The sequence below is a fragment of the Pseudopodoces humilis genome, chromosome 16 (assembly GCF_049639895.1).
Source record: "Pseudopodoces humilis isolate 2021_Gansu_Grassland_sample_001 chromosome 16, ASM4963989v1, whole genome shotgun sequence".
Lineage (NCBI taxonomy): Eukaryota > Metazoa > Chordata > Aves > Passeriformes > Paridae > Pseudopodoces > Pseudopodoces humilis.
The window spans coordinates 5,349,535-5,637,892 of record NC_142215.1 but is presented as its reverse complement, the minus strand read 5'-3'; the positions used below and the strand labels follow the sequence as shown (position 1 = coordinate 5,637,892).

Here is a 288,358-nt window from a genome sequence, read left to right as displayed (position 1 = left end):
GCAAAAGAAAAAATGGGATGAAAACTTGTATCACTCCTGCCTTTTAATTTAGAAAGGTGTTACTCGTACGGCTGTGGGCAAAGTCATCTGGACACAATGGCACAGTTTGCACGATGAGGTCTTGAGTCATGGCAGGCTTTTATTTCATTTTTTAGGCAATCTGAAATAGGGTAGAGGAAATCTCTGTGAAAAAAGACAAATGTCTGGTAATTGAAAAATAGCCCTGCAGTTTCCCAAACATTTTTAAATGATGTGCAGCTTCATCAAGTCCACATAGAGCTGAAAAAGGTTCTGAAAGATGCATTTGCAGGGCTCTCCAGGCATTGCCAGTGCCTTTGCTTTAATTTGGACTTGAATTAACCTCAGTCTTCCAAGCTGATAAATGTAAAAAGTCCTCTGAGAAATCAATTGATTGTTTAGTATCCTTGCAACATCTTAATGTAGATGAGAGGGGAAGATTTGTGCTGACCAAAACAGAGTTGGCTGCAAGGGAAGAGGGCAAGGAATTCTTTTCCATGTTCTTGCTAAAATAATCCCCAGTGCAATGGACTTTTTCTCTCTACCCTTCCCAGCTGATTGGTATGCCCATGGAGCTAAACTTATCCAAACTTTATCCTCCGAAAATAATGTTTTAACATATTACTTGGGAATTGAGGGCCCAAAGGTCCTATGTGGCCTGAGGACATGGCCCTTCCAGAACCCTGTGTTTTACTAATGAGGAATTTTGGAGACTAATGTCTCCTGTCCACTTTGTCTGTTAGCTCAGCAGCCCTTTTCCTCTGCCAGTGCTTCTTCCCTCCTGCCCTCTCTCCTACACTGCATTAACAGAAACAACCTCATCACTCAATCTGCCGGCAGACACACACTCTTCAGCTTTCTGTCTCTTCTTTGGCAGAAGGAGGTGTGCTTTAACTTCCAAAGGTATGGAGCTGCTGTTCAGCCTAGAAGAGCTTTTCCCAATGAGCAAAGACTCTTATAAAGTCAGGCTGCAGATACACTCATTGTGTTTTTCTGGGGCACACTGATTGTTGGCGTGGTTAGAAATACCAGTTTTATTTTATTTTAACAGCTTCTGGGCTCGTACAAGGGCATGACACAAACTGTTCTCAGGTGAAACCAGACACACTGGGTTAGAATAAACTAATAGTTTAGATGTTCATTAACCAGAGTCCATCTTTGGTTAGCAGCTGGGAAAAAGTAAGTAAAGTAGGAGTAAATGAGCTATTGGACCTGAATTTGTACCTTGTGATGGCGCTTCCCTTGGATTGCCTGCTCACTTCCCAAATCCTTGTAAAACCTAATGCAGAAAAGGTTTTGCTTTTTAGCAGGACAAGGTATGACACAGGCTCCTCAAGGAGTCCGTGGCTCACGTTACCTCCCCCCTCAAACTTCTGGCACACGTTTATATTCACGTTTTCATCCCTGATAACACTCCCTTCATCTCTGTGTGAAAGGCAGAGCTTTGAGAAGCTGATTTTTCCATTGTGGATATAACATAACTGTACAAGTTCAGGCTTGGGCAGGAATATACACCCTTGTTTATTCAAACCCTGCCTGTCTTGGAGGTCGGTGTCTTTGGAGGGAAGTGATCTCATCCCAGACTTTAGGCAGCACAAAACCTTTTCCAAACATCACAAATGACCAGCAGCATCCAGCAGAGGGAAGCTTTGCTGGCTGGTTGGACATTACCTGGCCTGGGGGTTCTCCTTGTCTTTGGACAGTCAGGCAGGTGATGGTAAAAAACAGCAGTGTCTCTTTCTGATGGAGGGGCTGCCACACTGACAGGTATTTCTGGGAGCACTTTGACAGAACACAAAGTGCTGGCAGTGACCCACTCCATACTACCCCTACACACTTCCCAGTTGGGGGAATCAGCTTGAGGCTGGGGAGTGGTTGGGAAAGCCACATCCATGTTATATAGCCCCCAAAGAGATCTTGTGGATTCAGTGGGCAGTCAAGGGGAAGGAAGGCAGATGTTCAGTCTTACCTTGCAGCACAAACCATCCTGGGCGTCTCTAAATTAACTGGCAAAGGCTGATCTGCCTCAGCCGATGTCAAAGTGCAGATTGGATTTTCTGAATGTTTCTGCTCTCAGCACAAATCAAAAGCACTGTTCCATGCCAATGCTCTCAGTAAAAGTGACACTTTAAAAGGTCATGGCTGTGGAGTTTGTGTTCGTTTCAATTTATCAGTCTTGTAAAATTGTTGCATTCTTCCCTTCTCCCTGCTAGACAGGCTATGGATTTGTTATTCCTTTTATTCCTTTTCTTTTTTTGTCAATCAGCTCCTAATAAGGCATTGAAAAAATCCAAAGCAGATGACTGAACAACAGCCATTCTTGGTTCTGTTTGAACTCTGGGTTTTCTGTCTTTACCCTCTACCCTGGTTAAGAAGAAAACCTTTGAGCTGTGCATTGGGAACTGGATTTTCTAGTGCTCATAACAGCACGACTTTTTCTGGTACTGACTAAAGATCCAGACTAGAAGTAGAGTGATTTCAGGATGAAGATTGGGGCTTAGTTTTTACTTCTTCTCATGTGTTGAAGTGTGTAGGAAAAATGCCTTAGTTCCTCATTGTTGGCCCTTCCTTTCCAAGGGAAGTTTGTTCCTGCAGGAATCCTCCTGTGGGTGTCAGATGAAAAACCAGGTACTGCTGGAAAAGGAGGACATTTGAGTTCAGAAGGGGCATCATTAATGCACACAAGTTGTTTTGCTGTTGGGAAGGTCAAGGAAAGACATGATTTAAGGAAGGGTTGGTTTATTCTCTGCTTTGGAATTGTTGGTCTCTGCTGGGTGAGAGTTATGTGCTTCACTGTGGCTTTTCCTGGCCGGGGAGCAAAGGGTGGGCTTGTTGCTTGAGATGCAGGTCATGTTTTTTCCTGTCCTTTCCATCTCTGAACTGCCTTTCCTGGGAGCTGTGCTTTCACTTAGGTTCAGGACCATAAGTTGATGCTGCACAAAGCTCTAGGAGAGGGCTGTGTCATCCATAAACTCTTGAACACAAGGGATGGAGGACACAGAAGCATCTGGGAGAAATGTGTCTGTGAAGGGAGGCAATATCTGGCCTGCCCTGACCCCCGTGGCTCTGGGTCCACCAGGAGAAGGGCATTTTAACCTCAGTCCCTGTCTTAGCCCACACAGATCATGTTTGCTGTGCTGTGAACAAAGGGCTTGAACCACACCCTAAAATACGGTGCTGGCTGCTGGCTGGCTCCCTTACTTCTCCTTGTGCTCCAAGGCACAAAAATAGCAAATTGGAGAGTTAATACATCAACAGCAGAGGGAAGGAAGGCAGCAAGATCACCTTTCAAGGAGATCTGAATGTGGCTGATGTTCCTCTCCCTGTTGCCTCCGTGTGCTTGTGCTGCACAGACAAACAGGTTGGCCAGCACGAGCCAGAGCAGCTGACCTCAAACCAAAGGTTAAATCAAACTAAGATGTCTTTGCACTCTGGAACCCTAAATAAAGCCAGGCTTTCAGGTCAAAAGTGAAGTGTAAAGGAAAGCCAGAACAACAGTATTAAGAAGCCAAAATTTCCTTCTTGCTGGTTGTGGCCAATTCAAGGTGGACTGAGCTGGGTTCAACTTGCCGAAGGATTTTATCCCCAGCTGTAAAGCACTGACCAAACACCAGTGGGAGGAAGTTTCTAGTTTCAGTTTTAAAGGTAGGGGTAACACATGGGAACACATCCTTTGACTTCATGAAGGATTATTCAGGGCCAGGGAGGCAGCAGCTGCCATAAGTTCATTATGATGGGAACTGGGAAGGGCCATTGTAACATTTTTGAGACTCAAAAGTGGGTCAGATTCCTTTTCCTTTGAGGAAAAGATTAGAAGCCTTTTGAATTTCTAAATACACTGGGCCAAATGATGAACTGAAACAGATCTTCCCTGTTTTATTTTTTAATAGTAAACTAAAGAAAGCATAAAGACAAAATATTACTGATTCCTTGTAGCAGAAAGTGTCAAACACTGAAGCATTTGGAAAGGTAAAGCAAGTTAATAGACACTTTTATGCACGCGCTTGGTTGTTCCTGAGCAATGCTGGGGATATGTACTGTTGTGTTACTTACCTTTTACCCTTAACCTGGGAAAGGAGAGGTTTGGGTATGCTTCACCTTGTTCCAGAGCACTAATTCAACCTTCCTTACTCTACCCTAGGGAAACATCCATTGGTTGAGTGCTGAAAGAGGTGAAAAGAAAGCTGTGTTTGGTGTTCTGCCAGGCTTTTCTTCATTCTCCAGCTGATTTGTTTGTGCAGGCCTCGGCTGGTGTTTGTGCAGAGGGGGAAGGCAAAGCCTGCAGTCAATGTTTGGACCTTCAGGACTGAAGTGACTCCTGTGCTGGGTTGTTTTGTTGCTTGCTGTTCTGAGGGGGTAGAGCACACGCCAGGGGCAGGGACTCACACTGAGGGAAACCTGCAGCAAAGGGTTGGCTCTCAATAGTGTCAAGCTGAGCTGAGCGTGAGAGGCTTTTGTCTCCTAATGCAGAGACCTCAAAAAACTTCCCTGCACGCTGGCAAAGGGTTCATTTTGGTTTTATTTTTTTTTTTTTCTCCATTTATCTTTTTTTTTGCCCTGCCAGATTTCATTAGTTGTTGAGGAATCACTGAGGCTTGATTGCTTGGGCTGCTCTGAGAGATTAGTGGGAGCTTTCACAAGCTATTCCCAGGGTAATATTTTGGGTGCTACACTGTGATTTGCCTCAATGGTCCAAACTGTGCAGCTTTTAATTAATGAGAAGGCTGCATGAGGAAGACTGGCTGATAGAAAGATTGCTGGTGAGCAGTGATCTCACAGAAGTATCTATTTATTTATATTCCTGGAGATGCAATTCTTAATAGCAAGGCCCAGATTACCCATTTTAGGTGGGGAAGAAAGCTGGGTTTGGATTGAAAACTCCTTGATGGAGCTGAAGTGAGGGAGGCAATTGTTCTGATTCCCAGGTTCTCTCCCACCCCAGAGGCAGCCTGTGCTTATGCAGCTTCTCTGCATTTACTTTGAGCAGTTAAAACTGCAGGAACCTGAAATAATGAACTGGTATTATTAATTTGGCCAAGTCCTTGAGAATGCAGCACTGATCTCAGATTAAAAAAAAAAGGAAAGGAACAAAAAATAAAAAGAAAAAACATGTTAACATATTGGCAAGGGAAAAATCGATCTGCAGGGTGGATATATTTAGCTCATATTCTCTACTTTAGGGCCTTCTCAGAGTCTGAATCTTAATGTCTGCTTTACCAGAGGATAGCATCCTCCAAAGCTGGATTGCAGGGAAGCAACGCTTCTCCTCACTGCCAGACTATTATCACAGATGATGTTAAAAAAGAAACCACTGATTCATCTGCAGTGACTGCCAGGAACTCATGCAAGCCCCACAAATCACACTGCTGGGCAGACTGCACTTCCAAAAGCAGCTATTACAAGTGTCGGCTGTTTTCTTGCTCTCTGAGTTAAGAATCGATTGGGAAATGGCACAGAATATTCAATGCTTTCAGAAGTTGCTTTCTGATTAATTTCACTCTGAACCCAGCTGTTTCCCTAGAGTCTTGATTTTAAACTTACAGTGTATATTTATTTTTATAATCTGCTTTTCACCTGAAAAGAATAATAATCCCCATTTATTTTAAGCTTGGCTGAACACGAACTGGATTCAGAAATTAATTTCTCCCTGCTCTTAGCAGTTAAGCTTTAAGGGATAGATCCTCAGCTGCTATAAATTGTGTAGCTTCACTGGAGGGTATTGCCTGGTGTCTAACCTCTGGAAACAAATCTCAGTTCAGAAACCATATGAAAATTGATTTTACTTGTCATTATCCTCATTTGGGTAAGTGGTGTAACTGCTGAACTTTCAGCTCAGTCCTGTGAGGCTCTGAGTGCAGCCAGGGACAGGGTGAGCACCTGCCAGTGAAGTGTTTTGGAGCCAAGGTGAGGGTGCTTAGCATCCTGCAGGAAAATACTTTGTACCTCACCTTTTGGGCTCTGCTCTGGCAGTGTTTCAGTTCTGCCAGACTCAGACCTTCAAATCTCAGACATCCACCTAGCAAAACTCAGGTGCTGAGCTTTAAAGTTCTGAGATGATTGAAAGATAACCCCTGGATTGGCTTGCATCTCACCTTCTGGCTCTGAAGCCTGGAGGGATGTCCTGATAACAGTTAAAACTATTTTTAATTTATCAGTTCAGGTTTTTACTTAGGCTCTCAACTCCATCAAGCTTTGTGTGAGGCAGCAAGAGCCCTTTTCAGGATTTAGCTCTGTATCTGGTGGATTTGAAAGAGGACAGTCCTCAGACAGCAGTTTGGGACTCAGCTACTTCTGCAGGTCTGTGGAGCAGAGAGTGCACTGAAACCTTTCCAGGGTATTTGCTCCAGACCAGGCAGTAATCTGTGGGGCTGATATAACCTTTGCAATTGCCAACATCTCCCTTGATAAAGGAAGAGCCTGTAAAATTGGATTTGAAAGCCATTTAATAAACTGAGACTAAGAAAAAATAAGTTCAGTGGATTTTATAATATTTAAAGGCTTTTTTTTTCTGGTTAGGCAGGAGCAAATGTGGAATAAAGCTCAGAGCTCTCAAAGCTGCCTCTGCAACCTGTGAAATCATAAAAACTACATTGGAAAGGGCTTTGCTAGGGTTTTTTTGCTCCATCCCTCTGGCTGCAGGCAGGATGTCGAACCTGCTGTTAGAAATTGCCGATGACGATGGTTCCATACCCTCCTCTGGCAATTTATTTTAGTGCTTTAACTGGCCCTGCAGGTCACACACTCACCCCAGCCTTAAATCACAGTGCTGCCAGTGATGGGCCCTGAGGAAGCATTTGGTGCAGGAGGGGAAAGCATCACCCAGTCTGGCATGTTATTGCAAAGTGCTGCAGACATGGATAAATTGGCATCTCTGCCAGCTCTGGAGTTAAGGAGCAGGCCTTGCCTGCCCAGCATATTGCAGGATAATTTATTAACATCTAATGGACTCTCTCATTTCTTTCTGTCTCCTTCTGAAAAGTGAAGGGTATTTCTTTCCCTTCCCCTTCCTCCAACATTTCTCTGAAATGCTAAAGCATCTGGCTGCCTCCGAGCAAGGACAAACTGCAAACACCTGGGTGCTGGGGGGTTTTTCTCCTCCCCTCTCCTTCCTGAGCTGTGCAGCTGCAGGACAGAGTGTTCTGAGGCTGTGAATGGCACCTTCTCCCCGTGGCTGCCCTTCGATCAGAAACAGCCTCTGGCTCTCGTCGCTTGATTTAAAGGGTCCTTACTCCGCTGCTGACCCGATTACCTCATGATGAAATGATGTGGGGCCGTGACACCGAGGCATGATGTCATGGGCCTTGACGTGTCACCAGAAGAAATACAAGCTTCCTGGTGCTGGAACTGTATTACAAGGTGATTTTTGTTCCCTGTATGCTGATTTAAGGGTAGGTAGGGCACTTATCCCATTCATTCCTCCCCACTGAGACCACCAGGACCACTAATTCTGCTGGGAAGCTCAGTGCAACGTGGGTATTGGCATCACCATGTGGGGTGGGAGGTCTGGATGTGCCCTAAAGGAAGGTGCTGGCCATAGGGCTCTGTGCACAAGCCCCTGCTCAGCCAGCAGCTCTGTGCTGCTCCCAGACTCCTAATTAGATTGAAGCCTGAAGTCTCTGGATATCATCCCATACCTTTATTTGAAATGATTTATCATGCCATCTAAATCAGTCCCTGCAGAGAGATGTTACGAGGTTTTGTTTAAAATGCTGTACACACCCTGTCCAGTGCAGTAAATGTTCTTGGCTACATGAAAACCAAAGGCCTGGAAACCAACCTTAGGAATCTTTTCCTGCCTTTTCCTGCACACCAGCTGTGCTTTCAGTGGAGAGCAGTCTGACAGGTCTTTGTCTCCTTGGATGGACATATCTGGGGATGATGATTTTACCTCTCTTACCCTCATCCCTGATGAAATGCTGGCTGTGCTCCCTCCTGCTCAGAACCTGTTTCTGGCTCCATTGGGGATCACACCAATATCCTCAAGAGCTCAGAATTCTGGGTTCAAGGCAAGGGGCATGCACAAGGAGACACAAAGAGCCATCTCTGACACAAAAAAATACCCTGCTATAATTTATGTCTTGTGTGCTTCCCTAGTGAGCAGAGCAGGATTTTTACTCCTGATTTCACTGGAAAAATTTGGATCTGAAATGAAAGGTGACACAATGTGCTGCCCAGGTCTATTACTGTCAGTTGTCTTGAGCTGGCAGATTATTCATGGCAAGTAATTTATATAGCACTTTTACTTATCCTGCCCTTTATCTCATCTGTGGTCAATTTGTTGGAAGTCCTTCTAATTAGAGTTGTCTTTGCCAATCACATGGTTTATTTGTATTAGCTCATTGGCTAAATGTAGCTCTTACAAGGCATTAATGATATATAACTGTTATGAGAATAGGAAGAACTCCTTTCAACTGGAAATAATTTTTGCATTATTTAAGAAAAATGGAAGTCAGATGAAAAAGGAGATTTTTTTTTTACCAAAATTGATTTCTTTTTAATTTCAGAGGCTTTAAAAGATGTGCTATGTAAAACTGCAGCAAAAAAAACCAAAAAACCTAAGTGTAGCTGAAAGCCAGTGTTTTATTCTCTAAATGCTAAAACCAAACATTTTTATTCCCTACCACTACTACCCATTTTTCTGACAAAGTAATTTCACATTAATCAGCCCAAACTTGTGAAATGTTTTGGATGGAAAAAAAAAAAAAGAAAAAAAGTCAAGTCTGTAAAATATTTCCTAGCTCTATTTATGATCATAAATTTGAAAACCATTTTCCTGCAGGATAGCAACATTATCCTTAAATGCCTTTGTTCCTTCCAGGGACCTCATTTGCTGGAGTATTTGTAGAAAAGGAAACACAAAAGAGAGGTGAACAAAGGGGAAGTGGTTGAAAGATTGGAGTGAATTGGAATATTTCAGACAGAAAATGGAGGGCAAGAGGGAAAACACAGATAACAGTGCCACCAAGCTTATGTGTGGATCTGTTCAGCCCTTGCCTGGCCTGGGCAAGGAGCTGCTTTGATGTTTCCTTTCCCTGGTAAAATCAGCTGATGAGTTGTGGGTGGGTAAATGAGAAATACAACAGTATTTTCCTGTTCTGCTGGATATCCTGGTGAATATTGGCTCAGAGCTACAACCTTAGAGCAAATCCTGAAAAGATTAACTTCATGTCTGTTTTGTGAGCAGTAGGTTTGGTTTCTGGGTGCTAACACAGGTCTTTGCCCACCAGCTCTGGGTTTTGTGCAGATTCCAGCTCTTGGGAGTCCACTGCAGGGCTAAGCTTCATAATCACTGTGGAGAGCAGCCTTGTTACAGTCAGCTGGGATCTGCCTGCTCAGATTATCCATGTAATCCATGCAATGTGAGATTAGCATCCAGACCTTGAGAAAAAATTTGAGCATGTGATTTATTTATGCTTATTTCCCTACTGATCAACACCTCTCTACCAAAATACCCTCCGGCAGGTAACTTTGAACCTGATTTTCTTTTCATTTCTGCCACGCTAAATGATTTAACCTCTGAGGGAATTTTGCCCCAGCAAAGCATGTAGGAGACCAGTGCTGCCCTCCCAAATTGCAATTATGCAGATCTGCCTGCTAGGGAGGAAAGCTGAGTGTTTTCCCCACTGCAGCATCCTCCTGCCACCCAGTCCCGCTGCTGCAGATGAAATCATTTGACACACGTGCCTGTGTTTTTCTTTCTGGGAACTGACTGCATTCCCTTCTCCTCTCCCCTCCCCACCTTGCCTTCATTTCTCTTTCTGCTGGATGTCAGAGGATATTGAAGAAGCAGCATTTAATTGTTTATTTTTAATGCTCTTTGGCATAAATATTCTGAGGGGCACAGACAGCGCCCAATCAATCCCGGAGTGGTTGGGCGGCAGGGCCATTCACGCCCTGAATTTAATTTGCCAGATTGATCTATGGAGATGAAGACAGGTTGCAAAAGACAAACAACCCTCTGTGCTCTGCTCTGCCGTTCCCTGGCCCTCAGAGCAAGAAGGAAACCGAACTTACTGTGAAGATGTTGACTATTTCAGGCTTTGCATAAGCAACAGCGTTAGAAAAACTAGACGAGAAATTCAGACTCGCTTGGGTGGAAGCCAGGTCTGGGTTTGGATTTGGGCTCTGACTGGCCACAAATCTCAGCCCTAGACTGAAGCCTCTGGTATGTTTGGCAGTGTTTTGTATTGTTTATTAGGACACAAGGAGTCACATTCATCCATGCTGGTTTTTATTTAAATTGGTTAAAAACTCCAGGGGTTCTCTTCACTTTCCTTTCTCTGACTGTGGGGCAATCCAGTGCTATAACAATCATCTGTGCCAGCAGAGAATGCAACCCTGTAGCTGGAATTGCTTCTTAGTCATGGAAAAGAGAGGGGAGAAAATTTGTGTGAAGCCTAATCCAGTTCCTATTTGTGACAGGGGGGATCTTCAGCCTTGGTCTGAAGGCTCAGGCTGCAAGTACTCAGCCCAAGGGACGGAGGCATTTGAAGCCTTATCTAAATTCTTCAGTCACATTGTGCCTTCAAAAAGGGGTGAAAAAAATCTTTGGTGTGCAGGTTTCCTACTGAGGTTTCTCCCAAGCCTTCCTCCAGAGCTGCTCCAAAACAAAACACTGTGACTTGCAGTGGCCACTGCTGGTGCCAGCTGGAGCTCAGGGACAACTAGGCATGAAAAGGAGTAAATGGGATTTGGGGGTAGCATGGCTGGTGGGTTTTGTTTTACATGTGTGCATGCTGGGAATGTCTGAATCATTCAAGCAACTCTAACAAACTTGGAAGATCTGAGATATAGGATGGTGTTTTCTCACTTTTAAGGTGCTTTCTACTAAACACAGCTCAGAATCAAATACGACAAGATCATCCCAAAAGCAAAGAGATACTTGGAGCTTAGTCTAAACTTCACCTGCTTTTCTCATAAAGTGCTGTTGGATTTATTTCTTTAGACCCAGGCAGGACCACTATGAGCTCTTCCCCTTTTTCCTTTGTGCCAACTTTTATTTTTCTTCTATGTAATAAAAAACCTTATGAGCACCCTTTTAGCTGTGGGTAAAACACTGTAAAGACTGAAGTTTCTTTCCTATGCCTGACTTTGTTCTTCTAAATCTGGTAAGGATGCGGAATAGTCTAATTTTCCTTGTCTTCCAGTATTCAGTGCTACTTTCTAGTTTTTCCTTTGAGTGATGCTCCCCAGCAATTATGGCACTGAACAAACAGCTGGCATTTACCAGTCTGCAGCCAGAGCAGTAATTTTACCCTCCCTGTGTCACCTCTTTCCAAATGTTCTCTTTCCTTCCTTATGGCTGGCACTTTCCATTAGGTGACAGGTGGGGATTTTATTTTTCTGCTTGGCTGTTGCTGCCACTACCCTGTGATGCTCCTGTTCCCAGGTACACACAACAGCTTTTCCAGTAATTTCCCCACGGTTTTTTGTCCTTGACTAGCATCAAGCAGGAAAATATTGAGTATTTTGGGTTTTGTCTGTTGCTTCTCCAGGGGAGGTTATGCTGTGAGCAATTAATGCACGTGGGGTGGAGGGAAACACAATAGGAATAGGAAGTATTTTTTCTTGTATGCAGTGGGAAGTGTTGATAGATCTGCATGTAGAGAGACCTTTGCTATTGCTTGAGCTTCACTTAAGCACATCCTGCTTCCTTTTGCTTCTTCTCCTTTGAAGACTTTATCTTCACTGGCTTCAAGGAATTGTCCAAGTAGAAAAGTTTCAGCATTTTAGAAAAAAATAATATCCCAAAAAATATTCTTCTCACACATTTTTACGTGTATTAGTATCAAATTTGTTGTGTCAGCACACATTTTTTTTTTCAGAAATGTTTGCCACAGGTCTCACTTCAGGAATCTGCAGTCTAGGAAGTCTGCCCAGTGCACAGCTCCTGGTCTGAAAGACGGGAAGTAAAAGCAACTTGCATGTCTCACTCACCACCAAATTTTGTTTGAAAGTGCCTAATACAGAGTTTTCCTGTTACAGCACTATGAAAACAGTAGGGGAAACTGTAAAATGGAGAAAATTAAATAGGAAAATGGAGTTAGAGTTTTCCTGGGCATGTACTGCACCAGCAGCTCTGGGCCTCTGCTCCCAGGGCTCTCTTTTTAAAACCCAGACACGGTGACCTGCACAAAATCTATCCTCAGTCCTGCTCTGGTCAAATGCATGTCCCAGTGGCCAGAAATAACTTTTTAGCAGTTGCACAAACCCAAGTGAGTCACAAGCTGTAAAAACAACATCGTTGTGGAGGTGAACTTGACACACATCACAGCCTCTCCCGGTGCCAATCAGATAGGTTTCACACCTCGTGGATCCTCGTCCTGTATCACTCCTGCCATCGTTTCAGCTACACTGAACGGGCAGAAAAGCATGAACAAACTGTTACACTTGGCCTGACAGACATCTCTACTTTCAATTACTCCTCTGTAAACAGATTGAAGATAACAAGTGCAGCCATCTCGAACGGCTCTGGCCGCAGCCGCGGTTGCTCAGGAGCACCTGCCTGCTCATCCTCCCTGCAGAACCTAATTGCATTTCACTTCACCTCTTCTGATTCCACCCTCCCTTCTGTTAGGGGTGAGATTAGAATTATTTACACTCTAGTTTAATGTCAGCGAAAACCTTCAAGGAGGAATGTGAGACACACTGACAGGTGCCAGTCACCATTTTGCAAGAATACATAAAATCATTCTTTCTTTCCAATATCTTTATTTCAGAATTTTCCATTCAGGGCAGGTAGCACTGTGAGGATTACATTTGATGCTTGACATTCTCTGGCCCATCATTTTTTTTGAGTAACACAGCCCCCCATGGCCACGGCTTGCCTGGGTGTCAGTGGCCCATGAAGCAATGGCTATTTGTCCTTCAGCACCACCTCCGAGTCACCTCTGGCTGTGATTTACAGTCAACTCCTGTTCCTACAGTGGCAACTGGATGTGTGGCAGGTTGTGAGTCTTGCTGCCCACCACCTTATTACTCTTCTGAATTTTGCAAGCAGCAGATCTGTGATGAAGTGCCCTCAGCTGTTGTTACATCATCTTTCATTTCTGTGGCCCGTGCTGTCTGACACAGGGATGCCTTTTTTTAATGTGTCTACACACTGTCTCCAGATATGTTATCGAAATGCCTCAATAAATAAGGCATAAAGAACGTCATATTTTAACAGTCATGCCAGTAGCTGAATTTATCTGAGGTTATAAATTTTTTTTTCCCAACTTAAAACAAGTTTTATTTGGGTGGCTCAGAAAGGAGGTTCATGTTTTTCCTGAAGAATGCTGAGTTAGTCCCTGGGAGAAGACAGCATTTTCTGAAGCACATTTCTCTCTGCCTCATCTCTGTCCCCCTGAACTTTGGGACAACATTCCTGGACCTTTCCATGGAGCTGAATCAAGCCCTTATCACACAGCAGTTGCTGATCCTCCTCCAGCACCAGAAGCCTTATTAGTGCATTCAGACATGATAAAGATTTTGATTTATTCATCAAAAATTTTCCAGCAGCAAATAGAAGTGCATTCCCCTGTTTCACACTAATATGCCTGTACAATCACCCCTGCTGCTTAGATGAGGGGCTGATTTCCATGCCAGGAATCCTGCTTTGTGCCAGATTCCTTTATTCTTCTTGGAACTTTGAAGATATATTATGATGCTAATTAATTCCTTTCTCAAGAAGAGAATAATTGCAAGTATTGGAGGCAGCTTCATCAATGTGGAGAATGAAGGCAAATAGATGCTCTTTTTAGTTTTTCCTTTTTTTTTTTTTTTTTAAATTTCCCTTTTGATGGCAAAACCCACAAATTGAGCTGACTTGTGGGTTCTGTCATTAACCCACTGGGAACTGGAACTGGCTGCTACTGGTGCCACTCACTGGGATCTTCCTACTGAGACAGAAGCAAATGCTCATTAGGGGAAGGCATTAATTCATTTTTGTTCAACAGGAGCTGCTTGGCCATGTGAGGGTGGAGTTGGACCTCTGTGAATCCTGGGGGGAGGCAGTAGGATGGCTGCAACACAAACTTTCTGTTCTTCAAGGATCCTCCCCTGGGAATCCCCTGACCTTTTATACACCTGATTTATATAATCCTCTCAGAGGACAGACTAAAGGGGAGATATTATCAGCCAATTAAAAGGTTCCCTCCTGAGGAAGGTGGAAAATAGCAGACAGATGATCTATTTTTTTATACATCAATTGCCATTTTGTTGCTGGATGTTGCACGGAAGATCTGTGCTGTCACGTGCCAGAATTTGAAATTCTGGGAAGAGAAACCCTGGGTTCCTAAAGCTGTGTGGGTTATTAAATACTTGATGGGTGTGAAATGGACCTTTATGACAAATCAACCATCAGAACTGCTTTGGCTATATCCTTATCTTCCCCTAGCTGCTCCCTACCAATTAAAATCTTTGTCTAGATGAATAAGTAATATTTAAAGCCAAGGGCTGTTATTTTATTGCACTTTTCTAGGAATCTCCCAGCTCACACCCACACTACACAATCTATGGTATTTACTCACAGCTTCATCTGATCTGCCTCTTACTTCCCTACTTCCAGCTGCTCTTTGCATCCAGTAATCCTGCCAGTTATCTTCAAAAGGAAATGTGTCAGTGTGTACTCATGAAGATATGCAGTGCCACAGTATTTACATCAGGGGTTTGCTCACACGCGTCATGTGGGAAATAAAAGATGCTACAAATGGGAAACAGTTGCTGCAGGCTCCAGGGTGTTAAGGAAAATACTCTGTAAAGCATTTTGTGGAGAGGGAATATTTTGCCTTTCACAGATAAAACTGGGTGTTTCTGAGGTTTCTAGGTAATTCTTGTTCAGAGAAATTTTTGAAAAGGGAGATTTCTGCTGAATCATGTGGAGATGGTTGATCCATGACTGTAGACCTCACAGAGGACAGCAAGGCAGTACAGAGAAGGAATGAGGCAGGGGTGGAGCAAATCTGAGAATGGTAACTGGGATCTTGGTCCCAGAGCATAGCTTCAGGGAAGTACAGCCTCAGGCTGTAGGAGAGCCCTGTCCTTCCAGCCAGACACAAGAGGTGGTCTGCTCTTAGGCTTGGGATGCTGTTGGGTGTCTCTTGAGCCTCATTTTCCCCCATGGTCCTGGGAACTGTCTCTGCTACCTGCTTTGTCACTTCATCTGAAACTACTTTTCAGAACAGGATCCAACTATCACAGCTTCCACCCACCCTGGTCCTGGTGTCAACCTCAGAGATATTTTTCTACCATTCATGGCATTCCCCGATCCTACCCCAAGGAGTGGGGGTGGATTTGGACACCTCCACAGAGGCTGAAATGTTCATTTAACTCCACACTGGGGCAAGGGCACTGCCTACACTTGCTGTCAGAAGCTGTGCAAGGTTCTGCATCCCAAACAGTGCAGAGGCTGGGGGGTTTTGTGCAGGGCTCTGGCTGGACAAGGGCTCCAGTGCAGATGCATCCTGTGGAATGAAAGCTCCCATTATGCTGCCCTTTTAGCACACATCTGCCTCACCCCAGTGGTGCTCATTAGTTCATGTCCAGTCAGTCCCTGGCTAATCCATCAATGCCAATCATGATGGATGTGACTGTGAGGAAGGGCATTGGTGCCTGGGAGCTGCTGAGTGTTCAAAATCCAGGTGGGACAAAAATTCAACCCATCACTCACTGGCCTCAGTGGTGCCAATTCAGCAGCAGTGGTGTCAGATAGCTGTGGAAAGCAGCAAAACTTCAGTCCTGAGTTTATTTCCTGTGTCCAGCATGGTCCAATCTACATCAATCAGGTCAATAGATGCTTCTCAAGGTCCTTCTCCAGTCTGTGCTCCTTGCTGGATATTTCATTTTGGTTGCTCAGAAGTCAATAGCCCACAGTGATGCTGGATCCATCCTGGGAGTGCTGCCCCAGGGCAGTCCCATTAAAGGCTGTCTGCAATGATGTGCTACAGGTGCTAAACCTCATTTCAGGGGAGCCAGTCCACCTGCCACACAGAGATCCCACCTTAGACCCTAAAAGAAGCGTGGAGGATCTGCTGCAGCTTTTTTCCCAGATTATCTGCCATGGATGAACCCCTTCACAGGCCACAGTGTGGTGAGGGTGTAGTGTCTAAACATCAAACCCTGTGTTCAGTTTTGGGTACCTCACTACAAGAAAGTCATTGAAGTGCTGGAGTGTCCAGAGAGGGACAGTAGGGCTGGGGAAGGGTCAAAGTGAGGAGCTGGGGGGGCTCAGCCTGGAGGAAAGGAGGCTCATGGGGAACCTTCTCACACTCTGTGAGTGACAGGAGGGTGTAGCCAGGTGGGGGTGAGACTCTTCTCCCAGACAACACATGACAGGACAGGAGGAAATGCTCTCAAGTTCTGCCAGTGGAGGTTTCTGTTGGATATTTGGAAATATTTTTTCACTGAAAGAGTGGTAAAGCATTGAAACAGGCTGCCCAGGGAAGTGGTGGAGTCACCATCCCTGGAAACATTTAAAAACGTGTAGATGTGGTATTTAGGGACATGTTTTAGTGGTGGACACAGCACTGCTGATCCTACAGGTCTTTCCCAGCTCTAATGATTCTGATCCTACTGAAGACTTCTGAGTGAGCATGAGTGAGACAGCAGCACTCCCAGACCCTGCACATCACTCACACATCCCGCTCCCAGGGGTGCTCAGACAGGACTGTCTGGTTCCCAGCAGCTCAGCTCTCTCCCACGTGTGCAGTGGGGATCACAGACCCCTCTGCTCCTCCTGTGGCAGGTGACAAACCCACCCTGTTTACTCAAAGAGAGAAAGACTGGCTTGTCAGAGAGGGTGCTGCTAAGCCTTGGTGATATGAGGGTGAGATGTGACATTTGGAGGGACTGCCAATATCTCTGTGTGTGCTGCTCTGGGTGCCAGGCTGCTGCATCCCAGCAGCACGGTGCTGACAGCTGGAACCTCTACAGAGAGCAAGCAATCACCATGAATGACCTGAAGGCAGATAAATAAAACTCATTTCGAGTCTCTGGTATATTCAGCCGAGGAATCTGTACAGGAAAACCAAATGGGAAATCCCAAGTCCTTTTTTATTGGTGTGCTGCAGAGAAGAATGTGCTACTGACCCCTGATGAGTCTGTTTGGCTTCCTGCAAGGGACCAGAGGTGTTTGGTGACTTGGGGTGAGAGAAAATGTGCAGTTGTAGCAAAGGACACCTGATTTAGGACACACATGGAGTAGCAGGTGGCAAACTGAAGATGCAGTATTTTGTTACAAAACTAGCAAAATATATTTTCTGCACTTACAGTGTCAAGATGCCATGTTATCACGAACCTGAAAAGCGCTGTGAACTGGATCGTGTTTCATTTCTTTAATGTGTACAATCATTCATTTCTTTACATCCTTGCTGCTGCTGCCCATCCTGCTGTTTGATGTTAAATTTCAGGTCACACACTTACTGGTAAATGTTCCAGCACTGAGCTCTTCAGGCCTGTGCTCTGCATCTTAGGCAGCAGCTCACCTTTGGAATATCCCTCAAGTTTGTTAGCAAAGCCAGGGGTTTGACCATTAGGAGAGAGATCCAGCAGATGGAAGGGGAGGGAGGGCAGTTTCAGGCTGAGCACTGGTTGCATAGTTTATGTTCCTTAAAGAGTTTTGAGACCAAAGAGAAGAAGACAGGATGTAAAGGAGGTGGAAGGAAAACCTGAAGTGATGGGAGATTTCAAGAAATCCAGACGGTCTTGAGCTGAAATCATAAGAAATAATCACTTAATATCTGGGTAATTTGAAAAATAGATGACAAAGATGGTAGAAAACAGCTGTTCCAAGAAGTCTAACCAGGTTATCTCTCAGAGAGAAGAAAAAAAATATCCTGTCAACTGAAAGGAAGATTTAACTCCTTGTGTTCCTGTGAACCTCTGTTGTACTGTAATGATACTTGCAAATTCTGAGGCTATTTTCTTGTTCCTTGGGACAACATGGATCCTACTTGTTTCTATTCATCTCCCACCACAGCCAGAGCCCATTCCCTTTATTAATTATCACTGGAGCTCAACACAAGAGCAGCTTTCACACCAACAGCCCCATCTATTCTCCATTTCCTTCCATTTCCCTTAACTGTGCCAGTTCAGTTTACTGTGTTTGGCTTCTCTTGACATGAGATTTTCAACTTGCTCCATACAGTGTACTCATCAGCTCTCACCCTATAAAATTTCCTGGATCAGGAGAAATTTGGAGGGTGCTGGGGCATCCTTTTCCAACAGAGCATTCCTTGCTGAACTTGAACATCCTTACTCCCCAGATCCGGAGTTTTATTTCTCTTTTGCTTTGCTTGCATTATTTAAAATCATGAATCCAAATAAATTCATTGTGAGTCATGAGTGAAAATTTCAGATGGGAGAAAACAGCCTCATGTCCTTTTATTGTTTAAAGTGGAGCATTCCCAGTGGGTAAATATCCTGTAGTACCACTGAGGAAGAGCAAATATATGAAAAACCACTTAGTACCACTAAGGATACTAATGTAGTTAGAACATCAATCTTGCTGCAGCTGTTGTCAGAACTGTCACAGGGCTTAAGGTGGTTCCCTACAGCTCCTCAGGAGAGAACAGCACGAGTGCTTCATACGCTCTTAACAGGAGAAACTGGATCCGGGGCATTTTTCATTTGGATGTATAGACAGACATGTGCTTCCTCCCCAGGATTCCTGTAGCCTGTTCTCATCTGCACAGTATCTGTGAGAGCTTGGACAAGCCCAGGGCTGGAGGCTGGAGAGAGCAGGTGGTGGGAGCTGCTGGGGACGCTAAGCTGTAGGATTTTGTCAGGATGTTTGCAGAAAATGGGAAAAAGTCCCATGAGAAGTGACCACAAATTTCTTACAGGATGCTCAAATGTTGCTGGGAGCAGCAACAGATGTGTTCTGTTGAGCTGCTACCTTCAGTCCTTTGTGTTGTTTTTCCTTTTCTTTTTCCCCTAGGATCCTTCTTTTGGGTTGATCCACAGCAATCAATACCTTCCCCACATTTACCTTTTGCAGCCCTCTCTGCCTGGTGTTTTAGCACCAGTTTAACTTTCATTTCAGCTCCAATTAATAATAATTTAGAGGGGGAAGGGGAGGGAGGAAAGGCTTATTTCTTCATTGCATGGTATCCAGAAAAAATTTAAAAGTTCTACATTTAGTGATGCCAATATTGAAAGCTCTCAGGATTTTTAGGAAAATCCCCAAATCCTGGCACTTAGGAGAGGGCAACCCAGCTGGGTGCAGGACCTAGAAGATGGTTGAAATCACCATCTGTGAACATTGAGGAGAGAGAAGGACCTTGTTCTTTCCTTACAAGTCACCCCTTGGCATGTGAGATGGTGGACATGGAGGTGGACATGGTAGGATCACCTGCAGCCCTGCTCTGGAAGGAACAGGGGGGCCTGAAGCCTATTTTTGAAGGTTTCTGTTGTCTGCAGCTGTGGAGCTGCAAAACTCCTTTGTGAGATATCCTGGCATCAGTGAGACCCAGCTAGTTTTGAGTTAAACTCTTTGTTCATAGGGAAAAGTGTTCCCCGTGGGCTGAGGGAGGCTGCAAAGGGCTCCTGTGGACCTGGCAGAACAGGGTGATGTAGATAAAGTTTTGTAAAGGATCTCTTGTGGTAAATGCCTTAGGCTCTGTGGCAGGTCTGTGATACCCAGCTGTGATCATCCAGTGTGCTGCACCCTAAAAGCTTCACTCAACTGCACAGTTGTTGATTTATTGTGACACTTTTCTCCATCCCCTGGAACCCCAAATCCTGCCATGGGGGTCATCCCTGGCTATGTTCACATTACTTGCTGTCTCCTCACAGAAATGGCTTTTCACCAAAGCTGCATGTGCCTTTTAGCTGGGAACACAAAGCCAGCATTTCAGGAATTTGGGAAAATTACCCGGTGTGTTTTCCCTCTGAACAGAAGCCCGTGTCACTGGGGCTGGAGGGCGAGGCTGTGCCACTGCAGACATTCAGGTTAGCGTGTCCTCCTTCTTTCAGCTGGAGGCCACTGCTGTGAGCTGGGACACCACAGATGAGTGCCACCCTAAATTAATCACCTGAAACTTCCAGCTTTGCCCAGGAAATGTCAGTTCCTTTGAGGCAGCTGAAGTCAGGGGTTCAGAGCAATTCTTGTCACCATCTCGATTACAGGCCGAGCTCGGGGCTGGTCGGTGATGTGGGGTGGGCACCACAGGCTCCTGCAAGCCTGAGCTGAAAGCCTGCAGCTGATTGTCACCCTGGGGAGTGACAGTGCGCTGTGCTGGGAGCCTGGGCTGTGGCTGGATTCGCACAGAGCCTTGGCCTGATGCCCGGCACCCTGCCAGCACACCGCTCCTATTTCTATTTGTTGATAGATCTCCCTCCCGTCTGATACCTTGATTAACATCCATTGATTTCTCCTCTTTCTGCTGGTGGAAAGGTTGCTCTGAGCAGCAGCAGCATCCTGGTGTCTCTGGGTGGGGTTCCTGCCTCGCATTTAAAACCCTCAGCGTGAACCGGCGCTAAGCACAACGCGTATTCCAGGGCTTGCTTTTCCCTGCCACTTAGTGGCTTTAAATGGCAAAATATTTTTGCAGAGACAAATTGCTCTGCAGGTACCATGCTGAGCTGCTGGAAGGGCTCCAGATGCCCAGAGGGATGGGAATGACTCCCTGCATCCCCGTCAGCAAGGCGAGATGGCTCTGAGCGTTCATTTTCCACAAATGAAAATTAGAGGAGTGTGAAATATTGACAACAAATTGCAGCAAGGCAGTCATGCTGCTGAAAGGCTCAGAGGTTCACAACACCTCAGCTCTCCTAGGACCAAACCCTGAGTATTTTTTCAGAGCAGCAGAATAAAGACCATTTTCAATATGTACAGGCTGTTTCTGAGTAAGAAACAGCTAAAGCAGGACCATTCCCCAGCAAATATCCTCTGTGCCAAGATGATGAAATTTGAATGAACCTGTGACTCTGCCTCAGGACAAGCCATTAGATTATCAAACTGAAGAGGAATTTTATGTGATAGGTTGCTTGGAAACACGGGTAAAAATCTGCCCCCAGCCTCCTTTGCCCAGTTGCAATCCCTAGTGCTCCCAGTTTGTGAAAACATGGGGGGTGTTTGCAGTACCACAAACCTGGCAGTAGAAAACCTATATTTATTTTACAACTTCTCACATGGAGACAATGTGGTGACCCTCTGGATCCTGGATACTCCCCACTGGAAGAAAAGCAAAAATCCCAGCTTCTTTCTGCAGCTCTTGCTTCCTTCCCCTCCTGTCTCTACCACATACCCTAAAGTAGAGGAGCATCTTCTGCTTCAGATTCTTAACCCTTTTCTCCCTGGAAGAGCCAGGGATTCTGATTAACTACACGTGGGTTCAACATGCATGTTATTTATTAGGATCAGCAGCTCTGTAAAGTTAGGCAAGAAGTTGCTTTTTAAGGCCCTGGGTGGCTCTAAACATTATTAAACATGGCCATTAGAACATGCTTTTCCAACTATTGAACGGCTGTGAACATTAAATATTTTGGTTTAATAAGTGCTTGCTTTTTCAGCTGCTGAGTGGCCTTAATCTTTTTTTTTCCCCTCATTAAAAAATGTTGTTTTTCCAGCTCATGAGCCACTGAAAATACTGTTCTGGTTTTTTTTTTCTCTTCCTTTCTATTTCTTTCTCTCTCTCCTTTTTTTTTTTTTTTTTTAAATTCACTGATCAGTTTATTTTTATTTTAAAAAAAAATGTTGAGAATTGTGGAGCCTTTGGCTAAAATAACTTGTTTTCAGCTACTAGGACAAGTATGGGGCAAGGCTTAAGATAACATAATAATCAAACCTTGCTTGTGTGAACAAGTTCCACTGAGATAAGAACATGCAAACTATCCAAACATCAGCGGATTGTCTTCTGTGTGTGCTCTGAAAGAATGGATGAATCACACTGCTGCATGCCAGCTTTCCCACCTGCCAATCAAGCATGTCCTATTGTGTCATCCCCATAGATTCAGAGGGCAAGGTATGAAGCAATCCTGGGGTCAGAGGTGAGGCCTGTGTGTTTTGGATTCAGAATGAAGATAATGTGTTTGACTTAAATTTCATTTCCCGTATTTGTTCTCCGAGGGAGCCCAGGTTACATAAGAAGAAAGGTAATTAGGAAGAAAGGTCTTTTGCTAAAGCATTAGACTGGAAAAGCAGCTTCTGCTGTGGGCTCATTGTATGGCCATGGGAAAGTAATTTGTGCCATGGGATGGTTGCCTAACCATCCCAAACTTCTTGGGATGCTCACCATGCCCCACCTGGCCTCCAGCTGTCTTTCCAGGAGGGAGGATGTCTCTGTAGGTCCGGTGTTCTCTGTGCTAGGACCACAAACTCTTGAGAATCACATCTAAAGAGACATTGTCTCTCTTTAGGCAAATAGATGGCAATCTTAGTCTTTCTGCATAGTTCTCCCATAATATTAAATCCCAGGAATCTGCTGGGTGCCCAGGCTGCCCCTCATGGTGTCACTACCATTCCTGCTCCCACAGATCCCTGATTTTAAGGGTGTTCCTGCTGGAGGAGGAGTCACTGACAGGATGGAAGGCAGCTGGCAGGAAGGAGCCAACACCTTGCTCAGCTGGGCAGCTCTCCTGAGGGAGGCCAAAAGTGGCAGCTTTCCCCTGTGGCTGGGGCATTTGGCTTTCTGCAGCTCCTAAATCACCCACTTGGAATGCTCTGTGCATCAGCCTGGAAGGGAGTCAAACCGTTTTATGAAAGCTGCAATTAGTGGCTTCCCACAAACTGCATCCAGCACTGACAAGTGGCTGCTATGTAATGCTGTTTATGGGCTTGTTTCAGGTAATGGAATTCCATTGCCTTTCAGGTGCTCTTGCCACAGGAAGCACATATATTTTTTCAGCTCCGTGAATTTTTCCACTGAATTGCACAAATCTTTATATTTGAGCAAGTGCATTGGAAACATTTTGCTCTGCATTTATTCTGCAGTTCAAGTCCTTCATGAAAGGAGGAATAAATAATGTTCTTCTGGGAAAACTGGGGGGAGAAAGCAAAGGGAGCAGAGATAGAGGGCAACAAAATCTGGTCTTCACAGATAGTAAATCAGTGTATATATGCTGCCTCAGTGTGCCTGTGCTGTATTGGCTGATGAGGGGATCCAAAATTCCCCTTGTTCTCCACCCCCAGCTGTGGCAGGTCCTACCAACCTCTACCTGAACCTGAAATATCTGCCTGTGGCTTTCTTGGGAGACTGAGGATGTGATGTGGAAGAGTTTCTTGACTCTTCTGTGCAGTTACATGCTAATTGCTAGGCATGGAGCAAATCAACCTGAGACCTCAAATGGCCTCTTTAACTGCAGCTGATTTAATGATATGGAGTGATAGAATCTTTATGGTTGGAAAACACCTCTGAGATCATCCAGTCCAGCTGTTAACCCACCACCACCAGACCATATCCCCACGTGCCACATCCACACAAGTTTTGAGCACTTCCAACACAAATCTTGTGTTTAATGTGGGAACAGAGGGCAAGGGCAGGTTCCATTGGCTCTGGCTGGCTCACGTAGCATAGCATCTTACCTGGGATGATACATTGCCTGCAGCCATCCACACTCCCTCCCTGTGTGGTCCATGCTAAGCAGAGTCCTGCTGGGCTGCCTGCACTGGCATTTGATAGGAAAAAGTATCCCCCGTGAATGGGAGTGCACAGAAAGCCTGCGAGATGGGATCACTTACACCAAGCCTGTTAGGTCACGGTTAGAGGCATAAAGAGCATTTGTTAGGAAAGCTGAGCACCAAAGTGCACAGCATCCTCTTTTGTTCATGAGCCCTGCTGAAATCATGAGCCTCAAAGGCAAAAGAAGGCCGTGAACCCAAGGAACAGGTGAATCAAAGGAAGAGTAGCTCCAAGGGAGAAAATCTGAAATCAAAGTTGCAGAAAACCAAGGCTCCTAATGGGATAATGCAGGTAATACTATCAGACAGCACTAAAACAATACAGAACTAATTAGCTCAAATATTTGCTGACAAAGTGGGTTTTGAGGAGAGGGGGGCACAGGATTTCATAGAACTTAATTAACTCATAGTGTAAATCAGTTTCATTCATTGCCACAACGGAGCCAATCAAGATAGGCTTACTGTTTGCTCATTTGGAAAATGATTAGGATTCCCATTTAGACTTAATTACAGTGCAAAGGTTGACAATTATCATCTTTGTGGAAGCATTGGATACCACAGTATCTCTGCTGAACATGTGCCTGTAATTATAGACATCATTTTCTTAGCAGAAAATATAACCCACTTATTACCTGGATTTCATGCCTGTAATTACAGATAGTAGAAATGAAAAAAAACCAAAACTCAGAATAAGGCTGGTGCTGAGTTACTTTGGATCTTTTCACAGTAAATTACTTTGTGCAACTGTTTGTCACAAATTAAAATGTTGGTTTGTGCTTTATGGTCCCCATGGAAGGGAATTTGTGGACATCCCAAGGAATCAAACCAGCCACATGGGTCATATTTTGACACTGCCAAGAGCAGCACTGCCTCAGATTGGTTTGGTTCATAAACCCTCCCTCATACTTCCCTGAAGCTTCTCAGGTTACACAGAAATGTACTTATCATTGCAGAAGCAAACTGCTGAGAGAATCTTGGTCAGTCACTTTGGAAAATCACAGCTTGATCAGAACCACAACCAAACAGACTCACCCTGCTGACCAAAATGAACCACATTAATATTAAAGATTGCAAGCAGAGCTTAGCTACAATCATTTTTTATCCTGCCAAACAAAAATGATAAGCAGGTAGAGATTCCTCCCTTTTGCCAGCCCAAATCCCTCCAGGAGGTTGCTTCAACTCATCACATCCAGGGGCTGAGCCATGGCTGAGATAAGAGAAAAGGAAAGTTCAGAACATTTTACAGATATTAATTACAGATAAGGCAGGGGGTAAAATGAGGACATCATAAACACAAGCTCAATTCAGTCTGATTTGTCCCTATCCCATGGACTTGTAAAGATGGAAGGAGGGTGTCCTTTGGAGGGATCAGCAATGGATCAGCACAATGCTGAGCACAAAACAAGCACCATCACATTTAACAATATAATTGAATTCTCTTCTTCCCTTAGTTTTATTTATATTTATTTCCAAACCATGGTTAGTGAGGTGGAAGGAGGCAAGACTCCAACTTTCCTGTATTTGTTTCACACAGGATGTGTCTGACCTTGGATTAACACCTGAACCTCCTGGGGAAAATGGCCCAAGTGACTTTGGGACCAGGGCATCACATTTTCTTGGGCAGGTTTTTGCCAGCTTGCCAGCTGAAATTCTGAGTTTGAAACAAATAGAGATGATTTGCAAGGAAACAGAAGGAAAGAATGTCTTTCCACTTAAATATCCTCTTTATTTTCCATGCTCTGTAAAGGAATATGGCATTCAAAATTTTTTCTTACCTTTGTTGTGCTTCTTTTGAAAAACTCTGTTTCCATCTGGAAATGAGCACTGTCCCACTAGGACACTAGGGAGGGGAAGAAACCCAGCTTTATCAGGTCAGGTAATCCCTGTGCACCATAATCAACAAATAGTGTCAGCAGGACATCAGGGAGTACATTTCTGTAGCTGTGTGGAAAGGCAGCTGGGAGTCTAGAGGCAGAAAAACTTCTTCCTTTTTTTTTTTTTTTTGTTTTTTTTTTTCAGGAATATTATCTTGTGTTTTCGTTCTGATTTTTTTTCCCCATAGGTGTAGATAAAAGGGAAGAAAAAATGTTTCAAGTGTTGGCTGTGTCCTTTTGAATGTTTAATGTTCAGCTGCTTTTAATATTGCTTGAATGCTGAGCATGTTGTAAGGAGAATAAAAACAGTCATAAAAATAATAAAACAGGAAAAATAAGTCCTTACATTGTTTGAGGTGCTTTTAAAGATGAAGGCTTTTGCTTTTATTTTGTTTCTTGTACCACATTCACTGGAGCTTTATGTAGCCATGGAGCCTGCCTGGTATTATTGTGTTGATTTGGAAAAGCTGAGAGGGTGGATTTTTTGATGTCTTGGCTCCCAGCTGCCTGGCAGCACGGAGTTCCTTCAGATGTCAGCAGAGAATTCTGCTCATGCTCAGGCTGCAGAGCCAGCTGAAGCCCTGGAATGGCAGGCACTGCCTGGTGTGACAGCAGGAGGATTCCATGTGTGCTCAGAGCTGGAGCACCTTGCTCACTCCAGGCAAGTCAGAACAGGGCAGCCGTGCCCCTGACACAGTTTTCAGCGCAGGATGAACGAGCTTTCTTTTGAACTGCTGAACTACAAATTCCCCTGCTGGCCCAGCTGCCGTGGTGGGTGGGAGAAGAAAGAGTTGCTCAGGGGACAAGGCACCAACAGGGGTGTGCAGGTGTGGGTGGTGGGAGCAGCTGACTTGCCAAACCCAGCCGAGCTCGCTCCACCCAGCCCAGCTCACTTGGGAAACCTGGCAGAGTTTGATTGCCTGGTACATGGAAAAGCTCATTTGGAATGCCTGGTATCTCCAGCCAACCCACAATTCAGTGGTTAGTTGCAGTGATCTGAGGTTCAGAGAAATACACAGGGTTGAGAAGTATTTTCACCTGTTTAAAAATTAAGGATAATAATTTAAAATAAAGAGCCCAAGGAGAGAGGAATCCTCTTAACAGAAGGAAGGAGGAGGAAATGCATGGAGCAGAGATCTGTTAGCATATACCAAATCAGGCCTATTCACTGATTTCATGCAGAACTAGTTGTGCCACTTCAGTGTTTATTTATCCACTAAAGGAGTCCCAGATATGACAACAGACACAGAAGCTTATTGGCACACAGGTATTTGTTATCTGGTAGTAGAGACATGTGAGATCCAAGGCAGGAGCTGCATAGTTCCTGCCTTTGAGGTAAACAAGAACTAAAATCTTAAAGATGGGGTTTTGGGGTTCAAAGCCAACACTGTAACATGTGGTTACGAATCACTGACCTTGAGAAGATGAGAAAAAAGATTCAGGAACAAAGAAACACATGCTGAAAACAGCCTCCTGCTCACAAAGCTACATTTATATCAAAGTACTTTAGCATCAGAAATCTTGGGTTTCATTTGCTTTCCTCCCTCACCTTTAGTATCATCTTTGTCTTTTTTGGAAATCACTGCCAAAATTGTATGTTTCTATATCAATCAGAAACCTTCTGAGCCTCCCTTTTGTTTTAACATTTCTGAATTAGTTTCATAAATGGAAGAAGTTTTGACTTGTCAATGTGTGTTTTGAATGGCAAGTTGATTTTCATACCCTTATCTGAGTGCACATTGTCTGTGTATGTTAAGTGATTCGTCTGTTTTCGACCCTTGGAGATGCTGACAACTTAGTAGTCATCACCTTGCAGAGGTGTAAACACCACAACAAGTCAAGAAAAGTCCTTTTCTTGTTATAAAGGTTTCTGGAGGTTAAGCCTGGAACAGAATATCAAGTGGAGTTTTAAATTTCATGGATAAATAGCTGAGACAGCTATAGTGTCACACAGATTTATAAAAAACATTGTTACTTTATTATTGCCATCACTCTGAGTATAAAACTGAGAGGAGAAGGACTTTTTTCTTCCTTTGATTTTTACCAGAGGTGTTTTATGCCAGAATTCTTAGCTGTGCTTTTCAAAGGTGAGAGTGATTTAAGTGAGGTGGTTGTGAATAACTCTTGCATGGAGCAGGGATTTGGTGACTAATAGAGAAGGCACACAGGTGTACACAGGTCTGAGATGGATCAGAGTTTGCATTAAGAAAGGATGAGAAGCAGTGCCTAATCTCCTCCACAGGATGACTGTAAAATTATTTTTGAGAGAGATCCAGGTAAAGCTTATGCATAAAAATTAATCCAAGTGCTAAAACCCAAGCAATACATTTTTGATACGGAGGATATCATCTTAGTGAGCTGGAGAGACATAAAATTAAAGATGAAGTGACCCAGATCACCATGACTTTGGTGTTTGAGGCTTTTGAGTGCCTTATTTTGAAAGAAAAACACAAAAATAAGTGCCTTCTGAATATGCTAATAACTTGAGAGTATTCAGAGTAGATAGCATCTCCTTGTATGTGAAAAATATCCTTGGGAACCAGTCTAATGTCTACATTATGCAAAGTGAACCTGGCAGAAGTGATGGGGAGCAGAACAGAACTGCTGAACAGGTTTGTTGTGTCTTCTGCAGGAGGAGAGCTTCAGTGCTGGGCAGCAGGGAGCCTGCAGAGGGCTGTGGGAAGAGGCAGAGCCAGCTTTGCACAGGAACACCTCACCCAAGGATAGGACCCAAAGAAACAGGGTGATCCAGCACCGTGCACTGCACTTGTATGGAGGTGTTTGCTCCTGGCTGTAGTCAATAACTCCTCTTCAAGGCCTTCCAGTCCTCCCTGAAGGGAACCCTGGGGGTGCCCACGCCGAGTCACACCTGGTTTGCGAGCAGACAGCTCCTCACAGGGGAAAAAGGAATGTCCAATTTGTTCAGCGAGGAAGTATGTTTTGAATCTCAGTGAAATCTGACTCCCTGGATCAGAAGAGATAGTGCATGGGGTTTGAGAGAGAAATATATCCCGTTCTTGAAGTGGTTGGGAAAAAGCAGCGATCTGTGTGGGAAAGCTGGAGAAATGGCGGGAGAGAAAAGAAAAATTACATGCATTAGTGGTTTATGCCTTCCAGACATTTACAAACTCTGGGTAATGCAACTCAGAGGGAATTTTAGTCATTCCAAGAAGGCTGCATGATTTAAGAGGGCAGGAGGGTTGCAGTTTGCTCTATGGTTTAACCCACACATAAAACCTCCATCACGCGGGTGAATATCTGGAAGGAATTTGGGGGTGCATTTTTTAGGAGCACAGACATTAATAAGGCATAGCTTTATTGCCTCAGTGACCTATCACCTCAGCATCATCTGGCCCTGTGCTGCCCATGGGATGGAGAGCTTAATGTGTAAAACACACCACAGCTTCAACAGATTTGGGGAAACAAAGACACTCTTGCGGTTGTTGCACTTGTGATTTTTTTTACAGATGACATTGCCCTTTCTACTCTCTGCCTTAAAGACAACCTACCAAATCCATTTTCCCTACTCTCTACCTTCCAGAGAGAGTTAAAACCAAGGCATCATTCAGACAAAGGGCCAGTGCTCATCATCATGCCATGATCTAGTTAAATTAAAACTCTGTTACAAATCCCTTTAATATATTCTTTTACCTGTTTCATTGAGTTGTATCTTCCAGTCCTTTTCCTAAATAGCTGATACCTTAGGAAAGATCCTAGAATGTTTGTCATTATATTCCACTTGCAGAGGCCACTTTATTTTATTTAATACATATTGTTATCTCAAGCTTAGGATGAGTTCTCCCAGCATATTTCTTAATAAAGTGTATTTCACGTAGAATTTCCCCTTTTATATTCCATTCCATTCCCTTCTTATATTTCCTGTATTTTTCACATTCCAAAATGATTTTCTGCCTTGGTTTTTGACATGTAAAGATCAGACATATATCAGTATCAATAAAATCCCTCAATCTCTTTTGTGATGAACAACAGATGAGAATGACAGCAGTGAAAAAAAACCGAAGCATTCTCCTTTCTTGAAGGCCATTAAAAAAAATGGAGGAAAAAATATTTGGAACTGGGATGAGAACTTCAGTCTACTGAGGATTTAATTTTTATCCTTATTTTATTATGAAAGGGAAACAGAGGCAGCAGGACTTGTCCAAATGAGTCAGTCATCCAGCCTAAGCAGATGTGCTGGCATGTTTCTGGCATCTTTCAGAAATACCAAGACTCATTTTGATTGTGAAATACTTGCTGAAGTGCATTATCAGAGAGCCTCAAAGGGGTTCATTTCAGAGCTAGTGGTTTGAGGCTCCTCTGATGCCAAGGAAAAGTAGATAATGCCTCATATTTCAATCAGACCATGAGCAAAGACCCAGAACAATCAAATTCAGCTCCTCTGCCCTTTATGTGATACTTCACATCTTCTAGCACTAGGAGAAAATTTGAGCCAGTGGAAGCTGGAGCAAACCTGAAGAGTTGCAGCAATGAGCAGGACTGAGAGAAACTGGGTTTGGAGTCATGGGGACATTTTAACAGCTCTTTCTGATCTGCTGGGGGAATAGCAGCAAGATAGTTTAATTCCTGTCACTTCAGGTGTAGAGTGATCTTAGTGATGGTGGGAATTTCCAAAGTGATGTACTCTTGACTTGCTTCCTTTCTTCTGCCCTTCTTGGGACAGCTCATCAGAGCAACTGGCTCATGGTCCAGGCTGTAATTTGGTTCATGACTAAAGTCCTCCCTCTCCCATGTGCTCTCACTGTCCTCAGCATTCATTCCAGAAGGGATCCAACTCAGATAACTGGTGGCCATTCCTAACCCTGGATTGCCAAGACAAGGTGTGGAGTTGCAGTGCCAGGTATTGAGGGTAACTAAGCTGATCATGGCTCCACTTCCAGTCCAGGCACTTTGCAGGGCTGGAACAAAATGTGTTCTCTGTGGCACCAAAAGTCAAAGAACACCTTCAAAATATCCCAGCCAAGGCAGCAGAGAAGTCACTGCAGGCTGCTAAATTAGCTTCAGAAGCAGGGTGAGTGTTGGGTTGATGCCCCACAGCCATCTGCTGCAGCCTTGTAACTTCTGAAAGAACTGTCCTTGCTGCAGGTTCAGGTGTGCTGCCTCCCTCCCGTGTCAAATGCATGGCCTTAGGAGAGCTCTGGAGGCTTTCAGACCTTCCTCAGGCAGCAGTGAAAGTCTGAATATATTTTATATCCTAGTCAGATCTCACAGAGGAGAGAATATGTGCTGTGATGAATAAAAAATGAGGCATGCAGAAGGTAGTCTAAAAAAAAAAAAAATTTCTTATGAGTAGGGCTGCCATTGTTATTTGAAAAATGTGAAAATCAGCTTTTCTAATAACTTTTTTTTTTTTTAAAGGAGGGGGTGAAGGAGCCTACATGGCAGGTATTTTCATTGTGACCCTTTTCAGAAAAATGCCTTGCAAACATATTTCTGTAAAGAGCACACAGGGCTTAGGCTGCTTCGACAGTAGCCAAAGCAAGCAGCAAAACATATGAATGCCTCCAGAGTGCTCCCAGGGTTTTGTTCCACTGCCAAAAGCTGAGACGTACACTCACAGCATGAGGCAGCAAACTCCTCTGGCTTTGTGTGCTCGCACATGAGGTGCATTTAACAGAGATTGTTACGCTCCCCTCACTTCTTCCCTTCTGTTTCTCCCTTAAGGTCTTGGTCTAAGAAAATAATATGGAAGTAATTCTGGATCCAGTGATACTGAAGGCAGATGAAACAACTTTGCCAGTTGCAGCACGTATTTGTGAGAACATCTGTGCTCGAGCACACTTTGGAAAGACCAGTTTGAGTGTGTTCCATCAGGATGCTTCTGTCTTGTGCCTGTGGATGGCCGGATATTGGGAGATTTCTTAGATACTGCATGTGTTTCCTGAGGCTGTTCAGAATATAGGATCAAGATGCTGGAAGGACTTTTGGTGTCTGCTCAGGAGGATCTGGATAGATACAGGTGTTTTCCTTTCTGTGTCTTTGTGGTGCTCAGGGAATTTGGGATGAGCTCTGTGTGTTGCTGGTGGGACATCATGCCCAAAGAGACACATCAATCCCATCATCAACCTTTCCTAACTTCCCTTTCAACTTGCCTGCTCCCTGAGATCCTGCTCAGCTAATGGGAGTTAATTGTCCTCAGGGTAAAGAAAAGAGCTGTAATTCCTGTCTGCAGGGGTTTGGTTGCTTAAATATCTTCATTGGCACTGGGAGGCTCACATCAATTCAAAGTAGTTGGCCACTGTTTTGTGAATATAAATCTCTGCAGGCAACAGATTGAGAGTTTGTTGCTGTTCTGTCACCATGGAGGAGGTGAACTGCTGGGGGATGCTGCACTTGCACCTTGAGCCCTTGGTAACCATCAGAGAGGCTCTGATCTGCATGGACACTTTGATGGACATGGTCATGAAGCAAAGGTGAGCACTTCCCTCGCCAAATCCTGCTCCTCAATCCATGCAACAGCAGGAGGTTCAGGCCTGGAGTCTGCAGAGCATGTTTCCAGGATGGGCCTTGAGGAGTGTGCCCAGTGTGTGTGAGGAATGTGTGTCCTCTGGCAAACATAAAATCCTCAAATCTGTAAATGTGGAAATAGATCATGTCAGAGAGAAACTTTGATCACCCATCTGTAATTTTCTCATACACAGATGTCAGCATTCATAAAGCCAATGACTTCAGTTTCAGATTAATGTGAGAGTTTTGCCCCCATTTATTTTGTATCAGTTAAGAAAGGTTGACTGGGTCCTTAAAAGATTGTCAGCCCTGATTAAATCAACCTTTAGGAATCATCTATTAGAACCTGGGCATGTCTCTGTATTTGGAAATCTTCACTTGAACTGTCTTTTGTTCCACTTCTGCTTATACACTAAAACAGGTGGACAGTAATGCTCTGTTGTCTGCTATTCTTGGGTTATGTGGATCATAGGAGATTATAATTAGATGAAGACATGACCTCTGAGGGTTTATTTGGAGAATTGCTTCTCTGGATCTCCTGTCTGTGCAAGAGTGGGAGCAAGTTATGAAAGCTTTGGAGCTGTATCAGTAAGTTTGAAGCCTCTTACCCAGATCTCCACTCTTCCCTCCTTTTTCTGCTTCTGAACAAAGGGTTGCAGATACAGATCACAATCCTGTGCTAGGAAAAGCTGTCTTCTGAACATGTTTGTGCATGTAGAATATTTCCCAGAAGCAAATATGTTTCTGTGATCTCAAGACTTCACTTTGTGCATTGAGATCAGATCTTAAGCAATAGGAATTCATTGCCAGACTTCCCCTCTGCTACGTACAAATTCTGCATATCAAAGGTACCAGGGGTAGAATTCCTCTGTGCAAAATTGATTTCTTAGAATTGTGAGGCCAGGTTTTATCCAGCAGCACGGTGTGATGGTGTGATGGCATCACTGGAGGGCATTTCTCTCGTTTAACAACTAAACAGTCAGAAAAGGGGAGAAACATCCTGAATCTGATGACCAAATTGGGGTGCAGGAGCATGTTTTCAGGCATCAAACAACTCCTTGGCTCAGTCTGATCAGCTTTGAAAGTTACAGTTTAAGGTTGAAAATGTTTAGATGCTAGAAGTTTATGTTTTTAAAAGATCTGTTGTAGTTAGCACTGAGAGCCATCCTGCAATGCCACCACTGAAACAACCCTCCCTGTTTTCATGAACCTGTATTTCCATGTGGTACCCAAAGCAGAGCTCAGTCTCTTGCAGGGCTCCAAGGCTGACAGCTCTGCTGTGTCTGCTCCTCCCATGTGAACATTTTCCCATGCTGGACCCAGCACCTGTCTTTTAAATGTCCCCAAAGAGGAATCTCCTGGATGGGGTGATGCTGTGTGGGTGACCCTGAGCATCATCTGAGGCAGACCTCTGTGCTCTGATGTTAAACCAAGAACCTGCTTGTCCCTGAGCTGTCAAGTTGTCACCAGTAGCTTAAAGAGCCCTTATCTCCCCTTTAAGGTGATGGAAATCACAAGATCTTAGTTTCTTATAGGCTGACTTCTTTAATTTCATTTATACTGAGGCGGCCAGACTAAGGTAAATTATACACAAACATGCCCAGCCATCAGAACCCAAAGACTTTTGAATTATCAATGTATTTCAGATGCAAAATCCTTGCTATTCGATCTTCTTTCCTGCTGTGTGATATAAAACTAGATACCTAATCATAGTCTCTGTTAGATTTGATTTATATTAAAATAGCTCATTTGCTTTGCTGAGTAAGCTGCTCCTTGTGTCTGGTTTTGATCTCAGGATTTCAGTCATGTAACTTTGAAGCAGATAGAGACCAGTAGAAGTAACTTCTTTAAAAGTAGGATTAAATTTCTTTAAAAGTGGAATTAAACTTCTTTAAAAGTGGGATGAATTCAACTGGCATGAGCACAGAGAGCTGAACCATCCTCTCTTTGTGTTTGCACTCATGACTGTTAAGAGGAGAAAAAAGGACTTTCAAAAAGAGATGAAGGAGAGATGTTATATGAGGAAAATTAGCAAAATGGTAATGACATCTGCAGAAGTTTATTATTTGATTTTTGGAGTGTAAAATATTAAGCTGGTCAGTGAGGAATGCCACAGGCAGAATTATGGATTCTTGGGAATCTATATTGATTCAGAGGAAAATGAAATTTAGGATGTATCTGCGTGGAAGGTGGCCTGAACATTTAAAGCAGATCTAAGACTCTGTAGGTAATTTTGCATTCAGAGAAACAGATTAATTGTTCCCCCTTGCACCCAGAAATCTCTTTGGGATCTGTATGTGTAGATATATCAACCCACTGCTACATTATTCACAGAACTGCTTTGAACAACCTGAGACCTTCACCAAAATCAATGATTTACAAAGGTAAAAGCCATGATTCTGCAGGTCTGCTGTGTCTGCATGAGATGGGGGACAATTGAAAAATCTCATTCACCTGATGGGTGTGGAGGGAAAGCCACAGAAGATGAGGATCCCCAGCTGAAAAGAAGCTATTTTCTTGCTGCCAGTGTCCAGGAAACCTCTGTGGTGCAGATGTGAAATTAATACCAAACCTATTTCACTGTGCTGTCCCTTGGAGAAGCTGTGAGTTATCAGCAGCCACACAAAAGAGGTAGTGGGGGGCCAGGGAGGACTCTTGAAAATACCAGGGAGGATGTCTTGAAAATAGGACAGATTTTATCTGTCCTTCCTGGTGTAGTGTTCTGGTTTCTTGTGGCTTCCACTGCCTAAACTCCAAAGTAAAAGCTCAGTGCTGCTGTTTGTTGTCTGTCCTTAGATGTTGCAAGTGTAAGGGCTGATCTTGGAGTGGGACTTTTTATTGTGAGAGTTCTGTTAGCTCACTTTTTCATCTCACTGTAGGGAACAGAAAAAAAACTCCAATGGTTAACATGGGCTGTAAAAATTAAGGGAGTTCTTCATCACCAGAGATGTTCTGCAGTAACCTCTGAACACCAACAGTGGTGACAAAATCTGCTTTTAAAACATAGGTGAATGAGTGAAGTACTAGTGCTATGAGCTGTAATGACCCTAATTGGGGTTAATAATTTTACAAGAGATATTAAGCTTTATTAGTGCTGGAAGCCATTTCACCCTGTGGTTCTTGGGTCTGACCGGTGGTGGTGTCCTCTTATAGAGCAGTAGTGTAACTACATTCTTGTTGCTCTTGATTTGTACTATTAGAGAGGGAAGGAGCCAACATATTTTCAGGGTATACTTTGTAATACCTTATTCATATTTTATACAACCCTACTGACTTCCTCCCTCTTAGACACTTTAAAATTTTCTAACACAAAGTGTTTGGAAGGCTGAGACAATTCAGGAGGGAGGACATGCTGAGGCAGCCAAAGGTGTGTGTGATAAATTAATGTAATTACTCAGATTTGCACTATAGCTCACAGCCTGCACTGTGGGTGCAGAGGATGCACATGAATTCAGTAATAAAGGTAATATATCACCAGCATAAACAGAGATGGACACATAAACACCATCTGAGACCCACACTATTTCTAGATATGTTGCCTTGCCACATCTGGCCCTGTAATAATAGAATGGGATTTTCATGCTATTTTTACTCCAGACTTTCTTTTCATAGGACTTTTGTTTGATTTCCTACTGCCTCCTCTTCCTCCTCTTTGCCTCTGACTGGACTCCACATGTGCTTGGGCATGACAGTAAACATGCAAAATCACATCAGCAAGGCAGTCATAGAAGGAGAGAAAATATAATTATGTAATTTTTTTTTTTTTCTATTTAGCTTCTCATATTGCTCTGACTGCTGTCTGAAGGTCTTGATTTGGCTATTTCAACCTGTTAAAAAAACAACCTTCCAGACTTCTTGCTCTGGTCCTATCTTTGGACACCTCCCTGCAGAACAAACTTCTCAATCAAGTTGTTTTCCTTAGAATCCTCATATATTTCAACAGCTTATTCCAAACTTACCCACCTGACTCTCATCCACTGTTCCTGCACTGAAGTTTGTAAGAGACAATTTGAAATGAAATATGCCATTCTCCAGCTGTGGGAGTGGTTTCCATTGCTCTTCTTTGTCTTTCTACAAATGTTGGCTGTGCAAGGATCTCTTTGTGGGGGCAGGTAATGTAATTATAGAAAAGTGTGTGAACAAGGCCCAAGGTTGTGTCTTAGGTCTTCCACACTGGTAATGAAATCTGAATTTGAGAGGGGTTCTAAGAGCCAGATCTTGGATTTTTGATGAGTTGATCAAGGAAGGTGATCAAGCAAGAATTTATTCTGCTGTGGGATTTCTCAGCTGGGAGATAAACCCCAGAAATCGCCACAGAGGAATCTGTGAGGATTAGCACTTTCCTCCTCTAAGAGATCTTATGTAAACAGATCCCAGTTACTACCCTGCTGCAGGGTTTTATTCTACTTTCCAGTTGTACAAGTCCTGCATAGTTTAGGAGGTGCAAAAAGTTGTTCAAACCCATTTTTTTTCCTTTCCTCCTGTCCTTGCCAGAAGTGTGAACACAGCATTACACTCCCAAGATGTTCTGTAAAGAGAACTCACCCCCACCTTAACAAATACCTAGGGAGAAGTCTTCAGTCTGTATTTATAAAACATTAATATAAGAAAATTAGTGCACTTTACTCCCAGAGTGAAAGTGTTTTTAATAGATTTTTGTATTACTGACTGGCTTGCCCTGTGGTGCAACAATAAGGAGTTACGAGCAACTTTCCAATGAAATACTTCACTTTGAACCTCTGATTCAATATATGTGTGAGTCCATCTGCAGTGGACTACTTTTATATCCCTTGATCTGCATTAATAACAAAAATTAAATCCAAAAATGAAGTTTCTATTGCTCATTTTCAGGTTATTTTTCCTCAAAGCAGCTGTGTGTAATTGTTCTCATGAAATATTATGAGCCTGAATACCAGGCCAAAATTGGAATTTTTCAGAAAATACTCTCAACAAAATGCAGAACCAAATGTTTGATGTGTCCTGGGATTCCCAGTAATTTCAGTACTTTAACCAGCAGCTTCTTCACAAGTTGTTTTGAGGTAAATATTCATGGAAAAAGCGAAGTTGTACATCAAAAATGTCAGTGAATAATAGATGTAACACTCTAGAGCATAATGCACATGCTTACATGTAGTCTCCCTTGCAATAAAATGAGCACTGCTCTGCTTTATCCCTTAGTGTCTGTAATAACCACACACAGGTAGGAATTCAGTGAAAGTCCTGTAGCATCTGGGTAGCCCATTTTTCCATTTCAGATGTTGTTTCCTCTCTCTGTTGTTTTTATGCACTCTGACTGATGAGGACATTGCAAAGACTCAAGACTTGGAAGTAAATCTTTTTCCTTTGGAATTAAAATAAACACCATTCAGCCTCAATAGCTTTAACTTTTGTTCCCTCATCTTTTGTCTTTTGCTTAAAACAATAATAATAATAATTATAATAATGATAATAATAAAAACCATTGAATCTTGTTTAGGCATTTCCTGAATAAGTACTAAACTAAGCACAGAAATTTCTTTCTATTGGCCAGTGGAGTTATTAGAAACACAGAGATGTCCCTGTTCTTGGGGTACCTAGAATGGGGTACTGAGAACACAAAATATACTCAGTTAAATGGATTTTGACTTTTGAGGACCACAGCTCAACAGGATTAATGTATTTATGGTGTCATCCAAGCAGACATGCAAATCATAAGTGAAGCCCAGCAACTGGAAATTCTTCCCAAATTCACACGTTTCACTGTTTCTCCCCATAGATTAATGATTAATATTTGCTTTTCACTGTAGGCAGGTGGATTGGCATAAAGTAGAACGTCCACGTTAGAAAAAGAGGAAGCATCTTGATATTATATTGATCTTTTAAAATGTCTTTTTTTTAAAAAAAAAGATTGTTTCTGAATGATTCTATAAAATAAAAAGTACCTGCAGTATAAGTGACTGGACACAGTGTCCAAAGAAGTCCTGTCCATTGTTCTGACCACAGTCTGTGTGTATGAGTAGGAAAACAAAATATCTCTAAACACTAAAGCTTTAGTTTTAAGTTTTGAACAAAACTTGAGTTCAGCTCTTTTATGCAAATCTATCCCAAAGGGAGGGAACATAACCATTGCATACTGAACCCACTGGAAGTGTATTTGAGTAATTTGCTTTCCTTTATTCTCTGCAAAGATTCCTAAGCTAAAATACGTGAATGGGCTAATTTGTTTAAAATGCCTTTTCTTATTTCTCTTTATGTTGCCTTTGGCAATTTTAAACCTTCAAAGACAGCTAAGGTTTCTTAGCAGTCTGTCCTGCTGAAGTAAGACTTTAATCAAGCTCACTAGTGTCCAAATATGATGTGCAGCTGATTGATAAATTTTTAGCCTCCCAGGGTACCTCAGAAAAAGTGGACATACTGGAAAGATGCAGATATTTTTCATTTAGGTATTTACTGTTCTTTTCCCAACCTTACCTCATTTGTTCTACTGTGATAAATAGGAAGAGGGTAAATGGACATCTTAAATCTAGACAGCGAATTTCATGCTAGTCAAAATAAGATTTTGGTTTTTTTTCTCCACAGTCTTAAGGATTAGGGTCACAAAAAAAAAAAAAAAAAAAAAAAAAAGGCTAAAAATATATCTACTAAAGAAGCCATTTTATCAAAAACTGGAAAAGAATGAATTTTGAAGGTCAGAGTGCTTTATAGTCATTATGAGATTTGTTTAATATAAACAAGGATCTTGAAACTGAATCTTCTGTCTTGAGTACAAAAAAAAGTGGCATCAGCCCCTTTTTTCAATGTGGCTGTTCCAGTTTGCTGATCTTTCCCACCCAGCAAGTTCATTACTCTGGCTTGTCTTTCTCTCTCCTGAAAGTTTTCATGAGGATTGTTGAAAGGTTTCATTTTAGTTCCACTGTGGAAGGAAAATCAAGCGTCGAGATCATGACAGCTGGGGCTTTGGGGTTCTCTTTTCCCTTCAATGGAATGAGGGTGCTGGTTTTAATCTGCTTCCATGCACTGAAACGACTCCTGTGTTCAAACTGCCATTACTGAGAGGGAGACAACTGTAGTTTGGGTATCAGTTCTCTGGGACCTGCAACCTGCCTGGCAAGGAAACATCATCAGGTGGGTTTTACCTCATTTAAATGCCATTATTCCAAGGATTTGCTCCATCTGTGTACCCTGAAGTGGGAGAGCCAACCACAGAGAATGGAAAGATGGATGGCAGGCTTGGATGAATGCCCTAGTTAGATTCTCTGTATTAGATTGTCATGCTTTTCCTGGCCCAGATGCTAACATCTAACACATTTTTAATACTATTGCCTGTTGAGATCCTATTAGAAAATGATTCAGAGTCTGGAAAGTTAGAGGGAAAAAAAAAAGTTAATTCTCTAGAAATAATATGGTCATTATGTGTACACTGAATTCAATATGTTACTTGGGTTTTTTATGGCCTCTCTACCATCCTGCACATCAGCTTTTTAAAATTGCAGTCACATTTATTATGAAGTAAATGCCTAATGCAAGTGATTCTCAAAAGAGTTTGAAATTTAAATTCCTATTGGAAATAAAAGTAATGACCCGCAATAGCTCATTAGTGGCTTTGCAAATGTTCATTATTTCCTTTCTCTTTGTCTTTCTCCTGGTTTTCTCCCGTTACTAAAAGACAGGGGAGTTTAAAGGTTTAGACTACCTTTAGAGCTATCCATCTCTAATGACCCATGAAAATGAACATTCGATTCCTGAATGAGGAAATCATCATTCCCCGGTGTCTTTGAGGGGATAAGTGTGCTCACTTAGCAATCTGTGGGGAAGCTGGGTATTCCAGATGATTTTACGGAATTATTTTATATTTATGCCCAGGGAAATTTTTAAAATTATTCTAAAATATCAAAAGAAATATTAAGAAGGCCAAGAAGTCCCTAAAAGTTTGCATACAGACAATTTGGATTTTGAACCCAGGTTGTTTTTAATGATACCCTGGGTGCTGCTACACTACCAAAGATTTGCCTGGCTGTCCATTGCTTGGAGATGCGCAAGGAGAGATAATTCCATGGTTCTAAGGAGAGGCACACAGCCCATTTCCCCTGGCTTCTCTGTCAGATGAAGCATCTGCCACGCAGATGATCCTTGGATTTCTGGGTAAAATGACACAGGAGAGGCAACGTGGGGTTGCAGTGCCATTCTGCATTGTCTACCCCCATGAGAAGGATTTAAGAGTGCCTGCCTTAATGGTATTATCCTTAATAAGATGGTCACCCTTAAAAATACACCAATTCTCACTGCCCTGAAGTCCCCAGTCCCTCAGAACCACTCCTTGTTTGTCTCCTTTATGCTGGCTCATGTGGCAGCATTTGCTGTTGCTCTGGAAATTCTAAAACGCTCCCTGACCCAAAACCCTTGCAGCAAAAATTCTGTGGGATCAAACCTGTATCCCACATGGCTCAAGTATGCTCTGCTGCAGGGAGTGCTTGGGGGAAAAATGAGGGCAAAAGAACTTATTTATCTCTAGTTTCCCTCTTCCCCAGTGTTTTTTGGTTTTTTTCTCCTCATTAGCAATCAAGACTTGGAGACTGTCAGTATGCTGCTGATTGCTGGTGGGGCAGGCCTTAAGGCAAACCTCTTTAGAATATAAAGTAACAGATTGCTTGCTTGTGGAAGGCTCTGGTAAGTGCTCACCAGAAGTTTCACTGAGTACTTTCTGTGTGTGCAAAGGGATTACTTTGGCAACATATGCCTGAAACAAAACCTGGTAACATGCTTAAAAGCATTACCCATTGTTGGAATTTGGGTTGTTCAGTGCAGTCATTAGATCACACCCAATAATTCTGTAAAAATTGATTTTTCCATCCTAAGGTCAATTCATTTTATTGCATTGCTTCAAGCAGGTTTCTCCAAAGCACAATGCTCCTCTGTGAGCCACCAGCACTGCGGCTGGTTTGCTGATGTTTACATTAGGTCATCTAAGATTTAGGTTTGACTGAGTTTGGACAAAACTAGCTCATTTGACCTATGATGCATTGCCTTTAAAAAAATAACAAGGAATGTTCTTTTTCAACCCTCTTATCTGCTTCTTGCCTGAACTCTGAGATCACTTCTCCCTGACTGGTGAGGATTAGTGGAAGCAGCTTCTTCCCTCTGAGCAGGAGAGCAGCTGCTCTCTGCCTGTTTCTACCTCTCAACAGAGAGAAGCAAAAGGTCAGTCCCCAGTTTCTCATAACTTGCATGTACTACATTGTTTTCTTTTTCAATTTTTTAGCTCTATTCTTATTCAGATCTACTTAACACACCCACTGTGTGCTCCCCCCTCCTCTAGTGTGTACTCTGGTGTGTCACTCTTTAGTTTTGCCCTTCGGGGAGGTGTCAGATATGATGCCAACCACCCTTTCCAAATCCCAATTTAAAACAATATTATCATTCTCACTTTGCTCACTATAAACTGACTACACAGTACCACCTGCTGATGGACCAGCATCACAAACCTGGCTTTTATTACTGTTTTGGTTTAGTTTTTTTTTTTTTTCAAAGGCAGGGTTGTCTGTGACAGCATTGCCTTCTTGGGAAGGGGCCCTGTGTAAGAGGCAGGAATGCTCTCGTGTTTGTGCAGTGCTTTGGACTCTGTCATCTGCTACCACTTAGCAGAGGGATAATGTTGTGTCAGAAGGAGACTTGTGCCTTAGAAGAAAGAGTGAATAGTGTCCATTTTCTTCAGAGCCTAAAAAAGGCAGAAGAAAAAAATGAGAGCATAAGCCAGCAGGCCTAAGGCTATTCTGATTTGCATCAGGATCTGTATAGCCCCTGAATGGCTTACAAAGCCTAGGAATCATCTACATCTACTTCTGTCATCCACCCCAAAATTCAGGAATGAAGTGTCTGAATATCAAGGTCATTATACTTCATTAGTCTTCATTAACGTGAGAGCTGATATTGGTCTCATCTCTTATTTCAAAAGCTTTTATTACTGAGGCACCAAACCTCTTGCCCTCCCCAAAATTCAGGAAAGAAACTGGTGTCATTTCACTTAGGAACTTTTACCCTTTGTCAATACAGAGAAATATTGATTGTGATTTGCAGTTGTTGATTCTGAATCTGTCACTCACCCCAGAATATTCCAGTAACTTCTGGCCTAATAAAAGTTTGCAGAATCTGTGCCTTCTTAGGGAACAACCTCAGTTTAATCACAGCCAGATAGCTGTCAAAGAGAAACTGAGCAAAGCCAAGAAAAAGAGGTGACAGAGCCAGATCTTGGTATTTTGCAAATCCAGATTGTCGTCTCCTTCAATTATCCATCGGGTGATAAAGAACAGTCTATCCTATGGGCAACGTTGCCGAGTTCAAGAACTTCCTTTTCACCCAGTTTGGTTTTCTCTCTCTTTTTTTTTGTCTTCTCTTTTTCTTCTTTTAAGATGTGAAATACTCTGGTGCATGGGTTTTGGTTTAGGAAACTTGCTTTTTTCTTTTCATTTCATCAAGACAGAGTTCCATTTGTTCAGCATCTGCACAGGACAACATCTGGAGCCCCAGGAAATTCAGCTGCTCTGTGTATGACGCTTAAATGAAATTACTTTTTCATGCACTTCAGAAGAGTATCAAGAGCATCTCTCTGACCAAACAGGGCCTTTTGTTCTCCTCCAGCAAGTGTTTCTCATTAAAAATGTCATCTCCCTAACAAATTGCTTCATTGCCTTTGCAGCTGGGGTTATTGTTTTCATGGTTTTGTACTTGTGTGATTCTCTAAGGGAGCAGAAATCTGGGAGAAGCAGGGCTTGGTTTCTTCTCCCTTTGCCCTGTGTGTGCCACACTTGGATTTCCCACTTTTGGGGTGCAGTTTCATGTGTTTACCTCTGTGCCCTCTTGGCACAGCACTCGGGCACGAGTCCCTGGGGACTGTCCCCTTTCTGTTCATGGGGACTGTCCTGGGGCTCTGAGCCACCAGGTCTGGTGCAAGGTGTCCTTGTCCATGCCAGGGAGCTGCAACTCAATGATCTTTAAGGTCTCTTCCAATCCAAACCATTCCATGGTTCTGTCTCCTGGGGCTGTTGTGCTTCCAGAGGGACGGAAGCTGAGAAGAAGGAGAAAGCAAAGTGAGAAATATCCATTTAAAACTGGAATATAAAGGATGGCTTTTAATGAGATAAACATCTTTTATATGAAGCACAAGGTTTGGTAATTTTTCCAGGAATTATTCCCAGGTGGAGTATGTGGGGCTGTTGAGTCTGCAAGAAAACCTAAGTTATCTTTAGGGACTCAGGAATTCTGTAGTGACTTTTCAAGTCTAGACTAGTTTAAACTCTAGTCTAGACTAGTTTCAAGTCTTAGACTAGTTGAGACTAGCTTAGAAATAGAACTAGAAACTAAGGGAAGGAGCTGTAGGAATTCAAAGGGAGACAGCATCAGTCTCTACATACTACACCAAGTCTAATAGTGAGCAACACTGTGCTGAACCTCACCCAGCAGCATAGAACTGAAGGGCCTGTATAATTTCCTTGAAGAACCACTTAGAAAATGCCAAAACTTCAAAACACATTTTGCAGGGAGGACATTATTTAAAGCCCGAGCATAAACCCCTCATTTTTCTCACCTCTGACTTTTCAACCAGGTTTGCCTTCTTCCTGCATTTTGAAAAGCCTTCCTCCTCACCCCCCAGTGAAGAGAGATATATGCCAAAATCTTCAGAATGTTCCAGGCTGAAAGAGACCTATAGAAGCCTGGTCATCTTTGAAGTCTAATTTAAATGGCAAGTTGTAAATAATGTAGAATCTCTGTCTCACTGGCTTAAGTGTTCCCTGCATGTTAACACACTGTCTGCTTAACCTGAGATCTCTTTTTTGTAGGTGACTACAAATTACTCCTTAATAATTTCACTGGCCCTATAAACTTGCTGGGTAATCAATTTACACAGGCTTACTGCCCATTTTCACAGTTCTAGTGCTGGTCCCACTGTGTTTGCAGTTTTTATTAAAGTGTTGATTTCCTGAGTCATGTATTTCCCTCAAAATGCAGGTTTTCAGTTTTTCAAGTGGCAGGAGCTGCAGAGAAATGTTGAAAGGCTCATGCCTAAAGAATCATAAATGAGAATGTAAATACTATTCCATCATTTCTATAATTCTTCACAAATCTTATTGCCATTTAGACATTCTGTTGTTTAAAACTTCAGCTTGCCAATCCAATTTCTCCTTCTTTTAAGAAAAAGATAGAGATATTTGCCAACAATTATTTTTTTCAGTTTTAGTGAGTCATTTCTTAAGGGGATGGTTTTCTAGGTTTGTTTCTCTATTTCATGTGGGACATAAGCAGCTGTTTAGCTCACAAACCACAACAGTTACCTTTGGTTGTCTTGGGCACAACTGATTTAACCATGTTAGCTCTTCTCCTCCCACTTGTAAGCAATGAAAACAGTTCCTGTGTGTTAAATATAGCACCAGGCACAGCCTTCCTGCGAGGCAGCTCCGTTTCAGGCTGTAGCAGAAACATTGGGCACCACACCGTGGAAAATAAGTATGTAGCAGTTGTAAATATAGATGTGTATTTATGTATATAAAACGGTGCTAGAAGCCACAGTCTGTAATTTGTGGGTGACCTTTAACTACATGAGGATAAACGGTTACAAATGAGGACCTCTGGTCTTGGCTTTCGTAACCTATTTTGTTACTTCTTGTTGGTAAATCAAAAAACATGTATATCCATGGGGTTTTTGGAGTGTAGCATTTGGCTTAGATTTAAGCTAGGATAACTGAACAAAGTGGAAAACCAAACAAATAAATATGATTATCCTGCAGTGTTTTGTTTTATGGAGTCAGGTTCTGAAATAAGTGAAGCATGTGGGATACTTTAAGGTCTGCAAGACAGACATGTGCTATTCCCATAATGAAATCTACTCCCCAAATTAGGTCTTTGTGCTATTACGAGGTTTTTCTTGTTTATTTTGTTACAAGGCTGCATTTTTGCTGGAGTCAAGCAGCATGTTAAGCTTGGATTTTCAGAGGTGCTCATGTGATGAGGTTGGAGACACGAATCCCTCCTGGAGGACCAACAGTGGTGAGGGTTTCAGTCTCCAAGACCCAGGCTGTTCCAAGAGGTTTGGTTTTGAAATGCACCAAGAAGGATTATTTAGGATGTGCACAGAAATTCAGGAATGGGATGGAAATAAACACATTTTTTTACAGGCAGATTATTTGCTACAAAGGATCTGTGTGGCTGGGGGGTGATGGTGGCTCTCTGAGAGCAGCAGGTAGGCAAAGCTGGGAGGAGATGCATCACTCAGAAGTCACATGTGGTGTTCCCAGTCCCTACAGCTGGTTTGTTTTTTTCCCCCCTATCCTTAGGTGCACTTAAGAGCTTTCCCCATTGCATTTGGTTATCACAACACAGGGAAATAAGTTTCAGGAAGACTTCCAAGACCTTAAATAGTCAACAACTCTCTTTTTTTTCTCTGCCTCAGTTCCAGTGGGTTAATTTCTTTGTGGCAAGCTCTGATTGCTGCTGTGCTGTGACACATCTGTCTTTTTCTTTGAAGCCCAGATATTCATGTCACAACAGGGAATAAGTTTTGGTCTTCATTAATTTGTTTTCTTATTACCTATTTACTTCAAGATTTTCCTGAACAGGGAGCAAAATGAAAAAACACAAACAACCCAAAACACAAACCAAAAGTAAAAATGCTGATGGACCATCTGTGTGTGGATTTCCTTTCTTTCATCCCTCTTTCATCCTTTCTTCATCTCCATCTAAACTAAACCTAACTTGAAATCTCTGCTTCATCGTTTGGACTGTACCACACACTTTCAATCTCCAGGTCAGCCATTTATTTCCTGTTTCCTTAGAGGAACACACAGGAACCCTGGCTGGGTGGATACACATAAGTTTGGCACCTCTTTTAGTGCCTGCAAAACTGGAAACTCTATTTGGGAAAGTGTTTTCCTGAGGGGTAACATCACAGGGGAAAAGAAATAAAGCACTGCTGGCATCTTAGAAGAAGCATTCCATAGGTAGCCAGACAGGACTGCTGATGGGAACAGGATATTTATTTGATTTCAGCTCTGTAAACAATTAAAAACACAGCCAAAAGCAGTGGTGATTTGTGAGATGCCTAGAAAAGAAATGTGTCTTTTGAATTGGGAAGGATGGAAGGGAAAGAATATTATGAGTATGACCACAGCAAGGGTGTGTGATATACTCCAGACCACACTATGCTGGTGCTGCCCTTATCACCTGTCACTGTTCTGCCTTCTGTGAATCCTCATGTCCTGCATTAAACCCACGGCTTCTTTACACACCTGCGATACAGAAATCAATCTCTGCAAATAGTTCCACTGTCTGTAAGATCCCCAGTCTCACTTCATCTCCCATACAGGTTTAAGGAGCTGTGCATCTCCACAAGCTCCCAAAGTATTTCCCATCTGTATTTTCCTTGCTCTTAAACTGAGCTTCCTGATTGTTTATCCTTCTGGTTATCACAGCAATTTAATAAATAACTGTTGCTCATGAGAGAAAACAGGTCAGCAAAAGCAAGATTGGGATACCTCTGGTTCTTGTCTTTTTTATGGTTAAAAATATCTCTCTCCTCAGATGCAAAGGGATGGCAATGCTGTGAACATCATCCTGCTTGTGATGGAAAACGTTTTTCATTGTGTCCCAAAGGTGCTTTAACTGGATTTGTCTCATTTCCTCTGAAAGTTTGTTCCACAGCTGCATCTCCAGCCAGGAGACTTTTTCACTTTTTGTTCTGGACTTTGTGATCAGCGCTGTCATGAAGAAGAAGTAAGTTTAACTGTCCAGCCAGCACAGAGATGGAGAGCAGGTTTGCAGTGTACCAGACACTGCACCAATTACTCCAAAGATGGGCCCTGAGGACCTCAGTTAAGAGGAGGAGGAGGGTTGGAGCAGGTGGGAGTCATGGGCTGGTTTATTGCTGGTGGAGTCAGGCAAAGGAGCAAGTCACAGGGGAGTCTGATTTTGGTTTCTATTTCTCCTGAGTTACTGTGGATACTGTGCACACCTCCAACACGACATATCTGGGGATTGCAGGTGCCTTTTCTCTCAGTTATTACATTGTGTAGTTTCTATTATTTTTTTTTAAATATACCTTTCCTGTGCAAGATTCATTATTCTGGCTTCTGTGCCTAAATCCTCCTCCTTGAAGAGGTGGGAACTCACATTTCCAGGAATTTGTGGCTGTCTCAGTGAACTTAAGAGCTCAGCAAGATTAGGGATTTCTGCCCTCGCCTCCTTCCTTTCATTCCTTTTTACTGTACCCTACATTTGGGCAGACAAGGTGCTCATGTTCAGCTGCAGTCCCCTGGGACCTATGCTGATCTTCACTGTGGATGTAGTTTCCACTTTTCCCCTTTGTGGCTTCATCACTATTCCCTACTCTCACAAACCAGTTCCTCCTGATTTACGTCTGTCTGGGTGCAGCTCAACGGGTTTTTCAAAGTTGCTTGTTAAAAACTGCCTCCCTTCTGCTCTGTTTCCTTCTGCTGCCAGATGTTTGCCCATGTTTTCATCAAAGGGTGATTGCACCTTCCCTGCCCTCCAAAGCCTGGCTTCAGCAGCCCATCCCCAGCTGACCCTGTCCCTTCTTGCTGCCTGGCCCTACCTCACAGCACTTGGCAGCACACCTTGTTCTGAGAGGTGTTTCAGTTACTGATGGGTGAGTGACTTGATTCAGAGTTTGGTTTGGATAAGCTCCCATAAATTATAATGCTTGACTGTAGGTTATCCAAACTATCTGGGCCTCTTGAGACTCCAAATTGGCCTGCAAGACCCAGGCTGTTTTCTGAGCTTTTGGCACTTCCTGATCCCAGAGAAGGTGCAGATAGCATGGCAACAGGCTCTTGCATGAGAGGTCAGCGTTTTAGCTGTATCCTGAAAAGGCAGTGAGCAAGCAAACAAGCCCATTTGGAGCTAGGTGGTCCCATCAACCAGGTGGAAACACGAGACAGCTGTAAGGAGCTCTCTGATTCCTTCTACTTGAGATGTGCATTGCTGGCATTTGGCAGAGTGGGGGATGGAGTGACTGTATTGGCACAACATTGGATTTGGCACCTCAGTGCAGTAGCCCACGGGTAGGTCTGGGTGGAGAAGGGATGCTGCACCACAAAAAGTGGCCACTGTAGCTGGCTTTGCTCAGACAAAACCCCAGATCTATAGACAGAGCTGTGACTGACAGATTAAAGAGTGTATTTTTGCTTGCACTACGAGCCCTCATAACGGTGTGTGTACAAACAGCTACAGAGTCGTGGCTAATGCAATATCCTGTCTGTAGGGAGAGTAGGAGATTTGGACATGATCAGACTGAGCAATTCCTTGGCAAAGCCTCAGCAGTTCCAGTGTGCAGTAGTTCAGTGGCTTTCAAGGCAAAACTCTTGTCCAGGTCATTAAAAGCCACTGATGAACCTATTCTCCCAGACTTTATCTATACAGTTTTTAAACACATTAGCACTGTCCATTTGTAATCACTAAGGCAGAAAGATTGATGGGGGTGGGAGAGAGAGAGAAAATCTTGTCTTTTACAAATCTCTGTAAAGATCCAGCTGTTAAAAAAAAATAGTGGTCAAACTTTTGGATAGGCTCTGCAGAATAACCCCTTATTCCTATAACTGCAGTGGTGGGTGGATTCCCTACGGAGTTTGGAGGTGGGATAGAACTTACACCTTCGCTGCCAAGTCTGTGAGACAAAGAGAGCAGTTCCCTGACCTGATGATGTCATCTATTTTCACTCACCTTTGAATCCACTCTTTTCTCAGCCCCAAACCGCTGGAAAACACAACTGTTTTGCCAAATATGGGCATAAAATGGAAGGTGGGGGGAAAAGCTACCCCAAACCCTGCATTCCCTTTACATTATAGTACATTCTTCGGAATAGTTTGAAATGTGGTGTTCTTGCTTTACATACTTCAGCCCTCCCTCTGTGCTTTACCCTGGTGTTCAGCCTTTCCTGCCCACGTGGTATTCAGCTTTGTGTGGACGTCATGAAGTTATTGCTAAATCACAGCTGGCTTGCCAAACAACTGCCTCTTCCTCTTGCCAATTTTGTTCAGCCTCTGAAAAGCTACAGGACTTGTGCTGGGCCCCACTCAGACTTAAATGATGTACTCAGTTACAAACACAAAATAAAATGCAGGACAGTAATCAAGTTGTTAAGTTTTGATTAATTCTTTGAAAGGGTTAATGGGATTATTTTTTTTTTCTTTCTTTTTTTTTTCCCCCACTCTCTAAGTAGGAAAAAAAAAAGACAGAGTGAGAGACCCAAGTGGACACAACTAGAACAAAGCCCTGTTTATGATTAGTATGGCTGAAAATATCCATGTTAGGCCAGGTGCAGATGGCTAATTCCCCCAGACTACAAGCCAATTTAAACCATAATTCCTGAGATAGACCACTTTTCCCAACATTAATGGGAACCAGCTGCCTCCTATTAATAATATGGATGATTACAAGAAAAAAAAAGTAGGGGAGGGAATAGTGGAGTTAGAGAAGATATTATTTTCCAGACTGTTGGCTGTGTCCTGCTGAGGACAATATGGAAAGCTATGGAACATGAGTCTTAAAAACCTGTCAAGTTAAATACACACAGTGTGTTTGCTCAGAAGAAGGATGGAGTTATCCGTGTACTTCTGTGTTTCGGTGACAAGGTTATTTAAGGGGTAGCAATTGTATTTATTTAGTTATTTGCTGGTGCTTTGCTTTTGCCTTCCCTCTGCTGGCACTGGATGGTTTTGATTAGCTCCCTAGGAGGGGAGCCCGTTGCCTTTGGTACGCTGAGCCTGGCCGTTCCCACTGAGGCCCGATTTCATGTGAGATTGTAGAGCACATCAGAGTGAGAAAGACAGCAAATGTTCTGAATTGCTCTCCTGAGAGCCTGACTTGCTGGTTCAAGAAATTTGTTTGGGCTTCCATTATCGTTTGTGCCAGTGTGAGGTGAAATGGGAAGACATGGCAATTCATGGAGTGTAATAGCAATGTGTCTCGAGAGTGGCTTTTTCTTTTTTATTTTTTTTTTCCTTCGTTTTTTGTGATCTTTTCCCTTTGGTTGTTTTTGGAAATCTGAGTAGAATTTATTTAAAAAAATTAAATGTCACACCATACTTGTCAGTGAGGCAAAAGCAAAAGTCCTGTGGTATCAGTTGTTTTGGCTATACTCCTTGTTTCCTATTAGACAGGATTCTTAACACATGGATCATGTCTTTGAGACTGATGAATAAAGGAGACTCACTAAAAATGTCCCTCTTGCCCCTGAAGGAGATGAAAAGGAGCCAATGCCCTTTTCCCAGTTATTCTGCTAGGATTGTGTGGGATTCTTGGAGACATTTAGCTCACACAGGCTGCATTTCATCTTAATCCATCTGACAATAGTCTGCAGACATGAGGAGGAAAATCCAGGTCATGGCACTGTAAGTCTTGCTGGAGGGTTGTGGGGTGAATTTTTGTGTACCTGAAGAGGTGAATAGCTGGAGCAAGCTGGGATTGCCCAGCCTGAGGATACAAAAGGATTTGATGCCTTCCCAGACCATGTGGGCCTTGTACATCCCTGCTCCAAAGGGATGAGCTCTTAGGGAGCCTCAGAGCTTTTCCTGCTCCTCTCTCATCTGTAAGAGGAAGTGTGTGAGAAACACAGACTAGGACTTTGATTCTTTAACACCCTGATCACTTGACTTGATGACAGCCAGGAGCCATGGTTCTTGGGAACAACTTCCCTCACTTGGACAAATTTCTGTCAACTTTTTCTGTCCTTTGCTAGGTTACAAGAAGAGCCCTTTTCTAAGTCAGGAGCAGAATACCCTCTAGATCACAAACTCCTAGATGGCAAACTGAGAAAAAAAATAAATCTTGAATCTTCTAGCCAAGGCATGAAACTAAGGACATTCCAGCAACACATCCCAGTGGCAACATTCTGTTTTCATTCACAGGTCTTAGTAGCCCAGCCCTTATGTGGGTCACCAGAATATCTGTCTGGGGTATTCATTGTAAAGAAGAAAAGTTCTACAGCCCCTCTCCAAACATCAGTAGTATTTAAAGCAGACATAACAGAGGTAATGAGAAAGAGATTATTGATTTTATGTATGTAAATAAAGCATAGCTGAGTTTACAATGTCTCTTTAAATAATTGAAAAAATCTGCTTCAGCTGACAGTAGTTCACCAGATAATGAGGCTGGTAGTGGAGGAACATGAATAATTAGAGAGTGGGATGCTTGCTGCGTGGAATTGACCCTTGGGGGTTCAGAGAAAGAAGGATTTGTGGCTGCTCTGAAATGCGAGTGGTCTGCTCCAGCATTCCTCTTGTCAATACAAACCTTGTGTTTTTATTGGAAACACGTGTCAAAACAAAACAGTGTTTGAGACTGCTGCTGAGAGAAGGTGGGCAAGTCCAGAGACAGCAAACCTGTTTTTCTGTTTGCTGACAAAAATTCCATGCCACTGCTGCCCATCATGCTCAGATGGAAGGAGAGATGATGAGCACCCTCATAATACACCCTCATAATACAAAAATGGTGATTTTTCTACTGTTGCCTCCTCAGTGAAGTTATTTACACTCAGAAAATTAGAGAAATCATGACAACCAAGGCATCTTGATATACTTTGATGAAGTCTGGATTGAGGGCTTACGTTGCAATACTTCCCTGGAGAAAAGCTGTAGCAGCAAGTGAGTACTTACCTCTCCTGGACAGGCAGAAGGGCATTCAGTCTTATGTAATATTTAACTCCCTGTGGGCTGCCAAAACATTTTGAGTATCAGCTCCATTACCTGCATTATAGAGAACTCAGAGGAAAGAGGTGAGACATACAGTATCTGGTGTTTGCATAAATAAGTCTTTGGGTTTGCTAGTTTTCTTTTTTTCTTTTTTTTTTTTTTTTTTCAGTAGAAAATTATTCTCTTGGGCTGATGTTAAACATCTGCCTCTTTCTCTGCCCTCCTTAGTACCCCATCTCCTGGGATGGTTTTATTTCATGGGTGAATTAAATTGTTTTGGGAGATAAAGAACCCAATTTGTAATGTGCTTTAGGGGCTTTCAGAATGAAAGGCAGGGATTGAAGTAGAGTATTTGGTTATTAGTGTCTCCATATTTCTTTCCCTTGATCTACCTGTCCCATCGTGTTGTCAGATCTTCATGGTTGAGGTTTGAGGCAATAATGGTGAAAGCTGGAACATGTGAGCCCTATTTAAACCCAGCACCATCATATTTCTGGAGCGAATCTAAGCCTAATTGAAAAGGCAAGTGGGTTTCTCTGGCAAAAGAAAATGTGTCTGTCGTAGACTTTACCAAGTTCAGTTAAACAGAGTAGAATGTGCTCTGGCATCTTTGTTTGGTTTCCATTTGAAATATAAAATTAAAAACATATTTCATCTGTTGTATGTTTTAAGGATGATTTACAAACTTAAAAAAAAAAACAAAAAAACTTTACAGCATTCCAAGGTCTGGGCCTTGAGATGCCAGCAACTAAGTCTCTCCTCATCTCCACAGTATCATCTCCACAAGAGTTTGTGCAGGCTGCCTTAGCCATCACCTTATGGGCAGCATGCAGAGCTGTCACCATTCCTCATCATCTTCTCAGGTATTTCCTATTGCTCTGGAATAATTCAGGAAATAGAAAATGTTTATTTCCAAGTTCCAAAGGATTAGAGCCAAGCTTTGGATTGGAGCCCCATGGAGGTGGGAGGAGAGCAGTCCCATTTCTCCCCTGCTTCCACAAGCAGAAGCAGCTTTGAGGCACTTTGACTGGTCAAAATATCCCAGAGCTTTCAGGCACAGCTCAATCTGTTTCCATCTTCTGAGATCTTTTTCAGTCATCACTGTTATTTTAGACATATTTCTTTCAGTGAGTATCCATTTACAGTTTAGAAGTTGCAGATGACATTTTTTTATAGTTGATACACCTTTTTATTTATTTTGAATGACCACATGATGATTGTCATGTGCCCTTCAGAATAGAGTTTATGGGAAAGTTTCACCCTCAGTAACAGTTATGTGAAAATAATTTCCTTTATTATTTAATTACACAAGCTCAATGGATTCTTTAATGGAATATCACAAATAGATATCCATTCTAAAAAATCTAGATCCACTTATTGTGGTCTTTTCATCAAGTGCTGTGGTTTTACTTGTGTCTGATGCATTTTAGTCTCCTCATTGCTTACTGAACAAAAGCGCTGCTATGAATCAGGAATATTTTAAGAAAGGTTATGACGAAATAAAAAAATCTCACATTGAAGAAAGATAGCAGTCAGTCAGCTCTGGAGGGCTCCTTTTGAAGACCTCATCTGTCATCTGGGAATTGGCACTGACAGCCCCTGGATTACAGAGGAATTATATGCACTCTCTTCTCACAGCGGTGGCACAATGGTTTTGAAACTAGGCAGATCTTCTGTGTTTACTATTTGGCAGGTTCTGTGTTTTTGGCTGGCAGCCACACTGAAATGTGTTTAGTTTTAATTGACAGCCACGGTCAACACTGCAGATCCCAGGTAGGTACTGCTAATCCTGACAAGGCAAGGCAGAAACAGACAGGCTTGTGTTCCAGCTAGCCAGAGACTCCAGCCTTCGGGAAGCAAAGGCATTTTGCCTCTAGACAGTTCTGAACCTCAGGGACTCACCCTTCAGTCTCATCTCCTCAGCACCTCTTTGTAAGCAGCCCTCAGCCACGGGAGCAGTCAGAAGTTGCAGACAAAGTGATTGTGTGATAGGGTTTTTTAGAATGGTTTAGGCTGGAAGGGACCAACCCACCCCTGCCATGGACAGGGATGCCACTTATTAGCCCAGGTTGCTCCAAGCTCCATCCAACCTGCCCTTGAATTCTTTGAGGGATGTGGCAGTCACAGCTTCTCTGGGAACCCTGTGCCAGGGCCTCACCACCCTCACAGGGAAGAATCTCTTACTAATACCCAATCTAACCCTACCCCTTTGCATTTTGAAACCATTCCCCCTTGTCCTGCCACTCCATGCTCTTGTCCACAGTCCCTCTTCAGCTCTCTTGGAAGCCTTTTGGGTACTGAAAGGGGTTCTAAAGTCTACCCAGAGCCTTCTCCAGGCTGAGCAACCCCAGCTCTCTCAGCCTGGCTCCAGAGCAGAGGTGTTCCAGCTCTCGGATCATCTGTGTGGCCTCCTCTGGACTTCCTCTTATGGGCCCATGTCCTTATGTTGGGGGCCCAGAGCTGGAGACAGAACTCCAGATAGGATCTCACAAAGGCAGAGAAGAGGGGGAAATCCTTCTTTTTATCCTGCAGTGGGAAGCCAGGTGCTAGTATCCTTGTACCTATAAGAGATCTTATTAGAGCCCAGAGCCATCCATTTTCCTGGGTTTGATACTTGAAAGCCAGAACAGTTCACACAGACCTCTAGTTTAAAATATAAGAGGCATTCCAAAAGTGCATATGGTTAGATTTATGTAAGCCACAGTTTGTAATGGTTTAGATTTCACCTCCTAGTCCTTGTGAGAGTTTCAGCCTTGCTCTCAAGAGAGTAAAAAAGTATCACAGAACATTTACAAAAATTAAAGAAAAAAAAAACCCATATGCACAGACTTTGGGTGGCTTAGTCATGACATCTAATTAGGGACAGCAATGATTTCTGTGAACCACAGAAATGTTAGTTTCAGTTGGCAAAAAATTCCACAGAGTAATACTTGGGACTATCTCGCAGTCTATCTGTCTCTCTGTCTATCAGCCATGCTCATATGCTTTATTATTAGTGATGCATTCTTTCTCATCTTATTGTCTTCCTTATAAGATAATTTCTCAAGGAATTCTTTAACTTCCCCCTGAAGTGCCTGGCATTTCAAATAGCTGCTCAGCAGGGCTCCACAGCAGAGGGACTTGTATTTATGGACAAAAAGGTCACACCTGGCTACTGGGGCAACAGGGCTCCCATCAGCATTTAGGTCTCATCCTTATTAACCTCTTATGTCTCTGACAGGACAGAGAATCAACAGCATCGAGTTAGACTCCACCAAAATAGGACACTGAAAGCAGAGATCCAGAGCAATGGAAGTTTTTTATGGTGTTTTTTGTAGATGGGATGTCTGTTCCACCCCTGTGTTGTGGAGAAAGTAGCACAGACACTGTCAGTGACAGCTTTAAAACATGAGCTCAGTGAGTCAAGGTATTCCCCAGCTTCCACATACAATTCCTGCTGGTACTTCTTCAGAGAGACATCTCCAGAACAGCAGAACATTTATAAATGTTCATTATTTCAGAGAGCTGTTTTTTTCAGTGTGGGAGAAGTTAAAGAGTATCTCCCAGTTTCTCATTTTTAGTGGCCCTGTGAGATTCAGGTGGAGACCTAGCTGTTCCAAACTTTCCAAAAGGCATTTCCAATAGCAGAGTAGCCCTGGTCTTTAAACTGTGCAGTACTTGTTCATCAGCCTCAGACTTTGATTTGGCACTGCTATGTCGTGCAGATGTAGCAATCACATTTGCGAGCCTGGAACTAATTAAAAATGGAATATTTTAGATCAGTCATGGTGAGTGTGGCCAGATTTACTGGGAGAATACAAGGGAGCTTAAGGAGCAGAGTGATCCAGCCTTTTTAAAATGTTCTTCCTCCAACATTGGTACATTACTTCCTGGCCAGCTGGGCTGGACCTTTACAGCACTGTCTTTATGTGACCTCTAGCTGGTTGAAGGGGAGTTTTAAGAGGACACCAGTGTTTCATGGTTTGCTGCATTCCAGATGTATGCAGAACCGTCTCTAAACTCTGTCTGGCAAGACACTTTTTTTTTTTAATGCTCTTTTTTTTTAAGAGGGCATGGTTGCCAAGCCTGTCAATCAGTTTAACAGGAGACAATGAGTTAAAGGCAGCAGGGAATAGAAAAATCTGAAGAGCTGAACAAAAAAGAGGTGAGGGGATAGATGTGGCTCTAGCCCTGTACAACCATGCATCTGACAGCTGCACAGAGTGGGGTAGGGCTGTCAGAGGTAATACTGTTACCTAAAACTTGGAGGCTGCACTGGTTTGCAAGAGCCTCTCCAATCCTGTGAACTCGGTGTGTGAGCGACTGAAGCGAGAGCTCGCCTGCAGACAGCCCTGCAGGGCCTTTGGGGAGGAAAGATTATCCACAGACCAATTATATGGTGGGTCACCATCATTTCCTCCTTGCTCAGCTCAACATTTTCTAGGCTTTGCTGCTTCTGGCTGCCAGCTCTGCACCTGCTCCCTGCTGAGTCAAGCTGAGAAACAAAGCAAAACTCCTGTGGTCGCTCTCACGGTATAGCCAGGGCTTGTGATAGATCAGTGCTTTGTCCCTTTGCACCTCACCAGCAGCTTGCTCTGGTTGTGACTGGCAACCAGCATGGCACAACAGCAGCCACACACCCACTACAGCACTCAGCACAGCCTGGTGGGGACACAGTGCTCCTGTCACCACGGCCCTGTGTCACCTGGCTGTGCCCTGGGCAGCTCCTGACATGCACACTCCACTGGGCTCTTCTTCCACATCCTTGTGAGATTGCCACCGGGAAAACAAATCAATAGGGTGCCCCAGATGTTACTGCTGCTGGAGGATGGAAAGCTTGCCTGTGGGTTGTCATTCACATGTGGCATTCCTTGTAGGATGTTCAGATGGCAAAGCCTGTTGCTGGTTTGTAAATGTGAGGGTGACTTTTCAGTCCACGTGCACCACAAAGTTTTTGATTTGAAACAGGTAATTTATTATCATACAATAGTATTTTTTTAACAAAAACATATTCTGAAAGACCTTTAAAATTAAACCATACAGAAAGTGTTAAAGTGTTAAATTCAGGTGGAGACACTACCGTGGGGAATTGATCAGGGGGTGTCACAGACAGCTTCTCACTCCAACACATACACTGTCACCAAATGCCCCATGTGCTTCTGCTGAGGGTATCCAGCAAAAGCCTCAGTTTATCAGCCCCTCCACAAAGATAAATAAAAATCAACTTTTCTTAAACATGGCTTGTCTGGCAGACTCTGCACAGGTCTCTGTGCAGCATGGCTTTTATTTCCATTAAAATTATTTAAATGGAGACTCTGCCCAGCAGCATTGTATGTGACACGTTCCCTAGCTGCCATGTATCCAAACAGATTGCTGCAAGGCCTTGAATAAACATTTTGTAAGTCTAGCTCTGAAGCAATTTACATCAAGCAGCATATATTGCCTGGATGCCAACTAGTTCTTGTGTATTCCTCACAGAGCAGACAATGTTTCCTATCAAATCTGTTGGGTGAAAACAGAAAACCTATTAATAATGTGTCAGGAAGCTCACTGAATGCAATATTTATGTGGAAGTCTCATAGAGGGCTTGTTTATAAAGAGTACACGAATTCTGTGGTTTGTGTTTGAAATGTGTAAGGGAACAAGAATAATTTTAACATTTTTCTCACAGGTACACCCACCCACACAATTTCATTCCTCTTGTGATATGAAGGGTTGATGTTTTTCTCAGAATAAGCTGAATGCAGAGCTCACCAAAGCTGGTCCATGCATTGATCTCAAGAGGTTTAGTCCAGGGTCAGTGCGCTGTAGTAAAGAATTAGACTAAGGCATTCAAAATCTCGCAAAAGGAGCAAATTCCCAGGGCTCTTAAATTTTTCTTGTGTGTTACTATGGTGAAATCTCAAGTCCATCCATTGATTTTGGTGCTGAGTTGACGCTGTGTTGAAACAGAGCAGAACCAGGTCTTGGCCAGCGCGGCGCTCATTAGGTTGAGTGCTAAGCACCTCAAAACTGAACCTCATCCAAACCCCAAGCCTGCAGGATGGAAATGGAAATTTTGTGAAGTGAGGCTTCAGTTGGAGTATTGCTCCTTTTTTTTTGCTTTTGCACAAATCACCAGGGTTCTAAAAACAGCCTCCAACACTCATTTCTACTGGCACGGCCACTATTGATTGTGTCCAGAAAGAGGAATGGAAAGACACGACAGAATTGGCAATGATCCTGAGCCATGAAGCCTGGATCTAAACCTCCATCCAAGCCTTGCTAAAGAACAGGAGGGTTTTTGTGGGGCTTTTTTTTTTTGTTGTATCTGGAGGTTTGATTTAATCTCTTGTACTTGCATGGAAAATCCACAGTTCTGGGGCACGGTGTTTCCTCAGTGGATCAGATCCATTGGATCTGGTGCTGTGGGTTGGCTTAGAGGGGAAACTTTTAACCTGGGAAGAGAGTGGCTTAAGCAGCAGCAGCAGCATCTGTGAGGGAGAGGGATCTCCAGCCATGGGAACCAGGAGAGCAAAGAATATTCCCAGTGCTCCTGAACACAGCCCAGATTAAATGTCTCATCTGGCTTTTTTCCAGAACAATTTGTTTTGTTTTTGTTTTTGTTTTTATTTTTGTTTTGTGTTTTTGTTTTTTCTGTCAGCTGGAGCAGGTATAGCTCTTAAAGCCTGATTCAAAAACTGACTCATGAATAACGTGGAAAATTTAATCAGCATGAAGACTTTGGTCACATTGTGATTAATACTTGCCAACTCTCTGCAGTATTTTCTTTTAATGAGTTGCAACCCATTAAACTAATTAAATTCATTGATTTGAACCAGATGTTTGCACCTGGAAGTGCATTTATTATCATCAATTATCAGAGAGGGACTCTCCATCAGGAGCTGTAGTGATAGGACAAGGAGTAATGGGTTCAAACTGAAAATGGGGAAATTTAGATTAGATGTGAGGGAGAAATTATTTGTGTGAGGGTGCTGAGACCCTGGCACAGGTTGCCCAGAGAAGCTGTGACTGCCCCGTCCCTGGAAGTGTTAAAGGCCAGGTTGGATGGGATTTGGAGTAACCTGGGATAGTGGAAAGTGTCCCTGTCCATTGAACAAGATGATCTTTAAGGTCCCTTCCAACACAAACCATTCTGTGACTTAATATTAATTTGTTTTAGTTTTAAGTTTTTCTGTCTCCCCAGTTAATAAACAGAAATAATAGCACATGATTGAGCCAGCTGGTATCATCATCATTATTAAAATCAACTAACAAAATACCATACTGTACAATTTGCAAAAAAGACAACAGATTGGCAATTTCTTGCCCAAACTGTATGGTAAATATATTCCAGTAATGAGTGGCTTACCAGAAAGCAGGAGAGAAGAGACCACAAATAAAATCAATATTATTATAAATATTACTTGCCACCAGTAATTTGAAAAGCGACTTTTTCATCCAAAACTTTTGTTTTAAATTATATGTTGACATATTCTGGAAATAATTATGATGGACTATTTTTAAATTAGTAGTGCACAAAGGACTTTCTTCTTTATGTCCTTTTTTACATCCACAGTTTCTGGTTTCTGCTGTACTAAAATAGACTTGGATAAGGATCCACAGAAGTGTGTGTGTGTAGATACTTATATTTATTTATTTTTCTGGTTTGGACTACAGAGTTGTGTACTTTGGGAGGCAGGTGGCTTCCAACATTTGCAGAGATCTTCATGTTAAATGAGTTCTGTATGAGTTTTGTATTGCAGGAAAGTATTGCTACATGCATTTTCATGACATTCCTTTCAGGAATCTTTTTGGGGTTGTTTCTAAAATGCTATGAAAAAAAAAACAAAACAGTGATTTGTTTTCAGAAGGTAATTGCTCAGCTAAAAATAATGAATATGCTACAGCTAATGTGGAAACTCAGTATGTCAGAGGTGACGTGGAAAACTTTGGAGCAGACTGAACTGAAAGGACAAATGATCCCAAAAAGGAATCAAATGAAGCTATTACAGAAAGTCCTACTTCTACCAGTGTCAGGACAGTTTGGAAACCACAGCTGAAAGACCCCTGGTTCTCTGAAGGGTTCAGGAGAACAGGAGACTTTCTGCTGGTTTTGGTCAATGAGTTTGTTCTTGGCCAGCCTATATGGACATCAACCCTTTCTGGGCAAAGCATCCAAGTGTGAGTGGTGCCCCAAGCCCTGTACCCCATTATGGGATGGCTACAGGCTCGTTCAAGCAAGGAATATTTGTAGTTCCAGTGCCAAACACACACTGATGTGCAGGATGAGCTTCTTGTTACAGGAGGAGTAGTAGTGGAGATCTCGGCTGGGAATGAAGTTTGCTTGTAGCTGTCCCAGGAAGCCTCGATGGAAATGCAAATGAGGAGCTGCAGTTTCAGCAGAACCCTAATGGCTGGCAGCCCCGAGGGATGTCCCCATCAGCATTGTCCCTGCCACAGGGGTCTCTCATGACTGTCTCTTGTTTCCCTGGTTTTACCACCAAATGTCACATTGGCTGAAGGTTAAAAGAGAGTTCTGATAAGTGTCAGCTCTGCTTTTGAGAGCATTCATCTTACCAGATTGCTTTGATCAGTTCTCCAGTTTGACTACCAAAATGAAAATTAAACATCCTACCCACCAGGAAAACTAATTTGAAAATACATTTTAACTCTAGAGCCATCTTTTACCTGAAAACTTAATTGTGTTCCTTTAACAAGATATAATTAAGTATCCTCATGGCAGACCACCAGTTTTAACAAAGCATCTCTAGAGCAGATAGACATCATTACTAATACAATTCTTTGAGGTGCAGGCAGGAAAATAAATTGGTTGTCACTGGGACATCATCAATATAATGAACACCTGACATGTAGACTCTTTGTTTCAGATGACACAGACATAGATGAGCAGGAAAAATTGTTAATAAGAACTGCAGACAGGACATTGCTGACTGTATCTGTCTCATGAAATGTTATTTGCTGCCAACACATTGCAGTAAAGAAAGACTGTTCTACCTGGAAATAGATGAGAAAAATAAAGTGAAGAATTGCTTTCAGGTATGTCCTGAGAAAATCTGCTCAATAACACAGTTTGAATCTCTGACTTTCTTCACTGCATTTTGGTAGCTACTTTCATTTCAGGCAGGAAATTGGTAGTTTGCCTGCTTTTTATTTCCATTTAACCACTACAGCAAAATGGAACCTTTGATTTTTGGAACTATACCATCTCCAACAGAAATCAGTAGCTAACATTGTCATTCAGGCAAACACAAAGCAGAGATGGTTGAAGTTTTACAAAGCCTACGGGGAAATTTTGACGTGCAGAAGTGAATACCCAAATACCCTCGGCTGTCTTGGGGATTTCCGGCAGCGTCTGCAGGATGTGGGGAAAAAATTCCAGGGTTGAAAACAGCTGAAAATGTTCTACAATGGACTCCCAGCTCAGCACTCTTTAGTCTCACTTGTCTAACGTGGATTCAAGCATGTGTTTATTGTTACGGGTAAATGTTTAATCCAACAAGGACCCACTGCTTTTCCAAGACCATAGCTCCTTTTCTGTTTCATAATTTATTTGTAAAGTGAACCTACACTCTTTCAAGTCCTTTCTCCCAATATTCATTAACAGGCTTGGATGGTGTGCACTCTTTGAATCAGTTGTTTCCTATTCAATTCACATGATGAGTGAACTGAACCACACAACACAATTCCTTTTCCCAGTTTTAGATGACTGAAACACAATGAAGGAGAAAATTTTCTTAACTTGGAAGAGTTTTAGCTTATGTCAAAGGGATTAGCAAAGGGGTTTGTCAACATACACAGATCTCCACTTGTTGGGATATGTGTGAGCTAAAACCCCACAAGTCAAAGCAAAGCAAAAGAAGCAACATGACCAGGAAGTGTTTTTGTGCAACCAGAGCAGTTTGAAGCACTGTGCACACCCTGAGCTGATCAGGAGGTATAAATAACCTTCCTCATGGGATGCATTTGGCCAGAGAAACCATGGTGGGCAGAGTCAAAGTGTATAGGGAATGTGAAAGAGTTACAGGGTCAAAGGCTCAGATAAACATCCTAACACTTAGATACTGACATGGATGCTCTCCAAAGTTCTCCAAACCATCTGGGCCCAGCTCATTCACCTCATGGTGTCATGAGAAATGGTTTTCTCACAAGGCTGCTGATGCTTCCTCTTGTTTGACAGGCAGGAAATACAACCCAATGAGCCTTTCTCACCAGAGTTCATAATTTTAGGTAGGAGAGAGAATTAGAAAGCGCAGAGGCAGAATGTAAAACAGTGTGCTGGGGCTGGCATGAGGGGCAAGAAGGGATACTGAGAAGGAAAGTTAATCAAGTTCTCTAATGCCACAGAAACATGCCAGGTTTGAAAGGTATCAGCACATGTGGGGATGGGATGCTGTGCCAGGTAGCAGCAGGATGTGCTTCTGCGAGAGGAACTCAGCCCACTCAGTGGTCCAGCCCAGGTAATAACATTCCCCTGTGACTGAGGAATGCAGCAGCATGAAATGAGAGGCTGCAAATGCAGTTCTAAAATGATTTTTCCATGTGAAAATCCCAAACCAGTAACATTAATCTTGATGCTGTTGTCACTTCTCAGTGTGTCTGGGATCTTGTAAAAGGCTCATCCTCCATTGTTTTCTTTAAAAATTATTATTTATTTTGTTATTTTGCAGGGCTCTAATTAGGCTGATAGTGCTCATCTGGCATCCCCTTATTGCCCCAAGGTAACAGGACAGCAGCCACCACCCCCAGTGACAGACCCAGCTGTGTATGGCTGTTGTAGAGCACAGGGAGTATTCTTTGTATGCAAGTCTGAGGCTGTGTACACATGTGTGAACTCTCCAAAGACAAACAACTCACCTTTAGAAAGCCAAATTCCGAGCAAGAAATGAGCTCAGCAGCTGTGAAAGGTGTCTCTGTGTTCCATTGTTGATAAAAGTACAACCCACAGTGACTCAAACCTCAGGATGTGGTGGGAAACTGAGAAGAAAAGAAAGAGAGCGGGGAAGAAAGGGGAAAAAGCCAGCCTTCTCAGGATGAGGAGTTCAGACATGCCAGATTTCTTTGGCACAGACATTGCTGTCATGAGCCTTGCGGAGGTTTCGTGTTTGAGTCCCTGCTTTCTTTTTGTTGGCTCTGAGCATTTTGAAAGATTTTGAAAACAGTATTGCAAAGTGTTTCAGGTTGCAAAGCTGACCAGTGAGTGCTTTAAACAGCATTCTCTTCGTAGGCTGACAGTGCAGGCAGAACCTATCACCTGAGGGCTGTGACCAATCTGTCATTAACCTGCATCTCCTCACTGTGACATAAATGTCAATGGTCATTTTCCTCCACAACAGCCCTTTATCCAACTCTCCTGGGGAAGCAGAGGGAGCCACTGGAAGGACAGGGACTTGGCAGTGAGAAAAGGAAAGGGAAAATCTGATCTGGAAGCTGAACACTAAAAGTAGGCATTGATTTCCTATCACAGAGATGATGTGTTGGAATTTACTGTGCTGCTTTAGATGGAAGGGCATTTACCCAGTCCCCGTGACTGCCAGGTGTGCTGTGTTCAGATGAAATAATGCTTCAGGACTGGTTCCAAGGCCCTGGATTTCACTCCACCAGCTCCAGCCATCTGGCTCAGGCACAGCTTCTTTCTGAAGTGACTTGAAGCTTGGTGGCCTCAGTGTTTCTCCTGTGATGCTGTCAGATATTTTGCTATAGGAGCACAAGCTCAGGCACGAGGAAGGAACTAAACTTATCCTAAACTATCCCATCACAGACAGTACCTAACTAACAGAACAGGTCTTTTTCCTACTGAACATGTATATTCTTGACTTGCAGTGGAAGAGGAGTGTGGCTACAAGATGTGTGGAGAGCAGAATGCTGCAAGGAATGACGAAAATAAGAATTGGAGTAAATGGAGTGAAGGCTGTATGGGCTGGTCACTAGTGTTCACTGGAAGGAATGTTATAGGATCTCCTGTCAGCTCTAATCAAACCTATTGAGCTGACAGAGGCTGGTCCAGCATGGAGATGCAGAGGAAGGCCTCTCCAAAGGAGGGCTCACCCTGAGCCTCTGCAGCAGTGATGATTGCATTCCTGGTGCTGGGAACCCAGGAATGCTCACACCAGGCACAGGAAAACAGGTATTATTGATAGATTTACATTGCTACCCCTCCTCCATCAGGCCACTACAGAGGCCCAGGAGGCCCACACCTGCAGAGAGATGGAAGCCAAACCGAGCTGCTCTGCATCACCTCCACTGGTGATGGTGACTGGAGCGGGATTTCAGCATTTTGCCTTTGAGAATAGCAGGCTGTGTCATTTTAACTTCCAAAGAAGTGAGCTCTGAGTGTCTGGAATTATTCCAAATACTGGAAAAATTGCAGTGGTACAAAGATACCTCAGCAGACACGGACACCTGATCCATGCTGTGCCTTGTGGTGTTTGGAGACCTTTCTGCGACCTGGAGGGTGTCACACACAGCTCCTTTGGGCACGGGGAGAAGCCACAGCCTTGGCAGAAGCAGAAGAGTAAGTTACCCACTGCCCTTTGCTTCTGCTCTGCTTTTGGCTCAGCTCTGCAACAGCATGTGGGAAAGCTAAAGGAGAAATATTTATTTTAATATTCAGATGTTCTCATTCACACTTACGTATGCGTGTGTGTGGATACCACACATATGTAACATGAATGTGTTTGTTTATCAGTGAGTTTCCTGGTTCTCCAACAGCTCTATCTTCTTATTTCCACAAATAAATAACAATATTAGACCTGAATTCTAAATATATTCTGAAGACCAATAACCCCCTGGAGTTTTCTGGTTGTCTCTAGTAAGAATAAAAGCCAAACAAAGCAATCAAAAGAAAAATGGGTCGGTGGAGCCTCTCTACCCATTTGCTGGTGGTTAGGAGTAGAAGTGGATAAATGCCCATGGCAAATGTTTGGTTTTAGACCTGTCTAGCTTTTCTTGGTATCCTGCAATTATTTTTGCATGCATTTTTGGTACACATTTATATTCTTTGAAATTTTGTATACATATTTTGTATAAACGTGTTTCAACACCCTGGTAGTAAAGTGCTGTTCAGCTGTATTCAGGGCTGTTAAAGGCATTTGTGTGACATTCAGTATCCAAGTAGATGTTTATACTTGGAGACCTAAAAACACTATAAAACAGAGAGTAAAAATCAGATTCCTAGGTGATCACACAAGCACTTGCCTAAATTGTTAGAAGGATGCTAGAGCATGACCCAGCATTATTTTAGTGTAAAGGAATGAGTGTTTTAAAATTCTCTTTTTTCCCCCCGATTCTGATGAAGTTATGGTTCACTTTTAATGGCATAATCCGTGTTCAAGGATATTTTACCTTTTCTCATTTTTTTTTCAGGTGATCTCCATAGGAACAAAGCAGTCCCTTGCTGTACTGCAGCTGCCTCTGGGGTTAAACACTTCTGGTTAACTCCAGCCCAGAAGAAAAGCAGATCTGTTTCTTAGAAAAGGAAAATCAAGAGAGAAGAATTGGATGAAGGGGAAGAATTTGATTTGTGAGGGTTCTCTTCAGAAAGTACCAGGAGTTCTTAAAGAAGGCAGAAGGATTAGAGTTCTTCTTGCTTGTGAATTGCCTGAACTGCATGAGTGAGCTTTAAGGAGAGCAGTAATGAAGAAATAAAACAGCTTACAAGCTACATCAGCCCTGGAAAATAGGAGCACTTCACAAATGGTTTCATCTTCTTTGACTGGTGATACCCAACAGTGATATACAATTACTTCTTGTTGTAGTACTTTTCTGTATCTGAAACACAAAGCTTTCAGTCTAAAGCTGGTTAAAGAGTAAAACAAGAGAATGCAGCAATTTCTAAACTAGCCATTAGCTCAGCAGCAGGGTTGTCTCAGGCTGTTTTGATAGAGGCAAAAAAAAATTAAAAAAAGAGAATAGTTTAAACTTTGCCTTAGGGGTTGGAAACCTATTTTTCAGGCTGTTTAACTGTCATTCTCCGTGCATCTGTTCAAATTAGCTTCAGACAGTGAAATAAATAGGAAATATGGCCCAAGGGTCCTTGGTTTTGTCAGAAGGGACTTAGAGAGAAGTGGAGGAGAAGAAGGAAGTCTGGTTCATGAAGGCCTGCTGGGTCTTTTTGCTGACATGACTGAGGGTAACTTCCTTCAATCATCACAAACACCCCAGTGGGCAAGAAAACCCTGAACATAGTGATGCTGGATGGAAAGTCCAAGACAAGATGTGGTGTGAACTTCCCCAGGCTTGGACTCAGAGTTTCAACAAAGCAAAAAGAATGCCAAGTAAATCTGGGAAATGGGTTCAGGGAGGGGGTGAAAGAAAAGGTTATTTGCTCAGAGTAGAGTGTGGCAAAGCAGCTGGAGAGCTGTGCTGATAGGGCACATCTGGGCACTGTGAGTCAGACATTTAGATCTTAGTATCTCTTCATGTTACAAGACTTTATTGTTGATTCTAGACAGCCAAATGAGGGAGAAGTTTGGGCACCCACCCAGTTTGGACCCAGAAGTTTGGACACCTCAGACACAGTTCAATAGAACACCTTTTCTCAGGCAGCATTTTGAGCAGTTCTGCCCCAATAAAGCCTGCTCATGACAAAATCCTGGGTACTTGATTCCTCTTCTTTCAGAGTACTACCAGAGCATGGAATTGCCTTTGTTTCCAGGCTCCTTTGGTACTGTTCTCCTCTCTACTCATTTTCACAGGAAAACCCTTTGTCACTGCACTGATGTGGAATATTTGTGTGTCAGTAGAATAACACAAGTATGTATGGCCATAACATAGAAGCAGCAGCATCTCCTCACCTCTGTAAGGCTTCCTCCACCCCCTGATTTCCATTGTTTGATTCCTGGAAATTCAGTTTACCTGTTGTTCCTCTGTATCCCCTGTGTGCATGAACCAGGCTGTTTATCAGCAAGCAGAGCTTATCTCTCTTCCTTGATTGGATCTGGAGTTGCCAATATCCATCACACTTATATCAAGAAAACAGTTAACAGATGCTTGTGTTCATTTAAGAATCAGTTTGTGTTGGTTCAGTGTTTGTTTCTCACAACAAAAAACTTGCATACGACACCTCAGGTACCAGGTTCTTCTGGACCACCTAAAACATCCTTGCTAGGTCAAGCATGAAAGGCATCCCTGGAAGCAACTCCATTAAAAAATGTATTTTTATGTCACAAACGTATCTTGCTGTTGCTGATGATTTTTCTCTAACACATTTAAAAGTGCCTAAAATCAGCATGGAAATGTGCAGAAAAAAGAGACTTAATTAATCCTATTTTTTATCTAATTTGCACCTCCAGGATATTTTGTGAGAAATAAAATGCACTTCACAGCTCTCTCTGGCATGCACTATAATTACGATCAACATTTCTATGTATCATAATGATGATGATGATAATGACGGCCACTTTTTCCCACCTCTTTGCTGCAGGAAAGGAGCTGACTGCAACAGGATGTACTGTGAGTTAGATTTATTCCTAGATTTATTCCTCCCCTCTCTCAGAGGCAAAATAGGTCAATATTCTATTATAGTCCAAACATTATTAACTTTCTGTCCTCATATATTTTGATATTCCAGTGGAAAAAACCCACAAAAATCAAAATTGAACTTCAGAAACATGACTCATTTCAAGTGTAATTTTTAAAGTTTTCTCAATCCATTTTTTTCTATTTTTTTTCCTCCATTTTAGGTAGGTTTTCTGTCTATATGCACTTTGCTTTCTCAACAGAAAAAAAAAAAGAAAACAAAAAGTGAGGACTGAAAATGGAAGAAAATGAAACAGATCTTGGTGCTTGTGGTTCTTTGCACTGGGAGAGAAAAAATCCACTATGTTTCTCCTGAAACCAAATAAATATTTATTTATATTTATATTTATATTTATATTTATATTTATATTTATATTTATATTTATATTTATATTTATATTTATATTTATATTTACATTTACATTTACATTTACATTTATATTTATTTATATTTATTTATATTTATATTTATATTTATATTTATATTTATATTTATATTTATATTTATATTTATATTTATATTTATTGCAATGCATGCCCCTTTTTGACAGGTGTGTCTTTCCTGGGGTTGTTGGAAGCCACGTAATCCAACATCTTGGGCTTTTTTTGGGGGAGAAGAGAAGAAAAGAAAATACCAGTGTGAGGATATTTCTGGGCAGAACAAACCTCTCAGGCAGCCACATATATTAAAGCAGAACTACTATAAATGTCCTGTCCATTTATTCAGATGACTCTTACAAAGAGCATTTGTGGGGTTTTGCCACCTTCTCTGACAGAAGAGAAACTGCAGTGAAGGGAAGAAATTCTTCTGTCTGTGCCCTAGGTTGAGGCAATCTGTAGGGAAGAATGAAAACGACACTGAGAAATCAATCTCTCGTTTCAGCCAGGCCTAAATCATTATCTGCAACATTTTGGATGACTCAGTATGTTTCCTGAGCTTATTCTTGCCTCTCTCTGCTTCCTCTGCTGTGCCTGGAGCTTTTCCTCCTGCTGGCTGTAGGATAAATCTGGTGGAGGTGCAGTGGAGGTCCAGTACTGGAGAAATACTGGTGTGAATTTACTGGGTGTTACACATCTCCAGACCACTGCAAAGACCTCAGGCTGAGGATAAGAGGTACACAGCAAAAAACCTACAAGAAACACAGCTAATTTTTGGATTAAATTCCTATATTTTGGAGTTAATGACCAGGACAATGAAAAAGAACAGAAACAAATATAATTCCATCCAAGGAGCAACCTTCCCTCTTCCCCCAGGCCCAATGTGGAAAGATATTGCTGCTCACTGGAAAATAAAGCCCTGAACATGTTATTAAAAAATGGGATGGAATGATGCCTTAACCTTTTGATTTAAACAGGAGAACAGAATTTTTAGGATTGGCATATAAATCATTCCACTGATACGTGATATTCGCTGTTAAAGATCAAATATTAAAAAGCAGTCTCCGTTTCTTTTTACTTATAATCTAATACAGAAACAATTAATTATAAACATAAACTAAATGTTAGAGGGGAGAGAGAAAATTTACAGCTGGACTGGGTAAGAAAAAAGGGAGAAGCATGAGGAAATGAAATGTAAAAAAACACATAAGCACATTTGCTGCAGAGGTAGCAAGAAGAAGAGTATGAACTTGCATTCTTTGAATATGTTCTTATTGACAGCACCCTGGAATTTTTATTCATCATAATTTCCTTCTCCAAGGTATCAATTTTTACTTGAAATCTAGATATTTCAGATAATTTACATCCCAGAGAATCCTAATTCCCTGCTCTTCCTCCAGATGTGTGTGATGAGAGTTAAAATATCTAGATTTTATAAAAATACAATGAAAACTCCATAACAAATCCATAACAAATATCACTGACAATGTACCAAATTATAAAATCACATTTTCACGCTCTTTTAGGGTTGGGTTGTTTTATTTGTTCATCCTGCCAATCATTTCCTCTTTGAGGGAGGAAAGTAAACAGGGATAAATGGCTCGAGGTGGCTAGAAATGGCTAAAGCAAAAATAATGATAGCTCAGACTGTCTCTTTATGGAGATTGTGCCCCAGCTTATGCTTATGGAATTAATTATTATATTGTGGATCCTGTTTGTCAAGCACCATTCACAGGAGCTCTCCTTGCCCCAGAGCTGTGTAGCTGAATCCCAGCTACGGAACTAAATTGGAAAACTCTTCAAAATTACTTGAAAAATAAGAATTCGGTCAAAGGTACAGGTGAAAAGGCTGAATGGGCTGATGAAAGGTATTCCCCAAATGAAGGAAATCCTGTCCAGATGAAGAGGTCACTTCATCTGCAAGCCTTAGGCACTGCAGGGATAATAATCCCCAGGTTCAAGCGTTAACGGGAGAATAAAAGACAAATGGAGCCATTTGTCATTTATTTCCAAATAAATGCAAGTTCATTTTGCACAGAACCTTCACCCTGTCTCAACAGGCAGATCCTAGAGGGTAATTTCAGGGCAGTTTTCCCTGGTGTGTGCTTGCTCAAGGTTTATGTGAGTTTCTGCTTCACTTCAGGGCACTGGGCTGCTCAGAGACTTGCTGGTGCTTTGTATTTTATGGTGATACTTTTGGTGAACATAGTTCTTTAACAATTCCACAGTTTATTTCTAAAGTGATTTATTTAAGCTAAGACAAACACCTACAGTGATGCTGTGGATTGTGTAGGGAGCAAATGTAGGTGTTTTATTTACTTGGCACTGGGGAATGATGTGAATGCAAAAAGGCTGAGGTTGAATTTGGGGAAATGACACCCATGAGTTGATTAAAGCACTTTGCTGATATGATATACACATGGTCCTGATGGGAAATGGCTGGAACTGCCCACCTGTGGGCAGGAGAGATGTGCTGGTGTTTCCCACCCCCATGGTACCAGCCTGGGAAGGGCCAGAGAGCACCAAGTGATCTGCAGTTGAGCATCTGAGGGGCAGAGCTGGCCAGAGGGATGAGCCCAGGAGGGCTGTGGCAAAAGGAGGTTTGGTTTGCCTGAAGAGGCAGTCTGTGCTCCCTGGAGGAACTCTTGCAGGGCTCCTGGGCCAGGACCATCAGCTCTCCTGCCCCATCCCAAGGGCAGCTGCTCCCAGGAAGGAGCTGACAATGGCCGTTTTTTGTTAAGGGTGAGTAATTTTGAGGCTTAAATATAATAATGTTTATTTTCTATAACTCTGATGGAGTCATTTTCTAGTCCTTGAGCTGAAGCCTGGTCTATGATTTTTTTTGGCTGCAAGAGGTTTCCCAGGTTGGCTACTTCGCATGGGGATGGAGCAACAGGTGCTCATTATCATTTCCACTAAGTCCTCATTTATTCCCTTTCCTTGGCAATACTGGGATAGGAGACAAATAGCAACAGCTCTTCGGCTGCCTGGGTTTTTTGTGAGCTTCCATGTGCCAAGGCTGAGCTGTTGGGATGCTTTGTGTAGGTACCTGCACATGAACATCTGAGAGCTGTAGAAGTGGGATGGGCTGGGGCTCCAGGGCTCTAGAACAGCTCGATGCTTTGCTGAGGAGCCAGCCACTTCATCCTCTGATCATTGCTGGAACTTGAGGGTCTGAATTTCCTCTGGAGCAGTGGTGGCAATGAAGAGGGAGCTGAAGTACTGATGGACTCCTCTTTTCACTTTTCCAGTGCTCACCAGTAAAGTGTTTGAGGGCCCTCCAGAGGAGAGGGAGAAAAAAACCCATAAACAAGAGAACCTAAACAATAAACAATCTGGTTTCTGTAGTCCATTGCTGAAAAACAAATCAGTGCCTCTGTTCTGTGCTGATAAGGAGAATCTGGTATACAGATACACTCTGGTTTCCCAAAGAATCTCAAGTGGAGGGAAGTTAATAACTAAAAAAAGAAACACACACAAACCCTTATAAAGCTGTAGTCTTGTGGCCTGTTTTGCTGTTTCCCTGCCTTCTCAAGCCCAACACACCTTCAGACATTCCTGGCTGAGGTAGTTATAAAAAAAACATGTCTAATTTGGATTCATAGAGCCCAGTCCTATCCTAAACAAACAACTCTGCCTGGAATTGCTTGCCAGACAGTTGGCATATCTCACAGATTAGCTAACACTAACAATAACGTGTTTCAAGAAGGAGAAGAGGCTGAGCTTGGCCTCCCTCACCAGCTGGAACGGCAGTGTGGGGATGTGTGCCCATCTGAGCCCCTCCTCTGGAGAGGAAGGAGTGGTGGAGAGCAGGTTTCTCGACCCCAGCACTGAACCCTGTGTGGAGGTGGTTTGCAAGCTGAGCTGGGAGAATAATTCCACTACAAATTGCTCCAAGTGTTAAAGCTCCAGGGAGCAGATTTAATAGCTGCCTTCAACTCCTGCATTGGTTGGTCAGGCTCTGGTTTATGGGCACAGCTGGATGGTGGGGAGAAAGCCAGGGAGGGGAGGTTATCCTGCACTTAAATTTGCGGAAAAAATTAGTTTGCACTTGTCCAGGCTTTCCTTTGTGTCGATTCATCCCTGTAAGCTTAGATGCATGGAGAAGAGGTGCAGGCGGTGAGGGAGGAACTTTAATCCGGCTTGCCTGGATCAGGAATGTGGGAACCAGCACCAGCCAGACCTTACACGCTTTATGAAGAGTGAAACGGGGTTTCAGCAGCTTGGTCTGGAATTTGGGTGGCCACATGTAAACACCAGCTTAGCTTTCTTGGGTGGGGGGAAAGTCAGGACTTCAAGCCTATATTTGTCTCAGATTTCAAATGGTGAAAGGGGGAGGGAGTATAAATGCCAACTCAGCGAAATAAATGGTTCACACAGAAAACTCAATGTCAGGAGTGAAACCTGACTCGCTGAGAGCCTCTTGTGTACTAAGTGCATGTGCTGCAGTGACAGGAGAGGATCCCTGCTGCCCTCATCCTAACACAATCAAACGCCACTTACTCAAGTGCTTGGAGATCAAAATGCCAAGAGCAAAGGAACAAAGGTATCTCTCCAAAGATGTGAGTAAGTGGAAGCTGAAGTTTCAAATATCAGTTTGGGGAGTGTGCAAGGCAAACAGCAGCGGTCCTTGCTGGGAGCCCAGCCCAGCCCATCTGCCTCATACCTGCAGGGCAGTGCTGGCATCTCCCTTTGGGAGGCAGAATCTGAGGGGGTCACCGTTCCAAATGGACATATGGGGTACCTTTAAACAGCATTTGTTTCTGTCAACTGTTGTGGTAATCTCACCTGGCAGGCTTTGGAAACACTTTCTTGAGGTTCTCCAGTGTTTGTTTCCATTTTCTTCACACTCATTCCTATCCCCAGTGGCAGCATAACTTTCTAGGTCCCCAAGCTGGTGAGTGAGGACTAGCAGTGCTCTTCCCAGTATTCTTCCCTCTTGCCTCCAGCCCAGGGCTTGTGTGTCAGTTCTCTTTCACTGAGGAAAAGGCAGGGTAATGCCCACTGAAATGCTTATGGTGCTGGAATGGTCTCTGTCCCTCACTGCTGTCAAGTTCAGTTCCTAACAAAACTAAAACTTCCTCTTTTGGCTTCTGAGCAATGCAGCTTCTCCAGTCCAAATCTTGTAATTGCTCAGCTGTTGTTAACCATTAAAAATGGTCAGAAACTGGAAAAATCACAACAAGGGGAAATATTAGGAACATGCTTGCAAAAACCCCCCTCAAACCATCAAACAAAACACCCCAAAATGTAAACAGCTGCACCAAACAGAAACAGAGAAGTTGTTCAGATGCCAAAAACACTCATCTTATCTCATACCTCTTCAGACCATTTCTAGATGCCCAAGGCTGTGCAGGTTTCCACTTGCTTATTCCTAAACTTGGCCATGTTTTCTGCTTTTCCAGCCCCTGATCCTGTGCCAGAGTTGGGTGATGCTCCCAAATCAGCTCTGTGGAGCTGCCTGCACAGGTTGGGCACGTGGGCACCTGCAAACCCCCCAGGGCAGGGGCTGTGTGGGAGCCACGGGTGACTCGAGGGTGACACAAAGCCGAGCGAGCCTGGTGTGCCGTGAGTGCCACGGCCGTGGCCGTGTCTGCAGCAGCTGAAGAGCTTATGGGTCTCATAGGGGCCTTTGTCATTCCAAAGGGGTGCAGAGGGCTCAAGGAATCACTGTTTTATGGCTTGTGGGGAGGAGTGAAGCATCTCCCAGCAAAGGGCTCCTTCCTGGTGTGGAAGGCAGCTGCCTGCTGACCCCAGGGAGCTGCGGGAGCTCCACCGCAGGGCGCGGAGGCCGTGCCCTCTCACAGAGCCACTCTGCCTGTGAAGAGAGTTTTGTGAAGCTCTGCAGGGAAAACATGTCCATCACAGTCTGAATATTGCTGGAAATAATCCCAGGGAAATCTGGAAGCAGCCAGAAAGCACTTACGAACTAAAATTCCAAATAATGTGAAAGTTTTCCCAGAGTGTTCTGAGTACTAACATCCTTTGTCGCAGCTGGAGTGGAGGTCTAGCCCCAGAAGGGAGGCAGTAAGCTGGGAGCAAGGTGTCTGTCTGGGGACTGATCCTGTCAAAAGAAGTATGGAAGAGGGGATCCTCTCTTTGTGGAGCAAAGGAGGAGGCACATCCATCAGTGTGTGTGTGGAGTCAGAGATCCTCTCAGGAGCTCAAGGCAGCTTCTGGCCCTTGCTCCTCTGCATTTGGCTGTTCTGCATGGGCAGACACCTGTGCATGGACCTTTGAGAGCAAATTCAGCAGCACTTACCTAAGATGCCCTTCTTTAGACTAATTTTGCAGTTTTGGCTGTTTTGCTGTTGAACATCCTCCGAAGGTAAATGGAGCAAATCAAAGTGAACATTCCTGACAAATCAATGGGCAAACACATTAGCAGCTCTGAAATGAAGTGCCTGCACATCACATGAATTCATTTCACAGTGTTTATATATTTATGGAAATCTCTTTGAATTATAACCCCAGCTCTAGCACAGATGATTTCTTCCTGCATTATAAAGCAGGTTATGTGGTGATAACTTCTAGACCCCTAAGAGCTACTGGAGCATGTAATTATCTTGTTCCACTTACTAATGATGAAAGGTCCATGCAAGTCCCAGAGTAGCTGTATGTACTATGCTCAGTAACCTAAAGAGGCTATATAAATTTAATTTAGTTTAAAATTTAGTTGCTGACTTTAAATAATCTTCAAATAGAGAATATAAATGTTTTAGGGCATTTAAAGCTTTTAAAAATTATTAATGGATCTGTAGTACTGGAAATCTAAACTCAATTTTGTGGTGCTAAGATATGGAACTGAGAAAGTAGGCTACAAGCAAAAGAAGCTGACCAAGCTCTACTATGAAATGCATATTACAAAAAAAATTCAGGATAATACAAATTAGGACTCAGGCTTTTAATTGTGAAGGAATATTATCAGTAATGGAAGAAATGTTAAAAATTAGTTTCATCTTGACATCCTTGGAAGGTGGCCAATTTATGAAATTCTGGGCTAGAAAGCTGCAAACCTCCATTCCCCAACCCTCCTAAAATGGCATCACTCATTTGATGATGTCTCCCAGCTCCAATCCTGCTTCTCCAATCTGCCATAATAATGCTAATTAGTTCTATATGTAAATAAACTATTGTTGACAGGACACTTTAAGCAATTCACACATGACTCATGGAGGGGGGGAAAGAGAGGAGGTTTAAAAATGATTTATCCATAAACAGAGATTCCATATGTCCTAATCTGGCATGGATTTCTCTCCTCTTTATAGCAAGGAATGTGTATATGCCTGTCTAGCAGGGCTATAATGTGACAATTTGTCTCAAAGGGAAACCAGGATTTATGGTACTTAGCAGAGACCACAGAGGTAAAAAGAACAGCAGGCTGTATTTAATCATCTGAACTTTCAAATATTTCTTTTGCTTGGGTAAATGTGTCTTTGTTCCTTTTTGGAAATGTGCTCACCTGGAGGATAGGTTCCTGCAAAGGTGTCTGAAAATGCTGCAGGCACATTTAGGGAAGTGCAGAGGGAATGTGGGAGGATGGAGAGGGGACACTCCTGCTGGAAAGGGGTTTGACCCCAAATCCTCTAGGCAAGATATTACCAAATCCTTAAAGGAAATGCATGTATTGGGTGTCCAGTGCACACTTCTGGAAATCAGGGTATATTGCACCAATTCCAGATAAAAGCCACAGGAAATCCCGGCAGAGGGAAAAAAATGGAATTCTGAACAGTTAAATACTATTTATTTTTCCTTCAGGGCCTGATCCTGTGGCCTTCAGTGATACAATTCCAACCCTCAGAGGAGTTGTGCTGATATGAATGTAAGGCAAATGTAATTTGGAAACTTCACTGGGAATTAACCTTAGGCTGAAATACCTTGTATCTGGATTTCATTATTGCCCTCGTGGTCTGGACTACATATTATTCTGGTGGTGCTGGGTTTTTTCCCCCTATTTCTTCCTTTTGACTCTTGCCTCAAATTATTTTTGATTTTAGCACAGGGTCATTCACTTGACTGAAAGTAATTTCTGTGAATTGATGATTCTACTGCTATTTTAAATCAAACCCAGGGTTCTCATAATCACAAGAATTCAGGATATGGAGTTCTGGTTAAAACAAATAGAAGTAATGGAATTTTGGTGCTTAGAAAATGGCACATGGATTACCTGAACACAGATAAGGCAGATTAACAACCCACAAACCAGTGGCAGGTGGTGTTTCTGCCTTCATAATTTGAACAAAACAATGCTGCACATGTGACCCATAAAATGGGATGAGATAAAGTGCTACTGGCACTGAGTTGTGATGACAGAACAAGAGGAAAAAAAGCTGAATTTTGAGTGAGTAGGGGCAAAGCTGGCACCTGCAGAGTAAAAGGCTGGCTGTTTATCTGTGGCAAAGATGGCAGCTTTGCTGCCAATGGAATTGGAGCTTATTTTCTCCCTTCAAAGGAAGAAATCTCTCCAGGGGTGACAGTGGTTTAATTGGGATGGCTTGTTCCGGCCTTTGGGCTGTGAGTCCTGATGAGGCTGCCAATGAAGTGCCAGAGTAGAGGAGATTTGTCTGCTGCAAATCCCTGTCTGCTGAGAATTGGACCAGGCAAGGGTGCATTGGCACAGCTGCTTGTGGGAAAGGCAAGGCCAAAACTACTTTTTCCTCCTCTCTTGAATTTTCAATGACTTTTCCCCCTTCAGGCTGTGCAGGGAGAAGAAACAAAGGCACTGAGATGGCTCATCCAAAGGAGGGGATTTATGAAATATGAAAGTTTCAGAACCCATTCCTATTGCACTGCCTCTGTCCTTTACTTCCCACCAAGGCATTTCCGGTGTAAACATGCTGTGATGATAAAAATGAAATAAAAGCAGATTTTTGTGAGGCAGAGCAGAAATTTGGGTGTGGAGTGGAAGCTGCCTTTGCCCAGCTCTGTTAAAACTTTCCTTTTTCCCCTCTCTAAACACTTGACAGCTCATGGAGGGATCATAGATTACATTTTCACGCTGTTGCCATTAATTAGTGCTTGGAAGGTGAAATGAAGAGTTGGGTTTGCTTGGCTGCTGTGAGGTGAGTAATGTGTATTTACTGAGTGGTGATCTGCTGCCTGCCAGCACATCTTGGCTACCTGTGCTGGCTGGTTTCAGCCACAGAAAAGAGCTTGGGGTTATGTTGTGTTGGATCCATTCAAAAACAAAGGAAAGGGAGATTCTCTCCCATCTCTCTAAACAAATTCTTTAATGAGCAATATCCCCAAAACAGACTGAACAAAATTTTGGTCAGACAGGGTAATCCCAACCCAGAAGCCAAGTCATTCTCAGGGAGCTGGAGAGAATGGATTTTGAGTGTGAAAAGTGAGCTCAGAGATATGTCTGGGACTTCCAGTATAATTTTTCAGGGAAATTTGAACATTTCTGCAAAGTCAGGTGTCCTGTGCCCCCATGCAGGTGCCCCCTGCTCCTCATGCAGAAATATCAAACATTCCCTACATGCTGGAAGAGTTTCTATTAAGGGATGATTGCCTAGACCCCAGAAATTCCACAGAAAATATTTTGCTCAAACTAAGGCTTATATTTTTAATTGTTTTGAGGCAAATAATGTAGCTGTTGGGAGGAACAGGTGCAGGAGGAGTGCAGGACAAGTCCACAGAAAATTCATCAGCTATTCCCAGCCCTAAGCCCAGTTTTTCTGCTATAAATATTGAGACAAAGGCTCGTGGTATGAAAATCTTGCCATATTCCTCCTAAAAATCTTTCATCCCAGAGACCAAAATTTGAAATTTAATTTTGTCCTGTGTGCAGCTCTTCTACGTGTGCATAAACTCTGAACAGAAATGTCAGGATTATAGCCAAGGATGATTGAATAATCAGTTACAGAATTTTTGCAGAAACACTCTGGAAGATTCCTCCTAAAATTTCTGGGGTTAATGTCAAAATGTAGGTCATGGGGAAAATGTAAAATTTGGTTTTCAGACGCAGCTGGCAGTTTAATTCTCAGATTACCTGTTTGTGTGTCAGTAGATTTTTGTGGTTGCTGCTTATCTCCCCATCCTTTGGAGCAGATTGTTCAAGCCCAATATTTGCAGTGATGGCTGTGGATTCTCCTGGCAGAATCAGAAGTGTGTGGGCATAAAGATGCTGATTGATTTATGTGAACTTTTGTTACTTATCAAAAGTCCCTATTGAAAGGGACTTCCTGTTCAGGCTTTTATTGATCTGATATGAAGCTTTTGCTGATATAAAGTTTTATTTTTCCTGTGGTGAAGCTTCATTCAAGTTCAAGATAAGTCTTTTAACAAGCCTACAAACACACAGGAGCTGTACTAGTTATCCTGTAGAGTGTGAATTGTCAGGCCCCAAAGCTGCTGGGGTGTCTTTTGTGGGAGGTAAAAGTAGTTCAGCTTGTTGAAAAGCTGGTGACAGTGAACTCTAACGTGGGAGTGTTTGGGGTAGGCTGTGACAGAGGCAGCTGTGATTATGTTTGAGGTGAACTAGCTGTTTCTTCAAATCCTGTTGCCCCCAAGTGGGCAGTGAGGTTGTGTGGGAATTCAGGACGCTGGTTTTCTTTTGACCTGTAAAGAACTCTTCAGAAAAATGTGGCAGTTCAAGGCCTGATTTGGTGTTTCCTGGTGCTTCCAGCATTTTCCATTAGGATGCAGTGGAGAGGTCAGCAACCACTGCAGTTGGTGTTGAGACACTGCTTGGGTACCTGCCCAGCAATGCATCTTGCTCTGGTGTTCAACCAGTCCCTGTAATCCTTTCCAGTGCCTGGAGGAGGAGGGAAACTGGACCTAGAGCTGCCAGAAGGAGTCGGCAGGCAAAAATCCAAGTGTATCAATGACAGCTTGCATCCAACTAAAATGTAAAAAAATACATCAAAAAATAAGTAGATACTTCTATTGTCCTCTATTGTGTTTTCAGAGCCAACCACTGCTCTTAGCAGTCGTTGTCCTACAGACAGAAGCTGTCCCTGCCCATGGCAGGGGGATGGAATGAGATTTAAGGTCCATTCCAATCCAAACCATTCCATGATTATACAAACCTGAGCTCCTGAGCACACTTGGAGCTGGGCTGCTCTTGCTTACTGGAGGAGTGGGGCCAGCTAAGAAAATCCAGCTCACCATGAAACAGGCACCACGTGGTGGCTTTGCACTGATTGCAGAAGGAAAGATGGGGAGGAAAAGGGATACCAAATTCATCTGCAAAAAGGAATTGCATCAGAACAAGTATGGATAAGTGATGTAATTCGGAATTTATCTGGGCTTATTTAACAGCTTCTGAAGAGCTTGTCCGAACACAAACTTGGATTAGAAGGTTAGCCTGGCAGGATCTAAACTTTCAGGTATTTCTTGAGATCCATGTTTTGTTCCAGGCTCTCCTACTGGCCTGGAAGGAAGAAGAAATTTGGAGAGGATATTTCATCTGTCTTTGATTTCCTGTAAAATCAAAGCAGTGATACCAGCTACCATGAAAACATGTGGAGATAAGCTGAAGGAAAGTTATTAATTATAATAGTAAAATCATTTCCATGATTGTCTGTGGCAAGTTTCCCAAATTAAACTCTTGAGTTAACTCTTTTTGGTAAATAAAAATCCCCTGTTTATGCCTCTTTCCTGCTCATGTCCAGAATACAATAGGGGTCTCAACTTTCTGTTGCTTCCACTTAATTGGATTAGTCAGCTACCTCCAGAGGTATGTGCCTCAGGTCCAGTTCTTGCTGACAGCCAAACCAATGGGCCATTACATGAGGTAGATGGAATCCAGCATCAAAGGAAAGAGCAATTTGGGCTGGAGAGATGCCAGGACCTTTTTGTGTTTAACCAAAACCTGCATGCATAGATATTTTTTTTTTCTCATTGCTGCTGTGCTTCCTTATTGCATGTTGAAAAGGATTAAAGCCTGTGCTCGTGAACAGGGCTGTGCTACCATTATTTCCAGTGCTCAAATAAAAATGGTTTGGGGTTGTTTGTGATGTGGGACATCACTTCTCACTTTCCAAAGCTGGTGGCTCTGGGGAGTGACAGCGAGTGCTGCAAACAACTACCTACACATGGGATTCTTAGCAGTGCTTCCATATGATCATCTCTTCATCTCTTCCTGTCACAGACTCAACAAAGAAAATTAAGACTTGCCATTGTTATAATGTGGCAGGGGGTGGTTGCAAGGAGAAGGGAGCACAGAGTTCCTGCTGAGTTCTTCTAATGAAGCTGTTGCTGCAAAATAGCTTCCAAAACATCTGTGAAGGTCCCTGGAGAGCCTGTCAAAGACGTGGCATTGCAATAGTTTGTGTTGCCCTGGTACAGACCTCAGCAGCATGCTCTGTGCTCTCTGCTGTGGCAGCTCACAGTGTCCCCATGAAGTGTCATTCACTGCAGCAAGGACCACCTGCAACCTGAGAGCAGCTCCTAAACAGACACTGGGAAAGCTGGAACTGTGCTCTTGAAGAGCAGGAAAAAAATCAGATAAATATCCAGTCCAGAATGTGTGAGAAATTAATCCCTAGACCTCTACAGAGCTGAGTGCAGCTGTTTTGTGAACTGACCCCTTTGGTTTGTACATTGAGCCAGATAGCTCAAGGGAATTGTGTTTACTGTGTTATTTCTAGCCTGCTATCAGTAACCTCCCAGGAAAATGATCTTTGTGTTCCTTTTCTGCTGAGGAGTTTGGAAGCAGTGGCAGAAGAATGGTAACTGGGCTTTGTTTCTTCTCAGAGTTACTGTGGGGCCAAGCCAATGTGCAGCTAAGGAAATCTGGAAAGATCTGCTAATCAAATTGTTGGTCATCCTGCTTGGCACAGCCCATCCCCTGCTCTGTGCCTTCATTTTCATGTTGAAACATGGGAGATGATGCTGGTCTTTGAATTATTTAGGAAGAGGAAAGAAAAATTTGAGCATTGCTCATGTGGGACCCTCCCTCCTTATTCCTAAAATATGGAACTGAGAGCTTTGCTGCAGTAGTGGGCTAACATGAAGTGCAGTGAAATCATATGAGTTTGCAAAATAGCTCAGTTGTGCCTTAGAGATGTAGCCTCTCTTAGAGTATCTGCTAAAGCTGTGAGAGACCTCAATTAACTTATTGGGAGCGAAGTTGTTAGGGCTGGGGAACTCTTTACAGCTCACAGTATATTCCCAGCTACTTCTCCACCAAGTCAAATGCCCAGTTTTAGGTTCTTTTGGTGTAAAGGTTGTTTGGTTTATTTGGTTGTTTGTTTCATTTTGTTTTGTTAATCGGTCCCTGGCTGCTTCCACTCCTCCCACTTTTGCTGTGTGGATATTCAGCTTTCTCACAAGCCTTGGGGCAACTTGCCCATACAGGTCAGGCAGGTACAAAGACTCCTCTTGAAGGTGTTTTCCTGGGGGTCTGCATCTGCAAAACCTGGCTCTATAAAGGCAGCATCTGGGTATGGTTGTTCCCAGCATAATGTGTGAAGTCAGGAATTCCAGTGTTAGTCCTGGGTGTGGATTTGCCACTCTTATGTCTTTTTTCATTTTTTCTTTTCTTTATTTATTTCTTTCTTTCTTTTTCTTTCTTTTTTTTTTTTTTTTTTTTTTTTCCTTTCCTAAGAAGATATTCTTGCTTTATTTCCAGAGGTGGGCCTTTCCAAAGTTGTGAACACAAGAGCTTGCCAAATATTAGCTTTCAAGGTTTTAAGTCACACAGTGTTTACTCGAGTTACCTCTTCTTGAAGTCTATATAAAGAGTCATGTTTGCTCAGGCACACTCCTAAAAGCCCCAAGACATGGCTCTGGAAGGAGGTATGCAGCAGCAAATGTAAATATTGCTGTTCTTAAAACTGGAAACCCTCTGAATAATCTATAGAAGGAAACAGTAACATGAGGAAAAGGCCTTAGATTTGGAGGAAACTTTATATGATTTGGAGATGAAGACTACAGAGCAGTACCTGGAATGGATAAAATCCAGAAATTCAGGGATATTGTAAATACAGTTTCTCGTGGCCAAGGTTTAGCCCTACAATCTCAACTGCCCTCTTCTGTTCCCCAGTGTTTCCCTTTGCTGCCACCAAGGCAGCATTTTCCCACACCCCAGCCTCTGAAGCAATGCTGGGAACAGTTTTTAGGGATTTTGTTGGACAAACTATGCTGGCCTCTTGCTGCGGGACAAAGTTAGAAACAAAATATTTGTTGTACGCAGCCAAGTGATTCCCTCTCACCTTCTGTCAGTAGCTGGTGTTGTTTTTCTGAGAAGGTTGTGGAAATGTGAGCTGCGTTTCAGGTGCTCCTTGACACGATAAACAGAAAAGGAATTTTCACAAAGAAGTGCCTAGATACAGCGCAAATAAAGAAAAACAACTGAATTAAAATTCAACCACAATATTTAGCAGTCTCCCCACCTGCCTGTATATGCAGGTATGCTGAGCCCAAATTCACATCGTGTTTCCTGCAGCTGAGACAAGTGACTGGCTTGGCTGAGGAGAATATTTGCCACTTTTTCTATGCATCAACAGGCAGCCCACCTAATTCCCCCTTCCTTTCTCCCCTCTCTGAACATAGCTATGATCAGCTTACCCACAGTGAGGGTAGGAAGTAAATAAATGGAGCTGCAGCAGAAGCAGCCCTGCGCTGGGGTTAGTGCAGAATTATTGCCCTTAGGGGTGTATTTATCCATCGCTGTCAGGCTCGCTGCAGGGCTGGGGCAGCTGCGATCCTGCAGGTTATGGATTTATGGTTTCCCGGTGCCATCTGCTGGCACAGAGCTCGCTGGAGCCCTGCAGCTCCTCTCCCGGGCAGATGCTGCTGCTCTTCGCAGAAAGTAAAAAAAAAACCCGACCCACCCATCCTGGAGGAGTTTTTGGGCTTTGCCAATGCTCCCTGCAGCCAAGCACCTGCAGAACCGCTCTGCTCACGGTTCCTCCAGGAGTTTTGGATAGCTGGGAGCCCCCCGGGCTTCCCACACCTCCCTTTGTCCTGCTGTAATTCTGTCTGCTCCAGGGGGGACTGCAGGTGGAGCTTGTTCTGTAACCTCACAGGATAAACCTTTAAATCCATGTGGTCTTGAAGGAGAGGGTTTGTCTATGGTGCAGAGCAATACCAGTAATACTGCTGAGAGGGGTTGTAAAGACACTGCTGGAAAGCTTTCAGAGCAATGGAAGCTTTAGTTTGTGCAAATGTCTGAAATGGCCTGAAAAAAGGGGGACAAAAAGAAATCCATGTGACAGAGGATGTAGGGAAGATTTTCCTTTTTGTATCTCGTAAAAGGGATGTGTGGCAAGCAAAGATGAGCTGTGATAACTACATTAGTTGGTGATGTTCCTCAGCTTTTGCAGTCAGCACTGCAGATAGCCCAGCAGAGCTGTTTTTATGCTTCAGATTTGCACTTTAAATTTGCGTTTTTCACTGCCTCCATCACAGTGTCTGCTCTGGGATGCTGTGTGCTGCTAGGGGACTGGTCTCTTTATCTTCCTTGCTGCTGGGAAGCACATTTTGGTATTTGTTAGAGTCTTGATGGTGCCCATGTGCACTGCACCAGCCTAAAGACAGGACATGTGTCAAAGCCAAGTCACCAAATTGCTTTTAAATCTTCCCTTTTTCAGAGGTAATACATCATTCAGTGTAAACACCACATTAAAAAAATGCAAACTTGCTTCATGCACCTTGCTTTGACTTCAGTCCAAGTTTGCCCTGGGCTTCCCTTATTTCTGCCCATGGGGGACTTGCACCAGTTAACCACAAATAAAGTGGAGCTTCTGACACTTCAATTCTGGTATGTCAGGAGTGGGTAGTGACAAGACCTAGCTGGGATCTGTATTAGCATGTTTGCAGATACGGATCAGAGGTTTGAAATCCAGATGACATGAGGATGAATGAAGAGGAGAAATTGCTAATCAAATTCTCCAGGGCTGCAATGCAATAAACCAGGGTAACTTGATGGAAAATGTAATCAAGCCTTCTAGTCTGTTTTTCAGCTACATCTAGGCTTCAGTTTTGCAGCCTTTGTGCCTCCCTCTCACGTGGACTTTAAAAGGAAGGAGGATGTCTGTGGGGATCAATGAAGTAATTTTGTTTTACCAAGTGAGTCCTGTAATCCTGCTGGACAGATCTCCCAGAGATTTCTTTCTCTTAATTGGGGAAATATTGTAAAGAAATTCTCCATCTTCAGCCATTACTAGTATAGCTAATGCTGATTACTAGTATAGCTAATGTTTCCTTGTAGTGGAAATGGATTTTTTTTTCCCCTCACTGGTCAATAAGTGGCCACATTTGAGGGTTGTTTTCTCTGTCTTGCACATACATAAATCAACTTTTCTGCATTTCAGCACCTGATTTTGTGCTGGGGGATATTGCTACTTGTGTTCACTGTCATATATTTATCAAAATGATTCAAATTAATACAGAATATTTATCAGTAGAAAGCATTCATAGACATTATGATGGGCTTCATGTATTTTTTTGAGATGACAGGATGTAAAAAGAATTGCCCTCACATTACTGGACTGAGGTGTCTCTTTGTTTAGAGAATTTTACTGGATATATAATTGCAGATATTCTGACATTGCTGTAGGATGCAAGTTCATAGTGAAGTTGCAGGCATTGGTTTTCTACAAAAGGGAAAGTTTTCCTCTGAAAAACGCAGTATAAAAACTCAGCAGTAGCTGGCATACTGCCTCCATTTTGAATTTGAGCCAACATTTAACCTAAAAAAAGTTATGATCAAGCACTTTACATTCTGAAGTATTTCAGACCCATCACTTTTCATGTTTTAACATTGGCCAGGTGGGAGAGGATGCATAGAACTGCTGCTTTAAGTCTTAGAAGGTCTCTGCAAATTATTATCTTAATTTTTCCTTCTTTCTTCCTAAAATTTTCTTGCAGATTGCATGCAAACCATTGTTTTGACAGGAACAGTCTTATTAGTTTTCAGGAGAAATGATAAACTGCCAGCAAGCTGTGAGCACTAATGGGACCAGATTGCTTTAAGACACAACTTTCTCAGTTCCATCTTAGAGGTAATTTGAATGTCTGCAAGGGGATGTGCTTATGTGTCCTGGGACAGTCACAAAGGGACAATCTCAGCTCTTCTAGACCAGTTAACAAAGAAAAAAAAATATATGGATGAATACTTGAGTGATCAGACCTTGCAATGGGCATTGTCTTAAAATGGTGTTTCACTGGCAGGATTAAATCAGGGAGTGCCACAGCCATTTAAAGGATTTCAGGGTGTAATTTAAAGCACATTTCAGGCTGTTCTAAATCATGGGAAGGATGGGGGTGCAACTTATAAAGGCCCTGCATTTGGGGGTTTTGGAACAGCATCTTATCCACACTCTCATTGCACAACTTTTGGGGCGCTTGACAAAGCTGGAGGATGCTCTGGCTGCTTATAAAAAACAGGTTTGATTTGCTATTAGAGTAGAAACAAAAGTTCAGGAGTCAAATGGAAGCAGCTGCCCTTGGAAGCTCTCACATTGTCTGCCCTCTTTGCCTGCAATTTTCTGCATTCCAGTTCAGCTCCTGCAGGCCCCCCAGGACCTGGGAGTTGGATGGGTTGGAGAAGGTGCCCTTTGATTCCTGCACTTATATGTGAGTGAGGTTTGCTTTCACTGAGCTTTCAGCTTCATGGGGGACAAGCCTCAATGCCAGAGTCAAAATAGGACTTGAAAGAAGAATTTTCCACACACCAGCGTTTATATTCACTTGGAAGGAGCATGAGAGTTTTTATATTTCATTTTATGTTGTCTCTGCACTGTTTTGCACTCAACTGATTTGATTTTTGGGCTTGGTTAAAATTTCCATGTGGTTTAACCCAGAGATGGTTATGCTTGGGGGTGGGAGATGGTTTATCAGTGTTTGAATGACAAAAATACTGAACTATTTAGGGGATACAAAATAGAAACTGCTACAGGAAAACCACAAGGGCTCTTATTTAGCAAATGTACAGTGGTGGGAAGACCTTTTTTTTTTTTTTTGTGGCCATTTTCAGTCCTTCAGGGTCCACTTTTACCTGAGGGCTGCTGAAAACTGTTTCTTGGGAATGCCAAGAGCTTCCACCAATATCATACTTTGCTTAATTCTCACCAGGATGCTCATGCTCAGGCTCTAATTTCTCATCAGAAAAAAAAAGAAAAAAAAGGAAAAAAAAAATCTATTTCTTTGATAATATCTAATTTTGCCTGAAAATAAGCGACATAGGCCAGTTGTGTAAGAAACTACAAAGGCTGGAGTCTGTGTAGCCATGGAGTTGTCTGAGTTGCAGCATCTCGCCTTGAGATCTTTGCTCCCCACAGCCACAGTGCGGCAGCAAAATCCAAACAGGCTCCCCTGTCCTAAAGCAGTGCCAGGAATGAGCCCCTGGGGCTCTGTCAGGTGCCACTTGAGCTGAATCCTGCTGCAGGGAAAGGCTGCTGGGATTCACCTCCAGCAGAACTCGGTTCCTTTTGTGCTTTGCTCCTGCAGGAACTGGACTGGGTGAGAGTGGCACAAGCTTTTCTAGACATTTCCAGTGAGTTTTGGTTGAGTTGCATGGTTTTTCAAGGAAATGAATAAACTTATTTTCAGCCTCTCTCTGAGGATGAGTTAAAGGCATAGGAGAAATCAGACTGGCTTTGGAGCATATGTGCTTTACTTCAGTCCTGTCACATTGTCACTGCAGCTTCAGGGTCCTGTTAGGCTCTACAAACACAGCACGAAACCATTCCCTAAGCAATCCTTGAAGCCTGAATAAAAAGCAGCAGGGAAAGGACCCTTCCATTACAGGTAAGCTACAAAAGCGTGTGGAGGCAGAGGAAACTTCCTTTATGTGGCTAAGGATTTCTCTAGAGACAGCTAAAAAGCAGAGTCTTTATAAAGAGCCTAATTCTCCTGGGATAAAGTCTTCAAGTGTTTGAATGCTTCTTGCCTAAAACTACACTGGAAATACCTTGGGAGGTGACTGGAAAGCAAAGTTTTATCACAATCCCTGGTTCCAAGCCCACTTTCTGCCCCATGGCCTGAGCCACAACTAAGAACAGGGCTGAAAGGCAGCAGTCATTTCTTATAAAAGAAAATAGTCCAGTTCAAAATGAGTTTTTGCCTCCTGGTACATAAATCTTCATAGTTTCTCTGCTTGTCTAGGACAGGAGTTTCTTTGCAACCAGGAAAAAAGATGTTGGCTGCGTCTGTAGCATGCCCAGCTCAGCAGAAGGGAAATGCTTGCTCATTATTTGCAGCCATAATTAGTATGGGACACCAGTTAAAGGAGAAGCTGTTTGCTAAGCAATCACCAAGTGAGATATGAGGCTCTGGGAGCAGCGTGGGACAGCACTTGCTCGAAGGAATGTGGTCATACAGGAAAGCAGGGCAAAGCAGCACCAGGTGTGTGAACTCTGCAGCAATTTTTTCTGCCTTCCTCGTAAATGGATTAGAGACAACTTGAATACCTTCCCCAGTTAACACCGTTTCCTATAGATGGAGTAATTTACTAGTTTAAATAGGAAATAATGTACTGCAATTTATTTAAATGACTCATCAAATAGAGCAAGGCTGATTCAGCCCTCTGGTTTATGCCTGTCCTGTAGGAGGGGGTATCTCAAGGTGCAGTCACACACGTGCTGTACCCCCAGAGCACAGGCTGTCACTTTGGGCTGTAACTCCTGCAAGCCTGTTTAATACTTTTGTTCTCTTGTCTTCTCAAGTATGCCAGAAATGAGGCACACACAGCTGTCAGAGTGATGTGGGTGCCAAGGATTTTTATGGAGAGATCCTCTGGAGTGGGATTGCAGGACAACCTGGGCATCAGGTGCAGCCAGCACGGGGGCAGGTCCTGCCTGAGCAGCCCCATCTCCTGTGGCTGGCAGTGTCACCCCTGAGCTGACCTGCCCAGATGGAATGTTGTCTACCCAGACTGCAGCAAAACCTTCAGCTCCACGGTGGGTTAGTGGTTGGACTCAATGATCTTAAGAGGTCTTTTCCACCCTTAAGAATTCCATGATTCTGCAGCTGAGATAGAGATAAATTATCTTGCAGCTTACAACAGCTGGATGCAATAAAGAGCATATTGCAATTTTAAACTATTCTTTTGATCACTAACCATTAATTATAAAAGAAAAATAGTGGCAACCAAAATGTACCTTTATGTTCTGTTTCATAAATCCCTATGGTTTCTCTCCTTGTCTAGAACAACAATTTCTTTAAGGTGGTATTGATCAAAATTAATGCTTATCTGTGTTCAAGGCTGAACACAAGGCTGGAACACTGGCACAGCCTCTGCAGACTCCTTATGATTTTCCACTACACTTTGCTAATTAAATGTTCTGGCACAGAATCTGTAGTGATTTCACTGCAAGTAGCTTTTGGAGGGCTACTCTGATCATGAAGATAACCTGGATAACCTGGAAGGTTTTAGAGAAAGGAATTAAACAGAATCCTTACAACCCCATTCTTAGGCAAGCCTGATGAATCCCTGACCAGCCTCTTGCTGTTCTTGGGAAGGTACAAACACCTCTACAGGAGGTGGCACAAACACTCTGGATCTCACCTGATACATTATCATGCATCTCACTGTTTTTCTTACTCTTCTATGCATACTCTTAACCTCTATGATAAATCTTTTATTTCCCTTCTTCAGCTGGTGGTCAGACTTTCAGCCCCTCAGTGCAATGCCAGCTTTGGAGCAGACAGGGGTTGGGTGAGCTGTCCTTGCACCTCCCTTTCTCCAGGGCCCAGTTCCATCAGCTCAGTCATTCTGTGGTCGGGCTTTTTCCCTGAATGTGCCTGGATCCTGTTCTTTGGTGTCATTCCTGCTTGCACATGTTCTCTGAACTCTTGCTGGCTGTTTGCATAACCAGGAGTGTATTTCCTGGCTGGCATGTGTCCCCAGGATCTGTTTATGAGCAGTAATCCTGGATGGGGGAGAATTGGTGTTCAGAGCTGAGGGTTTGTGCTTCACATGCTCTGCAGGGTCTCTCAGGAGCTTAATTCCTTGTCTCATTCAGTCACCTTGTGATTTAATTTCTGGCCTCTCCCCCACCCCAAATATCACTGTACTCGGAATTTGTACAAAGATTCCCAGGTGTGATCCTGATGATGATCTGAGGGAAAGTGCCTGGTACCACATTTCCTACTTCTCTTCTTCTCAAAAGTTTCTAAAGGTTATTCACCTTCTCATCATGCAGCTGTAAACTGAGACTGTCTCAAAAGCCAAGTTTTTACGATATGGAATCATTTGTAGAGTCTGAACAGTAATAATGCTTCAAATGCACTTTTAGCTCAAGCTTTTGATATTTCTGTATACCCATTTGTTATCCCTCTGAATTTCAGATTCAATGTGGATTTCTTGCAAACTACAATTCTTCCTCCAAGACATCTATCTACTGAGTATCAACTGATCATCTTTAGTGTCTCAAACAAGCCAGAAGACTATTTCTTTGCTTTTCCTCCTGTGTTTGCCATTTCTATTGCTGACACTTAATGTCCATTCAGCACCAGAGCTGCACAGCTGCACTTTGCTCATCCACTGTACATTTTGTCTCTTCTGTCAGCAGACCTGCTCTCTCTGGTGTCTGGACCTTCCATCTCTGATGGTAAAGCCTGCAGTTCAGCCAGAAGGGAGGAGTTTCTGTGCTGCTGAGACAAGGGCAGACAAAGCCCACCTGTTGCCTGAACGCTGCAGAAATGGCCTTCTTTGGCAAAAGAAGGTTCTTCTTTGGTAGAGATAGCCAAAAGCCAGCCCATGGCCTTGGAACCTCATGATGGAAGATGCTCCAGGTGTGTTTCTATTTAGCTCCCTCATGTTAGAGTGGTGCTGCTCTGAGTACTATGGCATGAAGTTTAGTGGTATAGGGAGTGGAAGAAATGTGGTAATGCCAAATAGTATAGGCTAAAAAACCTTTTTAACCTTATTTAATTCAGGTACAAAGCAATTCCTATGCAAGAAAAGCAAATGGAGAATCTGAGTTGTTTTACCATAGCAGCTACTTCTTTTCTTTAGAGTTCAGATGCTGTGACCATTTAAAAATGGAAATACAGTTATCAGTGAAAACGTATTTGACACATCCACTTATAAGTGCAATAGAACCTATGGCCTTCTATAATCAGAAGGAAATAATATTCTGTAACAGGGCTATGATGTGGTTTCTCCCTGTCAGAGAGAGGCAAAAGAAGAGAGGGGAAATACTCATTTCAGGCAGAGAAGAAGAGACTTCCATCAAGTCTTTCTTGCGTTGTCAACACCGGAGAGAAATATTTCATGCTTTTTTATAACTTTACTAAATCATATGGGGAACATCAGGCTCTGAATAAAGAATAGCATGGAGGAAAAGAATGACTCAAAAGTTGATCTGTCTTACTGAAAGCACAGCTAAACTCTGGGCACGCACTATTCCTGAAACTGTTTTCCTTGCTCTTAAGGTTTATCCTTGAAGTCTCTGACTTGCTACAGCTATTGGAGGAAATGAATGTCGGAGACTGTACAGGATGTTTGTAATTCTTCTAGTGGTATAAAAATAACTTTCCCAGTTTTGATTGAGTCCTCATAAATATAATTTTGGGTTTATGTAATGAAATTTGGCAAATTCTTAAAGATATTTTCTATTTAACTACCAGTCTTACAAACAAGATTGTCAGTGTACATCATTGATATATCAGCTGTTAGGAGTGATAGACTTGTAAAGAAGCAGCATTTTCCTTCATTTTTAGTGTTGTAATTTTGAAAATCAGTGTACTAACCTTGGCTTTTAGGTTAGACTTCATTCCTTACTCTTGAATTTTCCTATTTTTTTTTTGAGATTCAGACTCCTAAAAAAAGTTTATCTCCCTCAGAAATGTGACATTTTGACCATTTAAATAAATAGTCCTAAATTTAATTTCTCTGTAAAAACTGTGGAACTAGATTTGATACCCATGTAAGTTTTCATTATTTCTTCTAAAAGGACAAAAGGTGATGGTGAGCAGTTACTCTTTGGAGAGGCCACAAATTGGAGCCAGTCTGTAAGACTGAAGAAGGTTTATGTTGTATCAGAGTTTCTCAGCATTCTTCCTCCTTCTCACAAAGGTTTAAAGGTATGTAAAATACAGCCATGTGAAATATTCATAAAGGCAAATGAAGCAATAGCCCACACTCATGTGGGTTTTTTTCCTGTACTTTGAGAACCAAAAAGGGGAAACATTTTCATCTTGCACCATCTTTAGGCAGACAAATTCAACCCAAATATTAATAAACAATTTTTAGAAATGAAATTCTCCTTGGGCAGAAAGTGATTTGCTTTGTAAGAATCCACATCTGACCCAGTTAATCTGCTCTGTCTTTGGGAACCAGGGCAAGACCAATAATTCTATTGAGAAGGTGTGACCTGAAAAACCATAAGGAACCCTATGGTGTGACCAGTGAGAGCCCCTCCATACAGCTAAGATACTGGAAAACATTTCTGTTCCCAGGTGACCCGTGTCACATCTCAGTGCTGGAAGTGGTTAACCCTTTGGAGGCTTTGACAGAGGGCCCTGATGCCAGGTGGGCTGAGTTGAGTGAGCAGCAACGTGCAGGAGCATCTGAAGGGGGCTGGGGAGGAGGCAGAGTCCTCTTCTGCTGGCCAGATCTATTAAACCAGTGTTTAAAGGGCTGTTGAAGTTCAAATCCTCCTTCACAGCTACAGAGGAGGGTTCAGGCAAACCTGGTTGTCAGCTTGTGTCAGCCAAAATAGCCACTCAAATTTATGGAACCAGTTTAGGTTTTTCCAAGTGAAGCAAAACCAGGCAAAGTGGGAGAGTCTCACTGAAACTCTCAGGGTTTCCAGAGCCAAGAAGAGCAGAACTCAAAGGCCAGGCTATCTGGGAAGAGTTTTGTGAGAACTCTGGGAGAATAAAAGAATCTAGGACAGTTTTTTTGTCTCTGGAGAGTGAATTCTTCAGCAACAGGTGGTGAAGGATGCAGGAAGATCCATGTTGGGTGTTTGAGTACAGGATTAGAGGCAGTGGAAGGGTAACCTTGAAGGCATCTTCTAATTAATGAAATTCAACTGCACCAATATGAAAAAGCACTGTAATGTTTTTCAGCAACTCCCCTTGTGCTGTCCCAGAGCAGTGGAGCTCTCTGTTCCTGCTTGTCCCAGTCACCCCACACCCTGGATGCTCAGAGCTGAGTCCTCTCTCCTCTCCCAGCTGGAAAAGGTAAGTGTTTGGATGCTGAATCCCTGCTCATTCAGGTTTTTATAGTCAGAGTACCTTTGTTTTTCCATCAGGATTATATCAGTCTTGGAATGTGTCTTCCCCTTGTAGTTAATGGAACATTCTGGAGTATTGGCCACAGGCAGAGAAATGGGGTTATGGGAGCCAGGCTGGGCAAGGGAAATAAATCAGGGACTGACCAGAAAATATTACTCATTTTTGGAGGGTTTGGTACTATTATTGGCATGGACCTCTAGAGTCTACTCTAATGTGGCACAAGCGTCTGCTTTCAGGGACCACCTCTTATTTTTACAAAGTTACCACCTTCATGTTTAAACTATCTTCTGCTAAAGGAATCTAAAAGAAGAGAAAATATTCTTGATTTCATCTGATGTTTTTCTGCAGGACTTTGTTTTCTATACCTTGTGATCTCCTAGGAAATAGATGTAGGTTGGTCCTAAGGTACCAAGAACATTTTATGGCATCTGGCATAGCAAGTAGAAGTTGTGAACTTCCCCCTGGATTTATCACCTAGCGTTGCTTTTGACTGCAAACCTTTCCTATACTAAATTTTAAGGTGTTTACTGGTGGTGGGAGAAGAACTTGTACTTTACAATCAAACAAATATTTGTTTCCTTTACCCAGAACGTACTCCCTTTCTTTCCAAGGTTCCTTCTCTAATTCTACAATTTACTTGCATGTTTTCAAAATAAGAGTCTGGAAGGATTCCCAGTTTGCTCCACTTAGGCATCATCACAATTATAATTTCACATTTGGCCTTCAGCAGAACAGAGTGTCTCATCTCTTAGAAAGGAATATTCATAGGAAAACAAATAAAAGCACTCACCAGCTGGTGCCTGGTGAATTATACTGTTCGAAGTTCAAGGATATTGAGTATAGTACATGCCGATTGGCATTTATGTGGATGTTTCACTGGCATCATTTGGCTCTTTCTAGCACTAAATTCAGGCAGACATACACCAGTGTAGTTTTTGCCTTGCTGTGTGAAAAAGATGTTCAAGCTCTCATGAACTTTCCTTGTTCCCTGTAGAGGCTTGATTTGCGAATGGTTGCCCTCTTCCTTGATCCCACAGAATTGCTCTCTTTAGTCCTTGATAAAACCTAGGTGGAGGCAGGCTGTAGCAGCAGCTGGCTGCCAGGAATGCCAGTGTGATTCCAGCCAGGAGAAGTGGTGTGAGCTGCTGGCCTCCTGTCAGCCCTCAACCTCTTGTGTTACTGCTGGACAATCCTCCCTTTCCTCCTCCTCCTCCTCTCCCATCGCCCAGAAAGGGGCTTGGAAAACTGCACAGGGGGGTTCAAAGGAAAGTAAAATGCTCTGGTGTTTTCCCCCTGGTGTAAGAGGAAGCATGTCACAACTTCCTTCACCGGCTGCTAGTTCACAGCTTGCACCATGGAAATGCTGTCTGTGGTGAAGGAAAATTTTAAAAGTTAACATGTGGGAATATTTACCCCAGAATCTTGGGGGATTTGGAGCCCAGTTTCCACTGAACTAGACAAACAATAGAATTGCATCAGTTGTCTCCAGGATTTAGAAAAAATAAGACATTTTGGTGCTAAGGCTGCACTGCAATGGTGGTAAAAATCCTGATTTTTGAAGAAAAAAGTCTCTCCCAACTTGGCTGCTTAGTCTTTCTCAATACTAAATTATTTGCATCAATTGGAGATTTATAAAGAAAATTAACAAGATGCTTAAAGAATACATCATTTTGGAGCATCTCACCATGTGATTTATAGAAATGCCATAAAAATGCATACATGCATTACAAATGTATTTATGCATTACAAAACCCTGTAAAACACCCACACTCAACAGGTTGTTTTTCTCCTCTATTTTCTTTTGCTGCATCTTAGCTCTAGGTATTGAGGATGGTAAATGTACAGACATAATTGGGTTTGGTCATTCTGTACTGAAACCTTCATAAAATACATGCATAATATGCTTTTATTCCCAACTTACTGATGCCTGCCTGTCTTTTATCAGCTCTGCTGAAGCTGGATCTATAAAGCACCTGGTTGTCAGCTCTGGCTGTTACCTGGAAACATCATTCAACTTTTAGTGCTCTTTCACCCACCTGGTCCCTAGGTTTATATTAAAAACCTTAACAGTAACCTTTTGGGTTTATCAGGGAGGCAGGGGAAAAAGCAAGCTCAAAGTACTTTTGTTATACATATATATTTTATATCAGCCTCAAACTGCTGAGACAAGAATCAGGTGGGTTTTTTTCAGGCTGCAGTGCCATAAATCTCCAGACTGGCTCTTGTAGTTTATCGGGGCTGAGTGGCTGAGGTGATCCACCATAAACAACCCAGACATGTAGAAGATGAATTTTAACGAGTGTTCTCAAAGCTAAGTGCTACCTCTTGCTTCTACGCCTCAAATTCACCCATTTTTTATTTTTATGCTATATCAGAGGCTGCTCTGTGCTTTTTTCCCTTCTAATTATCTACACTCAAGCTGGATTCTGTCAAACCCAGAGGAAAGGGAACATAGCTGTGTACACAGAGGTGGGGTTTCCACCTGGCCTGACTTATCCAAGGGTTTAAACTCCCCGTCAAAACACCTGGGCTTTTAAGGAGGAGGGATTAGACACTTGTGCCTAGGGATTGTTTCATTTGGTTTTGCCTGTGCAAAAGGCTTTTGTGTTTCATGTCCTCTCTGTAAAATGTTCAACCTTGTACTAGGAAAGATTCCAAAGTAAATTAGAGCAGCCTCAGGGGCTGTTTTAAATCATAGCAGCTGAGGCTTTACCCCAGCACTTCACGCTCCACCCTGTGTCTCTTCCACCAACACTCTTTACAATAACCTCAGATCTTCACCTTTTCACAGAGACAACTTTTTTGCTTTGCATCACTGGTGGGTTTTCCTAGGTAGGCTGGGAAATCATCATATCTGGTTCACAACAAGCAAAGAGAATGAGAAGCAGAGCCCACTGGCCTTGCTGGGAAACAGACAGTCACCAGTTACTGTAATTCAGTATTCCTGTTTATGTTCTGGAGCACGCAGACTGACGAAGTAGGAAAAACACAGCTAGAATAATTGCTCCTGGGTATTGTGCTTTCATTTACAAACAGAACCACTCCTGAAGCTGCTGAGGACAATTTCTCTGAACTTACAGCATTGTGCAAATTGCCCCTATGCCTTCTGAGTGGTTTTCATTTCCCTCGGTTCTGACAAATATTGGTCCCTGACAGAGGACAGGGAAATTGATGGATCAGTGGAATGATCCAGTACCAACAAATTCATAGTTACAAAAATAGGCAGTTATTCTTATCGTTTCCTTGTTCTGACACAATTTCCTGCCCTCCTCTCAGGCTGTTCTGAAGATTGCCTGGATGACAGACCTGCTTTGAAGGCTGTCAGCCCCTCTGCAGAGCACCTCTCCCGTTAGGAATTGCTGTCCTGGAGAACAATGGCTGGGAGCAGGGAGAGGGGCTGTGCTGTGCTAGCAGCCTTTGATCACACCTGGCACGTGTCCAAACGGGGCCTGCTTGTGGGCACTGCTGGGTTTTAGCATTTCTGATCATATCACACTGAAGTATAGGAACTGTGCTTTGCTTGGTGAGTTTTATTACCCCTCCTACAGATTTAGTCATCTCCAGCCCTCTTGGAGCAGCTCAGAGCAGGAGAGGGATGTGAGGACTGGAGATGCTCCTAAACGAGGTAGTTAGGGCATGTCTGCAGCAGCCGAGGGAGGAAGGTGAAGGAGTTTAATTAACAGGGCTCTGCCAGTGCAGTTTATTTTGACAGAAGAGGATTAATGAGATCTCACAGCTGCAGCCCTGCTGACAGGTCTGTGTGTGATGATGTTTGGCACGGGGGGCAGTGTGCAGATGGAATTGGGAACCTCCTTGGCAAGTGCAGCTGTCCTTGGCATGGGAAGTGTGATAGGCTTTAACAATTCCATCAAGACCCTTAGGGATCTATCTACTGGTGGCTCTAAGGATGTGTGTGACACTTGGCCTGGCTTTGCAAGCTTGTCACCTTTAGCCTGTCATTCTCAAACTGTGCTAGGCTGAGTTATAGTTCTCAGCTCACTTTTGGTAATTTCTGTAACTTTAATATTAAATAGTAATTGAATTTAAAAGATTAAAAAATTGAATTTTTAAAATTTAAATTTATTTATTTATTAATTGAATTTTAATTAATTGAAATTTATTAAATTTAAATTTAATTTAAAAGACTAAAGAGTCCATAGGTCAGTGTTCTGTAAAACAAAGTCTTTCTATTTGCTCATGGGATTACATTTGGAGAGCAACAGTAGGTGAGGCTCTAAGTATATCTATGGCCATACCTACAGGTAAACACTTGTTCTCATCCAGGAACCTTAATATTGAAAAATTCATTCAACATCTAGGATAACTTTGTGAGAAAGCAGGGGTAATGGTACACCAATAATCAGCTTTTTTTTTTAACTCTGTACTTGAAGAAATGGGGAGAGGATATTTAGGGGAAATTTTACAAAAACATTGAAAGACTTTTTGATGGTTTTATTTGTTTTGTTTATTTTTGTTTTTATTTTTCCAGCCCTGTGTTCATAACTTATCTGCATTACTCAGACTCTCCACAGCTTGTGAGGTGCCAGCCTCCCCTCTTCCAAGGACCAAATGTCTCACTGCAGCTCTGGTGAGAGTTTGGGGCTGGGAGCTGCAAACACTGGGGCCCAGTTTTCCATCTTCAAGAAGTACAAGCAGAAAACTCCAACCAAAATAACTCACTCATCATCTCCTCCCCTACCAAACACTTTGATATTACTGGAAGGAGCAAAATTTCATATTTTATCCCTGACTCTCACTGTTTAATCATAAGCCAATCATAAAAAAACCAGAAAAACTTTGCTCACATCAGCCTTTTTTTTCTGACAATATTTCTGAGATTTACGAGGATGCATTGATTAATGCTGGTAAATTCCTTGGAGATTCCTGGATACAATTCCTTATTTAAATCCCTGACTACACTTTTGTTCTAGAAGTTGTCAGCTGGTCTCAGGAGCCCACAGAACCACTGCGCAGCTCCACTCTACTCTTGGGATGAATCAGAAGCTGAATTTTCAAATGTTCTGAAAGCTCATTGTTTGCACAAGAAACAGTCCCCAGCATTGCTCCTCAATGGATTGTCAGGAAAATGACTGCATAGAGTCTGAATTATAAGTTCTGTCACAAAATACAGCCTGTTTAAATGGCATTTAAAAGCTAATAATGAATCCTGAGTGGTTGAAACAATTGTCTCACATCTTTGTTCTTTCTCTCCTTGTACAGCTGATGGAAATGTTGTCAGTGCTGTTCAAATGGTGAAGCTGCACACAAACACGTGCATGGAATTAAACAAGAGAGAAGAGGAAGCTTGAGGCTGAGATGGTTTCATTTATTTGAAGTTTAAGCTCAAGTTTGCCCATGTGGCATTTCTTGAGACAAAAAAATGGTCAGTGACATTTCAGAGCAGAGAATACATCCCTAAAGAATGTATCACATGTTTAACTGGAGAGGTGAATCATAATGACGTTAAGTGAGACAGAAAATATGTGGGTTTTCAAGGTAACCTGTTGGAGCTGAAAGAGAGTAGTCAAGCCATAACTAATTATCATTATTCATTTAATAATCCCAGACTTACTGACATGCTTAAGTCTTCTAAAGCCTTGAGTGCATTTATTTGTGCAATTGCACAAAATGGCTTAAACCTTGCATTTGGCTTAGTTTGTGTTCTGGGAATGGCTTAACACTCAAAGACCTGGGAGCAAGCACACCCTTGGTCCTGCTCCAAGTTCTGCCTGTAAACCAGGTGCTGGGCTGCAAGGAAAATGGGCTGCAACTTAGGGACTTGTAATTCTATATTTTGGGGTCACCAGGTCTCTGGGACCCATTTGTCCAAGAGAAATGAAACATAACGCTGAACTCTTGCAGGAGATTTCACTTTGGGGTTTTGAAAAGCCACGTAGCTGAGGGCTTGTGTCCCAGGCTCACAAATGTCCCAAGCAATCTGTCAAAGCCAAGAGCTGTAAACATGTCAGTAAAGCTGGTGGTGAGCAGGAGGGTGCAAACAGAATTGCTCAAAATCGTGACAAAGGCACCTTCAAAGCTTCTGGTGGTGCTTCCAGTGAACACCTTCCACTTGTAGGCGAGATAAGAGGAGGAATTACTGACCAGCTTTAAACTTGATTGTGCTCCAAAGACTTGTTACCAGACACACTACCAGAGAGGTCAGGAAAAGGAGTTTTAACCTACATAGGGGGCAATTAAGCTTAGATATACAGAAGAAATTCTTTGCTGTGAGGGTGATGAGGCCCTGGCACAGCATGTCCAGCGAAGCTGTGGCTGCCCCATCCCTGGCAGAGCCCAAGGCCAGTGTTGAAGTGGATGGGGCATTGACCAACTTGTTCCAGTGAGAGCTGTCCCTGCCCAGGGCAGGAGCTTTAAGGAATTAGGTGAGCTTTAAGGTTCCTTTCAACCCACACCATTCTATGACTCTTTTCTTCTGTGATTTGTTCTCCTTGTGCCCCTGTGTGCTCATGTCTCTGCCTCACAAGAAATGATGCTGCAAACAGGCTCTGCAGAGGGCTGGGCTAGATACAAATGCCTCACTTGCTGCCTCTTTGAAAGGTTGCAGCTGAACCTGTAATTAGAAAAGGAGCTAAACCTATTATTTTCAGCAGCCTAACATTGATCTGCATTGGCCAGGTTTTGGTAAAGGCTGAGAAGGTCATTTTTCCTTTCAGCAGTCAGAATACAGGGTAAGAGAATGCAGGCAAAGAAGAAAAGATGCATTTTTTTTTTTTTTCTTTGCTGAGAAGACAGGTCTTCTTTCCCTTCTGAGAAAATGAGAAATTCACACAAAAGATGAGTAGGATTTGATAACGCCAACTATGGTTCTCAATTATGTATTTTCTCTTCTCTCACAGGAATTGATAATGACATCTTTAATAAAATCCAGAAGAAAAACATTTGTGTGCATGAAGAAAAGGTGCATAGGGGCTTCTTCTGAGTATGGAAAGCTAATAAGAAATATTGTTTAGACATACACATTCCAATTTCTTATACTGAAATGCTTCTGTTTGCTGTATTTTTAATTATGCCTTTTTTTTTTCTTTTTGACAATGAGTTTTACAGGGGGATTTAATTAGTGCTCATTTTTAAGTCTTACTTAATGACTTACTGTTATAATAATGCATATCTTGGCTCTTGATGACTTCAGATTACATTAGATACATTCACAGAATACCCTGACACTGATGTTTCCAAAGTTTCACATTTCCTCCTCTCTTCCCCTTAACCTGCCAATGATGTAAAGTTCCTATCCCAAGGATCTTCCCAGTAGTGTCCTCCTTTTCTTCTCTTAGCAGTGAAGTAACAAAGAACTTGATATTCAGCATTCTGTGGCCTTATCAACATCCTTAATGCAGCTACATGATGCCTAAGACAAGAAAATGTCTCAAGTTAAATGTTTTGCAGAGCCCATATTTGGGTAATCTTGTAACAGTTAATCAATTTATCTCTTTATTGACACTAAGTTGTGGCAAGCTTTTCTCTTTTGGGTGGATGTTGGCTATGAGAATTTAATTTTTGTATCTCTTTCTCCTATTGTATCCAAGGAGCACTGTTACATTTCATTTTGGCAGAGGCACACACAAGCTGCTTTCCTTTGCTACTCCCGAAATCAACAGCCACCTTTATTAGATTGCTTTTGGGCATATTTACAGTTTTTTCTCTCTTGGCTCAGCCTTTGACAAAACATGCACAGAACTATATTTGATACACTTTTTGTGAAATCACACACCTAAAAGAAAAGTGTTTTAAAGGCTGTGTTGTTTTAGTTCTAAACTTCTCTAATTATCTGAAGCTGATATTTTTCTTGGTTTAGATTAAAGGAAAACACACATTAGTGGCATAAGTTTCCTTCCTTCTCTGTTTTCAGCTGAGATTGTTGATTAGTTTTCTGATCTCAGCCAACTTCCCCTTAGATTTTTGGTTGCATGAGCTGAGTAAAACTGCCCTATTCAGCATGTAGACAAACTTTGGGAAGGTTTATGCAGTTTAGAGTTGCTGTACACCTACAACACTGTCTGCAGTAACCAGTGTTGTTGTTGAGCTTGTGCTGGAACATCAGGATCTGGCCCTTCAAACATGACCTTTAAGTCAGGAGGCAAAATAAAGCATTGGCAGAATTTTTTTTTCCTGTTCCTTTGGAATTGCTCACGTGTTCAAGCAATGATGTCCCTGATGTGTAGCTCCTAGCTCTTGTACCGATGGCTCCTGATCCTCATTTTGTAGATCCATAAGGGACCATTCACAGGTGTGAGTTCTTACTCTCCAGATCTTGTTGAAAGAATTGGATTAATGGCTTTTATGTTCTCCCCACATATTTATTCAGTGATTAGAGAACAATTCTTTGCACTGTGACAAACCCTTCCCACATGTCCAAGACCATTTCTGTTTTGCAATGGCACAATGTGGTTGCATCACCAAGTTTCACTCCATGGTGTGAGACGGGTGTCCCTACGTCAGCGACACTCGTAGCCAAGGTGTAATTTCTGATCAGAATGACACGTATGGAATGTAAATATGCTCCACCACCAAGCTTGTCTTTCCCCATCTCATTGCTCTGCACCTCCTGCAGTGATACCACACTCAAGGGATGTTGAACACCGCAGATGGGAGTGGTGGCTGGGTGAGCACTCCGGGAAGGTGTGCGATCCAGCATGCTCCAGAAACAGCCTGGCACTGAAGGCATTGCTGGGAGGTGTTTGCCTTTCCATGCTGTGGCAAACTCATGAAGAAATGTGTGGGACCATGTTTCTGCTGCAGAGACATCAGGTAAGCACGTCACCTTACCCAATCCTGCCTCAGTTTCCCTGCCTGGAACGCAGGTGCAGCCCTTTGCTCCCTTGTCAGGCACCTGGAGATGCTGCCAAAAGAATGTGTTGGGAGATGCAGCCAAGAACAAGTGTTACGTGGCAGCAGTGCTGCTGTTGATTATATTTCCCTTGGCCTGTCGTCATTCGCGTAGTTTCCTTCCTAGCCCCACCCTCACCCAGGGCTCCCCAGGGCAGTGCTGCCAGTCCCCTGCCCTTTGTCACCACCATCCCCGACGTCCCTGGGGTGTTGGGAATTTGGTGCTTTTGTCTTGGTGTGGAGTGGGCGGGCAGGATGCAGGTCCGGGAGGGGATGGTGATGAGCGATAGGACCCGCGGAGGAATGCTCCAGGGGGATGCCCTCAGGGGATGCCCCGGGGATTGCTCCAGGGGGATGCTCCAGGAGGATGCCCTAGGTGTTGCTCCAGGGGGATGCCCCACGGGGATGCTCTATGTGTTGCTCCAGGGTGTTGCTCCAGGTGTTGCTCCGGAGGGATGCCCCGGGGAAGCGGCGCTGAGCGGATGCGGGCGGGGGCGGGTTGCGGGAAGCCCCGGCGGTTCGGGGGCGGGCTGCGGGCAGAGGAGCGCGCAGGGAGGCGCCGGCGGCGGCACCGCCCCGGCAGGCGGGAGGGGACGGGGCCGGAGCCGGGCAGCGGTGACAGCGGTGACAGCCACGACAGGCACGACAGGCACACGTGCCCGGGCGGCAGCGGAGCGATCCCATGGGCGGCTGCGGGCGCGGCGCGGCCCCGGCCCGGCCCGCAGGTAAAGGGGCTCCGCAGCGCGCCTGGACCGGGCAGCCCGGCGGGTTCGGGGAGGGGGGTTCTGTACTTTGGGGTTTTTTATTCTTGTTGGTTGTTTGTTTGCTTTTTGAGATCTGGTGGCTTTCGCCCATTTTCTGCCAGCTCAGGCGCTCTCGCTGTCCGTGCTGCCCCAGGCACCCGCAGAAATAACTTTGCCGCGGGAGGCTCGGGGTTACTTCGCTTTTTTGGCTGGGTGTCGCTTTAGTGATGCTGCCCCGGGGACTCGCACCTTGTGTGAATAATTCTTTTTGTTGCCGTTGATGTGAGAAAATGATGCTGGGGAAATTCTCTCCTTCCTCAACCAACTCTGGCTGAAGCGGCGCATCCCCATGTGCGCTCGCTGGCTGAAATTGAGTTGGCTGTTGACTTTGACTAAATAAATAAGCCACTTAACAGTAATAATAAAACAATCCCTAAACTTAAAACAAACAACAAAGTGGAACATTCACACAAGTGCATTGACATAGCAGAATTCTTTTAAGGGTAACTTTAAGGGAAATGTAGTGTGTAAGGCATGGTTTGTTTTTGGTTTTGGGTGTTTTGTTTTTTAAAGCATTGTTCATAGGATTGTAATGAGAAATAGTGTGAATTTTCATTGCTATTCGCCTAGCACAACTATGGCAACTGGATCCAGTTGGTGCCCTCAGTTTTATGACAGTCAGTTGCTCAAAGCAAACTGAAAGCTGAATTGCTGCTATGTGGCATTAAGAAAATAGAAGTTCTCACCTGGATATCTTACTATTAATTTACTGTGATTAAACTGTAGAATTTGTCATGTATTTTGCAGTAATTCTCAGAAGGTGATACTGTTGAGTGAGTCGATTTAGCTGTCAGGATGAATGAGTGTATTTGAGTAATAATCTTTCTTGTTTGAGTTCTTGCTGCTGTTCAATGCCATCATAAAACAGCTTATCATAAAGCAAATAAACTTGCATGTGCTATAGCCTGAAGATGGATTCAGTATGTGTAGTTTCACTTTGCTGTACCCAAGGAAAGAAAAAAATCAAAAGTGGTGCAGAGAGCAAATTTTCATTTTTTTTTCTTAAAAATTTTGCACTTTTTAAAAATTAAGAATGGTAAATTCTGTGCTGTTAAGACAAGTTTAACTTTGCTTATATTAAAGGAGCTATGGGATAGTTTGTAGATGTGTGGGTTTAAGGTGTCAATTATAAACAAGGGCATGAGGAGAGGCATCGCTGTCATTGACAGGAAGGTGGGTGTCTAAACAACCCAGGGATTCCTGTAATCATCCCCTCCTGGAATAGTGCATGAGGCTGTAACAGTGCTAGAAGTGTTGCTTATCATGTCATTCAAGGTAATTAGAACCATAATTGGATCATTTTCACTAATTTCACTGCAGGTTTTTTTCCCCCAGTGTCTTTTGCGTTTGGTAATGCAAGCAGATGCTTTTGGACTAACTGCACCTCTTACTTGAACAGATGATTATTAAAAAAATCTACCTGCTTGGGCAAGGGACACTCCTGAGGAGAATAGTGAATATTGAAGTTCACTGGGATTTGGGACTGCCTGTGGTGAAGCTGGAGGCAGGCTGTGTGTGTGGGCTTGGGACAGGGGATAAACCTTACCCCAGAAGGTTGCTCCCACTGACATTTCTGGGCAATACTGAGTGTCTGCTTCTCCTCCTTTAGTCTACTCTGTGCAGATTTGCCCATCTCATCTTCAATTTCTCATAGACAGCAGAAGGTTGGCATGAGGCCCCCACCAGTGGCTGTCAAATTCAGGCAGGATGCATATAACAACTTGTGCTGTCACTTTGTTGTGAGAATTTTGGGGTTTAGCTGCTTTGTTCACCATCACCTATACCATGAACTAATTACAGCATAGGGTTTTGAATTCTAGTCTCCCAGTGCAGAGAGTTGGGGGTCTCAGCACCTGGGGTCCCTCTGCCTGGGCACAGGGAAGAGGGAAGCTTTACCTCAGCAGAGGAGAGCAAAGCATGCCAAGTATGCTCTGCATTTCCTCTTTGTTGTTTCCACCCTTGAGTGGAAAATTGTTCCCGATTTCCTCAGATTTGGAAGGATTTATGTTGGCACTCTTCCCACATTCCCATTTTACTTCCAGTTGTACTTATTAGATAAAAAGCTTGCCACAGAACCTTGTTTATGAGAAAAAGACCATTTTTCTTCAATCTCTTCCTATTTAACTTAAAATCTCCCCTGGGTCCAAGGGATCTGTTTCTTAAGGCTTAACTGGCAGGATTGTGAGGATGTTGGGACCACGAGTGCCTTGAACTCTGATTTTAAATCACATATCAGATAACAGCTGATCCTGAGTGCACCTCTGTTTCCTAAGATCTTGATGCTGTAAAATCAAATCATAGAACCAGATGGAATATTCATATTCTGACTATTTATGTGTCTCAATATCAAGGCTGTCTTTGTGTATTCCACTATAATTCACATAAGATTTTCTGTGATCCATGGGAGAATTAACTCCCCTTTATCTTCTGTGTGAGGGCTCTAAAGAAGACCAAGGGGGATAAGAGAAACTGGGCCAAGTCTCCCATGTTAGATCAAATGATTGATCACCTTTTTATACACCTGGCAATTTCTGCCTTGGAGAAGTCAGCTTGGGTGTAACAACAGGTTTACCAGCATAGCCACTGAGTGGGTTGATTGCTGCGTGGGCAGATGATTTTGGTCCAATTTAGAGATCAGTAGTAAGGAAGCCTTGTTGATGGAGACTTTGTTTCTGTTAGATGTTCTCCATCTTCCCTGGATATTGGGTATCTCGTGAGCTGCAAGGCACTGTGGATGTGCAATCTGTCTGTCTTGCCCTGAGGATGTCACCTCCTGAGTCAAATTTGACTTTTGGCACCCCTGTGGCCTCGTGCCTTGCTGTGCCAGGGTAAACACTTGCAGGACTATAATTGTATTTACAGTAGATCATCAAAAAGCTACTCTGGAGTGATATAAAGGAGGGTCTTGCTCTAATTTTTTTTAAAAAATATTTAGGGATTACAAATTTTTCTTAATCAAAACTTAAGTCCTTTAAAAAGCTACACAGCCAGAGGTAATTTTCAAACCCTTTAAACTATTCTTTCAACGTAGAAATTACTTGGTAAAATATTTGTAAAGAATGTAGAAAATAAGATGCTATTTACCTTTTCTTGAAACATTCCTAGATAGTTTTGAACTTAGGTTGTTTTGCACTACATTATATATTCAGACAAATCAATTATCTCGGGGGGGAAAAAAGCCTGTGCTGTTTGCCAGTTCAGATGTTTGAATGGTGTAACATTAACCAGGTTCCTTGAACGAACCTCTCTTTCAATTAAGCGAGATCATTAGAGAGGAGAATGCAGAAGTGGGAACAATCTGAGTGATGTGGAGTAAACAGAGAACAATTATTTATAATTTCACATAATTCAACATGTTAAAGAGGTAAGAATAAATGAGCAAGATTAAAAGATTTTTTTTTCCTAAGGTCCTCTCAATAAAAAAATTCTTCCATAGCTAAATTATGCTTCTGCTTCACACAAACATAATAGTTCCACATTTATCTGTGAGGCTCATTACTCCAATACCTTCCTGTTGTTAAAGATATAAAAGAGTTTTAAAAGTTGTTTGGCAAATTAAGAGAGCAAACGTATGCTGGGGCTGTTAATCACAAGGATGCAGATACAATTTGCAGCTGAAGCGGCTCCTAAATCACAGATTCCTGGAAACAAGGAGATTATTTTGCAGGCAGAATCACAGTATGATTTCGTGACCTTATAGTGTTCCCCTGAGCATCTGTTTTTGGCCACAGCTAGAGGCAGCTTATTGGGCTAAGTGGATATTTGGAGTGATGTGGTCCCCTTGCCTCCTGTGTGTGATGGAAATTTGGATGGATTTTCCTGGGATCACTGCTGTTTTGTCTGGAATAGTTTCAAGCAGGTGAACATTAGATGCGAGTTAAATTTTCACACTTGGGGGGAAAAAACTGAAGTAAATTGTGTGTTCGATGTTGTGTTTCTTTAAATTTTGATTAACTGACTTTTCGTAAATGTAATCTGTAAAGAACACAGATGGAGCTGACCTTTTGCAAGGCTGCACTACTGCTGCAAAGCTCCATTGTGAAATCATTGGATTATTGTGGGAAAATCTGGAGCATGTAATAATTTGAGTTTTTGATTTCTATTTTCTGAAATGCACACTGCTTTTCTAAGAAGAATTTTTGTAGTTTTCTTCACATAAGCAGCCTGCTGACCTTTAGGCCTTTTTTTAACCTTTGCTTCTGATTCTTTCACTGCCTCCTGTCAAACCCTAGGTCGGGACTGATGGGGACAAATTATGTCTGTGCTTTCCTACTGACTTCCACTGCTGCTTTTCTGAGGAAAACAGACCCCGGAGCTCAGAGTCTTCAAGCCTACCTGTGGAATTGAAGCTGGAACTTCCAGTCTGATCATGTAGGTGTCCAACCCCTCCTGCCACCAGAGAGGACCCTCATGTGGGTAGGTTGGATGCGCGCTGTGAGCACCTTTGGCCTTAAAGGAGAACCTCTTGGGAACAATTTCTGGTGGTCTTTAGTTCAAACTAATTAAGTTGCTTGCTTGCTGCTGGTGTTTTGGTCAGTGCATGGTGAGAGCTGGAACACAGTGACCCAGGGGGTGACTTTTCCTCCTGCCATGGTGAGTGCCTGTTTCTTATGTATTTACACAGATGCTCCTTCACTGGCTTGTTTTCACTTTCCCACAAAAACAACTTGCTAAAATGCAAGCTAAATACTAAGATAGCTTTTGAGGTCTTTGTTTGGTTTTGTTGGCCTTTGGGGATGGGGAAAAATAAAGGGAGATCTTATTCATATCCTTCCTTTCTGGGAAATACTTGTACCCTTGACAATTCTTCCTGTTGCCCACTCCTAGAACTATAGATGTAGTCTGTAGAGTAAATTTTACTGGAAACTTTAGGTTTGGGAGAATTTCATTGTTTTGGGAATTCTTGGAATTGTATAGCTTTGCTGCCTTAAGATCAGAGCCAATTTAGAAATAAAACAGTTCTGCTTTTGCGTAAGGCCATAAATTAAGACACAGAAGCAGCTGTGACTTTTTAGGATTCATGAGTGTACACTTTCATTCTCTCCTCCCAAACAGATAAGCCCTGCTCTAGAAGTTAAGTTTCTAGCCAGGACAGGGTATATAATCCATATTATTCTATAATCTTTTAATGGGGGTGAATGGAAATGAGGGAGCCATGCTAATTTATTTGAGCAGGCAATTGTCTGAGTTGCCATTGATGTGGAGGTGGTGATGATCAGGAGCTGTCAGCGAGGTTGGGGCAGTCTCTCTCTCAGCTCACTTTATCACGGTTGGGAAAGTTCTTTTTTTTAAAGTCTGGCTCATTTGGGTTTAAGTGAGGAGAGATTAAGAGCTCAGTTCTTTGAAATTTTATTGGATGCAGGTTCCCCTTGAAGTAAAACGTTATTGAACCTAATGGTTTTGACAATTTCAAATAAAAATATCCAAATGAATGAACATAACTCATCCCCTTGTCGCTGCTTCCCTGGGTTTGAAGAGGAGTGTTTTTTTGCAGTCTTCCCTCATGGGAAACATCTGCAGATCCAAATGGTAGATCATTAATACTCATTCAATAGCAGGCTTTGTTCCCAGTTTCTTCGACTTGGAAACAATTAACTGGAGAGTTTTGTTTTGTCTTGTTTTCCTTTTTGAATGCAAACATCTAATTCCAGTTATATATTCTAGTGGATTTTGTAGAAATTCTGCTTTTTGGGATTGCTCATAATTATTTTAGAATAAATGTTCCATACCCAAATTCAGATAGTGGGAATGGTGCCTTTGTGGTTGGGGTGAGATTTTAATTTATTTTATTGAATAGAGTGGCTGAAATTTGTTCAGCTCTGTAAAACTGTAAGATACAAATCTCATTACAAGCATTTGTGTTCAGTTCAGGAAGGCTTCTCGTTCCTCCCATTCACCAAATGCTTCATAGTAGCATTTAGCAAAAAATCTGTCTCGTCTTTAATAGTAAGCAAACGAAAGCTGATCAAACATTCACCTACTTGGGTGCAAAAATTGTTTGAACCAGAAAACCTGCAGATCTGTTTAGCTGACTGTGAGCAGTTTGTATTTCAAGACACTTGCCAGATTGGTGACTCCTGTTTGTATCTGCTAGATGGAGGAACTGAAATGTGAGTAGCTCTTAAATCCATTCAAACAAACATTGCTGCATCTTTAAAGGGTTTGTTGACACCTGCTGAAAAGTTCTGGATTTGAGCTTTATGTGATTTAAATCCATAAGCAAGCCAGGAAACTGCATAATTATGACAACTGAATTAAAATACCTTTTAGTCAGTATTCACCAGAACTAAACATCCATGATTAATAAACTCAGTGTTTTGTTGGTTAATTAAAGGCTAAGTAGTCATAATTTGTGCACTTAACATTTACTTGGAGAATATGTGAATGGGGCATGATAATGACAAGTGGTCAACTTGATCTAAACTATCCTGCCTGGAGCTATGTGTGCGTGAAAGAAGGATTAAAAACAAAAAAAAACCCACTGTGGTAGCAGTGTGCAAAGGAGTAGCCAGTGTGGTTGGGCAGCAAGAGCTGTAAATATGCTTAAGGGAATGTATTTAAAGTTTAGCAAACTACCCCACCCTGCCTATGGCAAGTTTGCCCCAGATGAATCAGGGAAAGTAGTTTTTGAAGGACTGCATAATGTATCTGCAGGTTTTTCACAGAGCAGGTTTGTCACATAGAATCATAAAAACACTGAAAGTGAATTTTAAATTGCTTCATCAGGTATCATCCTAGCTCAGCAATGGCAGTATTCTGTTTTTTGGAGCTTTTTTGATTGGACCACTTCCAGGAATCAGAATTAACAAAACCAGGCTTTGCTATAGTTGAGGTTCTCTGAACTTCTGCAAGTAAAATCCTGAGCAGGTCACTTATTACTCACCCCAGCAGATATTCCTATATTTTAACTTTTATCCCTTTTATTCAAGCTTAAAATAGTTACTGGAATAATAGTTTGTGATTTTCTTATGCCGCTGCTGCTACCTGTATTTAGGGACTCCACCTTTAGCAAACCAAAACCAGTGTTAAGACTTTGGAAGCCAAAGTGTAATTGCCACTGCACATGAGTTAAATTTACAAACTCTACCTGATCTTCTCAGTGGGAAGATAATGCTGTAACAGAAACTGGGGACAAGGTACAGATTTCTAGGGCCAGGAGGCTGAAAACTCAGATGGTGAATGGAAAGACAAACCTCAAAGCTGGCTCTTTCCTGTGAAAAATGACTGGCATTTAGAGACGTGTGCTGGCATACGCTCAGTCATAACAGTTGGGGAAAAAAAGGATGTTTAAAGGAGTTAAAGGAGTCTTTGGGTTTGTGCTGCTGTTTGTATGCTGAACACTTTGCTATCATGACTTCAGGGGAGCAATGTGACTGATTTTAGTTGTATGCACTGGCTTCTTCATATTTAAAGTACTAAATTATTGTCCAGGGAGAGACCCTGAAACACTTGACTTCACCAAGAGATTCCTAAGGGCTTTCTCTGTCTCTGGGTTTCCCAGTGTCCTTTCCAGCTTTCTCAGGGTGATGCACAATTTAATGTGCATTAATTAAATATCATCAGTTTAATGATGATATTTAAATGCTGTTATTTTCTGTAGGGAGACCTGTCACTCTTGCAGAAAATCAGGGTGACTACTGGTGCAATTCAGTGCTGTGCTACAACACCCCAAACTCTCTTTTCTTTAGGGTTCTTCAGCCTTCTGCCTTTGGGAATTAAAAAACTGCAAAAATACTTTTGTTCACTTTACCTACACCCAAGCTGTGTGGAGATGTTAAATGTGAGAGGACATTTAATCACACAGGTCAATACAGATTCAAAATAATCTCTTTCCCATGTGCCCAACCCTGCCTGTGAGCTCTGAGCCTGGCTTGTGCCATGTTACTGTTGGAAAGAGGAACACACTGTAGAAAGGAGAAAAAAAAATAAAAAAAAGGCAAACCAGCAGGTTTTTGTCCTGCTCAAGCTGTCATCAGGGCATTTTTAGGAATCAAAAGTGTTCTGTTAGGGTTATTTTGGTAAATTGTTAAATAAAGAATCACACAGAGCTTTTAATAGACCTTTCCTCTATAGTCACTGAATTTTGATAAGAAGTGTGACAGTAATAGTAGTTATTTAGGGAGAAATGCTGGCACATGGACAAGTAATTTGCATATAGTCACAAGCTTCTTTTATTGAAATATATGCTTTAAGTGCTAGTAAAAGGCACATGTTGATTTGGCCTCCAGTGGAAATGAGTCTCCTATTTCCTTCCTAGGTTTGTTTTCCCTGAGAGCTATGGAAAGGGAGGATCTATTTCTGTGCACCTCTTGTTACAAAAATAAACCTTTTGTTATGAGGGAGGTGAGCAGGGGCTGGAGGGGAGAGAGTGAGGAGGAAGGAGGCTGCAGGGCTGGATTCCCAACAGAGCTCCTCCAGCAAGGACCAGCATGTGTGTACCTGCCTCTGTCCTGGTTTTTGGGTTGTCCCCCATGTGAGCCCTGATAAACCTCAGTTACTCTAGAGCTCGTTTTATCTCATTCCTGCTCTGCTTGTACCTCCTTCCCCTTGCTGCTCATCAGCTTTCCCTCTCCCCTGCTCCTCGAGGTGCCCTGCTCCAGGTGCCAGAATTCCCAGGGAACTTCTGGTGGGATTTGGAACGAGACAAATTATAAACCAGACACAGTCAGTGGTGAAGAAGTGTCCCAATTGCTGGTGTGATCTCAGCAGGTGACACAGCACCTTCCAGGAGAGGGATCCAACTCCAGGATCTTTCTTGGAGTCTGCTTTGAGGCGCACATCATCACTGCAGGAAGCAGATCTTTGTGCACAGGTGTCCCTGGACAGGTCTGCTGCTCAGCAGGTGGTTTTTTGCACTGTAAAGATCAAATCTGATTGTCCCATTCTGGTGAAATCCCACCAATTTGACTGAAAATGTTGAAAGGTCCTTTTTGCTTGCACAGGTACAATTGCAAGCCACAATATTTTAAAGGAAGCTCAAAGAGTGGAAGGAACTTGTGAAATATATTTGTAAAAATACACCCAAACACTTCCTCCTTCATTTCCTCTATACATACTCATCATTTTTCTTCCGTTTTAGGATGGCAGAAGCAAAATGAAAGCAATGCTTTCATAAGCTGGAGGCAGGTGCAGGGTATTTTCTCAGTAACTTTCACTATCAAATGCTATTTTAAGATGCTTGTAGCAGCTGGTCGTTCTCTTACTTCTCATAGTTACTGTCTGCTCATAAATGTTGAGAAAAAAGCCCTCCAGATTGTGCAAAAGAGGCTCTAAGGAGTTAAAGTGCCCCTGTTCCTCTCTTGCTGCTAAGTGGAGGAGGATGTGTGCTTGTTTCATGTGTTTGTGAAAAATGAAACTCGTCATATTTGAGCCAATTAAAAATAAAAACCCCAAGCATGGGATCTAAAAGCCCAGAGCTTAAAAAACCATGAATCTGTGAAAAAACCCCAAACCCAACCCAAAACAACAAACACTAAACCTAAAATAGAAAATATTACTTTAGATGCCTGTATTATCTGCATGTGACAAACAGGCTTCTTTTAAGCTTTGTATTTACCCTGGGTGTTGTGATCTTCTGCAGAGACTGTAGATTTCTTTCACCCCACATCAGGAAAATAAAGCTGGTTTGTTTTGGTTATCTGGCTTCCATTGAAGCATGTAAAATTGTTTCTTGTGAAGCACTTGTTCTAATTTGGCTGACAGCAACAGGTCAAGTCTCTATTTTATTTTATATGTTTAAGTTTAGCATCCTGCTAGGCTCTGCAAATGAATGTGTTACAACAGAACAAGAGAACAGCAGGATCTGTATCCACAGACTGGTATCATTTGAAGCCCTACAGGGAGGCTTAAGCTCGATGGGAAGATTTGGAAGCTGCCCAAGCCATGACCCTGCTTTAGCAGCAAATCACCTGTGCAGTGAAGACTTTACCTGCACTCCATCAGTGCACTCCCTGTGATGCTTGTTAGTGCTAAAAATAATTCTAACACTGATTTCCCCAGGGTAATTAGCCTGTGCAGAATCAGATTGAGATCAGACTCTTTTTTTCTGGTGCCTTACCACATTCAAGAACAGGTGTTTCCATATGCTGCAGGGAGAAAAGGCTTTCTCGGATTCTCCACATTGTGCTGTTTGGAATTCAGTGTCCCTTGCTGCCTTCTGGGATCATACCCAGGGAGGAATGGCCTCAGGCCCACCCAGCTCAGCCTTCCCCTTTGGACTTGTTTTCCTTCTTCAGAGGAGGCACAAAGCTTGCTTGAAGGTGTTGATGACCCAAGGAACATCCTGCCCCTTTTCTTTATATAACTGGTACTGGGTTTGGAATGCTCCAGGGCAAACTGGTAATGCTGAGCAAAGGGTTACTTTATTTGGATGATATTTTCTTATCTCTGTGGCTGTTGGTGCTTAGCATAAAGCACTGCCAGATATAAGGTACTGAAATAAGCCATTGCAAAGAAGGAAGTGTTGGTTTCTTTAGAAAAAGTCCTTTCATTCCTAGTAATGGTTCGTATTTGGCTGTGTTTGAGCTACTAATGTTATTAAAACCTGGGGTACTTGGTATGTTCTGTTAGAGAAATAACCACCCAGCACATACAGTGGTTGTTCAGACAGCAAAGAGCTATTTCCCTGATATTTTCCTTTCTCTCCCAGAGAGGAATGGTTTCATTTATGGCTCCTAGAGCCAGAAGACTCAATTTATAGCAAAAAGGCAAAAGAAAAATATGAAAAACAGTCCTCAGTCCCTTACCCCCCTGCTCCCTTATCACCTTCTCGTCAGCCTTGTCTCTCAGTGCACTGAATTCAGAAATTATAAACCTAATGGAGGCTATAAACTCATATTAGAACTTTCCATAGCCAAATATTGTGTTGCATAACAGAAATGTAATTATCTTTTCTTGTAATTTGTACAATGTTTCATGCATTAGGTTTTAAGTTAGTGAATGTGCCTGACAGGCAGAGATTGGATCCTATTCCAGAACAGCCAGAACCAACAGAGGTTTTACTCTGGGGGGGTTCCATTAGTTCCTTCCAATTTGAACCTGTGTTAATATGAATTCAAGTGAGGAGCATCTTCCTAGCAGCTTCTGATGCATGTTTTAGTAATTTCTGCTGCCATGGATTTAAGTGTTTATTAGCATTTAGTTGTAACTGAAAACACACTGACTGAATTCAAGCTCAGAGGTGGCTGGCATGCACACTGAGCCAAAATTTTTACCTTAGATAAACAAATGAGTACAAGGATTAATAGATTTAATTAGTCTAGAGCTGTAATAGTGCTGGTGTGGTGCTGAAGTGTGTTTTTTGTCATCTTGGCTGACTTTGAGGATGATACTTTAAAAATATTAACCAGGAGAATCTTCAGTGTGCACTTCTGAGTGTGCATAGAATAGTTCTATAGTGAAGAAAGACAATTTCTTCCATAATTTCTAGTGTGTAAATCACTTTGGGTTTGTTCAGTTTATTTGCTTGGTTATATTGGGCACTTTTATAATGTTTTCAGAGTGTCTTGCAGTGTTTCTCCCTTGTGGCTTTGCTGGCTTCCTGTCAAGACAGTAAGAGAAGCAGAATTGCAGGATGATTTCTCTAGGCTTTCAATGGCATTTGAAATATCTCTTACAGCCACCTGGTAGAACATCCAAAAAATCATTTAGCTCTAAATATTGTATGAATTTAAGGGAGTGCATATGGAGTGTGTTACTGAAAGAAACCAAAGCACATTAAAAAAAAAATAAAAAATCTCAAGGACCATAATTAGAAGATACTTAAGGGAGGATAAAATGTTAGAAATATTTATTCAATCATAGTGAGCTGTGACCAACTTCTTTGTCACTAATCATTTCTCTCTTGTCCATATTGCCCCCAAAAGAGGAGGAGATGGCAAAATAAAAGGATATAATAAAAATGACAGGTGCAATCAAAAGCAGTCTCTCTGAAGGAAGAGATTAAAGTATATGAATTTTTCTGAGCATCTGAGATTTGGCAGCATATTAAAGAGAAAGCTGAAGGAGATAGACTGAAAACATTATTTTTTTCTTGTTACATAAGAACAAGGAGCCGTTCAATTAAATCAAAAACAACAGAGTTAAATTGATAACAGGAAGTGTGTCTCTTTGAATGTTTTCTGTTTGCAGATTTTTGCTGCAATGTGCCATTGAAAGGGGAAGAATAAAGAGGACAAGCTTAGACCAAGAATTTGGCAAAGTATGTTTTTCCCTGTGGTTGCTTAGGGAGTATTTGGCAATACAGTTGGCCATGAACTTCTGAGGCTGAGGAAGGAAGAGGGAAAACTTGTGGCCTGTACAGGATAAGGAACAACATGTTGCTACCAAGAACACACTTTCTACATGCAAGGGAGGATTTCTCTCTCTTCAAAATAAAGTATTGCTATTGATGGTGTTCTGCATGGAAGAGAAAAGCAGAGGAAATTGATGTAAGGAAGAAAGAGTTGTGTGTGAATATGGGCTGGCCTGGCAGGGGGTACCCCAGTAATCCTGGCACCACTGGGGAGGAGGGTGGTCCCCATTCCCAATCTTCCAGCGATCTCCCTAGGGAACATTTCTGATCATGGTGGTGATCTGTGTGTCTTCTGCTTGAACTAAAGAAGTGAAAAAGGGCCACTGGCAGGTGGCTGATGTCAAAGTGCATTTGCCCTTCAGACTGTATTTACGCTTTTCTCAGATGAGAACACATTGTGTATTTGTTGTTAATTGTGTATCGTAGCCATCATTTGGGTTAATTTATTTGTAAATACAATGCTTATATAAGAGAAGCTGTAGCTGCAGCAGGAATGTGTGTGTAAACGTTCAGGGGCAGAGTATGGTTAAACTTCCAGGCAATCCAGTGACCAGGGATGGGCTTATTTCTTCTGTGGCCTCAGTTCAGGCAACCTGCTGCTTGCTGTGCAACAAATATCACTGATGTATTGCTGCAGTGTAGGATTTGTGAGGTGGCAGCTCAGTGGAGCCATCCCTGCTGTCTTGACAGAACCCTTTTAAATTTTTTTTTAACTTCTTGATTCCACTGTATTTCTGCCGGACTTGAGGAGGACTCTGCCCACTCTGGGTTAAGTGCAGGTGGGTCTCAGAGGCACAGTGTGGTCCCTGCACCATCCTTTCTGAATGAGCATTTCTAATCAGCAACTGAGGCAGTGTAACTGGGAAAAAGAACATTTGACCTGGGGAAAGCAACTGGAAAAACCTACAGGAACAAGTCTGCTCCTTGGTAACAAAATCTCAAAGCAAACAAAATAAAAACAACTGCAGTGGGTCCTAGAAGTGAGAGGGGTGGAGAACAACAGGAAGGGAATAGGGAGCTGTAAGTGCCTTGGGAAGTGGATGTTGAGCTGGGCTCTGCCTTTATTTGCAACATCTTGGCTCCAGCAGGTTTCAGTACAAGTAGGCGAGCCATGCAGAGAGCACTAGCAGAAGATGAGTTGTTTAAATGACTCCCAACAGTGTGTTTCATAATGTTTTGTGCAAACGTGTTTATCCCAATAACTTCTGTTGCTGGCACGTGATGTAACGCTACCAGGGAGGACTGTGGCTGCCTTGTCAAGATTTTATGGAAAGAGGGAAGGGCCTAAATGAAAGCTCTCATCTGGTGTGAGCAAAGCCAGCCATGTCTGGGGTGTGCAGGGCATCCCTCCATCCCCAGTCAAACTGAGCTGGCATTTATGTCTTCTTTCCTCCCTCTGTAAATCTGCTGTGCTTCAGCCTGTGTTCAGTGAGAAACACAAAGGCATGGTGGGTCTTCCTATGTGAAATCTTCCTCTGTGAGGTTCAGAAAACTGTCTTAGTGGTAGCATAAAGACAAAAAATTCAGCTTGTCCATGTGGACTTTAATATTGTGGCTGTGTTAAGCTGATACAAATGCACTAACACACATTCCTGTTTGGGCAAAACCTGTTATTGCCTTGTGATTGCATGCAATGCCATTAAGCTTATTAATTCATTGTATTGAATATAATAATGCTGATATTATTTATTTCCAACATAAATGGGGGAGGGGAGGACTGTGCAGCTTTAGTTACACAATAAATGCAGTTAGAGAATTCTTTTGTAGTTTCCTGAACACTCTGTAAGTGTGGTGAGGTTAGTCATAAAGTTATTTAAATAAGTTATTAAGTAACTGGTTATACAGCCTCATTCAAATTAATGAATGCAAGAGTAGATTTCTTTGAAAGCAGGCAGTAATTTCTCTCTGTGAATTAATCTAACAGTTGTGTTTCTGTTGCCTGTCCTGGTGTTTTTCCTAGTAATCAGGAAAACAGTGGGACGTAATTTTTTATCGACTATGCAATAGTTAGAAGGTAAAGATGCTGTGAGTTTAGGAAGCAGTCCTCATGTAGTTAATGGGTGTATATTTCTGAGGACATGGGTATGTACTGTAACCTCTGGGTGTTTGACTGCAAAGGAGTAAATTTGCAGGTTTCACCAGCTTATTCCTTACTGAGTTTTGATGATGATTTGACCACCTCTTTTCACAGAATAAGGATGATTGCTCAGCTGTTAACCACGAAATAGTCTGTCTGTGAGGGTATTCCTGTGCACAGAGGTGTTCCTGTTCCCTTACCATGTACATACAGTGAATTATTCTATTTTAGCTCTTTTATTCCTGACCCTCCCAGCTGTGTAAATGCTCACAGTGAATCAACTCAAAAGTGAGTCCACCAGTAGGTTTTCAAAAGTGATGCACCCATCCATTTTTGTATTATTTTTCTCTCAATTGCCTACTTTACAATGAAAAATAATTCTGCAGTTTTCACTGACAGTGGGTTAATGTAAGGGAGTATTTTGGGGTCCTCATGCTCAATGTGCCCTCTTCAGCCTCAGCTGCTTAGTTTGTGGAGCTATTTTTCACATGTGCCACCCGGTAAGAATTCATGTAGCCTTGGAAATAGCCAACAAAGCCCTACGTGGCCTGGGAAAGTGGCAGCAGAAATGTCAGTGCCAGCTTTACCAGCATGTTTCGTGTGCTTGCATTATCACGATTTAACTCCCATCAGTAAGATTTGTACAGAAACACTTTCAAATTGGATAAATCTCAAGTTTTCACAAATCTGGGCTTGACAGAAGAAGAAATACAATGTCCCCTCTTAGCAATCATGAAGTAGTGGGCAGATATTGCATTTTTGTGTAGGAATAAATACTTGCTCTGGCTGTTTTCCTCCTAAATAATCAAACCTACCCACCAGATTGTAGTTGGAAGCACTTACTAATGTGACATGCTCTGTTTTAACTGTTCAGAGAAATGACTGAAAGTTTTAAGATGAGACAACATGAATCATAGTCTTGAGCGGCTGTTCACTTTTGTGATTGACTTGCCTCCTTCCTACGTTCCTTTTAGTCACCCTGGGAATCGCTGAAGCTGTTCTGTGCAGGAGGCATTGCTGAGATTCCCCTTGCAGCAATGGACTTGGATAAACAATCCGTGTGGGGATCCCTGAAACAGAAGACCCGGCCATTCCTGCAAAACCTGAGTGTGAGGAAGACGAAGAAGAGTTCTGGCAAAATGCTGGAGAGGAAGGGCCACTCCTTGGACCGCTGTCTCAGTGTGTCAGTGCCTGACATGCTGGAGGTGGAGACTCTCGTGGGAGAAGAAGAAACGACTTACTCAAGTGCTCAGGTGTTGTCGAGCTGCTCCCCCAAGAGCTTTTCTAGGTCTGTGGTGTCCCTGAAAAGCAGAAACGCTTCGGTGACGGCAGTGGGAGAGGACTGGCTGTGGGCGTCACAGCAGGGGACACGGACAGAGGTGACCGTCACCTCCCCAGACACGCAAGCTGTGGGCATTCACCTGATGTCCTCACGAGGAGCTGAGGCCATGGGAGGCCCCGTGTCCCAGGGGAAGAGGAGATCCAGCGAGGACCTCTTTGAGCTGCTGCAGAGCTCCCGCCTGAGCGCCGCGCTGAGCGCCGAGGGGACAGAGGTGGGTGCTCGCGCAGCCTTGGGGCTCCGTGGTCACCTCCTGTGGGCTCCTCATGCTTCTCCTTAATTTTCTGGGTTATAAAGGGATGGAGGATCCAACCAAGGCCAGGTTGGACAGCGCTCTGAGCAGCCTGGGATACTGGGAGGTGTCCCTGCCCATGGCAGGGGGCTGGAATGAGATGAACTTTAAGATCCTTTCCCACCTGAACCATTCTGTGAGGAGGGGGCTCTGTTCAAGGAATGAATGAGCAATACAAATAAGCCTAAACTTTACATGATATAGGCATAATGCAAGACTAATTCAGCTATCCTTCCTATCAGTCTGGGGCTGCAAATAACACTGCTCCAATTTTTTATTCTTTTATTATTTTTCAGTTGTTTGTAATGATACTTCAGATTTTTCAGATTTGTTGGAATTGCCTGCTCAAATCAAAAGTTGTTGCAGTTCTCTGAGCTCTGAAATGAGGTGCTGATACATTTGCTTGTTAGTTAACATAGTTACCAGGATTGTTATATAGCACAATCAATTTGCCACTCACTCACCCACTCAAGACACTGATGAAGGCAATAGGTGAAAGATGGCTGTGAGCAAGGTGAGCTCTGCATGTAGCATCGTTCTCAGGACTGTTTTTTGGGGTTTTGTGGTGATGATTTAAGGAGGTGAAGAACTAAAATGTTTTCTCTGCACTCCCTGTCTTGTCCCCCTTTCCTTTCCCCCTGCCTCTGTGGTCAGTATTTGTACATAATGTCTGGACATAATGTCCATGTTCAAGAGGACCAGAGACCAATACTGACATGAAATGAATTCCTGCCTGGCCTGAGCAAATCGGGAATCCTGAGGAGCTGTATGATAGCTTCATTATATAGACAGCAGGTGAAGATTGTGGCTGAAGGAAACACTTCAGGCAAAATTTGTTTCATTTGTATTTTGTGGAAGTATGTCTGCTCCTGTTGAGTTCTCTCTGGGAAGGTTTCATTTTGAACTTTCTGAGGCCTTTTTCTCATTGCCTGATTACCTGTTGCAGTTGTGGGAACTGCCTCTGTAGTAATCGAAGATGCAAAAATGGGAACCGAGCGTTTTTGTTTCAAGTCCTCCCTTGGGAATGGGGATTTCACAGGTTAATTGTTTTTTAACTGCACTGTTCAAAAGCATGATTAGCGCTGATGTGGGGAAAGTGGTCCTTTCTTTATAAACTGCTTGTTTTGCATCTCAAAAGCCGTGTATTCCTACCAAATGGGTGTTGGCTCCCAGTCTGTTGTGATGCAAAGTGTCAGACTGGTAGTTACTGAGCATCACTTGCTTTTAGTGTTGCTAAATCGTTCACAAATTGGTCTCATCTTGCTGGAGTGTTCATTATTTTGAGGGCTACTTAAAAAAGCGACTGAAATAGTACAGTGCTTTGTTTCTCTGCTCAAACGTTACTCAAAGTTGTAGCACTTCACTCGGTGTATAGTAAACATATGGACTTTCATTATTCTGGAAGTTTTTCCAGGTTGTTTTAATGACAGTAGCAGTTTTTTTCATGCTGTTGTACACCAGAAACCCGAATCTAAAATCTACCTCAGCACAACAAAGTTTGTATTAAGTCCTGCCTTGATTTTGGGTAAACTGAGTGTCCTAGGAGAATGAAGTACCTGTATAGTGATGAAATAGTTTAACCTCAAGTCAAGTTTCATCCAGATGCACAATTGGAGTCTGGCTTATTTTCTGCAGCATTTACATCTTTCCCTAAATGTGTATTTCTATATTTGCTAGTGTGTGTAAATAATTTCGTATTTATTTGTATGGCAGATCATCTCTCTCTCTGATCATGTTTCCTTACTGTAATCTGCCTCCAGTGCAATTTATAAAGATCTTTTCCCTCGAAAATAAAGGGAGAGTGAAGAAAAGGAAAGTAGAAATGAATAAGAAGTATTGAACAAATTTAATTATATTGAATCTGGTGAAAAACAAATTCAATATTGGAAGGTGTCCAATGCAGGGAGGTTGGAACTAAATGATCTTTAAGGTCCCTTCCAGCCTAAACCTCAATATTCTATGATTCTATGACAACTTCAATATTCAGCTTTGCTTGTACTTAACTGAACAGCTACCAGATTTGTGCTGTGTGTGCCTCGGAGCGGAATAGTTTGTTACAGAGGATTTTGGTCCCTGAATGCTGGCTGAGGCTGCTCTGAAGAGCAAAGAGCTCGCATTGTTCTTGTGCGAGCATCATTCCCTGCCCAGGGAGGTAAATCAGACCCCTGGAACAAAACAAACTAAAAAAAGCAGCAGAATGTAGGTTGAGCTTCTTTTCCCCCTGAATTGCTTGTCACATGCCACCTACTCATTTCCTGGTTGTCTTTGGCCATCCGATATCGTGAGATCCTCCCCGAGCCTCGTGGGTGAGATCAGTGTGTGCTGGTGGTTTTCACACTTGTCTGAACTCTCTGCACAGAGCTGTGGGTGCTCAGCACAGCCCATCTTCACCAAGGCTCTGCCCACAGGTAGCATTTTTCCATTTGTTGAGAGATTTCCTCTCTGTTCCCCATTGTACCCAGCTAGGCGAGCCTGAAGAAGAAGCAAGTGGAGTTGCGTTGAATCCCTGTGTGGTTTGTGTTGTAAAGAGTTCCTATAATGCCATTTTTTTTTTGCCACTGGATTTTGTCCATGGCCAGGTGTCATTGCTGAAGTGCTCTCTATCTCTAAAGATATCTCTTTGTCTCCTTGCCAACACTTGGCAGTGAGTCACTGGCAACTCAAAACCTTGTCCTGCTGCTGATGCACTCAGTGGTCTTGCATTTTGAATAATTCTTCTGCAGAAAACAAGGGGAGGAAGAGGTGGCAACACTTGTCAAGAGGAACTTGCAATTTATGTATATTCATACATCTATACTAGCTTGATTTGTTTTCATTCAGATACATTTGGGGCTGTGACCCCCCTGGGTGTGCCCACTTTTGTTTAAAGTTGACAAGTGTCACCATAGTTTAATAAAATCCAGGTTTCACGACCACATTTTCATCAAGACTTTTATCTATATTCAATGATCTCATTGCAGTTAGCTACCTAGAATAACAGTAGTTTATATTATGTGGAGCTAAAATTAAGAAAAAAAAGGTTTTCTAGTTAAAATTATAATTGTTTTCAGTATCTGAGGATATAATGCAAGTAAACAAAAAACAGAATAAAGACAAAATCATAATTTTGAGGGTAGCTTTTTTTTAAACAAATGATAGCAAGTTAGCCAAGACAGTACTTTAAAAATTATTATAATTTCAATGCAGTTATTTGATCCCGTGTTTGTGCCATGCAAAACAAGCTGTAAAGAGAAACCATTACCAGTGCCAATGATGGTGCCTGAAGGAGATTCCTGTGAAGCCAGAGACTCCAAGAAACACTAAATTTAATGCACATGAGTGAGATTTTATGCATGCTAGTCAGAAAATTCAAAGTTAGGGTTCCCCTAGCAGCTGTAACTCAGCTCCGTTGTGTGAGAAAATTCTTCTGTTGCTCTTTATGATGATAATTTTTCTACTTTTAATGTGTTTTTGCAAGGTGGCCAAGTTATGATTACTGTGGGAACCATAAAGTTAGATTTTGTCTGTCGTGCAAGGGAAATCTTACTTGCAATGCTGGATTACTGTACTTCCTGATATGTAATATATGTATTGCGGGAAGAGGAGGAGGAAAAGAATTGCACAAAGGGTATTTATGTTTATTTCAGCATGTCAATACAGCTAAGATTTATGTACTTTGGTGCAGGAGCTGTTTGACTTTTAAATGTTTCTGTAGTGCTGCACACAATGCTGCTCTCATCGAGAGGTTTGGACGTTACCGCACTGCACATGAGAACACTTTCACATGAGGATCGAATTCCACCTTGTGTGCTTTTCTGCAGGCTGAGATTGTCCTTAGCATAAATCTTTGTGTTTTGGATGGGCTGTGACTGCCCTGCATCAGACCAGAAGAGTTTCCCAGGCACGTAGGTGCTCTCCAGCTTAAATGATGGCCATGGGCTGTTGGAGCAGCCACAAGAGCATCAGAGGTGTCCTGGCTGATGAACCACTTCAGAGAACTCGTTGCTGGGCCACTGTAGCTTCAAGTTTTTGGATTAGGAAGAAATGTTTGACTTCCTCTCCTACAGATAAAAAGTCCTTTGGATCTTCCAGTTACTGCAGGAAGGTGGGGGAAGTACATGTTCCTTGTATTTTTTTTTTCTCTTTTGTCGTGGTTTAACCCACCAGGCAGCTAAATATGACACAGCTTCTCTATTACTCCTTGCTCAGTGGGAGCTATCATATGCAGGAGACAATTGGGGGTAGAAGGTAAAATTTGCAAGTTGAGATAAAGACAGGAAAGGACAGAAAAGGAAGAAGTAATTATTTTAATAATATTTTATGTATTATAATATAAGTATATTATAGCATAAAAGTCTAAATATTTAATTATATTAATTATATATTTGATATATATAAAATTAGTATTTTCATAAAAATTAACAACAGTTAAAATATTCAAAACAAGTGATGCCCAGTGCAATTGTTTATCACCTGCTGACTGATGCCCAGCCAGTTCCTCAGCAGAGGGACAGTGCTTGTCCAGCAACAACTAAAAACATCAGAGTGTTATCAACATTGTTCTCACCATAATCCAAAACAGAACACCATACCAGCTACTAGAAGGAAAATTAACTCATCCAAAAGAAGGCCACCTTTCCCTTCTACAATTTCTTTTTAACTTTTCCCCTGAGCATTTTTTTTAAACTCAAACCAAACAAAAAAACTCCACACAAACAAAAAAAAAACCACCAAACACTAAACCGAGTAAAAAAACTATTTAAAAAACCTTTAAGTGGAACTCGCTTTTCAGATGGTGAAGGAGAAGTTGTGGTCAAGTGAGAGCAGCCGCCTGCCAGACACAACAACCTTCAGACATCAGGAGAGTTTGTGATAAGGACCTTCAGCAACCAGTGCTGGGGAGGAGAAGAAGAAATTTATTCCTAGCTGGAAGCAGGCACTTATTTTTCCTGGACTAAACTCAAGAGACTAAGTGCAGTTAATGTAAAACAGGAAAAAGAAATATATATTTAAATTATCTATATGCATAAGGAAGAACATTTCATTCATAACGAGTATGTATGAGTAATTTCTTGACTGATGCTAGGAGCAATTTCTTTCCTGTATTGTTGTCTAATTCGTTGTATCTCTTGTTTTATAGTACCCGTGTGGAGAAATGGATTTTGACTCTTCCCTATCATCTCAAAATTTTGAAGACCAAGTGGTAAGTTCTGTTATTTTGAAGCTTGATCAGCAGCACAATTTATTTTAGCTTTAGATTCTTTGCTTCTTATAAATTTAAAAGCTCATCAGGTGAAAAAGCCATCTAGAGATTTGCCCAGTGTGGGTTTTGCTTTTTTTTTTTTTCCCTGAGAATTTTGTGTGTTTATGGGTGGTTTTGTATTTTTGCTGTTGTTTGGGTTTTTAGTAGTTCAAAGTGGTTGCTAATGTTGTGAACAGACCCATACATTCTGGATCTTTTACAGTTCTTTATAATATCTATGCTGTACTGGTAACTGATGAAAGCATCAGCATAAATACTCAAATAACAGTGTGAGAGCAAACTGGATTAAAGTAAATACAGTGAATAACACAGCTGTAGGCTTTGACAGACAGCAAAATCAGTTTCAGGGCAGTGTGAAAAGGCATTGGCAGTTCTGCCATGTTATTCTCATGTAAAACATGTTTGCCTCGTGGATGAACTTCTCTACCTTTGCCCTCTGATAACCTCTCAAGTGCTGTCCAGAGCTGTTTTCACCAAGTGTTCTGGCTGGAGGATGATGCTGAGGTGTGTAACCCTGGCAGCACCTTTGATGAGCAAAAATCCTCTGAGTTTGCTTCTGCTAAACCTCACAACCAGCACTGCCTGCCACTGGGCTTCTCTCTTTCGGAGCTGCACAAAGAAATGCTGTCTTCTCCTCTCAGTAGCTGTGCGAGATGTGTTCTTCCTCGTGAGGTTATCAGATGGATGCAAAGGATTCCATTATCCTTAGGGGTCTCTTCCAACTTGAGAGATGCTATGAATGCACAAGAAACAGCTCAGAAAAAAAAGTGCTGATAAGCTTTGAAAAGCCTGTGCATGCATTTGTGATTGTTTTATCACCACTCATTTTCAGGTAAAACCCTCTGTTGAACATACTTGATGCTGATACCTACTTACATAGTGAAGTGAAGCCTGGGAAAGAAGTAATTTTTTCTTTTCCCTCTTTTTTTTTTTTTCCTTTCCGTAAAGGATTGCCCTAAGGAAAGAACAGAACTTTGTCTCTGCAGCACGGGGAGCACACCTGCCTCATTTATGATCTGCTTCAAGGGGTGTGTGACTGATTCCTTTGTTCTCCTTTAGGCTCTGGAGGAAGCAAACGACTGCCTGAGCGACCTGCCCAGCCCCTTTGCCTACCTGCTGACCATCCACCTGAAGGAAGGCCGGAACCTGGTTATCAGGGATCGCTGTGGTGAGCCCTGCCTTTCCTCTGCCTTCCTTTGGAATTCACACAGCTCTCCTTTATCACTGACCTCAGTTTGGCAGCAAGCTGGCTGCTTATCTGCAGTGCAACAAGGCTTGTGTCTCTCCTCCAGGTCAGGGCACTCAGGGGTTGGGTTTATCCATCCTGGATACACAGGGGAGGGAGCTTGCTGCTCCTCCTGCCTGCCTGGGCAGCTGCAAAGCTCCTTCTTGGCTGCCCTTAGCACCTCTACCCATTCAGGAACTGCAAGAAATTCTGTTTGAGCTTAAAAAAAAAAAAACCCAAAGAATAATCAGAGGTTTATTAAATGATGGAGCTGTTCTTAGGAGTGTTTTTGGGGTTTTATTAACATCTGCAAAGATGTTAATAAAAGGGGGAAACCACAGGAGCAGGGCTATAAGCCAGCAATCCTCTCTAACCTGGGATTGTGACTGAACAGTGACAGCATGCTAAAAACCCAAACCCCACCCTGAGATGATGTATCAAATAAATTGTTAATTATTCTGGGAATTCTTGGGAAAAAAGTGTGAAAATGCCTGCCCTTAACCTGGCTTTTCTTCAGGCTGTTGAAAGGGAGTAAAAATGCTCATAAGCAGCCAGTCACTTGGTGTGGAGGGAGGAGCTGTCCTCCAGGGGCTCTGTGCAGGCTGTAGGACCCTGGGACAGCAGCTGTGTCAGGACCTTCCATCTGAACCTATCAGGGAGCTCTTCCATACATCCAGTCTTGATTTCATATCTTTTTCCTGCATGTAGGAACAGTTCTGGTAGTTTTGTCTTGCAAAAAGTCTGAGCAGCTTCTTTTGAGGTGAAGTTTATGAAGTTATCATGGGGTTTATCCATTTGGTTTTAAACAAAATAAGTTTGCACAGCCTAAAGGGGTATGAAGGTTTGTACCTGGAGGGACCTGTCTGATTTAGGCTCTCACATCAGGTGCTCCTTTGGATTTCTGTTATCTGGTACTTCACTTTTTCCATGCTGGGTTTTCATGGCTTCACAAAACAGTAACTTTTGGTTGAGTGAATGCTTGTTTTTCCTCCCAGTTTTTGGAAGGAGTGAAGCAATACTTAGATTAAGATCTTTCCTGGTTATAGAGAAGCCTGTATTTCCTAGCAGTGTAGCAGTTCATCAGCTTTTACTAGCAGGCTGCACAAGCCAGGACACATCCAACTGTTCCTATGAAAAAGATGCTAGAAAAGAGCAATTCCAGCAGAGTAGTATTTCTAGAGAAGACAGAGCATACTTTGCTCTAGGCTGTGTTTTGTTGTGTAAGAAAACAAATGCTTGTCTTAGTGAAGCATTGGACAGCATAGTGAAACAACATAAGGGGGAAGAATAATCCCTTTTGATGAGTCTTTGTTGCTTTATGGCAAATGACCTCTCATTTAGTAAACTGAGTATGTGAGGTGATGCTTCCTTCAATAAAACTGCTGCTTTTTATTGCACAGGCAGCAGGAGGGGAGAAAACAGTGACTTAATGATTATTCATCAGTCACCACCATGCTGCAGTGGTGGCTCCTTAAAAAAAGAAAAAGCACACTGTGGATGCCCATTGTTACAGGCCTCTGCTGCCACTCTGGTTATTGACATCTTTGTGTGATGCTGGGGCTTGACCTACAACCGCTGGGCTTTCTCAATGTGCGTTTGGAAGTGGGAGGTTGTCAGCTCTGCTCATCTCTTCAGTGTGTGAAAGCCTCAGAGATAACTTGTGGGCTGGGACTGTGTGACTTCTCTCCCCCCACACCCTGCTGTGCTGGGGTGTGTCAGTGTGCTCTGAATAATTTGAATTTAGCAAAATAGTTGGCATTGGCTGAGTGGAGAGTTTATGCCCCAGCATCTTTAGCCTAAATAAGGGTTGAAATAAGTCTTGTAATTTTCCTAAATTTTGATTTTCATTTATTATGCAATCTGTGATTTATTTGGAAAAAATCTCAAAGCACTAGTTTACATTTTTTGAGGGAGATTCTTTACTTAAAGATAAAGAAAATGGTATTTAAGTGCGGTGTCTTCTACACACCTTCTGCCTTCTTCTCTTGTTTGCACTTTTCCCCTTAATTTTATTTTGCATCAGTTTAAATAGCTCAGGCTTAGGGGCTGCAGTGCGGGTGGGTGATGCCCTCTCCTGGCAGCTGAGTAAAGTTTCTTGCACTCATGTTCATTCTGTTTCTGCCCCTGTTTTGTCCCAATGTAAGTATTTATCTGTGTGTACATATAAAAATAAATCTAAGGTGTGTGACCAAGAAGGAATATATCTGACATTGGAGACAGCTGTTGCTAAAAAAATCCTGGCACTATTCATCAAATTAATAGGTTTATCCCTGAATTTACTCATTATATGCTTAACAGTTATTAATTAGAAAATAATTATGCTTGGCCAAGTAAAGGTGAGCAGGAGTTCTGCTTAGAGCTGCAGGCTGTAAGACCACCACAACTTCACTTTTTTCCAACTTTCCCAGTATTTTTTCTGACTCTTTGCCTTGCTATGTCCGGCTCTTTCTAGGATATGTTCCCTTTGGTGGGATAAAAAGTCCTCCTTCACTTGACCAGATTTTTATTACATGTTTTTACCTCTTCATAGTATTAATCCTGTTAACATCTGCTCTTTCCTGGTTTTTTCTTCACTTTTTACTCCTTGCATTGCTTTTTATCTGTCTCTTGCATCTCTCCAGTCCCTGACTTTCTGCAGCTCCTCTCCTTGTACTGCCCCCTTTAGAGAGACCGGTTCAGATGCATGTGCTTCCTCTACATTGCACAGCAATGCAGAAAAGAAAAATAAATCAGAGTTTCAGTGTTTTCTTCTCTTCTTTTATCTATTTTTTGAAGGGTAAGTGAAAGAAAAAGCCTCTGTTCAGCAGCACCCAGTATATGTGCCGCAGCCAAGGAATCCAGGTGCTGCTAGAGCAGGATCTTGGTTGTGGTGGAAAGAAGAGAAGCTCCAAAAAACCCTTTCTTGGATCAAAATCAGTGTCTAGGCATGCAGGATGAGAGAGGTGTTACCTGTTAGTCATCAGCTTGCTTGGAGTCTGATTTACTTGCTTACAGTCTCACCCAGTCACACAGCAGAAACTGCCTAAGCAGGTGGTAAATTTGGCATGTTACCTGGGTGCACCTTTGGGGCCAGTGTTAGACAGTGCAAGGGTCCTACATTTATAGTTCCTGTAGGGGATGAGCCAAACATTGAAGCTTATGAATCTTTGTGTGTTTATACACAGCACCAGAAGGTCAATTTTGATGTATTTTTTCATGGTATTACTGTTATTAGATGTGTTTCTGTGATGGCAAGGAGTTTGTGTCTGTGTAGTTTTAATACTGCAGGTAGTAAGAAAGCAGAAATGTATTTCTTTTGATTAAAAATCTGTGCAGCACTGCAGCAGCTTGGCAGGACAGAGAGACGATTATTCTCTATCTCATTTGGCTTTATAGAAAATCACTGGTCCTCTAAGTGTTGGCATCTTGTCGCACCCTTAATGGTTTTATGGTCTTGTTGACCCTTGTTTTGTGAAGCTCAACTTCAGGCTTTGAGCTGGGAGAGGCTGGAGCCCGTTTCCACCTGCTGGTTCACCTTCCCAGGGCAGGGTGATGCCTCGTGGTTGTTTGAGTCAACCTAAAGAAGTCTCAAAGGTCCTGCTCCCTTTTGGCACTGGGGTGCTGTGACTGTGCACGTTGCTCCCGGTGGAGTCACCCTTACAGAGCAGTGAGCAAAGTGATGCCACAGCTGTAAGGAAGGGCTGCTTTCCTTCAGGTGGCAAAGCTCTGCTGCTGTAAGAATAAACAGAAACTGGGTTTTGAATGCCTGGGAGAGTGAGAAGCCTCCCCATCTCCATTTCCAAATCCTGTGCTTTTGAAGTTCATTTTTCATCTGTTAAACAGTGTGGTTACAGGAAACACACTTTTTCAGAACACACAATTCTCGAATGTGATGTCAGCTGGTGAGTGGCTGTGGCTGGTGTCTTCTTTCTTTTTCTTTCCCCTTTAACCACATGTTCCAGCCTGAACTTTGTGTGTGTCTCTTTTCTACCTGGTTTTGTGTTCTGTAGATCTTTTTTACAGGGCCTTTGTGGCCTGTCTCTGTTTCTTCCTTTCAGGTTTCATTTGTTTCCTGTTGCTGCACTTTGGTTTTCTTCTCCTTCCTTTCCTCTCATGACAGAGGCAGCTGAACGTGGGAAGAGGGAGCAAGGGGAGCAGCAGTAGTACAGAAGATGCAATGCCTTGATGGGTGCATCTTGCTTTCCTTCTCAGCACATCATTCTCTGCTTTCACATCTCACAGCCCCCACTACCAGAGGATCCTGGGGGCTCCCTGTGAGCTGAGCTAGAGATCAGCCTCCCAGGGACAAAATAAAAGGAGAGAAAGGTTGTAGAATAGCATACATTTTTAACTTTCAGCAGTAGTGAGCCTGCAGGAACCCACTGCTCATAGCTCTGGTTACCTGGTTATCTTCTGGCTATGCAGGAGTCAGACCTTGGTGATCCTGGTGGGTTTTGCCAACTCAGGGTATTTTATCATTCTGTGATTCACTGCCTGGGTCTGTGCAGATACCAGAGTGCCAGAGGAAGGGATGTGTGTGTGTGCTGTGCTGGGTATTTGTCAGCTTAGAGCAAGTAATTGTTTGGAAAGCAAATGCTCAGAGCAATTAGGCTGAATTGCTCTCTGCAAACATGCTGATTAATTCAGACTTTCTCTGTTTTCAGGGTATCTGCAATTAGATCATTAGGCCTTCAGATTTATTAATTATTGCCATGTATTAGGCAACTTTTCTCACTTCTTTTTGAAAGGCGCAATCATGGCTCATTTACAACTGCTGAGAGTTGGAACGGTGCTGAGCACTCGTTTGGATGTTTGGATGCCCTGTGGCTCTGTGAGCAAGGGCTTGTGCTGAGAGTGCCTGTCTGTGCCAAGCCCGGTTTCTGGAAGTGCAAAGTGTGTGCCTGAAACTTTGCCTTGTACCCAGTGATCCCTGTGAGCATCCTGCCTGCACTGGCGTGGGAAAGGAATGCACTGAGATAGGAACCTCAGAAAAACAGGAGGAGTTCAAACAAAAGCAATTTATGTGTCTGGAGGAGTTCAAACAAAAGCAATTTCTATGTCTTCCCATGCTTGTAATGTTAGGTAATGTAGGAATGATAGCATAGAAAGAGAATATTTGGGCCCAGAGAACAGCCTGTGACTCCTCTTGTGTCAGAACTGTAGTTTAGAAAACAGGTTTCTTAAACTGTTCTAGCTCCATCCGTTGTCAGAGCTGAGTCTTGGGGGGCACCTGCCTGTGTTAACAGCTCACACTGCATTTCCTGGGAACTTGCAAGAAGATTTTGTTAGTGTGAAGACTCAGAATACAAGAAACAACACTGAGTTGGGGTTGTTTAGCATGCAGGAGAGAACGCTCCAGGGAGATCTTGGAGCCTCTGCCAGTGCCTACAGCAGTGTTCAGCTGGACTAATTCTTACCAAAGACAATCCTGTGCTTTATGTCACATGTCCCTAGTGTATGTCACATGGCATTTTGGTAGATTTTTCCTCAGTTCCTTTGCTTTTGTTTTTGGTGTTTCTAAAGGGTCTTGAATAGAAAGTGCTTTATCTGCATCTTTCTTTCTATTAACATTAAGTTCAGGCATTTTTTCCCCTCCTTCATCCTCCCATCAACTGGGAGTGGGTTTGTGCGCTTTCTTCACACTTCTCTGGTGTTTTTCAGTTTATTGGGGTTTTTTTGTGATGGTTTTCTTTTTAGGTTTGTGTGTATTTTTTTTTTTCTGGTTGGTTTTATTTTCCCTTGGAACCTTTTGGGACTCTGCTTGTTTCCAAGCAATGTTTCATTTCCATCTGGCCACGTAAAACTAGCTGGGCACAAAACTTTCCAAAATCACCTGAATTTCCTGCCAGCAGAATACTTTTTTTTTTTTTTTCTGATTTCCCCTTGAAGCCTTAATCTTGGCTGTTTTGCTACAAGGATGTAGTGGTTTTCTACTTAAAAAGAAAAATGTGTGTTCCATTTTAGAATGTCTTTTACTCCTTGTCGTAAATAACTCCAGTGATTCTATTTCTAGGAAGATTTTCAGATATTTATTCTTTACATGCATATAAAATAAATCCTTAATTTCCTTCTTCAGATTAAAATTTAGTTTTTTAACCAAAACTTAAGATAGTCTAGGTTATATTTCACACTGCTCTTTGATTTTTTCAAGATTTTAAGGCAATTTGGTGGTCATTTTTATTTATTTATTTATGGAACGAGACTTGTTTCATATGCTACATTTCCAGTAAGTTTGCTCCCATAAAACAGTGTGTGGCTTGAAATTATATTGGGTCTTCTGGGTTTGTTGGGTTATTTTTCCCTCGCTCTGAAGCAGTGGATGTGATCCATCCCTCGGTAGCTGCTAGAGGGCAGCAGTATCCATTTAAAAACAACTTTAACAGTTTCTTGGGCTACTAAACCTTCTCCTGCTGCTCTGTCCCAGCAACTTTCTGCTCACTGAAGCTTTCTGATGTTTTAGGTGATATCTGGTCTGCCTGCACTCATTGCTTTTTAGCGTTAGTGGAAGAAAATAGAAATTAAATTGGTATTATGCAAAGGAATTCCAGGGAGCATCACTGCCGAGATGTTCTTTCTCTCATGGGGAAAGAGGCCTTGCTGATGGAATGATTTTTTTTAAGAGATCAGCCTTCCTTTTTACTCTTATTTGGTTTGCTTTAGGCTTAGAAACAGATTATCTTGGCTTTTTATATATCTTTTGCCCATGTATTTTATACTGTGTGAGAACCTACTTCTTTCACTGCACAATATACAAATTAACCTCAAAGCACCTTGCTTTTCCCACCAGAGAGATGTATTTTGGTGGTAAAATTCTCAACTGGTTTTAACAATCCATTCCCCTCTTGGTACTGCTACAGCTGATGTGAGTGAGACCTTGCTTTCAGAAGAGCCTGCACGCACGTGCTTAAAAGTTGTTGATTCAGTTGCCTTCACTAGGAAATGGATGGTAAAAAGCTTTTTTTTTTTTTTTTTAAATTGGTCTGGCTTCTTCAGAAAATTATCCATTTCTGTCACAGTTAAAAGAAGATTATAAACAAAAAATCCTTTTTTTAGACTGGTTCATCTCTAACATCACCAGGCTCTTTTCAAGAAAAGTTATGTTTTTCTGCCTAGATTGTAGATTGTCTCTTATAAATAGCTTTTAATAGACCCAGACGTCTTTCTGAGCTTGAATCCAGAAGGTTTCAAGCCCTGAATTCAAATGCAGTCAGTAATTTGCAGTCTGTGCTGTTCATCCAATCAGAAGAGGCTTGCCCACCTGGCTTATTTCTCATTCCCTGTCAACTATTCTGCTCACCTGGATGCAATCTGGGGCGTCTTAAAGGAAACCAGAACCAGACACAATGAGCAGGGAGCTTTGCCAGCATCTTGAGAACGGCCTGGAGCAGGCCCGCGGGGAGGCCGTGGTGCCACCTCCATCCCTGACATTTCTCCACAGCCACCCAGCCTCACCCCAGTGACCACCGGGTGGTCCCCAGGTGCTGTGTCCCACTGCCCAGGTGACAGTCCAGCTGCTGGGTGGCACCGAGGCACCGTCCTGTCGTTTGTAGGCCGCGGCAGCCACGCTCCGGTGCCGACCCCTGTCCCTCTCCGGCCTAGTTGAGATGTCACCGCCGTGACAGCCCGACAGGCGAGCGCCGCAGGACCCCCCCTCCCCGCCCCGCCACAATTATTTTCCCTCACAATTAACACCGGTGCTAACTTGACACCTTTCCCTTGTTTGGCTTTTGTAAGCCGCCGTCCCCCTCTTGCCGTTCCTTCGCGGCGTTAATATTTTCTGCGGCGCGGATGCCGCCGCTCACCCGTGAAGCCGCTGGAACATTATGGAGCTGTCAAGATAGCAAGGGATTACCCAGGCTGCCTTGCTGGGGTAAGCGACACCACTGAGGCCCCGCTTTGAGATGTTTATTTTGAGAGTAAGCTGACAAGCATGAAGGCCTGATCCCAGAGTGGCAATCTTATTTAATTAAGGGCCTACTTTTATTATAGCTTCCCCCCCCGCCTTTTTTTTTTATGTACAATGTATACTATTATATAAACAAAACATATATTCCTTTTATATATATGCCTTTCCTATATATTCCTTTTATATATATTATTTTTCTATATATGTGTATGTTTCTATATATAAATATGTGTAAATATAAAGGAAGAGTTTATTAAAAATAAATACATGAGAATGATCGCTAAAGCCTGGCTCACATGAGCAGTGCTGGGCAGCCCTTCCCTCCCCCACCTTTTATTTTACTTCACTGTATAACAACCTGGAAAGCTTTTCAGAGCAATAATGCAATTGGGAGGCTTACTTAGCTATAGTCTTCCTGCTTCCCATCCTCAGAGAAAGGGCTTGGAGTTTTCTGCTTGTTGGTATTGAACTTGCTGGCTGTTTGCTTTTATTCTGTATCTCCTATTTTTCTCTTCCTTTTCAGGTTTTGCCCTTTTTCATGGGTTTTTTGTGCCAAAAGCAGATGAGTTATGGCCATAAACCACCTGCCTCTATCGTCTCTTTGTGCTTTCATTTCATCACTTGCTTTCCTTGTCTTGGCCAGTTGCTATTTCATGCAGAGAATAGGTTGTGAACATTATTATTATTCTTACTTTTAATTATGCAGTTTTGTCCAGCTTACCCCGTTAATAAAAGTCCATGGATTTTTTGCTTTATTTTGGTCTTTTAAAATCTTTTTGAAGTGACACCAAAGAGCTCAGCACTGTTATTTCTTAATTCTGCATCTTCTGAGGACTGCTGCCCCCCACACTGTGGGGCTATGATCTATCTGTGTGTTCCCACTCCTGGAAATTGTGCTGGTTTTAAGCTGGATGCTTTGTATAAGAGTATAATCATAGTTCTGAGAAATTTTTAGGGAAAGGTCTAGTCCTAACCCATCGCGAACAATGAGAATCTGCCCTCCGACTTTCCTGGCTTTGGATCAGGCCCTTACTATTATTCTCTCTGAGAGGAGAAGAAAAAGAAAATTCTGTTTAAGAAGTCTGCAGCTTGCTTTTTTTTTTTTAACAAAAAAAAAAAGTTTTTTTCAATAATTATTATTCAGGAAAAGGATCAGCTGCAGACAGTATTTGAAAGCCTGATATTTTGAAACTGATATTTTCCTTCTGTGAATGAAACACACTTTATGTGCAGAACAGACCAGGTTCTACAACTCTTCCCTTTTGAAATTAAAGCAGAATAAAAACTTTCTATAGTTCTTAGAAATATGTCTGTCTCCCAGGAGCACAATTCTTTACAGTGCTGCATAATTCCAAATAGATGCTTACACATAAATATTTTTTCTTGAGTTTAGGTCTATCTTACATAACACTGGTGAAAACTTTGGATGTTTAAATACAGATTTTTCACATACAGGTGCACCAAATCATTGGCAAGACTGAATAATGCTCTTAGGCTGGGTTATCCTGGACTGCCATATATTTGTTGGGCCAGTGGGAACCAGGAAGGAGAAGTTCAGATTATTTCTGACTCTGAAGTCTGCTGTAGAAATCAGTCTTTTCCTCCAGCAGCCCTTGCTGCAGGCTGAGGGGGGAAGCCAGGACCATCACCTTAGATGCTACCCTTCTAATGAAACTGAACTGTTAGGAGGGAAGTTTAATTCCAACTATAACGTGCAATACAGAAAATACTGGATATGACAGGTGAATGGCACCTAGGCTCAGTTAATTGTAGATGCTGCTACATCTCAGTTTGATTTTTCCCCTTTATTTGCAGCTTGTGAAGATTTTTTTTTCAATAAAAAATTGTATGAATAACTAAATCAACCATCATCTAGTTAAATCCTCCCTGTGCCTTGTTCCCCCTCTTACCTGGTGTCTTGCATGGTGGCTGGTGTTAGTGCAGATGCCACCAGTTTAATAACAATAATTAAAAGTTGATTCCCTCTTCTGTTTTCCTTTGACAGATGCAAGTCTTTCTATTGCTGCTGAGTGGCACGAGCCTCACGCTCTGTCCATGGACATCTGCTCCATAAAAACAAGGGACATAATTGCCATGGCAAATTGTGCCACTTGGATTAAAAATCATGTTACCTGGACAGTGCTTGTTTTTACAGAGTCTGTTCTCTGTGTGGTTTTTATCCTGAGCTGATGAATAACGTCAGTATTTTTTCACTGAAACCCCAAATTGGGTTTTAAGTAAATTGGCAAAGTGACACCAGTGATGAAATCCTGACGGGTATTTTAGCTATTGTTACTGGTTTCCTTGGAGCTCCTATTCCAGTTACGATGCTCTGGAGTTTGGTCCTTTGAATATATTCCTAGTCACAGCATCACATTTTCTCTCTTCCACAGTGTCATTAGTTGGCCTGTAAATAGTGCTTCAATGCTGCTTCTGTTTGCTCTTTTACCAAATTAAAATTTTAACAGAGTTGTTAAACAACAATTAATGTTCTTTAAAAATGAAACAACAGAGATCAGGCAAACAATGAAGGTTTTTTGGTTGCCTGCTTTCAGATAACTTTCTGGTTCTGTCTGTAAATTTCCTGTATGTATGAGAATTTTTATATAGGTAACTAAGTATATGCATGTATTTGTAAAATAGGTAATTACCATTAACTGTCTTTTAATTATTTTATGAAAATACAATTTAAGGTAGTGGAGTTCATTATGGGCATGCTAATCTATTTTTTATTTATTATCACAGGTACAAGTGACCCGTATGTGAAGTTTAAACTGAATGGCAAAACCCTCTACAAAAGTAAGGTAGTCTACAAGAACCTCAACCCAGTTTGGGATGAAACTGTTGTGCTGCCCATACAGACCCTCGATCAAAAACTCTGGATCAAGGTAAGTTTTGGTCTTTTGGTAAGATTTTTGAAAGACTGGCCAATATTTTTTTAAGCAATTATTTTCAGCTTTAGAAACATACTGATTTTTATTCGCTGTAGCAGCACAGCATAAAACTCAATCCGATTTAAGAGCTTCAGCAATTTCAAATTAAAAGGCACATATGTCTTTCCCAGATTTTACTTGCATGTTTTGCTTTCCGTCTGTAAAAAACCCAAGTTTGAAATAAAACTCCTTGACTGGATCTGTTTAAAGCTGTGGAGCTGAATTCTGCTCTCTCTCTCTCTCCCCCCGTGCTTGTGCAAACTCAGGGAAACCAAGGGCGGTTTCAGAAGCACTTTTTAGGAGTGTAATTTGGCTGGGCTGCACAGAATTATTACCTGGGATGCAGCCGTGACAAGTAGCAAAGCCTTTTCTGGTTATGAGTAACGTTACAGTTACCAGAACCTCAAGCTACCAGTTGTGAGCACTAATTGCTAAAACATCTGTAAGCAGAAGTACCTGATTTTTGTGCAGCGTTTCATTATGCTGTCGTGCAGAGTATAAAGGAGCAGGCACAATCCATAGCAGCACACATGTCTCTGTTTACATAATATTAAGAAGATACTTTCAAAATGCTGGTTAAATATTTAGCTAAAAATACAAATTAAAGCGGGGAGATGGAAAGTGATCCCTGAATTACATCTAAGCTTTGATCTTTCAAATACAAAATTGAACTGAAAGGGCTTAAAATATCTGTTCTTTCATCGCCTGGGATAAAACTGGCTTATGATGTGAAAATTGGAAATATTTGTCTTATTTTGCCACCAGGTGTACGATCGTGATTTAACCTCTTCAGACTTCATGGGCTCGGCATCTGTAGCGCTCACTGAACTTGAACTCAATAGGTAACAGTTCATTTAATTAAAGGTTATTAATGCAGCTTAATTGAGAAACAGAGGGAAGTAGTGAAATGATTTTTTTCTGGCTTGGAATTTTTTTTTTCTATTCATGAAAACTTATTTTTGATAGAAGAATGGGGATTTCAAGAGAAATCACTTGAGATGTGTCTTCTGCAGACGTTTTTATCTGGCATTATGTGCCGGGTTCAAATCCAGCCTGGACGGAGCCCAGTTCTGGGACTAAGAATTTCTGAGTGCAGCGTTGTTTAGGGAAAGCTTCAGCAGGACAATTTATGGAGGTGGAAGAAGGAAGAGGAGGAGAAGGTTTGGGACCTGTTCTCAGCCCCACGGGCTGCCTTTCTCTGGGGCTGAGGAGCATTTTGCCTGGCTGCTGCCAGCGCCCTTTTCCAGCCTCCCCCTGCATCCATCCGTGCCTGCAGCAGCTGCATCTGTCCCTGATTTAGTGCCGAGGCAAGCCCTGTGCCTTTTGTCTGCTGCTGCTGTTGCTTGGGCTCAGTGTGGAGCTGGAAGCCAGGAATTCAAGTTTTAGTTGTTTCTTTTATGTTCTCTTGCTGTGCAGTGACTTCTTTTTTTTTTTGGGAAATGAGTTCTCCCTGTGTGGGGGGTGTTGTAGCTCCTGTGGCTGTTGTATCTGAATTTCTAGAAATGTTAATTTGTCCATGAGATAGTGCCACCAGGTAAAATACCAGCATTCCTGTTTCCAGCAAGGGAACAGAGTCATAGAGGGGGATTAAAAGCAGAATAAATATCTCTGGAGTCAAATACAAACCATTAATATTAGAAAATTCACTTGGAGTGACAGTTTCTCTGTCACTCTTCTTTTCTGTGTAGTAGAGGTAGTAGTAACTTAATTCAGTGTGTACCTGCATATGGAGGGTTATGAGTAGTGAGCAGTGCTATAAGAACACTGTGCTGCATTATTAAAAGAGGGGTGTATTTTTCAGAACCAAGAAAGAACTCTCCAGATTTCCCATTTTAACATTTAAACTCAATACTGGGAATTTCAGACAAGAAGCTGAAATTTGCACAGCTCAGCCTGACCTTTAATAATCAACTTGAGTTAACTGGAGTCAATAAATGCACAACTTTTTTCTTTTTCTTTTTTTTTGTTGCTGTGTAGAACTACTGAACAGGTTTTAAAACTGGAAGATCCCAACAGTTTAGAAGACGACATGGGAGTGATTGTATTAAACTTGAGTCTAGCAGTCAAGCAAGGAGACTTCAAGAGAAATGTAAGTGGCTTAGGAAATCAAATTTGTAGCTGGAATTTGTAGGGGGGGAGAAAAGAAGAGCTGGCATAATCTGATTTACTGGGAAATGCCACCTTTATTTTCATCCTCTGAGACTCAATATTGAAATCGAGATAGTGCATAACTTCAAAAAAAAAAAACAACCCATGTATTTAGGTGGGTTAAAGTTATGTAGGCATTTGTAGCTGGATGCTTCTGTCGTGTCAGTGAGATGTGCACTGTGGCAGTACTCTCTGTGCTCTGGCCATGTGTCCAGCACTGCAATGGTCAGGTTGAAGAAAAGCTATTATATTTCCTTTTTGTTTTTTTAACAACAATGAAAAAACTTATCCAGGTGAAATCTAAAAACTGAGTGTGGATGTCAAGACTTAAACTGTCCTGTGGAGGAGCACCAGGCTGAGAGGAGGAGGTTGCTGGAAAAACCCTGATCTTCCCACTGACAGTTTCACTGAGTTAACTGAACTTGGCTACTGATGCAGAAATGTGGTGATTGTTAGAAACCCAGAGAAGCTGGGCAGAGGTTGGGAACACCATAACTGAAGCTAATAGTTTTTTTAAAATTTCAGGTTCTGCACGTGGCTTTTTTGCTTCTATTTTTAAAGTTTTCTCCTAGTGTTTTATACAGAGTGTGCAGCACACAAATACTGGTGAATAATCCTGCTCCTGGCCAGCAAGGGGTGGAGAATACCCAAGATCAGGCAATTACTTGGACTGTCTTAAAAACCAGACCTAGTTTTAAATATGTGTAATACATATTAAGAGAAAATATTTCTACAAGTTTTCTGCAGAGTTGAGTATGAAACTTGCTGTTTACAGCACATTATTGAATTATAGGTGTGGAATTCCAGTCTGAATGGGATTATTTATAGAAACATAAATGTTTCAAGGGGTTGGAAAGCAAAATGAGAAGAAGCTAATGTGGGATATCTGCTGTTCATTATTTATTTTTCAAATACATGCCTTTTTCAGAATTGTGAAGTCTTAATTAATAACAAGGTAACAATAGAGTTATTTTTATCTCACTATGTGATTATTTGAAAGCTGAATGGCAATATTTAAAATAATGGTGTATTTATACATCTATATTATGAGATGGTTTTTATTTGGAGTGTGAACTCCCCTCTAACTTCTACAAGACAGCATTGTTGGCATGTGTAACTGAATTGCAGGAAAGGGTGAAGCAAAAATGTAAAGTTACTTCAGCAAAAAAGTTAGTTTAGTCAGAAGAACCTCAGGAATTCTAGGATTTTTAGTAAGGCCTGGGCTAAAGTGGACCTAGCCAGTGAAACAAAGCTTATTGGTTTAAATAGCAGCTTTTGGTACTCTTGGGTGCTTAGTTAACATTCAGAGTGCAGATGATAGAAGAGCTGGTGCACACTGTAATTTTTTTAAAGACAATGTTTTAAGCCCTCATATTTCAAATGCAGATTGCTCAGCCATTTCCAAAGGAATCAGAACAGTGAAATAGCTCTGTCCACATTAGCACTTAACAGCACGATGATTTTTTTTCCCCCTTTTTAAATTAGCTTACTGTAGAACCAGATGGCACCAAAAGTATAAGCCATGTTTCTTACTAATGGCTCTGGGTCCCTCCACTTTTTATTCTCAATTACTTTTTTTTTTTTTATTGCCTCTTTTTTTGGTGCAATGCAGGTATTTTGAGCATGTTGGTTGTTATGTTCCATGAGGCAGGGAAGGTAGATGGAGATGCAGTTGTAGATTTAGCCCTGTATTTTGTAATAGGCTTTTCTAACTCATTTGACAAGCTGTTGTTTGAATTATTTTACTAAACACTTTCCCCATTTTACTCCTTACCTGTTTCCTTTCCCTGGATTCTCTTTGGTACAATAATGGGGAGTCATGAACAGAGATGGTCAAGTCGAAAGAAACGAACTTCATCCAAGGTAATCCATATTTATTTTTTTTTCCACTTAACGAAAATGAAGGTCCCCTCCCAAAATCTGTGCCCTCCTCTGAAACAGGCTAAACAAAGGAAAACTCACAAGTGTAGAGGCAACCTTTCACAATGTGATGGCTGTGATAACCTTTTCTTTTTTGATTTTTCTATTCATCGTGATGGGAAATTGCTGTTGTTTTCTAATTGTAGGTGCCATAATAGTGTCTAGTGGCAAGTGAACGTAAGACCCCATTCACCAAAAGCTGTAGAAAGGGAGACAAACTTTCTTTCCTTAGTAAAAGGGGTGTAAATTCAACTGAAATGGAAGGAGCTGTGGAGGGTTTGAGCTGTTCCAGAGCACCCAGACAGTGGCTGGTGCAGGAGTTGAATGAGGCTCTCCCGGATCCCTGTCTATCCTTGGGGCTGCCTCTCACCATGGGTGGAATTTTGTGAGGCAGTATTTCTTCTGGTTGCCCCTGTGGGTTTTGAAATTTCTTTTGTTCTTGGGATGGAAGCTGAGCTGGGAGTCTTCATTGCCTCCATTGTAACAGGATTTCCAAGATTTGTGTGTTGCCACATGTCCATGTAACTTGCTTCCCTTGGTCTCCTGTAGGATCCCTGCAGGCTTCCATTACTTTTATATTCCTGTATAATTTTTGCATTAGATTTTAACTTGTTCAGGAAACAGACTGTGGCTTTTTATGTGTTCTGTAAAGCCTTAATTTGCTATTGAGTAAATAACAATGATACAGACAGTGCAAGCCCCAATACCCAGCTTGAGAGCTGTACAGTCTCAGTCTCTGAAAAGCAGAATTTGGCTCTTAAGATAAGCGTGTTCTCATGATATTTTTCCTCTGTAACTACTGGTTTGTGCCTAAATAGATTGAATCATTAACCTCCTCTTGTTTTATTCATTCCAACTGTGGTGTGCTGTGTAGAGGAGCCAACCATCTCAGGTATTGTGCCAGCAAGAATGTTTTTGTCAACAGAAGAAGCGCAAAGTACAGCCTTTGGAGCCCTGATTGCAGGGATATTGCAGTGCTTGGAGCAGAGAGCTGCCAGGAATCCCTGAATGCCACTTGGTAGATAGTGATGGAATAACTGAAGAGCTCATCACTTTAGTTTTTAACTAAAACTCTGGAAATTACTGTGCCCTGGCTCGGTCAGTGTTGCTTCATCCCCATCTTTCTCACACAGCTGTCACTGGATGCTGCTTGGCTTTGGGACCTGGGAAAGGGAGTCAGGTTTTTAAACTCGGGTTCTTTTTATTTAGAATAGCCAAAATTCTTTCTTGGTTCCTGTAACTGGAAATTTTGGGGTGTTTTTTTTTTCTGTTGAGGGTTTTTTTTCTTTTTTGTTTTTATGCAATATCTCATTTCATTTTGTATAATTTCTTTTCATATGTGTTTTTGGACCTTTAGCTGTCATCCTTTCATCTCACAAGACTCTGTCTTGTGCCTTAATACCTTTCAAAATAAAATTAAGAGATGCTGAAGCGTGGTGCTGAGGTAGGAGACATAAAAGAATTGTTTAAAATGAAAAAAGCTTAAACCCTGTGCTCTGTTCTGTTCCAGTCACTAGAGGGTAGGAGAGCTTCAGCTCTTCCTAGGGAAGACACAGTTCATGCTCCAGTGTGATCTCTAAAGAAAACCTCTGTGACCATCCAAAGGCAGTAAAAACTATTTCCCAGCATGCGCCGGAAAAAATCTGACAAAGCAGTATTTCCTGGTTTATTGATTCTGCTACTGCACTAAAACACTAGTACTGTACATCAATAACCATCTTTAGTTAGGAAACTCTGCTCTGTGGAAGCAGTACTAGCAGTTTGTGGCAGAACATAAAGGCTAGGAAGAAAAATTGTGTGCATGGGGAATATAGGTGTCTAGGGAAGGCACAAGAGGTTATGGAAGAATAGCCAGAGAGTATGATGGGGTAGAAAACAATGCTGCTGGACAAGATAAAGATAGAGATAAGGAGAGCAGGGGAAATGGAGAGAGCTCTGTAATGGATACACAAGCTTGTCTGTTTTTTGGCTCCTGAGCTGACTCTGGTTGGGTGCTGCAGGAGGAAAACACAGTACACTTTCCATTTGAGCAGCTGAACTGAGACATCTAAATTTCCTCTCTCCAGGTTTAAGCAAATAAAAGTTTTCTATTTGAAATAGTTTTCCTGGGATTTTTTTTTTCTTTATGTGCTGAACTGCAGCTGACCCCTATTGTAATATTTAGCTTTTCCTCTTCTATAAATACAGGGAAAATGACTTATTTTAAGGATGGACAAAATGAATATAACTTTCACAGCTGTTTTTTAATCTGTATTGCCTACATGAAAGAAATCTGATTATCCTCTAATTTGACCATTTTGTGTTGTCTTAATGCAGATTTGGCACATCAGTGTCCTAAATGAGTCTTTTCACATTAATCACGGGATTCTTGCTGACTTCCCAAATTTACCCCAAATGTTGATGGCATTGATACCTGTTGCAGCTCCATGTCAGACTGGCAGCAGGGCTCGTGTGGGCTGTTGTGGATACTGTACTCTGTTCATGTGTGTTCTCTGAGCTCCCTTGCTTTTTGAAGAAAGAGCTGCATTTCAGACAGCAGCCGAAACTGTGTCAGCACAGGATCTCCAGTCCAGCTCCAGTAGCCTCATGGTCATTACAGGGATTATGCAGGAAGGATTCCAGCAACTCAGTATGGTCTTTTAAATCATTTTGGAGCAAGAGCTGTTGAACTGCATGATTTAGGTATCTCTTGGTTATTACGCAGTATATATTTTTCACTGCTGCTGGAAGGGAATCGTTGCATATTTGGGCGGATTCCCAAGACATGGGCAGCACATTCAGATCCCTCATTTTTCATGGGAGCTGAGAACAGCATTGTCCTCGGTAGGAGCTGTTTTTTCAAGTGTGGCTTTCTTCTTTTCCTCATGGAGGGTGGCATTGCAAAGGAAAGAGGATGCCATTAGGCAGCATTAATGTTTTCACTCATATCTGTCTATTGACAAGCTCTCCCCTCTGTTCTGCTTTCCTTTCTGGGGCACAGAGGGAGTTAGGGAGGGGTAGCTCTCTGCTGGAGCCCAACATGCTGATGCTCAGTACCCTTGTTTGTCCCGGGTGGCTTGAGTCTCACCCTGAGTGCCCTGCATGCTATTTCCAGTTTTGTACAGCTGAATAACCTTTAAGTGTTGAACATCCAGGAGGCAGATAAGCAGGTCTGCTTGGGGTGGATTGACCTGCAGCAGTTCAGTCCTGAAACAAAAGCGATGGAATTGCCACCTTGATAGCCTAAGCTGATTGAATAAATTGGCTGAAAGGCTGACCGGACCCAAGGGCTCCTCAAGCATCTCATCGCAGGAGAGAATCCCTCAATCTCCTTTCTATTTTTTTTTTTTTTTTTTTTGTTTCCCTGTGTGGGCTGTTAGGTTTCATTTTTGTCTGCCTCATTGTGTTTGGCTCTCTCCCCCAGTCCCCCGTGGGCAGCGGAGCTCTCCGGGCGCTCGCGGGGACACGCTCGCCACAGGGTCACGCCTCGTGGTGCCAATCTCGTGTTGGTTCACTTGCCTTTCCCGCTGCCCTCTCCTCTTTCCCAAGGGGAAAGTGCCTCTGCAAAAATGGTTTCTCAGCCTAATGAGGAGAGGTCCGAAGAGTCCTCCTATTTGTGTGTTGTTGTTTTCTCAAATGGCAAATTACGTGGCCCAGTTTTGACGTTGACCTCTTCACAGGGATTGCAGCAGGCTTTCTGTTGTCCTGTCTCATCCTTTTAAATGAAAGATGGGAGAGATGGGCTCACTTCACACTTGGCCACCTCACCGTGTCATTTAAATGTACAATTTTTCTGCATCTCTTTATTGCTTCAAAAACAAGTTTGAACTTGGGGCATGTATGTGTGTGTCAGGAAAAGAGACAGATTTGAAAGCAGCCCTGATGCACCAGAGGGGATTTGCTGGGTGCCTATAGAGGGAGATTATAGACAAATGGAGTTATCAGGGAGACTGGAGCTCCTAAAGGATTTTGTGAAGCTGGGTCAATGAGCCAGTTCTTTCCCCTCCAAAGCTCTGTCATTCTTGTTCAGCTCCTGTATTTGGCTCTGTGAAGGCAGAGTATAGCCCACCTGTTCCTTCTTCTTTTTTAAACGAGGACCAGAAAGTGATAAAAAAATTGAAAGTTGATGTGAAAAACTTTTATATTCATTTTGAAACCAGGAACAAGATTTTGAGAGTGGTGATGTGAGTGCTGATTTTTAATTTTTCTGTTCAGAACTGTGGGATGTTTTTTGGGCAAGTGTCCTTTCTAAGCAGATGGAGAAGAACCATCTTCTGGTCTTTTTGTGGCAGGGTCCTGCTCTATGACCAGGCCATACTTTGGCTTCAGACATTGCTCATTACTTATCTGATGAGTTACAGTCCCAAAATCTGCAGTGAACATGGGTTCTTAGACTCAAAAACATCTAGTTTGTTCTAAGGAATAAGGATCTCTGAGTATTTTTGTGCTTATTGTCTGTTTTTTGGGTTTTTATGGGGTTTTTTTTGTTTGTTTTGTTTTTTTTTCCTGGCTGGCTTGTTTGAGGGATGTCTTTAGTTCCAGTTTTTATCCATTTAACAGCAGTGAACTGCTCATAGAGGTGACCTTTATGGTGTTACTGCTTATTTGCACACAGAGCCCCGGCAAAATTAGAGCTCTGTCTAGAGACAGCCCTCAAATTCTGATCTCAAGGCTACCTTGATTTCAGAAATGATGAGGGGAAGGAATAAGCAAGCTTGTCCAATGCCTTGTACTTGGGATATGTGCCAGCTTCCACCATAAATCATATGTTTCTTAATTTCCAGCCTTGTAGCCTGATCCCAGCTTCAGCCAACTTTTCTGTACCTCAGCAAGGCACCTTTACTTGGGTCTGGGATGTAGCCAGAGTGTGAGCAGAGAGCTTACAGAAAAATAAAGCAGGAGAGGCCTGAAGGACCTGGCATCCAGCGTGGGAGCCCAGCTGGGAAGGGCTCAGGTTCAGCAGGGGAGGAGCTGCAGTACCAAAGTGTGGAGGCGTCAGGAGCTTGGGAGGTAACAGCAAAAGAAAGAGCTAAATTGATAAAACACCTCAAAATTGTCACTGATTAAGCAGTTATGTCCTCATTTTCAAGCCAGAATGGACTAGGGTTTTGGCTTTTCTGGTGTCGTTGTGAAGGCAGGTTAGGGTAGTGGTGGCTGGAGGCAAGGGAGAGTGTTTGGGGTGGTTTTTTCAGTGCTTGTTTTGTCCAAGTAACTTTGACTAATGGCTGTGCTTCTCTGTGCTCTGCTCTGCAATAGTTTTGCCAACTCAGAGGGAGGCTGTGAAGTTTAATCAATTAGCTCTGTGTAAATCAGTTTGAAATGAGTAGGTGTGGGGTATCAGAAAGGAGGTAAGGTGTCTAAAATAAAGAAGGCGATATCATTTTCTTGTCACCTGGGAGGCATTTTCCATAGTGCAGACTTCCCTAGGCAGCACTAAAGTTGCCTCATTGAAGGCCTGGGTCTGTGGGTCTACCACACATCTGATTTTCCCCAGACGTGCTTCCTTCCAGAAACTGTGAGTGGAATCTGAGACACTGCCTGCTTCACCGGGATTTCCATCAGGGTGGTCAGGGGAACAGCCTGCCAAATACCTGGGGAGGCTGGAGAGGTGGCCACGGAGCAAGTACAGAGGGGCTCTTTGGTGCTACGAGGTACAGGAAATATGCCAGACCTGCTGAGCAGACTGTGGGGGCGACCTGGGCATGTCCAGGAAATGCAGAGCATTCCTCGTGTGCTGTGTCTCGCAGGGGTGTAAGGCAAGCAGCCTTCCTGTGCTCGCTTTGGAGAGAGCCCTGTGCAGGGGCAGGGCTGGACGGGGTGTGGTGGGAAGCTGGGGGCACTCTGTGTGGAGCTGCTGCAGGTCAGCACCGTGCCCAAAACCAGTTGCAAACATCTTGGCTCCACTCTGCAGTGGGATGGTCTCAGGTGATGCTGGATCTCCTGCAGGTCCTTGTGGCTGGAGAGCAGCACACCCCTCTTCTGAGAGGAGCTCAGGGTGCTCCTGCAGCTGCACAGCCAGAGAAGGGGGTGCAGAAAGCTCTTTGGTTGGGGCCACCTGTTTTGGGAGGTCAAGGTTGGCGCATAGCAATGTGTTCCAGTAATGCTGAGTGCAGGTGCTGATTTTTCCTGGGGCTGTGTGGGATCCAGGCTGGTTTGGGTACCTCCCAAAAATCCTTTGAACTGTCAAGCCAGCAGCTACAAGGGTGGGGTTATGTGTGCTGTAGAGCTGGGCTAGGAAGGTCCCCAGTGCTGAGTGAATCCCTAAAATACTGGCCTGGATGAAAAAAAGAAAAGAATCCAAGTTTGATTCGAAAACTGAGTGATAACAACTGTCTTTTGTGCTCAGCCTGGAAGCTTTGAAGAGAGCTGGATGCTTTGTTTTTAAAAGAAATTGTAACGTGGATAATAAACTTCATCTGCCTTTTTTTTTTTCCTTTACTTTTTTTTTTTTTGTGAACTGACATCAAATACCTCTTCCTCCTCCGAGGAAGGAGCAGGAGGGGGGAGGGAAAAATCCTTGCTCCTAAAGCAGCGAGTACATCACATCAAACATGACTATGTTAAATACTAATATGTTCAAAGTACAAGCGAGATAGATAAAGGCTTTGATGGGAAGTGGATATTTCCCAGGGACATTACAAGCAATAATCCAGATGTTATGGTGTAATGCAATGAGTGTCCATGGATAGATGGGGAGCTCAAGCCAAGCAGCGCCTGCTGTAGGCCTTAGCCCTCCACTCCCATGCTGTTACGCCATATGGAAGCAATCTCCAGGCCCCCTTAATAGCCAGCTTTGGATTCCATTTTCACAGGGCTCATAGAGCTAAGTGGAGCTGTTTTATGGACAAGTTAGATAGAAGCCTTTCCAAGATAAACATCCAATTCGAAATTAGGACATACCAAGCTGCAAAATTATTTTAGGGCATATTTCATGGAAGCACTGCCATTTTTCTAAGGCGATTGCCAGACTGTAGAATGCCCTTTGATCCCTTGTGGACATTACTCCCTTTTTTATAAAAAGGATTTTGAAATAGTTGCAGTGTTTAGGGAGGAGTATATCTGCTGGGACTTTGAAGTATGTCCATGGGAACAGTCATGCATTAGCTTTTTGGCCCAAAAGACGAACTTTAAAAAAAAAAAAAAGAGAGAGAAAAGAAATTACATTGCAGCTGGATTTATGAATCAAAATCTCATTTTCTTTTTAAAGGTAGGAATTTTTACCCATTGTGCCAGGAAAGCCAAACGGGGTGTTTAAATAGAAGTATATTAATATGCTTGTGGGATTCAGAATTCGGTATTTTAACCAGTAAAAAGCAACTAAAAATTTTGTGAGTTCACCACCTATGATTTAAGAATTTTGTTGCTGGGTAATTGATCCATAAAAAGTAATCTTCAGGCATCAGGTGCTTTTGCAATCGTTTTATTTAGCAACAACATTTCTTACTTGCTTTTAAAGCTAACACGTCCTGTTTTAAAGTGACTTGTGAAATCTTCTCCTCCGTCTTGCTCCCACCTGTACATGACATGATTGAAGCTCCAAAGTGTGGCGAGTTAAAAGTTGCTTCAGGAGAATAAAATATGGCAGGATTTTTACTGCAGGAAGAAGAGTATAGCCTTGAGTTTTAATGTTTCCAGCTCACTCCCCCCAAATAAAGGCCTATTTAATCATCCTCTGTCCAATAAAATATTGCCAGTTAGCAAACTGTTAGCGCAGCCGTGCTGTGCGAGATGAAGCTGCGAAGGTAACAAATGTGGCTACCAGGTAACCATAACTCCAGATAAAGAGCCTGGTGGTGTCAGTGTTTTTTCAGCAGGCATCAGTATTTTTGATTCGTGGGCTCAGTTTCTGGAAGCAGGAACAGCAGAGGCAGCGGGCAAAGAGCTAAGGCGGGCAGTGGGTGGCTGAGTGATGGAGGAGGTGGAAGATGCTGCTCAGCCTTTCACCTGGCTGTGGGCTTTATGGTCCTGGGCTGCCTCCCCAGACAGGACAGACCTGCGTTTTATGGACGTAGCTGGAGACATTTTCAAGTTTAGTTTCTCCCCTCTTCCGTTCCCCATTGCTCTCCTGTGCCTTTCCCTGAGCCAAGGTACCAGATTGCTCTCAGTACTCGAGGTCTGCTCTTGCCAGAGCTCAGCCAGGTTAGCTGAAGGCGACTTCTCTGGTGGTTTTAAGTGAACCCTGCTGATTTTGCTGTGACATTGAGCACCATCCCTTCACAGGGACCGTAGTACAGTCGGGAAGAAAATCCATAACATCCTACTGCCTTCCATTGCCTGCTTGCCATTAGGGAAGCATCTCTCTCACTCCTGGTGTGCTTTCATAGCACAGTTAACGTGAGCATGAAAATGTGTTTGGGTCTTGACACATTTTGTGTTGCTGCCTTGCTTTTCAGTCGAGTTTCATGCGGAACATGCGGCTCTCGGAGTCTCTGCGCAAGAACCAGCTGTGGAACGGGCTGGTCACCATCACCCTCTTGGAGGGGAAGAACATGCCCAGAGGGGGCTTGGCAGAGATTTTTATTCTCCTCAAACTGGGAGATCAAAGATACAAGAGCAAGGTAAGTATTAAGGATTTCCTTAAGTTGTCTGAAGTCAATAAGATGCTTGGTGTTTCTTTTACCAGTGTTGCTACCTCAGATGGAACTATTCTTGATATCTTTTAGATAAGTGAATTCAAAACCAGGAGACCAGACCAGAAGCATTAACATTTTGCTCTGTTTTCATGCCAGTAGAGAAAGAGCAAGTTAGAAATATTGTGTGTTATCAGTGTTTTGTGCATTTAACATACTCATCATGTTGATGGATGTTTGACATTAATATGAAATGAAATAAAGCTACATGCATCACACGTGTGTTTTATTCTCTGCCAATACAGAAGCTGAGCTTGCAGTGGTTAGATCTGCTGGAAAAGTAGACCTGAAATGGTTTCCAGTGCAGGGGAATTAATATTCTTTTAAAGTACATTTCTTGAAAAATATGTTACATACTGCAGAACTTGCCCCCCCAAACAGATAAAATGTTCCACAGTTTTGATATTAATTTTTATTCTTCTAGGCTATGTTTATCTGTACACAGTTCAGTTATATAAGGATCCAAGAAATGAATGGGGTTCCCAAAAAAACCACATTTCATCTGGAAAGTCTAATAAGAAGAAAGGGTATAATTAAAATAATACTCTTTTGAGAGAGCAGGAGCTCTGCATGTCATGAACTGGAAGTGCAGAGGAGGAGAAAACAAACCTCCTCTGTACAAAATGTACAGAGCAAGTTCACAGAACATAACGTTTGGATGTAGGCGCATCTGAAACCTGCACTTTGTCCCTCACATCAGACCTCAAACCAAGGTCATGATATGTTTTTCATTCAGAAAAATAGTTTTGAAAAATAACAAATGGTTTAGTTACTTTAGAATAAGTAGATGTTATTCCTGTTACAGTCCCTTTTTATGTGTCTCTTTAATGGCCCAAAGATGTGAACCTGCAAGGCTGAGCTGTTTGCTTTACACAGGAGGGTGAAAAAATACTTCTTTGGGTTCCTTAGTTCATTCAAACCTGTTTCCAGGTGATAATCTTCAAAAGGGTTACTCCTGATTTCTTCCAGTGTGTGATGATGAATGATGACCACAGTCCACTGGAAATGGAGCTGGTGGGGTCTACCTTGTATTTCTGAATTTTCCCAGCCATTCATTCTGATAATGACTGTATATTTATTGTTATTGAGAGGGAGGAAAGAGAATATTTAGAAAGGTGAGATGATATGTGATGGGCTGGGGAGTTTTGGTTGGAATGACATTAGCACATGATGCTCTAACATCCAGCCTTTTTCTGTAGAATTGATTTTTTTTTTCTTTTTGATTTACTGTGAAAATAAGTACTGTTTAAGAAAAGTAAATATTATAACTGCATGTTTTCTAGACACTGTGTAAGAGTGCAAATCCTCAGTGGAGGGAACAGTTTGACTTTCACTACTTCTCTGACAGGAAGGATATATTGGACATTGAGGTGTGGAGAAAGGATAACAAAAAGCACGAGGAGCTTTTGGGAACGTAAGTTGGATTTGAGTTAGATTTTATTTTTTTGTGGGGGAGAGAATGGGTTAAGCACTAAAAATAAAGTTATTTTGATTTTATTTTTTTAAACTAATCAATTTGTTTTCATTACTGGCATCATAATGCATTTTTCTGTCCTTATTCCAGTCATGTCCAGGTTATATTTACATTATGTTTATTAAAACCTATTAATGGGTAATCGCTTAGCCAAAATCTGAATGCAGAGACACTCAAGCTGCCTCTAAACCCCAAAATCTTGTGGGAGCTCAATGGGATCAAGAGGCAGGATTTTTCTCTATTTTTGTGATGATATTGCTGCACATCTTTATATGGTTTGCTGTTGGCAGCCCAGGGATTTTGTGCTCCTTTGAGAGTGATGCCCTTTTTTTCTGTTTGCACTTTGATGTTGTGTTCTTCTAAGATTCTTTAATTCCATTCTACTCTATCTGAATTTGTAGTGTTTTATTCTTAGTAGTGCCTCTCTCTTCCTTCCTTTAGCTTTCAGCATTATCCTGTGGACCCATCTCCCCACACAACATCTGTGGTGTTGGGCACATTTAGCAGCACCAGGAACGATTCACTTTACTGGACACCCTCTTTGGTCTGTCCATGCTCTTCTGCTGGCAGGATCATTGCCACAACTCTAAATTTCCTGAGGGTGGGACCCTGCCTGCAGTTGTTTGCTGCTCTCACCTGGCTGGGGTTTCACAATGTGCTGACTAAATAACAGTAACTCGGAAGAACATTCTCTTACTTTAGGCATTCAAATAATTTGAGACTATTCACTGAGAAGAACAATGCCCTTTGGCTCTACAAATGTTTGTGGTTTTGCAGAGCAGGAAATTCTTTCTGGCTGAGTGCTCTTGCTCATCACATGGAGAAGTGACTGAAGATGAATCTGTTCCTTCCATTCTCACAGTTACTTCCATTACTTCTGATATTCTGTTTAGAGTTAAGAAATAAAGAGCTGTTTGCAGCTTGCCTCAGGTCAGTCTCTGATGCTGGAGCAATTCTTCCTTAGGTTTTTCTCCTTTATTTTAATTTTTCCCTAGGCTTCCCCCCACTTTTTTCCTACTGCTTTCTGGCAGGTGGTGTTTAGTGTGGCAAAAACTACCAGTGAAATGCTTATTCTGTTCAGCACTGGTGAGGTCTGTGTGCTAGATTTACCTTGAAGTGAAGGTAAACCTTTAAGGGTAAATCCCTGGAAGTGTTCAAGGCCAGGTTGGATGGGACCCTGAGCAGCCTGGTCTACTGGAAGGTGTCCCTGCCTGTGGCAGGGGGAGTGGAACAAGATGATCTTTAAGTTCCCTTCCAACCCAAACAATTCTGTGATTCTATGTTTAAATTTATTTTTGATGTCTATATGGAGAAAATGTTTTTGCTTTTGTTGTCTTAAGCACAGCAAATTGGCTGTAGCATCAAAAAGGGAAAAAATGCACTAGTTTTTGAAGAGCAATTGCAAGAATAGGTAAACACCAAGTGCATAATAACAGGTATTGTTTTTACAGTGTAGAAACTTTTTGACACCCTATAAATAATATTTTATGAAGGGTTCAAATGCAGTCTAATCTGGAAAAGGATTCTGTTGGAAAAACAGCATTATGAGGTGCCATGTTTATTGTCTCCATGATTTCCAAGTTGAGTTTTGAGATTTCTGGATTTCACAACATCATTGTAAGAAATATTCTTTGTGGGTTATATTCGGTCATTACACACAGCAGTGCAGCCAACTGCCATCAAATAATTTGCATGGCTTTAAGGAAAAAGCAAAATTTTCTGGATCTGACTTAATAATTTTGTGGTCAATTTATGAATAGAGTTGGAATTTGTTATGGTCCCTTCCAGCCTGTTCAACCTCCAACTGTGTTGGTTAAACCTTTAAATATATGCATGTTTTTAATGTTTAAATGAAGTTAGAGGTGCTCACAGTGGAGTCAAATCTGATAATCCTGACTGCAGAACTTTTGTGACATAAAGATTCCTATTAATTCCTTTAGACCCAGGATTTCAGATAGTACAGATGCCTTAAGAGTCTGGAATATTGTTCTTCTCCCAGGCATAATTTGTTTTCAAGGTAAAATACTGTTTTTGAAATAGGACCTGAAGTGTCTGTGGAAACATGGAACATGCAGAATAAGGAATGCCTTGGACCTCTGGGGCTGAACACAAACACCTGGAGTGTTTGCTTCTGAATTAGTGAGGAAACATTTCATGTCACCCTTCTATCACAAAACAAACCCTCACTGTCAGTGTATATCACAAGCTAAATTATTACATTCAGCCTACCTGCAGTCTTCTTACAGTTTCAGCTGGGTCCAATTTACTCTTCCTCACTTAAAATCCCGCAGCTCTGACACTGAGGGCTGGCTGCATTTTGGTGCTGGGTGAAATAATCCCTCTACTTAGTCTGCACAGGACTGTTAGTAATGTTTATTGAGTGCTTTTTGTGTCCTGTGGGATAAGAGGCATGCTATAAACAGGAGAAGATGTTAATGTATATGAATAAACAAAGGTGTTAACGTGTGCAGAATTTGTCCAGGCAGAGTTAAATTGTTTATGCCAGGTTGTTAGAGAGTGTCTCTGCATTAGGAGATATATTCTGGAAAAAGAGATGCTGTGGAATGTTGAAGGGTTTTCCTTCACATTTTTACCTCAAGAAAGAGATTCTACAAAAATTGCTAAACTTAAGACCATGAGCTCTGAGACTGGAGTGCATCCAATATCTTTATGATGAATGCCTCCAGGAAACTGTCTTTGCAATAAGAAACAACCTGTTTTTTAAAGGCTGTGCAGTTGGGATGGAGCAGTAAAATCCCCATTATGGCTGCAACCAAAACCTGCACTTAAATCTTATCAGGCTGTAGGATGAATCAGAAAAAAACAAAATTTGTCCATTGTCACAATAAGATCTTATTAATTGTTTCCCTGACACTTGTGGCATTTGAAATTTCAGGTATTAATCATAGATACATCTTTCTGTACTCTCTGATTCTGTTCTCTTTTGTGAAGGGCTTTCAAGAAGTCTGCAGGAGGTAAAATGGCACTGTTGTGTACAGATTTTTTTGTATGTATTTATATATATTTAAAGATTCCTGTCATAATTTGATTAACTGTGAATGGGAAAATAAAATATAACTCCATGGCTAGGAAGAAGCTAACCTCAGCACCTTTTAGTGGAATTTTAACATGTGATTTCCTGATAAATATTTCAATCCCAAATTTACTGTGTAGTGTTTCAAGTAATATTTCTCTGCAAAAAGAAAAAAAAAATGGGGTAAAAGGAAGCTACAGTGAGGGCTTCAAGTCAGAAGAACATTCTTAAATGAAAACTAAATCTGTACAGGATTAGAGGCTAATATAGAGGTTTAGACCTCAATACTGATCAGGAGGAGGAAGGAAAGAATTTAATTAATCGAATTAAATGTGTTAGAAGAAAGAAGAGTGATACAGTTGTGTGCACAATGTATTCTTAACTTACAGAACTGAAGCCCCTACAGATTGTGTGTGTAGCCACTTGTGTGAAAGATTATGTCTGAATTTAATATGTTGCATAGCAAAAGATGACAACAAGCAGAGCTATCCTAAGATAGGATTACTGTCGAGAATTTAACTCAGGAGATCATTTGTATCACCTAAAATACAAATGTTCTGAGAGTTTTGCCCTTTGCATTCAGAGCAGGCGATTTTAAACAAAAGTGGATTACCTCCATTAGTTTGATTCTGTGCCCATCACAATAGTCTCTTACTGCTTTCCTGTAAAATAATTATCTGTAATAAGATCTTGCAGATAGAAAGCTGGGAAAGAAGGAAGAGTTTCTGTTTCAATAGAATGAGGGAAGTCATTAGACTAGTTTTAATAGTGTGGAAGTGTTAGTGTGGAAATTGCTGAATTTATATACTAAATTGAATGTCTAATTGTTTTACCAAGCTGCATTCTCTGAAGTCTGGTCAATTTTGTTGTATAACCTAAATTAAACAGATTGTCTTTTTTTGTTTTTTCTTAAGCCTTTTGCCAGAGCAAATGTGGATTTTCTTTTCTGCTCCTCACAAGAAAATACAGGCATACCTTGAGTGAACGCAGATGTTTTAAGGAAAGTTAGTTTGCACAGAAATCAGACATGATTTGAGGAAGAAATACTTACACTCCACCTCCTGCTGTTTTCCCCTCCACATGTGCATCCCTCAACCCCCACACCCTTATACTCCATCTTTTCTTTAACCTTATGCAAATCAATTTATTTTAAGAAGAGAAACAATTCCAATTTGCTAAACAAGATAGAATTATATTTAACTTTGTCCTTGACACATGGTAGAGTTTGAGGTTATCTATTGGTGGGAGATGCACTGTTGTCTGAACTAGTTGTGTTTTCTGTCTTACTCCGTGGAAAGTTTTAAACATAAAAAGCAACTGGAGCTTTTCCCAGTTGTGGCCTGTGTTGAGTGGGTGGTGTATGCAATGCTGGTGTGGGAGACATGGCCTCTGTTGCCAGCTAAATCACAGACCAGCTGGGTGACCTTGAGATTTCCCCTCTCCTTCCTTCACTTTCTGCATCTGGGAAAAAAAAAACCCAACAAACAAACCCAAAAAACTAAACTCCAGGATAAGGATACATCCCCCCTTTTTGTGCCGATACCCAAAGTATCAGTGAAACTGCTGCAGCCTGAGACATCAGCGGCGTTAATGCAGCCAAGGTGATGTTGACCTCCAGTATGGAAGTGATAAGGGCTTTTTCTCAGAAAGAAATAAGGTCTTTTTCTCTCTCTTTGTTGTTGTTTTGTTTTCCTTCCTGCTGTAACTTTTCCTGTCATATTTTTCTGAAGAGTCTAGGCGTAGCAATGAGCTTTAAATGCAACCTCTCACACTTGGAAATGGTGTTGAGAGGCAGCCTACGCTCCCAGCCGTCTTGGTACTCTGCCTGGTTTATTTTCCTTCTCTTTCAAAGCACTTGAAAGCAGTTAATAAGAGTAAACTTGAAACCTGTTGTACCTCTAGAGCAGCGGAGAGAAAAGAGCCCACTTAAGGCAAAGTCATTCTGGTTGATTGTGGTCAGAGGAAGCTTAAGGAGTTGTGTTTTAATACACGCAGCTACTGGACAACTCAGAAACTCATCAGAGCAGTGGCTTTTACTTCATAACACGGCTTCTTGGGCTCTCAGGCTGAAATGTTTTGAGATTTTTTTTCCTTTCCTTTTTTTTCTCCCCCTTTAGCATTCACAGAAAATAGGCTGTTAAGAAGCGGAAAGCATGCAATTTATAGCAGATGGGCATAAACTGCTCCAGCTCTACTACTGGAATGGGATCAATCAGGAACACTACATGCACCATTTACCCAGAAGAAACCCACCTGGGGGAACCCAGTGGAATTTTAGCTTATTAAGACAACACCTTAACAAGTTTAGTTTAAATAAAAACTTGTCGGCAGGCATTAAGTGAAGCAAAACCCCTCACTCTCCATCATCCACTGCCCGTCCCTTTGAGGAATGTTCCTCCTCTTGCAGTGTGGCAGCAAACCTTCTCCTTTTACTTTTTTTTTATTTTGTTTGTTTTATTTTATTTTGCTTTGTTTTTTACCCTTTTTCATAAGTAACTTTTGTTCAGCCTGTTCTTACAAGCCAAGCCCCACGGAGGTTCAAGAAAGTTCCACTCCATTTACTGGACTTCTAAGTAGAAGGAATTTAGCTGAGCCAAGTGATTAGACATTTTGTTACATTTAACCACTCCCTTTGTGTGTAACTGGCTGCCTGGTGATCTCTCTGCTGTAGCCCATACTCATATTTTATTGTTGTCTTTTTATGAATGTTTCTCTTTTATCCTCTTTATTTTTATTTTTGGGAGAAGCATCAGGTTAATGATACATATTACGTGCAAAGAATGGGTGTGGGGTGACTTTTAAGACAATCTTTCCCTTTGGGAAATATAACAGTACACTGAAAATGTAACTCTAGTAAGGCTTGTAAAAGAGATTGGGGCATACAGTATAATGTAGCATAAAATGGAGTATGTGGCTTTAAAGAAACGAATCTATTTTAGGCTAATGTTTTAAATTTTACATTTGCCCCTTTTCTTTTCCCCCAGGTGAAATAAAATTGTGTTTCAAATCCATCACAAAACACTGGGGGATTTTAGATGGGAAGTGAGGCAGGCCGGGAAGTGAGAGTTAAGTTTTCCTCCTGTACTTGCAGCCCAAACCTTTTACCTCCCCTTACCAGTAGACAGACCAGAAAGCAAATTCTGACACTAAGTGCAGTAGAATCTGCCTAATTGGTTTTCCCATGTTTAATTTTGGGATGATTTTTTTCCCCCCACTCTTTCTATCCTGAAGAAGCAATAAGTTTTGGTCCCTGCTTGCTGCTGAAATCAATATAAACATTGCTTTATTATTTCTTTTTTTACCATCTCCTTTTCCTTATTAACCCTTGGCAATGTCGTTGAAGGTGCCACGTTGACATTACTGCCCTGCCAACAAAGCAGACCAACTGCTTGGAGCTGCCTCTGGAAAGACATCCAGGGTCCCTGCTGATGCTGATTGCTGTTGCCCCATGTACAGGAGTGTCTATCTCTGATCTGTGTGTCTGTCCTTTGGGAGACCCCAATGAACGGCAACAGATTTCTCAGCGTTATGTGAGTTTGCCTTTCTTTTTTTTTTTCGTTTTGTTTTCTTTTTTTTTTTTAAATAGTCCAAATTGCAGGGAAAAAAAGAATTTCTCCAGTCATGTCCCCTACCGAAGAAAACTATTAAATGGAGTAGCTGCATTTTGAATGACAAGATTTACAGGGCAGATAGACCCAAGCAATTTGGCTATTTGTATTTGCTGAGTTTTTTACTAATGCTGTTCTTTGCAAACTTGAATTGTATTAGGAGGTTTTCATGGGGAATGAAACACTGAATATAGTGAAAAGATAATAATATACTTAGCTTTATTCCATTCTTTAGGGAGGTTATTTTCTAGACTTTCAAATGTTGGGAAATAAAGCTTTGTTTGATGTAGATGGCTTCCATGTCCTCAAAAGCTGGTCAGGAAAGAGTAAGTGTATCTCAAGTTGTGCCAGGGGAGGTTTAGATTGGAAATTAGGAAACATATCTTCACCAAAAGGGTTTTTGACTTTGGAAGAGGCTGCCCAGGGAAGTGGTTGAGTCATTGATGCTGGAGGTATTTAAAAGATGGGTAGATGTAGCTTTTAGGAACATGGTTTAGGGGTGGGTGTGGCAGTGCTGGGTTAATTGTTGAACTTGATGATCTCAGAAGTTGCTTCCAACCTAACCAATTTGCTGATGAGTTGCTTACTGGTCCAATAGTCTGTGTTTCTTACTGAATTGCAAGCAAAATACATCTTTGCACTTTTCTCCTTGCAGTGTGTAAAGAATTCCTTTCGTGACATAAAGGACATTGGCTTCTTACAAGTCAAAGTTTTAAAGGCAGTGGACCTGATGGCAGCAGACTTTTCAGGTATTTTGTTTCTGTTTTGCAGCATTTGATGCTGTAATATATTGCAAATGATAGACTTTGTGCAGAACTGTCAGTTGATAAAGGAGAAGTAAATCATCCCATTCATCTCTCCAGCAGTGAAACCTGCCTCAGGGAACTGAGATACCAAATGGCTTTGACTGCCAAAAGTATGTGGGAAGGTCCAGTGGATGGAGATTTTAATTTCCCATTAGACCTGAGCAATCTGACAGATAACTTTACAACAGCACATCATGCTAAGTGTTTTTTCCACCAGGAATATGTAAAAAATAAGAGTTGATACAAAGTGATGGTGCCTGCAAAGCACCTGCAAAGCAAAGGTTCTCCATCTTCTGTCAGGTGTCTTGTGAGTTTGGAACAAGACTGAAAGATTTTGGGGGGTCTGATGTGGTGTGTGGGTTTGGGTGATGCTGCAGGCTGTCACCTGAAAGAGAGAAAGCTTGTCAGAAATGGGGCTGGGTTGAGATGCTTTCTCTTGGAGCTTATTTGAGGCTTCAGTTTGGGATGACCTTTTTGGTGCTCTTACTCCATGAAAAGTATGGATTTTCCACTGAGCTGTTCCTCAGGTTGTGCTTGGTCCCGACAGCAGTGGACACTAACACCTTTTAAAACCACAACTTTATATTGTACCTCTGGGGAAAGTCTAGGAGGTTGATATTTCTCTGTAGCAACTGCCTGGATATTATTATTTTTATTATCATCATCTCCAGGATTCTGGAGACCTTTTAATTCCCCTCCCTATCTCACAGCAGCTCATAATTCATAGGCACAGCATTGTGTGTTGTGTATTTGCTGACACACTCATTTTTTTAAGATAACTTATTGATAAAGGCAGGAAAGATGGTAGAGAGAAAACATTCTTGCCCCATTCCTTTGTGGAGGAATTGTTACATTTGTGGAGGCATTGTTACATAAGAGAATGCTGCTCCTAAAGAAAGGAGCAAAGGAGAAAGCCCATGATTAATCATGGTACTATTTTAGGACTATATTCAATTCATTGCTTAACCCTGAATTGGAAAAAAAATGCTCACAGCAGAGAGCAGTATTTTAAGGAATTGAAGAACTTAATTTGAAAAAAAAACCCCAAAAAACACCAAACCAAAACCTGTCAATAATGAAAGGTAACTTGTAAAGAAATCCATGTCTAAATTGACATAATGTGTAGGTCCATATGGAATTAGGAGTGTAACTTGCACCTTGCTGACTAATTGGATTTAATAAGTGCAGCACAGCAGAGCAGCCCGAGCTTTGCCGTGTGCCAAAAGTTCCATCTAGAAATATGTGAATATGGACAGAATTCATGGAAAGAGCTGAGCCCAGAAGGCTATTTACCCTCTGGAAAACTTTGCTGATGCTAAAGCAGTTGCATCAGTGATGGATTTGGCCCCCTCTCCCTCAGTACTCAAACAGGAGCATGTGGGTGGATAATGAACATTGGAAGAGACACGCAGGTTCTTGATTCTGCAATTCAAAGACTTTTCATACAGAGTATGTGACACACATTCCTTGTGCATAGCACAGAATGAAATTCTGCTTAAGTAAAAGGTTACTCAGTCTGTCATTATATTCAAAATAACCCAGGCTTTGAGCCTGATTCATGAAGCAAATGACAAATTGTTTTTCAATGGCAGTGCTGAAAATATCCTAGTATTATGCTGTAATAGACCCACCAAATTGCAAAAGGATGCAGCCATTTTAGGTAAAAATAGCATAATTTCTGATCATGAAATGAGAGACATAAAGATTAATTATCTGTTCTGAGCCATTCATAAATGATTAGTGCAGCAATTATGGGCTTCCATAATAGAGCCCTCCTAGAGCAGTGCCATATTTCCTGCATTGCCAAGGAGACTGCTCAGATTTATTGTTATTGATAAAAGTAAATTCAAAGTCCCAGCTAAAAATCTAATAAAGGGAAAATCACAGAGGGAATCAGAGGTACAAAGATTTCCAAGGATTAATAGAGGAGCAGTGTGAGCAGGTAGTGTCCCCTCCCTGTCCCTTCCCATAGCAAGCACCAGTCTTACATCCCCCAAGTGGTGCAGACCTGTGGGTGTGATGAGTGTAATGCCACCTTATACCTCATTCCCACAGTAAAGATTGCATTTTGGTGTGATTGGGATTTCTGTCAGTTGCTTGTATGTTGTCATCATAGATTTTAATTGCAAGTTTTCAGCCTGCCGTAATAATAATGATCAGAAAACACGCACTATCTGCTTTGGTTTTGAACAGTGTTCCTCTGAAAATCCATATTTTACTCTTGGACATAAATTTTTGGGCTGGTTTCCAGACAGCTGTATCATATATGTAGAAGCTCTTCAGCCACAGCTAGCCCAGTTTAAACCTTCCATACTTTTATATTCCTAGATAATAGTTCTGTTGACGTGGAAATGACTTTTTCTGCTTTGTTGGATGTTTTCTGTGTACGCATGAGAGTTCTTCTCAAACACTGCATTTGCTCACTGACCAAAAAATAGCATTCAGAATACCAAATTATACAGTGGGATTGTTTTTGGCATATACCAGTTTGCATTTCAAGCAGTTTCTCTGAAAGACTACATGCATTTTCCACACTTATCAGGGAATGGGCATGTAAGCTGAAAAGGAGAAAACAAATAGATTCCAGTAATACACATGGTCTTTAAACTTTACCAATATTGACTAGTCATTACCCACTGTTTACGTACTGAAAAGATTCCTGTTTAGTTTATAAACTTCTGAGAGTAAGACCCTTAAAAGCTCTGCATTAATAATACAGAAAATAAGGATTAAGAAAAGGACAGCTTTTGCTTAAATATCTTGTTTGTCTGGTATCTAAATCCCTGCACTGCTGACATATTTAGTTGCCTACATAGAATTTAGGCTGGAGTGTCTGTGGCTGAGTTGTACATGAGCATTGGGGATGAGATTAAATCAGATACTGAGCCAGACATGCTGATAAGGGGCCACTCTGTTCAAAAAGGAAACTGCTGAGCTGCAAAGAGTTGGGAAAACTACAAATTCATTTAATATGAGTGATCAAAAAATACATTAGGAAGCATGTTCATCTAATAGATTCCATGTTGACATCCTTCTTTGAAGAGGAGTTTTTTTAGTTAGTTTGTTTGGGTTTTTTTTGTTTATCTGTTTTGTTTTGGGAGGTTTGCTTTGTGTGTTTGTTGTAAGTACAGTACCTGGATCATGCATGGATTCTCCAGTTGATGTTGGGTTTTGTTTAAACTGTGGCACTGCGTAGAGCCTTTGTAGCTTCAAGGACTTGCTCACATGGAACTAATTGAAGAAATGCTTCTGATTTCAGTCAGTGTCACGCTTCTTTTCTCATGATGTGGATACTTAATCCTGTCATCAAGTGAAGAAGACCACAGGCTGTAAGCAGAGGATAAAATAGGGAGTGTAACTGCAGCATTGCTCCTTCCCTGGCTCAGAGCAATGGTGCTGCTTTGGTAAGGGCATCTGAGTGATTGTCAACATGAACTGATCTTTCTTGCTGTAAAGACTGAGAGATGAGTCACTGAAAGTCTCAGATTTCAGGTGTTAGAGTGAAGCCCCCAGACTGAGCTGTCAGGTAAATGTTGGAGTTTCCAGAACTGGGGGTGATCAGAGATACTGTTTTTTTTGGCAAGTCATTCTAACAGAACAGGGCACTTTGCAGTTGCTTTAATGGATCTAATTTTATTTAGCCAATCACTTCCTCAGCCCTACTGCAAAGAAGGAGTCTGCATACTAAATACCATAAGTGATCCACTTAATTTTTTTTTTTTTTCTTTCTAGGCAAAAGTGATCCTTTCTGTGTCTTGGAGCTGGGAAACGACATGCTTCAAACACACACTGTTTACAAGAACCTCAATCCAGAGTGGAACAAAGTTTTCACATTGTAAGTGGATTACTTTGGAAACCATGCAGCAACTCCATCAGCTTAGCTAGCAAAGCTATCGACTTTGGGAAAATACAAAGGTCAAGTTTAAGATATGTAATTTTTTTCATAGTCAGAGAGGATGTTGGAGAAATCTCAAATATAACTTAATTAAAGCCTTTTACTTTTTACTAGTTCTTGCATGGAGTTTATTAATAGAAGTCATTAAAAGAAAAATTACTGTGATATTTATAGGAAGAATCATGACTAGACATAATGGAGTCATAGCTTGATCCAAGAGATAATGTAACAGAAAGCTGAGACCAGATACTCACGCCTACATTTTCCGTAACTTAAAATAAAATATGTTTCATTGAATCTTGGTAGAATCCTTGTTTAATTTGAAGTAAGCAGAGAATTAGAGCTCACATTGGTTTTGGTATATCTTCTGAATTTAAACTAGTCAAACATGCTCCAAATTAGATGCTTAAATTTTTATGGAAATCAAGATATTCTTTTATTTTTTCACTTTATTAATAATAAAAGTTAATAATTTAGGTATTGCTTTTAGGCAGCCCAATTTTTTAATCTTGCTTTATGCTGACAAAGATTTTTGTGAATAAGTGAGTGAGATAAATGTCTCCCAAGGCTGCAGCAGTCTGTGCAAAGGCTGGCAGTGAAGCATTTGTGATATTTGCATCTGTCCACTGGAAGAACAGTTTGAAAATTATGAACTTCTTGCTAAAGCAACATTTATAAATACTAGGCTGGATGAGAACACAAGAAAAACTATCTGATTTCTTTAATAGAAATACTTTGCTGGATTTCTGTTTAATTCAAGGGTACAGCTGAATGCTTCTCCCTTAGAGTCCTTTCTCATACTTTGTTCTCAAGAAGCTTCCACTCATCGCTGTTTTCTCTGAGACTATGCCAGCAGATGAGTCTTGTCGGATGTTCTGCCAGCAAAATAAATCCAATAACAATCCAAATTTATTTTATTTCAAAAGAAAGTTTGTGTCTGTACTTCCTGTGGGTCTCAGAAATGTCAGCTATGGACTCTCTCTAACTTTCTAACTAATGTTGCCTGGCTAATCCAAGCACCAAGTCCACACAGCCAGTCAGGCACTCTCATCTCTCCTTAGATTTTTGTCCATGAAAAAAAAAAAATTTAATTAGGCCCCTTTAGAGATATTGATGATTTAGATTTATTTTGGAGCAGTGTGGATTGTTTTGGGTGGATGAGTTCATTTCAGCCAGAGCTCTCAATACCACTGGAAAGCCCCCCCATTGTATCCAGGTTTTCTGCAATACCTGTATGTGTCACCAAGTTTTAATGCAATGAAATCTGGGTTTGAATTCAGTCCTTGGCCTCTCCCAGTCATCAGCATTCTCTGTTGGAGAGCTGAGTTTAACATTGATAGAATCACCACTACAAAAAATACCAAAAACTCCCTGTCTGGTAGTTTCTTCACCTAGTTATGCAACTGAAACATGAGGGGAAAGCTTGGGGAATACCCATCACTTGATTCATTTTGGGGGGAATTTAATTAAATGCTAGTTATATACCCCAGGGTAATGCAAACTTAATTAGTAAAACAGTAGTCTCAGATCTTTGTGGAGACTGTGTGCATTTGTATTGAATATTATTTTTTATGTGTCTGCAATTTTTTGTTCCAGCCCTATTAAAGACATTCACGATGTTCTGGAAGTGACAGTGTTTGATGAAGATGGAGATAAACCCCCTGATTTCCTTGGAAAAGTTGCCATCCCTCTGCTGTCTGTAAGTTACCTTTACCACATGTATCATGGTTGGCTGGGAACAAGATGTGGTTTATTTTTCCCCCATTGCACAAAACCCCACAGATTTAAACAGGTTTTGTGATCTATGCATGCCTTAATTGGCAATGTTTATGGTTCTCCTTAGTGTAACAAGCATTGTCAACCTGTCTTAGTGCAAATTTGGTTGATTGGAAAGCAAATTGCAGAAATGTCCATACTTCATCAGTGCCACGTAGGTTTGAACACATAATTGAGTTGTTCTGTGTGTTTCCACATCATCTTCTGAAGGTAACATTTTAACATTTAGTCTTTGTTCCCTCTTGCTTCTTTTTACTCCAAGAAAGTGCACATCGCAGTAGGACTGACTAGAGATAGCTGTTGTTACTGGCACAGCAGAATGAAATTACCTAAAAGGGGTGTTTTCCACTCCATTCCACTGCTTTTAAAGACTGGTGGCTTTTGTTCTGTAAACAAATATGTGAGGAGTGAGCGCTACCATGGGAGTATAAAATCAGAACTGGAAACAAAGCGGGCTCAGGGGAAAGTGGTTGCTCTGGAGATTAAGGAGAAGCTTTTTCAGAAACAGCCAAAAAAGGCCAAGCTAAAGAGAGTGGAACATGAAAGGATCATTAAAAGACTTTAATAGAGGAATGGGGGAAAAGCAGCTTTGTGTTTGGTAAGACTGATTTAATTTTGAAACAAGACTGGTAGTAATAGTGAGCAAACCAGATCAAGAGGCCATAAACAGCTCCATGTGTATATGCAGTGTCACAGAAGGTTCTGGTAGCTTTTACAGTAACGTGCAGGAAGAACTTTCTAGGCTGTGACTTACTAAATCAATTAGTAGATGAGGCTTGAAACATCATGGGACTCTTGTGTCATATTAGCCAAGTTGTGTAAACACGTTTAGCTGTGAGCAGGGGGGTTTCTGTGAGTTGTGAGGCAGTGATGCTTTGCAGGAGATTCCCTGTGCTGAGGGGAGGCTGTGGCAGATAATTTGTGCAGTTGGGCCCTGTGCAAACGTGTGGGCTGATGATCTGTTGTACAAACATCGTGGTGTGATTCTCAGGGTTGTCCCATGCAGAAGCTGGACTCAAGGATCCTTGTGAGTCCCTTGCAAGTCAGGATATTCTATGATGGCATTTATGCTTTCCATGTATAACCCAATTCCAGCAACACAGGCTGTGGTGAGATGCTGTTGGTAATGCTCGGTGTGATGCTGTGGGTAATAGCACTCTCAAATAGGCAGATGGTGGATCCTGATTGAAACTGCAGAGTGCAAAATTGCAGTATGGATTTGAAACGTCCCTGTGAAAGCAGATTCACCTCTGCAGAAAGGCTGGCACACATCTTCCAGGGTTAAGGCGAGAGTTTATCTTTGAGTTTTTCTGGCTGCTGCAGGAAAGGCAGTGATGGATTTGTGGGGCTCTGTCCCAGCAGAGACTGGGGAAATGGGAGATTTCTAGAAAAAAAGCAAAGGTCCCATTTGATCAAGGCAGACCATATAAGCCTCACAGCACCAGCACAGTTTAGGTAAGGGACCAGTCAAGATTAGAGAGGGGGACTGAAACATTTGGTATTTCCAAATAAATAATGAACTGCCCAGGAAACTCTTGAACTGACTTAGAGGATATGATCCCAAACTAAGGAATACTTTATAGTGGCAAAGAAATAGGTCTATGTGCTCCAGTTGTGATTTTGTCTAAATAAGTGTATTTCTTGTATATGTGAATTAAAAGCAATGTGGCTTCTGAATCTCTCCACAAAAGTGTGTATGGCTTCATCCACCCTGTGCTGTTCACACTGGTGTCTGAAACAGGGGAGCCCCAGCATTTTGGGGATATAAAGAGCCTAAGATACAGGAGTAAATACTGAGCTCTGTGTGGCCACACACTGTTCTGAGCTTTACAATGCTCTTCCCTCCGTGGCTCAGACTACGTGATCTTTTTGAGAATATTTTAGTTTGTTCATCTATTTTTGTAGCTTGAGTTGTCAATATCTCCTATTTTAGAATAATATTAGAGTCAGTTGGGCATGGTGGATTATTTGATGTTTACAGGGAGGAAAAAACCTCTTAACATCTTTTATTCCATTTTTGATCACTTTGTTAATTACTCCCCAAGTCCTCATATCTCTGATGTTACTGGAAGAGAGTGGCTGGAGCAGCTGCTCTCCTGCAGACCCAGTGCTTGCCAAATGGCCTGCATGATCAGCAGCAGGCTGTGTGGGCTCACAGTGAGAAGATGTTAGATTTGGATTTTCTGTTGATTTTATAGGCATTTGTCAAGTATCCCTTAGGAAGCATGTAACAAGGCAGAGGAGGGGAGTGCATGTGTGTGGTAATGTCCAAACTATTCAGTGTAGGTTTTTCTGTGTCCAAGGTTTGGGATAAAAAAAAAATAAAAAAAAATTGTTTATGCTTTCCTTTGCCAACTGATCTTCTTCCTTCCCATCCAAACTTCTCTGCCTCCTATTTCAGTCAAATCTAGTGTAAATATACTCATCTCTGCTTCTGATTAAAAACATTTTGCCCCTATTAACTTGGTCTGCTCAGATAGAGAACTGTAATTTTCTGAGCTCTTTTTCTTCAAATGGGAATTTCAGTGTATGTTGTCATTTTGACTGCAACTTTGAATGTATCCTTTGAACCATTTAGATAAATATACTAAAGGAGAACAAAAGTTAAAGACTCAGGGAAGCCTCACAAATCATGTAGATTTAATTTCTGTATGTAATCAGGCCTAATATTTGCCTGGCATTGAATTGTCTTTTGAAAATAGATGTGCTTTTGCCATTCTTTTTTCCTGTTAAAAATGCACAAGTTTGACTTGTGAGCTGTCAGCATGTGAAGTTTACTTCAGGAATTGTTCATGGATGACTAGATTCTTTTCTTAATGAAAAATTGCCTTGAATAAAGTAAATGTTGGAGGGATATGAAATGTTTAATTAATATGACACTGAAGTTTGGGTTAAATGTGTTCAGTAGTCCCACACTGGCATTTTACAAACATGACTACACCCTCATCATCACATTAGCACAGGAATAACCTTGCAGCACAAAAATGCAGGGATGGTGAAATGATGTATTCTTTCTGTTCATCCTTGATGAACATCAATCCTGTGATCTAGGATTATTACAGGAACCAAGTAAGAAAAATAAAATGCTGGGCATCATGAGAAGACTTTTAAGGTGCCAAATGATGAATAAAGCTGCAAACTTCACTTTCTGGTAGATGTGATAAAGCAGAATTGGATAAATGCACATTTTGCTAGCAATAAACTGAATTTGGCAACAGAGGGAGAAAAGTTTGGAGTTTAACTTTTCCATGTTGATCAACCTAGAGTACTTTTTTTCTTCTGTTCTTTTTATCAAATTACTGTCCTCCTCTAAGGCATGTATGAGACCTCATCTCAAACACTGCTCTGGTCAGCCACGTTCACAATTCACACTAGAAGAGAAATTAGTGCTACCACGGTGTCCAGCAGAATGGATCCTTCTCTTGCCAGAGCTGACCCATGGAGTATGGCTTGGCCAAGCCTTGGGCCAAGAGGGAGATCCTGGGGCATGGGGAGTGAAAGGGAAGCCCATGAGTGCTGAACAGAGCAGGCTTTTGTGCCAGAAACTAGAGAAGAACCGGGGGAACGGAGAAGTAGGGCAAAAACTTTATTACTTCAAGAAAGAAGTTTGATAGGTTTTAGAAGTTTTGTAGGTTCTGGGGGACTTGAACTAATTATCAAAGAAGTCCTTTCTATCTCTGTGTTCCTTTGTGTCCTAGATCTTAGTAAAGGCAACCATGTGTCTCTTTGTGAGGGTCTGTCTTTTTTCTTCTGCTTCAAGAGACTCCTATCTCCTAGAAGGCTGCAAGTTATTAGAGACATGGGAGTATATAGTGTGCTTCAATGAATTTGAAAGCAGAGTAAATCAAATATCCTGATGTAGAAAGGCCTTTGAGTGAAGAGTTGTAGCGCAGAATGGGATGTTTTTTATCTGCTGGATTATCAGCTCAGAGTAGTCCTCAGCTGCACCCTTTTTTTTCCAGCCAACAGGAAGAGGTCTATGAAATATTCTTAAGTGCCAGGCAAGGTCAGTAGCCAACGATACACTGAAAACAAGGAGTGTGCCTTTGGCAAGCTTAATTGTCTAAAGGATGGCCTGGATTCAGAGAGCAGACACCTGATGATTGCACTTACTTAGCACTTGACCATAAGTGCAGAGTCCTTTCCAGGAGAAAGTTTTAGAGTTTGAGAAAAGTGAAATTGGCTGTGTTTACGCAATGGAGGCATCTGTGAAGTGTGCTGTCTGTTCTGCCTCTTGTCCTGATCATGAACCAGGATTTTTGGAATGGGGAAAAATCCCCCGCATCTCTTCCAGGCAAAACAATGTCTTGTTTCTGACATTAGAATCTCCCCCAGCCACCCGCTGCTCACTGAAGAGGTATCAACAGGGATGTTGTCTCAAGTATCACCTAGGATCCTTGTGCTCCCAGGGTTTTCAGCTCCTCCTCAGACTGGCTCAAAGCCCTCATATGAAAGCCCTGCCTGCTTTCTTTCAGTCCATCAGCTCCATATCTCTTTGGTCTTTGGACAGCAGTCCTCTGCCAAAACCCCAAATCTCCATTCCGCTTTGGATCCCACAGAAGGTTATTCAAAGTGAAGTGTTTGGGGTAAAGAGTTTTGGAGTGAAGGAACAGGCATTTTGTACAAAATTGGTTCGGTGAATAAGGGGAGGAACAAAAACCTCTTTATTCACATACAGGTGGATCAAATATGTGGCTTGCTTTCATCTTTTCCTGGGGAAATGTGTCCTTTGATAAGGGGAGGTGTGTGTCTATTACAAGACAGCTTTATGCTATGCAGGGATGACATTGTGCATCAGCAATGAGCTCAAGCAGGAATATCAGAGGTCCCAAATGCTTTAGATGAATTACCCTTGGAGAGTAGCCATTACCCTCTCCACACGTCACGGGTGTTGATGTACAGAGGTTTAACCCAGCGTTCTTCTGTCAGGTCATCAATATATGACATTGAATCTGCATCAAAGCTGGATACAGAGTGAAATTTTCTTAAAATCAATGTAAAAAAAAAGGCTCTAAACCATATTTCTTTAAGACAAGAGCAATGAAAAAACACGCTTTGCTGCGTAAGGGTCCTGTCTTCTCTGTGTTTTGTGTCATATCAATCTTGGCTTTTGCTATTTCATTAAAATTCCCAAGCGGTCAGAAGGTTGTTGCTTAATAGATTTAGCATTGGCTGGCTACATCAATACTGTGTTTAGTCACATTTGTTTTACTGGGGACATCTGTGCGAAGAGTTTAGCAAATATATTCATTCATTTGAGAGGAACCTGGTGCACTTTGGACCTTGACTGGATGGTGGTCTCGTGTGCCTCAACATTTCCTTCAGTTAGAGGCAACTTCAGGGAGTGTTTTGCCTCAATTGCCTCTGTAGGCCAAAATATTTATTGCAAAAAAGAATTTCACCTTTTCTTCCAACTGACAATTTCCTTTCCGTGGTCCTGTATGGAGAAGGGATGTGACACAGAATTTACAGTTCTTTCTGTGAAAATATAGATATGGTTTTTTCTTTCTGTGTTGACTCAGAAGAGGGGGATGCCCCAAACATCAGAAATTCCCATGGGATGAAAAGCCAGACTGTTTTTCTGATGGTGACCTTGCAAAATGCAGCATGTGGGTGTGGTAGGCACTGCTGTCCTCGTGTTAATCCCAGGGTTATGAGCAGTCTTGCTTGGTGGTTGAGCCCCAGTAAGCTATTAAGAAGCTTTCAGAGAATGCAGGCATTAGTATTCAGAGAGGATATAAGCCATCATCAATAAAGGAATAATATTGATTATGTCTCTTTAAGGTGCTTACCTGCAGATATTTTCACATTTAATTTGAATATTCCTTTCCCTTCCTTTTCCTATAAGTAGATGTTAAGCTGTTTTAGACACAGATTTCAGAATTACTCATTGAGTCAAGTCCATGTTATATCATCAGGTTTGTAGCAAAAGGTGTTTGGGTGGCAGAAGAAACCTGATCTTTCTGACACTGAGGTTCATCCTGCTCCCCCAGCCCTGGCTGCTCTTTCCCACAGCTGGAGAGAGAATTTAAGCAGTCTTTGGGAATAGCAGAGACTGGGGGAAAGTACCCAGAGGGCAGAAAGAAATAGATGCAAAATTAAATTATTGTAGCTCTGTCTCTCAAGTTGGGGGAGAAGCTGAACAGAATCTGAGCTCTGCCCCAAGAACAGGATGCAGTGAAAATGAGGAGTATTTAAGGCTCTTTTGCATGTTTTCTTGTGGGCACAGTTGAGGCATGCCACCAGTGTAATCTCCATGCAGTCGTGGGTCTTAGAATTACCCTGTACCTTTTGTTGAACCACTCTGCCCTAGCATGGTGCCAAAACTGTAAGGGAGTCTTTTGTCTGACTTTTTCAGGGTTTTTTTTCCTATTTTATCCAAATGAAAATGCAATGGAGGCAAGCCATTCCATAGCCTGCCGTCCTCCTCTTGTGCTTTTTCCCCTCTGAAGAAAGTCTAAAGCTAAAGTATCTGTATGAATGTTTAGTCCTAGGCTGAGTTATAATTGCACATCTTTTCCCAGAGAGTTTGAACACAGAATCAAATATGCCAAATAAATCTGACTCTAAAACTTCATTTGCACTTCATTACTTCCTGCCCTGTTCAATTTAAGAATAGCAGCAACAATAATAATGACACCATTCAAGAAGTTTCCTAAGCAACCCCCATTGGAAAATACAGAGGTGGAAATTACTTGTTGCTGATTTTAAACTTACTGTTTGAAAACACCTGCACACATGGCCAAAATGCCTGATTCAGCTCCAGCTCTTAAAATGAAGAGTCTTTTCCTCAAAGCTTTTTTTTCGAGTGTGGAATACCACAGTATCAGGCTCAAATACTCAGAAACATTTATTCTCCTTTTTCTCTCAATATACCTCTATGTCACATTTCTTTTCCTTTTGGGTTATGCTCTTGAAAGACGTAAGAAAGAAATATATCCCAAGGAATATAGAGACCTTCCCACTAGCTGTTGCTTTTGGTGTAACTGGTTGAAATGTGATGAGAAATACGTGTACCTGAAATACAAGGAAATTCAGCTCTACAATTAATAACCATGGAGAATCCAGAATTAGGATATTGTGATATATACTGGACATCTGCATCTCTGCAGACACACTGGGAAAAAAGTACATTCTATCCTGTCACAGCAGAATCCATGAATCAAAGCTCAGGCTAAACCTGTTGCTGGGGCATCATCTTGCACCAACAACCTCAAAGCAAATATTTCTGTCTCAGTATCCCTGCCATCAGTAAAACCATTTATCCTTTAATTTGTAAAATTTAACAAAATCACAATTTTCTAAACAAAATTTTGTTTTCATTCAGTAAATTTAATTTTTTTTTTGGCTTTCCTTTTTTTGAAGGGAGGAAAAGCAAACTGGTAAGAGAGCAGAAACCTTTATGATGTGTTGACAATGCTGTATGTGGCAGTTGGCCCAAGGACCTTCTGATGCCAGTCCATTTGGCCCTAGAAAAGGGTCTAATCCCTTTGGCAGCTCTTCTGTTTTGAGGCTGCAGGAGTGCAAAATGTTTTTTTACCTGTCCCTTTCCTGGGAGCTGCAGCATGCTTTGCTGCCAGCTCCAGCACGGTGTGTGCTCTCTTGTGGTGAAAGCAGAGGTGCTTTGTGAGAGTTTAGTGTTATTGTTATTATTTATTGGTAGTAAATGAATTCCACATAGGTCTCTGTAACTGTAAGGCTTTGGATGAGAAAATAGGAAATAGTTCCTGGCCATACACCACTGAGGATGCAAAATTGGTCCTTGTGAGATCCCTCTTCCCTTTCAGCCCTTAGGCAGAAATCCCATCCACTCTTTGACAAGAGTTTGGTATAGAAAGGGTGGAGCAACATTGGAAAGAAAGTGACCTTTCCCTTGTCTTGTGAAATCACTTCGTTCCTATTACACCTTTTTTTTTTCCCTTAGTCATTTCTACCATGGTTTATATGAGTGCCTCTTCTAAATGCCAGAGCAGCAATAGCCATTTTAAATATGGTTGCAATTTCATGCCCCCAAATTTCCTCCCTTATCTTTAATCTTTGATCATTACAGTCCCTCAATATAGCTTTTTGGTAAGCTGCAGTTTTTTATGTTATTGCTGTTTAGAATTAACTGGTCTGCTTCCTAAAAAGCCAAATGTTTAATCAATACATATCCTACTGTGTATAATAAATACATTTCTGCCATCATTTTTGAAGAGAGAATGCTTTTGCTTTGAGCCAAATAGTTTACAAAATGGCAAGGAAGGTATTTTGGTTTTGGGCTGGTTGTTTTTTTGTTTAATAGATGCTTAAATAAGATAGGGCCAACCCGTTGATCAGAGCAGAGAAGTGGTATTGAATTTCAGGGGTGGGCTGGGGAGAGAAGTCTTTTACATGAATTAGTTAATTTTGAACATTTGTTACATTAGCATTTGCTCCACTTCAACCAATTCATTTCTTTGGATTGTATTCGTTTGCTGGGTAATAATTTGATAACGTCGCAATAAACTAAGCATTAAGAAGTGGTTTAGTGTACTGGAGTGTGCAATAGGTAGGTAAAGTTGTTGTTTGTAGCTCTTTTCCTAAACTTTGGAAGAAAAATCCCATTTTAAACTTGTAATAACAGAGGCTGATTACTTCCATCAGCTCACTGGCTTCCAGGGCAGAATTTTCAGACTGGTTATTGCGTGCACTGCTCTACTATAAAGTACAAGGTCTGAAAATTAAAGTTGGACCATAAGAGATTTAATAGGTCTCTAATCCAACGGTTGTTTTGTGTTTTAGGCTCCAAGTATATTATCAGGGTTTGGGGGAAGTTTTTATTTTTTATTCCTTTGTGCTTGAGTTATAGTTAATTATTTATTTGTTTGCAATGTCTTTAAATTATATTGAGGATTACAGCCAGGAAAATATTGATGCTTTTTCTCCCCTCCCCACCCCAAACTATAGATTAGAAATGGTAAACAAAGTTGTTACACACTGAAGAATAAAGACTTGGAGCGTGCTTCAAAAGGAGTGATTTACTTGGAGCTGGATGTCCTATTTAATCCTGTAAGTAGAAGTATTTTCTTTTTGCTTATCACTGGTGTAAGAAAAGTACTAATCTGCAAGGACAAGGGTGGGGGTGATGCTTTTAAAACCATGAACCAAGCCAGAAAAGTCCTGTCCCCATTGCATCTGGTGGAGGGATGTTTGATGTTGTGAGTGAATAAGATTTGGGCAGTCAGAGCCGTGGCCCCTCCAGGTGGATGGAACAGAGAAGGGACATTTCTGGAAGGACAAATAACCCTCCTTAAAATAAAAATAAAGTGCTTAACAAAAGCACATTAGGAAGGAGGTTCTGATTGCTGTAGCCACAGATTCAATTGCAACAGCCAAAAAAGGGCTTCAGGTTCATTTCATTATACATTACTTTTAACACCTACTTCTCCCCTAAAAAGCTGACCCAGGATGTTCTCTTCCCAGGGTGTTGACAGGAAAATTAATGAGGCATGGACACAGTGCTTAGTTTTTAGGTGGCTGAGTCAGTCTCAATCGTTTATGCCCTCCAGCCTTTTACTGAGTTTAACTCCTATTTATTAAGGCCATCGTGGGCTGTGCCTCAGCTCTGCTCCTGCTGAAGTGAGTCCAGCCTCGCCCCATTTAACTTGTCTGCATTTTCCTCAGCTTGGAATCACAGAATGGTTTGGTTTCCAAGGACCCTAAAGCTCATCTCGTTCACCTGCCCTGCCATGGGCAGAGAGACCCCTAGACCAGGCTGGTCTGAGTCCTGTCCACCTGAGTGTTTCCAGGGATGGGGCATCCACCCTCTCTGGCCAGCCTGTGCCACTGCCTCTCCATCCTCATTGTGGAAAATATGTATGAAAAGCAACTCCTGTGTCACACAGAGGAGTGAGAGATGCTGAAATTCCTAATCTTCCTGAGCAGCACTGCTGCTGTGAAACTGAAATAACTCCTTTTAAACTACATGGTGTTATTTTTATTTCTTTATTTATTTATTCTTTCTAGATAAAAGCAAGTATTAGAACATTCAAGCCCCGGGAAAAGCGCTTTACTGAGGAGAACCGCAAATTTTCTAAAAAGGTGAAAATTGTGTCTGGGCTAAGCTTTTGCATCTGTTTTGGGAAGATTTGAATTGCTGTAGCACGGTTGCAAGAACAAAACCTATTTATGCATAAAATGCTGAACACATGTAAATTCAGTGTATTTCTGTATATATTAAAAGGTTTGTTTGTGTTAACACGAAATTGCTTTCTGATCTGGCTTGCATCAGTAGTTCTGCTTTGTGCTTCAGAGTGGGGAAAATGATAGCTGTGGATTTTGCACAGTTCGCAGCACTTAAAGCTCAATGAGAGCCTTATTCCCTTCTTTGTGAAGGAAGAAACCAGGGCTAAATTCCTTATGCAAAAAGTCCATAGGATTTCAGAACAATGGCCATTATGCTCTTTAGAATCGAGGGGCCCTATAATAAGTCTAAAAATCCCTGTTTATTTTTATGGACTAGTCCAAAATATGTAGAAAAGAGGAGCAGGCTACATTCTCTCTGTCCCTTTTCCTGAGACACTGATGTATTTTAAGAATTGAATGAGGATAGAGGTAGTTTAACTGTTTTTTTTTAATTTTAGTTTTTGCATCTCTTTGTGCCTTTTTTCCTGTTTTTTTTTTTTTGTAAGGAGTGAGGAAAATCTGGAAGGTTTGTGTGTAATCAGAAAGCAGACAGGAGCTGGTGAATGTGTCTGAAATAGAGGCTTTATTTGTAATATGTGCCCCTGTGTACATTTGTAGCTTAAATTATCCCTGTTTCTGAAGCAATAGTAGTATATTAGTGTGTTTGATTAAACTCCTCTTCTCCTCCCTTCCTCCCACTCAATATTTATCAGATCTTATCAAGAAATGTTGATCGCGTGAAAAAAATCACCATGGCAATATGGAATACAATACAATTCCTTTGGAGCTGCTTTCTCTGGGAGTCCACGGTAAAGAGCCTGATAGCATTCGTGGTAAGTGGATTTTTTCTTTTGTTGCATGGGGGCTGAGTGATCTGAAATCTGGAGTGTTCCTCCCCAGCAGCACAAAGCCCTTTCTGGTTTGCTGCTGCTGCTGTTTTGTGGCTGCTGGGCAGCTTGGGCCACACTGGGCCTGGTGGGGATGGAAATTCGACCTTGAGGAGCAGCTTTTCCTGGCCTGGAGCAGAGGAGTTCACCTCCTGCACCGAGCACTGGGGATGCCATGTCCTGCCACCAGGCACAAGCTGTAGCTGAGTGGTGCCTTTGGAATGGTTAATGATGTTTAATTTGAAGGTGGCAGCTGCGGGGTAGGAAAGGCAGGAGGTGGTGATGATGTAGGGAGATGCTTTTGGTCTCGGTGATGCAGTGAGATGATGGGTTTTGTCCCTTCCATCTTCCATTGCAATGAGGCATCACTTCACTGCAGTTTATCAGTTCCTGCTCTGCCTGTGCTGGCATTGCCTGTTGCAAGTTTATTCACCTGGCTGTAATAGTACATTGTTTAAAAAAAAAAGAAGGCTGGTCAGTGAGTTCTACTGCACTCAGCAAACAAAAAGCCAAGTTCTCCACCTGCCTCTCCCACTTCTCATCTCTCTCCTTTTTCCTCTTGGTTGTAAACACCCCATTTGCAGTTTTCTCATAACCCACTCAAGCACAAAAAGATTTTGCCTGCTCTTTATTCTGCGGTGTGACATTTTCTTCATGCTTGAAATGTTTGGCATGCCATTAAAGGTTGCAAAAATCGTTTTGTGGTGGTCCAGCATGCAGAAAAAAGTTTTTGAGTTGAGTGTTTATTAGGCAATACAACATCCACATCTCTAAGATTTTCTCCTGCATTTACTGTCTGTGAATTGTAAGATGCTTAAAGCCTTTTTTAAGGAAAACACTTCAGTGTATTTGCCACAGATGGGTAAAGTAGACCAATCCTTGATTGAAAGAAACTTCAGAACAAGGACAGAGGAGCTGTCTTCACCCTGTAGTTCAGAGGGATGGATCACACAGATGCGTGGGTAGGATGAAGAGGGTCTTTTCTCTCTAATTTTTTGTCTTCCTGTTTCTTGAAGTTCATTCAGAAGATATTATATTGTAGGTATTATATATAGTTAATGGCTGGAGAGCAGAGTGGTTGGTACCTCACTGAAGTAAGAGTGGCTGTGCAAAAGAGTTCTGTGATTGTGTCCAAGGGAATCAGATGGCTGTTCATGCAGGGACTGGAAAGAGAGGGTAAAAAATCCCAATGTCCAGGTCCTGCCACCACTGTACAGCAGGAATCTAAGCACATGTTCGAAAGGATTGCTCTTTTTTCACCAAACTGCTTGTGAAGTTACAGCTGTCAAGTTCTGTTTTCCAAACCTAGGAAAAGTTTGGAAGAGGGGGGAGAGGCAGAAAAATAAGAAGGTGGGAAAATGGGTCTACAGAAAAAGGAATTTATTTCCAGTGTAAAGGAGTATGAGCAGGTTAGAAGTTGCAGGTTGATAACATCTTTACTGGAAACCATAATACTCCTGGTTTCCTGAAAGGAAAGGTAATGGGAAAGGAATAAAAATACTCAACTCTAAGAATAATTACCACAGGCTTCTTCTACAACCCAAAATTTAAGTCTATCTGATTTTTCTCACATGGAGAAAATTCAGCTCTGGCACTAAAAATGAAATGCTAATTATACATCTCTCTCTCACTATTTCCAGCGTGAGTGTTCATAGTATTGGAAATACGCACACAGCACGTTAGGTGCAGCATCCCTCCCTGCCCAGTCTGGGTGGAAAATCCACTCCTCACATGCTGGTTAAAAGATGAGGTGAGGAGGATGAACAAAGCTTCTCTACCCATTTTTCAGCTGGGTTCACAAAACCCTCATTGGTAGCCTCAATGCCAGTTAGGCCCTCAAACTAGAGAATGCATTTTTAAAAAATTATTTTTCCTTACAGATGATGTCCCTTGAGCCCCTGGCAATTATCATTTTGATCTGGTATTTCCCTTGGTTTCCCTCTGCAGGTAACCCATGCCCCTTCTTCCAAGGGGAAATGAAGTGAGGGAGGAGGAGGAGGACAAGCAGACAGTGTAATCTTGAGCCTTGTTTTCTCCAGCAATCAGGCAAAACCCACTGCCAGGCAGATAAAATATTTGTGAGGTTGTCAGAGGACAGCAATAGCCAAGGACATGGAATCTTTCACCTTCCTGTTTCAGTCTTCCCTCCCCATTAGAGCGACAGCTCCTGTGTATGACAAGGACATCAGCTGCTTTTGGGGGTGTAAGAGGAAAAGAGGGACAGGTAAAGAGGGAGGAAACAGAGAACAGCACAGGCAGGACACCAGTGAATGAGAAAAATGCTCTCACTGTTTCCTCATTTATAAGATTCATCATCCCAGGCTAAATTTCTTTATTAGGATGTAATGGTGAGAGGAGACAGTCCAAGAACATGTGAGTAGATGAATTCTTTTTCTGCTATAAAAATGTAATCACATTTTTCATCAGCGTTCTGTGCTTTTAATCTGATGATTTTTCATCTGAGTTAATTGTATAGGCACAGAGGACACTGGGCTATGCTGAAGAACATGTAAAATCGGAATTTTTTCAAGTTTAGAGGTTTAGAAAAGCGGACTGAAAGGGAGATGAGATGAAGAGCAGAATTTCAGTTTTGGTGATGTTTGCCCTGTGCATAAAGGGTTTGGTGGAAATGGTGTTACACAACTGGAGAAAACATCCTGGGTCAGAGGAAAGGGTCACACATAGCATTTCTGGGTTCTTCATAGTTTACCTCTCTTCACTGGTCTGGTGTGAAAAATGGTCACACATGGTTGTGTGTGCCTGGGAATATCAGGAATATTCCCCCATGTGAAAAATATTGCCTGTAGAGTTGACAGTGTTTCATATACCAAGAGATACTTTAAGCACTTTGTTTAGTCTTCTCCACCAGTTCAGGGATTGGGAGGATTTGTAGATTTTTTAAGACCAAAAAGACCTTCAGACATTCCTTTCTGTTTAATCTTGTACAGTTATCTCTGTATTCAACCCAAGATGTGTTTTGGTTGAAGCATACATCACAAAAAAGTCTTTATTTTGAAGCTATCTGGACACAGTTCAGTACACCCCTGTATGGTCCTTCTCGTGTGCCTGACACACTTCACATCCTACCTTGGACAATTTTCTACCCATTTGCAGTCTCAGTATTGTAATTTTAGCCTGGTCCTCTTCACTTCTTTCTTATCACACTTTTCTCCATTGGGACATCACTTCCACACAGTATTTTACTGGTGTCCAAAAAGCTGGAGTTGTGTGGTGTAATGTGCCTTGGGGAATGTCTGCTCCCAACTCAGCCTGTAAGTCTGATTATAACCTGTTTGTTTTCCCCACCCATGCATACAAAAACTTGTTTTCTTACCTTCCTGTTGCACACTTAAACCTCCCTTCTGTATGCAAACGCTCTCTGCCTGCTCTGTTCCCCCTTTGCTGGTTGTGGAAGTGAAATCTGTAATAACCAAATCATTCTTACTGTATTATATGTATTTTTAAAATATTTAAAAGTTAATTTTAGTCGCAATGATTTTCATGAGGAATTATGCATCATTGCACATTGTGCTTGTGATTTTATACAACATAATTACACCTTCTATTGACAGTTTTCTCTGCATTAATGGTAATTATGCCATTTAATGAAATTACAGTAATTGCATTAAAAAAAAATCTGGTGGGAATTAAAAGGATATATTGACTTGAATTTTTACTATCATATATATATATTTTTAAAGTTTGTATGATATTTGCAAGAGACGTTGACAGGATCAAGCAAATGATGGGAAACCAGCCACCAGAGCACCTCTGGTGTGACTGGCAGTGCTGCTGCTGAATTCCTTCAGGGTCCCTGCACACTCACCCATGCCAGAATACTTCATTTTCACTGGCAGCATTTCCCATTCTCCAGCAGGTTTAGGCTTCTTGCTGATCCAGGCTGCTGCCAGGGTGGGGACAGGTGGGAGTGATTTTTCCAGCTCAGCCCTTGCTGGCAGCCAGGGCCATCCAGACAAAGGAATGCAGCAGGCACAGATAGTATTTATTTATTTTGCAGTGACATTGCACTGTGTCTACTAATTATTTTATGATGGTTTAGTACTGGGAGGAAGGGGAGGAATGTGTGGTGATGCAACATAAGGTGTTGGGAATGTGGGGCTTCTGGTGAAACTCACTGCAGCTATTTAATGGGAAAATGACAGGTGCAGGGTCATTTTGGAGCACTTTGGGCTGCCCAGAAAGCTGTCTGATGCAAGAGTAAGGAAGCTTTTGGGGCTGTGGGTGCAGCAGCACAACCCAAATGTAAGCTTTTGTGCTCCTTGCTGCAGAGGTGGGATTTTGTCACTGTTCTCCACTGAGATCTCCAAAGCCTAGGGGGAGCTTTGAGGATGCCTGAGTTTTGGCACTGGCCTCTCCGGCTGTGGGAGCTTGGAAGGCTGAAAAGCCCCAGGGCTGGCTGGGTGAGGCTGCAGGGATGTGCACTGCTCTGCCAGTTTGCTTCAGGTCTAACCTGGGGCAGTGGCAGAGAGAGGACAGAGCCTGCAGCCTGGGAACTTGTGGGCATCTCTGCTGAGTGTGTGATTGAACACTGCCACTTCAGCTCCTGATACAGGAGCTGGATCTGAGCCCAGCTAAACTCATCTCAGAGAGAAGATACCAATCATCTTATTACACTTGAACAATTTTTGATCCCTGTTGAGCTGGGCTATATTCACACTGATGAACTATGGGCAAAAGGCCATTTGCTTGTTGACAGTGTCCTCTAAAATTGCTAATTGCCTATCAGTAAGAGGGAAATGTTCTTTATCCCCTCAGAAAAGATATTTGTTAACTCAAAATCTGAGCCTTCTGGAGTTTACTTGGGGTAAATCTCTCATTCTGTATGTGGACAAGTGTCCTCCTGCATGTTATGGTTTGGCTCTCCCAAGCAAAGCACAAAATGTTCCAGCCCTGTTTGTACTGAGCATAATTCAACCCTGGACATGACAACAATATACGGGTAAAACATCCAATCTAACTCCTGCATTGTTTTGCAACACAGTGATTTATTTTATTTTATTTTTCCCTTGATGGGAGGGGAGTTATAGATCAATAAGAGGAAATTCTTGGGATGAAGGGAACATGAGAAATCTATGGAGAAGGGAGACCACTAGCAGCTATGGAATAAGAGACTGAGTCACCAAACTTCTCTTGCACCTCTGGCCATCCAAGCAGAGAGAAAGAGGTTTAATTTAATTGAGTGTTTACCAGTAGGTGGTAATAACTCACTCTTCTGTAGGGTGAGGAAGCAAGATGTGCTCTCACATGAGCTCCCCTGAAACATTTCTTACTTTCACTGTGGATTGTCTGCTAATTTTGAACAAGCAGTTCCCTGATACAAAGCATAAACCACCCTGCCATGACTACATGTGTAACTGATGAGAAGGATATAGTCTTTTTTTTCTCCCCCTTTTTTTTCATCCTCACAGCTGAAGACGAAATATAAATCATTGTTCCCAAACTATTCGGGAACAGCATTAAAGTAATGGTAGATTAAAATGTCTCCACATTAAAAAGCTAAATAAAATGAATAGATGTAATCCTAAAGAGAGAAGAATGAGTATTCTTCAAACACTGAATAGGGAACTTGGAAGAAGAAAAAACTTAAAAAAAAAAAAAAGAAGGGAAAAAGTATTAATGCAAAAGAGATGGTCTTTACATCCGCTTTACTGTAGAGCTTTTGCTAAGGGCTGTTCTCAGCCCATTTGCAGCTTGTGTTTTGCTACAGTTCTAAAGAAGCAGTCGGCAAAGGAAGGAAGGCAGTTTCTATTTAAATAGGGAAGCTGAAAAATAACGCTGCTACAGAAATTCATTCGTGTTAAGGCTAGGGCTGCTGAGGAGCAGCAAGAGGCAGGTTTCAGGAATTTGACCTAGTAAGTAACTCTTCAGAGCCCCCAACATCTCTTCCCCTCTTTCCCTCTGCAAATCCCTGGCAAAGGCACATCTTTAAAATCGTCTGGAACTCCAGTGAAAAGGCTGGAATGGAGAGGTGTGTTTTTATTTCGGGCTGTTATATCCCAGTAAAGGTATTTTCCTAATGACGGAGGACACGTTTACATCCTGCTCCCCCCTGGCTGCTGGTGGCAGTGCCTGTGCAATCCCCAGTTGTGGCTGCAGAGCTGTCAGGAGCACGATACCCGACACAAGTGGCTGCTCAGATGAGAAACAGGCTTCTCCAGACAATTAGAGGAGATGGTTTCACCCTTTTCCCAGCAATTTTTGCATTTCCACTATTATTCTTCCGGGGTTGAGGTGGAATACAATTTAAGCTTGAGATCCCAGACTTTGCTTTGCTGCAGCAGTTAAAATTCCTGGAATAGCAACAGTGTTATTGACGATGCTGAGAGACACACAGCAAAGTAAACACATGTTATTTCCAGCTCTTTCAAAAATGCAAGAACAAACAAGGACAAAGTTAATAGGGAAATAACCACTTTGAGCCTTGACAACACAATAAACAAGATTTAAAAAGCAAAGTTTGAAGCTTTGGAGTCAGGGTGAGATGGAGCTGAGCAGAGACCAGTACAAATATCCCTTTTAACTTAGAAATAGATGGATGGCCTTACATTTCCTGCTCAGGAGTTTTGGGGATTTGCTTCTTACCAGTGAAATGTTCCAAAATAAAAATAAAAGCACAACTATGTTTTGCATCTGAGGAGTCATTTCCTCTGTGTGTGGCTAACAAGGCATTTACCCTATATAGCAATTCCCTTGATTTTGGGGTTGGGGATCTTCCTCTTAAAATATGCTGTGCTGATATTTTTGAGGCTTTCTGTGTCATGTACTCAAAACTTGAATGCATCACATCAAAATGATTCCCTCTGCCCTGGTAACGAGAGAGACCTGAATCACTGCTTCTCAGTCTTTAATTGCATTTTGTTGGGTTTAATTGATGATAAAGCCTTTTAATACCTTGGCTGTGTGTGTTAAACTCTCTGTGGTCCAAGTATTTGGGCAGAAGAGCAGTCCTGATGTAGGATAAGCCTCTGTGCAGCTGGTCAGCAGGAATGTGTATGCAGGCATCCAGGAGAGAATTAAGGCAAAGAGAAGGAAATTCAGCTTTGTTATAGTATGTGGGTTTATCCCTAGAAGGTGTTGGTGCTATGGTAGCTGAATAGTACAGGTATCTGTCACTCTTCTAAACCAGATTGGAAATGTAGTTTTCATCTCTTTGGCTATTTAATGACAGCCCACAAAGTCAAGATCAAATGGATACAGTTTATCTAATAATAATAATAATAATAATAATAATAATAAAGGCAAATTAAAAAGGGCTCTTTCTAACTAAAACCTGAACTAACTGCATCCACAAATCCTTCTGCCTGCCTTTGTGCTCAAGGTGCAACCTGTTGGAGAACTCTGCTCAGTGCTTGCATTTCCAGCTAATTTGATAGCACCATTTATTTATTTATATTTACCTTTTTTTTTTTTTTTTTTTCCTTTTTTTCTGCCACAGAAGCTTTGCCATTTGTTTCGAAGCTGTCATTTTTATTAGTCTCCCTGGCTGATCTTTTTGGGCTCTCGTCAGGTGGTGTGTGTCCTCCATTGTCTGCCTGGTCTTGGCAAGCTGTAGGTCCTTTTATTGCCATATGACGTGGGCGTGCTTGCAGCAGTAGCCTGTAATTATACCCACCACAGGTGACAGTTACAAGAGTGCTTTGGTAATAATTTTAGCTGCCTGATCTGATGTTTATGAAGAGCAAACCCTCTTTGTGGTCTGGCTGGAGTTTGCTATATTGTGTTGTACTTTTGCCGTTTGATTTGTGAAGCCCTTTTTAATATTTTTTTTTTCAAATTTTTTATTTTTCCTTAATGTATAATGTCTTGTGTCTTGAAGTCCTGAAGTTTTGCAAAAGATTGCTGTTGATCATATGCTATTTTGTACTTCTCCTATTTATTTTTGCATGCCTTGTATTTATTTTGCTTTGTTCAACACAGTAAAATAATGCTCTTGCCTGTTGCTGGGTTTATTTGTATATTTAACATGCTGAACTCCTGTATCTAACGCCTCACTGGCAGATATTCTGTGTTCTCCCAACTGTGAGAGTAATCACACATTAGCATTTAATTATTTTTTTTATTTTTCTTTTTATTTTTTTTTTTTTACTTTTTTCTATTATTTAACTGTTTTAGAAAAGGTGAAAATCTCTCTCCAAGAAGGCAGCACTGGTTCCTTTATTCCCAACAAAATTGCAAAATTTAGATTATGTCAAAGGTGAATTTAGCTCATGATTTTTATGGTTATCTTACATTCTGACTTCAGGAATTTGCCACCAAAAAATTGGACAAGGCTGCTGTGCCCACTACCTGAAATCTGGCTTTTCTCTTGTGCTGTATTTCTTTTCTCAGTCTTAAATCCTTTAGAGGAACTTCAGATTAAAACCCTTGGGCATCTTCTGAATTTTTGATTCTTGTCACAAGATTCTGACTTGTAAGTCTTCTGAATTGAATGGCAGGTTGAAAACCAAGAGAAATTTATCTGCAATAATTTGCTGTCTTATCTGATCCCAAATAGATGATTTTCCATGTCAGGATCCAGTCATTTTCATTTTCCCAATTTGCCTGGTGCTTTTTCTGAAAGTTCACTTTATTCATAGACTAGAAATTGCATAAACAAAGATGAAATTAGTATTCTGAGTTGAATGAATGTTGCATCTGCGTGAGACTCATTAAACAGGAGTGTGAGACAGAAGCTACTTACCCACCACTATTGGAAATACCAGAATTTGAGAAGCTTATTTGTAAAATTCCCGAAGTTGGCATGGAGTTAGACTCTGCAAGCTGTATGGGAAAAACATACGGCTCAGCCCAAACAAACAAACAAAAAAGGCAGGAAAGCCATGGCTTGTAGGATGAGAAAGGTATATATAAGGAAGCGAAAATGCCATTGAAATTAAAAATTCTTATACTTAGTGTGCTCCTTTTTCCCCCCAGAGCCACAGGTGTACTGATTTTCTTTCAGTCAGCATCTGCTTGGGTTTGGCTCATTATTCACATTACTTTGACCTGACACCTCTCAGAAAGTGCTTTAAAGCACTCGGTTTTATAGGAAAATTTTAGACATTGACTATTATTTCCTATGCCATAAGTGGAACACCCCTGTCAGTATTTTTTTTTTCTCTTTTAATTTTTAAGAACGTAGGTTTTTTGTTTGTTTGTTTGTTGTTTTTAACACAAATGTAAGCTTAGAGCAACACTACATTCCCCTGAATCATAGAGGAAGTTTTTATTCTTCCAAAATGAGGGAATAAGTAGAGGCTCGTCTGTAGGTGGTTTAAATCACTATAACTCCTCTAGCTTGAGCAAACCTGTGTTATTTAACATCAGTTAAAAAAACTACATCTTAGTTTTGGGTAAAAAATCCTGTGTGAATAGAATTATCAGGTTTTCTGAGAGGAGGAAAAGCCTGTAGATGGCGATGGACCCTCAGGAATGAGCCAGCTCTGGCATTCAGGCTTTTGTCCAATTTTTTTGGCAGGTTTTCTTTCTCTTGCTTGAACTATTTTTTTTAAAAAAATTAATTCACCCTTTCTCTCAGTGCTAATGTAACACTAGTTGCAGAAATCGTGACAACTGGAAGAAATTTCCTATTTGAAGGTAATGCAACATTTTGGGTTTATGATGGAGAGATACACCTTGAGGGATTTCTCAAGGAGTTTTGCTTGTTGGGCTTTTTTTTTTTTTCTTTTTTCTTTTAAATAAGAGAGTTGGATCCTTTACAAGTTCTGAAATAAAAAGGGATTAGTGGAGAAGCTGCAGAGCAAATACACTTTTTTTAAAAGCCTGTTCTCATTGAGCTTTACTTTTCTTTATTAGCAACTAAGATGTTGCTAAGATGTGCTTTAACTTAGAGGTAATTCTTAAGTAAGCAGAAAGTTCTTGGGTTGTTTGAAGATAGCAGTAATAGTAAAAATACCTTAAATCAGGGTATGTCCCTTCCATTATTTTTTTTTTTTTTAATATTCACTTGGAAATAAACCTGGAGCAGTGGGATGACTGCAAAATCCCAGAAATCTGATTAAAAAAAAAAAAAAAAATCTGTGCTATTAATTATGTATAAATTTGACTGCTTCCACAGTAAAGGTTTGCACTGCAACCAATAACATCAATAGAGTTTTGATCTCTTCCCCAACAGCTTCATGAAAATTAAATCTCTTATTCTTAATTGTGGCATCCACGATGTACTCAAGCTTAGCAGGTTTCTTTTGGTGTTTTTCTGTGTGTGGGGTTTTTTTTATTATTTTCTAAAGGTAGTGCTGTGATTTTGAGAAGTGTTAATAAATATGTAAAACATGTAGTGTTTTGTACCAGTCTAATATGCTGATTTATTTTACCTTTAGCATTACCCCTGTAAAGTCAGCATGTTTACTGAGACATGAGTGCCAAAGGTGAGCAAAAGTCTTCACTAAAACAGCTTTTAACTACTTTGCTCGCCGAGGTTCAGAACTTTCTACTTTTGTTTTGGGAGAAGTCACTGTCTTCTGTACTTTCCTTCAGCTTTCATCTTTTAATGGAAGAGAAGAGCAGCACATCTCTGTATCAAAGCCAATTGTCAGCTTTCATTAGATGCATTCTATTGTTTGTTCAGATTAGAAATAACTGCATTACACTTTGACTTTGAAGGCTTGCTTGTTTTTAAATATACTGGGTATATGTGACCTTTTTGTCATTTGTGATGCACTTGGCTTGGCAAATTTGAGATACCCATTTCAACAGCAGCCAAACCTTTTTGTAATGCAGGTACTCCACAAAAAGGCACTTTTTGTTGGTCTAGAAAAGTAAAACAAAACCTGCTGCTAATGAAAACTATTAATAGCCTCATCTAAATATTTTTAGCCATGTGGGTACCTCAAATGCATTGCATGGTGGGGGAGAACCCCCAGGGCTGTGGGAGGCTGCAGCACCCATTTTTTAGCAGTGGGTGGGAATACAGTGAGCTGCTTTTATCCTCCCATTATGTTTTGGCCATTGGAGATGTGGCTTCTGTCAGAACATGATGGCAAGAAAGTCTAATTCCATTAAAAATTTGCACTAAGCAAATTTTCTTAAAATGTTTAGAATATTAAATGGGAAATGCATAATTGATACAGTGGTATTAGCTTTTTTTTTTTTTTCTAACTGAACATGCCCATCAGGAATGAGATGATGACTTGTTCTAGCAGTTAAGAAAACTTCCCCAGATACTTCCATGTACACATTTGGGAAAATTATTTGCAATGATATATTTCAATTTCCTTAATAAACTAGACCTGTCTTCCTAATTCCCTTTCCCTTAAGTCCCTCTGCAGGGGTTAAGAAATGAAGTATTTTGAAATTATTATCAGATAACTGTTTCTATGAATAAAAAACTAATCTAAGCTTTTTTTTTTTTTTTTAAGAAAAAAAAAATAGATTTATATTCCAAAGCTGGGAAATAAACAGTGGCAGTAGAAAGGAAATATGAGATTAATAAAAATGAAGACATTTTGCAGAGCTACTCTGGATGGTTTTAATCTTGTTTTGTTTCTTTTTTTTTTTTTTCCCTTTTTCTGGGAAGTAGTACTTCTGCAGCAGCATGCATTGCAATGAAAGCAATTCCTGCTTTCTTTCTTGAAAGTTGTAAGAATACTGGCAGAGCCCGTGGTCCTTTAGTGCCCAATGAATCCTGTCTCACACTCTGATACCTACAGTAAGACACACAGAGTGGCAATGAGATCAAATGCTCTGGTTAAAAAGCCTTAGGGAAGCATTATGTGTCTGAGGTCTGATCTATTGTCTGCGAGGTCGGAGAGTGTTAATGCACTCTGCAAAGATTAAACTCCCTCTCTAATTGCTCCAACACTTCCTTAAAGGATTTAAACAGTCAGGAAAGGTGATGCTCCTTGTCAATTTTTGTGTTCTGACAGCTGTTGAAGTTTATCTGTCTTTCCATGGAGACCACTAGATCATGCAAACCAAGTGGTGGCAAAAGCACAGACCCCGAATTAGGACTGAGAGCAATGAATGTTACTATTTACAACTATTTCAGCTTTTAAATACTGTAAGTCCTGAGAGCAGGGTTGCTCCTACATTGCCATGCCATTTACTTTTGGTTACAGGAGTTCCTGAAGTCCCATGAAAAGTTTTAACTGCTGAATTTGATGAGAAGTCACACTTTTAATTCAGAAGTGCTCACGTTGTGGTCTCCATCCCTTATTGCTGGGCTGGTGCTTCCCCAGCCCATCTCTGTGGGACCGAGCCCAGCACTCACAGCCACAGCTTCTTTATCCCAGGGCAGTGCCACACCTCAGCTGCTCTGAGGCACTCTGCTACTCACTCCCAGCATTTTCCTCTCTCACCAAGTCTGATGAGCATTTGAGTTCTCTTGGTCCATAAATCCTGGAACAAAAATTTACTCAGAAGGCTGGTAAAGCTCAAGGCAGGAAAGTTTTTCTGCTTCTGAACCAGAATGTCCACACTGACAAGTACCTGATTCCTGTCACTGGATTTTTTTTGAAGCAAAATAAAAATTTGCCCAGTGGATAAGAACCACTTAAAAGAATTGGCTTATTATTTGGCAGTCTAGATATTTGAAATAGCCTAGGTTTGCAAAGGATGCTGCTTTTGCTTGGAAAGTACTTTAAAGGCAAGGAATGGAAAAAAGGGTAAATGTTACTGAGAAAGGAGAAGCACGGCTCCACCCCAGGAGAACTTGGGAGGTTCAATATTTCTGCAACAAGGCTGTGGTATCCTCACGTTCACAGAAGGGCAGCATGACTGAAACAAGAGTGGAATTTGACCCATCTTTTTCAAAATGCCTGTTCCTGTTTCACAGACAGATGTGAGTGGGTCCTGTTTCACTGCAGCTCACACGACGTGACAGGTCCTGCCGACCAGAGAGCCATCCTGTAGTTATTTTTTCTGGTGGATCAGAAGCTTTTCAATTTGATAGTGTCTGTGTTTTTGCTAGTCTTGCAGCATCTAAATGTGTTGGTGTATCGAATCCATTTCACACTTAAACGTATAAATATGACCTATATAAATATACATATATTCAATGCCTCTTTTCTAGACTCTGAGCAGATGAGTAATACAGCTGTTCAAAGGAGAAAAGGATTTTTTCTTTCTTTCTTTTCTTTTTTTTTTTTTTTAAAGCCCTCTTGGCTCTGAATCGGAAATTGAGGAGCAGAATTCATCAAGTGTATTCTGATCGTTCTCAGATGGGTAGTTCCTCCTTCCCTTCCTGCATAGCATGTTCCTTTGCACTGTTGCTATATTACATGAAATGTTTCATCTGTATATAAAAATTAAAAATTCAAACAAAAATCTGGCCCACATGAAGAACAGGCCCTTTGGGCATATGGTTCATTATGCATATTCGTTTAATTACTAAAACACTTGGGATGTCTCTACTGCCCTTGCTTTCAACTTGTAAAGTTGGATCTGTTCTGCAGCACAGAATATGTTGAACAGGCATGTGTCATAAAGGACTTCAGTTTTCTCCTACTTCAAACTCTATATAATGTTCTTGGCTGAATCGTTAGAATTTACTGATTATTAGTTCAATCCACTGCATCAAAACAGCATTTTGGGATCTCTTTTCTCTTAACACCTTCTCTAACCCCAAAAAAGCAAGTTTTACAGTGGTTCAGAGTTGTGTTTAGTGTTGAAGTAATGTGAGACTCAGGATTTAGATTTCAGGCACATTCCCACAAAGCACCTAAAGCTGCATGTTGAAGCTGTATAACTTTTATTAGCTAGGAAGGGATTGCTGTGATAGTGTGACTTTAATTGATTTTCAGGGCAAACAGGTGGTGATGGTTTAGGCATCCCCCAGTCTCCTGCCATTCCTAATTTGGAGTTGCACATATAACAGCTTTATTAAAATAAACAATCTTCTCGCTTTAGTTTTACCTGAACAGCTGCCTGAAATTGTGGGAGTCTTGCAATTTTTATTTATTTTTTTTTTATTTTTTGTTAAAAAAGATTTTTCTGTGTTTTAAAAAGCAACCTGCTACAGGTCTGCTAGTAGAAAATCTCTATTACATAGTCATGCTGTCAATATACAGGGGGTGTTTTTGTGTGTCACTGCTGTTAGCTTACAATGGTAACATATCCAGGGTATAATTACAGTGAGCCTCAGTCAGCTTCATGCATTTGTTCTGTAATGCAGCAATTTTGTCACACTGCAGATTATGAACCTGCTGGAATTGTTTAAGTGTTGTGCAGTCACACTGCTCCTGGTGTCCTGGGTGTGTGTCAGGGCTGGGGCTCAGTTATGAACTGCATTTCTGCTCTTTGCTGTGGGAAATCTATCCCAGGAAGATGAAGAGACTTCCTGGGCTCTGGCACGGGGCTGTGTTGGGGAATCCCAGTTTAAGGACAGAGAATAAATAATCTGGGATTCTTTGTCTGAAAGGATATAATCTCACTGCTTTATATGTACTTTAGAGGTGCTTTTCTGGGTTTGTGGTTGTGATTTACTGGTTTGTTGGTTTGGGATATTTTTTAAATTTTTTTTTTGTTGTTGTTCCTTTGCTCTGTTTCAGTCTAGAAATGTTTTTTTTTAGGACTGGAGGTTTTGGAAAAGAGGGTACCAGGCAGTCTTGTACCAATGGTGTTACGATCATCTATTCCTCTTTTGACTGGGTTTACTGCCACGTTCTACAAACCTGTTTTTTGATTTTTTCTTTTTCCCCTTGTGCCATAGATGAAAATGTCAGGGAAGTAACCTTATGTGTGATTCTCATTGAACACAATCTAATTTAACATGTTTCCTTTATTAGAGAGCTCTTTTCCCCTTATTCAGCTCTAATTTATATTATGAACGTGAAGGAGGAGTCATTAAAGTGGTTTAAACATATCATTTAAGACTCCCATTTGTTACCAATTGGAACCCAGTTGGGAGCCCAAATTTAAGAGCACTTCCACCACCACTCCTTCCACTGCTGAACAATTACGTCACCATCTGTCCCTTGCTGCTAATGTTTCTCAAAATGTTAACAAATACATCTCCAAATAAGTGGACATTTATCACCTTAGCTAATGATAATTTTTTCCATGACACTTTTAAGGTGTTCACCTTATCCAGAATAACTAAAATTTGCCTACACTTTTTGCTTTCTTTAAATAGCACAAATATTTTTTTTTTCTGATGCTTTTTGGAAGAATTATTTACTTTAAGATCAGGTTTTTAACTTGCATAATGCCTGTCTTCCCTGCAAACAGATTATAACTTTGTGTATGGGAATAATTCCAGAGCTATGACCCTGCTGAAAAACAAACCAAAACATTAGAATTAAAAAATTAGCATTTAATTTATCTACAATGTAAAACAACAGATGCTTTTTTTTTTTCTTGCATGTCACCCCCTCTTTGTTTTGGGATCTTCTCCAGTCACCTTGGTCTGTGATAGTAACCCCTTTAGAAATAAATAGCATGCAGATTTATTCCCCTGGCCCATCCCCAGAGGATTACCCCCAAACATAGAAAACTGCTGTAATTTTTCTTTTTTTTTTTCCTCTTTTTTTTTTTTTCTGATTTTAAGCTTTATTGCTTGAGGGTCTTAACTGTATTTTACTTGGCACAGGAAATGTAAAATACGTTAGATAAAAGCATGAGAGAAAAATTAGACCAGTCAGCATGTTGGCAAACAGCTATTTCTTCAGTGTCTGCCGCCTAAAAGGATTTGAAATCTTTTACTCTAAAACTGTTGTACGTACATAAATATAGAACCCAAAACTCGTGTTGTAGCTGATTCTGTTTTAACCTCTTTTAGGGATTAGGGATAAAGTAGGAGCCACAGGAAAATTGGGCAGGGGCACCCACTGGACTCGTGGGCATTTGCTTTGGGGGTTAAATGCACGTATTTTAGAGGGCAGAGGTGGCACCCCTTCGTGTTGGAAATTATCATCCACACTGACCAATGTGCCAGGTAATTGTCAAATAGCTGGAATGCAATATAGAAATCTTAACTCACAAGCAGACTTTACAAGTGATAAGTTCCGTGAAATAAATTTAGACTGAGTGCCTCTTCCCTGACTTCCTCATTACAGAAATAAACCCATGGATCTTGGTTCCACTTTTCTAGGCTGGGTAACCTCATTAACATAAAGAAAATAATCAGAATAAAAGAAGACCGTCACTTTTTAATTAGCTTCGCTTTTGTTTTGCTGTTATCTCTTTCTGATTCCAGGCATTGTTATGAGTAGGGGATAAATCCATTGAACGTGTTAATGACAACAGTAATTCAGGCTCAGAGTGGGGACATTTTGTAAGTGTTTGCAGTCTTGAGTGTAGCATCCCAACCTTCCCTGATGGAGCTTCCGACGGCAGTGTCCCAAGAGGATGGTGGAGAACAGATTGCAATATTGTCAGCTCTTCTGATTCCTCTGCGACTTTTGCAGAACATGCTTCTTCTTAAAGCACTATTTCTTAAGAGTCCTGTGATTGCACATGAATCACAGCTTTCATTTAAAACACAAATGAGTCTCTACTTCCTACCAGCAGCAGAGAAAATGAGATCCCCCTGAAGAGTCTAAATCAGGCAATGACAAAAAAGGCCCTAACACATATTGACTTAAACAGTATGAGTTTTTTCACATGTTTTTGGGACTATTTTTGTTGGTTTTGCATATCTTTTTTTTTTTGTTGGGAGTGGGGAACATTGTTTTTTTTTTTTTCTTTTGCTTTTGAATATTTGGTAAAATTGCAACCATGCTGATCACAGTTCCCATCCACCACAGGTTTTATTCTTTTATTCCTTTTTCTTCTCGAATCCTCACACGATGTAAATTGTCAAGAACAAGTTGGGTACCTCCCAACAAGTTGGGGCCCCCTTTCCCCCCTTGAGCCTCATCCTGGGCCATTCACTCAGCAAGATGCAGCTGGGAAAAGAAGAGTTGGGATGTGGATATGGCAGCAGGACATGGCTTCGTGTCATTTAGCCTGTGCAGAAAACTGGGTTGGGCAAACATGGCCTGTTGTTTGTAATCCAAAGCATTACCTGAGGAAAAAACCCATTAGGTTGTTGCACATGGTAACAACTTGTGCAAACATCTCCTTTATTTCTACTTCTCGTTCTGTGCAGTCACGTTAGGCAGACTGAGGGTTTTTTGGCGCACATTTTGATTCTTTGGTTTGGCTTTTGGGATGCTTAGGTGGATTTCTTTTGTTTTTGGATTCTGGTTATGCTTACACTTGGCTTCAAAGAGCTTTTTGCCTTGTGGTACACCCTTAAAAAATTAGTAAGTTGTACACTGGTGTGTGGAGCAATGCAGAGATAATTTGTAATGTGGCATAAATATTTAAAGCCTTCTATTCCTTCAGGTCATTTTTGATTTTGGTCGTTGCCGTTCAATACAGCGCACGTTCCGCGCCGCCGTTGAGATGCTCTGCGTTCTTCTGCCGGGGACACAAAAAACAAATTGAATCTAAAGTAAATAGGTTTCTTCTGCCAGTGCTGGTTTATTTAAGTATAATTTCTCTTCCTGCCACGTTCTCCATTACTGCATTGCAATGAGGGAGAGACTCTGCTCAGAGCTGACCCTCCTTGAGCTCCAGCTTCCTGGCTGTGAAGTGCAATGAGAGCAGGCTCTGAGGTGAGGGAGCATCAGGTGGATGTGGGAAGGAGAGGATCAGTCACAACGACTCTGGAATGCATCTTTGGAAGAGGATCTTTAGTGGGAAATACATGCTACATGGTTTTCTCAACCTTTTTTTTTTTTTTTTTTTTACTGTGCTTTGAGGTTATAGGGGGGGTATTAAGATAATTTGATTTATTTTTAATGGCTTATTTTTTTTTAATTCTCTCACTATTCCATGGAAAGCCAACCCAAGAGCACAAGCCTCATTGCTGCACTCCCATCAGTCTGGGCCCTCCCCAGGCATCCTGATTTTTGTCAGTGAAGGCTCAGCACTGCTGTGTTCCTGCATCCATATTGCCCATATCTGGAAGAGATGGCTCCATATGCATAGCTATATATGCACATATGCACAAATGTACTGCTCTCTGTGAGTGTGTTCATTCTCTCCTCTACTCTTGTCCTCTCCCTGTCTAAGGGCAGGAATAAGTATCTGTCAGAAATAATTTGTTGTCGACAGGCTTATTGCCTCCAAGGGATTCGAGTGCCCTTTTGGGGAGCCAGTATCTTATATTATTGTCTAATATCCTGTATTTTGTTTGGAGCAGAGGGACTTAAAGCTTAGAAACCCCCCCCAAAATAGAGAATTCATCCCTGAATATTTATTCTCAAAATTTTCTCTTTTTTTTAGAGTTCATTTGAATGCATACATGGTAACTTGAAACTTGTGTAGCCCAGAAATAAATTAAAAATACAGAATTCCTCTCCCCTGTGAATAAGGGAGAGCACATCTTTTTGTCCCAAATTAAATGCACTGATTTGTTTTAGTTTAGTTTAGTTCAAAACAAAACTTGGAGGTTCACAGCAGTATCAGCCTGAGTTTTTCTCCTGCCTTCACGAGTTACACAGAATGTGTTTATAAATCTCAAGGAAACTTTTGATGAAGCTGTTGGAAGTTTAGAGTTCAGTTAAATTGTGGCTTTTGAAACTTGGAGCTTCAAACAATATTTTTCACAGCTCTGCTGATGAGGCATTTCATTAGCATTGGAGCCTACACTGGCCAAGAAAATAACTTTTTACCATAGGTTCCTTGCATGCATTTAATCTCCTTTCACTTTTATTTCTTCCATCTGATGGAATGTAACACTCTCCTCCCATCACTGGTGTTGTTCAAGAGTTATTCTGTCACACAGCACAGCATCCCTCTCTGCACCTCAAAGGCTTGCCAGGTCAAAAAGAACCTGTTAATTTTACACTTAGAAAAATTGTAATTACTGTGTAGAAAAATGACGCAGAAAATCCTATCTTACGCTAGGTTTCTAAGCCTCTTAAAACTGTTCTATCCCATGACTGTGGGTTTGCTGGTGACAAATGTTTTATGGGCATATTTTAGTAGACACCCGTCTAAAATCTGGTCTTAATAGTCAGATGCTAAATTGGAACCAGAGCGGCAGAAAAACCAGATTTGAAACGTGTTTCTAAGGGTTTGTTTTTACTTTCAGTTGAGGCTGCCTTCTCTCATCTTTTGTACTGCTGTCAAAAGGGCCACTCTCATGGTTGTTCAAACTCCATGCTTCTTGACAGGAACAGTTGGACCCCTCTTCAATGATTTTCAGATGAAACAGCTTCCAAACCTCCAGAGCTTTAACTTGTAGTTATTAGGCCCTTTGAAATAGCAACACATTAATCAGCTGAAATCAAGTGGTCCTTTCTCCAAGGCTGTGATATTGCTGTTGTCTTTTAGGTAGAGCTCTAGTCTAAATATTAGTTTCAAGAGCTCTTTTTTTTTTTTTCCTTTCCCTCTACATAGGTCTATCTCATTCCTGTTTCTATTTTGATCATTGTTTTAGAATGCTGTGAATTAAAGTGCTCACTTCTATAATAGGCTTTTATACTCTCAAATTGCATTAAAAGGAGTACTGTAGAAAACTCGCTTCTACTACATTAACTCTTAGTTTAGAAATTGGCTGCTGTGCTTTTAACTTTTCCCATTCACAGTGTGAAGTCCAGCAGAAAAAGTATCAATTATGTAACAGATTATGTCTGACAGAACTTTGTCTAACGAGAAACATTGAAAAAAGAAATGGTTTGTTGAAACTGGATCATTTGAATCAGGGCCATGGTTTGTGGCTTTCTGACTTCTGTGGCACTGGGAAAGTGATCTGAACCTGCTAATGGATTCCCTTGCTAGTTTATCTATTAGGCAAAAGGCAGACTGGGGATGACAAGAAATCAGGAAGATACTCTTCCTTGCATTAGCCGTTATTTACATCAGCAGCTGAAGCATTCTTGAGTTTTGGCAAAAAAAAATTGATAAAGTAATTTAGGGAGCATCATTCAAGACCTTCTCCCAGGCACAAAGTATTACTTTATGAGGAGAGAGTAAAAGCATGCGTGATTAAGGACCTTGTCATTTGGAGAGTGGGATCTGTGTCACAGGACTGCTGGTGCTGTGGTCAGTGTCAGGGAGCTGCCTGAAAGCTGATAAAACAGGACATGGGCCTGCTTGGGATCTGCTTTGAAAACTGATGCTGCAGAACTACTCAAAAGGCTGTTAGAACAACAGAAATATTTCTATTCGCTCTATAAACACACTCTGAACTTTAATTATGTACTGTATGTTCACAGCAATCATTTCCCATACCTCCGAGGCTAAATAATTTCTGAATAGCTAAATCAATTTGTCTTGTGTCTGTGTCGTGTCACAGTAATGAAAGTTCCCTGTACTGTGGCAACAGCAGCAAAGCAGCTCTTGTTAAGGAGATGTGGGAGCTCTATCAAAGCTTCACTGTCTGAGATATAACTCAGCAGCTGATTAACCAGTCAGCATTAGAAAGGAAGAGACAGCATGCCTCAGCTACCCATTGAGCCTACAGTGAGATTTTGTAATTAGGTTTGAAGTTTTGTTTGAGGTCTGCAACTTAATAATACACAAAATGTACTGTAAGATCTAAAATCACCAAGGTCTTGGTTTCTTAACTTGCCTGAGTGACCTGTGATTGCAAGGTTGTGTTGCACTTGCAGCCGAGCAGGGTGATGTTCACATAGGATGGTGACAGATGCACTAAAATTGGGTCAAGTCCTGCACTTGAGTGAATGAAGAGAGGTTCTTCAAGAGCTTCATTGACTCCTTGTAGGACTTTGCCTGGCTGGCTGCTGCTGGGGCCTTTTTGCTGCATCAGGAGAAGGCTGAGTTTGCTTGTAGCCCAGGGAGGTGGTGCAAAGGCAACCCCTTCCCATGGGCTACAGCAAATGTTTTGAATTAATATCTGGAAATAAGAATTTATATTAAAGGAATTTACATAAGAATCAGATGTATATTTATATGTATGTCTTTTTTTTTAATCTGTGTGTACCTGAGAAAGATACCTGTGGATTTATGTGCAATAACAGGTCCTTGTTCTTTGGAGTGACATTTAGGGTAGGACAGAAGCTGTTATCACCTTCACTTTGTCTTAAAAGACAAGCATATAGTCATCCAAGGGAGTTGGAATAGCTTCAGAGGAACTTGTTCAGGTTAGAAATTTTCATTTATGGGAGATGTTTTAACTGGGAATATCAAAATTATTGAAGGCTTTATTAGCTAAAGTTATGCAAGACTCCTGTAAGACAAGTACCAATTCTTGGCCTGGATTCATGTGTTTCTGTTGCCTTGCTTACATACTAAATGTGGCTGTGTGAATCATTATCACTTCTAATTTTTTAGTATGTTGAAAAACAGGATCAAAAAGGGAAAAAAAAAAACCTCAAAACCAAATCGTCTTCCACATTCCTGTGCTGCAAATCAATAGCATGAGGATATATTGCCTGGATGTCAGCCCATTTTATAAATGAATATATCTCAGAGATTGCTTTACTGGCCAACAAATGCCAAGAACAGGATGACAGTCTAATTCCTTGCATAGCAACAGCTAACATGAAATCAGGTACACTCCAGAAAATGCAAGTGCTGTTTGGGCAAGGTTATGCATACAGGCATTGTTTCCTGGTTTATGTTTGGCCCATGGTAGGTATTAACTTGCCATTTGTCTGTCAGACAAGTCTTTTTGTTTAAAAAGTTAAAACAGCTGCTGTTTTGTGAGGGTGTAATTTCTCACACTGCTGAATGCAATGGGAAGTGCTTCTTTGGTACAATGTGGTTACACTTTCAGGTCCATAACACAATATACATTGCCATAAAAATTCCCATTCTACAACTGCCAGCATTGTCTTTATATGTACTATTTGACAGGCCAAGGATGAGAGGAGGTGGAAGTTTAGCTTCCTCATCACCCATAGAGTTTTCCCTTTGTTGTTGGAGATACTTTTACTGGATCTGACTCATTTCCACTTACCTGTATTATTCTAAAAATGTGATTGTTGTTTCTGATCAAACCAACCTCTTCTGGAGGAGGAAAAATCGGAAAAATCAGAAAAATGTGTTTGTGCCATGTCTTTGAAGGAGATTGCTTAAAATAGCTTCAAGTTGCTACCAGCATTAGGCAGTTCTTCTGGAAACACTATGTATGTAGTAGAAAAGGAAATGGGATCACAACATACATTTTATGGCAGTTCTGGATTTAGTTTATTAACTTTGCATTGCCAACCTCTCCAAGTTTGCAGGTGTTGTTGGTACTTGTAAGATAGGATTGCAGTTTGGCTTGTAACATTTTTTTTTTAATCCTATGTGCTTTTTAGATTCCCATCATGTTATTTGTGTGTTTTGCCATTCCAGTTTGGCTTCTGGTTTTGCTGCTAGTGGGTTTTGTCAGATACCAGTCCAAACACACAGACTAATACTGGTTTTTAGGAAAAGAGACTCCAAAGAACCAGTGAAATCAGAATATGCTGTGCTGACAAATGGCAAGAGTATGAGAACGGAGACTAGGCTGACTGGATCCCTTTCCAAAATAATGCATCATGTGCAGCCTAAGGCCTTGCCTCCTGCAAGGTGACAGTCCTTTCTCTGTGCTGCTGGGCCAAGAATATAGGTGGATTGATGGTGAAGATGCATTTGCTGATCATCCCCTGTGGAGTGACAAGGGAGCTCCGTGGCTCCTGTTGCACAAGAGAAAAATGCTCTTCCCTAGCCTGGGAAAGATTTGCTGGCATTAGGGTTTGATCAAGTGGAGCAGGTTTACCTCTCCAAGTGCATCTGTTGTACTCCAGCACTAAGGACAAAAGGCTGGAGGGGTCCCAGGAAGGAGTGGAGAAAGCCTTTGGACTGACCTCATGCTCATGGCCTTCTCCTGCCCCAGGTTCAGGGGAGCAGAACCCAGCGAGCAGCAGCCTAATGAACTCACACAGAACAGAGGGAGCAGATTTCATTGCCAAAATAATTAATAATCTGAATGAGATTAGCAGAGATTCAAGGATGAATGTGCAGAGTGAAAATGACTGGCAGCCTTTGTTACATGTCTTTTTCTTTCAAAACTTGTATGTGTTCTCCCAGGTATTTGTGGTCACCGTCTGGACCGTGGAGCTGTACATGGTGCCCCTGGCTTTGCTGGTGCTCTTTGCATACAATTTCTCCCTCGTCACAACAGGGAAGGTCAATAATGCCCAGGATGCCCAGGCAAGTAGAATGGCAGTAAGATTTCTGTAGCCCCAGTTTGCCCCTGAGCAAAGTGTCTTGCGTCTGAATGGCATTTTGCTGTTGTGTAGCTAAACAGCACTTCTGTTTCAAAGTTGCTGAAAAGAAACCTCAATTATCTCAATTTTCATTATTCAATTAAAGCAATAAACCACTCAGAGTAGGAGAAGAAGATGAGAGTGTGTAGGAGGAAGATTTCACTTACTAAATAACTACAAACGTTTTTAAGTTGAATTAAGAAAGGTTTGCAAAGCAGCAAGTTCCTAAATGCCATTCCCCTCCTGCCATTACATTTTGCAACACACTAATGATTCATGTTTCACAGAAGAGGAAAGTCAATAGAATCCAAAAGAGAATGTCGTTCTTTTAAAGCTTGTCCTGTGATCTGAGGTCTTAAGAAGCTTTTATTCCTCCTTCCCACTCCCAGCTCTTGAAAGACAAATGTTTTTTTTCCCCCCAGAAATTTAGCCTTTGGTTTTTTTTACTTGGGAGAAAGAAAGTTTTAAATAGAGAAATAATCAAGAGTACAGAAGCTTTGAATACAGAAATAACCAAGTGTGAAAAAGTGCTACTGTTGGGATATGAAATGCTGTTTGATGTTGACCACTGTCTTTACTTCCATAGCAATGGTAATTAAAGCTAGAAAGGAGAGTAAGTTCATGAATGTCCATAATATTCTGTTTTAAAAAGTGAAAAAAATACAGTAATGAAATGGAAATCAAAGGATAGCTTCCTTCTAACTTTTGATGATTCCTTCTAACGAAGAGACAATTTTCATTGGTAGCCATGAAGAATATCTTCACCTGAATGAGTCAAGTAGATTTTACATAAAGGCTTAATATCCTAGAATTAAAAAAGTCAATGGCTGGTTTATTAGTTTTATTGTGAAAATTTGCTCCTAGTTTAGTTTTCATCCACTCTCAAGTGGAAATATTCTTAGAAAACAGGAGAAGTTGCATTATCCAGACCAGGGGAGGCTTAATTTGAAAACATGGTAAAAGAAATGCCTTTCCCCAGTTTCAGCCAAGTCCAGAATAATGCAGAAAGACACTGTGTGTCTTCAGTGATGACTTGATTTCATCAAGAAAAGCAGAACTTCCCATGTGGGAGAATCCCAGGCAAACACATGTTTTTGTTTTTAATACAAAAGGCAGTAAATAATAACAATAATAACTTATCCAGAAAAAAATACACAGAGAGTGCCTTCCATCCCCTTCTCTCATCCTGTGGTGAGTTTCTTGCATGTTCAGGTGAGGAGAGTCTCACATAAGACAGAAAAACTGAGCAGAGCATCATTTAGGTGGACACTGCAAAAAGGCTATTTCTAAAAATACAGCTAATTGTGGTAATACGAAAGAAAGGTCCATCAGGAATTTGGCTCTTTTCCTGTCACACATTCTGTAAGCAGTGCCATGCCATGAAATTCAGGGGTGCATTTTGCATAAGCAAAATCACACGTCTGCCAAAGTGCTTTGCAGGATTGGGATCATATGGAACAAGTAGTCAAGGTGCCTTTAATATTACCTGATTCCTTTTTTATGTGTGTCTATGATTCCAACCATCTGTAGGTCAAAAATAGACAATCAGGTGCTAGTCCCAGTCACATCTGTCCTGCAGATGAGAAAAGGTTTTCTACAAAATACCAATGCTTTTTACACAGTCATTTATTTATTTTTTGCTTCTTCAGGCCTTGGCTGGATATTCACTGCCTTTGGTTTTTGTGTGCCAGCACACACATTTTGTGTATACAGAGGAATGCAAGCAAGAGTCTTTGCAAAAGTGAACCTCAAATTCTGATTTCTGTGCTATAAAATGTGAATAACAGAATTAACCTTGTACTCCTGATCCACTTGCCAGGAGGCTAAATTCGTGAATATTAGTAAAATGCTTTATGTTTTACAGATGGGGAGCTTCTATAGAAATTTAAACCATGATCAGTGTTAATTCAGCTGTTCAGGGTATTCCAGAGGGCCAAAGAATAAATCTGGGTATCTGAACTCCCAGTACAACTGCTTTTCAGGGGAAAATTAGAAAACCCCAAAGAGAAACACCCAACCCCCTAAGAAACCCTAAATCCAAAACATCTTTTTATTGTGATTCTTCACATTCTTTGCATGTTTGCTGTATTTAAACTTGTAGTACACATATTCAAATGTAGATATTAAATAACCAAGAAAAAACCTGAAGGTCCCTGTTGAAGGCTCAGTTTATTAAATACCTGAATTGAAAGCCAAGTGCTCCTAATTCCAAGCCTTTGCCAAGTCTTTTGTTTTCTGTCCTACCTGTCAGCACAGAAGCTAAAAGGAGGAAATAATGCTGCATGGAAATCTGCCTGTGATTCTTTGTGAGATTGATTATGTTCATACTAATGTCTAAAGTCTGATGTTTCAGTAATGGCCCTAAAGGGAGGGAGCAGTCATTGTGGCAGTGGGGATGGAACAAGTTGAGTAGAGTCCTCAGCCTTGACGTACCAGTTGGTTCATTTGCAAGACTGAGAACAAAGCTGTTTACAGATAGTAAAAGTTGGCAATGTGTTTGAAAGCCTGTTGCCTTCAGATTACTGGACACAGCCACTAATGCTTTATTTAGACTTAAAATTTTTATAGGGTATTGCATGCGTTGTTCAGAATACCACAAAAAAGAAAGGTCCTTGAATATAAAGCACTGCTTTGGAAAGGAGAAAGTGGTGGGGTTTTTTAATGACTTTCAATAGAAGTGGGAGAAAATTGTATAGTGAAACGTTGTGGGAGTATCATAAGCTTTTTGAACATTGCCTATCACTAAAAAATAAGTGTTGTGTTTTGTAATGTGGACATCTGCTTCTGCAGGAGCTTATGGGTTTGGATGAAGATGAGGATGAAGATGACAAGGTAAGCGTATCTCTTGATTGTGTTGGCTAGAATCAGAGGGAAGGTGGGAGAACACAAACAAATAATCTCTCCATAAATCTTCAGTTATTATCTGTACTGACTGGGAAAACAGTTGTCTGCAGTTTGCTGCTTGTCAAGTTTGAAGGTAGGAAGGGGTTGGTTTGTGAAACACTGCACAGCGGTGGTACCTGGGCGAGACCTGAACCAGAACCAAGTGACTCTGAGCAGCCCCAGGCTGTGCCTGACCCTGTAGTGGGCACATGTTCATGTGTGTGCCCCTGCAGGGGTGTGTGTGGGTCAGGGAGCTGCAAAGATGCACACAAGGATGTACAGTCCCCCCTCACTGCTGGTTGGAGTGCTGGATGACGTTCCCTACTAATGGCTTTCCCCAAACCATTTGGCATTTCCACTTCAGTAGGCCAGAATTGGTGTGATTTGTGGAGGGCTGGTTAGAGTTTTCTCAACATTTCTCTCAGAGCCTGGGAAAAAAAACAGTTTTAGTTCAGCAGCTGAAATGTGGAAAGAACTGGAATTGGCAAGGCCTGGTTTTTATTTTATTGGAACATACTTACTCATTCTTCTCACTGTGAAAAATTCATTGGATTTTTTTCCAAGTTTATCAAACCGCAGTGACAAATGATAAAAGGATTAGAGGGCATGACATATGAAGAAAGATTAAGAGAACTTAATGTATACAGCTTGAAAAAACATAAGTAAGTGAAGGAGGATCTGATAATCTATAAATACTTTAAAGCTAAAAGGTGAGGAATTATTTAACGAGCAACAGCATGCAAAGGAACATTAGCTGTTAGGAAGAAAATGTTCATGAGGGGATGTGAAACTTTCAAATTGCATACTAAGTTAATAAGACTCTTCTTGAATATTCTATGTTTTAAAAATGCTACAGTGAAATTGTTGATCATTAAGAAGTAAATCAATAATGCAGCTAGCAAGTTCACCTTAACTCTTCTCAGTGACAGACCCTAGGATTGAAGCTCAGCAGACTAATTGATGGGAATAGTTATTTCAATTTAACTTGCTCTTCTGCTGTGGTTATATTTTAATGAGCAACCAGAAATCCGTCAAAGTTATAAAGTGAAGTTTAGGCAATCCAGCTGAATTACAGGTTTCTTGCAACACACAATAGTTGTTTAAATGTTCTCATTTATAATTTACTCTTCACATGGTAAAATGTGTCAACTGAATGGACCAATATCTGAAACTCATCAGAAGTTGCCAGATGAAAGTTGCATCTTTTTCAAAAGAATGCTGCATATCTGTAAAAGTAAATAATTTCTATTTAGTGGGTACCTGGTTCTGAACACCTGTATGTATTATTTGTGTGATGCCTAAAGGTGTATCTTATTCACTGGAAGAATCCCATTTACTTTTTTTCTATTTTAATAATCCTGTTTTTCCCTTACAAGTGCTGAGGTGGGAAAAGAGAAGTAAGAATGTATTAAATAGGTATCAAATCCTCTGTTTCCTGCGACATGCAATGGATTCATTGCTGCAATGCTAAAATATTCTAGGTTACATTTACCCTGCATTTAACTCCAGTGACTTTGGCTCTCTCTACAAATACAACTGGGTCATTTCAATATGGATTTAATGACTTTGGGTTTTTGCCTCCCCCCAAACAGCTTCACTGTCATTCCCTTTCTTGGTTTGCTCTTCTGAGTGTGCAGGTTTGGTTAAACTCCTGAGAGTCAGTGTGGAGCTGCTGCTGGTTTGGCCCTACCATTTTGTAATGGGAGCTGCCTCTCTCCATTTCTCCAGGACTCTCTGACACAGAGGGCTGGTAGCCCTGGCTAAAGCCTCTCACAGCAGACACCCTCAGCAGGCTTTCTCATGAGCACTTTACAATTCCAAAATTACAGTAATAATTCATAATTCATTCTAATTGTTAGGGGTCTATGGAATTCTCACACAGAATTGCCAGAAGAGACAATTTCCAGCCCCTGCATTTGTCCCATGTCCAGTGCTGTGCAGAATTGCCTTGATGTCTTTACTGTGCCTTGTGTGTAGCCCTGTGCAGTGATGGGCCATGCTTGCACTCTCATGACTTGCATCTTTAAGTACATTAAGTTATTCTAAGTCTCTTTTCCAAGTCTGAGGGTGGCCAGTGCTCTCTGGGGAGTGTAAGAAAAATGTAATTTTATGACACTATCTCATGGCAATGTCAACATTTAAACAGACAACTCTACTTTAAAAAGAAGTCTGTGTATTTTTTTTTCCTCCCTAATACAAGAGCTCCCAAAGTTGAAATCTGCTAGTTGGGTTGTGGTGTACGAGGTCACTGTTTCTGTTTCCTGTCATCCTGCTGTATCAAAATACTCACACACAGAGCCCTTCTGGGTTCTGCTGCCTGTTAGACATAACAGACCGTGCTTCTGGGAATTGTAACACACCCTCGAAGAGATGAACTGTTTACAAATTATAAATACACAGACACTTAGTTCAAAAACCCAAGAGCAGATTAACTCCCTCCACCTAGACTATCTGTCTTAAATGACAGCGCTTAATTGCCAGCTCCCCCTTCCTTTCCCCCTCTGCCCTCCTCACATACCAGCATGGAGGGCTGTAAAAGATAGCAGTGCTCTGTCCCTTTGGCACGAGCTCTTCAGTGGATAAATGCCTTCTCGGATTTGTGCCATCTTGGACACGGAGTTCAGCCTGTGTCCTGTCAGCTCTGGGGTCTGTCAGGCTGAGGAAGGATTGTTTTAAAATTGCATCACTGGAGCATCTTTGGTCTGCCAGTAAGAAGGTATAGACAAGCTGCATGCAACTCAGTTAAAGTTGTCTGGTTGTTGACCAGTTCTATTTCTTATTTTTTTTTCCGTTTCTGATAATAACTGTAGAGTTTCAAGAGCAGACATGTGAATTATTGTGTCATAGCACTTGACTGGAAAGAGCCTTGGAGTCTTCTCCATTGTCTGAATAAAAGTTTACATCTCCACAACAGATAAAACCTAATTCACTACTATTTTCAGGTCTGGTAACTGATTCAAAAGAAAATCAGAGACAAAACTGTATCAACAGCAATTCCTGTACAGGGTTTTTGTTGTTTTTTTGGGTTTTTTTTGGAGAGTTTCTGTCCTGTGCTGAGCCAGTGTAGTCCTGCTTGGCTAGTGCAATGTAACAGGGAAGAATCAAATGATACCGTGGCTTTAAGCCAAGTTATTTGGCAACTTCCAAGAAATGTTTAGTATCTCATGTATTGGGAAAAAAGCAGAAGTGGGAAAAAATCACCAAAGAATAAAAATTCAATGCCTTTAATGTAGGAAAATCTCTGTCAAATATAGGTACCAAAGATACACAAAGTTTTATGAACACAATTCAAAAAGACTTCAGCCGAACAAATTAAAGTCAAATTCATCCAGTAGCAAACAGCTGACATTTTCCATTTGAGTTAGATTCAGCATGTGGAAACCTTCCGTATGGATCTTATTTGTACGGGTGGATTACGATGAAAATTGCATTAATTTTCTCCGCAGTAAAGGTCAGTAATTGAAACATGAACCAAGAGTCTATTGTGTAAGATGCTATATCCCCATACTTAGGAAAGGTCATTCAAGACAATATCATCTCATTGTTTTCTTCCTTGGAAGTATAAATAATTTCATTAGTTTTTTTCTTCTTCTCTTCAATACAACCATTGCAATATAATATTTCAACATCCCCCATTAAGATTGCTGAAGAGAAATGATGGTAAGGACTTGAAAATGCCCCCTGATACATAGAGTATGTTCAGACTGGCAAGGAGCATCCATGTCCTCCACAAAATTATGGGCAAAAAGACCCAGTGCAGGGCTTGCTTTGGTTTTGCTTTGCTTCTTTCCTAGGAGCCTTCTTTGTGCAAGAAACTGGAAGTTAAATGGTCTCTTGTTAAATCTTGCACAGCAGAATTGTCTAGGGCTGTTCTTATCCATAAGCATCCCATAAATTGGCACAGTCCTTGTATCAGTGCCATGAGCCACCCATTTGTAGGTTTAGAGGTGATGGGGGAGAGGAGCTGAAAGGAAATTCTTGCAGGGGACTTTTAGATATCCTCACAAGGAAACCTTAGCAGCCCTATGGCACTCCAGAATTCTCCCTCTTAGACAGAATTACCTACCTAGATGTAGGTAAAAGTCAACACTGCGACTTCTCTAAATTTCTGGAAAAATATTAAGTAGCACTAGGCAGGTCATGGGACCAAGCACATGAGCCTCAGAGTGTTCTCATCCCTTAAAAATTCAAACTATTTAAAATGTTGTTAAATTTTATTTTGAATTGGCAAGATAGATGAATAGATCTCTTTCTCCTGTACCCCAAATTGCTGAAGATCATTACCTGGATCATAGATGATCCTGTAGTTTAAGTCTAAAATCCGTGTTATTGTTCTTAAGTCTCATGTGTTTCCAGGAGAAAACACTTATTTTGACAAAATTCGTTTTCTTTCCCTTTCTCTTTTTTAAATCAAAGATGACTGATGACTTTGTATCTCCATTCAGGATTGATTCTTGTTGCTTCTTAAGCATGTCTTCCTCACCTGAATTTTGTTTTATTCTATTGTGACTGCTGATATTGCTTGAAATCTTGTGGCAATACCAGTAGACTTTAGATTACTTTACACATCTATGAAAACGTGAGCAAGTACGGAAGATGCTTCTTAAGCCTCCTGCATTTCATGCCTGTGCATAGAGAAAGAAACTGAATTATGATTTAGGGTTTTCCACATAAGATTTTTCTTATGGGCTTGGCTTATGAGACTTCTGCTGGACCCCTGTGCATGGATGAAATTGATCTAATCTTATAGGCAGAGAAGGTGCAGGCATGGCTGAACAGGGCATGAAGTGGTCATTTCTGCCCTTCAGGGAGTGTTCCCCAGCCTGAGCTGTAGCATCATGTGCTGTTGCTTTCCAAATGTCTCCTTTTAAGACCGATGCTGCTCTCCTTCATACCAGTCTGAAGTGATTCTATTGGCTCTGGTGGAATTATTCCAGATTTCACACCTTTTTAACTGAGAGCATAAATTGACCTGTATGTGTTGCATTTCCTCTATTTGGTAATTATTTCAAGTACACTCAGATTCGCTAAATTTCCACAGGCAGGCACATTTGCAGCATGGTGTTAATAAACAAAAAGATCCCGTGATGCACAGTTTCAGGACTGCACGAGGCAGTTGCTCGGAGTTTGGCAGCCGTCCCCTCGGCGTGCCCATCCTCCTGGAAGAGCCGAGGAGCTCTCCTTGCAGCCTTTGCAGCACAGGGCAGGGCAGTGACTCAGCAAGGCGGATTGCTGGGCTCCTCTCAGCAGCCTTTGGCTCCCACCGAAGGCAGGAGCCAGTTCAAGGTTGCTGTGGTGACTGTTTGCAAAGCTCTGTCTGGAATTCATTTTAGCTACCAAGAGACTGTCTGTCACTCCATGGCTGCCACCTCCCACAAGAGCTTCATTCTGCTGCTAGACTGGAGCTGTTAGTGAAGTGTTCCCTGCAGACAATAGAGGCCAGTGGTCTGCTGTTTATACCAAATGAAATCCTTTTGGTTTCAGAACTTCTTCATGGACGAGTATTTTGTTGTTTGGATGTTGTTTGGCATAGGTTTTGCTGGACACCAGTAAGGCTGGAGTTTTGTAGTCCAACAAGTTGAAAATTAAATCCAACTTTGGCTAACTCTGCTTTTCTCTAAATAACTACAGCATGTTTTGTTGGATTTTTTTTTTTTAAAGCAGAATAATGGTGGAGCAAAAAGGAATGCATGCCTGAGCTATTTTCCTTTCTTTTCCCTTTCCAACAATCTTGTTTTGTTGCTAATACATTGAAGAATTAATAACTAGTACGTTAGATAAATCCTGGTAAAACATTGCCCTAATGTGCTTGTAGCAGCAGTAGCATAATGAGACAGCTACTGTAGGAAAGCTAATCCTGAAAGTTAGGCCAGCCCAGGGTTAGACAGACTAATTCTTCCAGTCCCTGAAGATATTCAGGATTTTCATTCCTGACTGAGCTGCCTGTATCCTGTTTTCTTCCTCCTTTTGCATTAATCAATATTTGTGTTTTCTCCTCCCCTTTTCCTCATCTTTGCCCCCAAGTGTTCCTCAGCTTTATATATTAAGTTTCCCTTGGCAGGCCAGAAATCTGCTGATGAATACCACTTGTTTGAAATTGCATGCAAGATATTTCTCTGCAAGTGTTTTCCATGAAATCCAAGTGAGCAAGTATTATGTAGAAGTTACCCATGGCTTCAAGCCTAACTTTTCGTTGTGTGCATATGATATTTGCAGTATACATCAGAAACACACTCAGAGAACAACAGCAAAAATTGTCTTTGCATTTGGAGCGTTGCTTGCTGGTTTGGATGTATCCAGAGGAAAAATATTTGAAGGATAGATTTAAAAAAATAGGAAACAGCTTTCTGTAAAGATGAAAGCTATTAATCATTGAAACAAATGATCAAAAGAAGTTAGGGGATCTCCACCATCCAAGCTTTGAATTCAGTAATGGATGCTTGGCTAGAGAAGAAGCACTAATGGGTGGCATTTGGCCTTTGTTCCAGAGCAGATGATTGAAGAATTTTGCCTTCAGTGTCTTCCCCCATAACTCAGGATTTTCCCTTGCAAGACCAGCTCTGGCTGTTGTAGCTCACCCATTGTGAATTGCTGTGTGAGTGCTGGGGACATCCTGTCCTGGCCTGCCCCATATTCCCACTCTTTTAAAGTCTTTAGCATTGGGAGCCCCTCCATGGTTGTGTGAAGGTTTCTTTTTGAGACCCCAAGTGTCTCAGAGCAGCATAAGTTCCTTCCAAGGGAGGGAGATCCCAGAGCTGTGGTAATTCTTTAAGTGTGTTTATATGTCCTGTTTAACTGTTACATATTTCAGAAACAGAAAAATCTAGGAGCATCTTCCAGTGCAGCAGAGATTCAGTATCATCATTTCTGAGTTGATGTATGTTAGCTGGAGACAAAAGACTTAATTTCTGAAATTGCTGGGTCTTGGTGACATGCTTAATCTTTTGTAAACCTCTTTCGTGGTTTTGTTCAGGCAATTAATGTAGAAATGAAGGTTTCCTAAATCAGGATATGCAAGGAAGATTTGAAGTAACACACTGATTATATAATTAATTCTCAGTTGTAAATTCATTTTGATGGAGTTAATTCTTTCCCAGAGGCTGAAGACTAGTTTTGGTCCACCCACAGTGCTGTAATCAGCTGAGAAATAAATGAGAAAAAGGCCTTGAATTAATGGAACTTATCACGACTGGTTTTAGGGAAATAATGCCAGAAACAGCCAGGACATTTCATTTTCAATTCATATTTGCTCAGAAGCAAAATCTTCTGAGCTGTGATCTTAAACTATCGGTATCCAAATCCAGTTTTCAAGCAGTATAATACATTGAGTCCAGAAGAAATCAGAAAGGAATGATACCTGAGGAGGATGGAGAAGGATTGTGTGGGTGGTGGGGCCTTGCATAGATGAGGAAGTGTGTTTAGTGGAAGATGCATTTTGGGTTCTTTTTTTACATTTTCCACGAACATGGTAGTGTTCAAATCTAGCTTTCTCCGTGATAGTTTTCCATTTTCTAATAAATAGGGTCCAGTGACTGTCACCCTGATGGACCCTTACTGCTTCTGACAGGGTTTGGTGAGGTGCTGGCTTCACAAAGCATAAACAACGCTCCAAAACTTAAATAATTTGGAAAATCCCATTTGTTGTACTTCATTTGTCTGCTTCTCTGTTGCTTAACCAGTGACCCAATAATCCTGTCCATGTGTTTAGACTGCAGGTTTCCAGAACAAAACAGCAATAACAAAGAAATGACGTTGACAAATTCCCGGGATTTTCAAACTATTATGCACACAGTGCATACTGCAGGGACAGTTGCAGCCTGTTTTTCTCTCAAAAAACTGATTTTATTTACAAGGCTTTCTAATCCCAGTTTGTCTTTGCCCTTACATTGGTTGGCAATATTTTGCACCAGAAACTGAAGGCACTGTTGTCTGGGGGTGATTTTAGCATGTAGCCAGGTGAGCATGGGCGTGCAGTTGTCATAACTTTAGGGACTGGCAGTTTCTGGTTTATTTTCTGGCTCTGCCTTGTGGCTGCAGCAGGAGTTGTGTTGTGTTGTGTTGGTTAAACTGTGCTATCACCACATCCCTGAGCTCCATCGAGGACGTGTAAATGAAGTCAGCATGATGCAGACTGAGCTGGCAGATGATCTGCCTTGCAGCTCTGGGCAGCAAGAGTAGGCTTGCCCTGCAATATCACTTTATTTAAGTGATTTTTCTTTACCCCTCTGCCTGAATTTGGACAGAATGAAATTCCCACTGTCTGGTTTTCCATGAGCTGCTCCCCAACTTCTGCTTCCAAATTTGGTGGAAAAAAAGCCAGACATGGTTAAAGGACTGTTGTACCATTCCAGTGAGGAAATAGTTAAATATAATTTCAATGTGTCATTTACATTTGAGCCTAACGAGATTATAACTGGAGCTGTGTGAAAATGACTTTTTGGTGCTATTTTCACATAAACTGACTATTTATTTATTTATTTTGTTCTGGGGTTATTTCACACCCCAAGGGTTTCATTTTTGTTGGTTGTTTTATTAATGTAAAAATACTCATTTTCACACCCAAATGTGTGATTATTTAAAATGCTGCTTCTATTCATTGTGCACTGACTTGCAACCTAAAGGCAAATATTCAAATGTCTGGAGCTTGATAACTCCATGGTGGTTTTGGCTGGCTTTTTTAAACTCAGAAATTACTGGGGAGAGAAATGGGCAGTGAGTAATTCAAAGTGGTATAAGGGCAGCATTCCCATGCCCGCCTCTCAGCATCCAAGGATGGGTCACAGATTATTCCTGCACCCTCTGTAGAGTGGTGCCCTGTCTCAGCCCCATACAGACACTCTCCCAGCACGACAGTGCCAAAATGCTGGAGCAAGAGCCCTCACCTCTGCAGCCCTGTGTGATTTTAGATAGCCTCTGACCCTTTCCTGCATGGAGGAATAATGTGGATGACAACACAGAGGCAGGATTGCAGCAGTGTTGATGCAAAAATCTCTGTCCCTTGCTCATTCCCACCCACCCTTTCCTCTACCTTGACTGGTGTGGGCCACAGAGAGCAGGGATACAAAATGCCATCGTCTCCCCTCTCTGGGAACAGATTGGTTAAAACACAGCTTAAAATGTTTTGTTGGGCTTTTTATTGTTGTTTTATTTTTTTTTCTGAATTGGACTGATTTTTAAGTGTCTAAATGTGATGTAAAATCAGTGTCCAGGGCTCTGCATTTTGTAATAAGTGAATGTTTTGCTGATTTCTTGCTAGAATATCTGCAACCATGCCAATTTGCATGCCTGTATGTGTGTTAGATTGCTGGCAAAGAAATGCTGAATGCTGATAATTGTATACTGGTTTTCAAGCCTGATTTAAGTAATTTTGATTTTTAATTCATTCTGTGCTTCCTTTTTATTTCTGCACATGTGTAGTAATGTCCTGTAATGTTGTTGCCTAAAATAAGCAGTAAGAAATGAAGTTGAGATGGCCGCTGTAAAGGGAAAATGACATTTTTTCCTTTGATCCTTTTTTTTTTCCCCAGTAAAAGAATGAGTCTCTGTATACTGAATGCTCAAAAAATATTGCATTCACCGTCTTGCTGCTAATTTATATACACAAACCAGCGTGGTTGTGGGGAGCCTACAAAGCTCAGAAAAGTGATATTTAGAAGTTCTGGACAAGAATAATTTTGTTCTTGAGGAGCACTGAGCAGCCAGCGCTTCACACCAGGGGTGCTCAGCACCTCTTGTGCTTTAGCATCCAGTTGTGGGAAATCCTGATTGAGATCCTGCAGTCATGTTAGAAGATGAAGAAAACTCTGCCCATGTGTTGAGGAGAAGGAAGAGAATACAAGGATCTAACAAATAATGTTAGTTCTGTGTGATGTTTGTTCTGTCCTTCCTTCATGGAAATACTTGAGGTCATGGATGGATCAGCAGTGCTGGAAATCTTAGTTTCACCAAAGTCTGTGAACACTCTAGCAAATTATTAAAAGTTTTGGTTTTCTGGTTTCTTTTGATTAGGAGTCTGAGAAAAAGGGGCTAATTGAGAGAATCCACATGGTCCAAGAGATCATCATAGCTGTTCAGAGCATCCTGGAAGAAATAGCATCATTTGGAGAGAGAATTAAAAAGTAAGTAATAAATAATAATAAATATAAATAAATAAATAATAAATATAATAAATAATAATAAATTTTTCTTGCTTGACCATGATTTGAACTGAGTCAGAACCAGGACAATCAATGTGGAGTAATTGTCTTGCTCCAAAAATGGCTGCAAGGTGCAGCAAGATAAACTGTCCAGTCCCACCACTGCTTCTTCTCTTTCAGTCTTTTTATTCCAAAAAACCTTTGCAGAGCACAGAGAAGAGGAGAAGCAGTGTTCTTTACTGATGTACCTTTCATATTTTCCTGAATTCCTGGTCTTGCTTGTTTCTGATGGGGTGGGGAGTCATGGATGGCAGATCCTGCTTGAAGATGTGGGGCACAGAAGCCTCAGGCATTTCGGTCTCATCACAGAAAGTGGGTACTGATGGTCAGTGTTGCCTTTCCCACGCCCTCCCCATGCTGACCTGGCTGTGGGGGTTATCAGTCACTTGTGTCCCTGGCCAACACATTGATCTTCTCCTGTCTTTACCATTTTGAGCTGTCTGCTTCCTGCTGGTGCCACCAGGAAGCCCAAAGGGGGTTTTCAGGGTCTCATGGCAAGGGGGGAGGCACAGAGGGTATTCCTGACCTTACAAAGGAGGGAGGTGAAGAGCCTAAAAAAAAATCAAAAAAAATCCCCCACACAAACCTTTTATAACTCAGTCTTTATTGGAGCTTAATTGATCCATATTGTTGTCTGTTTTGAACACAAAGTGATGGTTTGTGACCGAGCCTCACTTTAATGAGGAGCTGGGTTCAAGCTAAAAATACAGCAACCACATGTGCTGTGGTGCCACTCCAGACACCCCAGCTGGGGTGGAAGTGGCCCAAAGATGTATTCCAGTCCATGAACAGGGCACTGTTCTGCCCAGCTGCATGGCAGGAAGGCTCAAAGCACTTAAACACTATTAATTCTTGTACTCATTTTGGCAACAATGGTCTTAAAGAACACGTTGGGTATTAATGTGGATGCCCGATGTAATTTCAGAAGAATTCTGTTGTAGCTCGGCAGTGATGTGCCATTAAAAAATTACTATCAAAGTTTTTTTTGTAAGTGACAGACTGAATTGTGCTACAGTTTCCGTCTGTCACTCCAGTTACACAATCATAGGGAGTTTTCATAGTTTAACTCAATTGAGCTGTTTTGCTTTTTTTTTTTTTTTTTTGCTTTAACTTAAGCTACATTGATTGATAATGATGGGTCCTCTCCCACCTATTTTTACTTAATATTTAATACGTCTATTGAAGCTTAAATGTAATTCTTGAAGCGTCCTATTAATTTTATCTGTCAAGGGAAGTTTGTCTTATTTTATAGCCTGAGAAGTGGTCCAGATTCATTCTCTCTTCTTCCTACTCCCCATCATAGTGGTATGATGAAGTTAGCAGGCAGATTGTGTGAAACAGAGATGCCCAGATCCATAAATCCACCTGTGGGCTAGTGGGCATCCTTGTAGTCCAGGTATCTCAATATTTGGTGCAGGGCATAGGGTTATGTCTTACAAGGGCACAGGGGGACAAAATAATATTTCAAAGATGTGTTAGCAGTGGCTTCTCACCTTCAGTCCATCATTGACTTGCAGATGAGAGGTCTGAGCGAAATAAAATCCTGTTTTTCACTACAATGTGGCCAAAGTCTGAAATGCTGTAGTAACTGAGCCTTTCAAGAATGCTCCTCTAGGAAAAAATCTGATGTGGATTGTTAGAATGCAGAAGCTTGGGCTGCTCCTGGTTTATTACAGCTTATCCAAGCCAGCTTCCCTCCTATAGTCAGTACAGTAAAGCATTGCTGAAAATGTAAAGATATAGAAGAAAATGTATATATACATAGATTTATATAGAATATGATGGCTCTAATGTTGTACACAGAAATTACTCAAACTGCTCTTTCACAGTTTGGTATCATAATTAATCCAATGCAAGTTATTTGTTGGGGTTGACTTTGGCTACCTGCCACACCTGGGCTGGACACACATCTCGTGTTATCTCCACTGTGGCCCAGTGGAGCTGGCTCAGCCCTGTCTCCAGATCAGATAATCTGCTCATGAATAATGGAGAGCAGAGATGTGTAACAAGTGCGACACACAGAAGAAACCAAAACAACTCCCTTACACACCTAACAACTTCACTGAGCTCCCCAGGGCTCCTCTTCTCCTTCCTTATCACAACATCTGCCTCTCAGATATCTCCCTTAATCCATTATAACATCCAGATGGAGGAATCTGCTTATCCACCTTCCAAAGGGTCTGCAATTTATAGCATATCTGACTGCACTGAGCACTGAAAGAGGTCATTAAATTATTATTGGGTAGCAGAGCACAAACAATGTCCAAGAACAGAAATGTTGAGAGGGTTGTGTTTTTTCCTTACAGCACATTCAACTGGACCGTGCCTTTCCTCTCTGTCCTGGCCTGCTTGGTCCTGGCAGCAGCAACAGTTATTTTGTATTTTATACCACTGAGGTACATTGTTTTAATCTGGGGTAAGTACTCCACAGTGTCTCATTTGTATGAGATAAATACAATATATGTCTTCAGAGTGAAATCAAACAAGCTTTAAACGACCTGTTACACAGACAAACAAGTGCTGTTGCTTAGAGGTGAATAAAGATGTTATGAACTTCTTAAAATTACCATTTCTCCCCTCGGGTTATCCGATAATTTGCTTTTCTTAGGGTTCTTTATAAGTTTCCAACAGCACCACAAGAAGAGCATTAGCCTAGATAAGCTACTTTCAATGTTATTCTTCTTCTGCAGGAAAGTAATTAGCTTCCTGGTGCTGGAGCCCTCCAGCTGGGAAATGGTAGGAAGTGGACAAGATGTGTTTTCAGAGCTGGACCATGTAGATTTGGACCCTGGGAACCTTTTGGATCTGAGTATCCTGGCAGCCAGGACAGGCTGTGCCCAGTGGGACACACTGAGCATCTCCTTTTGTCATGGGTCAGAAACTATTTGAAGATACATAATGAATTAAAAGAGGAGCTTTTAGAAAGTAAAACTTTCCTGGTGGTGTTGTGAAGAAATGTGGGATCATCTTTCACAGGAGATGGCATTCCAGGGCATAGGACTAGGGGGAATGGCTTTAAATGGAAAGAGGGCAGGTATAGATTAGAAATGAGGATGAAATTCTTCACTGAGAGGGTGAGGAGGCCCTGGCACAGGGTGCACAGAGAAGCTGTGGCTGCCCCATCCCTGGAAGTATCCAAGGCCAAGTTGGACAGGGCTTGGAACAACCTGGCCTAGTGGAAGGTGTCCTGCCTGTGGCAGGGGGTTGGATTGAGATGGTTTTTAAGGCACCTTCCAACCCATACAATTCTATGATTCCAGCTGCTGAAGACTTTCTGCATCTCCAGATGACCTCCTGCCTTATTTAGGGTGCTAACTTTTATCTCAGCCTTGAGGTAGAAAGGTGTGGAGAGCACAGTGCAGGTAAATCCTCCCTGACCTGCAGATGCTCAGTCCTGATGTGGCTCTGAGTTGTAGGGACCCCCATCACCCCTGGGGCTGAGCCATCTGCTGCTGCCTTGGATATAGAAAAGGGAGGGAATGAGAAGGTGGCATTAAAAAAAAAAGCCATTCTTGGGCAACTGCAACAAAGAACTAAAGGATTAAATCAAACAAAAAGAAAGGGCAAAAGGAAAGGGGAGAAATTGCTGGGAGTAAAAAGTTCAGTAACAAAATATTGTTGTTCTTGTATGGAAGACATGGTGAGTACATGAAAACTATACATCCGTTCAACATCATCTAGAGTGACAGGGCCTTCAAATATGATACATGTTAAACAACTACCCTGTGGCAAGTCCTCAAAAGACCTTATGGTATTTTCTGTTTTTTAAAAATCAGGTACACAGAAAATTGTGTTGTCATTTTGCTACAAGTATATGGCTTAAAAGCTGAATCTCAGATGTGAAGCAGGTACATTTCAGGGAGAGGAGAAGGCTGGAGTATTTGAAATCACTTTCAGGGAAACCACTATGAGATTTTGGACAGGGGCATGATGGAATTGAATGCTGTATTATGATCCTGAGAGGCAACCAACATTTGAATTTTTTGCTATTCTTTAAAATGGGTTAGGTGATTTTCTTCACCTGGAAGACCTTAAGAGAGGCAAGAGAAGACCTTATGAACTTCACAGTAGTATTACACTCCCATGGATCTTCTGTCCAGACTAGGGACCACCTCTGCCAACTGAAGCTTAACTAAGTCCATGGAGATGCTATTGCTGCAGTTAATAAGCCTAATTATTCACACAAAAGTCAAACTGAAGTAAACCTTGTGATAAGGTTTTACAGTGTCCCACAGCATCATGATATGGGCAGTTTGGCAAATGTGGCTCTGCAAAAAGGGGATAAGCCATGAGGGATGGGGAAGGGAAGCTTTCATTTTCTGAAGATGGGAGGAAAAAAAAACCTTTTTTCCAATTATTTTCAGAGCCTTCCAGTTGGTCACATAGGGTAGCAGATTTGGTTTTCAATGTTTGTATTCTCCCTGTAGTATCCCCCAGAAAGAATTCATGCTGCAATAGCTTTTCTCCACATTGTTGGCAACACATGATCCTGAAAGTAGAGAAATACCTTTATCAATAATGTCCTCTACTTCCTCCAGGAAGCACTTGTGAGTGATTCCACGTGACAGGGAACATGTGTATGGCTTCAAGTCTGAGGCACTGTTTTCACACTAATTTTTACTTGTGAATTCCCTTTCCCTTTTTCACCTTGCCTGAACAAATTCAGAGGGAGGGAGGAGAAAAGGGCTGTATTATTTTGTTTGCCTTTATTTTTTTTTTTTATCCTAGGCATAAATAAATTTACTAAGAAGCTTAGAAATCCCTATGCCATCGACAATAATGAGCTACTAGATTTCCTCTCCAGGGTACCATCTGATGTTCAAAAGGTAAGTAATGAATGGCCACAGCCAACAGAGGCAGGGAGTGACACAGAGAGCGGCTGGGTGCTCCCTTTGGGAATACAATGCCAAAGACTTTTGAATAACAGAGATAAGGAATCTGGGGAAAATCCACAAAGGTAGGGGGAGAGAGTGTTAGAAGAGAGGGGAGCCAAAATCCTTTGTCAGAAGGATAAAATGATTGCAGAAAAATTATCCTGAAAAGACCTACTTAAAAATGATCTGGAAAATCACTCAGCGTGGTTACTGAGCTGTGGTTTTCGTCACCTTTCTGCTCCGGTATTTGTACAGAGGGAGGAGAAAAATGGTCTCTTTGATAGAGATAACCATCCAAAAGGATTTGCTGAATTCTCCTTTTTCTCAAGATAGGGGGAATTATTTCTGTGACATTGTGCTTGAGCTCCAGGCCTCCTTTGGACAATGCCCTGCTCATCTTTTCCTTTAAAGAAAACCCTGAAATGTGTATAAAATACTCTACAGTTGATCAGATAAATCTTCTACCATTATGGAATTATAAGTTTTAATCAAGCCAGAATCCTCCCTCAGTTTCAGTCAAGTCTTGTCTCTTCTCCCATTTCTTTGAAATAACAACATTGTCTTCAGCAATCTCACCTATCTTCCTGGAAATTATTTGAACAATAAATCCTTTAGAATGTCAAGATCTGTTTATTTCTCTTGGAGGAGGGAAAATAGTCTTGCTGGGTAATGAAGCCACACAATATAAAGGATTCTTTCTTTTGTTTTAACTAGCTGGAATCTGTGTCCCCAGGCCCTGATCCTGATGCCCAGGATCCGTCTGACATTGTACCTTTCTCTGTGAATTGTGGCACTTTCCCTGTGAGGTGCTGCTCACTGGGAATAAGGGAATTACAATCTCACCTGTAGTGACTTCATGCTGTTAGAGACAGAAACTGAATTGCTCACATGCAGTGTTGAGGCATCTGGTAGAAGCAGGGTTGGAAAAAGCTTCTGGTGACATTTATCTCAGGAGGCCACCAGACTGGCTGGCTGGAAAGAAATCCCACCGTGGACTGGTGGGAGGAAAAAGGCTAAACAGGAACAATCATAGAACCATTAAACTTCAGTGTATTTTTATTTGTTGTCATTGCTCTTGTAGAGGCCACTGGATTTGCAGTGATGGTTTGCATATGCCCTTTAAGTGTTTATGTTTAAAGATAAGCTGCTTTTCTATTTATGCTTTATTTAACATTTACACTTACAACATTTCCTTGAGTGGTTTCTATCATATTGGGATCCTTTGAGCTCTCCAAGGAGAATGATCACTGTTTTCTATGGGAGGAATGATAGGAGTTCCTTGGATGGGACAAACCTTGGAGTTTTCCACTAGTGCTGAAAATGGTGATAGCCACACACAGTCATCCATGGAAGCTCCAAAGCCTCTCCATGTTCTTTGTTTTGTGTGCTATCAGTGCATCGGCATTTCACTGGGCTGCTGCAGTGAGCTGGAAATTACTCCTGTCTGCACAGTACCCATTTACAACCACATGTGTTGGACAAAGACAGAGAAGGAGTGAAAAAGATGGTGTGCTCAGCCCAATTTCCCCCATGGTTTCAGTGGGAATACTTTTGTCTCACACAACAGACAATTTTGAGATTACACCATCCTTGACAGTTTACCACACGTGTTTTAATAATTATATTGTGTATGAATTTGTTTGAAAGGTGGAGGTAGCTTTGTCCAGGTTCTATCTGGGACAATACTTTCCTTTTTTGAAATTATTAAGTGTTTCAGCATCCCAGGTCTGTGTATGGTTGAGACAACTGTCATCTTATTGTCTATTGGGATCCACTTGAATTGAGACTCCTGAGAGAAGTTTATTAAACTAATAGGTTAATGCCAGAAAGATAAGAAAAACAACTCCCAAACCAAAACAAACCCAAAAGATTGCTGAAATCAGGTAGAACCCCATGTATCTCATTAGAAAAATCTGCTTTTAATATTTTTGTTTCAAGAAATGATGCATGACTTCTCAAATCCTTCCTGCAATTAATCCCCCATGTTCCTGTGTTTAGAAAATGATTCATTACTTTTGAACCTTCCTTAGTTTCCCTGGGTTTGTCCTGGGGGAGCCATTAACACACACTGTAGTGAGCTAGAGTTACCTAAGTGCAGACGTCATGCCTGTTTGTTTTCACAGGTGCAGCACGCTGAATTGAAACCATCCAGCAGCTCCAGCCCCATCAGGAAGAAGCGGAGCGCGCTATAGGATGCGGCGGGGTTTGGGAATGCAGCGCCTCCCTCCCTGCACACGCGTGCACACACAGCATCCCTCCCCTCCTTCTTGCTTCAGAACAACTCTAGAGTCACTGCCACAGACTTTCTCTTTCTTGGAAGATGTGGTTTCTGATAAACACCTATCTTGGGTTTGTTTTCTGGGTTGTCTTTTTTGGCATGGCATCCCAAAAAAGAGCAAGGTGAAACATGAATTAGTTTGTGGGATGTGGAGGAGAATGGGAGAGGATGGTGCAACTGCACCTTTTATTTTTCTTTTTTTTTTTTCCCCCTTTGATTGCAGAGACAAGGCTGGATGTGGCAGCACTCCCTGTGTTATGTAGGAAGAGATAATTCTGCTTAGTGTACCAGATCAGCTGAGCTGATGTGAGGAGATGCTCTGAACCAGTTTTTAACATATCCAACAGATTTACATTAAGATATGAAAGCTATTCTTTTCTGAGTTAAATCACTGTGCCTAGAAAGGTTTAAGCTCTGAATTAACGAGTCTTTGATACCCATCTTCTGTTCAAGCAGTGTACATTTTAAAAAGTTTTTTATCATAATTAGCAGAAAGAGCTAGGAGCTCCAACAGTATCTCAATATTTCATCCAGCACTTGTGGGTTTTTCTTTTTCCTTTTTTTTTTTTCCTTTTTTTTTTTAAAGCCCAGACTGTGGTTAACTCTTTGTATACTGGAATCATCAGAGATCCATTGCTGGCAATGGATGCATGAAAACCTTATGCCATGAAAGGATTAAGAGAAAAGGCTAACTCAGTGACCTGAAAAGACTCTGTTGGCTTGCCTTTTATAATTCCATCTCATCAGATATCTTCAGCATAGCTGTTGTTTTCCTGTCTAAATCCAGAGGGGTCAACACTACAGATCCAAGAGGGAAAAAAAACAAAACACTTCATAGCCTTAAAGAAACAAGTGCTTGTGCAGAAAGAGAGCATGTGCCCAAAGAAGTGGTTGTGCAATAGTGTGCAGGCTTTGGTCCACCACTGATGTCTTCTTGCAGTCTTTCCTGGTGGTTCACAAGGAGAGGACCCAAAAGTGAAGTCAAGTGGAAACAACAAGGGAAAGACAGAAGAAAGGACCCCATTTTGTGTTCTGTGGAGAATGTGATTTCTTGCTTGCTTACCAATCTTTTAGCAGTTGTGCATTTGCTTTATGTATTTCAGAAAACCAGCATTAGTCAGGTTGTTTGGCTGGGGAAACTAAAACACAAAATCGTGTGTAAAACCTGCTTAATTTTGGTGATACTGCAGCCCTCGGTCCTTTAGGTGCTGTGGGAGATTTTGGGAGTGACTTGTCACCACAAGCCTTTGGTAGTATGAGGGCTGGAGTTGTTGCTTATGATTCTCAGGCAGGGATTACCACCAGCATTCCCTGGGGTAGTTGACAGTACAAAGAAATACAGAAATCCTGAGAGAAAGGATTCTTTTGGGGAAAAAAAAAAAAGGCTCTGAAAGTCATCTTATAAAAGGTAAAATGGTTAAAACCTCGCTTATGGATTGGTGATCCAGATGGAGTTGTGTGTAGTTCTGTAGCAGTCTTGGGGGCCTGTTCCAAGAATCTGAAGAAGGAAAACTAACAGCAGACTATCTTCCACGGGATTATTAGCCAGATTCAGTAGTTTTTCATAAGTTCTTTTTTCAAAGTCCCACTGTGCCTTTGAATAAAGACAGGCACATTTTCATATACTTGATTGGCTAAAGAATGTATTTTGCTCATGCAAAGCTGTGTGTAGCTGCAAATGGAAGGACTGAGGAAAGATTATCCTGGTTTAAAAAGCCACAAAAATGCCTCTTTGTTTGCACGTGTGCTTGTGTACCCATGCATATACAGAGTTGTGTATAAAGAGTACATATATAATGTATTTATAGGCGAGTGTGTGGGGGAAAATGGGTGAGTATACAGATTTAAAAACCTTGAAAATGTTTTTGAAAAATGCCAAAGATTCTAAAGCTTATCATCTCGCGTCTGTTCTTCTTCATTTTGTATCTTTCCCGGCATGTCTCTCTGGCTGAGCCAGATCTCTGCATGATTTGATTTACTTCAACTTAATGAAGCTGGTTGGAAAGAGCCTTGTAGAAATTACAAAATCTCCAGTAAATCTCCTTCTTGTACATACAATAGATGTCCACGGAACCCTTTTGTTAAACCAGTTTCTCAATCTTCTCTGTAAACAATGCCTCATTGTCTCGCTTCAAACTATCATCTGGTTTATCATACTGTAATCTTGTCATTTTTTAAGGACCAAAGTCAGGCATATTTAAGCAGGCGTGTGGGATCTGATCGTTGATTTGAGTGGAAACATTAAACTGCAGGAAAAACTGTTTATTTATTCAGAAATTTGGATTGATTCTTTACTAGTTTGGGGGGTTTTTCTTTAGGTTTTTCCACGTGGAACTGATTTCTATTCAGGAGATGGGGTGTTATCTTTTTCTTAATTTTTTTTTCATTGGTGTAGATATCTTGGGTTTCAGAATAATTTGTGTTAATTGTTATGCTGGATGACACTGGAGACATACCAAATGAAGGGGTTTGGATGGTCCAGTACCTATATATGTTGTGATGAGCTCTTTGTTTTGATAAATGCTGTTTGAAATGCAATAAACATTTGAGGTTAAACTGATGCTTTTAATTTGTCTGGATTAGGAAATATGTTTCACATTCTTTGCAAAATGCTGTGCTATAACATTTAGTATCTGACTAGGTAAGCAAGGACATCCGTGGGCAGTTCAGTGTAACAATTCACACTGGAGTTTGCTTGGAGTAAGGAGTGTAAGTGCATCTCCTGCTGCAGCAGGAAATGAGGTAAAGCCTCATCTCACCTGCCTACAGCTCTATATTGGGATTTACTAGGCTCTACTTAAAGGAAAGGAGGATTATGTGTACTTACTGCACAGTCCACTTATCAAACTCTAAATTCAGATTTGTCATGAAATTCTAAAAGCAAGACTATCTCTCTGTGTCCATTTCCCCATGCAAATTATCAGTTTTTACATTTTTAATGTATTCAATGTATAGCATAGAAATTAAAAACTTAGCTTTTTACTTCAAGGTACTTGTTTCAGGGCATTTGATGTCTAAAGTCTCTGGGACCAGAAGCCATTCAGAAGTTCCAGTCTAACTTTGGGTCTTTTGGATTGTAGAATCGTGGAGATACAGGAATGTGAAGCATGTCCACTGACTGTACAGTGTATAAATAACGGGGTTTGACGTGTATGTGCAAATGCAATATTTACTCACATTTGCCCAAACATAAGGTGGTGCTTGAAGGTTTGATTTTTTTTGAATATTCATGAATAGGACTGAGGACCTGGCTTCTCTATGGATCATTGTTAGTAAAAGTCAATCACTGAAACACAGCTTGTGGGAAGCAAGCAAATAACTGAGTAAAGCACAGCAGGAAATGCCACACACCTTTCCTTTTTCTCTGCTTGAAAATCTCTGATTTTAACCTTCAGCCACAGCTCTGCTTCCCCCTCAGTCACCTCCTGAGCCACCCACAAAGCAGAGGAGAGCCCAGGCTTTGTCCTGCTGCCCAGGGATCCCACTGGATCAGCACCCAGCACCCCTGTGCATGGGAAAGGGAAGCTGCTTGTCCCCTAGAAATTAAACTGGCTGTTGCTAATTCCCTGCCTAGGGTAAGAGTACAACAGCTCCCTGAACTGGGCTGTCCCACTAGAAAACAGAGGCTTGCCATTTAATTTCCTGTGCTCTATATGGGGCTACATTTTTTATATTTTTAATTTGGAGGGCCTGATTCTGCAGGTGTTACCACAAATGGAACTGGAATTATTTTCCCATCAGACCAGTAGGTTCACACCAGCAAGGAATTCGGTTTCTTTGATACCTTAATTAAAAAATTGACAAAATGCATTCTAAACAAACCTTAACCTTTAGATTTTCCATCCTTTAACTAAGCTGATGGACTGTTTTGGAAATGTTAGCTTTGGCTTTGGAGACTATGGAATGTGTTACTAGTGAATCCTGTTCCGATTTTAATATTGTGTGTTGTTTTATCTGTAAAGCTCCATGTGTCAGGGCCCTGGTGCATCTATCCCTGTAAATCTCACAGAGGTTTGATAAGTATATCTGCTCCTCTGCATCCTAAGAATTACCAACTCAGAAGGAAGCTGAGATACTCCAAATTATTGTTGGTTTGTTCCAGATGGAGTGTTTTAATCATTCTCAAACTTGGGTAAATTAAGGTGAAATATGATTTTGGGACAAAGTACCTGCCTGAGAGTTTGTCAGAGGGGAAGGCCCTCAGTAGTAATTGGGTAATTCAAGGAAAATGTGAGAAAAGGATATATTTATGATTAATGTTAATATTCACCAGCCTTTAGAAAAAGTGTTGGGAAAAAAAAAGTCTCTTGACATTACAGCATTTTAAATCTACTTTTCTCTGTGATGCTTTGACTGAAAACAACACAGCATTTCAAGAGAATTTAGAGGCTCATTTAGTTTTGCATGAAAGTCGTGCTCATCTGACATAAATCATGAAACTGAGCATGGGGAAGCAGGAGATGGCATCCAGGTCTCAGTGTTTGCAACAGCACCAGCACCTGGGCAGGCATGAGTTCAAATTCTCAGTGTGGCTTTAACCTGAGGGCTGGTGATTCTTGTTAAATTTTACGTGAATGAATGTTTCCAGTTGGTTCCTGCGTGTTGGATTGAACACCTGCAAATTCCCTCTTGGCTGAACATGACGTTGTGCCTCTTGCAGGGGAAGAAAGTAAGAGCTGGAAGACTTGCTGATGTAAAATTTGTGTTGATGTCCTAGTGGAACCAGCCTTCTAAACTCCTGAAGACTTCTTGTAGAAGGAAGGTGGGACAGTCTCATGGACTGGGCACATACATTTGGTTCTGGGTCTTAAAGGGCCAACTGTGGTCAGGTTTAGATGGTCAACAGATTTTGCCTCTCACTCTTAATTATTGTCTGCTAGGATGGCTCAGCCAGCACATTTAAAGAGTGGCTTTCAGTCCAAGAAGGAAGCACAAGGCCCTGGCCCTCAGTGGTTTGGGTATGGGAACCTAGGGACTGCTTAGCTGGGGGTCTCTCCTCTGTTCTAGATGTGTTGTGATCAGGCTTCCAGCAGATGAAAGAACAAATTTTTTTGCTCTTGATCTCTGCATTTTGGTAAGTTGCTCTTATGGTGGGATAAAACACTGAATGTTGAGCTGTCATCAAGAAACTGAAGGTGATAAAACCTAAGGGCTTGGGCCTGCCACCTCCAAATGCATGATCAGCCTCGACACTCCTGCAGTCCCAAAGGGTCCAAATGCCTTCAGGACAGTGCAGTCTTCTCACCAGTAATGTTACAGTGCCTTCAGAGATGCTGCTGAATACTTCACACTCAGTACTGCTAAGTGAATATAAAGGGGAGTGTCACATGATTTATTTCTGTTCTGGGTATTTTTTTTTTCAATGAGAACACATGAAAAGAAACAACCCAAATTATTTCTGCTTCTTGAGCAAACGCTGCTAGTTCTGTCCTAGCTACTGTATGTGGACCATGGTGTTTGACTGGTCTTTGATCTCTCACTAGCACATAGGGCAATTGATTTTATGGGCCTGAATCCGTGCTCAGCAAAACCTCGTATTTTTCACTTGCTCAGTACTGCCATCTCTCAAAGTAAAGAATATCTCTCATCCTCATTTTCAAGAGGAGATGCACAGTGGAAAGAGCATATGTTCCTACAGACAAAAAAAGCCTGTTAGATTCAGTGACTTGTGTGCTAAATTTTGCTTTGATCATGGCTGTCTTCTTTCTCCCTCCATCTTCTGTCTGCCCGTGGTCGGCTCACTCCAGAGTATCAGAAACCACACAGCAGCTACAGCCTAAGAAGAAGGGGTGGGAGGGGGGTGAAGTCTCCCTCCAGCTCTGGCAATAGACGACTTTACTGAAAGTCAATGCCATTCCCTTGCATTTATCACTGCCACTCTTGCTCTGCATATTTTTGGTATTCGCCATGCATTGTTAGCAGTGATTGTCATGTAATTAAATCACTGCTCATCACAAGAGCCTATTTTTATGCTGAGATAAGCATCAGAAGTCTGCTGCAGCGTCCCCCAGATCAATAAAGATGTTCCCTGTAGGATTACAAATAGTCTGGGGTTGTACAGGGCACTAGAATTAATTAGGAATGATTTCTCTTTTTCTTTTTTCTTTCAATACATTTTTAATTGTTTATCCATTTTCGATGGGCTTGTTTTTAACTCTGCCATGATGGCCCAGATGCTTCTGTTCAGACCTTTTGAGTAGGATATGATACCAGTTTGGGCAGTACCATTTGATGTAAGCAGTCACAATTAACATCATCTTTCCATAGCCATGTGTGACTGCTACTTCAAAATATGTTTTTGAATGAGGTATTTGCATCTCAGGCTTTGCACTTGAGATTACAGTTAAATGGGTTTATTAAATGATTGAACTTTGACATCCAAACACAATGAGTAACCTTCAGGTGCTACCCTGAAGATTTTGCTATTTTGATCAGAAGGCCAGAGGGCAAGTGGAGGAACTTGAGCCATTTCTTGGAGAAGCATTTGCCCAGGGTCACAGGGCATGTATGTGGCAGAAAAAGCAGCCTGGAATTTGATTTAGGCTTCCCTAGTCTCAGCTGTCCACTTTCCTTGGCATTGTTTTTACATTTTGTTCTGCTTGTGTGGCAAACTGGTTGTACCACCTGGCCATGGTCCATCCGTAGGAGCTGTGGGCTGTCTAAGACACTGTGTGCTGGGACAGAAGCTTCTGGAGAGTCTCTAAAAACAGAGGGGGAATGTCCATGAATGGCTGAGGCATAGGGAAGGTGAAAGTCTTCTTTTCCCCTCATGTCAAACAGCTGAGTGACTTGTCCTTGTGATCCAGCATCATCAAGAACAGAAACAACTTCTTCAGCTGTGCTGGAGAGAGTGTGTTTGCCCTCTCTAAAGCACAGGGAAAAAGTAAATTCCTTTCAGGGAATAGAAGCAGTGTCAGGATTCCTGTAGGTAAATGTGACCACCCCTCTACATGAAAAAGAAATGAACAGTTGATGTTTTGCACTTGCATTGCTGTACTAAAGTGGTGTTCTTCATGAGCTGCACCTGAAGTGCACTGAAATGAAATGCCTGTGGAGCTCAAAGGTTTTGGATCAGTCTTCGAAACTCTATGAAAGTTCAAAAACTCTATAAACAGTGGCCAAATTTGCTGCTGATAAAGTAGGTGCCCCTATTACTGAGAGGATGTTGATGCCCTGAAAAGAGGATTCCTCACAGTAAGACAGTGTTCCACGGAAATGATTCTGCTAGTGTTAGGATTAGGAGACCCCATGCCCAGATCTACTGCAGGAGAGAGGAAATACTTTAATTCAGACCCATTAAGACCCAAACTATGTGAGTTCACTACATCACAAACCAGCAGAAGGTGTCTGTGCCCTGAGCATGATGTGATGCAGCTCTTGTCAGGCAGCCAAAGCCCATCTGCCCAGGGTTGGCATGGGGCAGCACAGAAGATCTGGCAGCTTCTGAACATCTCGAGGTTAAAAGGTTGCTGAGAACACTCTGAATAAACCACTTTCCATATAATCAGTCAGGAGTGATCTCCTGCACAGGTCACATTCTGCAGCAGGGGCTGGTTCTCTCCTCCTCTGCAGCACTAGCAGTGGAAAGGGCATCATCGTTCTGCTTGTGCCAGCAGAGCCTGGATGATTTCAGCACTTGTTCCTGGCTTACCCCATGCAACAGAAAATTCAGTCTTATCCCTTTTCCGCTTGCCAGCTCCCTCCTTCCCCAGAGGGAAGGGATTCTGGGGGATTTTGTTTGTCCTCTGAAGCTCTGCAGGGCTGCTGCTCACCAGGGGCAGTGCCCAGAGGTGCCAGGTATGAATGTGCTCAGAAAGTGAGGGCTCTGTGGAGTGGGATTTTGGCAACTTTTCTATTGCACATGCAGAGTCTTAGGCTTCTTTGCAGGGAATCTCTTTCCAAAATTATTTTCTGTTTTCTCACATATTCAGTCATTTCCATCATCACAGTGTGACTTGGATTAAAAGTAATTCAAGAGAGGACATCCTGTAAAAACCTCAGAAATTTTAATGAGAAAAAATTCTTCCTGTTGCCAGATTGTAAGGTGAGTTTTGTCCATTTTTTAACTCCTATTATTAGAGTTTAGGTGTATGAGATAAATTTAACGTTGCCATGCATTTTGGTCGACTGCAGATTTTTGGGGAATGATTGGCACCCATGCTACACCAGAATACTCGATGTCATGGAAAACTGGAAGACTTAACCAGAGGGGGAAACATACCGAGATTTTCAGTGGGCAGTTGCCTTAAATTCAGTGGGCACCATCCCAGCCCTGCTGAAGTCAATGCCATTTTTCTGAAATTGGCCCTGGCCACCCTTGCTGAGTGGTGACCTCTGTGGCAGTTGCATGGTTGCCTCACAGATAATTTGCAAATTGCCCATGAACCATGCGTGCAAACGTGTCTGGTATGGTGCTAATTTACTGGCAAGGGCTGGGTTCACGGCTCCAGCACTCTGCTCCAGGGGTGCTTCAGCCATGCCCAGCAGCCAGTGTACAGGTTTGATTTCTATGCAGCGTGTCAGGGATATCTGATGGATGGGCTCAGCCTCCCTTTCACATGTGTTTAGAGATCTCCAGCCCGACCAGAATTTGCCAGATGACCGCAGTGGGGAAGGCATCAGAAATATTTCCGTAAATATAACCCCTCCACGGCCCCCAAAAATTCATTTAGTTTATGCATGGGTGTTACAAAACCCTTGTTCAGGGCTACAGGAAGTGGCTGGACATTATCTGTCCTGTGTTCCGGCTGGGTTTATTTTGGGGTGGTCAGAAAGGAAATCCTAGTGGAGAGGCGGGTGGAACATTTTTGTTGAACTGATGTGAAAAAGAAAAATACCTGGCCGTTTGAAAGGGTTTGAACTCTTAGCATAAGGCTCTGGGAGATGGATGAATGGTCAGAGGGAGGTGACGGGCAGGTCAGAGGTCCTGTGGCATAACTCATCACTGTGAGAAATCCCTATCTCCCAGTGAAAGTCTAAGGCCTGGCTGGCAGCAGCATGATCTGTGGCAGCCAATTCATCAGAAGGATTTCCCGTCTGAATATGCAGATGTGTGCACAATTATTTTACCTATCTTCACAAACGGCGTCCGTGTCCCTGCACGCTTAAATAAATCTTGGCACTGTCCTTTCCAGGAGGCGTTCTGGGTTCAGCCTGGTTGCCTGCATCCTGCAGGGTTTTGTTCAGCAGAGTCCTCGCAAACAGCCCATCTCCTCTTCCCTTTCCGCTTCCCCTTCCTCCTCCTCCCATCCCACTGCAATCACTGCTGCCCAGACCCATCCTTCACTTGCACAAAACTGATTTCTGTTTATGGAGCAGCTGGCAGCAGCAAGGCTTGAGCACTGAGCGATGACTAAGAAACAAGCCCACTTTTCCCTTAGCTGTCAGGAGCTTTTAGAAATAACACCCTCCTCTGAGGAAGTCAGAATAGCAACAGGAAAATAAGTAAAACCTATTATAAAACAGTTGTCCAAGAACTTAGGCACGGCGCGGGGTAGAGATCAATATGCTGTGAAGGTTAAATCTATTTTCACACTGTGTTCTATTTCACAGTTTAATGGTGTTTTAATGTGTCTGTCACTGAGCCCCCTTCATGTTATGCAGGTAGAGCCTTTACAAAGGAGAAATAACGTTGGCTTTACAAGCTTCACAGTAACATCTTATTTACTAGCTGAGATGTGATGCTTTCCTCTCTGGAGGTACTCCAGAGCTTGACTATTTTATTTTATTTTATTTTATTTTATTTTATTTTATTTTATTTTATTTTATTTTATTTTACTTTATTTTATTTTACTTTATTTTATTTTACTTTATTTTATTTTACTTTATTTTATTTTATTTTTATTTATTTTATTTTTATTTTATTTTTATTTTATTTATTTTATTTTTATTTTATTTTTATTTTATTTATTTTAATTTTATTTAATTTTTATTTTTATTTTATTTTTATTTTTATTTTATTTTTTTATCTTATTTTATCTTATTTTATTTTAATTTTTTATTAGTGTATTAGTGTTTTATTTTATTCACTCTTTTTTTTTTTTTTTTAATTTTTTAGAAATGTGGTGTTGCATTTGCAATAATTTTAGATGGCTTTTGGGGAATGCCTGTGGGGTTGGGAGCAGCAGGAGCATGTGTGTGCCTGTGTAGAAGGGACAGAAATATCTACTGCTGTTGATATAAGCTAAATTCATGGAGGATATACAGAATTCCCAGGCTTGAGTTTGCATCCAATTCACAGTAGTATATTTGAGTGCTTTAGCTTGAACTCAGCTGATGCTGGGATGTTGGATCAGGTTTGGGAAGAGCATGTAAAGGTGTGAGAGAGGATGGGGGGGAAGGAGGGCTGATTTCAGCCTGTGCCAGTGGGAAGGATGGAAGGAGAGAAAGAGGGAGTGAAGGCAAAGAAGGAAGTGAGGTATAAAATCCAGGATATGTGCAGTGCTAAAGGACACAGTCCTGTCCTCTGTGTTTGGGGTAAAGAAATTTATGTTTCTAAAGCTCAATTCACACCCTTTGTTTAGAAGAGGAAAAAGGAAAAAAAAAAACAAACACTGTTCTGCTTTAATTATCTCTCTTGAGCTTCAGCTAGGGAAGGGAGAGGTTGGGATACCTTAGTCCAAGGGCACTGCTGGTTCTGTGCTTGCACTGGGGAATGGGGCAGGCAAATGCTCAGGTGTGCTGACCTGCTCCATGGGGCTGCTTTGACAAACTTCCCCCTGCCTGTGGCTGGGCCAGCAGCTGGACACAGCCCCTGGCCATCTTCACCCCCTGCAATCTGTCAGGGCTACAGACACCAGTGTTTGCTCCCACTGACAGAGCTGGCCCAGCCACAGCCTCTGGTTTTGCCACCAGTGAGTCTGGATGCCTGTGTTTTCCAGAGGGACTTGCTCCAGACATCCTCGTACTGTGACTGATGTGTGGAGCTGGGGGAGGACAACCTGCTTATGCCAGTGGCTTCTCCTGTGTGCTCTCTCTGCCATCGCTGCCCTCAGCAGCTCCCTCACATCCCTGGGAGAACACTCTCCTTTGCCTCTCCGTTGTCTTCCCACCTCTCTCATCTTTTGCTCCCTCAGTTGCTCTTTACCCTCCTCTTCCTTTGTTTCACAGCCAAATGATTTAACTCTGCACAGCCTCCTGGGAGGGGTAGGCTGTGAGAGGGTAATACAGCAGAGGAGGAGATATGATATTAAATCTTCTTAGGAGCAACTTGTTGAAAACCTCACACTTCCCCTCAACTGGTCGCTTTGCCAGAGTAAAAACCTTTGCTCTGCCCAGGTCTACCGAGGGCTGATGCTTGTTGGAGCGTGAGTTTTTAGACTTGCAGAGCACTGACTTGGCTTAACCTGTGTATCCCACCGCAGCAGAAATGTCTGCAATGTGTGTTTTGGCTTTGGTGTGCTGTCTGTTCTGAGTTCATCTCTTCCCCCCTTCCGTTTTCCATTGTTGGAACAACAATCTTCTGCTGGACACAGAGCTCAGCCATCCCTGTATAGTGGGGCCAAAACAAACTCTCTGCTAGCGTGTTTTCCATCCTCCACAAGTTAAAATACTGAGAGCAGCTTCCCTCCCAGGTGGGGAGCCTGTTGTCCGAAAATTCAACGACTGACTTCATGGGGCAAAACTTTCCCTCAAGCACTGCTGTGAGAAGTGAATTTATATCCTTTGGAGCTGAGGATGACTCACTTTTGGAGGGCTCCAGTGGTTCCTTCCCCACCCACCACAGTGCACCACCACAGTGCAGCCTGGTGAACTGAAACATCACCAATGTTGTGTGCTGCAAACTACAGCGCTGAGCACTTGTTTTATCTCTGCTTTCCAAATGGATGAAACCTCTGACGAGGTCAGGGCTTGGGACAGAAAACACAGTCCCATAGGGCTGCCAAAAAATAGACACAGAACATTTTTCTCCTCCAGTTTTTCCAAGTCCAACGTAGTTAAGGATGGTTGTCACCCAATACCCCTTGCTCAACATACCAAACATATTCACATCTGGCCTTGTATGAAATGGTGAGAAAAAAATATTTTCTGCTTGGTAAAAGAACCTGTTGTTTGAATCTTGTGTGTTTGGGTTTTGGTTTGTTTTGGTTTTTTGCACTGTCCTTTACTGTTTGAGGGTTATTTCTCTTACTCCAACCACTAGATCAAGTCCATGAATATCTGAATTACAAGCTTGAATGTACACTTTGAAAATTCATCCAAGTGAAGTCACTTTTCTGAAAAAAAGAACTGGATACCTGTTACAGCTCTAATATTCAGGGACCAAATTTATGCAAGTGTGCCACCTAATCACAGAGTTTTAGATAAACTGGAAGTTTGAGAAAGCTGCCTGATCAAGTGTCTTTGAAGTTTAATGTTCATTTTTAGAAGTAAAATCTTGATGCCTTGGGCAATCCCTGGCCAGGTGCCTTAGATCAGGTGTTGTGGTTTTGGAAAAGTGACAAAAGCCACACTGAAGCAGAAATCCTTCATTATTGTAAACAGTTTCTTTCCTGCTTCACAGAAGAGACCTAAGGGAAAGAACGTTTGGTTTCTTGTCTTGCTGAAAATAAACATTTACTGAGGTCATTAATGCAATAATATCGTTTGTTTGAAACCTTGTTTGCAGGTTTCCTTGTGAAATATTAAAACACTGAAATCACAGATTAGAAGTAAATATAAGGTTAGAGACAGGAAGATATCCAAAATCATGTGAATTTAAAAGAAATTATTAACACACAGGGATATGATAGTTTAGCACTGGCTAATTCTTATTTATAGAAGCTAATGGAAGATTTTCTAGTGTGAGAAAATGAATATTTTTAGCTGAGAGAAGAGTTTTGCATCTCCTGCTGGGAGAAATTGAACATTGCCTTGAAATTAGAGTTTCTCCATTGGTGTTTTCTGCCTGCCTGAGTTGTGTTCCTGGGTGCTTGCTGGGGATCATTTGCAGGGTCATGTTGGGAGCAGGGGATGGTGGCAGAGGGAGACTTCAGAGTCCTGAGCAGTTCCTGGAAAAGAAATGGGTCTGGATGCTCCCAGACAGGGGGAAAAGAGAATTGCTGAGCACCAGGGGCAGAGTTTGGTCCTGTCCAGAGAGAGAGAACTGTGCAGGTTTGCTGGCATAGTCCATGGAAATTAATAGTTTTTAGAGTATAATTTACATTTTCCCTTTACATATTCTCTTGATCAAGCAGGGAAAGTATTTTTCAGAACTTTGTCAAATGAACATTTGAAAATGCTAAATGATGTCACACGGAGACCTTGTCCTGATGGATTTTCATGAGCAACCTGAAATGTCATGGTCCTGGACTCTGAGGTAAAGATGTTCTTAAGCTGCTCATAGCCAGTTCCACTTGCATTTCATGTAATTTCCATTGGCCTCTGACCTGTGGAGATTTTTCACTTCTTGAGTACATTTTTGAAGACATGTTTCTGACACTGATGTTAACTTGTGGCTGCTCATATTTTCCACGTGTCTAAAATTTCCTTACTTCACATAAAATTCTCTCCCTGTAAAACTGACCCTATAAAACACCCAAGATGCATCAGCACCACTGAAGCAATTTAAGTGGGTCCAAATATCTGAAAAACATTGTTTAAAACCCTCACCTAGACCTAATACTTTGTGAAATTTAGTGGAGTATATACATTTGAGACACTTATAAGGATAAAATGAGTTCACAACCTGATAAGTACTGTGATAGAAATTTATACATTGCTCTGAAATGCTGAGACCTTCTTGCCATTTCTAAATTGGAAAGTCACAAGCGTAGTTATATGTTTTATTTACATCTCCAGCTACATTTTATTGCAAGACTTTGGAAAATATTTTGTAACAGTGCAATAGTTCTGACAGTAAGTCAATGTAAGATATCATAGAAAAAAAATTCTCAACAATTATCCTTCCCACCCAAACCTTTTCTTAGAAGCAGTATTAGAAAACTTTAATGGCATTTTACTCCCACCATAGGCAAAAAGAGTTTTTTCATTGACTTGAAGGGAATAAATGTTTAACCCCTTAATTTTTGCATTAGCAGAGAGGAGCAGTTGAGTCATTGGTTGGTTTTGGGTTGAAATGGAGTTATGATAAATAAGCCCAGTTCCATTTAACCTGAATTGAGCAGCTCCACAGCTGAGGCTCCCTTTCTCTGCCTGCACCCCCTCTAAAAATACCTGCACAGGTGCCATCGTGATGCAGTGAAAAAGAAAGAATCCACTGATTATAAAGAAGTTGCTACTGTGCTGCAGGCTGGATGAAGCAGAGGCTGGAAGGCGCCAATCCTGGCCCTGACACGGTGCTGACGGGAAGCTGGGAGCTGTCAGAAAGGTCAGGATTTCAATGACATCACAATTCAAGCACATCCTCTCAACAGACCTCCCTGGACAAACAAATGTAGATAATAAATAGGTGGGGAAAGTTTCAAAGTCAGAGATTTCCTTCAAAGCCTTTTGGAAGGGGAAGTGTTTCGGAGCATGAAGGCCATTCTGGGTCCTTGAGCTTTCTCTCACAGCTCTCTTTTCCATGCTGAAAGTCTTGTACCTTTTCTTTTTTTTAAATATTTGCTAATTCTCTTCTCATTCTCTGTCCACCTGCCAATTCTCACAGTTGTTGCATTAAATGACACATTTACAAGGTGTGATTGACCAGGTTCAGGTCTGAAATTCAGTCCCTTACATTTAAAACTCTGATTCATGACTGCAAAATTATATCAGCTCAGGTGCAAATTAGATAAACTCAGGATACCAGTTCTCACCTGAATTTCAGCCTTACTTGAGAGCATCAAATCACACCTCTGCTGTGTGAATTCAGTGTCTGAGGAGCTGGAGATGCAGCAGGGTTAACTCCTCCTGAAATGGATCTGACCAGATTGCCCAGCCACAGAAGACAGCTATGACATGTCTTGGGATCAAGTTGTGGCCTTCTGTAACCATGATAGCATCCTTTGGAGCAGATTGCTGATTTGTTTTTTTGCCACTCACAAACCCATAAAACATTACCTATGAAGATGAGGATTTCTGTATAATTGTGAGTCTGAGAATGGGCTTGATCTTCACACCAGATTTTTTGGATGTACATCCATATTTCCCTTCAGGTTCACAGGTTTAATGGTTTATCTGAAACCAGTTGCACACTTTTTATCTTTGTCTTTAGTGAAATATTTACATTTCTTCAGTGAACACTGAACGAAGTCACAGTGATTAATAAACACTTAACAAAAGCAAAAGTATTGCCCATATCCATATCCATAGCCTGTCATTCCAAGCAACCTTTTTTTTTTAGACATTTATTTATACAGCCTCTTTATTAGTGCTGTTTTTCCAGATTTGGTCTTCAGGCTAAGCTGGGACTTCACTGTGTTGTGGACCCATCTTGCAGCTCTGCCACCTGATGTCCAGGAGCTTCTGCCTGGAAACAGTGAACCTCACTTGGACTGGAGCAGCTTTTATCCTGCTGGTGAGTGTCCTGTGTGATGAAGTGTGTGTGATGACATGAAACATCTTATTTTCATCCCTAACTTTAGTCCATTTTTGCTTGTTTCTTGACTTGGTAATGATTGCAAAGCACCAGCTGGGAAAACAGTCACATCTCGAATAACACATGGAGGACTTTAGGCACTGCTAAAATCAAATGAAGCAATGGGCCAACCTCAAAGAAATCACCTGCAAAACATCAAATGGCCAGTAGAATTTGAAATGGCCATTTATTCCAGGAACTGGTAGCCCTGCTTTTGTATCATCAAGTTCAGAGGGAGAGGTCCCACTCATAGGAGAAGGGATGGTAAACAAGTAAGCCAAGGGATGTGAGGAAAGGTAACACCTTTTATTTGGCACACTAATCTCAGTTGTGGGCAGGGAGACAAGTTTTCAAGTATTAAAGCCTGTTGTCAGGTCTGAGACAACACACTGGTTTTCTGGTTGCAGCTCTCAAGGTCAGGATTGGTCATGTCTGATTCTACCTCAACACATAAAACCACTACAAGGAGCTGCAGATCTCTTTTAGTGGGAATTCCTACTGGAAACACAGTTCTTCCTTTAAATTCTTTAAGAATGAAGAATTATTCACAGCTGCTGGGTTATGAACAGGACACAGCCTAAAAATGAAGCTAACTTTGACTTTCAGTCTGTCTCTTAGAAAACTGGTCATGTGTTTTCCCAGCAGGATTGTTGGAGTGAAAGTGTCCACTGTGTTCTGGCCCAGTGCAATCTGCATTTCTAATTAAGGCTATTTGCAAGTCCAGCTATCTGACATGTGAAAATAACAAATAATAAAGCAATGGCAGAGTAGCAATCTGCAATGAAACCTTTGTTTTAAATTTCCTTCTTTTATCTCTCTCTCATATAAATGTTGAGTGCACAAAGGATGCCTTGGCAATGGCACTCACTGCTGCAGAGGGTTGGGGCACTTTTGGTTGTTCTGATCTGCTTTCCATCTCTAGGGAGTTCCTCTTTGGGCACTGGGTGTTTGACAGAAATGGCTCAGTGTGCTTGTAGATCCTGCTGCTTTGGGGTAGTTCAGCACTTGCAGGGCTGGGTCTGAAGCTGCAGCTTGGAATTCATTCACCTTAATGATCCTTCCCTCTTGGAGCTCTCCATGGTGGGTTCAGGGCCATCACCATGTTCAAAAACAGAGCTTCCTAAATTACTCACTTTTCAGGTTTCCAGGCTTTGCTGTCTTGCCTCTCTTGGAAAGAGAAGTGGATTTTGAAACTCCTAAAACAGCCTTTTTTTTTCTTTTTTTTTTTTCCTCATCATTTGACACACTTTTGCAAACAGTTTCTGCTTTCAGCTGAAGTCTGACATAGAAACTGAGCTTGTTTCACCTGTGTTGCCACCCTTCCTGCTTGGTACCTCAAGCCTGATTTTGGCTCTGATGTTTGCTGACCTGGGACCCTTGAAGTCCTGAGAGACCCCCAGCCTGCCCCCTGCTTAGGCTGGTTAAACCTAAACCAAACCTCTGCTTTGGGAACTGCTCCGAGACAGGAGAAAATGAAGTGGAAACCAAACCTCCAAAGGTGTGAATTGTCAAGGGAAATGTTAACCCCACCTTCCTGGAGTATGGGTTATTGATAATTCCCCTGAGAGTTTAACAATAGAAGTGATTCTGGACCAAAATTGAATTTAATTGGAAAAGAGTTTCCAATGGTCTTTTGTTTTCCTTTTCAATTCTATGTATAGAAAAATGCTTTGATGGGTTTAAACACTACATTTTTTTTTGAGTTGCCTAGAGAAAATGAGGCTGTTCATTTTTTTGTTGGTTTTTTTTTTTTTCTAATACAAAATTAAACTGGAGGTAAATTTTACTGTTTGTTTTCAGATTTATGTTTCCAGTGCTGACAGAAAAAAAGCCTTGAGGATGCATTAGCAGTGGAATTCTCTGAGACCCTACTGCTTCCCTGTGCATCCAAATGTTGGATTTAGAGGAGCATTCATTTTAGGGTTTGGTTTAGCCCTTGAGACTTCTGTTGCAGAAGTCAGTAAAGGCATGACCTGCAGTATTAGGTCTCAGATTCACTCCACAGAGCTTTTCTCCTATGACAAATTTTTTGTGATACCCCAGTACTCAGTCCTTCCTAAATACATTATCTAACATGATGTATCCCAGTGTTCAGAAGTTGCAACAGATTTGTCTAAATCATTAATTGCTTTTACAAAGCAAGACAATTTCTAGCTCTGTGTGTTTTTAGGCTCCTTCTCACTGCTAAACCTTTAGCAGTCCCTTCTTTCTATTATTCATGATTTCTCTGCTGTTCTCATAAGAGGTTCATGATGATTTTTGATTTTAGAAGACAGTGCTATAAAAAGCAATTAAAAAAGTCAAAATATCAATAGACTTGTGATATATAACCACAAGACTTGGCAATACTTCATTTTTCCTTCAAATTTAGTGTCTTCTCATGCACAGGTTTTCTCAGATTTCTTTTGTGAGGAATGAAGTCTAGAGCTTTGATTTTGCTGGGCATAATATAGAAAGAAGAAGAGAGGAGCAGGGGGACTCTGCTATGATGGGGAAACCTAATTTTTGTCTCAGTCCTTTAATTGAGTTAATGTTGGCTGGATGGAGGAGCTTGATCTTATGGTCAGATGGAGGAAGAGACAGTAGACAAAACCAGAGGGGAACATTTAGAAAAGAGGTAAATAACCTGTGAAGTGTTTAGTCTTTGTCCTGTTTGGGCTGTTTTGTTTATTCATTGTTTTTTCACTCTGTCCATCCTTTGTTTTTGTTACTCCCAAGTATACCAAACACAGCACCATTTGTTCCTTTCATGATTCCCTCTACCCTTTGGCACTACAGTTTTCAGAACATCTTGGTGAACAGGATGAGAGACAGATCCACTTTAGTAATTTCTCACCTTATGCCTCTTTCCATGGTCTAAAATTCAGCAGGATCTCATCTCTGGTGTTATTCATAGCCAGGAAGACAAGAACACAGCTGGAGGCTGCAGTATGCAACAGGTATGAAAAGGAAGGGAAATATTTTATGCTGCTGTTATCACCAAAAATAGATCTGTTAGACCAATGATGGAAACCATCACGATTAAATAGCAGTAAGAGAGAGCAGAGGTGAATCTTTTTTATTAGCTGCAGAGATATAAATGTTAGATAATCCCAACCTGTGACATGCAGCTTTTATTTTCAATATGATATTAAAACAGTAGCATGTAAAAGGAGAATTGCCTTCTTCTTCCAGTCACTGCAGAAGCCCAAGCCAAGACAAACCACCTGTGACCCTTGGTAGGTCAGAGCTGAGCAAGTCTCACCCGCTCTGTGAGGACAGGGAGAGCCCACCTCCCCTGCCCATCACAGGCAGCAACACTGGATGCACGGGGGTAAAGTGTTTTGAGATCCTCTGACTAGGAAAGGTCAGGAGAGCATTGCCTTCTCTTCCAGGAGCTCCAACACCAAGGGGAAAAATAAATCACACAAAGCTTAAATAGGAAACCGCAGCTGCTGTCAGATTAAATCTGTTACAAGTGCATTCCACTGCCTTGCTGAACAGTGTTTTATTTCACACCTCAAAATGTGAGGCCCTGTGCCATGGACTTGCTCCTTTTTCCCTATTCCCCCTAGATGATTTAACAAGCTGAAAGTGCAGCTGGAAATTAATGCTTCCTGTCTTTTTAAATAATGTGACATTGAAATCCTGGTATTTAATGCGTTGGCATTTAGCATGCCACAATATTTCAGTTACTTTGCAGTGGTTGGGGTGCAGAAGTGTTATTACAGCTGTTCTGAAATTCTGACAAAGAGGTGCATTTCTCTCTTCTTTTTTTTTTTTTTTTTGTTTCTTTTTTTCTCTACTCTGTCCCACCATAATTGCTTTTTGCTGCATCTCTGAACCGTAACCATGGCGATCTGCCACATTCATCAGAGGACGCTCTTGTTGTTTTGCTTGTGTGAATGTAAGAAGGGAAAAAATATAAGAAATAGAAAGAAAAAAGAAAGAGGAGGCATATAATATTTGCAGAACTTTCCCCAAAAAAGCACAGATTTTTCTTTTTTTAATCCCCCTCCAGATGTTCTTTTTTTTTTTCCCTTTTCTTTTCCTGAGGACAGAAGCTGCATTGGAGAAGTGGCCTGGCCAAAACACCAAGGACTTGTTCATAGGCTAAAAAAGGGAGAGGAGGAGCCTGGGTCTGGAGGTGTCACTCTGGAAAACAGGCTTTGATAACTGGAGATTTCAAGTCATTCCCCCCTGAAAGGAGGAATTGTTATGTGCAGAAAGGGCAGGAAAGGTTGACCCTTTTCCACTTCTGTCTGATGACAAGCTGGTCCTTGTTTGGAGAACAAGTTCATGCAGAACATCATTACCATAAACTCATGCAATTTCTGACTGGGGAAGGAGAAGCTGCTTGGATTTGGGCAGGAATTGCCCTTCTCTGGGTTTGCTGCTCCATGGTCTGTTCCTCACGCCATGGGTGGTGAGGAAGGAGAGATGTTGAAACCACTGACTGTGTTGAGGCAGGCAAGAGGAGAAAGGGAAAGGGAATGCTCTTGCTCTGACATGTCTTTTCTACGTCTGGCACCTTGGTATAGTTCTCTTTGACTGCTTCAAGGATCTTTAGAAATCAGCCTGGAGACTTTCAAGTAGAGGGACTTGAGCAAGATGACAACAAAAGTTCATCTTTGCTCATGTTCTGAAGCCACGTAGAGGGGATAGGAAAGCTGTCTGACATCCAAAGTGTCCTCTGACAGGCCTTGCCCACCCAATCCATCACTATTGGTGGACTCCTCAAGACACAAGAAAAGAAAAGCAGTTGTTAGAGGGTCTTTGTGGGATCCTGTAGTGTGGATCATGGGACATGGCATAATTTCCAGTGTCCAGTCTGTCACTTGAGATGGCTGGGGATGAGGGCTTGGTGTCCTGCAAAGCCTGTCTGGTTTAGCTACAGAAGAGATTTATCCCCCTGTGGAGGTAACACAGCTCATTTCCATGGAGTAGAAACAACTGCCTGACATTATTTTGTTATCCTTCGACATGACAGCCCGGAACAGAGTGATGAAGCAGCTGTGGCCTGGATCCTATGGCAGCACTCACAGGGTGATTTTGAGAGATTTCCTAAATGTCCTTGCTGTGGCAGTCATCTGCAGCAATACCCAATTGTCTTGTAAAGCAGTAGCTCTTGACATAAAGCTTCATCTGAATGAATAATTGCATGTCCCAAGGCTGTAAGTTGTTGTAATCAGGGACTGGGCTTTGTTTTGGCTTTATATTTGGCACGGGGGCTCTTGTGTCTGGGACTTTGGAGCAGCAACAGGCTGGTGCAATTCACCCCCAAGCCCAGTTTGAAACTCCTTCAGCCTTGTGTTTGTGCCCTGCCATGTCTGGTAGTGCTCATCAGCAGTGACTGTGGAGCTGGGTCAATCAGGGGAGCCTTTCTGCTCCTCCTTTGCTCTCCCTCAGCCACCTGCACCTTCTCTAACTTCCTCAGCAGTGGTTCTGGTGGGTCTAAACCTCTGTGTGTGCTGGCAGTGTCCGTGTTCACAGCCTGGGCTCTCAGCCCATGCCCAGCCCGTGTCAGTGGTTGCTGCCAGCTCGCTGGCCCGTGCTGGCACCGGCCGAAGCAGGGCACACGTCCCTCCTGCCATCGTCCAGAAAGCCTGGAGGAGGCAGGAAGGCTCCTCAGGCAAAGCTACTCACTGACGTGCCTCAGCGTGGGCATTTGCTGGCGAGGCAGAGCCACCAGAGCATTGCTCAGTGACCTGAGAGGTATTTGGTTGGAAAATGTCTGGTTCTGTTCTCGTCTGGGAGCCATTTGATCCGTCCCCAAAGATGCGGCACAGCAAAGTCCCTGGGGCCCTCCCACGGGTGACAATGGATACATTGGGGTCTGCAGAGCAAACCAGGCTGTCTGCAAGTCAAAAAGTCTTAGAGACCCGTTTGTAGGTGGGATTGTCAATATAGAATAACAAAGCGAAAAGCACTCCGGGCTAAATGTTACCAGTGATTATTTTTAACTTTGTTTTTACTGTTTCTGATGTGTTCTTCAATCTGTCTTGTTGATGTTTATTTTTCCGTTTGCAGTAAGGGTCATATGCCATGCCTCCCTTGCATCAGGTGCCATGTAACCATGTACTGTCCTTCCCACAAACAGTTCACAAAGTCTTTCACTGGGGATGAGCTCTCACTGGCACTGCAGACACTGACTTGTACATGCCCTCTAACACGAGTTTCTTTAGAGGGTGTAGGACTCCTTATTTCTCCTGTGAATCTCCTAATTGTAGGTAAAACAGGATATAAAAAGTGCAATAATATTTCAAAATATTTTTCATAATCAAAATTCACAATCAAAATTCATAATAATTAGAAATACATCAAAATCCAGTATATTATATTTTGATATTTAATATAGGGAAGCTTATTTGCCCTGGAGTAGTTTTCTTGCTTTCTGCCCTTTCTTCCACATGCTTCCTCCACATTCCCTAAAAAACTGGGACCTAAACATAAAATAGGTTTTCAGCTATTTATCAGCCATAATGTAGGACTTTCAAAATGATGAAAATTCCCTGCTGAATTCTGAAGAAGTGTTTATATGTGGAAGAATGCTCTGTATGTTGCTTGCAGGGGACAATCAGAGGACAAAGGGAGAACAGTTTTTATGAGCAGGAACTAAATCCTGTTCCACAATGTCAATTAAGGATTCATTCATTCAAGTCTGTAGATGTAGAAACCTACTAGGGAAAATATATATAAAGTTAATGCTGCTCACTAAATAACTTGAAAAGAGGCAAATTAAATGATGAGTAATAACAAGTGGAACAGCAACTTTTCACTGAACAACTGTCTTAACTTATTTTTTACAAGGAAAATAGGACAATGAAGGAACTATGTAAGGTCCCACTGGACCATGTGAGGTCCATCCTGGGAAGCTGCTGGAGCTCTGGGAATGCAGCATCTCATCTCAAGGAAAAATGGCCACAGGATGAGGTGGGCTTTGGAGATAGTTGTGGATGTGATACAAGCCTGAGGTGCCAAATTAAATTTAACTTTTTTCCCCTAGAAGTGAGCAATGCCTGGAGTTTTCAGCCTCCTGCAGATGAAAAACAATAAAGAGGTTCTACAGGGATGTGTCTTGGTGGGACTAGAAGGGTGCTCTTTCCATATTGCTAATCTCTGAGGGAATTGTTCCAGTATAAGGCAGGTTCTGAGCCCCAAATGATTTTCATTTTTTTCAGCTCTATTTTGGTTGTTATGGCTGAACACAAAACAGGGCTCAGCAGGGCCATTTCATGGAGCTGCCACAGGCTTGAGCTTTCCACACAGCAACACTGCAGCGGTCTGTGTGATGAGCGCCACAAACTGTAATGCCAGGTAGAGCAAATGGAGCTCAGAGCTGAAAATTAAATATTTTTAATTAAAATCCACATCTGCAAGCTGCTTGCTGAGAGGCAGGGTTTGGCTGCTGAATTCTGCTGCCACACTGGGATCACCAGTGTCAGAGACAGCAATTCTGGAGAGGCAGCCAGCAGATCTCGCTGCTTAATATTTAAAAAGGTGCTGACAGAAAATGTTTTGTGAAATGCCCCACCAGGAGTGGTTGTATCTGCTTGCGAGTAGTGTCACAGGTGGGGAGCACAGCTCTCACTTCTGTCAGGGGCAAGCCTGGCCTTGATGAAAATTCCAAGATGTCTTGGAGCTCTTTTGATGGGATGACCACTGACTTTATAGTTATGCCAGCAGTGTGCCATGAGCTCAAACTAAGCCATCCTCTGAGTTCCTCTAAATTCCTCTGCCTGCTCTTTCCGTGGCCTTGGATAACATCTCTTGACCATCTCTCCCTTTTTATGCAGGAGGAGGCTGAGCAGAGCTGGATAATGTGCTGGTAGGGTTCCCAAGCCAGGGGTTTGTCCGGCACGTCCCACGTGCCCCGCACTGCTGCTGGTTCGTGCCTCTCCACATGCCCCACTGCTGCCTTGGCCACCTCACAGCATCCCCTGAGCAGGGCTTGTGTCTCTGTGTGGTCTGAAGGGCCACTCTGGGGCTGGGAAAACCTGCCAGGAAAGGTTTCATTTCACCATCTCTGTTTTTAATGGAATAGCTGAATCAGTCTCACACCATCCTTCCTTGTGCAGCTATGGAGGCAAGGAAGAGCCAATGAGGAATTAATTACATTCCTCTGCACCTCTCTGTCTTTGTTATAGGCCATGAGAGAGCAGGTTTGAAGCCTGTTAGCAATGATTTCCAGGCCAAAGAATAGAGCAGCATATTCATACCTGGTTAATATGCCTCAGCTCTCATCAGCATTTAGCAACCTCCTACTCTGCCTTTACTGCTGTGTTGGTTTTCTATGTGAATGGATCTAATAGTATGTTTTTCATGAAAAACAAACAACAACAAAACCTGTATTCTAATATCTTTTAGCAGGAAAGGGGTAACATCAAGTGGCAGATTAAGAAAAACATGCCAGAAATATTTGAAGGGCTTTGGGAAGAGAAAAACTAGAGCTTTCTGTTCAGTTCAGGTTTGTTGTTTAGGTTTGTGTCTGCTTAGATGGAGAAACAGGAGTGGCAAGAGAGAGATGAGAATTTACAGACTTTGACCATGTGGATCTCTGCAAGACAAAAGCTTGTCACCCTCATATGTCTTCCCAATCAGTTTGGAAGCAAGACTTAATCAGCTGAGACAGTCTGAGCAAACAGGGTTATTGTTCAGCTTTCTCAAAAAGTAGCCAGATTAATACTTAATTCTGTCAAACAAGAAGTGAAGTTTGGAGAAACCAGACTGCCTTGGAGAAGGGTGGCTGTCAGTGCTACAGAGCAGGTGGTGAAACAAGAATGGTCAGGTTCAGTTTTGTTTAAAATCAATTTCATTTGCTCTAACGCAACCAGGTTGTGTTTGTATTTTCAGTAATGGCTGGGAATAATTAATTCTCTTTTAATTTAACAGATCTCTCACTCTCTCGACACTCTAACGAAACCCTCAAATTTTATTAAAAAAATTTACTTTGACACCAAATTAACTCAAGATTTTAAACCAGTTGTCAGTGTGCCTTTAAGTCAAATCCTCTTTCCACTTTTAGCACAGACGCATGAAAGAGGAGGCTGCTGTTCCTCCATGAGCACGGGGGAAGATTGAGTCGTGTGTGGGAGGACAGAACAGGAGAATACTCCAGTTACTTGGGCCACTCCTCCAGCAAAATTAATAAGTATTGTTAGAAAGTACTTTGCAGGGTAAAAAAAAAAAAATTAAAAAAAAATTAATCTCCTAAGTGTACTCGAATGATGGGGCTGAGCTGGCAATAATAATAATTAGAGGGAAAAAAGAATTGAAAAAACTTGGCTAATTTTCTCCACCATTCAGACTTATTCTGGGGAAACAGGAGAGAGTGCTTTTGTCGTTGTTTCCAAACTGGATAAATCACCCAATCTACAAGCCATAACAAATCTTTCTTCTGTTCCAGCTCTTTCTGAAATTATTTTTCCTCCAGAGAGGGAGGATTGCAGCCCCAAACCTGATTCTGAAGGGTCCAGGATATTCAAGCCTTCAAAGGTCATTCAGACAAAAACTAAGACAGACCATCTAGCAAGCATGCGGGGATTGAGTTCAAAATCAAATCTAGGTACTACAAATACCCAGAAGACTTTTCTTTCCATTTTCTATTTTGCCCCATCACTCATATATTGTACTATTGAGTTATCTAAAGAAATAAAGCATGTTTATGTCATCTAGGTATATTCAGCAAACTTTATTCCTCTCTCAAGAGTTCATCCATCAGTTCCAGCCTCCAACTAAGCTGGGGACATGTGGATCTGTAAGTATATCACTGCATCTTTCTACATCCTGTTCATTATGATGGCTGATCAGCAATTTGTGCTCAAAGAAAGGCACAAACTGGGCCCAGACAAACCCCACAGGCCTGTCAGAAGACAAAAAGGGTGAGGAGGGGATAAATCCTTTTTGCTCTCCAGAAGTAACCACAGAAACCTGATGCATAAGATAAATACAACGCAAACAAAGAAGAATCCAGACTCCTTTCAGCCCTTTGGGGTTTTACTGACATGCAGGATTCATGTCTCCTTGGCAATACAGCCCCTTTCAAAGGCTTATCAAATTTCAGTTCAGATTCCCTTCTGTTTAATTTTAGAAAATGATAACAGTGTTTCAATACTCAAATAATAAATACCTGTGTTGTTTTATTTTCATGGTGAGATTATTCTTGGTTGATTTATAATTAACTGGTCTAGTTCAAATGGTGTCCTTCAAATTACATAATCTTTCTTTACTGTTCCCCTGGTCTCACCATCCTGAATGCATTTAAGAAGTGCCATCATAACCTCTTTTAAATCCTTAAGTGTTTAAATAAGACAAAGTCCCTTAACCTCTTCATGAGGGAGCTAGCACATTCCTGCCTCATATTTATACCCTACTCTGCACTTGTCCCAGTAAGGTGACTGTTCCTAAATACCAGAACTAGATGAAATACTTCCACAAGTTTTTATCCAAGCTTTGAGCATTGATGGTTTTCTGTCAAAGACATCTCTCCCAACACAGTCTAGCCATTCCCTGAATGACCAATAAGCCAGATTTTTTTTCCTTTGTAGCACATACTGGATTATTTTTTTTCCAAGGTTTTGGCATCTCTCTTTCCAGGACTTGGTGAATCTTTGGAAGAGTACAGATATGAAAATTCCAGTTTGAAGAAGCCAGATCTTTGATTGTTGACCTTTGCTTGTTGGTGAAATCTTAAAACTCCATTTCTTCTTGGCATCTCCTCAGCCATTTTCTGCATGATTTATGCATCAAGAAGAGCAGGGCTTGTTCCTGTGCCTTGACAGAACTGGTAAGATGAATTCAAGTCCCATGACCATGATGATAATAATAATGAAAACAGTAATAATACCTGCATGGTAGTCTAGGTGACCTCCTCGTAGCCCTTCTTCCTCATGTTTCCAAACCAGCAGATGAAAAGGGATTTGCAAATGCAATGAGAGTGTTAGCCATGCTCTCAGCATCTTTTGCTACTGAGTTTTGCAAAATTACAAATCAAATTTGTGTTGCCTATCAGGTTTCCTGAGAGCCACAACACGAGTTGAAGCAAGTTGTGGGGACTCTGGGAATTGCTCGGGTGGTGCTTCAGCAGCTCCAGGGTGGTTCCCCTGTGTGTGATCAGGTCAGGCCAGTGGAGACTGTCCTAAGTTATAATTCACTTTTAGATCAAAGATCATATTTTGAGATGAAGGATGCAATTATGAATAGTTTATAAACTGTTAGTAAATTATTAATAGAGAAGAATACCCAAGTCATGAATAACATGTTATAGATTATTTAAAGCTCATCAGTTCTAGTAGTGCAGATGAATATAAACCTGGCTAATAAGCACAGTATTGAACAGCCCATAACAATCAATTTACTCATTATTAATATATCTATTACTACCTTATTAATGTGTTCACTATTTATGTGATTGCTCTGGCAGTAAATTAATCTAAACTGATTTCTTTTTAAACAATCATTTGAAAAAGTCATTCTTCTACACTCTGAATTTGGAACATGCTGAAGAATACACATAAGAACCTTTTTGCTCCTGTAGTAAATTAGAAACATTTGAGTGTTTATAATGGCTGCCTAAAAGGTGCTATTTCCTCTACCACTGCTATCAAAACCCCTTTCCATAAACTAATAAAATTAATGTGCAGCCAAGGGAGAAAACTAAAATAATTATGTTGATCTAGGGCTTTTGAAAGGAAAAAAGTTGACGAGCAGAAAGTTATCAGGCCTGTTGGAAATGTGGTGCATGTGAGAATACCCTGGTGGGATGGGTGGGTTCTACAGCTTTGGTTGTATGTAACATTATCTGAGCACAGCTCCAGAAGGAGGAAGGAGCTGGTAGGGTGAATATCAGGAAGCATTTCCCGGCAGTGAGGTGGAATGATCTCCCTGGAGAAATGGAGGAAGTCCTGTTGCTAGAGTCAATTAAAGGCTAGTCTAGACAAACCCTCCATTAGGATATTCTCCTAAGGAGCACCGTTGTACAGAGGGAGGGAAATGACATGAGGGATGGGAAAATGACCTCATCCATCTCTGTCACCTTTAAAATGCAGAGGCTATGTTGGTGTTGGCTACCACTCCACAGAGGATGCCAGTAAAGATATTAATCGTAGAGGTGGTTTTCTGATATGGCTGGGAAGGAGACAGTAAATATCAGTGACTCATAAGAATTGGCAAAAAGTCCTTCTGATGTGTCTTCTGGTGACTGTTCTTGTGGTGAGGTCTGTATGGCAATCAACTGAGCACATGGGAAAAGCTATTTGGTACATTAATAGTGCCCCATCAGGTAGTGTTTTGATTTCATCCTCATAAAAGATAACAAAGGACAGAAGATTAAATTGCAGTATACCTAAAAACATTGGAGCATCATCCACTGGAGACAGTCATCTTGGCTCCATCCACAGCTGCATTCCTCTAGAACTAGTGCTGTAGCATAATCAATAAAAGGAGCTCAGCTCCACCTGGGTAATGGCAAAGGGCTTGATTTTATCTCTCCTGACAGACCTTGGCCCTGTGGTCTGTGGCAGCATCATCATCTGCTTGGTGGCCCTTGCTGCCACACAGCTCTGGTGGGAGGGCTGGTACCTGAGGCACCCACCAGCAGAACATTTCTGGCCAAGCAGGAGGGCTCTGGGGACATCTCTGCCCTCTCCATCCTGGTGTCTGGCAGATGGGACACAATCAAGGCCCCCGTCTGCCTGCCTGGCCACGAGGTGTTGGAGCAGCTCCCTGTTGCTTTTGTGGGCACCATAAATGTGGTCAGATTTAGGGGCTGCTCAAATTTATACAGTGCTGGCACCTCCAAGACAGCTGGAAAGCAAGAGTGGCTTTAAAACATCACAGAGATGCACCAAATAAGTACTTATCTCGAAAACTGGTCCTGTGCCTCATGCAGACTGACAAGGGTCTGTCAAAATCTACCTGTGCAGAAGAACAGGGAGGAGGTAATGATGGTTTTTACCTTGCTAAGGTAGGAATTATTTTCATCCTGTGCAATAAAAGCTTAATGGTGTGCATGCAAGGCCCAACTGTACAATCCATCTCATAGTCAGAATATTATCCTGAAAATTACATTTTAGTTAACAAAGCACACAGCAATTCTCCTCTTTGTCCAACAGCTAGAAGTCCTGAAAAATCAGGTAGGGAAGGCAGGCTGAGAGTAATTTTCTTCCTCTCACAAAGCATAAATTGCTTTTGACGGTTTGTTTGTTTGTTTTTAGGTATTTATTTATTTATCTATTTAAAAAGTGAGTTCCCAAGGTCATTAAAAATGAATGTAGGCCTTTAAATTTCTAAATACCAGAGGAGCTCCCATTAGCTTTCATCCTCCCGTCAGTGTCTTTTTCAGGAATATTGAAGCCACAGATGCGGAGGAAATGCGCCCAGTCGGTAGATAACGCCTGACTGGCCTCTGACCCTGGGGTTAAACTGCTGTCTGGGCTGTGCAGGCCAGGATCCCCCTTCCCAGGGATGGAAAGCTGCCAGCCAGCTGTCAGCGTGCCAGGGCATTGCATCCAGCACAGGGACATGACGATAGGATATCTTTTTAATGCCCATTCCTTTCATGCCCCTCTGCGTTCGCGGGGACGGAGGGGATTGTGTGAGCCGGCGCTGAGCCTCCCATCAGTTGTGTTTTCATAGCTGCCAACTAAATCTGATTAGTTTGTCTGCATTCCCGGGAAAGTAAATCTGCTGTTTATCACCGGGTCCATCAAATCCTGGTTATTTCGACTCATGCTTGTTAAGGCATATTATTATTTATTTTCCTTATTGTGCAATAGCCACGAGGATTTTTACAGTCTGTTGAATTATAGGTAAATGGATGGTTTATCAGGCTAATACAATGAGACTGTTAAGGCAGAGCCAGGCTCTCTGAGCCTCTGGTGCAATAAGGGAAGGGACAGAATGACAGGGATTCATGTAGCTTTGATTTGGTCATGATGGCACTAAGAAGGAAAGAGTGATTGTTGTTGTTGGAGCTGGGCAAGCCACCAAAGTGGTTTTTGAGGGGGTCTCAGACTGCCCTGTTTACTGCAGGCCCCCATGCCCTGCTGCAGGGCAGCTTCTGCCTGAAATCTATAACCAGAACCTGCCCTTCCAAAGCCTGGGTATGCTACAGCTTCATTAACACCACCTCAAGCTGGCTTGGGTTGGGTATCAGGGAATGAGGGACATTTTCATTACAATCCATTATCATAATGGTGTTTGCTGCTGCTCTGGTGACTTGGCAGCTTTCTGTCCCTCCCTGGCCCAGCAGTGTTTGCACTTTCAATAGTACTGTGAGTTCAGAGGTTGGAAATTGAGTTTAACTGACTTGCCCCAAGACATACACAAAGACTGTCCAGGGCAAAGGATTGAACTGGGGAAACTTAAATCCTGAGCTAACCCCTGCCCATCCCCACACCATCCTCCTTCCTCTAACCCGAGATTGGAAAGAGAGGTCACAACTAGGCATGCTTTAAAGCATGGAAAACAAGCAAGAGTAGGCATGGGATTGATCAGCTTCCAAACAGGATCTTCCTAAAACACATTCAGCAGTTCAGGTGCAGAAAAGACTCATCACTTCCCTCTATATTATATTTATACTCAGCTGCTGCCTACCCCAGATGTGCTTGCACCTTTGGTGTGTGAAATGACTCCTGGGAGGACACAATGTGGACAGTTTTATTAGAGCCAGTTTTCCTGCACTCGGAGCTTCCCAAGCTTTGACTCAGAATTGGTTCTCAGTGGGATGCAACAGAACCCTGGAACCTCAGGAACACACATGAACAGAAAGTTACTGGTGCTCATCAGTCACTTGGGCAGGATATTTTTTCTCAGTGTAGAAGCTCTTAATGATTGTTTTTATCTTTCTAAAAATTATTTAGAAGGTGTTTATATATATATATATATATATATGTATGTATATATGTATCTATACACATGGATGCATTCCCATTGTTGCCATGAATTAATTTTTATGAAGGAAGCCTCAGAAGTGATTTTTAATTTGGAAGTAAAGAAGTGAATACCACAGTAAAGTTTTGCAGGTTCATAACAAATCTTTTCCTCAGGTGGTAAAGGTCTATGGTTAGTCTCAGTTTGAGTCTTGACTTTATATATTTAGAAATTGGAAAATTGAACTCAAAGTACAGCAGCAGTTCTGGTTAGCAGAGTCTCTGGTAAGAATGTGGAGGACAGCATGAACACAAATTACTCTGATTTGGGTGTAAATCATTGCGTTTGGCTTAAACTCAGCATTGTTTAAGCTTCCTCCAAACATCCCTTCCACACCAAAACCCCTCACACCCCAAAGTATTCAAGCCTAGGCTTAAAACACATACAGGCTTGGGAGAGCACATCTGCTGGCAGCAGCAGCAGCTGTACAAAAGCATCCTCTGCTTGCTTTCATCTCCTTCCTAATGGAAAGGAAAATGGAGCATAAAGATATTCTGCAGAAGGTTAAGTGCTCCTGTCGAAATGCGGTGGGTTTGGAGGAGTCAATGAAGCAAAGCGGGATTATGGGGGTGGAGAGGGCAGGGGGGGCCTGGAGGGGATGCACTGGGTTCTGTTGTTTGGCTGCAGATGTGTTATTCCAATTAACTTGAAAGTGGGAATGCGAGGGGTGAGCAGGAGGGAAGGTGAGGAAGCATTTTTATGGCAGGAGGTGAAGCCTACCCCGCAGACAGTGATGGAGATGGCCCTTCTGGTCCCTCTGAGGTCATCTGGTTTCATGTGAGGCGAGAGGTGCAAAGCCAGCACATGAAACCCAAACAGGAAGGGTCTGAATGGCACATGTGGAAGAGCTTAACAGGCACAAGCTTGACCTAGGGCTTGGATTGCTCATCACCGAGCAGGCCTGTAATTACAGGCTTTGCTGGACAGTCACTATAGCAAGTTACAGGATAAGCCACTTGCCTTAATTTGATGATAAGCACTGCAGTTTGACTATGTGTGGTTGTCAAGGTCTTTGGGCTTGTTGGGTAGATGGATGGCATCAGGATGTAGATAGATGAAAAGATATTTAAAACATTCCTGCTGGATTTCAACACTGAAGGTACCTATAATTGCACTGTGGTGAGAGTCTGGTGAGTTAATCAGCATTTCAGGCTGAAAACGAGGAGGGAAGGAAGTGTGTGTGTTGTGGGGAGGACATGATAATACTGAGAATAAAAGTTAATTAAAAAATAAAATCAAGAGAAATGTGTCTCTAAGGCCACTTCTTTTGCAGAGACCACCTGTCAAACGCTTCCCTGTCTATAAAGCCCAAGATTGGCTTCCAATCTACTCTGCAGTTCTTTAATTTTTAATGCCCCTCCCCTGGTCTCACAGGTGGCTATTACAGGCAGAAGCTGTCGCCTGTATGGATACAGATGTGTGTAATGCATGCACTGAACATGAGTGCTCAGGATTTGGGAACTGACACCAGCCGGGAGCGGGAGCTGCCAGACGAGGTTGTTAAAGCTGCAGAGAGCAAAGTGTCTCAGCATTGCTAGGGATTGCCACGTCTCTTCTTCCTTCTCCTTCTTTTTTTCTTGCCTCTCCAAAATGTCATCTTGGAGAATTTGAATTGACAGCATCACTAGATGGTGAACTGCAGGCAGGGAATTCAGGGTGTGGGTTTGTGTATGGGATTTTGAGGTAAGGACTGCTGGTTTTAATCCAAGCCTCCTCTGTCTTCCAATCCTCAGCTTCCTCTTTGCAGCAATTCCAGGTAAAAAAAGCAAGGAGTCATAATTCTTTACCTGACTCACAGGGGTGTTGTGAGGCTCAGTTAGTTAATTATAGTAAAGCTTCTGAATAATAATCATAATAACACTTAGCAAATGAAAAGCGAGTATTATTATCGTTAAAGTAATGACAAGGCACCCTGCTGAAGGAAGCAAATATAATGCTGATTATTAAAATCATTTGTATTTAGTGGCAAATGTAGCCTCTGCTTTATAAACTTAGAGATGTAATCTTGTCCCCAAGCCATAGCAATAAGTAATTCCAAGTGCTTTGTTGTTAGGCTTCTCAGGATATAGGAACAAACAGGTACCTTCAGTCAGAAGGGATTTTATTTTAAGAATTAGGAGAACAATGGAAGAAAAGAGAGGACAACCAACATCTTGCAGAGGTGAGGCCAAAGGTGGGTGTCTTATCTGAGCCCTCGCTGGCTGCTGTGCCCCCTCCCACTGGTGCCAGAGAGCCCCAGGGACGAGGGGTGAATCTGGGGGAGGTTGCAATGGGAAGGTGGAGGGGAAATCTGCGTTTGGAGAAGATCTGAAGCCAAGATTTTGGTACAAATAACACATGCAAATTATTGTCACCACACCCAATGGTAAATTCTCTGTGCATACAGTTTATGTATCTTAGCTCTTACATGTCACCACCCTGAGATCACAGTGCTTCTCTGGCTTCTCTTTTCTCTCTCATATTCATGTTTCCTTCACCCAGAAAACTTCCCTGCCTTGCCCAGGATATAGCAGGAATATGGACAAAAGCTGCCAGGGCCCAAATACAGCAATCCTGGGATGAGGAAAAAAGGGAGAGTTTGGGTAAAATCTAACAGAGGGAGAAAACAACTTGTGAATTTGAAGTAAACATCCATCTCTTGGGTAACACTAATTTTTTTATTCTTTTTTTTTTTTTTTGCTGTTTAACCACAGTTTAAGATTTGAGCAACTGGAAGGGGCCAGTGAAAAAGTCATTGCTGTCAGTTGCCTCCTGGAAAAAATGCCTGTTCCCAGCAGAAATAACGCCACTGCAGCTGGTCATAGCTGGCTGACACTGTAGATGACATCTCAGAAAAGGGTAAAAATATTGGTCTCTGGATGTTCTTGTCACTCTCCAGGCATTTTCTGGACATATCCTGCTTTAAAACAAATGGTAAAATCTGCAGAGTCACTGTTTGCCTTCTATATTTTGTGTTGATGGATGGCCTCAGTTACTAGGGCTATTAATCCAGAAATTTTTTGGAACATAAAATTAATTTTTGGAGGAAATAAACTATATAAATAAAATGAGTATAATTGGATATGGCTCTGGTACCATTGATTCTAGGGCTGTAAATTGTGCTTGATGTTCACAGTGTCAGGCTCTGAGGCCCTTAATTCTGTTCCTTAAGGATGACTTATGCAGTCAGGGGTGAGTGTTTGATTCAGCAAGTTTGACTGTCTCAAGGGGATCCCAAATTTGCTGTAAAGGAAAAGGACTTGCTTGTTAATACAACCTATTTGCTTTTGGGTTGTAATATTTCACCTTAAAGCTGACTTTTGATCCCAGGAATGGTTGTTATTCATATAAATCTAACGCATGTGAACGTGGCATAAATATTCAGGTTGACATTCAGGTATTTGTATTTTACTCTTGGTTGTACTCTTGATCCCATGACTGCACATCTCCACTTCCAAGGCATTTTGTGGCCAGTTTTGGAGTGCTGAATTATAACCATTTTCTTATTGTGGGGTGTGAATACATATCAGCTTGTGAGCCTTCAAAATCACAAATATGTCAAGTGTAAGGATAGAATAAGCTTTGCAATAGATTGGGAAACTCTTCTCTCATCCCAGGAACCTGCCAGTAATTGTTGATCCATTTCTGGAAGGGCAAGTTTTGAGGCACAGCAGTTCATTGCCATAACTGCAGCATACTTAGCCCTGAGGGCTTCCAAGAATAGAAGGCATATTAAATACATGATTTCCCTTTAATTCTTGTAAGGTCTTATCTTGTGTGGAAGAAAAACAGAATCCATGGAGGTCTCCCTTCTGGTCCAGTCTGAATGAGGCACTTAGGACCTCTTCAATCCTTCACTTTCTTTGTTTAATTTATTATACTGTCATGTATGAACATCTTCAGGAAAATATTAATTAGAGTGTGTGTTCCTTGACAACTAACTTTAAATGGATTAAACATGCTTTACTCGATGAAGCAAAGAGGTGTTGATTAAGAGAAATTGAATTGTATCCCTGAGATAATTTTCTGTCTCTCTGTCTAGAGACTACAGGCAACACTGATGCTTGGAGAAGAAACGGAGACACCACACTACAAGTATCTGAAAAATAATAGTCAGGACATACATATTAATTGATTTAATGTAAAAAAGCTTGATGCAAACTTGTGCTGAGACTTTAAATTGGGGTCCTGACCATTCTCTGTGGTCACTAGAGGATCCTTCAAGAATGGGAACGACCTGGCAATTTCCAGTTTGGATAATTATGTTCTGCTTCCTTAATGTTTCCCATGCCCTTTCAATTAGTATGGTAATCATCTCCACTTTGTGACCTACACTGAAGTGTAAGTGATGGTACATGCTGTTAAATAGCTGCTGTGCTCCACCCCAGGAGCCACTGCTTTCCAGGAGTGATGCCAGAGTGGGAGAGCTTTGTCATCTGGTGGAACCAGGAAAGTGAGGGATTCCAGTGGTGGAGTCAGACTGCCCCTTCTCTGTATGCTATTTCAGTAATTCTCCTGGATGAAAAGTCTAAAATATGCAGGAGATCTCACTTTAAGGAAAAAAGAGACAAATACACAAGTGTGGGAAGGAGGGGAGATTCATTAAATGCAGTAAAATAAACAGCAGGTGAGGAAACCTCAGCTGCAGCTTAGGGGTGAATTTTTAGTGCGTCTGGTGCAGTCCATCAAGCAGCTGTGGAGGAATGACGAGGTGCTGCAGCTCCTCTCTCCCTGACAGTGTGATTTAAAGAACTGCTCTTTGCTAGCCTGGCCTTGTGCCTTTCAGTTGCCTTGAAAGGGAGAGAACAGCGTCTCTGCTCCCTCACTGGCATTTGTCTTAAAAATAATAAAGAAAAAAAAGTAAGAAAAACAAGGGAGCGTGTGGTTGAGTGTGGGAATTTTCCATGCTGAGCCCCCTGGTCAGCCACTGAGTAACAAGGCAAAAGGAATATCTCATTGGGCTTCACATGATTTGCTTACATTCCCCTTAATGGTAAAGAATATTTTAGACCAGTTTTACACCTTGTAGCTGATATGGTTTGCAGCATGACAGCAGTCCCAGCTGCCTTTTGGATAGCAGAGTTTCCTTGCAAGAGATGTGTTGCTATTTTCCATGTTTTTTGATGTGCAGCCCAAATGAAGTCTCTGAAGGAGTATCTGTCTTTTGCTAACAGCCATCATTTTTATATAAATTCGGAGGTATTCATATTATGTCTTCATCTTCTATATCTCAACTAGTAACAATATCACAACTACTCCCTCCTGACAACTATATTCATTTCTCATTAAAGATATTTCATGTTTTATTCAGGAATTTAAATGAAGCTATCAGAGCCTGTAATAGCAACAGTTTGGGATAATTGTATCTCATTGATGGCAGCCTCAAGAGTTCTAATTAATATATATTTAGCTCCCTGGTTGTCTTTAGACCAAACGCCTCAATATGAAAGACTGGGAGAGGCGATAAGGGGAGGGGGAAGGGAACAGACTCCAAAATAACAGCCCCTTTTGAAATTTGGATAGGAAAATCTGTGTTGTGAGAAGGAACTTCACGCTCTGGGATTCTTTCTATTCCTCCCCCCCTACCCCAGCCCTGGTTCATTCCAAAATAACTTTTGAGATATAGAGTCTTCTTGAGAAAAGAAAATACAAGAACCTAGGTTTGCTGCTCAATATTTTGAGGAGAAGGAAGGATGACAAATATGTATTTTTCTCCTCCAATGATACACCTGATATCTGAGTTCAGCTTATCAGTGGTCTCTGCTTCTATTAGCTCTTTCCCTGCCTCCTCCAGCCAGAGTGCTCCATTCAAAATTGCTCAGTTTCAGAGATATGATCTGCAATGCAAACAGGCTCTCATTACACTTTTTCATACCAAAAAAAAAATAAAAATCTTAGTTTCATGTGTGCCTGATTAGCCCTCACCATACAGCTCTCAATTTTCTTATCCCCTTTGGGCTTTTTATTCCTTTCCTCTCTTTCCTTCAACACTACCTTTCTCTCTGTTGTATGAAATGAGCTAAAAAAAGATTTGGGGAGGGGGTATTATTCTGTCATTGGAATTCATAGCACTTGTATTCACTTACAAGCCTGAACTATTTTCTCAAATCACTTCAGTCTCTGTGACTTTCTCAGACTGTAGTTTATAAATCACTTTTGTGGTACACTATCTAGAGGGGATCAAGACCCCTGGAAGCTTGAGTCATATTGAATTGCATTGTGTAACGGAGAGTCATTAGGAGTTTACAGTCAGGGGGAAGAAAGAAGTCTTGTAAATAGGCTAATTCAACTGGCACTTATATGTTTTAAAGGCATTATTGAGGAAGCAGGATGGTAGTATTATTTGCTCCCAATTTTGCTCTCATCAGCAGCAGCTAAGGGTGGCTCTTGAATAGGACAAGAATAGAGATTTTATAGACCTCCAGCTTTAAAACCTCTATTTCTCCCCCCACTTTATTATTTAAGCAAGTACTAAGGACTGTTTAGAGGTTTATTTAAATGGCTTCCATGCTGGAAGCTAATCCAGCCTATACTGTCTCAAATTGCCTCAGTTTCTCCTGAATTAGAGCTGCTTTTCTCTTACTTCTACAGATTTATTTTTTTTTTTATGGTATTAATTTAAGAGAAATATATTGTGCAGAACAGGGGCTTTCTGACAGTGAAAGGATTTTCAGCAAGAGGTTTACACAGCAGTTGCATTTTTCCAGTCTGATCCTGACAGTAAGGTTACTCCAGTAAAGCACCTCCTTTTTTCCTTTCCCTTTAAAGTTAAAAAAAGCATGATGATGTAATGTGAAGGTATTTATTTCATTTGGGTGTGTTTCACTTGCAGATTTGTGACACAGAAGTGTCAGTCCCTGGGTGTTGCCTCTCTGTGGGCTGGATCTTCTTGGCTGAGGTTGGGGTTTATCGAATACCTGGATATCCTCACGCTTACAGGTGTGGTAGATGGAGAACAATGACCAGAAGCAGGTGCCTTGGCTCTCAGGAACTCCAACTCACTGCCAACAAGCCCACTCCTAGCTGAAATTGCTGCTTTTTTTGAAAAAAAAAAAAAAGGAAAAAAGGCAATTCTCAGTATTGTCTGCAGTTCTCAGCCCCATGTCATGCACTTCCATGCCACCTGTGGGATCGCCACGCTCAGCTTGGTCAGGATTTTCTCAGAAAAACAAAGTGAACCCAGGACGAACCCCTGGCTGAAAACAAGGCTGGAGTCAGGAGTTCAGCGGGTGGAGAGCTGAGCTCTGGGTGAAATGTCTCCCTGGGATTCTGTTGATGGGTTGCTTGGCAGCTCTGCCCCAGTGCTTCCATAACCTGGGCTGGAATCCAGCCCAGTCCTGAGAGATGGAGGGTCAGTCCAGTCTGATAGCATGAGGTCAGGAACGGAATGAGGCTGGGATATCTCGATTGAGGCTTGAGTGTATAAAAGAATAAATCAAAAAAAAGCAAAATCCTTGAAGGGACACCTTGTAGCTGTCGTGGGAAATGAAAGGCTTTAAAATAAGAATGCTCAAGACCACGAGAATCCTGCAGTCTGGCAACTAATAAAGTCTCAACTCAGAGAACAGTAAAGTCCTCTCTGTTTGGAAAAGTGGAGGGTGTATGGCAAACCTGAGGGAGACGCTGCTCCTCAACACAGCGAGCTGCCAGCATACTGAGGATTATATGTGCACAGAAATACAGATCACAGCTTTTATACTGCTACTTCTCAATCAAATACATTGAAAAGCTTATTCTAAAAAGGCTTTGTCATCTGTAGGGACCCTTCTTCTGTGTCCTTGAAAATTCTGCGTAGGCTCAAAGTTCACCACCAAAGTCATGGAAGGGGAAAAGAATGAGCTTTTTTATCCACATTACTCCTGAACGCTGCTGTCTCATTTTTGCTGCAGGATACTCATAATTTTATGCTTATTTAAACAGACACATATCTAGTTTATGGGCATATTCGAGGGAAAAAAAAAAAATGGAATCATGTCGCTTAGAGTGCAGTTCTCATGGGCAAACACCTGATCCCCTTTAATAAGAGATAAAAGGGAAACTATTCCCTTGCCAAGCTGCTACATTACAGGGTTTTGCTCGCAGTAACACGCTGGTGAGCTGCACATCTGACTGGTGCATGGCACAGCACAGGCTCAGCTTGCAGGTACAGGGATTGTCAGCAGCTGTGCCAGTGCCACTGAAAGCCACGGCAGCAGAACTGGGATGGAGCATGGAGTGACACACAATAAGGGTGCAGGAGAGGTTTCAGAGTTCAGGATGTGCACATCTGCTAATCAAATACAGGTCAAGGGGGGAACTAATTAATGTTTCAAGCTGCATCAGCAGGGATCCTTACTGTTTTAAGGATATCAGTGTTTTTTTGTTGGTTTTTTTTTTTTCCCTGTAGCTCTCAATGGCTTGAGTTTTTTATTGCTATTAGCATTTCCTTAAGGAAAGTGAGTAAAGTGCTGAGTTCCCATATGCTACCTTATTTCCCCCTTTCCAAGGATATTTTAAGTTTGCATTGGTTTTCTTTGAAATGGTCCATGCTGGCACTCTTTTATTCTCTGTTGTGTCTGTCTTTAGTTGAAAATTTTGGGTTACCTGCTCTTGCCCAAAGAGATGGTCAGAGCAGTTTAAGAAAACAAATGGCTCAGCTGTGAAAGTGATAAAAGCTACAGGTTAAAATTCTGGATCTGTTTTGATAGTGACAACCATAAAATGTCTTTTCACAAAATTTTAAATCTGCTGCTGCTGGAGTTTTGTTTTTAACAGGTGACACAATGAGAGATGCTAAGGGCAGGTAACTGCCACCTAACTGGTGATCTGGGATAGCTGAGGATCCAAGACAGGAAAGGCAGGCTGATCTCTGTGTTACCCCACTGCACAGCATCACCTGTGTGACAAAGAATAGTGCCATAAAGCCTTTTTTAATATGCAGAGTTTGGTATTTGTTATGACTTAAATAAGGAAGGCAGTATACTCACTTTTCTAGTTTGGATTTGTGAATCTGATTTCTCTTTTGCTCCCCACTGAATGAAATTTTTTTATTAACTGTTTCTCAGGGTATTCAAGGGATATCTTATCTCTAGGCAAAGCATCACTTGGGATCTCAGAATTCAGGAAAAGCCACTGTCAGTGGGTTCAGTGGTTCTGATAGAGTCCAAAAAGTCCTCTAGTTCACTTTAAAGCAGAAAGTAAACACTGGAGATGTTGACTGAGTAACTTTTCAGGCAAACTTGTACCTTCACTGAACCAGAAGGTATCTCTTATTCACACCAGTATGGACACATCAGGAACCCGGTGAGAAACTGCATTTAGGAGAAGGTTCCATTGAGCAAACCCAATGTGCACTTAGTTCAGCTAAACCCTGGAGAGTCAACCAGTGAGACCTCCAAGTCTGGAGTAATTTGCAGTCTGATGTATCCCAGTCCAACTTCACCGCTCTCTTTTTATAAATCAAATGGAAAAAAATCAGGCAAAATGATCAGGAATTCAGATGTGGTCCCAGAATAAGTGCAAAGTCTGTTTTGTGGTGTCTGGGTCTTGTCTGATTTCTGCTCACATGCCACTCAAAAAGTCCATGTAGATTTTAATCTGACATTTAACCTGTGCAGAAGCATCTATACACTTTAAAAGAAGGTTAAAGTTATTCAAGTGTATTTCACTTTTAGTGATGGTGGAAGCGAATTATTTTCAAAATTCTTTATTTTGAATGTCCTGTCTGGGCAATCTCACTAAAAGAACAGTAGAGTTAAATGGCTAACCTGTTTCTCTCCTCAAGGAACTGGCAAAATACTTGATCTAAAGCCTCCTATAATGCCTTTTACAGAATAAGTGAATGAAAAGAAAGGAGAATATTATGGCAGTGCAGCTCATAAATTTCTTCTGGTTTTTCTGGCAGCCATGTAGCACAGAGGGCTCCTCTATGGGGTGAGAATGTGTTGTCCCACCAGGTAGGCAAAGGGGACCTTTGCAAGTTATTTCAGCAAACTGCATAAAATAAATGGATAAAATATTGAGTCTAAAGGTGCAGTAGCAAGAGGGAACTTGGTCTGAGAGAGGATGGAGCAAGCGTCCTCTCCTTGCCCATCATGCTCTTCCCTAGCTTCACTGTCTTTTAGGATTTCATCAATGCTATTGAAGCATTTCAAACTTCTGTGGTTTGAACCCAACAGAGTTTTTGTGGTCTCTGACAGCTCCTCCCTTTCTAAACAAGAACAGCAAAATGCAGACACTCAGAGAAACTAATGATATTGGAAATCTGCTGAAAGCAGGGCGAGGGGGAAAGGAGAAGAGCGGATTAAGGAAAAGCCCTGCTCGAACCCATCCTTTTGTTTTATGGCTGATGTAGCCTTTCCTCGACATATCAACAGGAAACAAAGAATTGAAATCAAACCAAAGGGTTGGTGATTAGAAGAGAATTGTCTGCAGCATTTCAACAGGACCACCAATCTCTTGTGCCAGCACTGGCTGCTCTCCCCCACCTCTCCCTCTCCTTCCCCCTCGTTACACGATCCTACTTGGGAACATGTTATCAAGGACTGAGAATCAGGCCAGTGGCTGCTGATGTTAAAAGGACATGACATGTGCACAAGGCAGGGCATAGGGGCTGGCTGCACATATTAAAGGCAAACACATCACAATCCAATTAGTAGAAATGGAGTGTGTGTGCTGGCTCTGGGAATTTTTTTTTTTTTTTTAAAGTAATACTTCTGTGCTTTTTCTATTGATTGATTTATTTTTGAAAGGAGTAATTCCCTTCTAGCTTTTCTTCCTCCTCTCCTCCCTCCTTCTCCCCACCTTCAATTCCTTCACTCCTGAGTTTTCACCTCACCAGAGGAACATGAGTTCAAAAGCAATTGGAGTAGAAATAAAAATAAAACCAAAATATTGTGAATGTGAAGAGTTCTCTAATCTCTTTTTGACCTTCCTGTACAAAGGGCAATTTCTGAAAATCTACTGCAAACTTGTAAATCTTCAGTACTGGGAGGGATAAAAGCAACATGAAATATTTCATTAGAATTTAAGCTGACTAGCTAAATGTGTGTCTGTGCATGTGTAGAAATTTCTCCTTGCTGTGTTTTAAAAATTGTTTTAAGTATGTCTCATCTTCCTCGACACATTGCCTAGGCACCAGAGTTTTTTATTATTTTATTGGAATGCATCTCCTGTAGCTTTCATTCACTATTTAAGTAAGAATGAAGGGAAAAAAAAACCTAAAGGCAGAACAGGTTTTAAAATTGTGATGCCTGAAAAGAAGACAATTTTCCTTATATTCAGCATGTTTTATTGAACACAGAATGAAGCATACAGTCAGTATTCAATATCTACAATGATGCATTTCAGTTTTGATATAATGAACAATACTTATTGGACTGTACTCTTCCTGCTTGTCTAGCTCCTATTCTAGCTGAATAATTAAACTCACTTAAATTTAAGTTTGTGTGTAGTCCCTCTGAGAGTAAGGGAGTTTCTTGCCTGCTTAAAGTTAGTTTCTTTTTGAATAGTTTGTTGGTTGAGGCCCAAAGTTTTATCTCAAGTCATTATGCTCAAAGGTGTCCTTGCTCAGCAAACCACTTTTAAAAATGCTCAGTTTTAAGGATATGCCCAACTCCTGCTCTTAAGACTCATTCTGGTTAGATGTGTGGCCATGAGGATGATCTAAAGTAAAGGTCAAACAGCAGAGAAATCAGACAAGCTTTTCTCTGCATTCATGGTGGTAAATACATAGAATTTAGTGAGAGGAAAAAAAACCACGGGGAAAAGGAGAAGTTCAAACGAGGTAGGTGGACCTACATGGGCATTCTTGCTTCCTTCCTTCCCACAGCTTCCTCTGTTCCTATAATCTCAGCACAGATGTTTCCTTTTTAATCCCTGGCTCCAGCTGGCAGAGCATCTCTGCTCTACCGTACTTAGTCGCAATTACTGCAGACATTAACTCTGCACATGCTTCGGAAATTGACTGCTTTTTCTTCCTTGGAAATGTTGCTCATCATCAGGTTTTTAACAGCCAGAAATAAAGGCCATTTGTGTAATGATGAATCCGATTCCCTTCAAGATTTGTAAGAGAGATAAAAGGCACAAGAAGCAGGCTTAAAACAATTGCTGGCATGGTGGAAAATTTGGATATTGAATTTATAATACCTTGCTTTACTAGTACACAGAGTCTGCATCATGTGAAGGAAAAGGTATGGGAAATATGTCAAGCAGATGCCACAGTCACCTGCCTGATGCTACTTTTCCAAGTTAATCACAAATACTTTTTTATTTTGATTAGCAAAGCAGAGACTTGTTATACTAATTGTGGGGTGTGTCTTCTTGTAGGTGAACTTTCATTTATTAATGGAGTAGGTGTTGATCTAAGTGTCAAAGCTGCAAAACCCTAAAGTCAGATCCACTCTTTTCCTTGCACCCAGGCATGAGACTGTCACCTCAGGGTCACCCATTTGTGGTGTGATGCTGCTGAAGTGCTACCAGAGCCTGGTGTGACCCTGGCCAGATTATAGCAGAAAAAAAATATAACTCTGCCCTGGGCTTGAAAGCAACACAAAATCCTCCAGCTGCTGGATTCAGGGGTGCCAGTTTACCCTGATTGTCCTGATTTTTTTTTTTTTTCTGTATTCAAACATTTTCCATTGGATGTAGAAGTGATCTGAGACAGCCACACTGCCATGACAGATGGGATGGATGGACAGAGGAACAGTGAAGAATCTAGAAACATCACACATCAGGTAAGGCAGTTCATCTGCTTTGGTGAAAGCTCTTAAATAATCTAAATAGACTATTCAAAATATCTTTAAAATTACCAAGAATCCCATCAGTTGTTCTGCACTTTGTCTTTTTCTGTGTGATGCTCATGCACTCAGATTTTCTTGGTTCTGATTTAGTGCATGAAAATTTATTAATGAAGTCACTGTGTTGCTCACTTTGTTCTCCTCTTTCCCCTTCAGCACCTGCTGAAAGCACTGGATGTGTTCCCACTGCTTTCTCCCCCATTCCTGTGAAGGAGGAGAATAGATAGCACATCCAGCCTTCAGGTGCCTGCTAATGTGACATGTACAACTTCAGACATTTACGTGAGCACCCAGAATAACAGGATAAAGTTGGCCACAACCTGAGGTCATCTTGCCTATGAACCACGTAACCACTGCCCTGCAGGTAAGGAACTGGAAACCTGTGCTTTTCTCTACCAGTTAGTGTTCTTAAGTGAGCAGACCATTGCAGATTGGATAGATGTGCTGTTACAAACACACAAACCTTTTAAAGGCCCTGGAGAGCTTTCAGTACCGATTCTTGCTACCTCTCAGTCATTAAGAAACACAAGATTGGTTTGACAATGACAGTTCTAGGACTAAAATGAGAAAGTTCTGGCAAATGATAATAGCTCTGTATGTTCCTGTGGAAAACTTGCACAGATGAGTGTACAGTTTTCCCAGGAATGACCTGTAAAATCCAGATTATTATATAAAAAGAGAGGTTTATTCACACTGTATTGCCTAATACTCTATGCAGCCTTAGTACCATTATGGCCCATTGAAAGGGCACAATGATTGAGTATTTTGGCTTTCTACTGCTATTGAGTCCATTCACAGATGGGGAACAAGAAAGGAGAATGAGAAGAAGAAAACAAAACTGAAAGTGCTTGAGGACAATTCAACTTTGAAATTGTTTTCATTAAATACAGGGAAAAGTGCAAAATGACCCTCTTTGAAACTTGCTGGATAAAGGCTGCTATGAAAGCTTTCAGAATTTTTTTTTTCAGCTTTGGCTCTTCTTGCACTCTTCTAGGCTAGATGAAGTGTGTATGAAGGCATCACTGACATCAGCAATTGGAAAGTAAAGAAAACAGTAAGTGCAGCTTGGCTAGTGCAGAGAAACTGCAAAACCTACTACATCAGTAAAGCAGGAAGAAAAGAGAAAGTTAATTTTTTTTTTAGCTCTGTGAGTTCTCTTTGATCATATTTCATGTAGCATGCACAAGAATGACACAAATAGTTTGATTTCTAAGAGAAAAAAAATAAAAACGGGTGGGGGCTTTTGCTTTGAGGGGGTGCTTTGCAGGAAGAGTTTGTTTGAAAAATAATACACACATACCAAAAATGAAGAAAAAAACCAAGCCAAAACAAAGCCTTGTAGAGTTGTAGAAATCATTTAGAAGAGCTAAAAGAAGAAAGTTGCAGTGAGGTTGGATGCAATAAGACTTCTAGATTGTAATATTAAAACTTTGAAACCAGTTCCAGGTGATTCATGAAAGAGTTGGGCTTGTGAGAATGAACATAAGCAAAAAAACCAGCAGCAATAATCATATTCCTGGAGAATGAAGGCACTTCAAAGCAATCTCTCCCCACCCTCCCAATTCATCTAATTTAAACCATAGCAATGACCATTTAAGTTATTTTTTTTTTCTATGTCAATGAAGATTTTCACGTTTTTTTGCTTTAGCTTTTATTACCAGATCTGATTTAGTAGGTAGCTTAAAACGTTTAAAAGGAACTAATCTGCACTTACTTTATTTCTTAATAAATACATCGTGCTTTATGCAGTGGTTTTGTTGCATGTAAAGTCAGCAAGGAAAAGGGACTCAGCTCCTGTCTGCAGGCATCTGGATTCATAAAAGAGTTCTCCAGCCTCTTTGAACCAATTTCCAGGATCTCACAGGCCTGTTGAGTCTCTCACTACCAGAGGATGTTGACTGGTGCCACGTAGAGTTGGGAGCAGGGATTAAGCGTAGGCTCTTGACGTGCCCTCTCTCTAATAAGAGCTGGCTACTGTGGCAGGGTTGAAGAATTCAATTGTGATGGAAGTTAATGGGATTTATTTTTATTGCTGAGGTGCTGGGAAGTGGGTGAACCCTGGAGTTCACTTTGGCTCCCAAGCCATGTCAGCTAGCCCTCGATGGTCTCGCTGCCTTTCCCAGTCTTTCCCCAGATGGTTTTGCCTCCTGTGTGATGGCATCGATATCAATAAGTCATCCATCACCTTCTGAGCTACTCCAAGGAGGGCAATAGCTGATGCTGTGAGCCTGATTTCTGTGCTATATGTGTCTGGGGGGATGATTTGTTTTTTTTCTTCCTCCACTGTGGTCCCATAAAATGAATTTCCCTCAACAGTTTGGGCTCAAGTTTTGTTATTTTTATCTGACCTTGTGTAACACACACCACAGTGCAGACTGTGGGGGTGACTGGGAGATAAAAGCACATTTCTAATCCAAACAGATATACAAATATAGACTCAGCCTACGTTTCCCTCTTCCCAGCTGCCTTATGAGGAAGAGGAGCTGGCTCAGAGAAGTGATCCTCCCTAAATCAGAAAGACTGGTGTAAGCAACAGGGGAAATGGAGAATACAAGCTTCCCCCCACCCCTCCCCTTTCTTGTTTTTGAGATATTTATGAGAAAGCAAAAAGCTCTTTGTATCAACTCATAATTTCAAATGGTTCTCACATAATTTCGGTAGGTGATTCTAGATGTTGGTTCAGTTTGGATCAAGAGATTGGTTTAGTTTTGTTGCCTGACTCAGTGAACTTTGTGTTTGGATTCATATTGCTTGAACTGATAGTCTTGTTATGAATTTAAGCTGGCTCCTCACTAACACTCCTAAATAATTGATACATTTTCCTAGGGAAACAGCCAACTTGTATGTCTCAAAGTATTTGCAAATCCCAAATTTATATTAAGATTTGAATTTGAATTGACATTTCCCCACACAATATTTGTCCGTCTCCATTGTGTTTATAGGCAGAGGTTATGTTTTTGGCAAGTTGACATTTAATATTTTTTCTGTAGTTTGCTCCAAAAGGAATGAAAATTGGCTCAGATTATGAATTCAAATGGAGTTTTTCCAAGTGCCTATATTACAACTTTCCCCTTCACCATCTGAGAACTGAGCTATGCTCCTTTTAGTATCACTAAGCACTCATGATAACAAAACTAGTAAACATTCTTCATGAAGTTAGACTCATCAATCCCATGTTATCACTAGATGGAGTTTAGAAGCAAGGAAGAGGAGAGCCAAGAGACACCCTGCAATGTATTTGTCCCAAAGGAGTGTGAAAAAAAATGTACCAATGTCTCTTCTCACCTTCTAAGAGAATGTTAAAATCAAATTTTAGCATAAACCAAATGGGACAAAACTGGTGGCTCTATGCTAGCCAGCAAACTATCTCCAGAACCACTAAAAATCAGACTTCCCTCTGGCACAAGGGAATTCTGCTGCCCCACAGCCCCTTACCTAAAACTGTAAGGAGGAAAATGAAAAAAAGAAAAAGAGGGAAAATTAAAAGAAAAGGAAAAGCCTTTAAGGTCAGCTAGTCCATCCCTTGCTGATCCAGGCATGCTGCTGACAGTATTTTCACATCCATGAGTGCTTTGTCTAGGCTACTTTACCTCCATCACTGGGGCTTCCATCCTCTCTCAGGAGAGATCATTCCATTTATTTGTTATGAGTTGGCTGTATGGATTTTTTTTTAAGTTTTATTTTTATTTCCATTGACAAACCAAGCAGTAAAGATTGGGTTGCCAGGCCCAAGCTTCTCCACAGTGCAGGTTGGATTTTTTTTCTTTTCTGAGAATGGGAAAAAGCTTTCAAAGTAGAATCACCTCCCCCTTGCTGCTCACCATCACGAAACCCTGACTACAGAAGCATCTCATTCATCCCCTGAAGTGTAATCTCTTGAGAACTCAGAAATACTCCATAACCTGAAAACACTCTTTGTTTTGAAGGATAAGAAATAATGGACTACTTCCACAGTAGGTAAAAGGCAGGGTTTTGTGTTGAATTAGTGTCAGCTTTTACTAGGACATGGGGTTTTATATGTATTCCTGAGCTAGACATGTGTTATGATCCTGTGTGTGTTCTCTGCTGCTTCAGCTCTATTACTAAGCAGAGTCTGTCTGTCTTGGGGTCCACTTTCCAGCATCAGAGAATTTTGAGCCTTATTCTGATTATTTTACACCACTGTTCTAAATCAGACTGTTGCTCTCATCAGGTTGATTGACCCCAGCATGCAGCAGAGATGTGTTAGATGGACCTCATGCACTTTACATCTCAGGAAGGAATCAAATTTTGCTTCCCAGCTTTCACCTTTGGTTATAGACAAGCAGTATTTTGCTTTTCAAAGGAAAACCATTGGAGGAAGGCTATATGGGGGACAAAATGCTGCTAGGCTGTGTTCTGCCTGTGAATTTGCAGGCTGCTGTGCTAGGCATCCAGCTCTTTGTACTAACAGGAGTGCTAATATGATGTATTAAATGTCACACCAGCATCGCTGGGTATGCATATCTCTCCTGTTGTACTGCCTGTTTATGCTTATTCAGCTCTTTGAATAATTTAACACATTTCATACTCCAAATTACCCACAACAGTTTGACGGGGCTGCTGGCAGTTTACTTGAAACACTCAGTGTTAGGTCAAAGTAGGGCCCAAGCATCTGCTAAATAGAAGGACATTTCATACTTAGCAAAGCATAATTAGATGTATTCCTGCACATTTTTCTTTAAAAATATATAGGTAAATCCATGCTACTCCCAGTGATGACATCGAAATAAGGGGCTGTACTGAACACTGCTGTGTTCAGCTCAACACCAGGAGTGATTGGGACTGAAGGAAAACAGTTCTGGAGACCAGTAGTTGTTGAGGACAGGTGAAACTAAGCTGGATAGCACAGCTGTGTCAGCATGTCACTCATGCAGTTTCAGAGCAGAGGTACTGTTTTCCTCGGTGCAGTTTGGCTGGAATTAGAGATTTGGGAAGCTCCATTCCCAGCTGTGCAATATTCTTCATGCATTTATCAGAAACTTGCCTGAGAGCAACAATCCACTGGCTGGATAATGAACTTGGAGCACATGGAGCAAACACACTGCACTCCTCCATCCTTTGTGCTGCTGGGACCAGAGACATGAGATGTGCCCATTTTGGGTGTACACTGTGAGTTCTCTCCCAGGCTTCACCTTTCTCTACCCTTAATCAGTCCAGGCTCTTGTACTGAGAACATTTTAGTTGGATGGATACAGGAATAAAGAAAATGGGGCCTGGTCCTTGTCTGGATAGCTGGGGCTATAACTTCTGCTCAGTATTAAAGCAAGTGGTGACTCATAAAGGGCTGCTGTTGTGTGGATTAAACTAGGAAAGAGACAGAGCTGAGAGACACAAAGTACCTGGTGCTTCGTAGATGTGCCTTTCTGGGATTGGGGTGTGCCTAGCCACTAGGGCTGTCACCTCTTTTATTTTGAGGAAGATGCAGAATAAGCATTGCTTTCTGAGCAGTGCTGGTTTGCCTTTTGGTGGGGTGAGGCTGTGTGATGTCCACACTGGACCATTGTCACTTGACACAGCAATAGTGCTGCCCAAAGTAGTTTTGGCAGAAGGTTTGGAACTGCTGGATGCGTGCAGTTCTGAGACGTGAGGCAGCAGGCAGGGGCTGGGAGGAGGACTGACCTCCCCCAGGGCCACCCAACTCTTCATCAGCACCTCTCCACACTCCTCAGACAGAAACCAGAGAAGGGACAGGGTAGCAGAAAAAGAGTGTTTTCAATTAAGACTTAAAAATCTCATCCCTCAGAGCGCATCAGGTGGGAGGGATCTCTCCCCAGCCCCGCGGCTCACCCGGGGCCTCACAAAGTGATGATGCAGGGCACAGTCAGCGGAGATATTTGCAAAGTGACAGCAGGGCTCTGATTGAGTGAACCTCCCAGGTCCGAAGTCCCACACTGCTTGGGAGGATATGCTGAAAATCTTTCTTGGGGATTTGCACATCCTTACAACAACTGAGGGTCTGTAATGAAATGTTTGCTTATCATCCGTTTAACCCGCTTCGAAGCAGGCTGAGCCTGCATGGTAACCTCAGGTCAAAACTATTTTGGATAGCTGAAACTCATGATAAACACATGCTTTTGAAGGTTAGAAAGCCATCAGTGGGAGACATCAGATTCGCTTCTTTATTATTAGAAGGGGAGAAAATCCAGGAGTGTTCAGAGCAGCAAGTTTTGTATAAAACATGAAAAGCAGATGGGGGGAGGTGGCAGAAGGAAGGAGGAATCTTTTTTGATACCAAACAACATTGCTTCTGCAGCAAATCCTTTTTCCTTGTAATTTAAGATTGTGCTTGAAATAAGGAGCCAGCTGCACCCGGGGGGAGCAGAGGGCAGCCTGTCCTTTTGGATGCTTGATTGGCTCTTTCGTGTATACCTGATAATTACTGGAGCTGGTAGGAATCCAGTTGTGCCTCTTGAACATGCACTGAGCAGCATCGTATCCACAGCAGCCCTGTTTGGTCTGAGATCTCCAAAAGTGGGAGGGAAGATTGTCACAGAGCACAAGTCTTTACTGATAAGCAAGTTATGGCCTTGCCTAAACTTCACTCCAGCTGGATCTGCTAATGGTCTGTGCCCACTGAGGGGCTTTCAGCTGCATTAAGGGAGCTAGATTAAGGTATTTCACTTAGGAAAACATCTTTATTTCTCAGGTCCAGACAGAAATCCTGCTACTCCCTCTGTAATAAGGGAGGAGTCCCAAAGCAGAATCTCCAGGGCAGTCTCATGGACATTGCTTTTGATGTCATCATCAAAATCCTGGGCTGATGAGGGAAGATGGGGGACTCTCTTCACACATGCCTGCTCTGAGCCACAGCTGACTGCCTGAGCACTGCCCAGGGAAACCAGAAGCACTTTCATTGCTTTTTGAGACAAGTCCTCATCGATGTGTGCACGTGTGCCTGCATACACACACACACACGCATGCAAAAGGCAAAGTTTCATCCCTCAGAATCGCAATCCTTCGAAGCCACCTGTTTCTGAGCAGTTTTCTGTATAATGAGCAGAGCTCTCTGCTGTAACTTTTCCCTTTGTCCCCAGTGCCAGCTGTATAATTCCCAACCCAACAAACATTGCACCCTTGCAGAACTTCTGCCTCAGTCCAACAGTGCTGTTGTACCAGGTTTTCTGCCATAGCAGCCGCCTACAGGAATGATCAGCAAAGCGATGGCAAAGGAGGATTCTTCCACTGGGAGGACTCTGCGTTTCCTCTCTTCCCAGGACCTCCACGCTAAGTGGGCTCAGTTTCCAAGTGAAAAGATCCTGTTTTTTCTCTTTTCCCCTAATGGTCAGAGATGGCAAACTCCCTCTGGGATCTGTGCATTCAGCTTTGTTCTTTCTCCCTCCCCTGCTGTCGCCAGTAATTAAAACTGAGCGAAAAAACTGAACATGCTATTTTTTGAATAGATATTTGAAATTTAAAGTGGAAAAAAAAAAGTTGTGAAACTTGTCAGATCAATGATTTGACACATATTATTTAGCTGGCTCTAAATATTCTGGAGTGAGAACTTAGTTAACAACTTGTTAACAAAGCATAATTCGGAATAAAACCCAGCTCTCTCTTTGCTAGCTGCATTTGCAATATGGAGCTGGTTCTAATAACTCTGTCTCTTAAATACCAATGTATTTCTCTTGCAGTTTCTAAGAGTTTTTGCCACTGTGGTGCACAGAAGTGGGATGGAAACAAAATACAGAGGCAATGTCCACCAAATCTTGGTGTTTGAGGAACTGCTGAACACCTTGATGTGAGTAACTTGTCTGAGGCACGTGCAGGACATTTGTGCTGGGGAACTCAAGCCTGTCAGCACTTAAACATGAGTTAATTGTTTTAATTAAGCTCTTGAGAATGAATGACATATGAAGAGCAATTTCTTTGAGGAGAAAGAAAAGTAGAGGTATTTTTCTAGTGTTTGTGTTGTAGTTTGCTCTCTCTGGCCATGCTAATGTGTCTCAACTCCATCTTTGGGCTTCTTTTAAAGACTACTTTTTAATGAGGGATAAACAGGCCTGTTTTCCCCCTGAAATGCATCCCTTACATCCACACACCTGTAAACAATGGATTTTTCCACATGAAATGAAAGGGCAAGCACATCCTGCTAACAATTTTGACTATATGGAGTGGTGTAGCATATAATCTCCATTACTTTTCCTGTGATTTGTAAGTGACTGTTGCTAGGTAATGCCTTTTCCACTAAGCATCAGTGAGCTAATGTGAGGGCTTCGAGAATGTTACATTATATAATTAAGCCTTTGGTGGTGCTGATTTCTACTTTACAAAAGTCTCAAATCTTTTTCATATGAGCAAAAAAAGTTTTTACAGCGTTACACATAGGGACACAAAAAGCATCCTTGAAGCCAGACTTATTTTTTTGGTAATGTAACTGATTCCTGCTTTTAAAAAATTATTTATTACACACAGCTAGCAGCCACCCATCACAATGGCATCTAGCTAGACTCTGTGTTGTTTAAATGGAAAGCATGATAAATACATGGACCACATGACCTACTGGAAGTATCACTAGATCCCAAATATCTCTCAGGACTCCATAATCCATTAAACAAATGTGGTCCCTTTGTTCTGACATCTGGACACTTAGTCTAACCGTGACCTTTGCTTCTCAGGGACAGGACTGGGATACAGAAGTGCTTCTTCAACAGGATGTGACTGGTTTGACTGAATATGAGGAGGTTTCCCCAGGATCTTCAGGCGTGAGCCTCAAGGTACTGTGAATTTTGTTTAACGGATGAGATGAAGAAAGGGGTGGAAGACATGTAAGTGAGAAGATATAAACACAAAATACAAACAAACCACAGAGTATAAAGTTAGGAGTTTGTATTTTGTCAAGATTCACACTAAACATCAAGATCAGTAACTGCCTTTGGAGGGGGAACACTTGGCCATCACAATACCCAGGACTGTGATGCACAAAGGAACCCTGATGCAAATTTACTTGCCATCAAGGATCCCTAGCCAAAAAAAAAAAAAAAAAAAAATTAAAAAAAAAAGGAAGAAAAAAACTTTTCAAGGCAGCTTTGATCGGCCCTGGCACTGCGTGTGAAAGTCTAGCTCAGTTCTAAGACTGCCAGGGTAAGTGAAAGAAGAGCCTTTGTAATTTTTGTCTTACAATTATGTCACTCAGTCCTGTAGCCTTCATTCTCCCTGTGCAATTTGTAAGAGACGACAAGTCATTCAAAGCACCTCTGTTTACAGAGAGTCTCAGTAATAGAACACCACGGTCGGGCAGATTCCATGAACTGCAGACCCCGTGCTGACAGATGGGGTCTGTGACTGATTGTTTGATGGGCGCCGTGGGTGAGGCTGGAGGGGAATAGCAGCAGAAGAGGGCACTGGGTTTTTTGAGCTGGGAGGTCAAGTCGGTTACCAGTGAGAGCAGCATTCAGTGTTTTTCTGCTGCATTGTTATCTTGGTGCTGGTGATGAAGTTTTAATTGGGAAGGGTGAGGATGATTCTACTCTCCTCCCACACGGCTCTACAGATCCTGCTGCTGCCAGCAACTTGGGGCAGGGTTTCAGGAGCTGCTCTCTTCCCACCAGGCACGAGCCAGCAGAAAGGAGAAATGAATGAGGTGAGGATTTCTGAGGAGTGTCTCCTGCAGATAATGCTGATCTGATGAGCAAAGCCAAAATGATATGTCTGAAGATACAAATGCCTTGCACAGAATGGATGTAGAATAGACATCAGGACACGTCCCCCTCTGTACTGATAATACAGCTTAACCCAATTCAATCTATTTCTGCGGCTTGGAAAGTTTTAGGATTCTCTGCTGGAGCCATCTACTATCAAGTTAGTGATAAAATGCATTGTATTTTCATACCATAATTAAAATTTAAAAAAATATGGCAAAAAGCAGCCCACTTGAAAACAAAGGAAAACCTCCATGATCTATTGCCTGAAAGGCACTCAATAGCAATTAGCTAATATCAGTTATCTCCTTGCTGTACAGGCTTCCTGATACTGCACAGCATAGTTCAGGTATTGGAATGCTAACAATTATTTATTAGGAGCCTCAAAGCATCCAGGATCCTGGTCATGGGATCCCTTGTGTTTGAGGGCTGTGAAAACAAAGAAGAAGAGATGAGTCCCCAACTAACACGCTCACAAAGTAACTACAAGGCAATTGGCAACAGATGAATACGCACAGAAGCAGAGCAGTATGCTGGGAATGATTATAGCAGAACTGTCAGCATGAAAGGCAGGGCTCATGAAATACCTTTAATCACTGGTGATTATTCTTTTTCTGGGCAATCAGCTCTTCTCCCCCCTTGCAATATCTTGCAGCATGTAGCAGGATGTGTCTGAAGGTGCTGTGCTCCTGCAGGACACCACCCTCCATCCTTGTCTCCATCGGGTGGGAGACAGATTTTCAAACCTGTTAAGAGTCAGATGGAAGCAAGGGATAGATCCCCAGGATCCTGGCCCTGGGTTTCTCACCCTGAAGCAGAAGACAACGCTGTCATTCAGAACAGCAAGTTCCCATTCACAGTTATTTGTCATGTTAATTACTACAGACAAATTTCTCCTTCATCTCAATCGTGCAGGTCAAAGCGGAAAAGTTTAGCACTTCAGAACATCAAACTTTGCTTTCATCTGGGTGCGGGACATCATTCTGAAATTCCTTTTGATCATGTAGGGGGGGAAAAAAAAAGAAAGGAAGACAATTTGAAAGTTTGCTCTTGATGGGAGTTGTAATTTCTTTGTTAAAATGAAGGGAAAAGGAATCTCTTTAGCCATCAGCCATTGGCTGGGTGTGTTCATAAACTCACATCCTCACCAGAGCAGGTAATCCATGAGTAAGAGAATATTGACAAATTTTGTCTCTTCCTTCCGTATCCATTCAGGATCCTCATCATATCATGCCCACTTCATTAATTTCACTCCAAGCTGTTAGCTCTATTAGATCCTCTATTAGTACTGTGCTGTAGGAAATGCCCCTGGCTCAAACCCCACCACTTTTCACAGAAAGTGGCTGCACATCATGCCTGTAATTTGCTGCACAGTGTACCTACGCGCTCCCACATTAGCTGTAATCTCTGTCGTGCTCACGCCAACATTCCAGCAGTATTTGGCATTTCACGAACGCAGTATTTATCACTGAAGTTCATACAAAGTTACAAACCCTAACGAGGCTTATCAGCTTTTACAAACCATCCCTGTCCACTGACATGCTGAGTGTAATTCCACTCAGTGTGCAGTCACCGGATGTGAAGAGGGAACGGGGAGGGGGGGGAGCTTCAAAGCAACATTTCCTATCGCTTTAAATGAATCATGAAATCGAATGTCTGTACAGCCCCTAAGTTCCTGCAGGTGAGATGTAACCTGCAAGCTGGGCACTTAGAGCAGCCTTTCAGTCAAATAAAATCTTCTCATCGTTACTGATGTGGCAATTAGGCCCTGGCAAAGAGCGGCGTGGTGGCTGTGAGAGGGGAGGGGGACTCAGAGCTCAGTCCCAGCAGCCACAGAAGGGTGGCTGGGGGCAGATCAGGTCAGTCAGCCTCAGTTTGCCCACTGTCAAGACAGAAATCATCACAGCTGCTGACTTTATTTCAGAGACACATCAGAAAGCATAATTAAATATGTGAGTTATAAACATTTCCCCTCTGAAATTTCAAAAGATTCTGGTATTGTCATGAACAATATTTGTAACCTGCTTTGCTGCCAGCCCAGCCCTGTATCTAGGACTAGAGCAGGCACTAAAAAGCTTGAAAAGAGACTTGCAGTATCTGTATTTCTGTCTATCTGCATGCCCCTGGGTATGTAGCACCCCACCACTACCCCTTTCCTGCTCATCAGGCACAAGTGTGACACACTGATGTGGGTGGAATTTGATTGAGAAATGAGCTACTGTTTGTATTGTCATCACAGAGCTCTCTAAAAGCATGAAGTCAGGCTGAAAGAATCAGAAGGTTTAAAATGAATTTCACGAATTTTCCTTTTCTGCTGTGTTTTTTGGTTCTTCAGTCTGCATTCACGTCACTTGTGTAAGGTGGTGGTGGGATATTCTTTTATAACAAGACCTCACAAATGCTTATTCTCTCTTTCATTTAATTCCATGATATCAAGAGTCAGGCTGATGATTTTAATGTCTTCAGGTAATCCCTTGACTATTGTGTAGTTTTGTAGTTTCATTGACTTCAACTGAGATGTTACAATACACACCTACTGACTCTATGTCTCCCATTACTTGGAATTTATAAGAATAACACCAGCCAAAGTTTGTTTGTAGAGCACAGCAATGTATCCCCTGCCAGAGAAACATTTGCAATGGCTGGAGAGGAGAATGGGAGATCTTGTAGAGTTATAGAAGGAAAAACGATCCATGAATTCCATTTAAAAGCCCAGAGCTTCTACAGTTCTGTTTGCTGATGCACAGCTGTAAATGCATGCCCTTGCTTACAAGTGCTTCAGAGACATCAGGGTGTCCATTTAAGCCACTGTTTGCACCCATAGACCATGGTAAATCTTTCCATTCTGTTTTTTTTTTTTTAACCCCCAGGACCCTTCTTGCTGAGTTTTTTTACAGTGAGTGAATTCCAAGTGCTTCTGACTTGGATCACAGAAGCAAGTTCCCCACCTGCCTCCGTGAGTGATTCATGGTCTAACCTCAGCCATGTCACTTAGATGTTCTCTGTTTCTTAGTCTTTAAAATGCATATTTTGTTCTCCTCACAATTCTGACATTGTAACATCTTTCTGGCTCTAGCAACAGTCTGTATCATTTTAGATATACATTATCTTGTACAAAAATACCCACCCACATCTCATACCCTGAAAAATCACAGTAGCCAAAACTCCAAATTTAGATTGAAAAATGTAGAGTTGTGCAGACAAGGGGACATTTTTTCCAAATGTGAGTCAATAGCCTTTTTCTCTCTAAATAGTTTGGGCTATCAGAATTTTTTAGTATTTAAATTTGTAACTCAGACTCCTACTGGGAGCTCCTGGACATGCTGGACCACCCAGCAGGCAGAGCTGTACTCCAGGGGTGTTTTTGCTTTGCCAGGGGTGAGGATGTTTCACTGCAGATGTCCAAAAGCTGGATACTGATGCCCTTCCCCTCTCTGTCCTGTCCCATCCCCTACATCATCCCTGCCTCTCCCACAGCTGGTGTTCACCTGGTGCTGTCTCCTTGCTGCCTCACCTCCAGGAACTGAGGAAGAAGTGGAAGCAAAACCAGACAAAAAAAACTTTCCTACTGTATTTCAGCCTGGCTATGCAAACATTTGTAGCAGCTAAAACCAGCAGTCACAAGGAGATCCCTTCTCTGAACCTGTAGTCTTGGGCTGGAAAAAGCCCTAATCAGATGCAGTCGTCAGTGGATCTTTCTGCCATCCTGTTAATCCCTTCTCCATTCCCACCTCACACCTGCCAAAGCAGGCTTACATCAAAAGTATTGAAGCACATCTTTTCCCTTTTTTTATTTTTTTTTTTTTTAATTTTTTTTTCCTGTTCAACATTTTTGAGACCTGCAAGGACAGAAGCAGTTAAGGAAAAAAACAAATCCAGTTTTGCTGCATTTTGGGAGGAAATGAACTTGTGTGTTTTGAAGCATTCCTACAAGGCTCAGATTTTAGAGCACGATGAATCACTTGCTGAAGATTCCTGTTTCTTCTCCTCTGCCTGCACAAGGTGCCCAGACAGGGGCTGTGGGCTCGGTGAGGATCCAGCCGTGCTCCTGGCAGGCAGGGCCAGTTTGCACCTTCTCATTGCAGGCCCCCCCTGCCTTTGGCAAGTTCCTGTGCCAGGACTCTGTGGGATGTCCCAGGGCTGTGGGATGCTGTTCTTGCCCGCCCCAAGCCGGTCTCTCCTAAGGATGTGTCATTTCAGGGCTCTCCTGATGTGTCCAGGAGCAGTTTGCACAGCCAGGGCTGCCCACACCCTGCTTGGCCATGACTTCAAGCACCCTCAGTCTATGGAAGACCACATGGACACGAAAGGTTATTCCCCTCTATAAAGGTTAAATGTAGCTAATTCATGGCAAATGTAAATCACTCTCATTCACCAAAGCACCTGGATCCTGAGCTACCACCTTCCTGCTCCTCAGCAGATCCTCTGCCAACAGGACAGCCATGGCACCAAAGGGCACTTGGCATTTTCTGGGACTTGGACATTCATGGCTCATTATGAGGAACAGAATATGGAGCTGTAGGTCCTTTACTGAGAAATCCCTGGCTCTGGACCCATAAATAAATCACCTTTTATTCAAGTTGCTCACATCTGTACTGTCTGAAGCACAGGAAGAGCAGAGAGAAGCTGCCAGCCTGGGCACAGACCTTCACTGGCACAGAAGGAATAGTCTGGAAGGCAGAGAATGACACATATCATGCCTTTACTTTGTACAGCAATCTCGATATTTTGTATGTACTTATTGCTCTGAGTTTGTCTCCCTTTCCCACCTGTACTTACACTGTCTTTTTTCTGAGGCTTGTTATTATTTCTATTGAGCAATCTTCAGCCGAACTGGGAGAGCTCGCAGTGACTCACTTACTTGAACATTATTGCCTAGTTCTTTACACAAGACAGATTGGATATGAATGAGATCTCTTGTCCTCATGAGCATTATATTTATTTCACAAGACATTTTCTTCAGAACTCTCCCTGCAATAAATTATGTAGTATATTTATTTTTTTCTTCTACCATGCTATAGCTCTGTCCCTTTTTTTGTTGTTTCTCATTTTTTAGACACTTCTTCTTCTATGATCTGCTGTTGTTGTTTTCTGTTTTTTTCTTCTCACAATCTCTTAGCTGTATCCTTGGAATTTTTTCCCTTGTGCATTTTTTAGCACAGTGCATGTATTCGATGTACTCAAAATGAGAGCTTGAGATAAGTATTTAAAGTAACAAAATGATTTCCCTCTCTTATCTTTCAGATGTTGTGTAATGAATGGGAAAAAAAAGGAAAGAAAAAAATAAAAGCAGGTGAAATGTTTTAAATGAAGTATATAACTGTAAGGAATGCAATTGTATGTATCATTTTCTAATTTCATAATGTTAGCTAAGTGAAAGATTTTGTAGGTGCTTTACTTCTAAAGAAACACTTAGCTGGATTTTAGCAGCTGCTTTTTGAAAGAGCCTAAAGATGCTGAAAGCCCTGTGTAATCAAAGTAAAAGTGAGTATATTTAGGGTGGATGAATTGGGACTCAAAGGTAGTGCATGTCCATGGTATTTATTGGAGTCCCATCTTAGGTCTCTTTGTCATTGTCAGTGTATGTCTGGTCCCTTCCTTCCCAGCTCTCCTGCCTGATCTTCCAACCCCTCTCAACCTTTTTATTCCCCCATTGTTTGGTGGAGGTGTGTTAGAAACCTGGACTTCATCCAGTTGTGGCCTTTCTGAGGGTCTGTGCTGGAGGGATAGATGGCTTGAACTAAAACTGAAATGTAAATAACCCAATGAGTGGTTTTGAAATTCAGGTACAAGCTGGAATTTCAATATTGCTGAACAATGTTCAGCTACTAAGGATGATTGTTTCACTTCAAGGCTAATGTCTTATGTCTAAAACTAGAATTAAACTTCTTTACCTGGGGTGCAGTACCACACTTGGGCATGTCATTCAGGGCAGTGGTGGGATTTCTCTCCTTGGTGACTTTCAGGGATCACCTACACGAAAAGCATCCCTGATCTGATCTGGTGTTGGTGTAGATGAAGCTCCAAGAAGCAGGAGGCTGGCCTAGAAACCTCCAGAGGTCCTTTTCAAATGTCTTTTCTATGATCTTACAGTTCTGGTAAGTGTGTTACAGTAGAATAACCAGATGGACTTTTTTTGGAAGTATAGAACAGATACCCTGAGGGCAGAAAACAGTATGTGGAGAAGACGCCATGGGTGGGGGTGGGGAGAAAGACACTTATTTCCATTTATGAGTTATAGAATCAGGACTCCTACAAGGAGTTGAGAAATTTGTCTTGATCTGGAGATGAGAAAAACAAACACTTCTTATCTTTTTACAGTAAGGCTGCCTGGCTTGTGATCCTCACCCTGTCTCGAGAAGGGTAGGCAGTGTTTCAAATGTTGAGGTCAGGCTGGTTCCTGCTCTGTCTCATCAGACTGGTGTACATATCTTTCCAGAAGGGATTAAAGGTGTCTTGTCTCCTGTGGTTACATTAAAGGGCAGAGAGAAGGCACGGAGCCTTTTGCTTCTGGGAATGTTCTGCTTGGGGTATCTGCTGCTGGGGTAAAGGGACGAAACAGCAGCCAAACCTCACTGCTGTCCCCAAGGCGAACTCTGTCCCCCAGGAGAACTCTGTGGTAAGACTGAGCCTTGCTTCCCCTGTGCACAGGGCCAAATCAACAGGAGAGGGGTGCAGGAATGGTGCTGGAAAGGGTGAGATGGCCTGTGTGCCCAGCATCCCCACCGTGGGCACGGTTTTGCAGCCAGGGTTGCTGAGCTAAGGACACCCCACCCTGAGATGTGTTGTGCAAAAGCTTAATTTCTCCCCTGGGACAAGCCAGTGTCTCTTTCTCCCTTTTCTGTACACATTCCTCTTACTAGATCAGCCAAAAACCTTCTGCTGTCACTGAAACTGATAGGGGTTTTTGTGTAAAACAAGATTTTCGTACTCATCAAGGCCAGGTCTGGCTGCTCTGCCAGTAGATGTCCCTGCATGCCTGGCTCTGGTGGTTGTGCTGTGTCTTTTCCTGGGAAAACTGACTTCCAATACACTGAACTTCACATCATTCCTGTTGAGTATCTTTTATATGGATTTTAATATTTTTTTCCTCTCATTTGGTCTTCTGGTGTAAAGTTTAATCAATCTCCACAAATATAAAAGCTGATCTTAAAAGGAAAGATCATTATTTTATTGAAAAGATGCCTTTTCACAATCTTTAAATATTTTATGCGTTTATTTATAAAACAGAACACTGACACCAGACAAAGTCCCTGAGCCTCTTTACCCTGCTCTGTCCTTCACTCCTGTTCTGCATCATGCATTCAAATAACTTCCACATTTTTTCCCTTCCTTGGATTGCAGCATTTTCTTGAAGCAGGTATTCCTTTGGTGCACTGAATTGAGCAGAAGAAGACAAAAATGAAACCAAATAGTGCTGAGCACTGGGTACTCAGTGCTTGGTAGGAGTCACTTGGCAATTTTACAGATGCTGAGAGTCTCAACCTTCAGCCTGTAAGGTGTTTCCTGTAATATGAGAATTTATCAGCTGGTATTCAGAGCCGCATAGGTGAGTTTTAAGTGTTTTCTGCAGTGCTCTGTGCTCTGTATTATAATCCTACAATTACATATTTGCATGCCTACTAAATTAGCACTAGAAAGTTATCTTCAAAAGTGCAAAGCCTTTCACTGCTACTCTTCCTGGGAATACAGGGACGATAATTGTTACGGAGGAAAATTACCTTTACACGGTATTGATTTTGTGCCCTGCTGCCTGTCATCGTTCCTGGGAAGGTTTTTCCAGGCTCAGGACAGGGAGCAGCTGTGCTGGGAGCCCGCGCTGGCAGCCGTGGAGGGACAGGGCAGCACTGGCAGCTGCGGCATCGCCGCCACCCCCGCGGCTCGTGGGGGGCACCACTGACCCACCCCAGCAGCCTTTCATTCCAGCTTTGAAGCAGGGCTAGCAAGAGGCTTCAAAAAGCTGGGAGCCACAGCCTTGGAGTGGGGGAATGGCTCAATAAATTGGTGCAATATAAGTACTTATTGATTTAAGAGCAGTCTTTTCTTTTGCCTTGCTTTTGTCTTCTAAGGGAACTTTATTTTAAATTTATGTCCCACATTCTCACATCAGGAGGAAAATACATGAGAAATGTTTTGTTATTTCAAATTTATCACATATTACGTCAGCTGGCATTGTGGACTCACAATATGTAATGCTTCATAAATTATGAAAAATAAATGTTTTATGGGCTTACTACGCACTCGGTTTGAAAACCGTTGAGCTGGGGAGACTCGTTGACCCCTGTACAAATTAATGTGCACATGATTTTCATTATTGCAGCTCAGATAGGAAGTTTGAACATCTTTATATATTTATTTCAAGGAAAATGAGGACAGAAGTTGCTTGAATACAGTTAGACTTTCTGGCAAGAAGCAGGTATCATTTAACCCAGCTCATAACCTATTGCTTCCCTCACAGTCATTGTTATTCCAGGCCAAAGCTTAAACTCAAAATCAGAGCTGTGAGGACTTAGCATGAGCTTCCAGAGGTCAAATCCTGCAGCCTTTAGCCAGGCAAACTAAACCTCCAAGCTGGCAGGATTTTGTCTACGCAAGGACTGCGGCATTTTCAGAACACGAGTCGAGCACAAGTCAGGCTCCCGCTGAAGGGAAGGCAGAAAAGGATATTTCCACCCATATTTCCAGCCCTGCTTTCCCTGAGCGTGATGAAGAGCGACAATCAAACAAGAGCCACCCATCTCAGCTGTCAAGGGCCTCACCAGAAACGAAAAGCTCGATCTCAGGGTACCGAGGATCTCAACCTTATCAAACACAGCATCCTTCAGTGTGGAGCCGCAGGAATCTGAGGAAATGTCCTCTCCCATCTGCATGGGGAACTGCCTCATCCCATTTTCCGAGGAGCAAAAGTTCACTCCAACATGTGTTGCATGGGAGGCGCGTCTTTGGGGGGAAAGGGCAGGGTGACGGGAGCTACCGGGAACGGTGAAGCACTCACAGCTATTTATTTTCCCCCCCTCGCACCCAAATATTTCTGTGCCTTGCACAGAAGGGGTGTCAGGTGTTGAAGCTCTCCCCTGGATGGTTTTTATATCGCACAGATCCACCACTGTGTTTCTAATAAAGCCATCAAGAGCACAACCAGGAGCTCCCTGCATGATCTTATGCAATATAAGTCACTGCTTCAGAGGACTCTCTGAACTTGGGGCTGGATGCACTCAAAAATCTTCCAAGTTATTCTCTCCTAATTCAAGTCAGCTGAGGCATCAAAATGTCGGGCAGATGGACAAGATCCCTGGCTGCAGCCAGCCTGTTTTCTGCTGTTACTCTTGTTGCAGTCAAAACTTAGAAACTTTTATTGTAATTGTTTTTCATTTAATTAGTGATATCCTGAGAATTTAATATTTACATAAGCATACTAAAGGAGATTCCTGTGTGCTTTCTAGTGTAAAAGACTGTGCTCTAAGAATCTTGCCCTAAACTGGATCAAACAGTGTCCATATCTTAAAACCGTACTTTTCCTTAACTCCTTTCCTTTTCCTCCTCTTCAAATGGCTATTAAGAATAATTGGATTTTTAGACAGTGCTTAAGGACAGTCACTACTGCATTTGCTTTGTCAAGAAAGCAAAAGGATTTTCTTGTCAGTTGGATTTTCTCAGACTTATTAACTTCAATTGTGCTCCCTGTTATGGAGACGCAAGAGAACAGATAAATAAGCAAAGTACGACCCAAGTTCATACTTTCTTTTTTATTTTTGCTGTGACTTATAAAGGGTTGAGAAGATCTCCTGCCTCTGCCTCTCTCCTCCAGTGGATGGCAGTTGAGTACCACGGAACAGAGCAGAGCTGCCTTGCACCTCGTTGTAGCTCTCTCAAGGAGGCAACCGCTGATTGGAATTAGCTGTTCTTTGCCTGTGTGAAATATCACTCAGAAATACCTGAAGAAATAGAAAAGGAAGAAATGGAATGCGTTTTCAATTTAAACTGCTTTGTTACTACAGCAGGAGCAGATCTAAAAGTTTCCTTCAGCAACTGAGGTGGGAAAAAAGAGTCTTATATTCATATACACAAGTTTCAAGTGTTTCCTTTTTATATGTTAATCTGAATTTTCAGAATATGGATGCTAATGAAAAAAAGTTCCTGATTTTCATTTTGCTTCCTGACCTCCACAGTCTTTAGGTTTTAATACTATACTCATAATTTCAGATCGAAGATTAATTTTTAAAGGCAATTTTTTTCCTTTCTTGAAGTCTCAGCTGCACCAGAAAGGACAACTCCCAGGGACTGGGATTGTGATGTGAATTTAGTCATCGCTGAAACTGCAACTAGTTTTGAACTGTTCCCCTAAAAGAAAAGTTTAAAACAAACATTCCAATCAGAAACAGAAACCTAACCACGTTCCTCTTAAAAACAGGTCTCCATCAACTCCTCCAGTTTATAGCACATACCCTTGGGCTATTACAGTCTAGAAAAATCTGAAATAAAACCACACTGTTTTCTGGGTCTGATCATGCATCACTCGCTCAAAAAGAAGTTTAGGGTCTCCTGAGAAACACAAGGTTTAGGCCTTCCTGACACATGTTGCTTCTTTTTAAAGAAAACGGTCTAGTGCATCTTTATGGCAAATACATAATTTTAGTTTTTTTCTATTTTATAAGGAATCACAGATGGATTGAAACAGAAATCTTTAAAAAAATATTTGCAATTCCAGTTGCATATAAATAATATTGTGGTCAGTATCCTAGTTGTTTTTAACAGAAGTTATTTACTTTTCAAATTTTTCTTGCTTCTATATCTAGTCTCATGCTGTTCTAGTATAAGATCAGACACAAATGACTGTTTACACCAAAAATTAAGTTTCGTGTAAGTAACTATTTTAAAATGTTTCCTTTTATGTTTACTGCTGAAGGATCTCAAGCACTCCTGCCAGAAAGGAAAGTATTTATTATCTCTCTTTTACAGATGAGGAAACTGAGACACTGTGAAATTAAAAGCTTTGGGAAATTAGTGCACAGTAAATTACGGTGTGAATTTACTGTGTACCAACTACCCTGCACGAACTCATCATGTGGACTGGCAAAGAAAAAGGATTAAACTCCCTTAAATTATATCACATTTGCCATGGATCAGCTGACACACAGCAACTTCTCAACCTGCAGAGAGTTGCTCACACAGCAATCCCCCCACCGGAGAGGAGCCGTGCATGGGGGCTCTGCTGCTAATCTGCTCCAACTTTAGGCAAGAGTTTATTTGTCACTAATTTCCCCAGCTGGTTTACCTAAAAATCACAGAAGGAAATCTCTGGCAGGACTCAAAGTCAGACTCGAGTATCCTTGCAGCCTTGAAAGCAGAAGTTCTGAGTTAAAAGCAAAATATTGCAGGGAGATAAACTTTGTCTTTTTGAAGGACGGAGCATCTGCAGGCAGCGTGTGGGTTAAACTGGTGAATTAGAGCGGTGAAATCAGAAGATGAGTCCTGGAATTCAGGAGTCACTCTCATATCTCAGGGGTTGGGGGCATTAAAGTTTCTTCCAGCATCGTGGCAGTACCTTATAGCCCAGCCCAGTATGGCATTCCACATGGAATCTGTCCTGGGAATTCCACCAGACACCTCTTCCCACCCCATGCCTGGGCTGGGTCCGTGGCTGTGTGTTCAGGGCAACCTGCAAGATCCCTTCCACCTCCCAGTGCCACTTCTGGACAGCAGAGCCCCTGGGCATGACCACGGCAGCCCTGGCCAGTGTTCGCTGGCCCCACGGTGACCCCTGGGCTGCGGAGGCCACCGGCGAGGATCCAGGGCTGACCTCCTCGCCCTGCAGCGGGCTCAACGGCTGATGTTGAAACGACTTTGGCAGGAGCTCTCTCCATTGTGTCTGATCCAAGCTGGAGAGATGAGCACGTAGGGAGCTGGGACAAAGGTTGGCTGGTGGGAAGAGAAATACTGACAAGTTCATTCCACTAATAAACAAAGACATAAATGATGATGCTATAAAGAAAAAGCAGGATTCTCTGGAGAAAACTGTAGAGAGACCTAGTAAGGAGGAGAGATGTTTAGACAACAGTTTTACATTATACTGCTTGGTAAAAAATGTTCTATTTTAGCTCCAAGCTTGAGTCTAGTTAGAGCAGCACCAGTGCTTAGGAAACAGCATGTATTTTAATGCCCTGTGAACAGGAATAACTGATAACTAGTACATTTAAATGTGAAAAGCAGAACTTTTCTCTGAGGGAGGTGTCATTTTTTTTTTTGTTGTTGTTATGGATTTTTTCTTCATAGTTTACATTGCAGCTATAGCATTCCACTGGCAGTCATTTATCTAATGACTTATATCTTTCAGGCTGTGGAAAATGCAGGATAACAGAGAGAGAAAAAGTGGTGGGAAGTTCTTTTTAATTTGCATTTCAGGGCTGAACTTCTGAGCATAAATATACAGAAATTAACACCTTCATAGCATCCCCTCAATTATTTCCAGAGTTTACAATACAAAAACAATGGGATCAGGGCACTATTTACTTCAATCCCTCTCACCCCAAAGTAAGTCTAAGTAGAGGTGCTTTTGCTTTTGGTATAACTGCAATTAAGACAAAAGGGTTTGTCTGAGAAAATATTTATTTTTCCCCTGTAAAGCTTACTCTTAGAGACTGCCTGCAGGAAATGGCTTGCATGGACTATGACAGACACCTTTTATAGATGCAAATCAGACTCACTGGGCTGTACTGTTGTAAAGGAAAAGTTTCACAGATATAATTAACCTGTGGAATGCCCTTCCACAAACTAGCCTTAAAGTGTTGTCACTAATACTGTCTGTTTTCATAATTCAGGGCATCATGGTCTTCCTGCTGAGAGCAAGAAACAATCTACTGTGTCCCTTCATGATGTGCCTCCTCCGAATGAATCAGGAGGTCACGGTGACTCTTGCAGAGATGGTCACTGCTGGAGCTGGAGGAGGTGATGGATTCTAAGGAAAAGTCTGTGGCTGTTTCCAGAAATGAGTAAGAGGTGCAGCATGAGCCCTGTGACAAGGACAGCCCAGGCTGCTGTGTGTGATGAGGAGAGGAGGGGCTGCACACGCCAGGGAGGCTGGCAAAGGAGAAAGGTAAGTCATGGCAGGGGCTGCCCATATTCATCAGCTCTCAGAACTCTTGAAGTTACTAATTGAGATGGTGGGCAAGGAGGAGGAGCTAGTGCCTCAATGAGTATTGCTGATTGCACAGGAGCCAAAGGTCCCATGGCTGGGTCTGAGTGATAGTCTTCATCCTGGAGGATCTTGGTGCTCAGCACAGCTCTGCTTCTGGAGCACATGGGAGGCAGAAGTACCTTCATTCTGCTGAAACACCTCAGGGGTTCAGGCACAAAACCTTGGAGGGCCCAGGCACGGGGGTGTGTCTGGGGGTTGGTGAGTGCACGTGGGGAGGCAGGAAGGACTGTCAGACCCTGCCTGTTGAACACATTTTACTAAAGATTCATCTGTAAGGAGGGAAAAGTAGAAGCAGGGATGTGTGAGTGAGTGAGAGATGGTCCCTGGTTTGAGGACAATGGCATTTGGAGAGGAGCTGAACTCCTGTTGTCTGGTGCTGTCAGGACCTTCTAGATCAGTACACCACCCAGAACCTCATAACCTTCCCTACCAAAATCATGGGAAATATTTGAACTTTAGATGACTCCAGACTTCAGTTGCAGTTTAGTAGGATTTTAAGGCTGGCGCTTTATATATATGACATATATAAATACACACACACACATGCAAAATATATAATGTGTGTATGTGTATTTATATCTATACCTTAGGTTGTTTTGATTCTGTCAAGTAAATTCAGTAGCTCTTGTTTAAGGTAGAACTGGTAGAGAGAGTCTCTTGCAGGAAGAGATTTGATGGAGCTGTGTTAAGCGTCAGGGAATTTGCATCAGAGGTTCTTCAAATGTTTCATTCAAGGCCAGCTTGTCGTTAACCTGCATATTTGATTTGAAGTCATGCTGGTTTCACATGTCAAGCTACCCTGGCGCTGTGTGAAAGTGGTGGGAGGAGAGACTGGATGGGGGGAATGAGCAAGTAGGGAAGGATTTGGTTATCAAAGCAGAGGACTTAGATTCAATAGTAATCGACAGAAGGAGATTACTTTGGCTCGTAGTTCAGACAAGGGCTCTATCCCAAGACATTAGGCCACCCCTCACACTAACAGAAGGACCTCCATGTGCATTGCCAGCTTCATCCAGGGACAAGGAGATGGTGCAATGACTTTGCTGCCAATCCAGGGAAATGGCAGGTTTGCTAAAGCCCAACTCTCAAGAATATTAATAAAAATAAATGGTTTTACCCTTTCTGGTCCTGCTTACAGCAGGCTGCTAATAATGCCTTATGAGGCTGCCACACGGTTCAATCAATAGTTTGATTTTTCTGCCCTAGAGCTGCCACAGGCACGAACCCCACGCTGAAGTGGCTGAGTAAGGAGCTGGCTGCAGAGACAGAACGAGGCAGCAAAGGGGAAATGCGGGATGTGGCTCCTTGTGACTTCTAGAAAACTTAGGGATGGACCATTCCTCCTGAGCCCCATCCACCACAGCCACTCCCACATCCCACGGATGCTCCTTGATGCTGGTGCTGGTTATTTATATATTTCTGTACCCCCTGTACTCGGGTTTGACAAAGGAAAAAAGCAATTCGGCGTCCTTTGACTGAGGAAGGTTGATTTTCATTCGAGACAGAATGGCTCATTTTTACCTTTTTAGCTCCTGGAAGAGTAAAAAGTGAGAGGTCAAACCTGCATCACCATGACAACCCCTGCAGCGAGGGTTTTTGAGCAGATGAAGGGGAGTGATAATGGAGCTGAAGTTTCTGCCCGTTCCTAGTCGCTGGGCTTTTTGTTTTGTTTATCCTTGTTTCTTTCCTTTAGGCCCTGTAAGGTGTGGCCCCATGGATTTTTCAGGGGTTGAAGGATAACACAGGCCAGTTTAAACACAGCCATGTTCTGTTTGAGATCATTCCTTGGTGCTGCAATGCCTGGACACAGGTGGAGTGTATATAAACCATATAAAAAGGGGGATTGTAAGAGATGGTCATGGAAGATCAAACATCCCCTCAGATGCATTCCCTCCACTCCTGTAGGTACAACGTGCCAGCAAGTGCAGTCGTATTACCCGGTTTGCATCAAAGAGAACTGTCATCTCTGCCTTTCCTGACAGCACCTTTGGAGTCCAAAAATAAGCTCAATAAAAGAGCAATTCTCTGAGGAGAGGAGGCATTGTAGAAAAGAAGGAATTCCAAATAGGGTGAGGGTCTAAGGAGATACACTCGGGAGGGGCTGCAGGTGGAAGCTCATTTGAGCTGCTGAGCTCATGCCCCCATTTTCTAGACCTGCACAAGGGGGAATGTGTAGGAACAGATTGCAGATGGCTGAGGTCACAGCTATGGAGCAAAACCAAGACAAATTGAAGTCCCAAAAACAATCTCACAGATTCTCTTTACCTAAAAACTGAGCCTGCTCCAGGGGAAAACAAGCAAAAGAGCAGATTACTCATTTTTTAACACCTTTGGTTGTTTTAGGTATCTACTAAATCTGGTGTTTTCCTAAGATGGGAAGACCTCTCAGACTGGAATATACCTCATTTGACGTGCAAACACAGCACCTATGAAGGGTCATCCTCAAATTGCATTTAAAGTTTCCAGATATTTGAATATTATGCCTCTTCAGAAGTTAGGAATCATCCTTTCTTTACCTTGTTTTTGTCATTGCTACAAAAAAAAAATGAAGCAGAATAAGAAATATTTGCTCAGGAATTAGAGTGTCAGAAAATTTTGTGGGAAGATTTCCCCAGAGTCAGACTTCAGTGGGATCTACACAACCATCAGATAGTTACATGGAGAAGAGGAGTAGTCAGGGTTAACACTAAAAAAAAAAGTTTTGAATGGCTATAAAATCTCGAGTCGAAGCAATTCTCTGTGCCCAAAGGATTAGGTTAAAGCTTTTGCAGTGCAGTGGAGATGTATTATTCCATTTTTGCCTAGTGAGTGGTTTCTCGTATCTTCTTCCAAAGTGGTGGACTGGTCCCTTATGTCAGGATGGAGTTACACAGCTCTCCATCCAGAAAGGCAAACTGCAAAGAAAGAGCACAGATATGGTGTCTCTACCACCAGATTTGAAACAATAGCTGCATCAACCCAGCAAAAAAGCAGAGCTGGGCTGCTGGGATCAGCCTGCAGATAAATCAAAGTGAATCTGAGTGATAGTGATGTGATGTTGCAATAATAATTCACTCCTCATGCTGATTTAGAAGAGGAAGCCAATTCAGAGCTTCGGAAACACCAGGGCCAGCACAGAGCCCTGTGGGACAGAATGAAAGAGAATAGTCAGTTCATATGGAAACAAAGTGAAGGTTATCAATTGCATAAAATACATACCTGGCAGAAGACAGATGAGAGAATTTCTGGAAATGCTTTGGATTATAATCTGTCCTTCAGACAACTGATTTATGAAAAGCTGGATTCTTGTGTTTTATTCAACCAATCTGAAAAATTATGTTAAATATGAATCCTCTCTCTCTGTATGTGAGAGGATTGCAGCAATAGCAATTTAAACAGGATGTTACAGTATGATAGAAAATGCAATTTCATCTTTACAGTGATGAGACAGAAACCTCAATTTTCCTCTTCCTGTGATGTGACTCTCTTGACTCAGACTTGAACTTTAGGTGTGGTCTGAGAGGGGGGCAGATCACCTGCCTGCTGGTGCATCTCAGGACAAATGCTTTTTGGGAGCTCAGTCTTTGAGGACAAAATAAAAAATGCCAATCACATTGGCATCAGACCATTTGGAGGCTTTAATTACATTTATTTGATTTTTATTCCTCACTGCAATTCTATTAATCCGTTTCCAGGCACAGTGGACTCAATGAAAGCTGATGTTGTTTTCAATTTACCAACATCTCTTTGGAAAATAGACCCATCTCACTCTAGAAATGTTCTGAAAACAAATGAATACAATTCCTCTTACCCCTCACAAGAGCAATCAAGTGCCAGAGCTTTATTTTACACTTTTCTTGGATAATATTTGGACAAAAATGATACCTGGTGATTGACATTGTATCTTTAACATCTCAGGTGAGTAAGCTGGACTCATAGACATTTAATTTTTAATTTTAAGAGAAAGCTTTCCCACAACAACAGAGTGCACAGTTTCAAAATGAAATTCAGCATAGGAAAGACCGATGGACTGGCACAGAAATTGTGAAATACCACATGAGCTCTGCTAATAAGCCAGTACAGATGTAAGAAGTCAATGCAATATCAGCTGATACGTGGGAGAAGAAAACCACAAGCACGTTTCTCTCTGCAGAGCGTTTCCAGCACACCTTAAGCCTGTGAATGACGCTGGCATGGTGAGCAAATATTGCTGTCTGTGGGTTAAAGTTCAAATGCATCACTTGAGCAGATGAGGAGTTCAACCAGGGCAGAACAACTTGCCATTTCCTTCAGGGAGTGGTGGCCGTGGGGTGGGGAGAGACGTGGGTGTGAGAGTAGGATGCAGACAGTCACAGCCCTTCTACAGCAATTACCATAAAGATTAAATAAATACAATAGCCTAATTTCTCATGGAAGTACACTTTAATTAAGTCTCTGCAGAACAATGAGCTGCTTCCATAAGAGCTGTGAAAATCATCACTAGGGACTGTCCAGAGGAAGAGAGAAACAAACAAGAGAAGGTCTCTTTGTATAGAAAATATGTACAGGAAGTATTTTGAAAGCCTTGTCCCCAGTTAATTTACCTAGGAAGAATTAATGACAAACTCCAGGGTTTTGCACTGGTTTTATATAAGTTCCCCATCCCAGAGCCTCACAGTTCTTCCCACATTGAGGGAGACAATTCATTTGCAGACCAATGCAAATGTTTTGCATTTCCAGACTATTGCAAGAATATCACAGCTTATTGTGTGTGATGTATGCCAGTGGGCTTAGCTTGGCTGAAATGCTTCTGGGAGGCAAAGTTGTGCAAGATAAGCTCCAGGTATATTCAAAAAAATATCAGTTCTCCCAACTCAGTTAATGATGCATTCCCTGTGTTAATATGGTCAGGGATAGAGTTAGTAGGAGGTGTTAGGGGAGCATCACCTTTAGAACCTCCCTTCACCCTTTCCATTATTTTCTTCCTGTATGATCAGGGATCCTAATGCACAAGAACTACATGAAAATGAAGCCATTTGCCATTACCATTGTTGCAAAGATTGGGATGCATTTCCTGAGTGCAGGGAATTTTAGCCAGGGTTGTGGTTATTCCCTTCCTGAGACTGGGATGTTCAACAGAGAGCAGTACAGCTGCTGGCATCACATCAACCACCCATGACTTGTGGTGTTTCAGCTCAATAACACCTACAGAAGATGCAAAGGCAGAATTGAGATGTTCCCTAAATCCCAGCCAGATACAAATCTTCACAGAGTGCGAGTGACAGGGCAGCTTGTTGTTTATGAAGAAAGATTTTGCCTTGAAGCTCGGATGGGTAGTGGGTGTAAATTACAAATTATTTTTTTTTCACCTCGGAATCTATAATAGACTACTTTAAAAATTAATATTATTGCTTTAGAGAGTGCCATCTGGTAGCTTTCAGCTATCAGCTCTGCAAAGCTCAGGCAGGTTAGACCTGGGGAAGCACAAAATCACTTTTGTGCCCTATGCTCATCCTACACCAAGGTTGTGGAGGCTTTTGGTCAGGCACTGCCTTTGTTTGCTTTCTTTGTTTTTATGCAGCTAGGTAACATAGCTGGGCCCAGCTCCTCTGAGGTTGTCCTGGGCATGACTGCACTGCAACCCAAAAATCATTACAACCAGAGCATTCCAGGGTCTGCTTTTTCTTTGAAAGGGAGCTGAAGCACTTGTGGAGGTTTAATCGAAATCTGAATACATGTGACTGAAATTGGCTCCCTGTGATTATTTATACAAGTAAATCTCTGCTTCTCACAAGTTCCCAGAAATCAAATGCCAGACTTGTATGATCATTTTTTTTTAAAGAAGTAAATATTTGTTGAAAATTCCTTGCTGTATTAATTTTCCTCTGCCTTCTCTCAGGCAGCCCTGATAGCCATGGTGAGGCTCCTGGTGTGCATCAATCAACCTACAGAAGAGGAGCCAAAATAGCTGATTACTGGGTCTGTAATGTCTTATCCTCAGAACAAAACCAAATTTTCAGTTAGCTTTTAGAATGGCTTGTTTTCCTCATCCATCTGCATGCCCAGCTAAAATCTTCCAGGAAATGATCCTTGTTTCAACAGCAGGTATGTCAGGTACAG

The 288,358-nt window shown here is 41.8% G+C and overlaps 2 protein-coding genes across 6 annotated transcripts; both read left to right on the top strand.

Moving 5' to 3' along the window:
- Positions 1 to 70,025: 70,025 nt before the first annotated feature.
- Positions 70,026 to 99,043, top strand: LOC148183015 (uncharacterized). Of its 2 annotated transcripts, none has more exons than XM_088063299.1 (7): positions 70,026 to 70,247; positions 88,973 to 89,195; positions 90,359 to 90,488; positions 91,479 to 91,592; positions 96,136 to 96,234; positions 96,867 to 97,029; positions 98,504 to 99,043. In XM_088063299.1, exons 2-6 carry the CDS (start codon positions 89,161 to 89,163, stop codon positions 96,900 to 96,902), a joined length of 414 nt encoding a protein of 137 aa, XP_087919425.1. In that variant the 5' UTR covers positions 70,026 to 70,247; positions 88,973 to 89,160; the 3' UTR covers positions 96,903 to 97,029; positions 98,504 to 99,043. The 2 variants fall into 2 exon arrangements, with proteins under 2 accessions (XP_087919425.1, XP_087919424.1); XM_088063298.1 differs by having other exon boundaries at positions 96,867 to 98,029.
- A 2,059-nt stretch (positions 99,044 to 101,102) lies between these two features.
- MCTP2 (multiple C2 and transmembrane domain containing 2) lies at positions 101,103 to 218,761 on the top strand. 4 transcript variants are annotated; one of them, XM_088063114.1, is made up of 24 exons: positions 101,112 to 101,218; positions 105,529 to 105,667; positions 116,640 to 117,218; positions 122,416 to 122,478; positions 123,598 to 123,706; positions 134,394 to 134,536; positions 135,347 to 135,423; positions 136,559 to 136,670; positions 138,557 to 138,592; positions 147,022 to 147,186; positions 148,542 to 148,672; positions 155,110 to 155,296; positions 156,030 to 156,123; positions 159,913 to 160,015; positions 161,672 to 161,774; positions 170,780 to 170,881; positions 171,839 to 171,913; positions 172,711 to 172,830; positions 195,856 to 195,978; positions 198,825 to 198,866; positions 208,926 to 209,035; positions 211,420 to 211,529; positions 213,842 to 213,939; positions 216,111 to 218,761. In XM_088063114.1, exons 3-24 carry the CDS (start codon positions 116,703 to 116,705, stop codon positions 216,177 to 216,179), a joined length of 2,688 nt encoding a protein of 895 aa, XP_087919240.1. In that variant the 5' UTR covers positions 101,112 to 101,218; positions 105,529 to 105,667; positions 116,640 to 116,702; the 3' UTR covers positions 216,180 to 218,761. The 4 variants fall into 4 exon arrangements, with proteins under 4 accessions (XP_014106834.1, XP_087919240.1, XP_087919239.1 ...); XM_088063113.1 differs by having other exon boundaries at positions 105,529 to 105,712; XM_014251359.2 differs by lacking the exon at positions 105,529 to 105,667 and having other exon boundaries at positions 101,103 to 101,218.
- Positions 218,762 to 288,358: the final 69,597 nt, after the last annotated feature.

Excerpts from the sequence above, each read along its gene's own strand:
- LOC148183015 (XM_088063299.1), top strand. The coding sequence starts at position 89,161 with ATGGCCTTGGAACCTCATGATGGAAGATGCTCCAG. Across the intron at positions 91,593-96,135 it reads TCCTCTCCCAGCTGGAAAAG|CCCTGTGTTCATAACTTATC; the intron begins GTAAGTGTTTGG and ends TTATTTTTCCAG. Across the intron at positions 96,235-96,866 it reads AATGTCTCACTGCAGCTCTG|CTGATGGAAATGTTGTCAGT; the intron begins GTGAGAGTTTGG and ends CTCCTTGTACAG.
- MCTP2 (XM_088063113.1), top strand. Across the intron at positions 122,479-123,597 it reads AAAATTTTGAAGACCAAGTG|GCTCTGGAGGAAGCAAACGA; the intron begins GTAAGTTCTGTT and ends GTTCTCCTTTAG. Across the intron at positions 213,940-216,110 it reads TACCATCTGATGTTCAAAAG|GTGCAGCACGCTGAATTGAA; the intron begins GTAAGTAATGAA and ends TTGTTTTCACAG.